Source organism: Papio anubis, chromosome 5 (assembly GCF_008728515.1).
Source record: "Papio anubis isolate 15944 chromosome 5, Panubis1.0, whole genome shotgun sequence".
NCBI classification, from domain to species: Eukaryota; Metazoa; Chordata; class Mammalia; order Primates; family Cercopithecidae; genus Papio; species Papio anubis.
Genome location: NC_044980.1, coordinates 133,696,280 through 133,950,578, shown reverse-complemented (window position 1 = coordinate 133,950,578; position 254,299 = coordinate 133,696,280). Strand labels below are relative to the sequence as shown.

The 254,299-nt window shown below is 40.1% G+C and overlaps 17 protein-coding genes, 1 long non-coding RNA gene and 2 pseudogenes across 21 annotated transcripts; 2 read left to right on the top strand and 18 right to left on the bottom strand.

Annotated features, from left to right (window-relative positions):
• The first annotated feature begins 8,325 nt into the window (after nt 1–8,325).
• On the top strand, nt 8,326–9,999 carry SLC25A2 (solute carrier family 25 member 2). Its single transcript, XM_003900263.5, has one exon. It carries the CDS (start codon nt 8,769–8,771, stop codon nt 9,672–9,674), a length of 906 nt encoding a protein of 301 aa, XP_003900312.1. The 5' UTR covers nt 8,326–8,768; the 3' UTR covers nt 9,675–9,999.
• Nucleotides 10,000–55,833: 45,834 nt separating this feature from the next.
• Nucleotides 55,834–67,213, bottom strand: PCDHB15 (protocadherin beta 15). Of its 2 annotated transcripts, none has more exons than XM_031666490.1 (2): nt 63,988–67,213; nt 55,834–56,712 (listed from the first exon to the last, which is right to left on the bottom strand). In XM_031666490.1, the coding sequence occupies exon 1, from the start codon at nt 66,350–66,352 to the stop codon at nt 63,989–63,991; it is 2,364 nt and encodes a 787-aa protein (XP_031522350.1). In that variant the 5' UTR covers nt 66,353–67,213; the 3' UTR covers nt 55,834–56,712; nt 63,988. The 2 variants fall into 2 exon arrangements, with proteins under 2 accessions (XP_031522350.1, XP_021795463.2); XM_021939771.2 differs by having other exon boundaries at nt 55,834–55,978.
• Nucleotides 67,214–69,579: 2,366 nt separating this feature from the next.
• On the bottom strand, nt 69,580–73,408 carry LOC101024214 (annotated as a pseudogene).
• Nucleotides 73,409–73,507: 99 nt separating this feature from the next.
• On the bottom strand, nt 73,508–80,613 carry LOC101023868 (protocadherin beta-18). The gene has a single exon (XM_017959980.3). The coding sequence runs from the start codon at nt 77,613–77,615 to the stop codon at nt 75,249–75,251; it is 2,367 nt and encodes a 788-aa protein (XP_017815469.1). The 5' UTR covers nt 77,616–80,613; the 3' UTR covers nt 73,508–75,248.
• A 4,112-nt stretch (nt 80,614–84,725) lies between these two features.
• On the bottom strand, nt 84,726–91,533 carry PCDHB14 (protocadherin beta 14). The gene has a single exon (XM_017959979.3). The coding sequence runs from the start codon at nt 87,558–87,560 to the stop codon at nt 85,164–85,166; it is 2,397 nt and encodes a 798-aa protein (XP_017815468.1). The 5' UTR covers nt 87,561–91,533; the 3' UTR covers nt 84,726–85,163.
• Nucleotides 91,534–94,130: 2,597 nt separating this feature from the next.
• On the bottom strand, nt 94,131–98,455 carry LOC101004552 (protocadherin beta-13). Its single transcript, XM_003900272.4, is given in 10 exon segments — nt 94,131–95,951; nt 95,954–95,986; nt 95,989–96,033; nt 96,036–96,156; nt 96,158–96,275; nt 96,278–96,488; nt 96,490–96,568; nt 96,570–96,685; nt 96,688–96,856; nt 96,858–98,455. Coding segments are annotated over 10 exon segments (2,364 nt in total). The 5' UTR covers nt 97,007–98,455; the 3' UTR covers nt 94,131–94,628.
• A 116-nt stretch (nt 98,456–98,571) lies between these two features.
• LOC108584277 lies at nt 98,572–106,388 on the bottom strand (annotated as a pseudogene). Its single transcript, XR_004183834.1, has one exon. The product of XR_004183834.1 is annotated as a protocadherin beta-12-like (transcript).
• Nucleotides 106,389–106,997: 609 nt separating this feature from the next.
• PCDHB11 (protocadherin beta 11) lies at nt 106,998–112,692 on the bottom strand. The gene has a single exon (XM_003919476.5). The coding sequence runs from the start codon at nt 110,311–110,313 to the stop codon at nt 107,920–107,922; it is 2,394 nt and encodes a 797-aa protein (XP_003919525.1). The 5' UTR covers nt 110,314–112,692; the 3' UTR covers nt 106,998–107,919.
• A 2,066-nt stretch (nt 112,693–114,758) lies between these two features.
• On the bottom strand, nt 114,759–118,819 carry PCDHB10 (protocadherin beta 10). Its single transcript, XM_009209249.4, has one exon. The coding sequence runs from the start codon at nt 117,868–117,870 to the stop codon at nt 115,438–115,440; it is 2,433 nt and encodes an 810-aa protein (XP_009207513.1). The 5' UTR covers nt 117,871–118,819; the 3' UTR covers nt 114,759–115,437.
• A 452-nt stretch (nt 118,820–119,271) lies between these two features.
• Nucleotides 119,272–123,716, bottom strand: PCDHB16 (protocadherin beta 16). Its single transcript, XM_009209243.4, has one exon. The coding sequence runs from the start codon at nt 122,620–122,622 to the stop codon at nt 120,292–120,294; it is 2,331 nt and encodes a 776-aa protein (XP_009207507.2). The 5' UTR covers nt 122,623–123,716; the 3' UTR covers nt 119,272–120,291.
• A 4,296-nt stretch (nt 123,717–128,012) lies between these two features.
• PCDHB8 (protocadherin beta 8) lies at nt 128,013–133,327 on the bottom strand. Its single transcript, XM_021939769.2, has one exon. The coding sequence runs from the start codon at nt 130,526–130,528 to the stop codon at nt 128,123–128,125; it is 2,406 nt and encodes an 801-aa protein (XP_021795461.2). The 5' UTR covers nt 130,529–133,327; the 3' UTR covers nt 128,013–128,122.
• Nucleotides 133,101–145,462, bottom strand: LOC108586445 (protocadherin beta-7). Its single transcript, XM_017959978.3, has one exon. It carries the CDS (start codon nt 135,750–135,752, stop codon nt 133,365–133,367), a length of 2,388 nt encoding a protein of 795 aa, XP_017815467.1. The 5' UTR covers nt 135,753–145,462; the 3' UTR covers nt 133,101–133,364.
• Nucleotides 145,463–149,283: 3,821 nt separating this feature from the next.
• On the bottom strand, nt 149,284–152,370 carry LOC101021376 (protocadherin beta-17). The gene has a single exon (XM_017959977.3). It carries the CDS (start codon nt 152,344–152,346, stop codon nt 149,956–149,958), a length of 2,391 nt encoding a protein of 796 aa, XP_017815466.1. The 5' UTR covers nt 152,347–152,370; the 3' UTR covers nt 149,284–149,955.
• Nucleotides 152,371–152,972: 602 nt separating this feature from the next.
• On the bottom strand, nt 152,973–161,483 carry PCDHB6 (protocadherin beta 6). Of its 2 annotated transcripts, XM_009209248.4 has the most exons (2): nt 155,918–161,483; nt 152,973–153,033 (listed from the first exon to the last, which is right to left on the bottom strand). In XM_009209248.4, the coding sequence occupies exons 1-2, from the start codon at nt 158,069–158,071 to the stop codon at nt 152,980–152,982; spliced, it is 2,208 nt and encodes a 735-aa protein (XP_009207512.1). In that variant the 5' UTR covers nt 158,072–161,483; the 3' UTR covers nt 152,973–152,979. The 2 variants fall into 2 exon arrangements, with proteins under 2 accessions (XP_009207512.1, XP_021795460.1); XM_021939768.2 differs by lacking the exon at nt 152,973–153,033 and having other exon boundaries at nt 154,835–161,483.
• Nucleotides 161,484–169,418: 7,935 nt separating this feature from the next.
• Nucleotides 169,419–176,632, bottom strand: PCDHB5 (protocadherin beta 5). The gene has a single exon (XM_017959976.3). The coding sequence runs from the start codon at nt 172,561–172,563 to the stop codon at nt 170,176–170,178; it is 2,388 nt and encodes a 795-aa protein (XP_017815465.2). The 5' UTR covers nt 172,564–176,632; the 3' UTR covers nt 169,419–170,175.
• A 6,433-nt stretch (nt 176,633–183,065) lies between these two features.
• On the bottom strand, nt 183,066–188,501 carry PCDHB4 (protocadherin beta 4). Its single transcript, XM_017959974.3, is given in 4 exon segments — nt 183,066–184,986; nt 184,988–185,061; nt 185,063–185,090; nt 185,092–188,501. Coding segments are annotated over 4 exon segments (2,376 nt in total). The 5' UTR covers nt 186,720–188,501; the 3' UTR covers nt 183,066–184,340.
• A 12,671-nt stretch (nt 188,502–201,172) lies between these two features.
• On the bottom strand, nt 201,173–207,091 carry PCDHB3 (protocadherin beta 3). Its single transcript, XM_003900241.4, is given in 6 exon segments — nt 201,173–202,675; nt 202,677–202,790; nt 202,792–202,893; nt 202,895–202,936; nt 202,939–203,004; nt 203,006–207,091. Coding segments are annotated over 6 exon segments (2,400 nt in total). The 5' UTR covers nt 204,368–207,091; the 3' UTR covers nt 201,173–201,961.
• Nucleotides 207,092–207,639: 548 nt separating this feature from the next.
• Nucleotides 207,640–211,786, bottom strand: PCDHB2 (protocadherin beta 2). Its single transcript, XM_003900239.5, is given in 5 exon segments — nt 207,640–208,427; nt 208,429–208,610; nt 208,612–208,641; nt 208,643–208,851; nt 208,854–211,786. Coding segments are annotated over 5 exon segments (2,367 nt in total). The 5' UTR covers nt 210,196–211,786; the 3' UTR covers nt 207,640–207,823.
• Nucleotides 211,787–227,341: 15,555 nt separating this feature from the next.
• On the top strand, nt 227,342–253,449 carry LOC108586443. The gene is made up of 3 exons (XR_001903817.3): nt 227,342–227,472; nt 235,942–236,133; nt 253,137–253,449. It is a non-coding gene; the product is annotated as an uncharacterized LOC108586443 (long non-coding RNA).
• Nucleotides 244,933–248,486, bottom strand: PCDHB1 (protocadherin beta 1). Its single transcript, XM_003900237.5, has one exon. The coding sequence runs from the start codon at nt 248,193–248,195 to the stop codon at nt 245,739–245,741; it is 2,457 nt and encodes an 818-aa protein (XP_003900286.2). The 5' UTR covers nt 248,196–248,486; the 3' UTR covers nt 244,933–245,738.
• Nucleotides 253,450–254,299: the final 850 nt, after the last annotated feature.

The window sequence follows — 254,299 nt, the reverse complement described above, 5'->3', positions numbered from 1 at the left end:
CTAATTTTGTATGTTTTTAGTAGAGACGGGGTTTCACCATGTTAGCCAGGATGGTCTCAATCTCCTGACCTCGTGATCCTCGGCCTCCCAAAGTGCTGGGATTACAGGCGTGAGCCACCGGGCCAGGCCATACAGTTTTTCAAAATGTATGAGGCCTTGGCTTTTCTCACCATATGTCTCTTCATAATTACTGTTGCTATTGAAACATATGACCCATTCAGTAAGCTTCACATTAAATGTGTTCTACCTTAAGAGACAATGTCCTGAGAGAGCACTATTCTGAAGTCCTTGGTTGTTATTCGTGAGAAAGACTTATCTCATTTCAGGTACATTTTATGAAGAATGATCAGCAGGGCTGGGCTCAGTGGGTCACTCCTGTAATCCCAGCACTTTGGGAGGCCGAGGCAGGCAGATCACTTGAGGCTAGGAGTTCAAGACCAGCCTGGCCAACATGGTGAAACCCTGTCTCTACTAAAAATACAAAAAATTAGCTGGGCATGGTGGTGAGTGCCTGTAATCCCAGCTACTTGGGAGGCTGAGGCGAAACAATTGCTTAAACCTGGGAGGCAGAGGTTGCAGTGAGCCAAGATCTGGCCGTTGCACTCCAGCCTGGGCAACAGAGCAAGACCATGTCTCAGGAAAAAAAAAAAAAAAAAATGCTCACCAGAATAAGCCCACTGCAGGGGCAGTGTCGCAATTCAGCCATTTTCAGGTACTTCTAATTCCTCAAATTTCTCTAACATCTGTGCTTCAGTTTCTTTTTCTTATAGTAGCTAGTACATTGACTAGCTACTATAAGGCATATGGTTAATGTAGCAGGCATATGGTTAATGTAGCACATTCATTTTTAAAAATTCTGTTCTTTCCATTGCCATATGTGGTTTCTATATTGTATCTCCTTGTAGAAGAGCCAAAGGGGAAAGATTAGATGTCTTTCTTTTCTGTCCTTCATAAATGAGCAGCTAAATTCAGAATACAAAGTAATTTACTGTACTAACATGAGAGAATTGAAAACAAAACAATAGTCCAGTATTGACTTTCCAAGTGCACGTATTCCAAGTCAATACTAGACAATAAACGCATGAAGAGAAGAGCAAGAAATAAGCAAGAAAGGAGCACTTATCTGGTAAAACATTTCTCCTTTCTTGCTTATTTCTTGCTCTTCTCTTCATGCATTTATTCACTTGGTCCCATTAAAACTCTCATTTCCCCTATCAATATTTATGATATATTTTTATACAATCCTAACATTTTTTTCTTATAAAGAAAACATATTCCTAAGCAGAAAAAGTAACTTTTCATGGGTATCCTTATCATTGGGATATTCTTTTCTAGGCAAGAGCTACATTTCCTGGATTTACTTCCATTTCCTACATGTCCTCAACTCAATGCCCATCCTTCCTGTTCACCTGAAGCCTGAGAGTGACCCTTCCATGGAAATTATCTCCCACATTCTCTCTACAATCTTCTCTTAGATTTTTTTTTTTTTTTTTGGTCACAGGTACTGTGATAGCTAGCCTCCAAGATGGCTCCCATTGATTCTTACCTCCTGGTATTAATCTTGTATAGTCCCCTCCTACATTGAAGGGGAATGTCCTGAGTAAACGATAAGCTATTGCAGAAATAATGATTTGTGACTTGCAAGGCGAAGTCATAAAAGACGTGACTTTTGCTTGCTCTCTCTTGGATCACTCACTTCAAGGGAAATCAGCCACAATATTGTGGGGACACTCTTTGGAGAGGTCCAAGTGGTGACAAACTGAGGCCTTCTTGTGAACAGCCAGCAGAACTTACCAGACATGTGAGTGATCCATCTTGGAATCAGATTTTTCAGCCTCTGGTCAAGGCTTCAGATGACTGAAACTGTAACCGACATCTTGACTGAAACCTCATGAGAGACCCCGAAGTGAGAAATGCCCAGCTAAGCTGCTCCTAAATTCCTGATCCACAGAAACTATATGACATATAAATGTTTGTAGCTCTTTTATTTCACTTCATTTTGGAGTAATTTCTGATGCAGTAGCAGATAACCAATACAAATTTTTGCTGCCTATCTAGAAGGGAGGTGCTGCCATAAAAATATAAAGTGTGAGAGTGGCTTTGAAATCAGGTCTGCACATGGAGAGAAACTACTCTGGAATTTTGGACACACAGAAACTATGGGATATAACAAATGTTTTTTTGTGTTTTAATGCCGCTAAGTTTTGGGAGTGATTTATTGCACATAAGTATATAAGTAATGCCTGTACATAAATGTCATTTGAAAAAAATAAGCAGAATTTGTTAGAAGAGTAGATGGAATTAGTACATGGAGAGCCTTCGACTCTTAAATTCAAGATCTAATATTGGTCCCCTGGTACAAGTGTCTAGAAAAAAAAGATACAATACTGGGTGTTGCTATCAAGTGGGAGCAATTGTTATTTCTGTGTGTTCTTGATCCGAGAGACAAAGTGAAGAAAAGTGTAATATTGTGATACATGTATTTGGTCTTTGACTCGTTTCCTGGTATACAACTGCTAAAATCTTAGAAACTCCAAAGTGATGTCTTTTTCTATGCTGATGATTGACTTGAAGGTTGGCAGCCCCTAGGTAGCCTTAGGATGAGCTCTGGTGGTCAGAAAGACCAAGGCAGGATTAGGATCAACCTCTAGAAAAAGGGAGAGGGGCTGGAGGTTAAGTTGATCACCACTGGCCAATGATTCAATCAACCACTCTTGTGTAATGAAGCCTCCATAAAAACCCTGGGTTCAGCAAGGTGTTTGATAGCTAAACACATGGAGGTTCTTGGAGGATGGAACCCTGGGGAAGGCATGGAAGTTCTGTGCCTCTTTGCCTGTGTCTCACCTTATGCATCATTTCATCTGTGTCGTTTTGTAATATATTTTATAGTAAACCAGTAAACATGTTTCCCTGAGTCCTGTGAGCAGCTCTAGTGAATTAAACCCAAAGAGGGGCAATAGCAACCTCAACATGAAGCTGGTCTATCAGAAGTTCTGGAGCCCCAGACTTATGACTGGTGTCTGAGGTGGGAGTGGGGTGGGGTGGGGTGCAGTCTTGGATACTGAGCACTTACCCTGTGGGATCTAATGCTTTCTTCAGGTAGATAGTGTTGGAATTAGATTGGAAAACACCCAGCTGGTGTCTGCTGTAGAACTGATTGCTTGCTTGGTGTGTGGGGAGAAAGCCCCATCCATTTTGGTCACAGAAGTCTGTTGTGTTGATTGTTGTGCTGTGAACAGAAGCAAAACATCTTGAGTGCATTTTTCCACTCACAGAAACGTGCTTAAAGACTGGCAACATGTGTGCATCATGCACTGTAGCCCAATGGGATCCATATATTTTGATTTCACTCTCAGAAAAGGGAAGGGGGAAAAAAGGTTTTGTTTTGTCTTCTTTTGCTCTGTCAGCCAGGTTGGAATGCAGTGAAGTGCTTTTTATGGAGGCAAAGATAGCCTAGCATGGCTGTTCATACAGCTAAAGAAGATAAAATAGCAATGTAGAACTTAATCCATTTATTTGCAATGAAAGATAAAAGATGTAAAATATTTTTAAAATCTCACTCAGATAACACCTTTACAGTAAATAACCTTAATTATATGTTTTAGGCTCTCTCCATAATGAAATAGTAATGCAGAGAGTATATGCCATGTCACTAGACTCGGAATGCCTTGTACTTGTTTATATTTATTACACATATAATGGGCTCCCTTTGTCTTAAGGTCTACATCTAATGGCTAAACCATTTCCAAATATCTGTTTCATTTGCCATTTAGTATTTATTTTTAGACTACAGGAAGCTTCAAAGGAAAAATTCTAATTTATATTAGGTGACTGTGGCAAAATCTACTAAATATGTTATTATTTAAATAATTTCTGGGCTGAGTGCAGTGCCTTATTTCTGTAATCCCAGCTCTTTGAGAGGCTGAGACAGGAGGATCACTTGAGCCCAGGAATTTGAGACCAGCCTGGGAAACATAGTGAGAATCTATCTCTACAAAAAATAAAAAAATTAGCTGGGTGTGATGGTGCACACCTCTGGCACCATTAGCTACTTGGGAGGCTAAAATGGAAGGATTGCTTCAGCCTGAGAGGTTGAGGCTACAGTGAGCCACGATTGTGCCACTGCATTCTGGCCTGGGCAACAGAGCAAGACAAATCAAAACAAAACCCTTTTCCCCCCTTCCCTTTGCTGAGAGTGAAATCAAAACATAGAAAAAAATTCCTCAACTATGACATGAGGGATTTAAAAATCTTAATGAAGTTTTATATTTTCAAATTGCAGATTGTTCTCATCCTCTCTGCTTTACCTAAGAGGCTGCTAAGTAAAACAACAGAAAGGATTTTTAAAAGATGTTAACCTCTAAAGACAAAGACAATAGGAAATGAGACAACAATGGGGAGAGATGTCAACCCATTATCAGAAGGCCAAAACAGAGAAATGATAAATGAATTCATAGATCAGAAAAAGTTACACGCTGAATGTCTGCAAGTAGTTATGCCAAAGAGAGACAAACCCACTTGATAGAGCCTTGTAAGAGGCAAAATTTTTGCAAGCAGAAGATTCCAGGGAAGGTGGGAAGGTGTAGGGTTAGAGATGTGAGATTCATTAAAGTCTGTGTTCAGAGTTGTTGGGTGTCCAGGATCTCTATCCCGCTCTATGAAGCCAGATAACTCTTTCCATCCCACAGAAAGATGGAAATGTTATTTTCTTGATAAATTGAACCAAAGAAGGCCCAAACTCAGAGAAAGTAGGCACAGTATCAAATAAAGAAAAAATTATGTGAAAGTCTATATATTTACTCCAGGTGTGCCACCCCTCTTCCCCTGTCTTGTTCTCTTTAAATCAGTATCTAGGTTTATAACCTACCTCTCCCCCACCACACCCTACACACACGGAGTCAAGATTGGTAGAGCATTCTCTGAAGAAACTACGTGGTCCCAGAGAAAAGAACTGCAACTGTTGACATTTGGGCATTTCCCAAAGAAAAGCCCAGGTTACTATTTACCACAGTGAACACTACCTGGTGACAAATTATTCATGCACAATTTGCTTTTCAGTACCTCATTAAAAAAATTTTTTTTTAAAACATTTTCTCAGAGACCTTTGTTCTGAAGTACCTCACTTTTAATTGACAATCAAGGATAATTAGACAAGAAAAGTTTTCTAAATGAAAGAGAGAATGCTTTCAGCATACTTTCTTCCCCCCAGATTTTGTTTTTACTACCCATGGCCGACTACGGCTTGGAATGTAAGCCTGGAGAGAATTCATTCCAATGCTGGGATTATAAACATCTGGGAGGAAAAAGTGTGTCCTGACAGTGGTGTCCTCACTAATGTCCAAAAAACATCTTGCCTTGAAAGCTAGACATGTCATTTATATCCTGAACTTCTACTTCTTTTTAAATTTAATTTCATTTTAGATTCAAGGAGTACATGTGCAGGTTTGTTTCATGGGTATGTTGTGTAATGCTGAGGTCTGGGCTTCTAGTGAACCTATCACCCAAATAGTGAACATAGTACCCAACAGGTAGCTTTTCAACCCTCAATCCCTCCCACCCTCCCCACTTTTGGAGTTCCCAGTGTCTGTTACTCCCATCTTTATGTCTTTGTGTACCCATTGTTTAGCTCCCACTTATATAAGTGAGAACATGCAGTATTTGATTTTCTGGTTCTAAGATATTTCACTTAGAATAACAGCCTCCAGCTCCATCCATGTTGTGAAGGACAAGATTACATTCTTTTTCATGGCTGCATAGTATTCCATGGTGTACATATACCACATTTATACAATCAACTATTGACGAACACTTATGTTGATTCTGTGACTTTCTTATTATGAATAGTGCTGCCATAAACATATGAGTGTAGATGTTTTCTGTTTTTTGTTTGTTTGTTTGTTTGTTTTTTGAGACGGGGTCTTGTTTTGCCACCTAGGCTGGATCATAATTCACTGCAGCCTCTACCTCCTCAGCTCAGTCAATCTTCCCATCTCAGCCTCCTGTGTAGCTGCCACTACAGGTTTATGCCACTATGCACGGCTACTTTTTGTATTTTTTTTTGTAGAGATGGCATTTTGCCATGTTGTCCAGGCAGGTCTGGAGCTCCTGGGCTCAAGTGATCCACCTGGCTTGGGCTCCCAAAATTCTGGGATTACAGGTGTGAGTCACTGTCCCCGGCACAGGTGTCTTTTTGATAAAATGATTTCTTTTCCTTTGGGTAGATATCCAATAGGGGATTGCTGGGTCTAATGGGTGTTCTATTTTTAGTTCTTTGAGAAATCTCCATACTGCTTTCCATAGGGGTTGAACTATTTTACTTTCCCACCAACAGTGTATAAGCGACAGATTTCTACTTCTGCATGAGGCTGTGTGGGTCCTCAAAGAGAACCTCAAAACTCAGAAAGCACAGTGCTGAGCCACCCAGCTTTTTTCTGTCAAGTTTCTTAGCAATGCAGTATATAAATACTATCCATTTTCCAAGTTGATTTTATAGTGCTATGTTCCACCTTCAGAAATGATAAGGACTTCTCGTTCCACCAGTTCCCAGGGCTGCAACCCCAGATCCTTGGGGATGTTGCCATGTGATAGCATTTCTCCAGCTCCGCAGGAAAGCAGTAGCACATCTCCAGGGCTAAGGACTCCCACAGTGCCCTACCCCTCTCCGCATCCCCCAGGAAAGTGAGGAGCATGGGAAGCTCACTGAGGGTTTTCTGATCAAAAGCAGTCACTGTGTCTCATGTAGCAACCCTCAGATCGTTTTGTTACTGGAAAGGGGTCCCAATCCAGACCCAAGAGATGGTTCTTGGATCTCTGCAAGAAATAATTTGGGGCAAGTTCATAGAGTAAAGTGAAAGCAAGTTTATTAGAGAAGTAAAGAAGCAAAAGAATGGCTACTCCATAGGCACAGCAGCAGCCTGGGCGACTTGACTAAGGATACTTATAGTTGTTTATTGAACATAAACTAAACAAGAGGTGAATTATTCATGAGGTTTCTGGGAAAGGGGTCCAAAGTTACCAGAAATGAGGATTTCTCCCCCTTTTTAGACCATATAGGGTCACTTCCTGTTGTTGCCATGGCATCTGTAAGTGGTCAGGGTGTTGGTGGGCATGTCTTTTAGCATGCTAATGCATTATAATTGGCGTATAATGAGCAGTAAGGACGACCAGAGGTCACTTATTACGCCATCTTGATTCTGGTGGGATTTGGCTGGCTTCTTTACTGAAAACTGTTTTATCAGCAAGGTCTTTGTGACCCATATCTTGTGCCGGCTTTCTATCTCATCCTGTGACTTAGAATGCCTATCTTCCTGGGAATGCAGTCCAGTAGGTCTCAGCCTTATTTTACTCAGTCCCTAGTCAAGATGGGGTTGCTCTGGTTCCAGCGCCTCTGATAGTTTGTCTTCTCTGCTTTATTTTTTGTAGGCTGGGGCGGGGGTCTCATTTTGCTGCCCAAGCTAGTCTTGAACTCCTAGGCTCAAATGATCCTCCCTCCACAGCCCCTCCAAGTGTTGGGATTACAGGCATGAGCCACTGCACCTGGCCTGTTTTATCTACTTTAAAGCAGTTTTTCTGTAGATTGACCTTCTGAATTCAGGCTCCATTCAAGTGAGGGCATCTTCTTTTCAGTTTGTTTGGTTTTGTTTTTTGCATGGTAGGAAGCGTGGGACAGGCTGGGTGCGGCGGTTCATGCTTGTAATCCCCAGCACTTTGGTAGGCCAGTGGGTAGATTGCTTGAGCTCAGGAGTTCGAGACTAGCCTGGGCAACATGGCAAACCCTGTCTGTGCAATACAAATTTAGCCAGATGTGGTGGCTTGCAGGTCTGGAGACTAGAAAGTCTGTAGTCCTTCTAGTCTCAGCTACTCAGGAGGCTGAGATGAGAGGATCTTTTGATCCCGGGAGATTGGGGCTGCAGTGAGCCGGGATAGCGCCACTGAACTCCAGCCTAGGCGACGAAGTGAGACCCTGACTCAAAAACAGAAAAGAAAAGAAGCAGGGCTGGCTGATTAGGACAGTATTTCTTTTGCCGCCAGTCGAACAGCGGCGTCTAGAGTTTCTGGCCATAATTGCAAGAATTTATCGAAAAGCTTTAAATGTTTTCTTGGTTTTGGTTTTGTTTTGAGACGGAGTCTCGCTCTGTTGCCCACCCTGGAGTGCAGTAGCAAATTACAGCTCACTGCAGCATCGACCTCCCTGGTTCAAGTGATCCTCGCCTCATTCTCCTGGATAATTGGGACCACAGGTGCGCGCCATCGTGCCTGGGTTTTTTGTTCGTTTGTTTGTTTTTGTAGATATGGAGCCTTGCCATATTGCCCAGCCTGGTCTCGATCTTCTGGGTTCAAGCGATCCTAACACCTCCATCTCCCAAAGTGCTGGGATACAGGAGTGAGCCACTGCGCCCAGTCGCAGTACACCAAAAGTATTTATTCGGTCAGCATCCCCAGCCTGCGGGCGCAGGGATGGCGGGTCCAGGCTGGAGGCGGCTGGGGGCCCCGCCAGTGAGCCAGGAGCCGCAGGAACGCTAGTGAGCCGCGCGCGGGGCCGGCAGCTGGGGGTTATTTCAGTGCGCGGGGAGAGGGCGGCCCGCGGCCTAGCGTGGGGTTAAGCGGCCTCCCCCGCACTGGGGTGAGAGCCCAGAACAGGCGGCAGAGCCACCCCCCAACCCCCAACCCCAATCCCCGCGCTCGCTGCGGGCTGGACGTGAAAAGACGGTCCCATGCTCTGGGGAGTTAGTCGCCTTCCACTGGTACCTTCAGATGAGTGAGCGAACATGAAGTCCAGTCCTGGCATCCAAGCCGCCATCGACCTCACAGCGGGGGCCGCAGGGGGGACAGCGTGTGTACTGACCGGGCAGCCCTTCGACACAATAAAAGTGAAGATGCAGACGTTCCCCGACCTGTACAAGGGCCTCACCGACTGCTTCCTGAAGACGTACACCCAAGTGGGTCTCAGGGGCTTCTACAAGGGCACTGGCCCGGCACTTATGGCCTACGTTGCTGAAAACTCGGTCCTCTTCATGTGCTACGGGTTCTGCCAGCAGTTTGTCAGGAAAGTGGCTGGAATGGACAAGCAGGCAAAGCTGAGTGATCTCCAGACTGCAACCGCGGGGTCCTTCGCCTCTGCATTTGCTGCGCTGGCTCTCTGCCCCACTGAGCTTGTGAAGTGCCGGCTACAGACCATGTATGAAATGGAGATGTCAGGGAAGATAGCAAAAAGCCATAATACAATTTGGTCTGTCGTGAAGGGTATCCTTAAAAAGGATGGCCCCTTGGGCTTCTACCATGGACTCTCGAGTACTCTACTTCAAGAAGTACCGGGTTATTTCTTTTACTTTGGTGGCTATGAACTGAGCCGATCGTTTTTCGCATCAGGGAGATCAAAAGATGAACTAGGCCCTGTCCATTTGATGTTAAGTGGTGGAGTTGCTGGAATTTGCCTCTGGCTTGTCGTGTTCCCAGTGGATTGTATTAAATCCAGAATTCAAGTTCTTTCCATGTATGGAAAACAGGCAGGATTTATTGGTACTCTCTTAAGTGTTGTGAGAAATGAAGGAATAGTAGCCTTATATTCTGGACTGAAAGCTACTATGATTCGAGCAATCCCTGCCAATGGGGCACTGTTTGTGGCCTATGAATACAGCAGGAAGATGATGATGAGCCAGTTGGAAGCATACTGAAGTGTCTTGGTGAACCTGGATCTGAGTCTGTGAGTTTGAGTACTACAGTTCATCACAGGTTTCAACAGAATACAAGACCAATGCTGAATTTTGACTTCATGGGAATTTTGGTTCTATCTTCCCTTCTTCTACCCTAAATCTTAACTTTATGAAAGGGCCTCTATTTTACATCATATAATTTCTGCCCATAATTGTATTGAAATAGGAAAGTTGCTGCTCTTGCACTTGCTGGAATGTACAGGATGGGCTGGTTTGCCCTATGTACCTAATCTGAAAAACTAAATATCACGCTGTCAGGGCCTTTGCATAAAGCCATTTTTGTGTACGTGCAGTTTGGATGATTCTATGTCATGAGTGAAACAATTTGGTTCTATGTATAATCTTAAATATTACCCCCCCACCAAACCCAGAATTGACCATATTTTGTAAAGATAGGTATGAATGATTGCTTAGGATCTCTTTTTTTTTTTTTGGAGGTGGAGTCTCACTCTGTCACCCAGGCTGGAGTGCTGTGGCGTGATCTCGGCTCACTGCAACCTCCGCCTCCCTGGTTCAAGCGATTCTCCTGCCTCAGCCCCCTGAGTAGCTGGGATTACAGGTGCCCACCACCACACTTGGCTAATTTTTGTATTTTTAGTAGGGATGGGGTTTCACCGTGTTGGCCAGGCTGGTCTCGAACTTCTGACCTCAGGTGATCCACCCACCTCAGCCTCCCAAAGTGCTGGAATTATAGGCATGAGACACTGCGCCTGGCCAGGATCTCTTTTAAAGTCTACTTAACATGTGCACTTCATTAGGCGGTTCAAGTTTGGAAAAGTCTTCATTTGGTGCTTGAAAACCAAAATACTCATCTCTTGCTCTCTGTCTGTCTGTCTGTCTCTCTCTCTATATATATACACTTGGTTTTTTTTTTTTTTGAGATGGAGTCTCATTCTTATTGCCCAGGCTGGAGTGCAGTGGCGCGATCTTGGCTCACTGCAACCTCCACCGCCTGGATTCAAGTGATTCTTCTACCTCAGCCTTCCAAGTAGCTGGGACTACAGGTGCACACCACCACGCCTGGCTAACTTTTGTGTTTTTAGTAGAGATGGGGTTTTGCCATGTTGGCCAGGCTCATCATGAACTTCTGACCTCAGGTGATCCACCCGCCTTGACCTCCCAAAGTTCTGGGATTACAGGTGTGAGCCACGGCACCTGGCCTCATCTATGTTTTTAAGAGGAGAAGGTACCTGCATACTGGTGTGGCTTTGACATTCTTGAGTTAAAAGTTTCAGAGTAAGCATTGTGGATTTTCCCAAGAAACAATACCCTTAAAATAGTGCTATCCATTTTCAAAGTGGGATTATATTCTGCATTCTGCCTATATGGTTAGGAATGGTCTAGAGTATCATCAGGCCTTGGGCAATCCACACAGCCTTCCTGCGCCAGCTTCCTTTCTCCCCCTCAAAGGAGCTGGGCTTTCGTTTAAGGAAGGAGCTGGGCACCTATGCTTTGATGAAGACCCACGTGGCTGATAACAGTTCTTAGCTTCCAGTCTCTGGGTCCTGGCCTGGGTAGGATGCAAGGGTGTTCTATTGGCCCATTTAGAGACTGTTGATTCATTTTGGGTCACTCACTGTCCTTTCTGCCTCCATCAGCCAGAAACCTTCCTGGGGAACAGAAAGTGACTAAGCTAAGAGAAGGTTTTGTTCCCTGTTTGCTAACAATACTTGTGGGTAAAAGTCATCTACTCTCAGGTAGAACTAGACAGAACTTAGTGCTTTCACTCCACAGTGAGACATGTTAGGGACAACCTTTTTTGAAGTTTACCTTAGGGTCCATAATACCTTCCCATGCCTTTGCAGTGCTAGAATCTTCTAAATTTGGTACTGGCCATCAGTAAATTTTAATGATAACTGTGTATGGGGTGTGACTAAGCAGTGAAACATAAGAAAAGTAATTTTATTGAACTATGTACCATATGTATATATGTGTACACTGTCAAAACCCCTCCAAAACAAAGAACAACTCCTCACCCCAAAACATAGATCATCTATCTGATCCCCACAGACTTGGAGATAAGCAACTATTCTTTGGCCATGTCATTCTTGTCACCACTAAAGTAAGCCCCACCATTCTGTGTTGCTCCAAGACCGCCAGCAGGGTCTCTTTCAGTAACAAGTTTTCTTAAGCAGCCTCTAAAGCTGAAAAGGCTACCAGTCTTAATAATAGTCTGTACCATGTGTGTTTATCACTTGACACAATGTAATTCCTGTGGGAAACTTTGTTTCCTTAAGCTTTTTGCTATCTATGAAGTCTCTGTGGTAACTCTAGCCTTAGTATCAGAAGCAAGATGGTCAGGGAAATGACATACTGACCAGTAAGGGCTGCTGCGGACATTTAGGGGAGGGAAGGCTCAGTGTCAGGCCTGGTGTGCTCCAGAGCTATGGCTGATCTTCTATTTATTTACTTTTACTTTAAAAGAAAATCATATTTATACTTTAAAGTTATTTATAGATTTAAGTTATATATTCCATACTAAAATGGTCAGTAGCTATGGAGTGGTGCTTCATTGGAGCAGGGCTATATTAAATAGAAAATGGGACTGGAGTTTAATAGGAAGTGGATCATTTCAGAGTCCACCGTCCCCCTGCCTGGCACCCATGAGCTAGTCTAAGTTGGCTTTGTTGTCAGCATACCTTCTTACATGTCATCCATTAAAGATTTAACTCAATACCTTCAACAAAAATAGTATGTGGCAAGTAAGAATGGTGGGAGTGAGGAATAGAAGTCTAAGTCAGAAGAATTTTTTTCGTGTCCTGTTCGCTTAATTCAGGGTTCAATATTTGGGTACAACTTGTATCATTTCAGATCTCGAAGCAAAAATATAGTAATTTGAAATACTGTGTTTAAAGACATTTGAGGGTTCTATCACTAAATTGTTTATCTACATAATACTTATTTAACTCACACTATTTACAATGTATTGTATTGAACTCTGGCTATTCAGACGCTAATGGTATCTGGTTTCTGTCTTCAAGGATCTGACAGTCTAGATGTTTGTTCTATAGTTAGAAGAGTGATATTTTAAACTAAAATTTAGAAGAAAAAAGTGGAATCCAAATTTTATATATTGTGTGTGTGTAATCAGTGATGGAATCTCTGAATTTAAGGAACTGTCCCTTTCTCTTTTTTTTGTTGTTTGTTTGTTTGTTTTGAGATGGAGTCTCACTCTGTCACCCAGGCTGGAGCGCAGTGGCATGATCTCGACTCACTGCAACCTCCGCCCCCACCGGGGCTCAAGCAATTCTCCTGCCTCAGCCTCCCTAGTATTAATCCCTAAGGCAAGCTACCTAAGGCAAGCTGTAATCCCTGGGATTACAGGCATGTGCCACCATGCCCGGCTAATTTTTGTATTTTTAATAGAGACATGAGTTTCACCATGTTGGCAGTCTGGTCTCAGACTCCTGACCTCATGTGATTCGCCCACCTCAGCCTCCCAAAGTGCTGGGATTGTCCCCTTCTCTTAATTGTGTTTTTGTATTGTGGCTTTTTGTATTCTTTAAATTAGTGCCATGATATTTGTTTCTAAGATTTAAATTGATCAAATCATTTTTGTGATGCCTAGCCTTATTTTAAATTTTTCTTCACTTCCACATAGCATAATTTGTCCCTTAATTTTGAAAAATCTTTTCTGTAATTTATTACACCTTTTGGTCTATTGTCAAAGCCAAAGGGTCTGTATCTTGCATTGCTGAAAGATATTGTAGTTAGAAATTCTTTCTGTGTCCTAACATTCACTGGATGCTAAGCTGTAGTAGTTAAGTACATGTGATATCTCAGAAGGATCATATCTGGCAATGGAGTATCAAACCTGCTCATTTTCTTCATGATCTTGTTGCTGAACTCAGAAGAAATGTAGATTCTCTTTCTTCTGGTCCAGACCTCTAAGGAGGGTGATAATTATTTCCAGGATGTTGTTGTGTGCCTGAAACTACTGGAGATTTTTGCTCAAGACCAGAAATTATCCCTCTGTCCAGGGCCTGCATTTCCAACTTGAGCAGCTCCTCAACTTTGAAATCCCTGTTTTCAAAGTCTGTAATTCTCTACTCTCTCTAATCTCTCTAGATTCATGTGAAATAGGCCAGATGTCTTCTATGAGATTCATTTATTCATGTGAAATAGGCCAGAAGTCTTCCCTGAGATCCATTTTAGAAAGCAAATTATTTCAGTGTTGAAACTGAAAGGAGTTATTTAGCTTGCCTTAGGTAGACAGCAAGGGAAGGGTCCCTGGAGAGCCCCCAGCCCATGGGTCAGTGTCTTATCCCCATATAACATAAAAAGGAGCCTGGGAAAAAATTCAAGCTGCAGGCAGTGATAAGGAACTAGCACAGGGTATTGTGCCTGGAGACATGCCCACAGCTGCACAGATAGAAAAACCTCCGGCCCATTTGGATAAAAACTTGCACAGACCTCCAGCCTACGCAGATAAGAGAACAAGGCCTCCAAGCAAATAAAAACTTACATAGACCTCCAGCTCACTCAGATAAGGGAACAAGGCCTGGCATAGAAATGCCTTTGTCCTTTGTATAGTCAGCGGGCTCCCAAAGTTTCTTCTCCTTTTGTGGGCAGGGGCACAGTGGGCTCCAGTGGGTTCTGGTGGGCACTTTCCTTTCTTTTTTGGACTGTAAGTCTGGGCTCTATGAATCATAACTTCAGCCTCTGGTTGTTCCTGACCCAAGGTCCCGGCCAACCTTTCTGGTTGGTGTCAAGTCAAGCTGAGTCACATGTTCTCCAAGACAGCCCTGGGACTAAGCACATTCCTTCCTCTTCCCAGCCGCTAAAAACCCTGGACCCCAGCCTCACACGGGGCACCCCATTTAGGCCCCCCTCTCTGCTGACAGAGAACTTTCTTGTTTCATTTATTAAACTTTTGCTCTGACCTTACCTTTGTGCCTTCTTGGAGGTAGGACAAAGAACTCTGGGTGTTATCTCAGATAATGAGAGACTGTTACATCTTGGTGCATTGCTGAGACTACAACAAAACTTTCATCAGGGTCTGTGGCCTGCCTTCTGAGCTCCACTGTCTACACTGTTTTTGGCTTCCTCCTAATGCCAGCGCTTAAATACAGACTTCTTGTTAATGATGTTTAAAAGCTGGACTGCTATCTTCTTGTTTCCCCAGCCTCTTCAAGGTTGGTAGCATCACCACTCTATTCCTTACATGAGGCTTAGTAGATTTTTCAAAACCAGTTCAGGCTGGCTTTAGTTTGCATGTTAAGAAGAAAAAATATCACAAGTGGGTAAGTAGCTTTGTAGACCATTGATGTCTCTTAACAATCGTGCACATTCTGCATGTGAAAATAATGTCCCTAGAAAGGGCATTACTAGTTTTCTTCCACTGCGAAGCCAGATAATTATGTATATAGCAAGTATTTCTACTGCAGCCTGAAGAAGTTTCACTGGGTCCTCCTCAACAACCTAGTCTCTCAGCAGACATGAACTAGGTCATCTCTCTACATATCTTCTTTAATCATTGATTTACAAACAGATCTTTTGTGCATTTGGAAGAAGTATGCTTTCCTGACTTTGGAGAAATGGTGCACTCACCTCTTTCCTTTAATGTGGATCTACTAGTGACAAAAACTCTTCATTTTTGTCTTAAATTGTCTTTATTTCACTTTCATTCTTTTAGATTAATTTTTTCTAGTTTTGTATAGTGAGCCAAGATCATGCCATTGGACTCCAGGCTAGGTGACAGAGTGAGACCCTGTCTCCAAAAAAAAAAAAAAAAAGTTCAATTTTTCCTAATTTCTTTTGTTTTTGGGGTCATATATATATAAAACATAACATTTGCCATTTTAATCACTTTTAAGTGTACAATTGAGTGACATTAATTACATTCGCAGTGTTGTGCAACCATCACCACTACCTATTCCCAAACATTTTCACCACCCCATCAGAAATTTGGTACCCATTAAGCAATAATTCCCCATTCCCCCTTCATCCCATCCCTGGTAATCTCTAATCTGCTTCCTGTCTCTTTGAATTAGCCTCTTTTAGACATTTCATATAAATGGAATCATACGATATCTTTTTGTGTTTGGCTTATTTCGCTTGGCATAATGTTTTTGTTTTGATTAGATAATCAGTTACATGATTCAAACAACTATATAAAACTTACTCTGAGAAGTCCTACTCCCACCCCACCCACATTACCCCTTTACACTTCATTTCCTATAGATAATTTTTTAGTTTTTATCATGGTAGTGTTCGTTGTTGTTGTTGTTTTGTGGTTTGTTCTTGAGACAGAGTCTTGCTCTGTCACCCAGGCCAGAGCGCAGTGGTGTGAACTTGGCTCACTGCAACCTCTGCTTCCTGGGTTCAAGTGATTCTCAGGCCTCAGCCTCCTAAGTAGCTGGGATTACAGCCCCATACAACCACACTCAGATAATTTTTTGTATTTTTAATAGAGATGGGGTCTTGTTATGTTGGCCAGGCTGGTCTTGAACTCCTGGCCTCAAGAGATTTGCCCACCTCAGTCACCCAAAGTGCTGGGATTGCAGGTGTGAGCCACTGCGCCCAGCTATCATGATAGTGTTTTTATGCACAAATATGCAAATATGAATATATGTTCTATGTCTCCTTTTGTAACAGAAAATGTAGCTTTTGGCCAGGCACGGTGGCTCACACCTGTAATCCCAGCACTTTGGGAGGTTGAGGCGGGTGGATCACTAGGTCAGGAGATCGAGACAATTCTGGCTAACATGGTGAAACCCCGTCTCTATGAAAAATGTAAAAAATTAGCCGGGCGTAGTGGCGGGCGCCTGTAGTCCCAGTTACTCGGGAGGCTGAGGCAGGAGAATGGCGTGAACCCAGGAGGCAGAGCTTGCAGTGAACCGAGATCGCGCCACTGTACTCCAGCCTGGGTGACAGAGCAAGACTCCGTCTCAAAAAAAAGAAAAAAGAAAAAAGAAAAGAAAAAGAAAATGTAGCTATTTTAGCCTGAGTCCTCCCAAAAGCAGAGTAGAAAACAAGGCGCTAGGCCAGGTGCAGTGGCTCTCACCTATAATCCTAGCACTTTGGGAGGCTGAGGCAGATGGATTGCTTGAGCCCAGGAGTTCAAGACCAGCCTGAGCAAGATGGCAAAACCCCGTTTCTACAAAATAGAAAAACAATTAGCCTATAATCCTAGCTACTTGGGAGGCTGAGATAGGAGGATTGTTTCAGCCTGGGGAGATTGAGGCTACAGTGGGTCATGACTGTGCTACTGCACACCAGCCTGGGCGACAGAGTGAGACCCTGTCTCAAAAAAGAAAAAATGTGTCAAAGGGCTTTTATACCACTAATATATTAGGAAGTGCAATCCTAGGAAACAAATGAGGGGCCGTGAGAGTGAAGCCAGAAAGGAGGAAGAGCCAATTTGAGGGTGCATTATTGAATTGGCTATTATTAATTGCAACTGATTTCTTAAATCCAGTTCTCCAAGAAGTCATATATATTGTGTCTGAGGGGAGCTAGTTGGAGGAGTGGTGATGGGGGAAAATTTATTTATTTTTTCCTCACCTCCCTCTGGTCAAAGTTTCAGCACACAGACATGAACTACCCCACACTTCTGAATTGTGTCTATGTGGGTGCTGAGCGAGGTTCCATGGCATCCTGTCAAATTGGTTTCAACAGGAAAGCCTTTGGGTGACAGCCAAATGACATGTGACATAGTTATGAGGGAAAAAGTACTGTTAAGGTTGCACCTATATGAAGTCTGTGCCCGCACAGAGCTGGCTTCCAGTAGCCATATCTGGAACACAAGATGGGCAAGGCTGACATCATCTGAAATAGAGCATAAGAAGTACCTGCTACAGTCCATTCACTGTACCACTATAAGCCTGCTCATATTCTCCGTTGTATCCAGCTTCCATGCTATTATTCAACATGGGGCCTCCATTTGTGTATGCGTGCGCGTGTACGTGCATGTGTGTGTGTGAAAGAGAGAGAGACACACACACAGAGAGAGACAGATGAGAGAGAGAGAGAGAGAGAGAGAGAATATGCCCTCACTTCTTTTTTTTTTTTTTTTTTTTTTTTTTTTGAGACGGAGTCTCGCTCTGTCGCCCAGGCTGGAGTGCTGTGGCCGGGTCTCAGCTCACTGCAAGCTCCGCCTTCCGGGTTCCCGCCATTCTCCTGCCTCAGCCTCCCGAGTAGCTGGGACTACAGGCGCCCGCCACCTCGCCCGGCTAGTTTTTTTTTTTTTGTATTTTTTTAGTAGAGACGGGGTTTCACCGTGTTAGCCAGGATGGTCTCGATCTCCTGACCTCGTGATCCGCCCGTCTCGGCCTCCCAAAGTGCTGGGATTACAGGCTTGAGCCACCGCGCCCGGCCGACCCTCACTTCTTATCTGACAGCAGAGGAGTAAGTCCTTTAAGGTATAACCAAGTACAATTTCTGAAGAGACTTAAGAGTTAGTGAAACAAGCTACAGTTCCTTCTGGACCTGCTTGGAGATGAGACATTTACCTCTGAGGAGTTTAAGAGCTTAATGCCTTGTCTTTGTCATGGTTGCTGCAGTTGCTTATTTACCATTGACACTGGCAATGGAAACACCAAGAGATACCCTAGTGAATCTCCTGAATTCCAGACATATCATTTACTGAACGAATTACGTTGGAGCAACCCAAACTTCTCATGGTAGTCAGAGTCACTTACCACCATAACCACATTAGCTGTTTTTTGGCTTGTTTGTCCACTGGTATGAACAGCTCAACATGACCAGGCAGTAACCAGCTTCAAATTCAACTGAAATGCAGCAGAGCCTAGAGACTCCATGGATGAGAAGCAAAAATGCAATCAGATCACTGGAAGCATTGGTGGGAGGAGTTAATCCTATTCCACCACTTGGTTCATGGACTCATGTATTCTAGCTACTTGGGATGGTATTGTTGGTTCAGCTCCTATTCTACATTTTAGAGGACAGCATCCCAATCTTTTAGAGTGATCTCCAAAGCTAGTGCCTTAGTGAAGATTTTTAATAGACCCTGCCTTGATTTATTGGCTCACTGTTTGATGGTGGTGGGAGGTAAAGGCATCCATTGTAAAATTTGTGAATCTCTTGGTCATGTATCCAATGTCCTATATCTATCTGTTTAATTTGCCACAAATGGATCCCTCAGTCTAAGGCCCGGTTTACAGGATACCTTGTTGATACATCATTCTGTAAGTCTTTGAATAATATTGCTGTCAGAAGAACTGTAAAGAGAGGGAAAAAAAACCCCACCACTTTCTAGAGTAGGTGTCAATACCAGTAAGGATGAATTACTGCCCTATCCAGAGTGAGCGGAGTCTGATAAAATCAACTTGCCATTAAGTGGCAGGCTGGTTTCCTCAATGAATGATACTGAAGACTGAGCATTCTTCTGCTGGCATTCAGAAGGGGTAATATTCTGCAAAGGAAAAGCTCAAATAATTAAGATAAAAAGAAATGAAAAACAAAAAAAACCCAGAAGGGGTAATAGATCAGCCATGGTGAGAGGGAGCCCCTGCTGCTATCCTCGTACAAAACCTCCATCTACCCCCATGGCCTCCCTGCTTACCACCTCATTGCCCCAGTAGTGGGATGACTGAAGAAAGAGGCTGACTGATATCTACAGAGCAAGTCATTCAATTCACTTGGTTGTTGAAGACCTCTCCTATGGTAGAATTATCTTGTGAGCATTAACGTGAGATGCAAAGATTTTTTATGCTGTTTTTTGGCCCACTTCCTAATCCTTCCATATACATTTTCTGCAGTTTTCTTGTCTCTAATATAATAATTGTGTATCTTCCAGATGCTAGACCAGCCAGCCAATCCCTTTGTGACTGCTCAGCTATCTACATATAGCCATACATCAGACCACTTCTCTTTTCATTAAAAATGAATGACCAAGTATACTTCTTACAGCTCTGCTTACATAGAAAGTTTTCCTTTACCACTGTCCTTTAGGGTCCCCCTTAAGTAACTTAGCATTTAAGCATTTTTGGCTTGCAGCAACATATGTACCAAGCACCTGTAAACTGGGACCAATATCTTTTCTCCTCTGTCAGTTGGTCATAGGGAATTTTCCAGTGAAAATATAGGTATGAATTGTGAATTGCTTTGGTACAGTAGAGGTTGTGAAACAGGTGTCTACGTCATGTGTTTATGAAATTCCTTCTGGACTTGCTTGGAGCTAATCCTGAATTTACTATTTCTCTTATACAAAGGGTTTCTCTTATGCCTATCTAACCTTACGATTTAGTGAATCTGATGATACAAAGTTCTTGTTGGCAGCTCTGGTGGCATAATCATTTGGTGTCTGATATAGTTTGGACATTTGTCCCCACCAAAATCTCTTGTTGAATTGTAATTTCTAATGTTGGAGATGGGGCCTGGTGGGAGGTGTTTGGATCATGGGGGTGGATCCTTAATGGCTTACTGCTGTCCTCACAGTAGTGAGTTCTTGCGAGATCTGGTTGTTTAAAATCTGGCACCTTCTTCACTCTCTGTCTTTCTCCTGCTCTTGCTATATGATGTGCAAGATCCCTCTTCACCTTCTGCCATGAGTAAAAGCTCCCTGAGGCCTCCCCAGAAACCAAGCAGATCCTGGCACCATGATTGTATAACTTGTAGAATCATGAACCAATTAAACCTCTTTTCTTTGTAAATTACCCAGTCTCAGGTATTTCTTTTATTTCTATTTCAAGCAGTGCAAGAACAAGCTAACAGTGTCCCATTGTCATCTACTCAGTCTCTAATAGGGCTAAGGAGCATGATAGTATCTATTCATAAGCACTGAGAAATTACCTACTGTAGAAGGCATGGATCTACACCATTTGGATTTACTGTCTATACCACTGAAAGATGTGCACTTTAGCTTTCCTGCTGTGCCATGCTAGAAACTCCACACAGCATTGTTATCCATCATGGGCATTACTAGCAACATCAGAGTGGCTGGATTGTGTCAGACGGCTGGTATGATAGCCTGGACCTCTTACTCCAGAACCTCAAACCTGATAGCATTTTGAGTTCCAGATGTGGTATATGTTACCTCCAAAATCCAAAGAGGCTGTGCCTCTTTCTTAATGGTAAGAAATGCAGGTGATAATAACTTATATTTTATCTCAGAGGGCATTTCTTTGCATACCCAGGAACCCTAGAATCATCACTGATATGACAGTCATCCGAATATTCATAGGGTTAATATTTCACTCTTTGACATGCTAGACCATCTAGGGTCCTTGCTACTTACTACTCACTAGATCCAATTAGAATGATATCATCTATGCAGTGATCTAGCATTATGTTCTATAGAATGTTCAATGTTGAAATATTTGTGGAGTACGTTATGAAAGAAAGCAAGAGAGTTAACATAGCTTTGTAATAAGACAGTTGGAATGTGTTCTGTTTTCTTGTTATGAGAAGATGAACTGCTTTTGATTTTATTCCCTGGTGGAATTTAAGACAAGTGCATTCACCAGAAAAATAGCCACCTACCAAGTTGCCAAAGTTACACTGATCTACTCCAATGAAGATACCACATCTGGCATGACAGCTGCAATTGGAGCTACCGTTTGGTTAAGTAAGTATATTTCAGTCCTTGTCATCACTACAATCTATCTAGTTTTTGCAGAGGGTGAGCAAATGAATTAAATGGGAATTTGATGAGGACTATCACCTCTGTGCGTTTTAAGCCTCAGGAGGTAGTGTTAATCTCTAAAAATCCTCCTAGAATGCTGCATTACTTATGATTTACTATCTTGGCTAGGGAAAGGGAAATTTCAGGGTTTCCACTATAATGTGTCTTACTCTCTTGTTTGTCAGAGAATAAATAAAAAGGTTTGGCGTCAGATGTTCCCAAGACCCCAGGTTTGGTAATTTTCTAAGACTTACAAAACTCAGCATGTACTCACACTCATGGCTATGACTTGTTAAAGTAAAGGTATACAAGGCAAACTCAGCAAGGGGAAAAGGTGTATCACATAAAGTCTGGAGGAAACTAGGTATAAACTTCCAAGAATCCTCTCCCATTAGAGTCACACAGAATATGATTAAATCCTCCAGCATCAAATTGCAACAATAGGTGTAAAGTGTTACCTACCAGGGAAGCTTGCCTAAACCTAGGAATCCAGGGTTTTTATTGGGGACTGGTCATGTGGGCATCTTCTGCCTAGTAGGTAGCAAAATCCCAGACTCCCAGAAGGAAAGCAGGTGTTCAGCATAAGCCACGTTGTTTGTATATACAGTTTAGGCACAGCAAACCACCTATATCAGTTATGAAATGATGCAGACACTCTCAAAATCCAAGTCACAAATGAAAGCCAAGGGCGTACCTTGTAAGCAGGCCTTTCGAAGGCTTAGTAGTCTCAGGTCTGTTATGTTAACTCTTTTCTTCCACCCACTTGGTCATTGTCCAAGGCATCTTTATAAAAAGATTATTATCAATAGGATCCCACATGGCAGGGTGAGATCAGCCTACAGTATTGGCCTCAGTAATGTCCTCCATGGCTTCTAGATTTGGCCAATTAAAACAAATCCAGGGGCCAGGCATAGTGGCTCACGCCTGTAATCCCAGCACTTTGGGAGGCCAAGGTGAGTGGATCACCTGAGATGAAGAGTTCAAGACTAGCCTGACCAACATGGTAAAACCCTGTCTCTACTAAATACAAAAAGTTAGCCGGGTTTGGTGGTACATGCCAGTAATCCCAGCTACTCAGGAGGCTGAGGCAGGAGAATCACTTGAACCTGGGAGGCAGAGGTTGCAGTGAGCCAAGATTGTGCCATTGCACTCCAGCATGGGCAACAAGAGTGAAACTCTGTCTCAAAAAAACAAAACAAAATGAAAAATCCCATTAACCATAAAGGTCTATCTTAGGAAGCCAGGTGTCTTTCTCCTTCAGTTTTTGCATTAACCATTTTTTTTTCTTTTAATCTGGCCCAAGACATCAACTCGGGCACAGCACAACTCTGACCAGTAAGTTAAAGTTAATCTGAATGCCTTGTAGGGCTGAGACAGTGTCATGATAGTCAGGGTACCCACAAAAGAAATATAAGCCCAGAGGGCACACACAGTACCCCTGGAAACAAAGAGTTTACAGTTGTTAGGACACCCCAAGCAGGACATACATTAGTCAGGCAATAAGGTTAAGAAGACCTCTAATGTAACCTTCCACTGTGGGCCCTCCTGCTCCAGGATTCTCAGTGCAGTCCAAATAACACAGGTCAGTCCTTAGATTCATAAGGACTCCCTGAGGCAGTCAGTTCCAAACGGTTTTGTTCATGCATAATATCAGTTCATCCATCTCATAAGTGCGGGCGACATCTGGAAGTGTTCCTCTGCCATCTCATAGTCATCTGTGACTATAGGCTCAGCAGTGTGTTTGAATTCAGAGTGCTCACAGCAGCTTGGAAAGCCAGCATGGAGAGTTCTCCTTCAAGAAGGGGGAAAAGCTTCCAGGAGCAGTTCTGAAAGACAAAAATCATTAAACCCTACCCTCTCCCTGTGCCTCCCCAGGTGCTGGGTGTGTTTTCTCCATTGTTACAAAATCAGTGTGTCCCGTTCAGAATTATAACTTTATATTTTCAATCATCTCCTACTCTCACTAGGGTCTTTCATCCAGAAGGGTTATAGGCAAGAGGGAAAAAAGCATTTTCACAGAAAAACATTTTTACACAACTTAAGCAGAAAGCCACATCATGGTAAGGAATTGGTCACAATGACCCTGAATTGTCTAAGATTTTTCAAATTGAGTTTACACAGCCTCTTATCCCTTTAGTCACAGTCTTTTATTCAGTGGCCAGCCTACCATCCCAGAGAAGAGCAATTCCTTTTTGGGGATGCTGCATTTAACAATCAAATTGTCTTAATATTCCAGCAAAAAGTGAGGGAAGTAGATTCAGGCTGTAAGTCAATTGTTGCAAGTTGCAACCAATCCAGAAATCTAAACACAAATCTATAGCAGTGGGACTTTCTCCAGAGGAGGTCCAGAGTTAGATTTGTCAGGAATGGAAAGAAGGGTTACAGTCACTGTGATGTGCCCAGTCCTAAACTGCAGTTAGGAATGCAACCAGTCTCTGTATATCTCTCTGTATCAGAAACATAGAGCCAATCACCACCTCAATTTTAGAGGGTTCCATCAGAGAATAACCCCTTTCCCATAAGCATCTGACCACCGTAGATGGTCCAGCCAGTATTTATGATGTTTTCATTGTTTAAGGCCCCACAAAGAGGTATCTTAAATGTGCAACAGTTGCAGAATCTGTGTTCTGTTTATTGAGCCCATGCCTGCTTTCAGTTTAGCACAGCTCATTCTGAGCCTGAAATGGTCCATTAGAAGATAGTCAGATTTCAGCTTAGAGTCAGGTCCAGGCAATTAAGATATGTGAATTCAGGATTCCAAAAAGTCAGTAGGAAGGGATGGTGAGAACACTCACAAAATCCCAGTTCCCAGATGACAGCCAAAAGCCAACCTTGTAAGAAGAGCTTTCTAAGGATCGCAGTATTAGGCCTACTGTGTTGGCTATTTTCTGCACTAGTGTTTTGTTTTCGTTTTTGTTTTTTGAGATGGAGTTTTGCTCTTGTTGCCCAGCCTGGAGTGCAATGGTGCATCTCAGCCCACCGCAACCTCCGCCTCCTGGGTTCAAGCGATTCTCCTGCCTCAGCCTCCCGAGTAGCTGGGATTACAGGCATGCGCCACCATGCCTGCCTAATTTTGTATTTTTAGTAGAGACGGGGTTTCTCCATGTTGATCAGGCTGGTCTCAAACTCCTGACCTTAGGTGATCCACCAGCCTCGGCCTCCCAAAGTGCTGGAATTACAGGCGTAAGCCACCGCGCCCGGCTGCACTAGCTTTTTCTAGCTAATATCTGCCCCAATTATATGCTTACAGGCCTGAGAAATAACCACTTGGTAGGTCTGTTGACCCTTTGGATCCACTGTGAGATAAATTTGGGCCCAAATTCCATGCATCTCTTGATATCTATAAGCCTCCACTGTAATTGGAGGACCATGATGGTGTTTTAGGACACCTTGGATTAGAGGCAGCTCAAGAACTATATGTAGCCTTCATTGAGAAGTCTGGATAATCCACTTTCCCAAGTGTGGTTGGTTGCCCAGGCATATGGCTGCAGATCTCTGATAGAAAGGACAGAAGGGAGCATCAGGAGTCTATAGTTGCAGGGACATTTTCCTTCCTCAAAGGGAGTCAGCTTCCCCTTCAAACAATGGGGTCTGGTGTGGTGATCTGACTTAGATCTAACAACAGTGTGAGGAACTGTGGTATAGTTTGGATGTTTATCCTCTGCAAATCTCATTGAAATTTGATCCCCAGTGTTGGAGGTGGGACCTACTGGGAGGTGTTTGGAGCATGGGGTGGATCACTCATAAATAGATTAGTGCCCTCCCTTGAGGGAGGGTGGGAGTTCTTACTCTATTCGTTTTGGAGACAGCTGATTGTTAAAAGAAGTCCCTGGCCCTCCTGCCTGCTTTCACATCGTGTGATCTCCGCACACAATGGCTCCCCTTCACCTTTCACCATGAGTGGAAGAAGCCTGAGGCCCTTATCAAAAGCAAAACTCAATAGCGTAAGGCTCTAATTTCTCTCCACACTGATTTGTATATCTCTCAGTTGGATATATATAAATTTGATGTATATAGTATATAGCATAATATATATGTTACATAAGTTTGAAGAGAATTCATATATATTCATATATAGACAATATATAGAATTCATATATATATTCAGTCCCATTCGTAGTCCTTATTTCTTTTTTAGAACTTGACAAGATGATTCTAAAATTAATATAGAAATGTAAAAATGCAGGAATAGCAAAGACTCATGACAGCATTATTCATAACAGCTAAAAATTGGAAACAATCCTCATATCCTTTAATTTTAGAATATAAACTTAAATATAAATTTAAATTCAATTTAAAATAGTTTGTTATTTTTATGCAGCAGAGAAAGAGAGCAAAGTTGAGTTACACACAGCAACATGGATAAATCTCACAAATACAATGTTTAGTGAAAGAAGCCAGGCACAAAAGAACACATAATTATTATTCCACTTATAGAAAGTTTTAAAAATATGCAAAACTAATACTTAGCTGGTAAAAGTTAATAAAGACAATGAAGTGATTATCATAAAGGGTGATTATCTGAGCAGGAGAGTGGAAGCAGCAATTCAGAAGAGTCATGAGAGTGGCTAAAACATTGGCAATGTTTTATTTTTTTATTTTTTATTTTTTTGAGATGGAGTCTCACTCTGTTGCCCAGGCTGGAGTGCAGTGGTGCGATCTTGGCCCAATGCAACCTCTGTCTCCAGGGTTCAATCATTTCTCCTGCCTCAGCCTCCCACTACCACTCCTGGCTAATTTTTGTATTTTTAGTAGAGACGGGGTTTCACCATGTTGGCCAGGCTCATCTTGAACTCCTGACCTCAAGTGATCCTCCCACTTCACCTCCCAAAGTGCTGGGATTACAGGCATGAGTGACCAAGCCCAGCCCACTGTTTTATTTTTTGATGTAGTGGTGGTTACATGATCACCTGTTTTGTGATAAATTATTGAGCTGGACATTTTTGTGTATTTTTCTATATGTCTGTCATATTTTACAATATAAAATGGTAAAAAAAAAAAACCTGTTGTTTTGTAGTCTGTGTCTAATAATTCCAATTTTTGTTGGCCTGTTTCTTTTGTGTCTTCTTTTAGCTGCTTCTTACTGATGTTTCCCAACTCTTTTTGTGTTTATAGTTGTATTTACAAAATAATTTGAGATCTGTGGCGAAGGTGGTGAAGGCACCTTCTCTGGAGAGGATCTGCATTTGCAGCTTCCAAATACATGGGAGCACTATGATTGAGGATTTCTGTAAACCAAGTTCAAAACTTGAAGTTCCCTAGAAGATCCAGGTGTTTTGAACTCATGTGGAAATCCCATGCAAAAGTAGGTCCACCCTTGTTCTCTGGGGGTAGGTCACCCTTCCTTTGGGATCCCAGTTTATGGTGGGAGTATCTTTTTGTATACCATTTTAGAAGATGGAGGAGCAGGGACTTCTCCAGAATATTTAGCCACATGCTTTATATGCTTATATCAGCTCACCGTAAGTTTTGAACACTCATAAAAATGATCACAGTTCTACCTTTTTTTGAACTCCTGGACTCAAGTGATTATCCTGCCTCAGCCACCAGAGTAGGTGGGACTACAGGCATGTACCACCACACTCAGCTAATTTTTAAATTTTTTTTTTATAGAGACGAGATCGCACTATGCTGCCCAGGTTGGTCTCTAACTCCTGGACTCAAGGGATCCACCCACCTCAGTCTCCCAAAGTGTGGGATTACAAGCGTGAGCCATGACACCTGACCCCACAGTTTTACTTTTTATCTGACCTGTTTCTTTATTCAAAATCTGTCTGTTTTGTTTTGAGGTTGAGAAACTTTTTTTTTCACAGACTTGTACCAAGAATTATTGGAGTATCGTCCAATAGAAGGCCTCTACCTTATCTAAATGAAGAGGTAACTTAAGGACTGGTTCTTTTGTCAGTTATTGTTTCTGTGACTTAAGATTGATTCTACTCCAGGAATTATAAGACAGACTTCTCACACTGATTTTCTTGAAATCAAACCCCAAGGCAAGAGGCTTTTTGAAATCTTTTTTGGGGACTTCCATTGAGGAGCTGCCTATTTTTCCATCTCTGGGTTAGAATTATGCCACTCAGCATTTTGCTAAGGGGTAAAATAAACTCACGCTTAGAAAAGGAAGAGGTAGATAGAATGTCTGGACTTAAGAATAAATATTCTGTCAAGTTGTTTGTGGTGAAGTCTAGATAATTTCTGTGTAAAGCCTTTGAGGAAACAGTCTCCGATATGTGTGTTGGTTTAGGCAGAAATTCTGAATTTCTATTCAAGGTAGCACCTGCAAGCCAGCAAGAGCACCTAGTTCTTAAGCATAAAGACTCAGTAAAGGGAAAGCCCTGGCCAATTGAGCCAAAATTCACTCAGGGTGAACCTAGGCTGGAAAATATCAATAATTCTTGTTTGAATTAAAGTATGGAAGCTAGGCAATGCCTTGAATATTAGGGTATTTAATGTGCATGTAAGGACTATGGACTCTTAATGAAAATGAATTCATTACCCATAATTTACATCTTAGATGCATCCTTGAGGCAGTAAATTCTCCAATCCCAGTGAAATTCTTATTTTAATCAGTCTGAAGAAATAAGAACATGGCTTGCAGAAATGCTGATTGATGAGTCTTAGGGACTTATAAAGTAATCTAAGATACTACAGGTCAAGAGTCTTAAAGGAAAAAAGTGACCAAATCTGTCTCCAAAGAACTTTTTTTATGTAATCATACTCCTCTGGAAAGAACTTAGGAGTCTGATCAATAGATAACAGAAGAAATAGAAATGAAAATTCAGACAATTAAAAAATTTGTTTGTTATTTATGTTGGGCCTTTGTTTGCCATTTTAAACTACAACATATAATATGTATAAATTTGTATTTAAAGGCAAGGATTTCAGGGAATAACAGATTCTGGCAAGGATGTGGAGAAACTCATACATTACTGGTTGGAATGGAAATTAGCACAGCCACTCTGGAAAACAGTATGGAGGTTCCTCAAAAAACCAAAAATAGAACTACCATATTATCCAGAAATTTCACTACTGGGTATATACCCAAAAGAAAGAAAATAAATATAAAGAAGAGATCCCTGCACTCTATGTTTACTGCAGCACTATTCACAATAGCCAAAATACAGAATCAACCTAAGTATCCATCAATGGATAAATGAGTAAGGAAATCGTGACATATATATACACAATACAATACTATTCAGCCATAAAAAAGAACAAAATTTGCTCATATGCAGCAACATGGATGGAACTGGAGGTCATTATATTAAGTGAAATAAGCCAAGCACAGAAAGATAAACATTTCGTGTTCTCACTTATATGTGGGAGCTAAAAAAATGGATATTATAAAGACAGAGATTGGTGATTACCAGAGGCTGGAAATGGGAGAGGGGAGGAAGATGAAGAGAAATTGATTAATGGGTACAAATATATAGTTAGATGAAATAAGACCTGATGTTCAATAGATCAGTAGGGTGAGTGTAGTTAACATTAATTGACTGTACATTTCTAAATATCTAGAAAAGAATAATTTGAATGTTCCTAGTGTGAAGAAAAGATAAATATTTAAGGTGATGGATATCCCAATTACCTTGATTTGAGCATGTAAGTGTATCAAATTATCACCTCTACCCCTAAAATATGTACGTCTAATATGTATCAATTTTAAAAAGTAAAAAAAAAAAACAACAAAGATTTGAGTCTAAAATATATAATGTATGGGTTCTGTAATTTATGTAGATTGATTACTAATTAAAGGAAGTTTAAAATGGAGGCTCAATTAAAGCCTCATTGTATGTTTGGAAAAGATATGCTCCAAGTAGCCAATGAAATGCTTAATTTTAAATGAAATTTTGGTGTTGATAAAAGATATAAAGTAACTTTTTAAAAAAAATTATATTTAGGTTGGGCACAATGGCTCACATCTGTAATCCCAGCACTTTGGGAGGTCAAGGTGGGTGGATCACCTGAGGTCAAGGGTTCGAGATCAGCTTGACCAACATGGAGAAACCCTGTCTCTACTAAAAATACAAAATTAGCTGGGCATGGTGGCACATGCCTGTAATCCCAGCCACTCGGGAGGCTGAGGCAGGAGAATCGCTTGAACCCAGGAGATGGAGGTTGTGGGGAGCCGAGATGGCGCCATTGCACTCCAGCCTAGGCAACAAGAGCGAAACTCCATCTCAAAAAAAAAAAATTATATTTGGAAGAATGACTACATATGAATGTTTAAAGACAAATCTCTAAGCATTAAAGCTAAGATGCTATTGCAAGTTAAACTATATTTTAACTAACAAATTTGTTTTGCAGTAATTTCATGGAGTTGGTGCTGGCAGAAGCACTGAGGGCAGGAAGGCAAATCCATATCTAGAAAAAATGTCTATGCCAGTACGCTCAAATCCCTGTCTTGTTCATAAATTCAGTGACTTGCTATCTCATGAAGGTCTAGACTTTGGTACTTTTCTTTGATGATAACAGATTGGCATGCAGCAGTGGTGGTAACACATCAGCCTTGATAAAGAAATGATCATTTTGTTGAACCTATGCATAATGCCATGGCCACTTTGCTGATGGCCCATTGAACAAATACTGTTGTGGCTTAGGAAAGGGTTATCTGATATTTTATGGATTAAATGACTTAATTTTTTTCAAGTACTAAGAACTATGCCTGGCACATAGTAAGCACTATGTAAGTGTTTTGCTAAATAAAAATCCATGTAGTGAACCTTCTTTTCGACCTCAGTATTAAAATCTACCAGTGCAGTGTGGAACATTTAGTAGACATTCATATGATTCACATATATCCCATACTCTGAGTTCCATTTGCTAGAGTTCCGTAAGCATATGCTGTATCCAGGCTTTCTTATAACCAATAGTCTAATCTTCCTTTTAATTCCATGACTGCCAGGCCAAAGCATTAGCCACTGCTCATGAACACATGATGTTATGGGTTGAATCGTGTCTTCCCCAAAGAAGAAATGCTGGAGTCCTAACTCCCAGTACCTCAGAATATGATATTATTTAGGAATAGGATCTTAACAAAAGTAAACAAGTTAAGATTATTATTGAGATAATTAGGGTGGGCCCTAATTCAATAAAACTAGTGTCCTTATAAAAAGGGACAATTTGGACACAAAGACAGATATGTATACAGAAAAGATCATATAAAGAGACAAGAGGCCAGGCACAGTGGCTCACACCTGTAATCCCAGCATTTTGGGAAGCTGAGGCAGGTGGATCCCTTGTGCTCAGGAATCCTAGACCAGCCTGGGAAATATAGTAAAACTTCAAAAAAAAAAAAACAGAAAAAAAAAAACCACACACACACACACACAAAATTAGCCTGGCATGCTGGTGCGCACCTGTGAGGTGGGAGGATCACTTGATCTCAGCAGGTCAAGGCTGTAGTGAGCCAAGACTATGCCACTACATTCCAGCTTGGGTGACAGAATGAGACCCTATCTCTAAATAAATAAATAAATAAATATAAAGAGATACAGGGAGAAGACAGCTGTCTGCAAGCCAGGTTGAGAGGCCTAGCACATTCTTCCTCACAGCGCTCAGAAGGAACCAACCATGCTGACACCTTGAGTTCGGATTTATAATCTCCGGAACAGTGAGACAATACGTTTCTGTTTAAGTTACTCCTTTTGTGGTACTTTGTTAAGGCAACCCTAGCAGACTAATACAAATGCAAACCCGTACTTCTTGCCAACTGTCCATTCAGGAAAGTTGAACAGATATATTTCAGGAAAAATGGGCAGATATATTTCCTTTCAGGAGGAACCCTTCCCTTTTCCTGAGCCAGTCTTGTGGGATGTTATACTCTAGAAGTCTCTTTCTGGCTTGTGCCAGATTTTTGCATGACAGTATTTCTAAATCGGGCTCAAATTTTCTTTCTGTAGTATCTAACCACAAAAAACTCCTAATGAGGCCACAGATGTAGGTTGAAAGAGACCTCTCTTTATACTAGTAATGCAACAGCAGTAGGTACTTTGCTAGTATAAACTACCTACTCATGAAATATGCTTGTGCATTCCAGACCTGCTCATATATGATCTAGTGTTACCACTTCCACTTGAATATAGAGTGCTGCCTGGTGTGGTAGCACACACCTATAATGCCAACTACTTGGGATGCTGAGATGGGAGAATGGCTTGAGTTCAAGACCAGCCTGGCAACATAGCAAGACCCCATCTCAAAAAAGAAAAAAAAAAATAGAGTGTTGCTACTGATGCCCAGGTTTTGATAAATTAAGTAACATCTAGTAAGCTATAGGCAGCTCAGATCAGATGTTCACTTAGTGTCCCATAGTCAGATGTTCAATCTCTACCATGGTTCAATAGTAAGTCAGGAACATTGTTACAGGGTTGGGATCTCTGGAAGCAGACTCTGAGATGGAATTAGGGTGTAGGGTGGTTTCTAGGGAGTTCCGTTGGGATTAGCATCTATGGAATGGAGGTGACAGAGGCAGGATTCAACAGAGAGAGCAGTGGGCGCTCTGGAGCTAAGATGGCCCATTAGAGTTGGACTGCATTCAGCTAAAAAAGCCAGGTTATTTTGTGCGGGTTTTTGTTTTGTTTTGTTTTGTTTTTTGGTAGGGGAGAGCAGGGGAGAGGGGCTTGCTCTGTTGCCCAGGCTGGAGTCCAGTGGCATGATCATGGCTCACTGCAGCCTCGACTCCCTGGGTTCAAGTGATCCTCCCACTTCAGCCTCCTCAGTAGCTAGGACTACAGGCTCACACCACCATGCTCAGCCTATTTTTAAAATGATGTTTTGTAGAAATAGGGCCTTGCCATGTTGTCCAGGCTGGTATGAACTCCTGGGCTCAAATGATCCTCTCACCTCATGCTCCCAAAGTGCTGGGATTACAGGTGTGAGCCATTACGCCTAGCCAAGGCCAGGTCTTTATATTCCCATCTCTATTAGCCATTGGATATGGCCCGCCCTGGGAAAAGTGTGATCTGAGATGATCCCACGAGGGACTGACAGCTGAAGCGTGCCTACTGACAGCACTCCTGGCACTCCCAGCAGCACTCTTGAAAACAGGTCTTTTGTGGAAGGAGGATCCAAGTGGTATATCTCCACGTTCTTACAGTCCTCCCTCTGTGCTGTTCAGATCCTTTTCATATCTTCGTATATGTTCAGGGAGCAGCTCCTTCTGATTCTGGTGGGCCTCTCCTCCTGGCAGAAACTTAGAAGAGAAAGTTTAATGGGATGAACTGCAGTTCTTACCACTGAAACTGGTCTCAGGTTACAACTGATAATCATAATCTCCCTTCTCTACTAACCATTTGAGGTTTTCTCTCATCCTCCACTAGCTGGTCTGCTGGTCAAAGTGGCTTATTTTGTGGTGTAATCCACACCTTCATCCCTGAGAGACCTGAGCCCTGGTCACCATGCCATTCTTGACCTGGGATTGTTACATTTATTCACTTACCAAATAATTGGGCAGGGATGTACCAGGAGGCATCCAAGTGGGTCACCTAGGTGCCAAACCTATTTTTCCTAGCCCCTACTGTGTAACAGCAGCCCTATTTCTATCTGATGATCAGCGTCAGGTACCCCTGCTGCGATGGTAACTCCTTTTCTTGCCTGCTGAACCCTGAGCACATGGAACTCAAAGAATTGAGGTCACCGATTTGGCTTAAAATATATTGAGAATCTTGCTGTGTCCCCTGGTAGAAATGTTTCCCTTCAGGGACTGGGACTTCTAACCCTGCAGAGCAGTTGCAGAAATGGGAATCACCAATTCCCTAAGTAGGTCATTGGGAACAATGGTAACTGGGTCACTCGCTGATCTCTATTGCTGGCAGGTTGAAGATTTGGCTGTGCAAGTTTATTAAGTAAATTTTTAAGACTTCACATTGTTCTAATGCCCAGTATTCCCTCAAACAGGCAGTGAACACTCTGCCCAGGTGACTACGTGCAAAAGTATAGCAAGGTTGGTCCCTGCCACAAGCTCCCCTTCTTGCCCTCCCCTAACTACTGTGATATAACTCCAGTCAAACACACCAATGAAATCCCCTCACACCTTTTGCTTGTGCACTCCACTCTGACTGCCAATAAAGGCATTTGCCCAGGGGTCACTCTCTTGGTTCCCCACCTGCTTGTTGAATGTGTTCCCTTGGCTTTCCTGTGGGCCACCCGTGTGGCATGCTGCATCTCCCTCTCTAGGATACCTGTGTGTATGATAAATATGTTAATTTCATGTGCCTCTCCCAGTATAATTTCCACAGTCACATTGGAGTGGCCCTTAAATACCCCACAATGGAACTTACAACCCCGCTTACAACACAGGAAGCAGCTAAATCAGAATTGGTAAGTGAAGCACATACATAGCCTTCATCTTTGCCTCTGCGGCCTCTGTTCAAGTGCTCATCACTGCAGCAGTGGTCTGGCTGATGAGAGAGGCTGTCTTATGTCAATGGGATAAGTCATCTTGTTTACTTCATTGTTTAGTGCCTCTTCCATGGTAGGATGCCCACTGATGACCATTGACCTGTCACACAATGTCATCACACTTTTGTATTCACTCCCCTATGCCCATCAACATGCTTGTAACCCAGAACTCTTTATACCCAATCTTCTAAGCTTTCAGGACTCTTACCAGGCACCCATATCATTTGCCACTAAATGTAAATCTACTTACATTCCAGCCTTAGGCTGCTTTTCTATCTACACAAAGTGGATGACCAAGTGCACCACTGGAAACTCTGCCCAGCTTTAAGGGGGATTTTCCCTTAGCACCAAATTTCCAGGCAACCCCTAAGTGAGGCTATAGTGCAGCTGGAAGTAATGTTCAGTTTGCACCCACATACCAAGCTGACCCATTCATGAACTTCCCTGTCAGTCAGTTGTAAGTGTTCCTCCTTATGGCCACACAGGTGAGAGCTGAGGGAGGGGTTCCTTTGCCACAGGGGTGGATGAGGTGGGTGTCTATGCTGCCTACTCAATATAGCTTGCTTATGCTCTCTGGCTCTTATATTTAATCCCATAGTTACCATTTCCATCTTTACATTAGATTGTTGCTGGATCCATTCAACCTTATGACTTGACAGGTCTGACAGAACCCCGATCATGATAGATAGTTCCATTTACATAGTGACTTGGTGTCCCCTGATCAGGTATTTAGTCTCTACTAGGCCAAATAGCATACCAGTTTTTTTTGTGTTAGGCCTTTCTTACATTGCTATAAAGAAATACCTGAGACCGGGTAATATATAAAGAAAAGAGGATTAATTGACTAATGGTTCTGCAGGCCATACAGGAAGCATGGTGCTGGGATCTGCTCACTTCTGAGGAGGCCTCAGGAAGCTTTTACTCATGGCAGAAGGTGAAGTGGGAGCAGGCACATCACATGGCCAGAGTGTGAGCAAGAGAAAGAGAGTAGGGGAGGTGCCACACACTTTTAAAGAACCAGATCTCACAAGAACTCACTCATTATCCCAAGGAAAGCACCAAGCCAAAAGGGATCTGCCTCCATGATCCAAACACCTCCCACCAGGCCCCATCTCCAACCCTGGGGATTGCATTTCAACATGAGATTTGGGCGGGACAAATATCCAAACCTTATCAGTTTGTTTTTAAGGTGAGTAATTCTCTCTTGCCTGTGATATGGCCTTGCTCTAGTATACCAGGACCTGAATTGTAGGTCTTCTTCTGTGACTTGTGATAAATCCCATATAGCATTTTTTCTCACTACTTGTAGCTTTAATGCAATCCTCCTGGTCCTCGAAGGGAAAGGACACTTGGATTGCAACCTGGACCTGCTGCAGCACCCCTTCTTTCATGGGATACACCCAAAGCAGGCAGCCTTTTGTATCACTTAGTCTACAGACAGAGGCAGTATTCCCAGGTGTGGCACAATTCTACCACGTGTTGTTTCTATTTTTTGTGGCTGAAGTGCAAAATACGATAATTTATCTTTTACTTTGAATGGGAGACTCTTGGCCACTAGACCCCTAAAAGTGTTACTGATTTGAAATGCTCCTGAAAATTCATAGGATGTGTCTCCCAACCTCTAAAGTCCATGTGTCATATCAAGACCTCCACTATGCTAACCATTTTTGCTTACCCAGCCAAATTGGCATGATGTCATTGATAGATCAATGTGATAATCTTTAGAATACTCAAATAATCCAGATCTCTTTGGACTACACTTGATAGAGGGCAGAAGAGATAACATAGGCCTGGAGCAAGATTGTAATTGTGTACTATTGTCCATTTCATGTGAATGTGAATTGATTTTGATCCTCTTATAGGAAAAGCATTTGCCAAATCAATGGCTACATACCACATAGCAAGCAAAGATACATCTGATACGAAGATTGCTTTTGGAGATACTACTTAGTTAAGTTTGTGGTTGTTTATTGTCATCCTACAGGATTTATCTGGTTTATGGAGGAACCAGACCAAAGAATTAAGTGACGACAAAATGGAGACTATATCCATTAGATACCTAAAGATGGCACTAATTTTTGCCATGCCTCAGGATATAATATCAGTTTTGATATACTATCTTTCCAGGATTGGGAGAATTCCCTGTTATGATAGATCTTACAATACAGCAAGGACCTATGCGGGGTTGTGTCTTAAGAATGTTTACCCCAATTATATATTTGGAGATGAGGGAAATGACTACTGTGCGGGTCTGTAGACCCAGTAGATCCACTATGAACTGCACTTTGATGAGGAATTCATTTATTACCTTATCCGTAGATGGCTCCATTCTAAATGGGCCCATGACACTTTGGATCTCTATCTTATTGTCAATTTGGCCCTGTGTCTAACAGTCCTTGAGGTGTTTGGATATACTACTTTTCTCTGGAAAAGTTTTTTTTATTTTTTATTTTTAATTATTTTGTATTTTTAGTAGAGACGGGGTTTCACCACATTAGCCAGGATAGTCTCGATCTCCTGACCTTGTGATCTGCCCGCCTCGGCCTCCCAAAGTGCTGGGATTACAGGTGTGAGCCCCTGCACCCGGTCTGTGAACAGTTTTACAAGTAAATGGCTGTAGGTACATTTTGGGGGAGGACAGGGGGAATCATTACAGTGTACACTTGCCATATGTTGTAGAGTCCATTGTCCTAGGAGCCCAGTCTCCTCTTCAATCAAAGGGTTCTGTTCTGAAACTGGCTGAGATCAAGAAATTGGGCAACACATTGCAGCTTTTATTGGAACAGCTGTCCTTAACCAGTGAATCATCCATTCTTTATCCCTTCTGACAGTTTAAGTTGAATAATAGCCTTATCAGCTGTCCATCTATCATGCCTGTAAGGAAAGCCATGTTCTACTATCTCCACAGCTCTCTGTGGATCAAGAACCGTTGGCTACCACCCAACATTTGCCACTCAGTTGCATCCCACTAAATTTTGATAGTTAAATGCTGCTACCAGACTTTTATTTTTTCATACTACTGTCATTCCCAGGGCTATCAGTAAGCCTGGCTCTATAATGGTGTCTCCTATTGTCAGTCATGATCTACAGAGAGTAGCCATCACTGAATTTCTTGATGATGTTTGTGCCTTTCTCCTTGGTGCCTTACTTATTGCTTTGGTAAATGGTGTAACCTCTAGGACATCTCATGAGTCATAATTATCTAGTGGATCTTCTGGCCTTACATAGTTGTGATGGCTAATTTTATGTGTTAACTTGACTGGGATAAGGGATTTCCAGATAGCTGATAAAACATTATTTCTGGGCGTGTTTGAGGGTATTTGTAGAAGAGATCAGCATTTGAATCAGTAGACTGAGTAAAGAAGATCCATCTTCACCAATGTGGGCAGGCATCATCCAATCTTTTGAAGCCCTGCATAAGACAAATAGGCTAAGGGGGAGCAAATTCTCTTCTTCTCCTTTTGAGCTGGGACGTCCATCTTCTCCCACCTTTGGACAATGGGGCTACTAGTTCTTGGGCCTTGGTACTCTGGGATTTATGTCACTGACTTCCCTGGTCCTGAAGTTTGTAGTCAGCAGGTAGTGAGACTTCTCAGTCTTCAAAGTTGTGTGAGCTGATATTCATAATAAATCTCACACACACACACACACACACACACACACACACACACACACACTTCCCCCATCGTAGGTTCTGTTTCTCTAAGACCCCAAACTGATTCAATAGTATATGCACTTAAGAATGCAAATTTTCCTAGGCTTTCTAATCTCTTCCTCTACTGTCTGCCATGAGAATTCTCGTTATTTTGATTTAACTTAGTGTGTGCCATCACTTTTTGATGCTTCTAGAAGTCATACTAATAGTGTTTATTCCATATAAATGCTTGTCAGAGTGTTAATTCCTGTGTCTCTCAGATCAATAAACTCTTATTTAATCTTATGCTCCCACTGCCTTAATTGAGCACCCTCAGAATCCAGTACCAGGTGTATTCCCTTGGCTCCTGCTGGTATAGGCTATCTAGGACTTGCAGTTCTTTTAGGGTAGAGGTCTTTTACTCCCTCATTAGGCTTAGCATGTCTCCAGGGTTGTGCTGTGAGCTAACTCTACTTGTGTTTAGTGGCCAAAAGGGGAGGTAGAGGCAGATTTTGAGGGTAATACTTATTGTCTTATAGGAAAGAAGCCTCTGTATATCTTTAAGGAAAAGGATATCTTTTAATAAGGAGGAGTGGATCACTTCTGTAGGCTCACAGGGTCAAGGAAAATCTTGAAATTAAAGATGCAGGGGATATTGATCCCTGTGCTCTCATCTTATGAATGAGGATACCATCTTTTCCCAATTGGAGCCCTCAATCTGGCACGGTATACTTGTCTTGGCTGGGAGTTAACCTTATCAGGAACTCAGCTAATCTGACAGTTATATATCCTTGCCTTGACCTCAGCTTTCTCTGCCCTCCTTCCGTAGGAAATATAAGCCTCTTTTTACTCCACCTAGGACTCTTTCTGGCGTTTACACCCGGTTTTCAATTTCTGTTAATTACTCTCAAGTCAATTGAATTTGGCCATAGACACACATTCCCATTGTCCCTGTGGCTACTTTTTGCTGACTATTTCTCAAATGCCCAGTAGATTGAAACAGTTAATACATTCTCTTCCACTAGCGGAATTCACTATCCCAGTTCACCACCAGCGAAAATTTTAACAACTGGACTGCCACCTTGTGGCAGGAGCTGTGTTCCACCTACTACTAGTTACAGGGCCCTTATTTGCCAGCTGAGAAATGATTCAGCTTGAAACCCCCATCTTATTGCCAGCTTTCTAAGACAACTCCCATTACCAATAGTTACATAATTCCCTGGGAAGCAGGCTATGAGATGGAGTTTATTGAAAAATATGTTTATTAGGGTGTACCCTTGGGATTACCACCAGTTGAAGAAAAGGGGAAGGAAGTAGGCAGAGGGAAAAGTCCAACTATGATGCAGTCCCTACTGTAGCCTTGCTAACCCCACCAGGAGCTCAGAAGCCAAAATGAACCTTTAGAGTTGTTCCACATTAAGCCAACATGACTGGAACTTCATACACTTGTCTTGATCTGCCATTAAATGTAGGATGCCCCAGGAAGGGCATGACCTTAGATGAGACAGATGTGTGTAACTGAGGGCATCCCTGAGGATTCTGACAGCTAAACTCTGTCTACTGATAACACTCCTAGCACTTAGGCAAAAGGACCTCCTTGAAGATGGATGGGATGGTACATCTCCATGTCCATTAAAAACATTTTTTTTAGGCTGGGTGCAGAGGCTTACACCTGCAATCCCAGCATTTTGGGAGGCTGAGGCAGGAGAATTGCTTGAACCCAGGAGTACAAGGCCAGCCTGGGTAACATAGTGAGACACCCATCTCTCCAAAAAAATCAAAAAATTAGTCAGGCATGGTGGCATGCACCCGTGATCCTAGCTACTCAGGAGGCTGAGGTAGGAGGATCACTTGAGCCCTGGAGGTTGAGGCTGCAGTGAGCCATGATCACACCACTGCACTCCAGCCTGGGTGTCTCTGCCTCAAAAAAATAAATAAATAAAATAAAAATAAAATGGAGAAAAAAGCCTTTGTTTTTCCCCACAGAGCTCACAAAAACATTTATTTATGTTTACTGGTTTGTTATAAAGGATGTTACAAAGGACACAGAAGCAATGCATAGGGCAAGGTATAGGAGGGGAGGGGAGCAGAGCTTCAATACCCTACCAAGGCACATCACCTTCCAGGAACCTCCAGGTTTGCAGCTATCCAAAAGCTCCCCAAATCCTGTCATTTGGGAGTTTTAATAGAGGCTTCACTACATAGGCATGATTGATTAAACCACTGACCATTGGTGATCAACTTAACATTCAGCACCTCTCCTCTTCCTGGAGGTTGCAGGGTGAGAAAGTCCTAACCCTCTAACCCTGCCTTAGTCTTTCCTGTGACCAGCCCCATTCTGAAGCTGCCCACGGGCTTCCAGCCATCAGTCATCTCATTAGGATACAAAGACATCACTTTGGAATTTCTAAGGATTTTAAGAGTCGTATGCCAGGAAATGAGATCAAGGGCCAAATATATAATTCACGATATCACAGTCCATCTCCGATGTGTAATTCCTTATGTTAAAAAGATGTACAAGTCAAAAGACACTGCCACATTACTAGAATCTTATTCAATCATTAATAATTAGTTCAGTCCATTATCATATTGTATGAATATGTATCCCAGGGTGAGGCCACTCGAGTTTGCAGGATTTTCATTATCTTATTAGGTTCTAAAAGCAGCTATGGTCTTGGTTTCACCCTGTAAGACACCTGGTATAACTGAACTAAGAGACAATGTCATCTCTTGCTCTGAGCCTCTTTCAAGGTGTTAATGTAATGTAATACTAGATTTATCTGAATTCATAACCCATTTATTCCTTTACTCTCAGCTGCCCTTCTTTCTTCACTTTATTAATAACCTTTGCAAATGACATTAGAATCAACACTGTGCTGGTCTAGATTGTAGGCATCACTACTGGTAATTACCTTCTCCTCAGTCCAAGCCCATTCAGATAGGCTAAGGTTATGTAGGTGCCAAATTATTGCACCATTTTTACCACTAGGCAGTATAGCTGCATTCACTGTTAACCCCAATTTTTGCACAACCCACTCCAATCAGGCCCTTAGCAATTCTGATATGAGGCTTAAAAACGTATTTACAGTTTCTTGTTTAGGAATCATCCCTGCTTCCGGTACTTGTAGTTACAGCTCTGGTCCCAGAATCACTTTTTTGATCAGAGGAGCAGCCTTCCAAACAGGATGTTGCCCATTCACCTTGGAAGCTTGGAACAGTCATCCACAAACTCAGCAGTTGTTGGGTGGTTAGCTGAGAGCTGCTTATAGGGCACTGTGCAAATGTTGACAGAACCCAGCAGCTCCTCACACAGTTTTATAGTCGGTACTTACAGTGGCTTTTATCTAGTTCACTAGGCTGACTGTTCCCTCAGGAACACTCCTGTGTGCCTGGATCACATATAGCCATCTGCAATTGTTCAGTAGTGAGTTGCGTGCCCTGCATTGACCCAAATATGCCCTTCCACTCTGAAACATTTAAAACCAAATAATTTTTACCAATGTGTTATGAAGAATATTACAAAGGATACAGATGAAGAGATGCATAGAGGTATGGGGGAAGGGGTGCGGAGTTTCCATGACCTCTGTGGGAGCACCACCCTCTAAGAGCCTCCACATGTGCAGCTATCTAGAAGCTCCAAAAACATTTAAAAAAACTCTTTAATTTTTAAAATAATGTCAGGCCCAAAACATTTTTTAAAATAGTATGAGTTTCCATTTGTCCTTCCTTCGACTTCCTCAAATGTTAACATCTTATCCTCAATATAATAAATTATCATTGATACAATTAACTAACCTATAGACTTTATTCAAATTTTGCCAATTGTTCCACTAATTTCCTTTTTCCGGTCTAGGAATTGGTCATGTCTCCTTAACTTCTTCCAATCTAAGACAATTTTCCAGTCTTTCTTTAGCTTCTATGACCTTAACACTTTTAAAGAGTGCTGGCAAGATATTGGTTAAATGTCTCTTAGTTTGGGTTTGTCTGATATTTCCTTATGACTAAATTTTGGTTGTACATTTTAGGCAAGAATAACACAGAAATGACACGCAGTTGTCCTATCAGGAGATATATCAGGTTAATGTTTCATACTGGAGATGTTAACTTTGGTTATTTGATAAAGAGTTTGTCTCCACTGTAAAGTTACTGTTTGCCCTCTGTAATTAATAAATATTATAACAGTATCTTTGTAATTAACAAGTGTCATATGAGGAGCTGCTTCTAGAATGATCTATTTCTTAACAGGATAATAGTTATTTACTGAAAAGGTGGGACTATGTTCCAAATCCCAGAGGCCCACACTATAATTCTCTTGTTAGGGAATGTCTTGGGCTTCATATAACATTCGGCTATAGTTGACACTTTAAACATAATTTTTTTTTTCAGACAGTGTCTTGCTCTGTCGCCCAGGTTGGAGTGCAGTGGTGTGATATCGGCTCTGCCTCCTGGGTTCAAGCAATTCTCGTGCCTCAGCCTCCTGAGTTGCTGGGATTACAGGCATGTGCCACCACACCCGGCTATTTTTTTTTTTTTTTTTTTTAGTAGAGATGGGGTTTCACTATGTTGGCCACGCTGTTCTCAAACTCCTGACTTCAAGTGATCCACCTGCCTTGGCCTCCGAAAGTGCTGGGATTACAGGCGTAAGCCACCGTGCCCAGTGTTAAATATAATTTTATCTGCTGAGTCATAACTCCCAAGTGGTGTTCCTGTTCTTAATGCATTCTGGAGTACCTGTAGAACCTTCTTTGATTTGGAGTTCAATTTAAAGATGGCAGCTTTAACAATTACTTAGCAAAAAGATCAGAGAAGGATGCCAAAAGATAACATGTTGCCTCCAAAATCAACAGGCTCACCAAGTTTGCCTTTTTCTTCATGGTAGGGAGTGTAGAAAGGGCAGCAGCAACTTGTTTTTCACTTTCTTGGAAATATTTTAATATTCCCTAGATTTTTGAATCCCCCAACACTTCAGAGAGAGCAGTTCCTTAAATTATTGTGGCGCTTAGTTATCTCCTCTTCTGACATACATACATCTTACCAATGCATCTAGGGCACATGTTACTTGCTATTGAAGAGGTACAATCAGCATGATCCCGTTAGTGTGGTGGAAAAATGTGATGCCCTATGGGACGGTGAAATAATTAAAACCTTGTATGACTCTCAGAGGAGCAGGAGCACCCCTAACATTTGTGATATCTATGGCAAGAATAAAAATAGAGATTTATTTTCCTGAGTCTTTGCTTTTTTTCCTCTACACTATTGAAACTGTGCCCCAAAGAGTTAAAGAAACCAGTAACCAATAGAAATTCTTGAGTTTTCCTAATGGCAGATAAGAAACAACTTGCTGAAACACTGAAACTCCCTCTGCTTAAGAGAAATGAACTGGCTGAAATCGGTTAGAACCTAGATAGCTAAATGGAGTTTCCACAGAATGAGCTTGCTGAGATCACAGCCTGAGTTTCCACCACAGATTTCATACCAACTCCCTGGAATTCACTCGAGACCCTTGCAGAGGCATGAAGAGGTAAGTGCGCATGCCCAAGAACTTTCCATACCTCCCTTTTCTTTCCACTAATCACCCGCTCTCAGAATCTATCCCCTAAACCTTTTCTTTTTTCCTTTTTTTTTTTTTTTGAGACGGAGTCTTACCCCGTCGCCTAGGCTGGAGTGCCGTGGTGCGATCTCCACCCATTGCAACCTCTACCTCCCGGGTTCAGGTGATTCCCCTGCCTCAGCCTCCTGAATGGCTGGAATCACAGGCATATGCCACCACACCTGGCTAATTTTTGTATTTTTAGTAGAGGTGGAGTTTCACCATGTTGGCCAGGCTGGTCTTGAACTCCTGACCTTAGGTGATCCACCTGCCTCAGCCTCCCAAAGTGTTGAGATTACAAGCCTGAGCCACCAGGCCCAACCCCGTAAACCTTTTGTAACAAAATTACTGCCTGAAAGCCAGCATGGGGAGACACTTGACGTTTACTCCTGTTTCCTTGGAAGTCCATTTTCTTTCCTTTGTGTGTGTGTTGCTATAACAAAGACTTTCAATATAAAGCTTTTCTTTTCTCAAAAATGCAGTGTCGCATTATTGGCTTCTAGCATATCAGGTAGTGAGTCCCTTTTGCTGGATAACATTATCCTAAGGCATTATTAGCATTTTAATCTCCTTTGTTAAATTATGGCTGTCATTGAATTAAGTCAGCTGACCAAAAGAACTATTAGAGATAATCATGCAAAAGCTTAAACACTGAATCCAGAATCTCTGGCAAATGCACCCACTATATTCAACTACATCTAAAGGTTTTTTCTTTGTTTTCTGTTATAGCATACTCGGTTCTCAAACATATTCCTAAGGTTTCTGTGATGTAGTTAGCAAAATTATGCAATTCTTTCAGTATATATGCCTTCTAATATTGGGACTGGCTTTGTGCTTGTCCCCATGAACATGCTAGGATATGAATCTAATTAGAGGTCTAGAGGCAATGAGAGTTGACAAGTGAAGGCATGGGGAAAATTAGCAACCCCTTGCAATGTAACTTTCTCAGCTGAGGTCATCACAGACTATGCTTGCAAAGAGGACAGTCTTATTAAAAAGGAAAATGAGTTTGCTTCTGCTGGGATAAAAAAGGGCTCAATTGGTTTGGGGATTTAAGATACAATTATATCTGAATTCACCCAGCTGTCCCCATTCCCATTCTAAGGATACTACTCTTTCTGGAGTAGAATCAAACTTTTTGTCTGATTTTTATCTATGTCAGTCCGGTAGCTGTAGGATAAAAGAGATGTTTTTAAAGCAATCATAAAAATATTTGATTTTCATATCTTTCCTGACCCAAGAATTTTAAAACCCTAAGTTTGTTATTTTCTTTAATTAAATTCTCTAGTGCAGTCAAAAAATCACCACACCCCCTGAACCTTTCTCTTCCGCACCATAATGCTTTGGTATACCAGCCGCTTTGCTTGCCAGAGAATTACCTTCAATAAGTAATTAATTCCAGATAAATACAAGTGATAACCTGAGTAAATGTTTTGCTGTTGCTTACCAGGGACTACCAATATCTTATTTTCTAGAGGATATGGAGCTATCATTTCCTTTAATCTATCCAGGTAATATAATCTATCTTAAATTTCATTCTTCGGTGTTTGTTGCCTGAAACTTCTGGTAAAAAATATATTTTTTGGGCCCAGAGCACATAACAAAAACAACTCTAATCAGTTTAAGCAGAAAGGTATTTAATAGAGATAATTAGATATTTATAGCATCATCGGAATGCGTGGATAAGTGGAACTCAGGAACATGGTGAGTTCCAGGAACAACTTGCTACAGCTGTGGACCCAGTAGGCCACTTCTACTGTTGCTACCACCTCTCAATACCCACACAGTTGCTCCTAGATGCAGGAACACTCAATCTGGCTGTTGCTCCTGGTGACACTGGAATGCTGAACCTTCCTTCTACAGCTACTTCTCAACCCTTTGCTTGTACAATCAAAGGCAGCAGTATAGCAGATGCTATTGATGCCTGTCCTGTATTCCCTTGGCCCACCTCAGAGTTTACCTGCAATTCAATGAAAACTTTTTAGCAGGCTTACAGCAGCTTCTCATGTGATATGGTTTGGCTGTGTCCCCACTCAGATCTCATCCTGAACTGTGCTCCCATAATTCCCATGTGTTGTGGGAGGGACCTGGTGGGAGATAACTGAATCATGGAGGCAGTTTCCCAGCTACTGTTCTGATGGTAGTGAATAAGTCTCATGAGATCTGACGATTTTATCAGGGGTTTCCACTTTTGCATCTCTCTCATTTTCTCTTGCTGCCGCCATGTAAGAAGTGCCTTTCACCTACTGCCATGATTCTGAGGACTCCCTAGCTATGTGGAACTGTAAGTGCAATTAAACCTCTTTTGCTCCCCAGTCTCAGGTATGTCTTTTTTTTTTTTTGAGATGGAGTCTCACTCTGTCACCCAGGCTGGACTGCAGTGGCACAATCTCGGCTCACTGCAAGCTCCGCCTCCCAGGTTCACGCCATTCTCCTGCCTCAGCTTCCCAAGTAGCTGGGACTACAGGCGCCCGCCACCACACCCGGCTAATTTTTTTGTATTTTTAGTAGAGACGGGGTTTCACTGTGTTAGCCAGGATGGTCTCGATCTCCTGACCTCGTGATCCACCCACCACGGCCTCCCAAAGTGCTGGGATTACAGGTGTGAGCCACTGCACATCAGGTGTGTCTTTATCAACAGTGTGAAAATTGACGAATACATAATGTCAAGCACTTTTGTCTTTCTGCCTCTCTTCCTGGGAGGGTTTTTTCCTGATGCCATAGGAGCTTGCTCTGCCCATTCACATTGCAATCTGGAATTTCCAGAAATTTAATGCCCTTAGGGTTAACACTCAATGAAAGATAAAAGGTGGATATCAGTCTACCACTAACTTTCTGGTTCCTTGGTGGGACAATTCTGAAGCATGTACTACACAATTCTTCATAAGGTTCCCTAGCAAGATTGAGGCCCATGTATTCACAATGGTAATCTGCTTATTTAAATAATAATTTTAAATTTATTGATGTTTCTCCCTTCTTTTTCTGTTTCCACACTTCCTCACTTGTGTTTCTCTAGAAAGCTTTTTAAATAAATTAATTGCACCTAAGTCCTTGTCGCTAGGTCTGCTTCTAGGAGAACTCAACAAAGATAGCAACTTAGAAAGCAAATTCTAACGATGGGATTCTGGACTTGAATTACTTGCTGGTCACATGGCAACAATCCAATGCTGGTAGAGAGTGGGGTTGTGATAATCCCGGTCATGCTGTAACATCACACTTACTAAGACTCTCACCTATGAAGGACTGAAATGAGCAACAGGCATAAGATAACTACTGGCTTATGCAATAGCTTCTGCACATGACACAAATGGAAAAAAATGTAATTGAAAGGATTGTGAAGTTTGCTTCTTTTTCTACTGACCCTAAGTCCTGAATGTGTAGCATGATTAGCTCAAATTATCCACCTATCAATTTAGAGAACACTGTGAAAGTCAAAGGCCTTCCATGGAAAAATTTTAAAAGATGTCTCTTTTCTACAGCTGGAGGGCTACATGTACTGAAAAATCAGGCTCAGTATTTGAATATATTAGTGCCAGAGCTACAAAGCAGACTGAAAACACAACCATCTAAGTTTTCTTTGTTAAAGTTAGAATCCTGATAGGAAAGAAATATTCCACATACTCTGAGTCCTGGGATGAGGACATTTGGTTTGATGTACTTGAGATACTTATATTCTCAGATTCCCTTGAACTCTTTCTAGCCATGGGTCCTCCTCCTTTCTAGGGAAGTGAAGCTTTTCATTGCTTGGAGATGATGTAAAGCCTTCATCTGATGTTAATGCCTTGCAAGATGAAACTTATCCTATTTGAGGCCTGTCCCCATTGCTTTTATATCTATAACTAAGGTTAAATAATGACCTGAGCTGGAAAGTACAATTCCTGCTCATGAGAAAAATAAATCTTATTCATTAGAAAATAAAATTTAGGCCAGGCACGGTGGCTTATGCCTGTAATCCCATCACTTTGGGAGGCCGAGATGGGCAGATCACGAGGTCTGGAGATTGAGACCATCCTGGCCAACATGGTGAAACTCTTTCTATACTAAAAATACAAAAAAATTAGCTGAGCATGGTGGCACGTGCCTGTAGTCCTAGATACTCAGGAGGCTGAGGCAGGAGAACTGCTTGGACCCGGGAGGCGGAGGTTGCAGTGAGCTGAGATCACGCCACTGCACTCCAGCCTGGCGAGACAGTGAGACTCCATCTAAAAAAAAGAAAAGAAAATTTTAAAAATTATATTCACTAAAGAAGCTACAAGATATGGTTAATATGCACCAGCAGAAACAGGGGATTATGCTTGGAAATGGATATTCAACATAAATTTATGTGTGTGTGTGTGTGTGTGTGTGTAATACACTGCTGGACAGAGGAGTGTTTGGGGTACGAAGATAGTCTCTCTTGATTTCAGATTTGTACTTCAGAATTGCCTCCTGGCAATGACACCTATCATAAGAACTAATACATTGCTGGGTTGGCCTCTTGAAGCTTGGGCATAATGATGGACTACAATAAATGAGCTGGAGTTACCAGAACTCTCTTGGAGAGTACTGAAGGGGTCAAACATATTATGAAGCATCAAACATATTAGAGTGGATTTATTAGATGACAATAGAAAAATCATCTGCAGAGTCTTTTCTTTAGGAGAGCCCATAGATTTTCATATATTTGTATTTATTTATTTATTTATTTTGAGATGGAGTCTCGCACCGTTGCCCAGGTTGGAATGCAATGGCATGATCTCAGCTCACTGCAACCTCCACCTCCTGAATTCAACCAATTCTTCTGCCTCAGCCTCCTGAGTAACTGGGATTACAGGTGCCTGCCCTCATGCGCAGCTAATTTTTGTATTTTTAGTAGAGACGGAGTTTCACCGTGTTGGCCAGGCTGGTCTTGAACTCCTGACCTCAGGTGATCCGCCTGCCTCAGCCTCCCAAAGTGATGGGATTACAGGCATGAGCCACCACGCCTGGCCCATACATTTACTTCATTAATGCAAATAGGGATATCCTAATGAAGGGGCATTAGTATTTTTTATTTTGATTTTGTTTTATTTTGCATTTCATATGTTATCCAGTTTCACATTCTCACAGGATCAGCAATGACAACAGCCATCTAGTCTCCCACATCTGAAATGGCAAGACAGTCACAGCTATGGCTGACAGTAAAGCACTGATATGCTCACAAAACAAAAAACATTGCACAGTGTTTCCTCCATTTCATTTTTCTTAAACAAATGCCTGATAAAAAGGCAGCCTGCTGAAGAATGGAAAACCTTTTCTTCTTCATGCCTCAAACTAAACATTAAACTTATCTGACAGGGTGAACAAGGTCACTTTAGTCATTAATGGTACACACATGAAAAATCTTTTATGATGCATAAATATTTTGTTGCCAAGTTGCCCAGGCTGGTCTTGAACTCCCAGGCTGAAGCAATCTTCCCACCTTGGAGTCTCAAAGTGCTGAGATTACAAGTGTGAGGCACTGTGCCTGGCCCATTTAGAATTTTTTAAAAGACTGTCTATGTATCTATTATGTATCTAAATTCAGATTTGCTCCTTTATTTTGTTAATATGATAAATTACATTGATTGTTTTAATTTAACACATACTACATTTATTATTTAGGGGTTTTATTTGGTCTTGAATAACAGAAAACTCCCAAGATATGCTCCACAAATCAACAAGGTGCTGATTTTTTTCCTAGGAGAGTCCAGAAATAGGTAGGGCAAGGATGGTGTAGCCACTGAACAATACAATATGGGAATAAAGTTACTTATTTGTTTATTTTTCCTGAAATATTGTATGACTTGGAGAAACAGGGCCTTGAGAAGTATTATGGGAACTACATGCTCACCATAAAAATTAGACCTTTGATAAATGTGGAGAAAATGGAGTCAGAATATTAAAGGAAGCCTCTAATCCTGAAATTCTGCTACAGTGGTATGAATGAGCAGGTTTAAGCTTGCAAGGAAATTCAGGCAGCTATGCCTGCCTAGCCGCCAAAGTGAGGTAATGAAAGATAATGAGCTCATAGAGATGTTTGTGGAAGCTACCACTTTTTTTTTTCTTCTTCTTCTTTCTTTTCTTTTTCTTTCCTTTTTTTTTTTTTTTTTTTTTTGAGACAGGGTCTCACTCTGTCACCCGGGCTGGAGTGCAGCAGCAGGATCTCAGCTTACTGCTTACTGCAACCTCCACCTCCCAGATTCAAGCAATTCTCCTGCCTCAGCCTCCTGAGTAGCTGGGATTACAGGCATGTGTCACCATGCCCAGCTGATTTTTGTATTTTTAGTAGGGATGGGGTTTCGCCATATTGGCCAGGCTGGTCTCGAACTCCTGGTTTCAAGTGACCCACTCGCCTAAGCCTCCCAAAGTGCTGAGACTACAGGTGTGAGTGACTGTGCCTGGCCTGGAAACTACCACTTCTGAGGGAATTGAAGTTAAGTGCTTAGGTGATTGACTCAGTGCTGATGTTGTTCAACACAGCCAGTAGTCTGAAAGACATGCTTAAAGTTTGGAACTGATGAGTACTTCTAGATCTGTTTGTCAATCTGCTACTGCCACATCCTTTTGAGATTTATGCCTTCCATTTTATTTCTTCGTTCCAAATCTCATTCGGTTTCCTCTTTTGTTCAACTCTAACCTATAAACCATACAGCAAAGAGGATTCTGGAAAATGTATTTCTAAACCATATAACACAGTCCAGCACAATCATCATTACCTCTAACTTTCATCCACATGTCTGCAAGGTCCCTCTTTTCAACTTGAAGGGCTGTGTTCAACTTGAAGCAGTGGCAAAATACAGAAAGTTCAACCATCAGATCAGAGGTCAGATGAAACTTCCTTTTTCAATAACTTTGCACATTTTTAAATTTCTATAAACTATATTGACCAAGACAATTAGTTGTAGAGTACACTCTCTGCAAAAATTTGCTGAAGATACCTCTTTCAACAGTGAAACTGAAAAATTCTAAGTTTTCTTAGTAAGGAAGAAGGGCAGGGTAGATATCAGGTAAGCAAATCCTAGGATCTGCTATGGGAAACCAGAAAAAAGAAACCCCCAAAGTACCAAACTCAACAGCACAATGACCACTTGCATTAACTATAATGAAATTTAATTAGAAACAATAATAAAATAAATTTTAAATTATTTTATTTCAGCCACAGGTCCAAGGAGACTTCACAATGGAAATTAGACACTTAGTAAACTATAATAAAAATAATATGTATCAAAAGTTGTGTGAGATAGCTGAAAGGGTACTGGGAGCAATAGTTGTCATCGTAAAAGTTTTTATTAGAAAATAAAAAATGAATTATGAGCTGGGGTCCACTTCAAAGATGAGATACTAATAAAACATTTTCATATTTACAAGATTTGTCTTCTGGTGTCAACTTTATGTATAAGAAGAGATGTATCTGAAGACCTTCCCACATGAATCACATTCATTGGGTTTCTTTCCAATGTGAGTTTTCACATGTCTTTGAAAATATGAGGAAAAAAACTAAAGGATTTTCCACATTCTTTGCAGTCATATCTCCCAGTATGAGTTCTCACTTGCTGACTAAGGCATGAAAAAGACTTGAAAGTTTTCTCATATTCTATACATTTATTTCTTTTCAGTATGTGTTCTCACATGCATACTAAAGTGTGAGGGATTACATTTTCCTACATTTCTTGCACTTATGTGGTTCCTCTTTAATATGAATTTTACCTCAGTTTGAAAAAATTAGACCCAGGATAAGATTTTTCTACACTCCTTATACTAATAGAATTTCTCTCCAGTGTGAGTTCTCACACTGTTTTTTAGGGATGAGGAATAGCTGAAGACATTTCTGCATTTCATACATTCAGTGTGTGTATTAGTCAGGGTTCTCCAGGGAAACAAACTATTAGAAGATAGATAGATGGATAGATAGATAGAGGGAATTTATTATGAGAATCAGCTCACATGATTATGGAGGCTGAGAAGTCCCATAATATGCCATCTGCTAACTGGAGAACAACGGAAGCTAGTGGCATAGCTCAGTTCAAGTCTGAAGGCCCAAGAACCTGGAGGGCCACTAGCATAAGTCCCAGAATACAAAGACCAGAGAACCTAGACTTCTTATATCCAAGGAGAAGAAAAGAGGGTGTATCAGTACCAGAAAGGGGAGCAAATTCACCTTTCCTATGACTTTTTGTTCTGTCTAGGCCCTCAACTGACTAAATGGTGCCCAGCCATACTGGATGAGGCCTGGTCTTCCTTACTCAACCCACTGATTCAAACGTCACTCTCTTCTGAACCACCCTCACAGATATATCCAAAAATAATGCTTTACCAGCTACCTGGGTATCCTTAACCCAGTCAAATTGACCCATAATATTAATCATCACACAATGTTTCTCCAATGTGTTTTATCACATGAATGGTAAAATACGAATAATAAATGAAGGATTTTTCATGTTGTTTACAATTATAGAGGCTGTCTTCAGTGTTTGTTCTCACATTTCTATTAAAAGAGGAGGGCAAACTGTATACTTGCCCATCTTTCTTACATGTGTAAAGCTCCTTTTTGGTTTATTCTCATTTGAACATGAAGTTTTGAGGAATAAATGAAGGCTTTTCTTCATTCTCTATATTCACAAATCCTCTCTCCAATGTTAGTTCTTACATGTACAGTAAGAGATGTGGAAGAAATCAAGACTATTTCACATTCTTTTATATCCATAGGGTAAATTACAATATGAGTTATCACATATGCCCTAAAGCATTAGGGGCAACTTAAGGTTTTTCCACATTTTTATGTTAATAAAATTTCTTTTCAATGAGAGTTTTCACATGTTTTCTAAAAGATTAAAGAAAATTGAAAGCTTTTTCACATTTCTTATATTCATAAGGCTTATCTCCACTGTCCACTGTGAGTTCTTTTTTTTTTTTTTTTTTTTTTTTGAGATGGAGTCTCACTCTGTCACCCAGGCTGGAGTGCAGTGGCATGATCCTGGCTTACTGCAACCTCTACCTCCTGGGTTTAAGCAATTCTCCTGTCTCAGCCTCCAGAGTAGGTGGGATTACAGGTGCACATCACCACACCTGGCTAATTTTTGTATTTTTAGTAGAGATGGAGTTTCACCATATTGGTAAGGCTGGTTTTGAATTCCTAACCTCAGGTGATCTACCCGCCTTGGCCTCCCAGAGTGCTGGAATTATAGGCATGAGCCACCGTGCCCAGCCCACTGTGAGTTCTTACATGTACATCAGTAAATGAAGAATGAACAAAGGCTTGCTTACATGTCTATTCATAGTATTCTTCTACAGTGTGAAATTCTTCATGATTCCTAAAATACAAGGAACACATAAAGGGTTACCTATATTCCTTACTTTGATAGGGTATGTGTCCAGTGTGTGATGCTGTGTGTATTTTAACAAGTGAAAGGTCAGTGAAGACTTTCTTGCATTCACTGAATTCATGTAATTTCCCTGCAGCATGAGTTCTCTAGTGCACATTTAGGTTTGAAATCTGGCTGAGATCTTTTCATGTTTATTACTCTCATTATATTTGTCTCTAATTTGGGGTATTTTCTACAGAGTAGATATCAAGATCTTTTTGAGAGATTTTCAAATTTGATTATTTTCATAGAGGTTTTCCACCATATGAATTCTCAAGTATTTGTCCTGTGTCTTGTGCTGATCCATCTATGTCATGGCAACAGAATGAGGATTATGTAATTGGAAGAGTTTTTATATTGTAACTTAAGTAGTATAATAGTAATTGAAGGTAGACCATGATAAGAAAAGGCCATATATTGTCATCCTTAGAAAAAATATTTCTGAAATTGTTGTAGCTAAAAATTCAAATAAGGATATAAAATGGAATATGAAAAATATCTAATCAAGTAAAAGAAAACAGAAAATGAGGAAGAAAGGATTTCAAAAGAAACCAGAAAATGAGGAATATAGGAATGAAAATGGAGAGTGTGAATAAAATTTCAATAGAGACAATCATGTTATGAATAATTACATTACATACAAATGGAATACACTCTCCAATTAAAAAGCAAACATATTAACATTGAATAAAATGCAAGACTTAATGTTATGTTGTTTTAAAAAGATGCTTTTACTATAAATAAAGGTTGAAAGTAAAAGAATGAAAAAATATATCACACAAACCTTAAGCATAAGACATGTAGACTGACTATATAAATATCAGACAAACTAGAGACTAAAAGAGACATTGTATAATAATGAGTGTCAATTCATCAAGAAGCTATCCATTGTGCATGTAATAACAGAGCTTTAAAGTACATGAGATTTAAAAATAATGGAACTGAAAGTAAATAAAAAATTCCCAATAAACAGATGCTAGAGAGGATGTGGAGAAATAGGAACGCTTTTACACTGTTAGTGGGAGTGTAAACTAGTTCAACCATTGTGGAAGACAGTGTGGCTATTCATCAAGGATCTAGAACTAGAAATACCATTTGACCCAGTGATCTCATTACCGGGTATATACCCAAAAGATTATAAATCATGCTACTATAAAGACACATGCACACATATGTTTATTGCAGCACTATTTACAACAGCAAAAACTTGGAACCAACCCAAATGTCCATCAATGATAGACTGGATTAAGAAAATGTGGCACATGTACACCATGGAATGCTATGCAGCCATAAAAAGGATAAGTTCATATCCTTTGCAGGGACGTGGATGAAGCTGGAAACCATCATTCTGAGCAAACTACCACAAGGACGGAAAACCAAACACCGCATGTTCTCACTCATAGGTGGGAATTGAACAGTGAGAACACTTGGACACAAGATGGGGAACATCACACACAGGGGCCTGTCGTGGGGTGGGGGGCAGGGGGAGGGATAGCATTAGGAGAAATACCTAATGTAAATAATGAGTTAATGGGTGCAGCAAACCAACATGGCACATGTATACCTATGTAACAAACTTGCATGTTGTGCACATGTACCCTATAACTTAAAGTATAATTATAAAACAAAAACTCACAATCACAGTTGAAGAATTTAACACTCTTCTCCTAGTAATTGGCCAAACATGTAGAAAGAATGTTAAGAATAAAGATCTAAAAACATTGTCAAGTGACTTGATTTAATTCATATTTACAGAATACTCAACCAACGACTGTCGGTTACACATTTCTTTCAAGTACACATGGGGAACTCACCATGGTAACTTACATGCTAAATAATTTTTAATGACTTCATAAATCTCAAAGGGTTGAAATTATACAGAGTATGCTCCCAGACCAAAAAATAATTATTTTGGATATCAAAAATGTTACCTTTGGATATTTGGAAATTAAGCAACACAATTATAGTCAAGCAATGGATCAAACAAGAATAGTTCAAACTGAATGGTAATAAAAACACAAACTAGTCAAGTTCATGAAATACGACTTAAGTAATATATAAGAAGAAATTTATACCTTTAATTTATATTTTTATATATTTTCAAGTATGTTAGAAAAGAAAGGCTTAGATTCAATGATCTAAGCTTTCAGAGAAGCTAGAAAAAGAGAAAACTAAACTCAAAATACATAGAATAAAGGAAATAAAAACAGAAGAGCAGAAATCAATAAAATAGGAAACAAAAAGGAGGCTAGAAAAGGTAGCTCACATATGTAATCCCAGCATTTTTGAAGGTTGAGGTGGGAGGATTGCTTAAGCCCAAAAGTTTGAGGCCAACTTAGGCAATATAGTGAGGCACTGTCTCTACAAAAATAAAAATAAAAACAATTAGCTGTATTTCGTGGTATGCACTTGTAGTCCTAGCTATTCAGCAGGTTGAGGCAGGAGGATCTCTCTCTCTCTCTTTTTTTTGTGAGATGGAGATTTGCTCTTTCGCCCAGGCTGGAGTGAAGTGGTGCAATCTTGACTCACTGCAACCTCTGACCCCCAGGGTTCAAGCAATTCTCCTGCCTCAGCCTCCCGAGTAGCTGGGATTACAGGCGCCCACCACCACGCCTGGCTAATTTTTGTATTGTTAGTAGAGATGGGGTTTCACCATGTTTGCCAGGCTGGTCTCAAACTCCTGACCTCAGGTGATCCACCCTCCTCAGCCTCCCAAAGTGCTAGGATTACAGGTGTGAGCCACCATGCCTGGCCTTAGGAGGATCTCTTGAGGGTAGGGGTTTGATGTCACAGTGAGCTATGACTGCATCACTGCACTCCAGCCTTTTTTTCCTCTGAGAAAAGGAAGAAAACAGAAAGTAATAGGAAAAGCAGTAAAACCAATGATTGGTTTGTTTTTTAAAATTAATAGAATTGGTACATTGACAGAAATACCAATAAAGACAAAAGGAGGAAAAACATAAATTATCAATATCCATAGTGAAGGGGGGGGCTTCACTGCAGATTCTAAATATATTGAAAGATGAAAAAGAAATATTATCAATAGCTTCATGACAATAACTTCAACATCTTTGATAAAATAGACAAATTTGCTTAAAAAACACAAGCTGCCAGCTGCTGACAGAAGAGGAAACAGAAAATTAGAATTGCAGCATTTTTATTTAAGAAATTGAGTGTGCAATTCAAAATCTTCCCACAAATAAAATGTCATTCATGGTTGAGTTTTGCAGTAAATTCTATCAAATACATGAAGTAGAAATAATAACTATCTTACATAAACTCTTTCTTAAAAGAAGAGGAGGAGGAAACAATTGCCAGGTCATTTGATGAGACCAGAAACTAAACCCTGACAAGGGTTTTACAAGAAAAAAAATTGTAGATCAACATCTCTCATGAACATAGATGCACAAATTCTCAACAAAATTAGCACAACTGACTTGGCTGCATGTCACCTGGAGGAAAAACTTATAAACAATTTTCCTGGACAATCATGATCACACAGGTGCTGTTTCATTCCCAGTCTGCAGGACTCCAGCTCATGAGATGTCTTTGTATTCTTCCACTGTTCCTCCTGCCACTCCGTATTTGGAATAGGACTTGCTTCTGATTTCTTTGCTCGAATTCCACGGCTGTAGCCATCACTGTTACCATAGTGATGGTCATTTGAACTTGCAAGTTGGAAACAACCAACAACTGGGACAAAGGTGAAACAAGTAACTGAGATGCAAATTTTAAGTCATTATCCCAAAACTTGGAGATAAATACTATTTGTTGCAATATTGTAAAAATTAAAATTTAATGTAAACACCGATGAGAAACAATATGAAATTTTAAGTAAACACAGGAACCACCCTGCCCTTGCACACATTTGCCACACTAACCTCACCCTCATCCTGTCAGATCCTATTATTAACTTTATTGTTTCCTGATCTCACTGGGAGAAAAGTTACCATGTCTACTTCACAGCTCCTTCTCCTGGGCTGCTCCTTCAAAGCCAGAATGTCACGAAAATTCTAAATCCAATAATGTTGGGATTGTTCCATATGCAAGAAATAATTTCCTTTCATTTGAAAATATAAACTATTCTACAATATGTTGCTAATGCTAACTTTATTACATACATTCACAGATTAAAGAAAAAACCTTAATGTGGAAAAGTTTTGGAAAAGCAATGTTACTCTGGTATTTATCTCTGCAGTTTATTGCCACTGTCTACTAAAGCCACCCACCAGAGACACACAAATATACAGGCACAAATGCACACACACAAATACAACCGACTCTGGGATTTTGTGTATTTGTAGCTGTAGATTTCTAAAATTGTTTGAGGCATCATCATTTATGTATCATGATAGATTTTCCTTGACTTTTTGGTGACTATGCTGATAACTGGAAGTAATGCTCTTCTCAAGGTATTCCAGATCAGTCTAAGAAAGACAAAAGTATTAATCCTTTAAAGATGCCTTTAAATTCTAGACTTTACCCATAAAACATTTGTATAGTAAGATACAAAAGGAGTAGTACTCATTGGGATCTCTGGGCCCATTTCAAAACATGCATTTCTATATGTGAGAAGGTTGTCAGGAATCAATCAAATATGTTTTTTGGAAAAGGTAAGAGAAAGAGCAAATCTAAAAGTAGTAGTAATTAGCTTTCTTCTGTCATTTGGTATACAAATCAATACTATCTTGAAAATGACCATCATTGCCACAAGTGACAAGGACTACTGATGATTGGGTACTAATGGTTATACCCTAGAGGAAATGGCGTTTGCTGTTCTCCAGCCATTAATATTCATAATGGGGGCTGTAAGTATGGTGCCAACTTCTGAAAGTCCCAGAATTTATGAGAATTTTAATTTTTTTGTGACTATGCTGATAACCAGAAGTAATGCAGTTATCAAAAGTCCCTGTCAGTTAAATAATGATTACTGCAGTCAGAAACATAGAAAGATCAAGAATGAATTCATGTATTTAAGTCATTTTGCTATTACATCTCTTCCTTTAACATATTATTAAGGGGGCATCTAGGTGTATAAGAAAAAAAATCCACTTAAAAATATGCTAATGGCTACTGTGCTAGCTAAAATGAATGTTCAATGGAAGATTTTGATGAAAAAATAGATGTCGCAGGCCTCACTGATTTTAATTCCCATTTTAAGAAGAACCACCCTCAATTGCCACCACCACTACAGATAGTCTACTTTGCCCTTACTATTGGGCATCAGTTTTCATTAACGTGCTGAGCAGTATACAGAAATTTCTGCATCAATGTTGAGTTGCCATTGTCACCTATGACCATTACACAGACAAATGCCTGGATTTTCAAAGTAATTGAGCTACCATCTATCTGTTGCCCTGATTGTGAAGTAAAATTTATGTAATATTTACAGACACATAAAATACAAGAATTATGAAAAAATGGTTAACTGTGATTTCCTTAATTTCAAATCATTGGTGTTGGTGAATACTGACACATGCAGATATGCGTTTGCCTCCGCTTTTCCAGGGAGTGCATATATCTCCGCCCCACTGGAGTAAAACAAATGGGAGCAGTCATATTATTAAACCAACAAGCACAAATCTCCTGCTTCCTAGCCCTAGTTTGGAATTGATATAAGCCCACCAGTACTTCCAAACTTGGTACCAGAAAAGGCATGAGTCAACTTACAATAGTTTTAAAATAACTTTTAGGCTCTTGAAATATAAGTGCATTTTTCTCCATGTGAAGGAAGCTGGTCTGCAGTAAAAGGGAATAAAACCAGCAGGATAGAAAAAATGGTCAAGTCCTTGTTTCTAATTGTTATGGCCTTACCCTTCAATCAGTTTTATTTCCAAACATATCCTAAATTACATTATATACCCTAATATCTTCTCAATAAATTCTGTATTTTATCTTGAGAGCTAATTTGAATTGGGTTTCTGTTGATTAAAACCAAAAGAATTTAGACTAACAGAAGTATTAATTTGGCAAAAGGTCTTTCTGGTTAGTGCATTTTCTGTTACTATAAAGTATGAATTTCTAAAAGTCATTTTCAATGCAGAATATACGAGATATGTAGAAGAGCATACACTTTTCAAACATGATTCTGAATGTTGATGGCAGTAGTGACAATTTGAGGAGTAACAATTAGGGACAGGCTAGTTGAATGACATAAGGTTCCCTCAAGGAGCATGTTCAGGAATATCTTTAACCTCCATTCTTTTGGTCTGCCAAAATTTGGATTGCCTGACTTCCCTGGCATGGATCAGACTTCTAACAATGATCAGATGAAAATTTCTGGTCAGAAAGAGAACTTGGAACAGAACTTGGGCAAAGTATTTCATATGCCTTTATATTTCATGTCAAATATAATATTCAAACAATGCTGGGGTATTTCCAGAACTGCCTATTTGGACATTTTAAATCTTTTGAATATCCTTAGTTCTTGACCTGCTCATTCACATTTGAGAGCACATGACACAAGAGGGTTCCCATAGCCTCCCATAGGTAAAACTTCTGCAGTGATTTCCAGGCTACTGATTCAGCAATAGAGACAATATTCTGATTATTTTTTATTACATTTCCCAGGATAAAGGCTGCAGGGTTTTGCCCAGATTACATTTCTGTTCATGGAGTATTCCAGAGAGGCTTCCACTTGAGTTAAATTTTCATTAAACATCACCAAAGTGAACTCTCATTGAACGTTATTTGACTTTGCTTGGGAAAAAAGACACAAGCCTCTCCCTTAACAGATTGGAAATACATATGAAGGGAGCTTGCTATATTAGAGCCTATATTCTATTGATTTTACAGGAAAGGAATCCATTTTTATAGAAATAGGCCTTGGATTAACAAAAAATATTCATCATGTTTATGTTTCCTTTGTTCTTTTGTGAAGAAAATACATCATCACAGTGTTTATCTAAGATTAAGAAACCCTTAGGGGACTGTGCCAAAGATAACTCATAACACTCAATTATTACTTCAAAATATCCAGAGAGATCTCTGCTAGCACAGCCAAGCTTTCAACTTTTAAGGAAATCATTTCTAAAAATTCAGCCATCAGCCAAAAGAGATAATTTTATATACATTTAAATAGTCATATTACCTAAATTGCCTAAAATTATACATAATTTCCATGTTTACGGTAATCAAACTAGAAATAGAAGTTTCATGCTGCTGTTTTCAGTAGTGGTTTGGAGGATAGTGACGAGACACTGCAGCTTATTTTTATTATACCGAAAGTATAGCTAATGGGTTTCTCAGAAAACTATTGCCCCCATTTAAATTCATTTGTGGGAGAAATTAAAATTCTCCTCCACTTTCCAGTTGTTAGAATAAGGTACCTCCCACCTTGTGAATGCTGTCATATGACCACAACTACCTATGTATTCCAATTGCCATTTAGGAAGAAAATAAAAGCAAGGAAGGAAAATAAAGCAAGAAGGCCAATGGCCTTAGATTAACATCATAAAAGGCAAGATGAGACTTATAGAAATCTCAAAGGAGGTCTACAAAATCTGAAAGAGAAAATAGGTAAAATGAATGGCTCTGTTTATATTGATGAGAGTCTCTATTCTGCTAGTTTCCAAAAAACTTATTTCACTGTCCTTAATTTTTTTATTCACTAAGAAACAATGACTTGTCACTCGTGTTCAAAATTGTTCTAGACACTATATGTGACATAGAGGAGAATTGGTACTTATCCTTCAAATAGCCATAATCCACAAAAACACATGGATTGCTGTTCTGCTTATGAGTATTTTCAGGGTCCATATTTAGTCAATTTTACTAAGTAAAATTTTTAGCCTTGCTACTTATTGCCTGTGATGGGGCAGGGTATTCTGGATTGCTGCATAAACATTTTAGTAATCTTGCTCAGGATACCATTAAGTCCAGATTTAAAAGTATGCCTCACATTTATCAGTTCACTTTCTGATTCTGTTCTCCAAAGTCAGCTTTTGGAGATGCTACTAGCCAGGAATATTTCTTTGAAATTTCAGTTATTTGCATATGTTTTCCAATTGTGAGATGACTGAATGATGATATAAATTTAATTGCAGTAGTTCAGAGTACTGTCCCTTGATAACACCCCAGGGAAAACAATATGACTGATTCAAGACAGGCAAGGCCCCAAATTAGGGCTTACCCCAGGAGGGTTTTTGGCTTTGCACATAAAAGAATTCAAGGGCAAGAAAGTGCTGTTAGACAGCAATCTTTTATTGAAATGGACTGCTCCTTGTTGAGCAGGGCTAACTCTTTTGCAGTGCACCTGGAGTTGGCAGTAGCAGCTCATGGGTTGTTGGCAACTGTATTTATACCCACTTATACCTACTTTCACTTACATGTAAATTAAGAGGTCAGTTACTGCAAATTGAGGAGCTGGTTATTCATAACTTTCTAGAAAAAGGGGCAGTAACTTCTAGGTCATTGCCATGGAAAAGGGCAGTAACTTCTGGGTTGCCATGATATTTGTGAATTGTCATGGGGCTGGTGGGAGTCTCTTATGCTAATGAGCAGCAAGGACAATTAAAGTTTGCCTTCAGCACCACCTGATACTTCCCGCAGGGTTTTTGACTTCAATTGTGCACCCCCTGCTGGTTCCTGCCAGTTTCTTCATTTTGTCCCATCAGCAGGGAAATAAGTCATGCTGATGTCCTTCCTCACTACTTATCTGACAAATGTCTCATATATCTTAAGCAGACAACTTGGAAACTAGTCTGACAACTGTAAAAAAGTAAAAGTAAAAAAAAAAAATCACTTGCACCAACAAATGTGGCAATACATCCAGGGAAACTCCTGCTTTCAAGGCTTGGGACTAATCCTCTGTGGTTTGAGAGCTGTACTCTCTGGACTTCAGGCTCCATCCTCTGAACCATCCTTCCTTTTTCATTTGAATTGGCACATGTTTTTAGCTAAGCAGTTTATGTCTATTTCTTGCTTACAGAATTTGGAGGCCGGGCGCGGTGGCTCAAGCCTGTAATCCCAGCACTTTGGGAGGCCGAGACGGGCGGATCACAAGGTCAGGAGATCGAGACCATCCTGGCGAACCCTGACGGTGAAACCCCGTCTCTACTAAAAAATACAAAAAACTAGCCGGGCGAGGTGGCGGGCGCCTGTAGTCCCAGCTACTCGGGAGGCTGAGGCAGGAGAATGGCGTGAACCCGGGAGGCGGAGCTTGCAGTGAGCTGAGATCCGGCCACTGCACTCCAGCCTGGGTGACAGAGCGAGACCCCGTCTCAAACAAAAAAAAAAAAACAGAATTTGGAGAGGGGGGGTACCACATCCTTCTTTAGTTAGTTCTCTCTATCCCTTTCAGTTCAAGCCGGCAGTGTTTCTGCTGATTAAACATTCTCAATAACCTTATTTCCTGTGCATTTCACAGGGATTCAATTTATTAAACAAGAGATTCCTTTGAAGTTATTTCCTGAGTAATTATGTCTATATTCCTGGCTTCTGCTGATGTGGCTGAAGATATCCATGTCATGTACCTAGTCTCTTCAAAGAGCTTCTGTATGATTGACTACCTGATTCTTTCAAGGCACTAGTAAAAGGTTGTCCTGATATGTCTGTGGCTTTCTCTGCAGAACACGTATCCTTAGCAGTGAATCTCCTGATTTTAACATCTTTTGTAGTCTGAGTAGGGTGAGAATTTCCCCAACCATCAAGTCCTGTTTCCTTTTTGCCTCACAGTTCTTCTCTCAATCTAATTCCTCTCATTCTTTTCCCTCTCGCATTTTACTATAAGCAGCAAGAAAAAAAACAGACTGTACATTCAACCCTTTGCCTGAAAATCTCAGCGAAATCTCCCAAGTTAATTGCTTACAAGTTCTTTCTATGTAACTACAGGACACAATTCAGCTAAGTTTTCTCCCACCATATAAAACGATTCCCTTTTCTTCAATTTCCAATAATATCTTCCTCATTTCTGCACCCTCACCAGCAGAAACTTTAACATCTGTATTTCTACCCACAATCTATTTAAAGTGATGTAGGTATTCTCTAAGGCAACATATTTCTCCACCATGCTTCTCACTTCATTCTGAGTCCTTACTAGCAGATTTGTTGACAACGTATTTCTACTAACAGTCTGTCCAAAGCAAGCAAGGCTTTTTCTGTCATACCTGTCAAAGTTCTTCCAGCCTCTGCCCACTTTCCCATTCAGAAGCCACTTGCACGTTTTAAGTGTTTATTACAGTAGCATTTCACTTCCGGGTATCAAAATCTGTGTTCAAGTTCAGCCAGAGAAACAGGCAGCAGGAGATGTATGGTAATCAATTTATTGCAAGGAAGTGACTTATTCAGTTGTGAAAGGTGCCTAGACAAGTCCAAAATCTGTACAGCAGGCAGTTAGGAGGGGCAGGTTGGAACTCTGGGGCATAAGCTGAAGCTGCTGTCCTTAAATGAAATTTCTTTTTCATCTCAGGGAAGACTCAACTCTGCTTTTATGGCCTTTCCACTGGTTGAAATAGACCCACCCAGATTATCTAAGAGAGTCTCCCTATTTTAAGTTTAGCTGATTGGCAACCTTAATTCCGTTTGAACCTTAATTTCTTTACAATATAACATATTCATAGGTTCTGGGGATTAGGGCAGGAACATCTTGGCAGTCATTATTTTGCATGCAATACGATTCTAGAGTATCTGCAAAGTTGAGAAGCTCCTGGAGACAGAAAAGTCCTGACAAGAGAGCAGATGTTTTTCCTCAAATAATTTAACTCCTTCACTAACATATCCTTTAATAAATTTTGTTTGGTTAACTAATATTAGTTCTACAATGTAACTTCTTTCAAATTCCTTATGAATCAGAATAATGCCACCATCCAAAGACAAGTAGATGCTGGCATTCTGTACCATCGGAAGCTCCTCTAAGCCCAGAATTTGGGACTCAATTAAGATTTTCCTGCTGTGGCAAGAGGAAATTGCAGGACATGAATTAGTTGGTCCTAGTCTCTATTGGCCTTATAGGAACACCTTAAACACAGGAAATCTGGGTATTAGAAAGCCTGTCTAGCCCCCCCGATAGGATCATAACGTTAGATAGAAATAAGAAAGAACCCATCAGTCTTTTCTATGTTAATTTACATGAGAAAGAATACATTATGCAGATATATTTTTATGAGATGACATATGTGTTTTAGAATGAAAGTCTGATGCTTGTAAGTGTGATCTTGAAAACAGTAGCTTAAAATTATCCATGTTGCTCCCTATTGGAAAAAACAAAACTCCAAATATGAAGCTTGGAATAAATTACACATGGATAAATATGAAATGATTACACCCTGAGCTTTTATCAAAAAATCAGAGCTGTGTAAATAAGAAAAACTATTAAAAAAACTTTAAAATATGACTTCAAAAATCATATTCTTATGTAGTGTCATATAGTGTGACAATGTAGTGTCATATAGTGTGACAGGTACTTTCAAAATTAGAGTTATGTTTATTAGGTGGGGTTAACTTTCATATTACCCTTTGGGAATGAATACTATTAATTTATTCAGAAATATGAAATTTCCTGATATAAAATATTTATAATAATACAATAATTTGTAAACTAATTATCTAACAACCAGGCCAAGGAAATAAGTAACATTACTAAAGACAATAGTAGAAATTTTTTTAAAAAGTAGAATTAAAGATTACTAAAGAGTTAAAAAAAACTAAGGTGAAAAGTGAGGAAGACAAAATTAACAGACGATAGGAAAGCTTCAAATACCTACATTATTCTAGAAATTCTGGTTTCCTCCTAGAGTCCTGGCTCAGAATATTGGGTAATATAGGCTTCAAGAACTTGAAATCATTACTTTCAGAGCCTCCTGTCAGACACACCTCGTACTGGTAGCTCTGGGATAGGGTCCCGGTGCCGCTCACGTCCACCAGATGCCCTGGAAAGGGGCCCTCGGGCACCGAGCAGCGACCCACCGAGGCCGCCCTGCTCCTCCTGCACAGCCGCACCGCCACGAACAGGAGCACCGACAAGAGGAAGAGCGAAGACACCGAGGCCAACGCCACCACCAGGTAGACGGTGAGCGAGTCGGCCTGGGCCTGGGCCGGGGCCGCCTCTGGGAGAGGCAGGTAGGGCTGGGAGAAGCCGTCCACCAGGAGCAAGTGCAGCGTGGTCGTGGCCGAGCGCGGAGGCTCGCCATTGTCCTTGACCAGCACCACCAGCCTGTGCTTGGCCGCGTCGCGCTCGCTCAGCAGCCTGGCGGTGCGCACCTCGCCATTGTGCGCCCACACGCGGAACAGCCCGGGCTCCGTGGCCTTGAGCAGCTGGTACGACAGCCAGGCGTTCTGGCCCGAGTCGCCGTCCACCGCCACCACCTTGGTCACCAGGTAGCCTGGCTCGGCCGCCCGGGGCACCAGCTCGGTGCAGGGCGCGGAGCCGTTCTGCAGCGGGTACAGCACGAAGGGCGAGTTGTCGTTGGCGTCCAGCACCAGCACGCGCACCAGCGCCTCGCTGCTCAGCTCTGGGGAGCCGCGGTCTGTGGCGCCCACGCGGAACTCGAACTCCTGCAGGGTCTCGTAGTCCAGCGATCGGAGGGCGAACAGGTGGCCGTTGTCTGTGTTGATGGAGACCAGGGAGGCGAGGGGCAGGTGCGGGTCCTGGGGCGGCAGCAGCGAGTAGGTGACCTGGGAGTTGGTGCCTGAGTCTCTGTCTGTGGCGCTGACGCTGCCGATGTACAGGGCGGGGCTGTTGTTCTCGCGGACGAACAGAGTGTAGGAGGTTTGGGTGAAGGCGGGGGCGTTGTCATTGACGTCGGAGACCAGCACGGTTATGCTGTGCTCGGTTTTCAGCCTTGGGGTCCCCAAGTCTGTGATGGTGATGGTGATGTTGTACTGGGCTTTGTTCTCTCTGTCCAGCGCCCCTTCTGTTACCAGCCTGTAGAAATTCTCAACAGACTGTTTTAGCTTAAAAGGAACACCATCCTGAATTGAGCAAATCATTTTTCCATTTTCCCCAGAGTCTCGGTCTCGAATCCTAAACAGGGCCACTTCTGTCTCTGGAGAATTCTCGGGAATAGGGCTGGTAAGTGATGAAATACTTAGTTCCGGGAAGTTATCGTTAACATCTAGCACCTTAACAGAGACAGAGCATTTTCCAGAAAGTCCCCCGCCATCAGATGCCTCTATATCTAGATCATATGAGGATATTGTCTCAAAATCTAGTTTTTTAATTAGTCGAATTTCTCCTGAAAGGCTGCTTAGCTCAAAAGGTTCGTTTATCTCCTGAGAGCTGTAAGAAATGGAGTATGATATCTCTCCATTCGGCCCAGTGTCTAAATCCCTAGCAGAGACCTTGACAACTAGGGAGCCTATTGGGCTGTTCTCTGAGACCTGCACCTCGTAGAGCGCCTGTGCAAACTCCGGGGCATTGTCATTGACGTCCAAGACCAAGATGAGGATCTGGACAGTGCCAGATCGGGGTGGAGAGCCACCGTCCACCGCTGTCAAGGTTAATCTGAGCTCGGCCTGCTCCTCGCGATCCAGTTCTGTGTCCAGCACCAGCTCTGGGTATTTCCTGCCATCCCCTTGGGTGCGAGTGGAAACATGGAAATGAGAATTGGGAGAAATATTGTAGTTTTGAACGTTGTTGCTGCCCACGTCCAAGTCCCGAGCTTTTTTCAGAGGAAACACAGTCCCAAGGGAGCTAGTTTCTGGGATTTTCAGGGTCATTTCTCTTTCAGGAAACTCAGGAGAATGATCATTTATGTCTCTCACTAGTAGTTCAGCTCGAAATATTTCCAAAGGTTTTTTCAGTAACACTTGGAAATGCATTATACAGGGCTCGGTGGGGCCACACAGCTTCTCCCGGTCCAGCTTCTCATTTAATATCAACTGCCCGGTCTGCAGATCAAGCTGCAAGCCTTGTTCGTTATCCTCAGAAACTACCCGGGCTCCCCGCTCGGCTAGCTCCCCCACTCCCAGCCCTAGATCACTGGCCAGGTTAGCCACAAAAGAACCTCTCTCTGTTTCCTCCATCACAGAATAGCGACGGGGTTCCCAGCCTGCCAGAGCCACTTCCAGTAAAAGAAGAAGAATCAGAACTTGCCTTTGTTCAGGAAAGCGCTCCCCTGTAGGCTCCATCTTTACTTCTGCACACCCCCCTTTCAAGGAATCGGAGTCAGTGCTACTTCAGGGAGCGATGGGACAGAGGCAGTGATCGATCTGCCCGTTGATAACCTGTCCGGAAATGTAGGAGAATAGCATTCTCCGGAGACACTGGTCCGTGCTCTGCCAACGGACTTCCCCCTTAGGCTGAAAGAGGTCTGAAGTAGCTCGTAGCATTTCATGGGCTTCGTTTCCTTTTTTTGAAGCCTTAGCCTGCAGCGCCACCATGCGTTGTCTTTACTTCGAAACGAATTGCTACAATTGATCTATTCTCCATTCTATTAGGAGTTTGGAAAATGGGAGAAAATGATGTAATCACAATATCACGCAATTATAATTATTAATTTCTTCATTCAAAGGGGTATTTTTGGTCTCTATGTGCCAAATTATGATACGCATCAGTAAACAACCCAGACATGGTCCCCACCGTCCAGAGCCTGTAGTCTGGGTGGGGTGCTCTGAGGGAAATTGAGAAGTGAAAGAAGACATAATAGGGATCAGTCATCTTATAATAATAATAACCCATAGCCACGTGATTTCTTAACATTTTTCTCATCAAAACAAAATGAATTCTTTGATTTCTTTCAAGTTCTAGACAGCCTGTGTACCAGAATTGTGCTCCCATTGGTTGAATTACATCAAGAAAAAGCTACATGTTCATTCCAGGGTGATAGCCTTTCTACATAAAGTCAGAGAGTTACGATTTTATGAAAATTTTAAACTGTGGAAGAAAACATATGAAGGCACTTCCTATATCTCTTACTTTGCTTTTTCTTTTTTTTTTCTTTTCCTTTTCCTTTTTCTTTTTCTTTTTATTTTTGAGATGGGGTCTTGCTCTATTGCCCAGTAGTGAATGCAGTGGCACAATCACTGCTCGTTGCAGCCTCAGCTGCCCAGGCTCAAGCGATCCTCCCACCTCAGCAACTGTAGCTGGGACCACAGTTGCGCATCACCATGCCTGGCTAATGTTTTAATTATTTGTGAAGATGAGGTCTTGCTATGTTGCCCAGGCTGGTCTCAAATTTCTGAGCTCAAGAAATCCTCCCGCCACAGCCTCCCAAAGTGCTGAGGTTATAGGCACGAGTTGCTGTACCTGGCCCTGCCTTGTCTCTCTCAGATTTATTATCATCAGACGTAGTATAGATGTACTCATTTCATTGTTTCCTTTCTGTTTCAATCTCACGTGTTAGAACTTCATTTTGTTCACTGCTGCATCGCCAATATCTAAAATAATCCCCGGCACACGATAGGTGCTCAATAAATATTTGTTAAATGGATACATCAATGAATCACAATTAATTAAAAAATGCTGACAGATAGGTTCTCCTCCTACTGTAGAAGTCCCCTCTTCTGTTGGGATTCAAGTCCATTATATAAGATGGATAAACAAAGACAGTATGTTCATAAGGTAGGTATTTCCTATGCCCTTTAAATAGTAACGAGAAGTAACTCAGAATGGCCTAAAATGTCATTTCATTAAGTGGCAAAATAACCTAGCTACCCATAAGCAAGGGATATATTATATAATAGAAAGAAACACCATAACAAGATTATCATTACCCTAAATATAATGATTATGTCTCTTTTAGACACACATTTTTCATTGTCAAGGTTTTTTTACAGTAATGTTATTATGACACTTATGATATTCAAAACACTCATATAATAAAATTTTCTAAGACTTTCTATTAAACATTTCAAAGACTGTACCATTGGAAAGATCCTTCAGTTTTTTTCAAAATTATATATTCTAGAAAACCTAGTGCATGCCCCTTACAGACTACTAATATTTTACAACCTCCTTGATCCCAAATGTTGTCATGTTAATATGAAAAGCCACAATGAAAACTCAATAGTAAGAAAGATCTGACTTACCAACAATGCAAGAATATCTAATATGCTTTTGACAACAAAAACCTCACTTAGGTCTCTTAATTAGAGGAAATTTATTAAAGAGCACATATTTGTCTCCAAAAACCCAAGGGAAAAGCAGACTTGGGAGGGACTGGAAAATCTAAAACAGGAAAATCTACAACAAGGTCATTCTTTTGATATCTTCTTTTTTCTTGTCTCTCAGTAGATTGATGTCCTGTATTTCTTTTCAGGTGTTTAGCCAGATATGACACCACTTTCTGGTTATGTTCCTAACAAAGAGACTATATTGTATCTGGTTTCTAAAGCTATTTTTTTTAAATAGAGAGAATCAGATTAGGCCAGCTAAGATCATCTTATTTTTGTGTTTGAAATCACAGAGGGAGTTGGGTCATATAAAATAAATGTGGCTGCAACATTACACTTCTGCTAAAGACAGGGAGAAGTTTCCAGAAAAAGATTAGGTGGGCTAGATAGACACTACAAAAGGGAGCTATGATTTTTTAAATCTTGAGATAATCTAATAATCATTAAATAATGCTCATATGGCGGGGCGAGGTGGCTCATGCCTGTAATCCCACACTTTGGGAGGCAGAGACGAGTGTATCACTTGAGGTCAGGAGTTTGAGACCAGCCAAACTCCAGGAGCCACTTTGAGTTTGGCCAACATGGTGAAACCCCATCTCTACTAAAACAAGGGGCTTGTAATCCCAGCTACTTGGGAGGCTGAGGCAGGAGAATCACTTGAACCGGGGAAGCGAGGTTGCAGTGAGCGAGATTGCGCCATTGCACTCCAGCCTGGGCGACAAGAGTGAAACTCTGTCTCAATAATAATAATACTAATGCTTATATATGTTATATAATAGAGGTTATTAAAAGAGCAGAAAAGTCTTTAAGTTTGGGAAAAAATGTAGTCTTTCCCACATCATGCCATTGTGAAATAAAACCAATTTTTGCAGACACTTCTCCATTTAAAAATTCAAGACAGGTAAGCATAAGACAGATTAAACAGAGTATGTACTAATAATCACTATATCATCATTCTTGTCTTCTAAGCATCAAAAGTTTAGAAAAGCTTTCTTTAATGAAACAGAATGGGGCTGGAATCTTCAAATCAACACCCTGTGATTTTGAAAAGTTGATAAATTGAACAAATCTGACTTTTCATTAGTGAGTAAACTTGAAAGTTGTATTCATCAAAATGGACATGATAAAAGGAGACTAAGTATGAACAAATAATCAAAGAAAATGTCTAATCTTAACTAGGAAAATGAAAGCAGCAAAATCTTAGAAAATCTATATAGAACAAAAAACGTAACAGAGACTTAATATATTGATAAAGAACTAACCTTTATCCTTAATGCTCTGAAAAATATACAGATTCTTAATTGAATCCAAAACCATTTACAAAGTTGGACTTATCCTACCGTCATTCAGAGCGCCCGGATGCTTAGGGATAACAGACTTCAGGAATTTGAACTCATTTGTCGGGGAGCTTCCAGTCAGACAAACTTCATACTGGTACCTCTGGGATAGGGTCCTGGTGCGGCTCATGTCCACCAGATGCCTGGAAAGGGGTCCTCGGGCACCGAGCAGCGACCCACCGAGGCCACCCTGCTCCTCCTACACTGCCGCACCGCCACGAACAGGAGCACTGAGAGAGGAAGAACGACCACACCAAGGCCAACGCCATCACCAGCTGGACGGTGAGCAAGTCGCCCTGGGCCTGGGCTGGGGCCGCCTCTGGGAGCGCCAGGTAGGACTGGGAGAAGTCATCCACCAGGAGCACGTGCAGCGTGGCGGTGGCCGAGCACAGAGGCTCGCCCTTGTCCTTGACCAGGACCACCAGCCTGTGTTTGGCCACGTCGCTCTCGCTCAGCAGCCTGGCGGTGTGCACCTTGCCATTGTGCGCCCACACATCGAATAGCCCGGGCTCCGTGGCCTTGAGTAGCTGGTACGATAGCCAGGCGTTCTGGCCCGAGTCGCCGTCCACTGCCACCACCTTGGTCACCAGGTAGCCCGGCTCGGCCGCCCGGGGCACCAGCACGAAGGGTACAGCACGAAGGGCAAGTTGTCGTTGGCGTCCAGCACCAGCACCTGCACCAGCGCCTCGCTGCTCAGCGCCAGGAAGCCGCGGTCTGTGGCGCCTACGCGGAACTCGAACCCCTGCAGAGACTCGTAGTCCAGCGACCGGAGGGCAAACAGGTGGCCGTTTTCTGTGTTGATGGAGACTAGGGAGGCGAGGGGCAGGTGCGGGTTCGGTGGCGGCAGCAGCGAGTGTGTGACCTGGGTGTTGGTGCCTGTGGCGGTGACGCTGCCAATGTGCAGGGCGGGGCTGTTGTTCTCGCTGACGAACAGGATGTAGGAGGTTTGGGTGAAGGCGGGAGCGTTGTCATTGACGTAGGAGACCAGCACAGTTATGTTGTACTCGGTTTTCAGCCTAGGCGTTCCCTAGTCCAAGGCTGTGATGGTGAGTTGTACTCGGCTCTAAACTCTCTGTCCAGTAGTCCTTCTGTTAACAGCCAGTAGAAATTCTCAAAGGAAGGTTTCAGCATGAACGGAACATCATTTTTTTTTTTTTTTTTTTTTGAGATGGAGTCTGGCTCTGTCACCCAGGCTGGAGTGCAGTGGCCGGATCTCGGCTCACTGCAAGCTCCGTCTCCCGGGTCCACACCATTCTCCTGCCTCAGTCTCCCAAGTAGCTGGGACTACAGGCGCCCGCCACCTCGCCCGGCTAGTTTTTTGTATTTTTTTAGTAGAGACGGGGTTTCACCGTGTCAGCCAGGATGGTCTCGATCTCCTGACCTCGTGATCCGCCCACCTCGGCCTCCCAAAGTGCTGGGATTACAGGCTTGAGCCACCGCGCCCGGCCCGGAACATCATTTTGAATTGCGCAAACTATTCTTCCATTTTCCCCAGAATCTCGGTCTGGAATGCTGAAAAGAGCTACCACATCTTGGGAGAATTTTCTCGGATGGGGCTTGTAAATGAAGCCATGGTCAGTTCTGGAGCGTTATCGTTGATATCTACCACCTGTATTATGATGGCGCATTTTCCATAAAGACCTGCCCCATCACAGGCTTTAATATCCACCTCATATGACACAATTTTTTCAAAATCTAATTTTCTGATCATTTTAATTTCTCCCGTTCGTTCATTAAGTGCAAATGTCTTAGAAATCTCTTCATCACCATAAAAAGTGAGTAGAATATTTCACCATTAATTCCCATGTCTAAATCTCTAGCGGAAACAGTGGCAACAAGGGATTCCAGGGGGCTGTTTTCTGATATCTGCACCTGATAGAGTGACAGCACACACTCAAGCGCATTGCCATTGATGTCCAAGGTTTCAACAAGGACCAGAGCAGTTCCAGTTCTGGGAGAAGCCTCGCCATTTACTGCCATGAGAGTTAACCCGAACTCAGCCTGCTCCTCCGGATCCAGGGCTTTGTCTAGAACCAGCTCCGGGTATTTTCTGCCTTCACTGCCATTTTGGGTGAGAACGTGGACATGGGAGTTGGGGTTGATAGTGTAGTTTTGAGTGTTATTGATGCCCACATCCAAATCTTGTGTGTTTTTCAGAGGAAACACAGTTCCTGGAGGAGTATTTTCCATGATTTTCAAAATAATTTCTACTTCTGGGAATACAGGGGAATTGTCATTTATGTCACTGACCAAAAGTTTAAACCTATATACCTCCAAAGGTTCTTCCAGTAACACTTGGAATTGCAGCACACAAGGCTCAGTGAGGTCACACAATTCTTCCTCATTCAGTTTGTCATTTACTTGCAGGTCTCCAGTCTGAAGGTTCAGCTGAAAATATTTTTTTGTTACTGTTAAAAATGACCCGAGCCCTCCGCCGGGATATTTCTCTTACTTCTAGCCCTAGGTCCTTTGCTACATTGGCCACAAAAGAACCGCTTTCTGTTTCTTTTGCTACAGTATAAACATTCCGTCCGCGCAAGGCTGAGACAGCATAACAAAGAGAAGCAGCACTTGCCTTATTCTAGGAAAATGCTCCTTTTCAGCCTCCATTTCTCCAACACCAACAGCATTCAGGGTCTGGATGCCTATGTTGGGTCAGTAGGCAGTCTGCTCTGGGAATCAATCCTTGCCACAACGCAATTTTCTGTTAAGAAAGCCTCTTCTCTTTGATGGGTCTAATGACTGCTAGCACAGTAGATGAAGAGATTCATTCTAACACTTCAGGGGTATGAACTTAAGTGATATACTAGCTAAAGCTGGTTTATTATGCAAACTCAATAGGTAGCTTAAGGAGTTGTGGATAACTTATTTGTGAATATTGTCTAAGGACTTTGAGCTTGCTATGTTGAATTGTTACAGTATCTAAAATAATTTGTAAAGAGCATCACCATCTATTGTTAATAATGAGATACACACATGTTGAAGCTGAGAGTCACTGAAACCTTTAAGAGGGAGACAGCTAAGATCATGGATATAAAGGCTGAAGTTAAAGTAAAAAGTAAAATGCAGAAGAAAATATGTTAAGTTCACCTGAAATAGCAGGTTAAGCATATTCCCAACTGGAGAAGATCTCAACTCATTTTTAGTAAGCAATCATATATCTCTTGTGGATTCACTGGAATCCTGAAACCCTAGCATGGAACTGAAATTCTTACTTCTAAGGAAAGAGAAAACATTTTCGGGGAGGAGACTTGGGGGTCTTCCCAACTCTGCCAACTTTAACCAATGTTCTACTCACAATGTTTAAATAATAGACACTATTATGTGTTCTGGTATTCTAATTACCTAGCTAACTGAGAAAACTAAGGATGAGCCAAGTGTAAGAATTGTGGTTTATATTGGTTTCTCTTAAGGTATAAATAGCTCAAATCAACATTCTACTTTAGAATGTTTTCTTCTATACAAACAAATTTGATTAAACTTTCAAAATATGAGAACATGCCAGTCACAGTCAAAATCTGATGGACAATTTTCCTTATAGAAATATATTGGTCATGGATCCAAATTCACTATTATGTGTCCAAGAAAATGCATCCTGAATGTCTATGCATTTTTTTAATATTAATGGGATAGAAGCTTGTACCTATGTCAGTAACCTAATGGATCAAAGTTAGTTTTTCATTCCCATCTTTCTTCTCTTGGTTAAAGTTTCTCCTTTCTAAGATCTTAGCTCCTAGGCTTGGCAGAAACTTAAATTTTTTCATGAGGTTTTCTAGCAATAGGGTATATTAATTAACTGTTTATTACTATAACTGAAATCATGAGTCAATCCATATTAGCTATAAATTGGGATTTTTATGGAGCAAGAAGATTTTACATTACATGACAAAAATAATTTTGTTCACACTGAGCTTAACAAGCAATTTTTAAAAGAAAGAGTCTGCTAAGGAAGGTATGATGATCCTGAGAAAAGGTACAGAAACCTAAAACTTAACAATTTTAGTGTTATTATTATTATTTAAACTAAAAGTATTATTTAAAAGTAATCCTGGGGCATATAAAATAATGGAGGGAAAGTTAAGTTAATAAGACATTTCATAAAGCCCTTTGTAGCATTTTTCTGTTGAAAGACCTCATAAATTATTTACAAATTTAAATTTTGTTACATAAGCCTCTAGTATATATTTGTTATCTCTAGACTTGTACATCCTGTATTTCATTCATTAAGTTAACATTAGAAGCATGCAATAAAAGACCAGGGTTTCAAGGTAGATAGTCTAATTGAGTACTCAAGGTTGTACAAACCTTTCAAGTCTCTTCTGATTTCAAGAAATCCCACTTCAAGATAGGTTAAACAAAGGAATTTTACTATTAGCAATGGAGTCTTACTGTAGAACCCAAGGGCAATTAGACATTGGGGACTTAGGAGGAACAGAACTTAGGTGGACAGGTCTAGAACTAAGTAGCTATTTTAGTCTCTACTGTTTTCTAGGCTTCTGCCTTCTCCACTCTTATTCCTTTTCACTTTTACTTTCCTTCCATTTTCTCTCCCTCTTTTTCTCTCTATCTAGAAACTTATAAACATGGCTACCCCAGCACACGTTCAACATTTATTCAAGAGGAAAAAGTAGATGAACTATATCTCAATCACAAATTTAGGGGTTTGGAGAATGTAGCTATTCCAGCTTAAATTAGGAATCTATCACGGGACCAATAAAAAGTGATCAGGGCTCTTGCCTATAATCTCAACACTTTGGGAAGCTGATGTGGTAGGATTACTAGAGCCCAGGAGTTCAAGACTAGCCCATGTGACATGGCAAGACCCCACTCCTTAAAAAAATATATGGTGGGGGGAGGTGTAAGAAAAGAAGGCCTGCAATGGAATAAGCATCACACTAGTGATCGCCTCTCTTGGGTAGTATAGAGAAGTTCTCAGACAAGAAAGGAGCATGAGCTGGATATATACATCTTAATCCAAACAAGGTTTTGAATATATTTAAATGAAACAACATCTACTAGCATATATATGGTTCACACATAATTACGAAAAAAAAAAAAAACCCTCAGTACAGGAAAAATTATCTGCAATGTTTGCCAGAAAAGTAGAATGAAAAGATTATAGGTTTTAAAAAAAGAAACCTAAATTAGATAACATCTTAGAAACCAACCTAATCAGATAACAAGCAATTATGTTTTTGTTAATATCATGCATTTACCTCTATAATAATATTCTCAATCATATAAAAACTGCTTTGGTTAGAGGATCCACAGTCAGAACACTCAGAAAATAGGAATGAGCCCAGTGTGCAATTAAACTTGAAGGGAAAATAATGTGTATGTGAACATATTATTTGAGGTTGTATTTCAAAACAATGACTAAGTAAATTCCAGCTTTCAATTTTTTCACGATTAAAACAACAAAAAATAGTCTTAAATTCTTGTAACTTCTGAAAACTCTTGAATAAAATGCAGTTACCCAAAATGAAAAACTCTAAATAACAAAAAGATTTCAAAGAAATAGACTCATTCTAAAAGTTCTGCATCATAATCAGATCCCTAATTGAATTCCATGCCATTCAGAAAGGTGGGGCTTTCTCCATTTCGCTGTCCCGGGGCAGCAGATTGGGAATTATCGGCTTCAGGAACTTGAATTCATTTGTCCCGGAGCCTCCTGTCAGACACACCTCGTACTGGTAGCTCTGGGATAGGGTCCCGGTGCCGCTCACGTCCACCAGATGTCCTGGAAAGGGGCCCTCGGGCACCGAGCAGCGGCCCACCGAGGCCGCCCTGCTCCTCCTGCACAGCCGCACCGCCACGAACAGGAGCACCGACAAGAGGAACAGCGACGACACCGAGGCCAACGCCACCACCAGGTAGATGGTGAGCGAGTCGGCCTGGGCCTGGGCCGGAGCCGCCTCTGGGAGAGGCAGGTAGGGCTGGGAGAAGCCGTCCACCAGGAGCACGTGCAGCGTGGCGGTGGCCGAGCGCGGAGGCTCCCCATTGTCCTTGACCAGCACCACCAGCCTGTGCTTGACCGCGTCGCGCTCGCTCAGCAGCCTGGCGGTGCGCACCTCGCCATTGTGCGCCCACACACCGAACAGCCCGGGCTCCGTGGCCTTGAGCAGCTGGTACGACAGCCAGGCGTTCTGACCCGAGTCGCCGTCCACTGCCACCACCTTGGTCACCAGGTAGCCCGACTCGGCCGCCCGGGGCACCAGCTCGGTGCAGGGAGCGGAGCCGTTCTGCAGCGGGTACAGCACGAAGGGCGAGTTGTCGTTGGCGTCCAGCACCAGCACGCGCACCAGCGCCTCGCTGCTCAGCGCCGGGGAGCCGCGGTCTGTGGCGCCCACGCGGAACTCGAACTCCTGCAGGGCCTCGTAGTCCAGCGACCTGAGGGCGAACAGGTGGCCACTGTCTGCGTTGATGGAGACCAGGGAGGGGAGGGGCAGGTGAGGGTCCTGGGACGGTAGCAGCGAGTAGGTGACCTGGGAGTTGGTGCCTGAGTCTCTGTCTGTGGCGCTGACGCTGCCGATGTGCAGGGCGGGGCTGTTGTTCTCGCGGACGAACAGAGTGTAGGAGGTTTGGGTGAAGGCGGGGGCGTTGTCATTGACGTCGGAGACCAGCACGGTTATGTTGTGCTCGGTTTTCAGCCTGGGTGTCCCCAAGTCGGTCACGGTGATGGTAATGTTATATTCATTTCTGATCTCTCTGTCCAGTGGGTGCTCTGTTACCAGAGAGTAAAAATTCTTGAAGGTAGGCTTCAAGACAAAGGGGAGGTTGTCCTGAATTGAGCAAACCATTCTCCCATTGTCTCCAGAGTCTTGGTCTCGTATGCTGAAGACAGCGACCACCATCTCAGGTGAAGAGTTTTCTGGTATGGGGCTGGTAAGAGATGTCATGGCTATTTCTGGCGGGTTGTCATTCACATCTACAACCCGAACTAAAATGTTTGATTTTCCAGAAAGGCTCCCACTGTCAATGGCCTGAATGTTTATGATGTAAGATTGAATAATCTCGAAATCTAGAGGTGCTTTTAAATAGACTTCGCCAGAAATTGGATGGATTTCAAATGTTTTCCGTACATCTCTGGAGACATGGGAAAATGAATAAGACAGTTCTCCATTTATTCCTGCATCTAAATCTGTAGCAGACACTTTGATGATCAAGGAGTCCAGAGGGCTGCTCTCAGGTACATGAACTTCATAGACTGGCTTCTCAAATTCAGGGGCATTGTCATTGATGTCCAGGACCACAACGTTAATCAGTGTAGTCCCAGACCTGGGCGGAGACCCGCCATCCACGGCTGTTAGCGTTAAACTAAGCTCAGACTCCTTTTCTCGATCCAGGGATTGGTCCACTACCAACTCTGGATATTTTCTGCCCTCATCACTGTGTCGTAATTTAAGGTGGAAATAGGGATTGGGACTTATTGTATAGTTTTGAACACCATTCTTTCCCACATCCAAGTCCTGAGCACTATCTATTTGGAATACAGTTCCTAGAGTAGTACCTTCGGAGACTTTTAGAAGTATATGATTATTTAGGAACGTGGGAGTGTGATCATTTATGTCTTTGACCAAAAGCTCAGCCCGAAAAAATTGCAACGGATTTTCAAATAACACCTGGAAATGCAATATACAAGGCTCTGTGAGATCACAAAGTGCCTCCCGGTCCAGCTGCTCGTTTAAGAGCAAGTCGCCATTTTGTGGATCCAATCGCAAATAAGGTTTATAGTCGTCAAAGATGACTCTGGCGCCCCGTGCAACCAGGTCTTCCACATCCAAACCCATGTCTTTCACCACGTTGGCTATAAATGTGCCGACCTCCATTTCCTCTGCTGTGGAATAGCTCCAGGTCTCAGAACACACCAAAGACCCTCCCAGGAAAACAAAGAAAAGCAGCACTTGCCTTGTCCGCTGAGCTCTTCCCTTTCCCGGCTCCATGGCTTCTTAGCCAAACGTCTTTCTGGCGAAAACGTTTCAACTCAGTTTCTAGCAGCTGTTAAAGTTGCTCCTCTCACCTGTCAGCCTGGACCTTTGGGAATCTAGAAACTCGTAATCCTGTCGCGAAGGTGTTGATGGTGCCCTACCTTTTGAAAGCCTCTTTTCTCCTGGTTTCCCAGCGCTTTCAGTTCCCATGGTTAAGGGAAACCAGAGCATCTGCTGTTACAAAAATTCACCATCTTATCCTGCAGCGCCACCATGCGACTCTGCAGACTTTCGGGTTTTAGATAAATTCCAATATGTTTCAGACAAAATATTAGTTTTTCTTGAGTGTTTGTCAATAAATTTAAATTATATTCTCCTCCTATATGCCTATTTTCCGAGTTGCATTTTTGTGATATGTGATGCTATTACCTTTCCATCATCAGCCACAATCTGCTACAGCTGTGATATAGATGTAAGAAGCATATTTAGGATATGTGATGCTATTACCTTTCCATCATCAGCCAGAATCTGCTACAGCTGTGATATAGATGTAAGAAGCATATTTAAGATGTAGCCCCTGCCTCAAACGAGTTATGATCTCTCTGTGAAGACAATATATTAAACAACTAAAGATAGTGAAGAATACTCTCACATGTAATTGACTTAGTAGGCAAGATATTTTTAGGAAAATTGGAAATGAGAATTAGAGGTCTTAGCTGTCTCCACAACTACTCAGAAAAGAGGAATGAGATCATCTACTTGAAAATGAACCTGGTATACGAAAACAGTTGCTTTGGAAAGGTTGGACATTTTGAGCTGCATAAATGGTACCGTTTATTTAGGGATACTTAGCTGGCAGGAGTAGAAAATAAATGCTCAAAAGTAGTGAGTAAAGTAAAACATTTCTGGTTTTTAATGTAAGAGCAAGTCCAGTTAAACATTTTTTTAAATGTGAACAAATTAGACCTCAGTTTAGTTGTGAAACTGAATTTCATCATTTGCAGACCCAGGCTTTCCATAGGCACAATTCTAAGTATGTCTATCTATCTATTAATTAATTAGTTTAGCAGATAGTTATTGAGAATACACTTTGTGCAAGGAATGGTCATAAGTGTTAGGGATAGAATGATAAACAGACATAGTTTCTGCCAGGCAAGAGGGAGACAGAAAAATGACCATATATTTTAAATAGAACACAATGAATGTCATGATAAAGAAAGTTCATGCTACTACAAGGGCATAGATGATGGTTATCTAACCAGAATTTGGAAATACAAGACAAATTTTTCTGGAGAAAGTATATTCTAAAGTGATACATTAAAAATTAGTAGGAGTACTTTAAACAAAAATTGGGTATGGGGTAAAATTTTTCAGGAAAACTAAAAACAAGATTGTGCAAATCCAAATAAAGAGAAATATTTGGAAGAAATAAAATAAAATCAATATGGCTAAGGCATAGAGTAAGAGGAGAGAAATGGTAAGAGTTGAAATTGAAAAGATAAGAAAATATTTTGTAACTATGTCAAGGAATTTGGACTTTACATCAGTAGAAATGTAGGGTTATTAAAGGGATTATAATTAAAACAGAAAAGTGACATGATTATGTTTCTACTTTTTAAAAACATTATCCTGTTTCAGAGTTGAGAATAAATTAGAGAAGAATAAGATTAAAGGTGAGAGATTGATTACAAATGGTTGCAATAATACAAGTAAGAGGAAACATTGGCTTCAACTAGAAATGCAGTGAAGGGGTTGTATTAGAATGATAAAACAATAGGGTATATGGTGATAAACATAGAAGGAGTGGGTTAGAAAGGCATGAAGGTAAATGTACTTTGTTTTCAGGCTTAGGCAACTGAGTGACTGTTGGTTCTATTAACTAATAAACACAGAAAGAGCAGAAGAAAGAGGAACAGATATGGAACTGGAGAAGGTATATTTAGTTTTGAGGAAGGGAACAATTTTAACTTAAAACTGTTGAGTTTGAGCATCCATATAGATAGTTATATAAATTAGCTTCTATTACATAAATGTAGTTGAGGAAAGACATTTGGGCTATAGAGTCACATTTGGGATTTATTGGCATAAATGGTGATTAAATCTCTTCAAGAAAGATAATACGTTGCAGATTAAAAGAAGTATATTTGAATTTGTGACTTCAGACATGACGTAGTTTTCAGAGACTACCATCTCCAGAGAGAGGCCATGATTATAGGTGACTAGGTTAGAGTAGAAGTGAGTGTCATTAGCGATGAAGAAGGCTAGAAACAGAGGTAGGTCAAACTCTTGGACTCAGAATTGTTGCAAGGGATGGGCAAAGAAGAAAATTAAAAGAAGTCACATTTAAGAGATGAAATGCCTTTACACTACTTCTTTCTTATCATCTGGAATAATTTAAAATTAAACTGATACCAAGTTGATTTCATGCTCTCATTTAATGGCTCTTACATGCAAAGATCATTTAGGTAGAAAGGTTTGCTAACTTCCTTCAGTACACTAAAGATACCTTTCTATTATTTTCCATTGCTACTGTTGAGAAACATGGAGCATAGCTGACAGTCTGTCGTGTGTTTGAGGGTTCAATGTCCTCTTCCCATGGCTTTTGAAAAAAAGATTTCTCTCTTTCTTTGGTTTTCTGAGCTTTCAATATAATGTTTCTAGATATGAATATCTTTTAAAATTTATCCTGTTAGGTTTATTTAGGTCTCTTAAATCTGCTTATTGATGTTTTCATCAATTTTGAAGAATTCAAATTATTATTTCTTTAACTATTGCTTCTGATACAATTTTTCTCTTATCTCCTTGGGTTCTGGTTAAATATATGTTAAGCTTTTTTACTTTGTCCTCTGTTTCTAATATTTTCTTCTGTATTTTTCATCTTATCAACTTTATGACCTACATATTGGATAAATTATATCCTTGTCTATCTTTCTCTTCAGTAATTATTTGTTTAGCTGTATCTAATTTTCTATTAAATTTTCTAGTTGGTTTAAAATTTTGATCATTATAGTTTTTCATTTCTAGGAGTTCTATTTGTTTTCTTATCTGTCAAATTTTATAGTATTTTTCCTTGTACACCTTCAAATTTAACTTTTATTTCAATTAAATTACCTAGCATATTATAGACTGTGTCTGATAATTACAATATTTGAAATGCTTACAAGTTTATTTTTATGTTCCTTTTCTCTGCTGGCTGTCACTCATAGTGTCATGTTCCCTTGTGTATGCACTTATCTTCGACTGTTTATGTTAAGAACATAAAAAACTAGTTGTACGAATGATTTGAGGCTTAGAGTGAATAAACATTCAAACATTCAAAACTGTAAGAAGTCACATTCACATTCACTATAAGAAGTCAGATTTCATTAAAGATCTGCATTTGATTCTATCAGTTCCTGGACCACTGCCTGTCAATGATCACCTTAAATCAAGTTTAAGGCTAAAAATCAAGTTAAAGGCTAAAAATCAAGTTCAAGGCTGAAATTCCCCACAAGGGCTCATGCATTTCCAGTTTACTCTCACTCCAAGGGTTTGGCTCTTAGGGGTCCATGCTTATTAACAGAGGTTCAAGTTTTCCAGGATTCCCTAGGAAAAAGTAGATTTTGGACTTGTTTATCTCCCTGGGTTTCCTTTTAACATTAACTCTAACCTGACAATGTATTAATGTCTTAATAGCTAATTGTTTTCAGTGAAATCATTGTGCTACATAATTTTTATCATCCTTGTTAAAAACGTGAAGTCTCAGGGATATTGTTGCAACTAAAAATTACAAGTAAACTCTTAGCTTCCATGTTCTATGGGCAACTGATTATTTTGGAAGGCAACAGAAATAATAAGTATTTTTAAACAACTTCAGCTGATCAATACTAAATCAATTCTACAATGACATAATGAATTTAAACAATCTCTTGGAAAAGACAACTGCCATTTACATTGGTATTCATTCTCACTTCTTTCTATACCCCTTGTTCCTCTATATATACATAAATAGCTTTCCTATATTCTCTCTTCTCTCCCTTCATAATGTGTATTAATATATTTGCATATTTCTATAAATATAAGATATTGTGTATATCACTGTACTGTAAATCTTTGTCTCTTTTTTCTTTTAAAACATTTGAGATTTATTCATGTGATTACATGTCTAGCTAACTCCTTTTGATCACTGCATAATAAGCCTTCACTAACATATTACACATTTTATCAATTGCTTTACTGATAGATATGCAAGTGGAGTCCTATTCTTCATTTTCCCAAGATGAATATTCTTATATACATCATTTTGTAAAGCTCTGTAAGAGTTTTCTGGCTTACACACGCCAATAAAATTGCTGAATTGTGGAGTACATATATATATTAAATTTTACTAAATACTATTAGAAAGGTCTCTAAATAGGCTGTACATGTGATTTCCTATTATTCCACTTGATATTACCCAAATCTCTCATCTTTACTAATTTTAGTGTATGTTTCACCAACTAAAAGGGTTGAACTTCATTTAAAGCTATTTTCAGACTTTCTGTTTTCCCTTTTTTTGAATTTCCTTTTCCTTTGTCTTGAAAAATCCTATTGTCTCTCTGGCTTTGTTGTTGTTGATTTGCAAGAGTTATTTGAATAATGTAAATATTAATCTTGTCAGTTAAAATACTGCAGGTGGCTTCTCACTGTCATCTTTTAGTTTGTCTGTGCTATCATTTAATTTTGAGGCAGTAATATTCATCAGTTTGTATTTTTCTTTTTTGTACTTTAAAGCCTTGTTAAGAAATCCAAACCCAAACTAAGATGATATGAATATTTTTTACCTAGATTTATTTTGTCTCTTCCAATTCAAATATTTCAAATTCACCTATTACATACATATGAAGGTTGTTTTTATATGACATGAGATAGGGATTTTGTTTCTGCATATAGTGAGCCAATATCCGCAATAACATTTGCTAAATAATCTCTCTTCTCCACCAACGCCGGTTATTATGATACTTCCTCTATTGTGACCAAGTTATCTTACATAAAAGGATCTGACCCTGGATTCTATTCTATCTGGTAGTCTATGAGTCTGTTCCTAAATCATTCAGATAGATTTACCTACTTCATATTTGTAGTATGTACTAATATCTATAATGTAAGGCATTCCCTCATATTTCCTTTTAAAAATTATCCTAGCTCTTCATGCAACTTGATATTCTATATTAATATTAGAAACCATTTTTAGATCCTTAACTACTTATGATAGATTTCACTGAAATTACATTGAATTTATAAATTATTTTGGGAAGCATAGATCTTTCTTAAGTTGTTCTATCAAGGAACTAGCATCTGTCTCAATTAATTCAGACATTTAATTATTTCATTTAATGTTTTATTGACATCATTCACTTTTCCATAAAGGTTTTATGACTTCTTTGTTAGCCTAATTTCTAGAAACATTATAGTTTCAATACTATTATAAATTTTCATTTATAATTGATAATACTGAGGATAAAAATACACTACTTTTATTTCTCTTTCCATTTCACTTTTTTCTACTTTCTTATTCTAGTCTTTCTTCTCTCTTTCTTTAGTTTTTACTTACTTCAGTTTTTACTTTAGCAGTGACTTTCAGGAGCATAGTTTTGCCTCTTATGACTCTGAGGGAAAAAGGGGACCCAAACATCTTTTCAGGATTTTATTGTTTAAATGTCAATTTAAAGAAATCCACACAACTAATAATTACTTGTTACAATGAAAAATAAAATCAATGAAAATTGCATGAAACAGAGGGAAAAAAATCTAAGGAAATTGGAATTTGTTTGACTTATTTCACAATGGCAAGTGAAATTCCATTTTACTACATCATCTAGTCTGTAATAGTATTTAATCTTGTAAGAGCAATTTCAAAATGTATATGCACACTAGCCCTATATCCATACTACTTTCTAGTTATCAAAATCTCTATCTATAATCTTCTATATAACTTTCTTTTAGAGTTGAGATATAATATGTAACATGATGAGGCATCTATAAACCATAAATGCCTGCTCATTCCTTCTTTGTAGGCATCTGAGAGAGGCCACAGGTATTAACGATATTTTATATTTACTCAATAATTAATAGGAAAGTGAAACTAAAATCGTTTTCTTTAACAGTTTGAATCTTCATTTCAATTTCTTACGAAGTTCTTGCTTTGTACTCATCTGATGGAAGGCTATTTTACCCAGGATAAGACCCTAAATTATTTTCTGCTTTAGAAATAAACAATACAAGATTTAAGCTAGTAAACAGGGTGTATTTAGAGAAAACTAGGCTGGGCGTAATGGCTCATGCCTGTAATCCTAGCACTTTGGGAGGCCAAAGCAGGTGGATCACTTGAGTTCAGGAGTTCCAGACTAGCCTGGGCCACATGGCAAAACTCCATCTCTACCACATATACAAAAATTTAGCTGGGCGTCATGGCGGGTGCCTGTAGTTCGAGCTATTTAGTAGGCTGAAGCAGGAGGATTTCTTGAGCCCAGGATGTCAAGGCTGCAGTGAGCCAAGGTCCTGCCACTACACTCTAGCCTGGGCAACAAAGTGAGACTTTATCTCAAAAAACAAAGACAAAAGACTAGCTAAGGTGGGCAGATCGCTTAAGCCAAGGAGTTCCAGACCAGACTGGAAAACATGGCAATATTCCGTCTGTACAAAAAAATTACAAAAGAATTAGCTGGGCTATGGTCGCCTGTGCCACTGGTCCCAGCTACTCAGGAGTCTGAGGCAGGAGAATCACCTGAACCCAGGAAGTCAAGGCTGCAGTGAGCCATGACAGTGCCACTGCATTCCAGCCAGGGCAATGGAATGAGACTCTGTCTCAAAAAACATAAATAAATAAAATTAAATTAAGAAAACTAAAGAGTGACAGCAAGGCCCAGAGCATTATAAGACTCTTCCTCCACAACAGGATTATCAACAAAAGTAGTTACAGAAAAAATTACTTAAGAAATTAATAATTTCCAATGTGACCACTTAAGTTTCATCATAAAGTAAATATTTGAAAAACTAATAAGGTTCTCCAGAACTGAAAATGGAGGGATAGCATCTTTTTTATCCTTTTTAAAGAACATTTTCAGAGAGAATAGTGTGATAAATGCACTATATTTTCGACCCAGATTCAGCAACACTTTTTATTTTTACTTTATGTTTTGATGGTGTCTAGATTTAAGTTACATATATAATAACATTAGCTCTTAATACTTTAGTTTGCATATCCAAATAATTGAGAACATTGTCTTACATAACAATACCATTATCACAGGAAAAATAGCAATAACTCCATTAATATAACATTTTGACCAAATAAATGAAAAACCAGAAAACACAGATTACATTTCCATGTCATTATAGCCACTAATAAAGATTTTTAAAGAAACTGTGAGAAAAACAAGAGCTATAATCATGCATGCAACTACAATACAACCAAAAATCCACAAAAGATTATGCAAAAAGTACCATCAGCTTGCAAAGAATAACTAAAAATTAGTTATTCTAATTATTTTAGATATAACTAAATCTAAATTATTTTAAATATATAAATTATTTTAAATTGTTTTATTCAATGTTAAATCCAAAGCTATTTCGAAAGTTCTCAATTTCCCCCATATTCTTACCAGTGTCATGAACTTGAAAATTGGGGATAATCGGCTTCAGAAATTTGAACTCATTTGTCCCGGAACCTCCTGTCAGACACACCTCGTACTGGTAGCTCTGGGACAGGGTCCCGGTGCCGCTCACGTCCACCAGATGTCCTGGAAAGGGGCCCTCGGGCACCGAGCAGCGGCCCACCGAGGCCGCCCTGCTCCTCCTGCACAGCCGCACCGCCACGAACAGGAGCACCGACAAGAGGAAGAGCGACGACACTGAGGCCAACGCCACTACCAGGTAGACGGTGAGCGAGTCGGCCTGGGCCTGGGCGGGGACCGCCTCAGGGAGAGGCAGGTAGGGCTGCGAGAAGCCGTCCACCAGGAGCACGTGCAGCGTGGCGGTGGCCGAGCGCGGAGGCTCGCCATTGTCCTTGACCAGCACCACCAGCCTATGCTTGGCCGCCTCACGTTCGCTCAGCAGCCTGGCGGTGCGCACCTCGCCATTGTGCGCCCACACACCGAACAGCCCGGGCTCCGTGGCCTTGAGCAGCTGGTACGACAGCCAGGCGTTCTGGCCCGAGTCGCCGTCCACCGCCACCACCTTGGTCACCAGGTAGCCTGGCTCGGCCGCCCGGGGCACCAGCTCGGTGCAGGGCGCGGAGCCGTTCTGCAGCGGGTACAGCACGAAGGGCGAGTTGTCGTTGGCGTCCAGCACCAGCACGCGCACCAGCGCCTCGCTGCTCAGCTCTGGGGAGCCGCGGTCTGTGGCGCCCACGCGGAACTCGAACTCCTGCAGGGCCTCGTAGTCCAGCGATCGGAGGGCGAACAGGTGGCCGTTGTCTGTGTTGATGGAGACCAGGGAGGCGAGGGGCAGGTGCGGGTCCTGGGGCGGCAGCAGCGAGTAGGTGACCTGGGCGTTGGTGCCTGAGTCTCTGTCTGTGGCGCTGACGCTGCCGATGTGCAGGGCGGGGCTGTTGTTCTCGCGGACGAACAGGGTGTAGGAGGTTCTGGTGAAGGTGGGAGCGTTGTCATTGACGTCGGAGACCAGCACGGTTATGTTGTACTCGGTTTTCAGCCTGGGGGTCCCCAAGTCTGTGACGGTGATCGTGATGTTGTACTCTGCTTGGCTCTCTCTGTCCAGTGCTTTTTCAGAAACTAGAGTGAAAAAGTTCTTGAAGGTCGGTTTCAGGAAAAAAGGGAGGTTATCTTCAATAGAGCAAATCATCCTCCCATTGTCTCCAGAGTCTTGGTCTACTACACTAAAAAGAGCTACTAGAGTCTCTGAGGCATTCTCTGGAATTCTCTTTGTAATCGACGATATGGTCACTTCTGGTGGATTGTCGTTTATATCCATAACTTTAACTAGAAGGGTGCATTTTCCTGAAAGACCCCCACCATCTGTTGCCTGAATATTTATAGTGTAGGACTGTATCACTTCAAAATCCAGGGGTGATCTCAAATTAACTTCCCCAGATATTGGATTAATTTCAAATGTTTTACGAATATCTTCTGATGCATGGAAAAATGTGTAAGATATTTTCCCATAGTTTCCTGCATCCAGATCCTTAGCTGAGATGGTGACAATCCAGGAGCCAATGGGTCTATCCTCAGGGACTTGCACCTCATAGAGACTCTGAGGAAACTCAGGGGCATTATCATTGATGTCCAACACCTTAATGAGAACCAAAGTTGTCCCAGACTTGGGCGGGGATCCACCATCCAGTGCTGTGAGTGTTAATCTGAGTTCAGCTTCCTGTTCATAATCTAAAGATCTATCTAGGACCAGCTCTGGGTATATCTTTCTGTCACTACTGTCTGGAATTTTAATGTAGAAGTGAGAATTGGGGCTAATTGTGTAGTTTTGGAGACTGTTGCTTCCGACATCCAAATCTTGAGCACTCTCCATTAGGAATGTAGTTCCAATAGTGGTACCTTCTGATATTTTAATAAGTATTTCCTTGTCTAGGAATGTAGGGGAGTGATCATTTATGTCTTTGACATGCAGCTCAACCCGAAAAAACTGTAAAGGGTTTTCCAAAACCACCTGAAAATGCAGCACACAGGGCTCGGTGGAGCCACACAGCTCATCTCGGTCTAGTTTCTCATTTAGGAGCAAATCCCCAGTCAGCAAATCAAGGTGCAAATACTTTTTATTATCATCAGACACTACCCGGGCTTCACGTGAAGACAGCTCCTCCACCCCCAGCCCTAGGTCCCTCGCTAGATTAGCCACAAAGGAGCCAATTTCTGTTTCCTCTGCCACAGAATAGTGTGCAGATTCAGTATCTGCCCGAGACAATCCCAGCAAAACAAGGAATATTAGAACTTGCCTTTTTCGTAGATCGAGTGACCCTCTGATCTCCATGGTTCCTTTAGGCAACCTCTTGTGGAAAAATTGAAGCTCAGCCCTAATTTTGGAAGCTGAAGCTCTGGTTTTTAATAGGAACCCCCTGGACAGTGTATCCTCCAGCAGCTCTGTAGGCAAAGCTCCTTTAATGCCTGTCTTTTCAGTGGGTTGGATGCTTTCTGTTCTGAATAGCGAAGCTCACTGTGCCAGCCTATGTACAGTTTTCATCTTATCCTGTAGCGCCACCATGTGTCTCTATGTTTTTCTTTTTTTTCTTTTTCTTTTTTTTTTCATTAAAAAGTTTTCCTCTTTGAAAAAGTAAATCATAAATACATCCGGAACATTCAAAACAAATCCCAGACAACATTTTTTTTTTACCTTTAAATACTTCACTAAGTATTTCTAATAGATAAGGCATCCTAAAAGATAATTGCAATAATTCACAATCAACAACTTGAGCAATAATTCCTCGATGTAATTTATCCTGCATTTGGTTTTCCCCAGTTCTCTCCAAAACGTCCTTTGCTGATGGTTTGTTTGAATTTGAATCCAGAAAATGTCTATACACTGCATTATCACTGTTTTGAATGCTTGACACTAAAGGATCTGTTAAAATATTCTGAACTGAAGAAATAATTTTTTATTTAAGTCATTTCTTGAGTAATTACAAATATATTCTCTCCTTCACTCTTGTAAATACTTGTTGTCAATCATAGTTAGTAATGTCATTACTTTTTTCACTTTCATATTTTGAAAATACAAAGAAGGACATGGCACAAATAAGCTAGAGATAATCCTTGCTCTTATGGAGCTCACAAGCTAGAAAAACTGGCAGACAAGTAAATGAAGTATGTCATAATGTATGCATTTATAAAAAGTAATATAGAAATATCTAGAAAGGGCCTCTTGTACCTATGGGCTGCATACTTTAGTGCTTAGGAATATGGGATCTGGAACCAAATCATCAATATTAGAATCCTGGTAATGTGACTCACTATAAGCTTGGGCAAGTTATAGATATCTTTGTTTCCTCACCTGTAAAATGGGGTAATAATAATATTTGCCTCCCATGATTATTATCATAGGCATCTAGTGAATTAATATTTACCAAGTGGTTTGTAAGTGCTGGTTAAGTATCTGTCAAAAATAAAATAATTAAGATCTAAATAGGACTTGGGACATCAGTGAAAGCTTTCCTGACATAATGAATAATACATTGTGATCTGAAGGAACTAGCCAGGAGAAGGAGGAATATTTCAGATGGGCATTTTGAGGAACACAGAGAAGTGAAGTATGCCTTGGACTTTAAAAACTGTGGAAAGGGAGGGTCTAATAATGAAATTAGGGTTGAAAGCAGGGTGAGAATGTGAATCATTATACAGGTCATATCATGCGTTCTTGCATTTATCCTAAATGTAATTCAAGTACAAAGATGGGTTTTAAATGTCTGATTAACATGATCACATCTGCATTTAAAAAATCAGTTTGGCTGAAGTATGGAGAATTAATTTCAGGGGGAATGACTGGAGAATCAAGGAGATCAGATAAGAGATGATGATAGTCTGGAAGAGGATAATGCCAGTGCGGATAGAGAGAAGAGGGATGAGTAGAAAGGTATGAGGAGATGAAATATTTTCAACTGTTGGTTGATAGGTTGCATGGGGAGAAAAAGGGGAAAGACTCAGAGATGATATCACACCTCCGGACTGGGAAACTCGATGACTAGTGGTGTCATTTGCTAGGACAGGGAATGCTAAAAAAACATGATTGGGGTGCAAAAAGATGAAGTGTCAGTTTTGAACATGCTGATATTGAGGTAAGCGCCTGTAGGATGTGTGTTTGTGTGTTTGTGGTGTGTGTGTGTGTGTGTGTTTGCCTATAACCAAAGCATAGGAAATAAACCTGGGCTGACGATATGAACTTTGGGATTCATCAGTATATATGTGTGTATATATATATGGTGATTGAAACCATGAATGCTCTAGGATAACCAAGCAGAAGTGTGTCAAATAAGTATAGAAGAGGCTTGGCACAGAAGTCTAAGAAACATCTTCATTTAGAGGAGACAGGGCAAGAAGCATATCTGAAAAGATAAAGAAGGCTCAGAGTTCAAAATCATGAAATCAAAAGCAAATAACATTTTAAGGAGACGAGGAAGATCGATAGCTGCAAATGCTTCAGAAAAGTCAAGAAAAATAAGCATGACAATTATCCATTGGACTTAAAAAGATGGTCATTGTGGAGGATTCTGATAGATGTCTGACAAAATCTGTTTTCCCTTGCTTCTATAGTAATAGAACTGTACCCAGGTATGTGGCCACGAAGGTAGATTGTGCATCCCAGCCTCCCCTGTATTTGAGTGTGGCCAAGTGAATTAAGTTCTCACAGATGGATTGTGAGAATTTCTGTCTGCCTCTTCCAGTTATAGAACAAAAGTCATCTGAATATGCCTCTTTCTTCCAAGCGAGCTAGAACCCAGATGTGGCAGTGACCCAGATGTGGCAGTGACCCAGCTACACCCATGCAGATTGTATTGCCATAGGGAATGTTGAAGAAATTACTTGAAAGAAAATTTCATTTCACAAGGACTGTGAGGATCAAAGCTGCCTTACCTACCTAATAATTTTTACATTGGTACTGTCATGTGAAAAAGAGTGACATGTTTACAAGCCACTGTTTCATTGCATCACGTTGGTTCCACAGTATAATCTTACTTAACTTATATGGAAATCTTTGATAACCTTTGCAACAGCAGTTTCAGTAGAATGGTTGTGATGAAAATTAGATTGTACTTTGGTGCAAAGTGAGAGGGATGAGGAAGCAAAAATGAAGTAGACCACTCTTTCGACAATTTTTTTTTGAGACAGGGTCTCTATTTGTCACCCAGGCTCACTGGCTTACTGCAGCCAGGCTCTCAAGAAATTTGTAAAGAATGAAAAGGTTGTAAAAGGAATAAGAAATACATTGGTATCTGGAGAAGAATTCACTCAGAGGATATTTTAAAGACTAGAGAAACTTGAATATACTTAAAATGCCAATGTGTAATGTTCAGTAGGGAAGAAGAAAATTAAGATACAGAAGGGATAATGCAGGTCCCCCAGAAAAGTTGTTAAAGATGGGATCCAGGCAATGTGTGAAGGGATTGGATTTAGACCAGTGGGAGGGACCTCAGCAGGTGAAAAATATAGATACAGATGCTGTTAAAGCTGTGGAGTAGGGGACAGGAAAATGAATTTCTAGCTGATGGATTCTATTTTCTCAATAAGGTATTAGGCAAGTTCATCTGATAAAACAGGGTATGCAAGTGGTAGGGTAAGAAGTTTAAAGTAAGATAAGTAGGTTTAAAATAGTTGTTGTGGAGAATAGAAAATAAAGCTCGTTAGAAAAATTATAAAAGGAGTTTTTGGTCTCAGAAGCCCAATTAGGTTTGAATATTATACATTTATAGTGGCAGCGGTATTGCTAATTTTGTAAGTTTGGTCTTATAGAGTGCAGCACCCCATGTGTAAGAGAGGAGGAGGACTATATTCATCTGGGCTGGAGTTTCATCAGGTGGTTTGAGTGAAGGAAAATTGAACAAGGGAATTGAGAATATGGGCATGAGAGTAACTGTGAACGGTAAGCCAGGAAATCGACTGGTTAGGAAGGAAATTAAAACAGGAGCATTTGATAGGTAGTATCAGCATCATGGAATGGAGCTCCTGATAAGGTTAAAGACAAGACATGATAGGAACAGCAGAATGAGAAGGTTATAGGCATAGACAATTGTGCTCTCACAGGGAGATAGCTGAAATTATTATATCATATGACAGTTTCTTGGTGGGGAAAAGTACAATATGTAGCCAAGGCGTTAATGACTGAATAACAGGAGTAGAGGTAAAGACTTAGGGACTGAGAGGTCAAGTTGTTAGATTAATCAGTGGGCCCAGGAGTGTTGGCAGAACTTGAAATAGAAAGATAAAGAGAACAATGTGTTTTACATGAATCAAAATATCCTCTCCCCTTTTCCCCATACTTTTGCTTTCAGCTTTAAAAAAAAAAAAACCAAAAATAAAACAAACAAAAAACCCAAAACAAAACAAAAACAAAAAAAACCCTGTTATTTGTTTTTTTGTGTGTGTGTGTAAGTGTTTTCAAGAGACTCCATTCTGTAAGGCTGGACCATCTCTTGTGTCTCTATTTTCTGTGTCCTTTAACCCCCTCTAGATATAAAATTATGTTCTAAGTTACTTACAACCTATAGTTCTTTCATATAAAATTGGCTGATACAGCTTGATTCCTATGCACTGTTTTAAGTATAACTATAAATGAGGTCTTTGAACTATAAGAGCAAGATTCTTTTTTAGCAATACATTCTAGGAGAATTCGTTGGTTATATGTATCTTGGCATTTAAGTTCCTGAATGCCTGGTCACTCTTCATTAGAGCCAGGAAACTCATAGTTCTTTTTATAAAGAGAGGAGTCCTGCTGCTCATCTATCTAGAAAAACTGGAAGTAATAGGACAAGTACTTGGCCCTTTTCTCCACTGTTGCACCTGCTAGATTTTCTGTCTGAGCTGTTCGAACTATTCTTTCCCCCTCCACCAGTAGATGTGAGAAGATCACAGGGAAGCTGCTAGAATAAATCCCACCTTTGGAGGCCAGGAGTTCAAGACCAGCCTGGGCAACATAATGAGAACCCATCTCTACAAAAATCTTTTTAAAAATCTGGGGGTGGTGGCATGTGCCTGTGGTCCCAGCTACTTGGGAGGCTGCAGCAGGAGGATTGCTTGAGCCCAGTAGCTCAAGGATTCAGTGAGCCATGATTGCACCCCTGCACTCCAGCCTAGGTGACTGAGACCCTGTCTCTAAAAAATAAACAAAGAAAGAAAACAGAAAAAAGAAAAGAATAATTACTCAGTCGACACAGTTCAACAGAACTGGTAGTGAAATCTTAGCAAGAAGTATAAACACTAGGTTGTCTTAGATATGCCATAAAAAGAGATTACTCTCCTTGGCATTATCAACTGACTAATACCCAGTCCCTCTACAATGTTAAGATAAAATTTTAAAATATTTTCAAGAAGCAGTTGAGGCCAGGTGCTCACACCTGCAATCACAGCATTTTGGGAGGCTGAGGCAGGCAGATTGCTTGAGCTTAGGAGTTGGAGACCAGTCTGGGCAATATGATGAAACCTTGTCTCCACTAAAAATACAAAAATTAGTGGGTGTGGTGGCCTGCGCCTATAGTCCTGGGTACTAGGGAGGCTGAGGTGGGAGGATTGCTTGAGCCCGGGAGGTGGAGGTTGCAGTGAGTGGAGATCGCACTGCTGCACTCCAGTGTGCGTGACAGAACAGGACCCTGTCTCAAAAAATAAAATAAGAGAAGCAATTGAGTCTAGTCTGTGGCACTGAAAGTAGTCATTTTACTCATCCCCATGAATTTCCTCTTTCCCATGCTTGCTCTGTCTCTTTCATACACACACTTTTTTTGCCTCTATACTTTTACTCATTTTGTTATCCTACATTTTTCTCCTACAACATAGACTTTAGATTTGTTGATAAAAGTCATGGAAAATCTCCTCCTCCAACCTTGAAGTCTTTTTCTTGCACAGTGTGTCAGATCCTTAAAGGGTAGAGTGGTTTTTTTTTTTTTTTGAGACGGAGTCTCGCTGTGTCGCCCAGGCTGGAGTGCCATGGCGCGATCTCGGCTCACTGCAAGCTCCGCCTCCTGGGTTCACGCCATTCTCCCGCCTCAGCCTCCGAGTAGCTGGGACTACAGGCGCCCGCCACCTCGCCCGGCTAGTTTTTTGTATTTTTAGTAGAGACGGGGTTTCACCGTGTTAGCCAGGATGGTCTCGATCTCCTGACCTCGTGATCCGCCCGTCTCGGCCTCCCAAAGTGCTGGGATTACAGGCTTGAGCCACCGCGCCCGGCCGGGTAGAGTGGTTTAACATGAGACAACACTACTCCTCTACAATGGTTTGAAATTTTTTTTCTTTTTTAAATTAGAACCCTAAAGGACTCTTTTGATACTATCAATGTTCAACATCTGGTATACTTCTATATGTCTGAGAAAAGGGGTTTTCAAACTTTGGGTTACTACCCATTAGTATACCATTAAATAAACTTAGTGGATCATGACCACATCTGAAAATTGAATAGAATGAAATATATAGGTAATTTCAAATTATATCATAAAAAGACTAAGCATTGTTCACAAGCATTTCTTTCTATTTTGCGTGTTTCAAAATATGTAAAATATAATCTTAACTATTGGTTGCAGTAGAAAAGAGTCTGAAAAGTAGTTTCTGGTGTATAGACATTAAATTCTATGATATTACAGGCAAAAAAATTTACACATTAGCACACAACTCCAATTTATGCTATACGAATTATTATTTGGACACACGCATCTGCATTTGACTAGATTGCATTAAAGCTTTGGTACATTAATTTAAAAATTATAACTTCATATTCCCAGATTCTGTGAGTGGCCACAATATTAACATGCCTGCACAATCCTCTCCAGGATGAATGAGGAAAGGATACTGAGAAACTGGTCTTCTGACCCTTTCGAATCAAGTGATAACACTTACAGTTGTATCATAGAATATAGGTTTCCTGGTTTATTTTTGAAAGCAAAAAGCATAGTTAAAGGTTAACTAAAAATGCACTGGATTTAAAAAAAAGAAAAATTATATATCTGAATACCAATCATTATTTTAAGGCTGAAAAAAAGAGAAATGAAGAAATGCTGGAAAATGTGAATCCCTTCCAAATTGCTCTATTTAATTTTACCATAAGCATAACAGTGGGTGAAGTTCAACTAAAGATAGGGGCATGAAAAAAAATGTGATTTGGTATTGCTCTTTAGGGAGGCAAATTAATTACAATTTAAGACCATCTAGGTTAAAGAATGAATTGCCATCTTTTAAGAACCGGGAATAAAAGTGAATGTTCACTTAATAGCAAAGGGAGAAAGAACATGAGAAAAATCAAGAGTAAATCAGTACAGTTTTAAATACACACAAATTGGGGGAAATAAACATTGGCATAGAAATGCCATAAAGTAAAATACCTATGGAATATAAAAGTCGACTATGGTCACTGAATATTGAACCCAAAGTCATTGGAGAAGGTAGCATTTCCCTGTATTTCTTTCCCAGGGCACTGGGGAGGGAAGTCGGGGATAATAGGCTTCAGGAACTTGAACTCATTTGTCCCTGAGCCTCCTGCCAGACACACCTCATACTGGTAACTCTGGGATAAGGTCCCGGTGCCGCTCACGTCCACCAGATGCCCTGGAAAGGGGCCCTTGGGCACCGAGCAGCGACCCACCGAGGCCGCCCTGCTCCTCCTGCACAGCCGCACCGCCACGAACAGGAGCACCGACAACAGGAAGAGCGACGACACCGAGGCCAACGCCACTACCAGGTAGATGGTGAGCGAGTCGGCCTGGGCTTGGGCCGGGGCCGCCCCTGGGAGAGGCAGGTAGGGCTGGGAGAAGCCGTCCACCAGCAGCACGTGCAGCGTGGCAGTGGCCGAGCGCGGAGGCTCGCCATTGTCCTTGACCAGCACCACCAGCCTGTGCTTGGCCGCGTCGCGCTCGCTCAGCAGCCTGGCGGTGCGCACCTCGCCATTGTGCGCCCACACACCGAACAGCCCGAGCTCCGTGGCCTTGAGCAACTGGTACGACAGCCAGGCGTTCTGGCCCGAGTCGCCGTCCACTGCCACCACCTTGGTCACCAGGTAGCCGGGCTCGGCCGCCCGGGGCACCAGCTCGGTACATGGCGCAGAGCCGTTCTGCGGCGGGTACAGCACGAAAGGCGAGTTGTCGTTGGCGTCCAGCACCAGCACGTGCACCAGTGCCTCGCTGCTCAGCGCCGGGGAGCCGCGGTCTGAAGCGCCCACGCGGAACTCGAACCCCTGCAGGGCCTCGTAGTCCAGCGACCTGAGGGCGAACAGGTGGCCGTTGTCCGCGTTGATGGAGACCAAGGAGGTGAGGGACAGGTGCGGGTCCTGGGGCGGCAGCAGTGAGTAGGTGACCTGGGCATTGGTGCCTGAGTCTCTGTCTGTGGCGCTGACGCTGCCGATGTGCAGGGCGGGGCTGTTGTTCTCGCGGACGAACAGGGTATAGGAGGTTTGGGTGAAGGCGGGGGCGTTGTCATTGACATCGGCGACCAGCACGGTTATATTGAGCTGTGTTTTCAGCATAGGGGTCCCCAAGTCAGTGACTGTGATAGTGATGTTGTATTCCCCTCTGCTTTCTCTGTCTAGTGGTCTCTCCGTTAGTAGGGTATAAAAGTTTTCCGCGGATTTCAGGAGGAAGGGTAGATCCTCCTGAATGGAGCAACTTATTTTCCCATTTTCTCCTGAATCAAGATCTGAAACACTGAAAAGTGCAACCACAGTTTCAGGCGCGTTCTCTCAGGTATTAGGCTGGTAAATGCAGACATGAAGCCCAGCTTCTGGGGGCATGGTCATTCCCATCCATCACTTGAATCAGAGATGGGTGCATTTTCCAGAAAGGTTCAAGCGTCTCTAAGCCTCAATATTGACTTCATAGGACTGAAGTTTTTAATCGAGTTGTTTTTTTAGTTCAATTTCTCCTGTCAAGGAATCGACCTTAAAGTTTACTTATCTCATCTGAAGCTTGGAAAGTGAATAGGAAATCTCTCGGGTGAGCTCCTGTGTCTACATCCATGGCGGGAACCTTGGCAATAGAGAGCCCTGGACTGGCCTCAGAGATCACCTATAGAAGGCTGCTCAAATTCCAGGGCATTAAATTTGAGCATCCAGGACTTCAATGTAGACCTAGGCAGTACCAGATCTGGGCGGGAGAGCCACCATCCAGTGCTGTAGTGTTAACCTGAGTTCCTTCTGCCTCTCGGTCCAGCGCTTTGTCAGCACCAGCTCTGGATATTTCCTGCCATCACTGCGTTTGGGTGAGACCCGAAAATGGCGAGGAGTTGGGGCTGATGATATAGTTCTCAATATTGTTTTGGCCTACATCTAAGTCTTCAGCATTCTTCAGAGGAAGCGTGTCCAGGAGGACTGCTCTCTCGTACTTTCACCAACATTTTCTTTGTCCAGAAATACTGTAGGTAGTCGTTTATGTCTATTACCTGTAGTTCCAGCTTGAAAAACTCAGAAGGGACTCTCACAGCAGCACTTGGAAATGCTTGGCGCACAGGGCTCTGTGTGACCACAGATCCTCACGTTATTCTCGGTAGCAGCAAATCCCAGTCTCCCTGATTGGAGGCTGCAAATGTAGTTTGTTCCCTCTGGAAACAACCCCCGCCTGGAGAAATTCCCTCGCCAATTGGTCCAGCTGCTAAATTGGTGACAAAGGAGCTGCCCTCTGTTTCCTCCACCACAGAATAGCGTCTAGGTTCCGCCGCGCCCGCCAGAAAGAAGCCCAAAAGGAGAAAGTGAAAAAGGACTTGCCTTTGTCTGCAAATGAGCTTCCCGCTGGCCTCCATTGTTCTTGGTGGGTTCAGCTTCCTGGGAGGACGGTTCTGTGGGACTGTAAAGTCCCCAGTATCTGAGGCTGTGGTTATTCCACAGATACCTCAGAAATATTGCAGAGAATAGTCCTCTTCAGAGGACCCTGCCGTCTTCTCTTTGGCATCCAAGCTTCCCGTGGGCTTCCAGGTTCTGCTGCTTTTGCCGGTTAATGGAGCTGCAGCTGCGATTCTGGTTTGTACCTTCTTATCCTGCAGCGCCACCACGCGTCCTTACAGAATGTTACATTTTGTGAGATGAAAATAGATGTAATATTCCCAACTCTGCCTGTATGTACCCTGGGACTATGTAAGGTTACAACACCACCGTTAATATCGCCGGACCTTACTGAGCAGAGAACTGCCCGAAGGAGAAATTACATTAGTCTTTCAACAATGCTAACTGAGTTTTGGGCAAAAAGGAAATATTTAGGTAACAGTCTAGCTTGGCAAAAAGAATATATGCAGAAAATTTCAAATATAATTGTAGTTAACATAGTTAACTTTTAGATGTTTACACTTTTATTTCCATAAACCATAGGAATAATTAGTAGCTGTGAACCTCGAACAAATTATTTAACCTCTCTGCTTTAGTTTGCTCGTCTGTGAAATGAGGATAATAATAGCACCTACCACATAGGGCTGTTGTGAATTCCCCATCTTACACATGAGGAATCTGATGCAAAGAGAGATTAACCTTAAAAATAAACTATATACCAAGTATAAAGCAATTTGATGCCATCAAGTAGCTGAATCTTGGTGGCATAAATCCATCATAAGTCTAGCATAAATCCATTACTATAACTAGAAAAACACCTCAAAATTCAAATGGTAGAAGAATACAGGAGCATGACTATCTCAGGTAGAGAAGTTATGTCCAATAATGAAGGGAAATGAACAAGGAAAAGCTGGAGAGTTTGTCTAAACAGAGACAATATGTGTAACAGCAGTGGTGATTTTGTTTCTGGGAAGGATGTCCTTTTTTGTTACCTGCACTTCCAACAGCATCAATTAAAAGAAATTATTTTGAAAATTTTCAAATCTCATAGAAGAGAGGAGTGTAATGAACCTCCAAGGACTCAGTACTAGCTTCAACAATTATCAATGTTTTCCCATAATTCTTGACTCTGTCCCTTCAACATTTTCACATCCCAGACAAACTGAATTTTCACCCACAAATACGTCATTATATATTTCTTTAAATGCATCATGACTTTAAATGACTCTAAAAATACCCTTAAGTACAATGCCATTATCATACCTAAAAATTAAGTTAATATTATTTAATACCCATCTATATTCAAACTTTTCCAAGTTTTTCAAAGTCATTGCTGTTGTTTCAATCAAGATCCAAACAAGATCCACACATTGTATTTGATTGCTAGACCTCTTGAGATTTTTCTTTGTGTAAACTTCACTCCTCTTATTTCTAATGCCATTTATTTGTCAGAGAAATTGGATAATTTTACCCTGAGATCATGAAAGCAATTTTAGATTTTACTACTGTGAGTTTTTTGTCCTTAGGTTCCATCCCACCAGTGATATGCAGTAATACTAGCTTTCTTAGAGTTACCAGCACTAGTTTATAATATATTCAGAACACAACTATGCCAAAATTACCTATTTTAAAAATAAGAATCAGTTACATATTTTTAAACAAATAATGCTTCTCCTTAACTCCCTAGAATTTCTAAAAACTTAATGATCATCTATATTTCTCTTTGATATTACACATTTAAAACTATTCTTTTTCTTAAGTTTTCCTGATTCAGCAGTGCCATACAGGTAATAGAAAACTGTTAAAAACAAATTCTCAAATCAGGAAAATGTATTACAAATGTAAGTATGGGTGACTCTGAAAATATACAAAAATGTGAAGAAAATAATTAACTAATAATGCAATCAAAATTATGTACTATTCCTAATCTTTTTGGTGAAATGGAAGTTATATGTTCAGGACACAACGAGAAGGCACAGGTTGCTCTTTCAATTTTGTTTTTTACTTGAGATTTAGACAGATCACAGCATTAGTAATAATAGCTGAAAATTTACCCAGAAAAGCAAGATTATTGGTTTATGAGAAAATGAAATCATAGATAAAGATTATTTCTAAATAAAGATTGAACAGTAGTATGAATGTGATAAAAACATTTCTTCTCTTTAGTTAGGCAGAAACTTGCCAGGTGATATCTAATGACAGAAAACAGTATGGAATTGGAGCAAAGCCACTGACTCAGAGTCAGACAGATCGAGGATGGATGCTCAGTTTTGTCACTTATTAGTTAGTGGACCTTGGTGATCTTACTGAGTCTCTGAGACCATCTATTTGGTCATTCCTAAAATACCATGCCACGTATGTTTCTTCTGAGATTAAAAGTGTGAAAATAGTGTATGATCCATAAAACGAGTGTTTTTAAAAAATAAGGTCTAAAAAGGTACATTACAATCTATGCTTCTGAAACTAAGGTAGTATACTCCAACAGCATTCTAATCAACTCAGAAAACGAAAGTCATGGTAAATATTGAAAACAATGGAAAGCAATTTAAAATATCTCAAACAAGACTTACCATTTAATAGACTTTATATTAAGCATAATTGTTTGACATAAAACATTACACATATACATTTCATGCTTTGTGAAGGGTTCTTGATACTAAATCTGGATCCTTTCCTATGTAAAGAAATTTCTTGACTTAAAGAGTACATATTTGAAGTGACCAAAAATACTACTTTACGGGCACCTCACAATAAATTCCTAATTATAAATGTATTCATAAACACAGAATTTATTTTTCATTCTTTATCAGAAAACCAAATTATTCTGAAATGGGGGGTTTTCTTCAACTTCCCTACGTGTGCTGTGGAGTAGGAAGTTGGGGATAATTGGTTTCAGAAATTTGAACTCATTTGTCCCGGAGCCTCCAGTCACACACACCTCATACTGGTAGCTCTGGGACAGGGTCCCGGTGCCGCTCACGTCCACCAGATGTCCTGGAAAGGGGCCCTCGGGCACCGAGCAGCGACCCACAGAGGCCGCCCTGCTCCTCCTGCACAGCCGCACCGCCACGAACAGGAGCACCGACAAGAGGAACAGCGACGACACCGAGGCCAACGCCACCACCAGGTGGATGGTGAGCGAGTCGGCCTGGGCCTGGGCCGGGGCCGCCTCTGGGAGAGGCAGGTAGGGCTGGGAGAAGCCGTCCACCAGGAGCAAGTGCAGCGTGGTGGTGGCCGAGCGCGGAGGCTCGCCATTGTCCTTGACTAGCACCACTAGCCTGTGCTTGGTCGCGTCGCGCTCGCTCAGCAGCCTGGCGGTGCGCACCTCGCCACTGTGCGCCCACACGCCGAACAGCCCGGGCTCCGTGGCCTTGAGCAGCTGGTACGACAGCCAGGCGTTCTGGCCCGAGTCGCCGTCCACTGCCACCACCTTGGTCACCAGGTAGCCGGGCTCGGCCGCCCGGGGCACCAACTCGGTACAGGGCGCGGAGCCGTTCTGCAGAGGGTACAGCACGAAGGGCGAGTTGTCGTTGGCGTCCAGCACCAGCACGCGCACCAGCGCCTCGCTGCTCAGCGCCGGGGACCCGCGGTCTGCGGCGCCCACGCGGAACTCGAAGGCCTGCAGGGCCTCGTAGTCCAGCGACCGGAGGGCGAACAGGTGGCGGGCCATCTGTGTTGATGGGGAGGCCAGGGAAGCGAGAGCCCAAGTGCGGGTCCTGGGGAGGCAGCAGCAGAGTACAGGTGACCTGGGCGTTTGGTGCCTGAGTCTCTGTCATGGCTGGCTGCCCGATGTGGGAGGCAGGGCTGTTGTTCTGAGACGAACAGGGTGTAGGAGAAGTTTGGAATTCGAAGCAGGCGTTGTCGTGACGTGGGAGACCAGCAGTTATGTTGCCTCAGTTTTCAGTCTGGAGGTGTCCCCAAATTAAGTGACAGTGATATAGTAATCTTGTACTTTCTGTCTGCTCTCTCTATAAAGTGGTCTCTCTGTTTCCGAAAGTGTAGTAATTATTTCACGGAAGTTTTATGCAGATAGGGGAGGTCTTCGGGACCAGAACAAACTATCTTTCCGTTGTCCCCAGAGTCTCTGTCTCGTATCCTGAAAACCATGACCACGGTCTCTGGTGTGCTTTCTGGGACTGGACTGGTAAGTGATGACACAGCTGGTGATTTCAGGGCATTGTCATTTACATCCATCCCACCTGAATTCTGACTGTACCAGATTTTCCAAACAGTCCTCCCCAATGGCGGGATGGATTTGTGATATGATTCAATCATTCAAAATCCAAAGGTGCTCATTAAAGTAGTAATATAGACTTTTGATTAATTTCAAGCGTCTTCGCGAATATGTGAGGCATGGGGAAAAGGTATAGGATAGTTCACTGTTTGTTTCAGAGTCTAATCCCAAATACAGTTATGCAACCCAGCGAGAGCCAAGGGTTGCTGTTCTCAGATCTCCTGCCTCTTAAAGCCTGCTGCTCAGAGCTCAGGGGAAGTTGTCATTGTATCTACAACCACCACCTGGCCAGGCAGTTCCCGGACTAGGAGAGGGACCCATGCATCCAGAGTGAGTGAGGATGAAACTGAGCTCCGGGCACTCTTCATAATCCAGCGCCTTGTCCAGAACTAACTCAGGGTATTTCCTATTATCTGGATTGACTCTTATTTTAATGTGGAAATAAGAGTTCGGATTTATTGTGTAGCTTTTTACAGCATTGATTCCTACATCTAAATCCTTCGCACTTTCAAGCAAGAACACAGTACCAAGAGGACTGTTCTCTGGGATTTCTAAGAGCATTTCTTTCTCCAAGAAGATGGGAGAGTGATCATTTATATCCCTGACCTGGAGTTCAATTTGTAAAAACTCCGTGGGGTTTTTCATTAACACTTGGAAATACAGCACACAAGGCTCATTGGAGCCACAGAGCTCCTCCCTGTCTAGCATTTCGCTCAGGAGCAAATCCCCAGTGTTTGTGTCCAGCTGCAAACACTCTTTGTTATCATTAGAAACCACCTGAGCCCCCCGTGAAGACAGCTCACTCACCTCCAGTCCCAGGGTCTTTGCCAAATTTCCTACAAAGCTCCCACTCTGCAATTCCTCCATCACCAAAAAACTCCCAGTTTCAGAGACCGCCTGAGACATTCCCAGCAAAACAAAGAAAAGCAGGACTTGCCTTATCTGCAGAATGCCTGCCCCTCCGTTTTCCATAGCTTCTTTTCCAAAACTCCAAAATCTTGCAGAATTGCCTCAGCACCACTTCGCAGTTGTGGGAAACGTGCCTCTGATCTGTCTACCAAATCATCTGAAGCCTAAAGATTTTAACCTTGTTGAATGGCTTCTAGGTTGTCCCTTAAAGGATTGTTCTTTCTGTCTTCCCAGTTCTCTCCGTGTACTGGATAACAGCGTCTACAACATCCTCCAGGGTAATTTTTTTCTTGGTATTATCCTGCAGCGCCACCACGCGACTCCACAGATTTTCACAGTTTGATGAACACTACCTAAATTTTATTTACGTAAATGTCCTCCAGAAGCAAATATTGCATTTAAATAATTCCTTCTGTTTAAGTAATTAAAAATATATTATATCTTCCTTAATAATAGTTTTATATTCTTTATAGTTTGTGATGATGTTTGTATTTGTTTTAAAGCATTTATTCAGTGTCTTTCCCCACTCTCCTCACAACCAAATGTGCTCGATTGTGGTGAATACAGATACAAGATGTGATCCCTGGTCCCCAGGAATTCGTAGTATTTCTGAGACAATTGTAAGCCTGAAACAAGCAGGGTATAACTAATTGTTGAGCTGAATGAAACTCTATTACTACTTGGCTTTCCTTACATGGTAAGGGAAAGGGAAGGTGATCTCAAAAGTCCTTTCTGAAGTTATGAAACTGCATTAACCATGTGATGAGGCAAATTTAGGTCATTATGACAGCATAAAAAGGCATTTCCATAGATTTCCTTAATAGCAATGAATTGTGAACAGGTAGAAAATGAAGCAAGAGATTGGGGTGGAACATATTATGTAAACTTATCATTTAGTTTCAGTTTTTCATAATTTACAAAAAATTGATAAGTACACAAGCACGAGCAAGTTAGTTTCATTTAAAGTAGACTCTAATTCCTAAAGCTGTCTTGCCCCAGGTTCCCAAAATTTATTGTAGTCACAACTGTAGCTATCTGTTTTCTCTTTCAGCCCAGGAAGAGAAAGTAAGAGTCTATCCCTAAACATAGAACAAAAACCTAACTTTCACTCTGATTAGACCAAGTAAGATCATGTGACTGTGACTGAAGCAATCATTGTTTCAAGAGGTATAGAATCATACTTGGAGATTTTAGCCCTAGAATCTAAAGACCCATCTCTGGCCATTACTTTGTTTTAATCCTGTCTGGGACCACCTCTTAAGCTTGGGATGGTTTCAGTCCTAGCCAAAGTAAATCATTGGTACATAATGAGGGAGATTGTTTGGAATAGATGCTAAGGGCTCATCAGTGATGTTCACTATAGAAAGTCTTAACGTGCGCTAAGAATGGATGGAAGAAGAATCCAATAAGTCTGGATTTTAAAATGTTAAATTCAATTAATATTCTTAAAAATGTAAGCTGGATACATGATTTAAATAGTAATTGGTACAGAAAGGTAAAAGTTGAAAAGTGATGGATTGACCATACACAATTAACCTCTCTTTTTTTTAAAAAAATACACACTGAAATGACAGAAAAGTAATTAAAATGGGAACTAATGAAGATTAAGAATACACAAGTGAACACACATATTTTTCTAATACAGAAAGCAAAGCAGGTGGAAGAACAATTGACTTAGCAGTTCCAAAAAATGCCCCTAAAGTAAAATTCCTTCATTGAAGATACTCACAAGAAACACAATCTCATTTAAGCCAAGATTTGGAGGAACCAGATATTTAAGAAGACTGAAGTCAGTTAAGGATGGAAAAAAAGTTATCAGTTGGAAGTATGTGTAGAGGATAATTGAATTCTCTATTCTTCTCATCACCCTACATAGACAGAAATGTAACTCACAACCAGAAAATAGAAAGTTTATTCTCTGGACAAATTTAATGGAACTTTCTCTAGTCTTGGGGATCTAGGCACAGCCTGAGCACAATTGTGAGGTGTCAAATTGAAAATAGGGAGAGTAAGCAAACCTTTGCATTTTGCATGGTTAGACTTCTAGTCCTTTTTCATGCAATACTCTTAGACTGTAGGACACAAGGTATATGCCTGACCCCTAGTTCATCCCCACACAGTGAATATTGTAGAATTCTAACCTGGAGAATATGAAAGCCCCAAGTAAAGACACATATTAATATTTGGTGTCTCATAAGGTAATTGCCTTATCCTAGCATGGTTATATTAGAATGAAGCCCTGCCATCAACAGGTACTGTTTGCTCACAGAGTTGATTGTCAACATTTTGATATTATCATCCTTCTAAAATATGAGAAGATAGCCAAGGCATTTGAGGAGATGCCTTTAACACGACATAGAAAGACCAAAACTACCACCATCACTACCACCAAGAAAAAAGAAGGAACAATAATATAGAAAACAGAAGAAAGCCTTTCAAAATGTCTGATTAATATTCCCAGAGAAAGAAAATCTAATAAAAGCTAATACTTATTTAGTATTTACTCTACACTACCCATTGTTCTAAATGTCTCATAATGCATTTATCCATTTAATCTAAATAGTAACTGTGTGAAGTATGTATTCCTATTGTAAGATGAAGACTAGATTATGACTTAAGTGCTCCTCACTAGCTATATTACCTTGGACAAGTTCTCAACTCCCCTTAGACTCACTTTCACTTTTAAAATGGATAATAATAACAATACTACACAATGCATTTTTAAAGAAAAGATTAATTATAAAAGAGAAAATATTACATTTATAAATCTATGACAGGATACCATGAAAAACATTCAGAGAACCAAAAACAACTCTTAAAAGTATTTGTCAGTCATAAAGAAAAACTTAAATATGAAAGATGGAGTGATTAAATAAATTGTCCAAAAAATGGAATGAGAGGCAAAGAAAAAATAAGAAAGGAAAAAAGGCTTAGAGTTTCATAGAGTAAATCTAGGAGGTCTAATATTTAACTGAGATTTTTCTTGAAGTGAGAATCCAGAAAGCTCAGGGGAGAAATTATGAGTAAAACATACCAGGAAAATTCCTCTTAAAAATTGTTTTTGTATAGAGATAGATTCTCTCTATGTTGCCCAGGGTGGTCTCAAACTGGGGGCCTCAAATAGTCCTCCTGCCTCAGCCTCTCAAAGTACTGGGATTGCAGGTGTGAGTCACCATGCCCAACCAAAATTTCTCAGAAATAAAATTGATAGTCTGAACGTCAGCCAAGGGGTCTAGCATATGCCTGTAGTCACAGCTACTTGGAAGGTTGAGGCAGGAGTAGCTCTTGAGTTAGAGGCTGCAGGGTGCTATGATTGTGCCTATGAATAGCCACTGCACTCCAGCCTGGGTAACACAGTTACCAGGCTGTGTTAAAAAAGAAAAAAAGAAAAAAGATAAAAGAAAAAGAAGAAAAAGAAAAAAGATAAACACGAACAGGGCATAGCCATATGACCAGATTAATCAATAAAGAGCCAGTATTAAGGTATTTTCAGAAGACCAGGGGAATTTTTTAAATGCTCCCAGAAAGAAAGAAAAAAAGGGTGAAGGGAATCACATAAAAAGACATAGGAATCAGAATGGAATCAGTCTTCTGAACAGCAATTCTATATGCAGTCAATAAAAGGAGCAGTGTTTTTGAAATCTGAGGGAAAATTATTTTCAACCTAGAATGCTATGCCCAAACTATCAATCAAATTAAAAAAGAAAATAACAAAACAAGCTCTCAAAAAGTTTTACTTCCTCTGTATCCATTTTTATGAAGGTACTGAGAGATGTGCATCAACAAAATAAGAGAGTAAACTAAGAAAGAAGAATATACTGGATCTTATAAAAGAAGACCAATAAAGAAAAATATTTTTTAAAGTCCTAGGGTGACAGCCTATAGAGCAACCAGTATGAATGAAGTAGAGATCTGGGTGAAAGATCACCAAGAAATAAAAATAATTGATGGGTATTGGATACATTTGAATATTTTGAGAAGAAAGAGATTCAAATTAGAGAATGTAAAGAAACTAATATTAGTAAATGGAAAATTAGGTAAGTACAAAACAATTTTCAGTTCTAGGAAAAATGTTTCTCGAGAAAGGAAATTTAATCACACTACACTAATGTATATTTTGAAGAAACCTTAGCAATATGAACACTATTAGTTTAACTTAAAAAAAACTGTAGGCTGGGCACGGTGGCTCACGCCTGTAATCTCAACACTTTGGGAGGCTGAGTTGGGTGGATCACCTGGGGTCAGGAGTTCAAGACGAGCCTGACCAACATGGTGAAACCCCATCTCTACTAAAACTACAAAACTTAGCCAGGTGTGGTGGGTGGGTGCCTGTAATCCCAGCTACTCAGGAGGCTGAGGCAGGAGAACCACTTGAACCCAGGAGGCAGAGGTTACAGTGAGGTGAGATCACACCACTGTACTCCAATCTGGGCTACAGAGTAAGACTCTGCCAAAAACAACAACAACAACAACAACAACAACTGTAACAATTTTATTGGGAGAATAGGAGAAAGGGAATGTGCAGTGCTTATATTGGTTTACATTAGTTGGAAAGAAAGTTAAATCATTTTTAAAAATCCATAGCAAGAAGTGATTAAAATGTAAAATGGAGTTGCAAGATTTAACAGCGAAAACATATCATTTAGAAGTATTGAGGTAATTCTAGAAGAAGCCACTCAATAGAAGGAGTCTGGAAATTAAAGAAAATACTGTTTTTTTTCTTTTCTTTCTTTCTTTCTTTCTTTTTTTTTTTTTTTGAGACCCCGCCATTGCACTCCAGCCTGGGTGACAAGGGCGAAACATTGTCTCAAAAAACAAAACAAAACGAAACAAAACACTCAAGAGAAAAATCAAAGTCAGTGTTCTAGAGTGAGAAATAATAATCAATAAATTACTGTACACTTGGAAAGGATTAAAACCTTAAAATTATTTATTAGAAATGGATTAACTACCTGTTACTTAATATAAAAAGGATTTACAATGTTATTCACAACGATATGCAATAAGTGAAAATTGAAAATAGGCCTGGCCGCCTGTAATCCCAGCACTTTGGGAGGCTGAGGGGACTGCATCGCTTGAGCTCAGAAGTTAAAGACCAGCCTAAGAAATGTTGTGACGATCCGTTTCTACAAAAAATACAGAAAGTAACCGGCACAGTGGCGCACACCTGTAGTCCTAGCTACTTGGAGGCTGAGGTGAGCTGACCGCTTGAGCCCAGGAGGCAGAGGTTGCAGTGAGCTGAGATCCTGCCACTGACCTCCAGTCTGGGTGGCTTAAGACTCTGTATTAAAAAAAAAAAAAAAAAAAAATGCTGGGCGCGCAGTGGCTCACGCCTGTATTCCCAGCACCTTGGGAGGCCAAGGCGGGTGGATCATGAGGTCAAGAGTTTGAGACTCGCCTGGCCAACATGGTGAAACTCCAAGTCTACTAAAGATTAAAAAAAAAAAAAAAATTTTAGCCGGGCGTGGTGGTGGGCGCCTGTAATGCCAGCTACTCGGGAGGCTGAGGCAGGAGAACTGCTTGAACCCGAAAGGCGGAGGTTGCAGTGAGCTGAGATCACACCACTGCACTCCAGCCAGGGTGACAGAACGAGACTAGGTCAAAAAAAAGAAAAAAAGTGGGGAATGAAAAGAAAAAATTAAAAATACGATTAGTTGTATTGCATAATAATGTAACTAGTTTTAAATTAAATAATATTGATATGGTTCTATAAAACTAAAAAAGTACATGAAAATGTAAATAGTATTCTTACTAAAAATTAAATTCAAAGCTATTTCGAAAGGTGGGGTTTTCTTCACTATTCTTCCCAGGACCTTTTGCCTGGATATTAGGGATAATCGGTTTTAGGAACTTGAATTCATTTGTCCCGGAGCCTCCTGTCAGACACACCTCATACTGGTAGCTCTGGGACAGGATCCCGGTGCCGCTCATGTCCACCAGATGCCCTGGAAAGGGGCCCTCGGGCACCGAGCAGCGACCCACAGAGGCCGCGCTGCTCCTCCTGCACAGCCGCACCGCCACGAACAGGAGAACCGACAAGAGGAAGAGCGAAGACACCGAGGCCAAGGCCACCACCAGGTAGACGGTGAGCGAGTCGGCCTGGGCCTGGGCCGGGGCCTCCTCTGGGAGAGGCAGGTAGGGCTGGGAGAAGCCGTCCACCAGGAGCACTTGCAACGTGGTGGTGGCTGAGCGCGGAGGCTCGCCATTGTCCTTGACCAGCACCACCAGCCTATGCTTGACTGCGTCGCGCTCGCTCAGCAGCCTGGCGGTGCGCACCTCGCCATTGTGCGCCCACACACCGAACAGCCCGGGCTCCGTGGCCTTGAGCAGCTGGTACGACAGCCAGGCATTCTGGCCCGAGTCGCCGTCCACTGCCACCACCTTGGTCACCAGGTAACCGGGCTCGGCCGCCCGGGGCACCAGCTCGGTGCAGGGAGCGGAGCCGTTCTGCAGCGGGTACAGCACGAAGGGCGAGTTGTCGTTGGTGTCCAGCACCAGCACGCGCACCAGCGCCTCGCTGCTCAGCGCCGGGGAGCCGCGGTCTGTGGCGCCCACGCGGAACTCGAAGGCCTGCAGGGCCTCGTAGTCCAGCGACCTGAGGGCAAACAGGTGGCCATTGTCTGTGTTGATGGAGACCAGGGAGGCGAGGGGCAAGTGCGGGTCCTGGGGCGGCAGCAGCGAGTAGGTGACCTGCGCATTGGTGCCCGAGTCTCTATCTGTGGCGCTGACGCTGCCGATGTGCAGGGCGGGGCTGTTGTTCTCGCGGACGAACAAGGTGTAGGAGGTTTGGGTGAAGGTAGGGGCGTTGTCATTGATGTCGGAGACCAACACGGTTATGTTGTACTCCGTTTTCAGCCTGGGTATCCCCAAGTCAGTGACGGTGATGGTGATATTGTACTCGGCTGTGCTCTCTCTGTCCAGTGGTCTCTCTGTTTCCAACGTGTAATAATTCTCAACTGAAGATTTTAGCACGAATGGGAGGTCTTCCGGGATGGAACAAACAATTCTTCCGTTGTCCCCAGAGTCTATATCTTGGATACTAAAAACCATAACCACGGTCTCTGGCGCAGTTTCTGGGATTGGACTGGTAATTGATGACACAGTGATTTCAGGAGCATTGTCATTTACATCCATCACCTGAATTCTGACTGTAGATTTTCCAAACAGTCCTCCCCCATCTGTGGCTTGAATGATTATTGAGTATGATTCAATCGTTTCAAAATCCAAAGGTGCTGTTAAAGTAATGTCTCCAGACTTTTGATTAATTTCAAATGTCTTGCGAATATCTTCTGAAGCATGGGATAAAGTGTAGCATATTTCACCATTTGTTCCAGAGTCTAAATCCCAAGCTGAGACAGTCAAAACCAGCGAGCCAAGGATGCTATTCTCTGGAATCTTCACCTCATAAAAAGCCTGCTCAAATTCAGGGGAGTTGTCATTAACGTCCACAACCACCACTTTGACCAAGGCAGTTCCAGACCTGGGAGGGGACCCGCCATCCAGAGCAGTGAGGATGAAACTGAGCTCCGGGCGCTCTTCATAATCCAGTGCCCTGTCCAGAACTAACTCGGGGTATTTCCTATTGTCTGGATTGACTCTCATTTTAATGTGAAAATGAGAGTTGGGGCTTATTGTGTAGCTTTTTACAGCATTGATTCCTACATCTAAATCCTTCGCACTTTCTAGTAAGAACACAGCACCAACAGGACTGTTCTCTGGGATTTCTAGGAGCATTTGTTTTTCCAAGAAGATGGGAGAGTGATCATTTATATCCCTGACCTGAAGCTCAATTTGTAAAAACTGCGTGGGGTTTTTCATTAACACCTGGAAATGTAGCACACAAGGCTGAATGGAACCGCAGAGCTCCTCCCTGTCTAGTGTTTCACTTAAGAGCAAATCCCCAGTGTTTATGTCCAGCTGCAAACGCTGTTTCTTATCATTAGAGACCACCTGAGCCCCCCGTGAGGACAGTTCTCTCACCTTCAGCCCCAGGTCCTTTGCCAGATTGCCTACAAAACTCCCGCTCTGCATTTCCTCTGCCACAGAAAAGCTCCCAGGTTCAGAGCCCGCCTGAGACATTCCCAGCAAAACAAAGAGAAGCAGGACTTGCCTTATCTGCTGAGTGCATGCTCTTCCGTTCTCCATAGCTCCTTTCTTGTAGGCTTCTTGAAGAATGGCTTCAGTTCTGGGGAACGTGTCTCTGACTTGTCCACGAAATCCTCTATGGTCTAAGGATTTTAACCCTGTTGAATGGCTTCTAAGTCACCCTCTTGAAGGCTTGTTCTTTCTGTCTTCTGCTTCTCTGTGTGCACTGGTTATCAGTGTTCACAACACCATCCGGTCAATTTATTTTTCACGATATTATCCTGCAGCGCCACCAAGTGTCTCCATAGATTTTCACAGTTTGGTGAAAGCTACCTAAATTCCATTCACTTATATGTCCTCCGGAAACAAACATTGTTTTATTCATCGTGTTCAAGTGATTACAAATATATCGCATCTTCTATAATAATTATTTCATATTCTCTTTAGTTTGATATGCTGTTAATATTCATCTTAAAGCATTTACCTTTCCCTACTCTCCACACAGCCAAACATGCTTAGTTGTGGTGAATACAGAAATACAAGATGTGATTCCTGGACCCCAATGGTTTGTAATCTTTCTGAGAAGATTGGAAACATAAAACAACAATAATATTATTAAGCTGTACAAAATTCTATCACTACTTGACTTTCCTTAGGTGGTAATGAAAATGCAAAGTATACATGGGTCATTTTAGAAGTCCTCTCATATTTGATATGAAACTGGATTAACCATGAGATGGGACATACTTTGATAGTTATGATAGCACAAGAAGGCATTCATTTAGATTTCCTTGGTAGCAAAGAATTGTGAACTGCGAGAAAGTAAAGTACGATATTGGGAGTAGAACACATTATGAGAATCCTTGATTTAGTTCCAGCTTCTCAAAAAATAATAAGTGCACAAACATGTTAGTTTCATTTAAAGCAGGCTTATTTCTAAGACTGGCCTCCCTCAGTTTCCCAAGATTTATTCCAGCAACAATTATGGCTATCTGCTTTGTTTTTCAGCTCAAGAAGCTGAAGAGATTTTCTTCCTCAATAATAGAACAAAATCTTAGCCTTCATTCTGATTAGCCCAATTGAGAGCACTTCAGCCTGTTACTGAAGAAATCAGTGTCTCAAGATGTATAGGATTAAAGGTAGAGATTGTAGTCCCAGAATCTAAAGACTCCATCTTTGGCCCTTTGTTTTAATCCAGTCAGAAATTACCCCTTAAACGTGAGGTGGTTTCAATCCTAGCCGAAGTGCATGGCTGCTACATAATGAGGGAGATGGTTGGAATAGGTGCTTGGAACCTGCCAATGGTATCCACTATTAGACATCTCAAAATACTCTGAAGAATGTAGGATATCTAAGAAGTCTGCATTTTTAAAAAAATGCTAATTTCAAATTACATTCGTAAAAATGTGAACTAGACACATGGTTGAAAAATTATCAGTGCAGAAGAGTAGAAATTGAATAGTATGTGGATTGACTATACAATTATCCTTCCTTCTTCTTAACCTCCTCTAAAATGACAGAAAATTAACAAAAGGTATGAACTCACAAAGACTAAGAATACATAAGTGAATACACAAATTATCTGATGATAGGAAGCAGATGAAAGAACAATTAACAACAGTTCCAAGAAATGTCTAAAATAAAGTTCCTGCATTGGAGATATTAAAAATAAACTGCTGGGTTTTCCCTGTATAATCCTAATAGGTACCAAACTTGGAGGACCCAGGTGTATAAGAAGGCTGAAGTCAAGTAAGGCCTTTAAAAAGAAGTTATCAGTTGAAAGTATGTATACTGGATAGTTGAATTCTGTGGTCTTTTAGCCGCCATACAGAGACTAGAAAATAACTGAGAGCCAGAGAATGGAAAGCTTATACTCTGGAGAAATTAGATTATATTCTGGAGAAATTATACTATCTCCAGTCTTGGAAACCCCAGGCAGAACTGAGTGAAAGTAGGAGGTATGAAACTAAAGATAAGGAGATTAGGCAAAACACTGCCTTCTGTATAGTGAGACTCCTCACCATGATACTCTCAGATTGTAGGACACAAGATATATGCCTGACGTCTTCTCCATCAAACCCCAGAACATTGAATATTGTAGAATTCTATCCCGGGGAATATGAAAGGTGCAGATAAAGACTTATATGTACTGATATGTGGGGGTTTCCCAAGGTAGCAGCTCTATCCTATCATGGTTACATTAGAGTGAAGCCCTGTCGTCAATACTCATGAAGGGTTGACTGTCAGCATTTGCTGTGTCATCATTCATATATATAACAAGATAGCCAAAGATCACAAGACTTTTGAGAAAATGCTTACATGAAATAGAAAGACCAAAACTGTAATACTACCGCCACACACAAAAAGCAACAGGAGGCAGTAGATATAATTCAGAAAACAAAAGAAAGCCTTTTTTTTTTTTTTTGAGACGGAGTCTCGCTCTGTTGCCCAGGCTGGAGTGCAGTGGCGGGATCTCGGCTCACTGCAAGCTCCGCCTCCCGGGTTCACGCCATTCTCCTGCCTCAGCCTTCCGAGTAGCTGGGACTACAGGCAACTGCCACCACGCCCGGCTAGATTTTTGTTTTTTTTAGTAGAGACGGGATTTCACCGTGTTAGCCAGAATGGTCTCGATCTCCTGACCTCGTGATCCGCCCGTCTCGGCCTCCCAAAGTGCTGGGATTACAGGCTTGAGCCACCGCGCCCGGCCAAGAAAGCCTTTTAAAATGTCTGATTAATATCCCCAGAGAAACAAAATGTAGAAAGAGCTAACACTTATTGACTTATTCTAAGTTCATTATTCTAGTGCCTCATATGTATTTACCTAGTTAATGTTAACAGTAACCCTATCAAGTACATATTCATATCTGGAAGACAAAGAATAGCTTAGGGCTTAAGTGCCCCTTACTAGCTATATAGCCTTAGGCAAATTCTTCCCTTTGATTCACTTGCAAGTTTAAAATAGGTATAATAATAACTCTTACTATATAATGCATTTTTAAAGAATAAATAGATTAATTATAGGTGAAAGAAGATTTACATTTGCAAATTTGTAATATGTCATGAAAAACCAAAAGAGTTCTTAAAAATAAATATTTGTTATCCAAAAAGAAAAACTTAAATATGAAGATTAGATGACTACATGAATTGTCTAATAAGTAGAACAAGAGATGGAAAAGAAGAAAAAAATTATAATTTAGAGTCTCAGAAAAATCAATGCAGGAGGTGCAATATTTAATGAGATTCTGGTTAAAGTGAGACTGTAGAAAACTCAATGGATAAATTATTACTAAAACATAACAAGAAAATTTCTCAGAACTTACAGTGAGAGTCTGTATGTTAACAGGGTATGCCTGCATGGCCAGATTAATAAATAGAATGCCTATATTAAGGTCTTTTCAGAATACCAGGAAAAAGTTTTTCAGGGCTTCCAGGGAAGGAGGTAAGAGAGAAGGAACAAAGAGAGGTGGAATCAAAATCAAGTCAGTCTTTTGAAAAGGAACTCGACATGCAATGAGTAAAAGAAACAGTTTCAGCTTTCAAAATCTGATGGAAAATTATTTTCAAACTAGAATTTTATACCCAGTCAAACTATCAAGCAAATGAAAACAAACAAAAAAGATGTCTTCACAATATAAGGAGACAATTTTAAAAAATCTCTTCTGCATTCATTTATATGAAGGCCTTGAGAGATGTGTGCCAGCTGAATAAGAGAGTAAACTAAGAAAGAAGAGTATACTGGACCTTGTAAAAGGAGACTCATGAAGGAAAGTACTGAAGGGAAAGAAGTCCCAGGGTAACAGTATATAGATGAACCAGTCTAAATGAAACAGAGGAAATTCAGGTTGAAAGAGCTCCTGAAAATAAATGTCATTGACAGAGTATCTTAAAAATTGGAATATTTTTAAGGAGAAAATACATTCAAATGAAAGATATGGGAAAAAAAACAATAGAAGTACATAGAAAATAATGCAAGTATGAGATAACAATTATGAACTCTAGGAACCATACTTTTCAAGTAAGGAAATTTAATTATAGTACAGTACACAAATGCATATTCTGAAGCACACAGCAATATAGATACTAACTACTAATTTAACTAAGAAACTGTGGCATCTATATTGGGAGAATAGGAGAAAAACAATTTGCAATGTTTGTATATGTTTGCTAGTTTGGAAATAAGAAAGCTAAATGCTTTTCTATTATAGAAAGAAATGGTTCAAATACAAAACAATGTCAAGATATAGTAGTATAAACATATTATTTATAAATATTGAGATCAAGTCAAGAAGAAACCACACTGTGGTAAGGGACTGGCAGAACAGCTAATTTAGAAAACTATAAAATGTTAGTTATATATAGTATATATTTAACATATAGTAAAAAAAAAAAACTAATGAAACTTGTTTTTCATTCTAACCCTTAGTTCCTCTTTATTATTAAAAATTTGGTATTTAAAATAAATTTGCAACATAAAAATGAATATCTCCAGCAATCTCAAACACAAATTTTAAAATGTTTTATTTGTATTTATTTTCATGCAGATTGTAATTTTATTTCAATTACAAGGCATAGTCTGTTTTATACATCAGCAAAAGTTAACATAAGAAAATATTGGCCAAGTGAAAGTACCATGCTTAAACATAAAATAATAAGTATATAAACTAAGGGTATTATTGATGTTCAATATTGCTCACAATATGCTTTGTTTCATTTTGTCATGAGCATAGTAGTAGAGAAATATTTCTTTTTAAATACATGATTTAGAAATAAATGACATGGTTTTCAAACACGAATATATAGAATGTTAGAATGAGTTTGGAAATGTAGATATGCCTTAAATAGAGCAAGTACACTATAGACAGAAGCGATTAGAATCATGGGATGCAAGCTCTGAAATGAATCAAAACTTCAGATTTTTGTGATGAGATATAATAGTAATTAATTCCTTGGGCAGTTGGAAAGAATTAAAATCTTAACACTATCATTTAGAAAATATACTAATTACACTAAACCTAGTTGTTATTAATGCAAAAAAAAAAGATGAAACATTGTAAAATCACAGGGATATACTACTGGAAAATAATGCTTGAAGTTGCATAATAACTTAAATTTGAGATTTAAAAGTAAACTAATGGAAACATGGCTATGCAACACACCAAAAGTACATGAAACTAAAAACAGACTTTACTGAATATTAAATCCAAAGCTATTTCGGAAGGTGGAATTTTGTTCACCTTTCCTCCCAGGGCCCTGTGTCTGAATATCCGAAATAATTGGTTTCAAGAACTTGAATTCACTGGTTCCGGGGCCTCCCGTCAGACACACCTCATACTGGTAGCTCTGGGACAGGGTCCCAGCGCCGCTCACGTCCACCAGATGCCCTGGAAAGGTGCCCTCGGGCACCGAGCAGCGACCCACAGAGGCCGCCCTGCTCCTCCTGCACAGCCGCACCGCCACGAACAGGAGCACCGACAAGAGGAAGAGCGACGACACCGAGGCCAACGCCACCACCAGGTAGACGGTGAGCGAGTCGGCCTGGGCCTGGGCCGGGGCCTCCTCTGGGAGAGGCAGGTAGGGCTGGGAGAAGCCGTCCACCAGCAGCACGTGCAGCGTGGCGGTGGCTGAGCGCGGAGGCTCGCCATTGTCCTTGACCAGCACCACCAGCCTGTGCTTGGCCGCGTCGCGCTCGCTCAGCAGCCTGGCGGTGTGAACCTCGCCATTGTGCGCCCACACACCGAACAGCCCGGGCTCCGTGGCCTTGAGTAGCTGGTACGACAGCCAGGCGTTCTGGCCCGAGTCGCCGTCCACTGCCACCACCTTGGTCACCAGGTAGCCGGGCTCGGCCGCCCGGGGCACCAGCTCTGTGCAGGGCGCGGAGCCGTTCTGCAGAGGGTACAGCACGAAGGGCGAGTTGTCGTTGGCGTCCAGCACCAGCACGCGCACCAGTGCCTCGCTGCTCAGCGCCGGGGAGCCGCGGTCTGTGGCGCCTACGCGGAACTCGAACGCCTGCAGGGCCTCGTAGTCCAGCGACCGGAGGGCGAACAGGTGGCCGTTGTCCGCGTTGATGGAGACTAGGGAGGGGAGGGGCAGGTGCGGGTCCTGGGGCCGCAGCAGCGAGTAGGTGACCTGGGCGTTGGTGCCTGAGTCTCTGTCTGTGGCGCTGACGCTGCCGATGTGCAGGGCGGGGCTGTTGTTCTCGCGGACGAACAGGGTGTAGGAGGTGTGGGTGAAGGCGGGGGCGTTGTCATTGACGTCGGAGACCAGCACAGTTATGTTGTGCTCCGTTTTCAGCCTGGGTGTCCCCAAGTCAGTGATGGTGATAGTGATGTTGTACTCAGCTCTGCTCTCTCTGTCCAGCGCGCCTTCTGTCATTAGGATGTAAAAATTCTCCACAGAAGGTTTTAGTAGGAATGGCAGATTCTCTTGAATGTAGCAAACCATCTTTCCATTTTCTCCAGAGTCTCTGTCATTAATCTTAAAAACAGCCAGTACCGTCTCAGGAGAATTCTCAGCAACAGAGTTGGAAAGTGATGATATAATGAGTTCAGGGGCATTGTCGTTGGTGTCCAATACTTCCACCAAAACCCTACATATTGCAGAAAGGCCTCCACCGTCCATTGCCTGTATATTTATTTTGTAAGAATTTACTAACTCATAATCAAGCAATTCTCTGAGAAAGATTTCCCCAGAAAAAGGATTGATTTGAAAGGTTGTTCGAATATTTTCTGAGGCATCAAAAAATGAATAGGATACTTCCGCGTTAACTCCAGAGTCTATATCTTCTGCCGATACCTTAACAATAAGGAACCCAATGGGGCTGTTTTCTGGAGCCTGGGTCTCATACAGAGCCTGGGCAAACTGTGGGGCATTGTCATTGACGTCCAAGACCACAATGCCTATAGTGGAGGTCCCAGACCTGGGTGGAGACCCACCATCCAGCGCTGTGAGGGTTAAGCTGAGCTCTCCCTGCTCCTCCCGATCCAGTGCTTTGTCCAACACTAGCTCTGGATATATCATGCCTTCATCACTGCCACCAATTTTAACATGGAAAAAAGAGTTGGGGCTGATCGTGTAGTTTTGGATGCCGTTAGGTCCTCCATCTGGATCCTGTGCTCTTTCTAGTCGAAACACTGTCCCTTCAGCAGTATTTTCTGATATTTTTAAGACTGTTTCTTTGTCCTGAAACACTGGCGAGTGATCATTTATATCCCTAACTCTCAGCTCAACCCGGTAAATCTGAAAGGGATCATCCATTAAAATTTGGAAATACAGCATACAGGGCTCTTTAGGGCCACACAGCTTCTCTCGGTCCAGTTTCTCATTTGTGAGCAAATTCCCAGTGTGTGAATCCAGGAGCAGGTATTGTTTGTTATCATCAGAAACCACCCTGGTTCCCCTTGCAGCCAGTTCCCCCTCTGCTAGTCCCAGATCTTTTGCCAGATTGACCACAAAGGATCCTCTGTCTGTTTCCTCAGTCACCGAATAACGTCTAAACCCAGAACCTGCCAAGGACACTCCCCAAAAAAGAAAAAGAAACAGGACTTGCCTTTGTCTTGGGAAGCTGAATTCCCTGGCCTCCATAGCTGCTTCTTTCCTCAATGTCAGTCTCAATCGCATTGCCCCAGCACAAATAGCAAGCGCAAACCCAGACTTATGTGTAGCAGAGATTTAGGATTTTTAATTTTTCCTTTCCCAATCGGGGGCTCGACAGCTTTTCTTCTCAGCCCATCTGTCTCGATATTTCCTTTTTGTCAAGGACTTCCGTAGCATTCTGGTCAATTTTGTTCCTCCATCTCTTTAGCCTGCAGCGCCACCTTGTGGCTTCCAATACAGTCAAATGGCTGTGCCCAATTTTTGTGTTTGTCTACATAAAAATTCTTCATTGCTTCATGAGAAAAGTTAAAAATTGAACAGTTGAAAAAATGTTTCTAGTAGTAACCCTGTTCAATTATGTGTTACATTTAGCTGTGTACTAGGCCTTTCGCCTCTGACACAACTCTTATGCAAACAAAGGGAAAATTGTGGGTGCCTTCTGGAACCACCAAAACAACTGATTTCACTTTCCCCAAAACTTTGAGCATAGGAACACCAAAAATTAGCATCAACAAAAATCTTATTTCACATCTTCTTCAACTAATTTCTTCAAGATCTCATTACATTGCCTAACTAGAATCACTGCTCTGTAGTCCAGAACCAAGCATTTAGGCTGTCTCTCCACTGTGCTTCTCTAAAACTTATGTATACAACTATGCTTACTCTATAAATATTATTGCTTTCTGTTTCAGGCCAATTTGCCCCCTCATCAATGTGTGAACTACTTGAGAACAACTGTCTTAGTCATCTTTGGTTGGCAAATTAGCCACTCACTAAATGCTTGCTATATTAAGGCGTGCATAAAATAAACTCTAGTAAGACATGAAACAATATTCAGTGCCTTTCAAACTGTGCTATTTGAAAATTATTTTCTTTAATTTGTTCATACTTTGCAATTTTTTTTCTTATATTAGCTTTAAAATAACTTGCAGAGTTAAAGAAGGGACTGGCTTTTATTTTCAGGTCCCTTTTAATGGAAATCTAGTAGGCCCTAATTTCTCTGAACCAAATAAGGGGAGGTAAAGAACAGACCAAACTAACACTTATCCTAACACTATTGAAAGTGAGAACAAATTATTAAATCTGACTCACACAGAATTTTATTCAAAGGGCTAATATCTAGAAAGAAACTCAATTTTTCACATAATAAGTAAGAAATACAGATTAAACATAGGGATGTTTTACAGAGAAAGGGCTAGATACCACCAATATATACTATGATGAATATACAAGCCAAACCATATAAATGTCTCCTTGATAAGTTGCTTTTTTTCCAACTTAATGAGACTGAGTTGTTAGCCTTTAAAGATATAACAGGGACCTTCGATTTTTTAATTCAGAAATAGAAACAATAAATTATTAAATATTTTTACATAATACCTTTGCCTTTTGGCTACAAACACAAACACATTTACACATACTCAATGTCTCACAATGGCTTCTCTTTTTATTTTTAGATAAGGCTGGTTGAAGATTTCTCATATCACAACAGGAATATTATATATTATTTAGGTTGATATCAATACAGGGAAAATTGAACATTTTTTCAAAAGGTAACTTTACGAGACTCCATCTCAAAAAAAACCATAAAACTTTGGATGGGCACATTGGCTCATGCCTGTAATCCCAGAATTTTGGGAGGCTGAGGAAGGAGGATGGCTTGAGCCCAGGAGTTCAAGATCAGCCTGGACAACCTGGCCAAATCCCATCTCTGCAAAAGATTAGCCAGGCATGGTGGCATGCACCTGTAGTCCAAGCTACTTGGGAGGCTAAGGTGGGAGGATCCCTTGAGCCCAGGAGGCAGAGGTTGCAGTGAGTCAAGATTGTGCCACTGAACTCCAGCCTGGGTGACAGAGTAAGACCGTGTCTCAGGAAGGAAGGAAGGAAGGAAGGAAGGAAGGAAGGAGGGAAGGAAGGAGGGAAGGAAGGAGGGAAGGAAGGAACTTTAAAAAGTATTATAATGAAAATTTAGCTTGAACCCAACAAGAATACCAATTTTGAAAGGAAAATAGACAAAAGAAATGTAACATAGGAAATATGCCTAATACATGCAACAGGTTATTTTAATACTTGAGGTTCTAGGAAACTGAGAACTAACATGAAAAATGGAGCAAAAAATGAATAGGAAGTAAATAAATTAAAAAGACGGAAAAATTTTAAATTATATCAATTTTGAAGATAAAGTCTATTTTGTTAATTGGGATTCCATATGCAACACCCCTTTGGGGTAAATATAAGGAAAAGAAAAACTGAAATTAACAATATAATTTGAACTAACAATCAATCAGAGAAAAATAACACCTTATTGGTGGTGGTGAGCATGAACAATTTAATCAACAAGACAATCTTAAGAAGTTAAATAATTTATCAAATGGATTCCTATCAAGAATTAAATCCAAAGCTATTGTGAAGGGTGGAATAGTAATCTATTTCTTTCCCAGTGCCCTAAGGAGGGAAGTTGGGGATAATCGGATTCAGGAACTTGAACTCATTTGCTTCTGAGCCTCCTGTCAGACACACTTCGTACTGGTAGCTCTGGGATAGGGTCCCGGTGCCGCTCACGTCCACCAGATGCCCTGGAAAGGGGCTCTCGGGCACCGAGCAGCGACCCACTGAGGCCGCCCTGCTCCTTCTGCACAGTCTCACTGCCACGAACAGGAGCACCGAGAAGAGGAAGAGCGACGAGACCGAGGCCAACGCCACCACCAGGTAGACCGTGAGCCAGTCGTCCTGGGCCTGGGCGGGGGCCGCCTCTGGGAGTGGTAGATAGGGCTGGGAGAAGCCGCCCACCAGGAGCACATGCAGAGTGGCGGTGGCCGAGCGCGGAGGCTCGCCATTGTCCTTGACCAGCACCACCAGCCTGTGCTTGGTCGCGTCGCGCTCGCTCAGCAGCCTGGCGGTGTGAACCTCGCCATTGTGCGCCCACACGCCGAACAGCCCGGGCTCCGTGGCCTTGAGCAGCTGGTACGACAGCCAGGCGTTCTGGCCCGAGTCGCCGTCCACCGCCACCACCTTGGTCACCAGGTGGCCCGGCTCGGCCGCCCGGGGCACCAACTCGGTGCAGGGAGCAGAGCCGTTCTGCAGCGGGTACAGCACGAAGGGCGAGTTGTCGTTGGCATCCAGCACCAGCACGCGCACCAGCGCCTCGCTGCTCAGCTCCGGGGAGCCGCGGTCTGCGGCGCCCACGTGGAACTCGAAGGCCTGCAGGGCCTCGTAGTCCAGCGACCGGAGGGCGAACAGGTGGCCGTTGTCCGCGTTGATGGAGACCAGGGAGGAGAGGGGCAGGTGCGGGTCCTCCGGCGGCAGCAGCGAGTAGGTGACCTGGGCGTTGGTGCCTGAGTCTCTGTCTGTGGCGCTGACACTACCGATGTGCAGGGCGGGGCTGTTGTTTTCGCGGACGAAGAAGGTGTAGAAGGTTTGGGTGAAAGCGGGGGCGTTGTCATTAACATCTGATATCTGCACTGTTATGTTGTGCTCCGTTTTCAGCCTTGGAGTCCCCATATCTGTGACGGTAAGGGTGATATTATATTCAGCTGTTGCTTCTCTGTCGAGTGCTCTCTCTGTTACCAAGGTGTAAAAGTTCTTGACTGAAGGTTTTAGAAGAAAGGGAAGGTCTTCCTGGATGGAGGAAATCGTCTTCCCATTGTTTCCGGAGTCAGGATCTGAAACGCTGAAAACAGCAACTACAATCTCAGGCGAGTTCTCTGGGATGGGGCTGGTGAGTGCAGACATGGTCACCTGTGGGGGATTGTCATTCACGTCCACCACCTGCAGGAGAAGAGTGCACTTTCCTGAAAGACCTCCTCCATCTGTGGCTTTGATGTGCACTTCATAAGACGTAACCGCTTCGAAATCTACTTGTTTTCTCAGTCGAATTTCCCCTGTCATAGCATTTACCTCCAACATTTTACTAATATCCTCTGAAGGCTGAAAGAGTGAGTATGATATTTTTCCGTTGGCTCCGCTGTCTAAATCCCTGGCGGAGACGGTGGCAACCAGGGAGCCAAGGGAGCTGTTCTCTGGAATCCGCACTTTGTAGATGGGCTGCTCAAACTCAGGGGCATTATCATTGATGTCCACCACTTCAATGTGAACCTGAGCAGTTCCAGATCGCGGTGGAGAGCCGCCATCCAGCGCTGTCAGGGTTAACCTTAGTTGAGGCTCCTCCTCCCGATCCAGCTCTTTATCCAATACTAGCTCAGGGTATTTCCTGCCATCAGTGCGTTCTTTGGTTAGAATCCCAAAATGGGAATTTGGGCTGATTTTATAGTTTTGAACATTATTGCTTCCTACGTCAGAGTCCAAAGCATGATACAGAGGAAACTCAGTTCCTAGAGGACTATTTTCCGGTATTTTTAGAATAATTTCCTTTTCAGTGAATATGGGAGAATGGTCATTTATATCTATCACCCTCAGTTCAGCCTGAAATATTTCTAAAGGTTTTTCCATTAACACTTGGAAATGTAGTATGCAAGGCTCAGTGGGACCGCATAGCTCCTCTCGATCTAGCTTCTCATTTGTGAGCAGATCCCCAGTTTGAACCTTGAGCTGCAAATGCTGTTTATTCCCCTGGGAAATGATCCTGGCCCTGCGGGTGGACATCTCTGTCAACCCCAACCCCAGGTCTTTCTCTAGATTTGCCACAAAAGAGCCTCTCTCCGTTTCTTCCACTACGGAATAGGACCCCAACTCGGCGCCAGCCCCAGACAAGCTCAGCAAAACAAAGAAAACAAGGACTTGCCTTTGTCTCCGACTGTGCATCCGTCCAATCTCCATTGCTTTTTCTTGAAAAGTTGGTTCACAGAGGCTTCACGTATCCCCAGGATCCTAGTAGCACGGTTTTGCAGTCCAGAATGTCAGAACCAAGCGGCCCAGTGGTGTCTTAAAGAGGTTTCACATTCGGGTTTCCTCTGGCTCCGCTATTCTTTTGTTTCCAGGCTTTGGGAAACGGTTTGCTGGACCCTGGAGCGGCATGGGCAATTCTATTTTCCATCATCTTAACCTGCAGCGCCACCACGCGTTCTCACTGAGTCATATTTTCTGGTTTGAAACTGGCGGCAAAATTATTTTAAACGTACTGAATAAGCTATGCAATACGAAACGCTGAGTCCTATTTTCATGTGTCTTTTGTGTGTACAGATGGAGCGCTGTGATGTTGTTGTACAGGGAGGAGTACAAGGAGCAAACAGTCACATGTTATTGACTGTTTAATGCTGTTGGGTTGTTAATGATTAAATGAAATGTTTAAATTGAAATTAACATTTAAGTTGAGAAGAAATATACACTTAGGAGCATAATGTTTCTCTCCTTTTGAATCATCCAGCCCAAAATATCATAAACAAAATGTTTCTGAAGTGACATGGGAACAATTTCACAACCACATATTTGTCATTCTACGTATTACAGGCACTATACATAGAAACTACAACATTGCAATCAGTAGTAGTTCTAAAGAGGATAGTTAACCAATGCTTTATTAGAGAGTAATTTACTTCCTCTTTATCACCTAGGTCTGAGAACTGTGAGTTTTTACAACTTTCAAATTATTGGAAAATGACTTCCCAAATAAGCAGATGTCAAGGTTGGGCCTGCCACAATTTTGAATTGTTTTTATCATGACAAGAATAATTTCTCTTTTATTCTACTTAAAAATCAGATATACTGAGATACAATTAAATACATACAATACAATCCACCCTTAAATATATGCATCTACTAAGTACCCACGAAAATTTTAAAAAATACAATCTACCCATTTGAAATATATGATTCAGGACAGGTGCAGTGTCTTATACTTGTAATCCCAGCGCTTTGGGAGCCTGAGGCAGGCAGATCACGAAGTCAGGAGTTCGAGGCCAGCCTGGCCTACATAGTGAAGCCCCATCTCTACTAAAAATACAAAAATTATCTTGGGAAGCTGAGGCAGGAGAATCCAGGAAGTGGAGGTTGCAGTGAGCCGATATCACACCAATGCACTCCTGCCTAGGTGACAAAGCAAGACTCTGTCTCAAAAATAAATAAATCAATAAAATATATGATTCTTGGCTTATGATATATTCAGAGTTGTGCATCCATCATCACAATTTAGAACATTTTAATCACCTCAGAATAACTCTGTATCCTTCAGCTATTACTCCTTACCCCCCACCAATTCCCTCATCCCTCCTGTGCCCAGCCTTGAGAAACCATTGATCTATTATTTGTCTCCATGGAGTTTCCTATTCTGGATCTTCATATTATGGAATAATATAACATTTGGACTTTTTTTGGCTGGCTTCTTTCTCTTAGCATAATGCTTTCGAGGTTCATCCAAGTTGTAGCATTTATCAATGTTTAATTTCTATTTTTGGCCAAATAATATTCCATTGTGTAGAATATGACATTTTGATTATCAGTTCATCTGCTCATAGACATTTGGGTTGTTTTCAGCTTTTTGGTTATTATGAATAATGCTGCTATGGAAATTCATGTATAAATGTCTATGTGGATGATGTTTTCATTTTTTTTTTTCTTTTTTTGAGATGGAGTCTAGCTCTGTCACCCAGGCTGCAGTGCAGTGGCATGATCTCAGCTCACTGCAACCTCTGTCTCTCAGGTTCAAGCGATTCTTGTGCCTCAGCCTCCCAAGTAGCTGGGATTACAGGTGCCTGCCACTATGCTCAGCTAATATTTTTGTATTTTTAGTAGAGACGGGTTTTCACCATGTTGGCCAGGCTGGTCTCAAACTCCTGACCTCAGGTGATCTGCACGCCTCAGCCTCCCAAAGTGCTGGGATTACAGGCATGAGCCACAGCACCCAGCCTAGTTTTCATTTCTTAAGAGTGGAATTTCTGGGTCATGTGATAATCCTATGTTTATTCGAGGAACTGCCAAAACTGTTTTATGAAGTGGCTACACCATCTTATATTCTCACCCACAGTGTATTAGGATTTTGATTTTTCTTTCTCCCAATACTTGTTATCTGACTTTTTGATTATAGTCGTTCTAGTGGGTGAGAAGTGGTATCTTGTACATTTGATTTGTCTTTCCCATATGACTAATGATGTTGAGCACCTTTTCATGTGTCTATTGGCCACTTTTATATCTATCTTGAAGAAATCTCTAGTTAGATTTTAGCCCATTTTAATTGGGTTATTTGTCTTTTTATAATTTAATTGCAAGAGTTCTTTATATATTCTAGATAAAAGTCCCTTATTAGATTTGGATTCTTTTGTTTGGGTTTTCTGTTTTCATAATTTAAATTGCAGTAAAGATTCACAATATCTTTCTCAATTTAATGTTTTTTGTTAATAACTTTTGGAAGTTTGTTAATTTCCTTGCCTTGGGTTAAATCATCTAATCAATAAGGCCCAAACTGCTGGTATGAAGACCTTTACGTGCCTTTGGCCACAGGTGGTGCTGTGGCCAAACAGCCAATGTGTGGTAGTAGACAGTATAATGGCCAACCAAAGATGTCTATTCCCTAATTTTCCCAAATCTGCAAATAGGTTACCTTACGTGGCAAAAGATACTTTGCAGATATGATTAACATGTTGAGGCTGCAGTGAGCTGTGATTGAACCACTGCACCCCAGCCTGGGTGACAGAGTGAGATCCCATCTCTAAAACAAGAAGAAAAAAGAAATTTTCAAAGGGGAGGTTGTCCTGTATTATCTGAATGTGACAGAACACTTCCTGGCTATGGTCAGAGGGAACTATGACTATTGACGAATGGTCAGAGAAGATGCAATATTGGTGGCTTTGATTATTGACAAAGGGGGCCGTGAGCCAAGTAATGTGGGCAGTATCTAGAAAAGAGAAGACAAAGAAATGCATTCTCCCCTAGAGTCACAGGAATGGAATGCACCCCTGCTAATGCCTTGATTTTAGCTTAATAAAACCCATATTAGACTTCTGATTTACAGAATTGTAAGACAGTACATTTTTATTGTTTTAAGCAATAAAGTTTGTGGTAATTTTTCACAGCAGCAAGAGGAAATGAATACATAACATAGGTACGGATTCTCATGCACCCAGCAGCTGAGTCAACAAAAATTTATAATTTCTATAAGAATAGCATTATTACAGCAATGCTGGAGAATGTCTGATTCAGCTATAATGAGTCTTTTTTTCAGAATAAAGTCATTTATGAGCTATACACATATATTTTCAGCATAATTTTTAAGAAGAGTTGTCAAAGGCATAAGGTTAATTTTAACAGCAAACAACTGGAGTCCCTCAGATTTTTTTTATCTGAAATTCCCCAAATCTCTTAGTTATGAAGTGATAGGAATTCCTTCACAACATTGCTTATATTTTTCAGAAATTAGTTATTTCATTTATAATTAAAACTAAAATAACAACTACTTTTAAATGTTTCAAAAGAAACATGTGTTTATACATATATAATATATATTATATATATTACAAATAAATATTTGGGTTAGCAGAAAAAGAATGAAGAAAGAGCACAATAAGTTCAATGCAACCATAGAGTAACTCTATTTCCTATTCAGCCTTTCAGACTATTCAGACTAATTTCTGCAGCAATGAATGTGACATATTGACAAGATGGCAAGGTATGGGAATATAATCAGACTGATTCACTCAAAATGAATATCACTTATGATGTCTGATCCAACTTATTTAGGTCAGTGCTTCTATAAGAGCTTTGGGTTTAGTGGTCTACATCAGTATGGACATCGGTGTAGAGACAAATACAAACTATAAACTAAAAGTTACATTTTTACATGGGAGTTTAGGTCATGGAATAGAAGTAGAAATAATAGATACATTTCACTTTCTTAGAAAAACAATGCTACCAGTTAATGCCAGTATAATATATTGGTTAAAAACTGGGGAATTAGATTTAGGTAGACTTAGACTGTATTTAATACTTTTCCTTATGTTGCTTGAGAATTATGAGCAAGTTACTTACCTTTCTAAGCCTCAGTGTTCTCATACACAAAAAAGGAGAAATATACCAATCCTATTATGGTTTGGGAGAAACTTTAAAAGATAATAAATGCAAGACACCCTGTATACCACTTTAAACTAAATTTTAACTAAATTAGAAATCAACAAGTAAAAGCTTAAAAAATCAGATTAAACTGTGTGTTTAAGATCTGTGCATTTTACTGTATATATAATATTTTAAGTAAAAATTGCAGTTCCTAAGTAAAAAAACAAAGTTCAGAAGTAGGTAATACAGAGATTACATGACGACTCCATGGTCAGCAGGGACTCTTGTATCTTTTAAGTTTGTTTTATACTATCTGTCATAATCCTTAATGTTTCGATCATTAGGGTCCAACATGGCTGTTGTACTAGCCATGACATACAGATTCCAGGCAACAAGGAGCACTTAGAGAAGGAAAAAGGGGGCCCCCTTCCTAGATGAATCATCTCCCTTTAAACAGTCTTCTTGGAAGTCAGTATAACACTCGTACACACATCTCAGGGACTACAACCCAGTCATACGTTCAGTTTCCCAACCAAGAAGGCTGGGAAAATGTATTGTTTTGACTAAGCAAACTAATGCCCTAAACGAAATCTGAGACCTGTTACTAAAGAGGAAAAGATAAATGGATATGGGTGGCCACTGCAAATTCCATCACAGAGGGTCAATATTTCTCTAAGGGGAAAAACTAATTTCATTACTGTGGTAAATATGGGGAAGGTTTCTTCCTATTTGAACACCACAAAAGTGGAAAGCAATTCAAAATAATTATATTAAAACATATACCGATATATTAATGAAAGGAAGCAAAATTACATAACCTTTTAAGAGAAATGTTCATCAAACAGCATCAAAGAAGATAAGTACTATGAGGCAGAATAAAGCAGGAGCCAGACATTCTCACTGTACTAGCTCTCTTTCCTTCCTGCTCAGACTTCACTGTAACCTTCGTGCATTACTGCTCTGTATACACCTAATGAATTAAGAACTAAGAAGCAAATCAACAGGGAACTTCAACTGACTATGTAGAAGCAATTTCTCATTGTTTTTCCCGCTTATGCACTCCTTTTATTCCAGAACTAGTATTTTCAGATATTCCAGATATTCCAGAACTAGTATTTGTACAGCTATTGACCTCATCAGTGTTTTGACTGGCAAGCTTTAAAACTATTCAAATTGGTATACTAATGAAGAAAAGATGAGATACCGTATTTAAAACAGCGACAACATGAGAAGTCCCACAGTAAAGTTTAGTATAATTTATAATTTGTAGGAGGTTAACAGAAACACCATACTCTAAATTTATCATAAACATTAAAACATACAATATGAAAACTGATTATTTCAGTTGAATGCTGAAACCAAAATCATTTCTAAACTTGGAGTTGTCTTCCATTTCTGGCTCAGGGCATTGGCCCTGAATATTGGGTAATATTGGCTTCAGAAATTTGAACTCGCTGGTCCTGGAATCTCCTGCCAGACACACCTCATACTGGTAGCTCTGGGATGGGGTCCTGGTGCCGCTCACATCCACCAGATATTCAGGAAAGGGGCCCTGAGGCACCAAGCAGCGACCCACAGAGGCAGCCCTGCTCCTCCTGCACAGTCGCACCGCCACGAATAGGAGCACCGACAAGAGGAAGAGCGATGACACTGAGGCCAACGCCACCACCAGGTAAACAGTGAGCGATTCCGTCTGGGCCTGGGATGGGGTCGCCTCTGGGAGCGGCAGGAAGGGCTGGGAGAAGCCGTCCACCAGGAGCACGTGCAGCGTGGCGGTGGCCGAGCGCGGAGGCTCACCATGGTCCCTGACCAGCACCACCAGCCTGTGCTTGGCCGCGTCGCGCTCGCTCAGCAGCCTGGCGGTGCGCACCTCGCCATTGTGCGCCCACACGCCGAACAGCCCAGGCTCCGTGGCCTTGAGCAGCTGGTACGACAGCCAGGCGTTCTGACCCGAGTCGCCGTCCACCGCCACCACCTTGGTCACCACGTAGCCTGGCTCGGCCGCCCGGGGCACCAACTCGGTACAGGGCGCGGAGCCATTCTGCAGCGGGTACAGCACGAAGGGCGAGTTGTCGTTTGCGTCCAGCACCAGCACGCGCACCAGCGCCTCGCTGCTCAGCGCGGGGGAGCCCCGGTCTGCGGCGCGCACGCGGAACTCGAACTCCTGCAGGGCCTCGTAGTCCAGCGACCTGAGGGCGAACAGGTGGCCGTTGTCCGCGTTGATGGAGACCAGGGAGGCGAGGGGCAGGTGCGGGTCCTGGGGCGGCAGCAGCGAGTAGGTGACCTGGGCGTTGGTGCTTGAGTCTCTGTCTGTGGCGCTGACGCTGCCGATGTGCAGGGCGGGGCTGTTGTTCTCACGCACGAACAGGGTGTAGGAGATTTCGGAGAAGGCGGGGACGTTGTCATTGACGTCTGAGACCAGCACGGTCATATTGAGGTGTGTTGTCAGCCTGGGTGTCCCTAAGTCAGTGACGGTGATAGTGACGTTGTACTCGGCTCTGCTTTCTCTGTCTAGTGGTTTCTCTGTTAGTAGAGTATAAAAGTTCCCCACAGAAGATTTCAGGAGGAAGGGTAGATCCTCCTGAATGAAGCAATTTATTTTCCCATTTTCTCCTGAATCAAGATCTGAAACACTGAAAAGTGCAACCACAGTTTCAGGCGCGTTCTCAGGTATTGGGCTGGTGAATGCAGACATGGTAACTTCTGGGGCATGGTCATTCACATCCATCACTTGAATCAGAATGGTGCATTTTCCAGAAAAGCCTCCAGCATCTCTCGCCTCGATATTGACTTCATAGGACTGAAGTTTTTCGAAATCGAGTTGTTTTTTTAGTTCAATTTCTCCTGTCAAGGAATCGACCTTAAAAGTTTTGCTTATCTCATCTGAAGCTTGGAAAAGTGAATAGGAAATCTCTCCGTTGACTCCTGTGTCTACATCCGTGGCAGAGACCTTGACAACCAGGAAGCCTATTGGACTGTCCTCAGAGATCTGCACCCTATAGAAAGGCTGCTCAAATTCAGGGGCATTATCGTTGACATCCAGGACTTCAATGTAGACCTGAGCAGTGCCAGATCTGGGCGGAGAGCCACCATCCAGTGCTGTGAGTGTTAACCTGAGTTCCGCTTCTGCCTCTCGGTCCAGCGCTTTGTCCAGCACCAGCTCTGGATATTTCCTGCCATCACTGCGTTTGCGGGTGAGGACCCGAAAATAGGAGTTGGGGCTGATGATATAGTTCTCAATATTGTTTTGGCCTACATCTAAGTCTTCAGCATTCTTCAGAGGAAACGTAGTCCCAGGAGGACTGCTCTCTGACACTTTCACCAACATTTCTTTGTCCAGAAATACTGGAGAGTGGTCGTTTATGTCTATTACCTGTAGTTCAGCTTGAAAAAACTCGAAGGGACTCTCTAGCAACACTTGGAAATGTAGCGCACAGGGCTCTGTGTGACCACACAGATCCTCACGGTCCAATTTCTCATTGAGCAACAAATCCCCGGTCTCCTGATTGAGCTGCAAATGTAGTTTGTTCCCTCTGGAAACAACCCTAACCCCCCGCCTGGAGAATTCCCTCTGCTCCAGACCCAAGTCCTTTGCTAAATTGGTGACAAAGGAGCTGTCCTCTGTTTCCTCCACCACAGAATAGCGTCTAGGTTCCGCCTCGCCCGCCAGAGAGAAGCCCAAAAGGAGAAAGTGAAAAAGGACTTGCCTTTGTCTGCAAATGAGCTTCCCGCTGGCCTCCATTGTTCTTGGTGGGTTCAGCTTCCTGGGAGGACGGTTCTGTGGGACTGTAAAGTCCCCAGTATCTGAGGCTGTGGTTATTCCACAGATACCTCAGAAATATTCCAGTGAATAGTCCTCTCCAGAGGACCCAGCCGTCCTCTCTTTGGCATCCAAGCTTCCCGTGGGCTTCCAGGTTCTGCTGCTTTTTGCTGGTTAATGGAGTTGCAGCTGCGGTTCTGGTTTGTACCTTCTTATCCTGCAGCGCCACCACGCGTCCTCACAGGATCTTACATTTTGTGAGATGATAATAGATGTAATATTCCCAACTTTGCCTGTATGTACCCTAGGACTATGTAAGGTACAACACCACCTTTAATATCGCCGGACCTTACTGAGCAGACAACTGTCCGAAGGAGAAATTACATTAGTCTTTTAACAATGCTAACTGAGTTTTGGGCAAAAAGGAAATATTTAGGTAACAGTCTAGCTTGGCAAAAAGAATATATGCAGAAAATTTCAAATATAATTGTAGTTAACATGGACAACATTTAGATCTTTGTAGTTTTATTTCCATGAACCATATGAATAATTAGTAGTTGTCAACCTCGAACAAATTATTTAATCTCTCTGCTTTAATTTCCTCATCTGTGAAATGAGGATAATAATAGCACCTACCACATAGGGCTGTTGTGAATTCCCCACCTTACACATGAGGAAACTGATTCAAAGAGAGATTAACCTTAAAAATAAACTATATACCCGGCATATGGCAATTTTATACCACCAGGTAGGTGACTCTGCATAAATCCATTGCTATAACTAGAAAAACACCTCAAAATTCACATGATAGAATAGTACAGGAACACGACTGTCTCAAGTAGAGAAGTTATGTCAAACAGTGAAGGTAAACAAGCAAGGAAAGGCTGGAGAGTTTGTCTAAATAGAGACAAAATCTGTAACAGCAGTGGTGATTTTGTTTCTGGGGAAGCATGTCCTTTTTTGTTACCTCCACTTCTCTTCTAATAGCATCAATTTTAAAAAGCTTTTATTTTGATATTTTTCATATCTCATAAAAGGAGAAGAGTAAAGTGAACCTCCAAGTGCTCAGTACTAGCTTCAACTATTATCAATGTTTTGCCATAATTCTTGACTCTATCCCTCCAACATTTTTACATTCCAGACAAACTGAATTTTCACCCACGAATACTTCATTATACATTTCTTTAAATGCATAATGACTTTAAGTGACTCTAAAAATACCCTTAAGTACAATGCCATTATTATACCTAAAAATTAAGTTAGTATTACTTAATATCCATCTATATTAAAACTCATCCAAGTGTTTCAAAGTCATTGCTGATGTTTGAAACAAGATCCAGACAAGATCTACACATTACATTTGATTGATAGATCTCCTAATATCTTTCCTAGTGTAGACTTCTCTCCTCCTGTTTTTCATGCCATTTATTTGTTGGAGAAATTAGATAATTTTGTCCTAAGACTATGAAAGCATTTTAAGATTTTACTGCTGTGATGTGGGGTTTTTTTTGTTTTTTTTTGTTTTTTGCCTTTAGATTCTATCCCACCAGTGATATACAGTAATACTACCTTTATTAGAATTACCAGCACTAAATTATAATATTTTCAGAACACAACCATGCAAAAATTATCTAGATATTTTAAAAATAAAAATCAGTTGTAAATTTTTATTTAAAAAGTGATTTTCCTTAACTTCCCAGAATTTCTAAAAATTTAATGAACATCTATGTTTCTCTTTGATATTATGCATTTAAAACTATTATTTTTCTTAGATTTTCCTGATTCAATAGTGCACTATAATTAATAGAAAACTTTTAAAAACAAACTTTCAAATCAAGAAAATGTATTACAAATGTTAAGTATGGGTGACGCCAGAAAATCTACAATGTAAAGAAAATAATTAACTAATGATGCAATCAATATTATGTAATATTCCTACTCAGGACCATTAATCTTTTTCTGTGAAATGAAAGTCATATATTCTGAAGACAAGGAGAAGGCACAGGTTGCCCTTTCAATTTTGTTTTTCACTTGAACTTGGACAGATTAGAGCATTAGTAATAATAGTTGAAAATTGACCCAGAAAAGCAGGACTTTTGGTTTATAAGAAAACTATAGATAAATATGTACATTATTATTTCTAAATATAGAAAAGATTGAACAGTAGTATAAATATGATAAAAGACTTCTTCTCCTTAATTAGGCAGAAACTTGCCAGGTGATATCTAATGACAGAAAACAGTATGGAATTAAAGCAGGGTCACTGACCCAGAGTCAGACAGATCTGGGATGGATGATCAGTTTTGTCACTTATTAATGCACTTTAGTGAACTTATTGACTCTCTAAGACCATCTATTTGTTCATTCCTAAAATAACATGCCTCATATGCTTCTCAGATTAAAAGTGTTAAAATAGTGTATGATGCATTAAAAACGTTTTTTAAAAATGCTTAAAAAGATCTACAGTCTATGCTGAGACTAGGGTAGGTACACTCATACAGCATTCTAATCAACTCAGAAAGTCTCAGTAGAGATTGAAAACAATGGAAAGCAATTTAAAATATCTTAAACAAGACTTACATTTAATAGACTGTATATTAAGCATAATTGTTTGACATAAAACGTTACACATATACATTTTATGCTTTATGAAGGGTTCTTGGTACTAAATCAGGATCCTATTCTATGTATAGATATTTATTTCTTGTCTTCAAGAGTACATATTTGAAATGATCTAAAGACATTCCTTTACAGGCACCTCACAATAAGTTCCTAATCAAAAATGTATTCACAGACGCGGATTTATTTTCATTCTTTATCAGAAACCCAAATTATTCTGAAATGGGCGATTTTCTTCAACTTCCCTACCTGTGCTCTGGGGTAGCAGGTTGGGGATAATTGGCTTCAGAAACTTGAACTCATTTGTCCTGGAGCCTCCAGTCAGACACACCTCATACTGGTAGCTCTGGGAAAGGGTCCCAGTGTGGCTCACGTCCACCAGATGTCCTGGAAAGGGGCCCTCGGGCACCGAGCAGCGACCCACCGAGGCCGCCCTGCTCCTCCTGCACAGTCGCACCGCCACGAACAGGAGCACCGACGAGAGGAAGAGCGACGACACCGAGGCCAACGCCACCACCAGGTAGACGGTGAGCGAGTCGTCCTGGTCCTGGACCGGGACCGCCTCCGGGAGCGGCAGGTAGGGCTGGGAGAAGCCGTCCACCAGGAGCACGTGCAGCGTGGCGGTGGCGGAGCGCGGAGGCTCGCCATTGTCCTTGACCAGCACCACCAGCCTGTGCTTGGCCGCGTCGCGCTCGCTCAGCAGCCTGGCGGTGCGCACCTCGCCATTGTGCGCCCACACACCGAACAGCCCGGGCTCCGTGGCCTTGAGCAGCTGGTACGACAGCCAGGCGTTCTGGCCCGAGTCGCCGTCCACTGCCACCACCTTGGTCACCAGGTAGCCGGGCTCGGCCGCCCGGGGCACCAACTCGGTACAGGGCGCGGAGCCGTTCTGCAGAGGGTACAGCACGAAGGGCGAGTTGTCGTTGGCGTCTAGCACCAGCACGCGCACCAGCGCCTCGCTGCTCAGCGCCGGGGACCCGCGGTCTGCAGCACCCACGCGGAACTCGAACGCCTGCAGGGCCTCGTAGTCCAGCGACCTGAGGGCGAACAGGTGGCCGTTGTCCGCGTTGATGGAGACCAGGGAGGCGAGGGGCAAGTGCGGGTCCTGGGGCGGCAGCAGCGAGTAGGTGACCTGGGCGTTGGTGCCTGAGTCTCTGTCTGTGGCGCTGATACTGCCGATGTGCAGGGCGGGGCTGTTGTTCTCGCGGACGAACAGGGTGTAGGAGGTTTGGGTGAAGGCGGGGGCGTTGTCATTGACGTCGGAGACCAGCACGGTTATGTTGTGCTTAGTTTTCAGCCTGGGTGTCCCCAAGTCGGTGACGGTGATGGTGATGTTGTACTCAGTGTTCCTCTCTCGATCCAAAGGTTTCTCTGTTACCAGAGTATAGAAGTTCTCTACAGATGGCTTCAGGATGAAGGGGAGATCGTCCTGGATGGAGCACGCTGTCTTTCCATTGTTCCCAGAATCTCTGTCTCTAATCCTAAAAACAGCCACGACTGTCTCGGATGAGTTTTCTGCAATTGGGCTAGTAAGTGAAGACAGGAGCAGCTCGGGTCGATTATCGTTTATATCTGTTACCTCAATCACCACAGTGCATTTTCCAGAAAGCCCGCCGCCGTCTTTGGCCTGAATAGTTAATGTGTATGTTTGAATTGCCTCATAGTCCAGTTCCGCTTTAAGATGAAGACTGCCAGATGTTGGATTAATTTGAAACGTTTTGAGAATTATTTCAGTGGCATAAGAAAATGCATAGGCTATTTCCCCATTACTTCCGGTATCTAAATCTCTGGCTGACACGGAGACAACTATGGAACCAACGGGGCTATTTTCGGGCACCTGCACTTTGTAAAGCGATTGCAGAAAATCAGGGGCGTTGTCATTTATGTCTAGAACCAGGATGCGTACGAGGGCCGTCCCTGATCTGGGAGGAGAGCCGCCATCTAAAGCGGTGAGGGTTAAACTGAACTCTGGTATCTCTTCCCGATCCAGCACTTGATTCAGCACCAATTCGGGATAGATATTCCCCTCCCCACTATCATGGACATTAATATGGAAATACGCATTGGGGCTGATTGTGTAGTTACTCAGGCTGTTGGTTCCAACATCTGAATCCTGTGCACTTTCTAGGAGAAATGCCGCCCCTGGAGTTGTACTTTCTAATATTTTCAAGGAAATCTCTCTGTCTAGAAATACTGGAGAGTGATCATTGATGTCTCTGACCCTTAGTTCAGCACGGAAAATCTGAAAAGGTTTTTCCAATAACAACTGGAAAGGCAGCACACAGGGCTCTCTGGGGCCACACAGTTCCTCTCGGTCCAATTTCTCATTTAGAATTAAATCAGCAGTAAGCGGATTGAGCAGTAAAAATGGCAAGTTCTGGTCTGAAACAATTCTAGTTCCCCGGGCTCTCAGTTCCCCTACCCCTAACCCTAGGTCTTTTGCCAAGTTGGTAAGAAAGGTGCCTCTCTCGGTTTCCTCCGCCACAAAATACCGAAGCGGTTCGGCGCCAGCCAAAGACATTCCCAGAAAAACACAAAGAAATAGGACTTGCCTTTTCTGCACAGCACGCACTACTCTGGCCTCCATTCTTCCTTGGATCAGTCTTTCAAAATGACTTCCACTCAGCCTCCAGCAGCTCTCACAAATGGCAGCAGCCGAATCCTTTGAAATGAGCTGAATAATACCAATGTTTGTGGGGAAGGATCCTTACTTTCCCCCAATTCCTATTACCACCTTTTCCTTTCCTACACTTTTCAGATTTCGTTTTTACTCTGGAATCTGTAACATCCTTTCTTTGGGAAGATATTTTTCTCTCTCTTTTTAGCCAGCAGCGCCACCTTGCGTTTTGTGGGTGTTATTCCCGTTATGAAGACTAGAGGAAAAAGATGGCGGATTGAAGGAATTCTGCAACAAGAGTGATTTGTCCCCGGGTTCTTTGCTGTTTCATTCCATCTTTATCCTCAAATGGTCACAGTAATGCTAGTAAGTAAAAGCTGATGTCGTTTTCCCCTGTGATAATCTGGATTCGTAGAAGAATTAATTTATTGTCTTCTTAAATCTAGGGGCATGCAACTAAACTCTGGCTCCCTACCGAAATCCTAAGAAAACCTACCATTTTAAAAATGGATAATAAAAATATATATGAGAAAATGAAGCCTCTTCCTTGAAGTCAATAAATATTCGTTGGGGACATTTTATTTATTTGTAAAGTATTTAACAATAATAACGTGAATATGGCAGAATAATTGACCTTTTTCCAATTTCTTGTGAATTAAACAATTATTCCACTTTCCAGGTCTTACTCTTTACCCGTGATATTTCTTGGAACACTTTCTGCCTTCCCCCAACCCTACCTTCGTCCTTCATCTGCTTTAAGTATTATATAGAAATTATTGTTCATCTGTAATTCCAGTGACTAGAATCTCCAATATCCAATGAATACTCTTAAAATTAGTAGTAGCAAGTAGGTCAATCTTGCATTTGTGGAAGTGCTTCTAGCATTTCATCTTCAACTATGATGGTTGATCTCAATTTGGGGTAAATATTCCTTTTTTGAATCAAGAAAGTTTTCTTTTTATTCTTTCATATTTTGAAGTGATTTTTGATAGCTGTTGAAATAATGCAGTTATTCTTTAGTTTCTGAATTATTGAGTTATTGATATAAATGGCATTTAACCATAATGTATTATTGTTTTAGTGCACAAATAGATATGATGTGTCAACATGGTTTTAGGATTTTTCTAGTTAATGTTGTTTTCCTTGGGTGTGTTTGCCTTTTATGGCTTTGGTATTAAACTGTTATACTGGCATCACAGAATGTGTTAAGGAGCTTTTTGTCTATTTTATACAATAGTTTTAATAATTATATTATTCTATGTTTCTACATGCTTAATTCCAACTTGCCTTTTAAACTGGTTAGGTTTGGTGACTTCACTTGCAGTAGATCTATGACTACCATGTACATTTTACCTTTGGTTATTAATCTGTTCAGGTTTTGTATTTTTAAGTAACTTGCATTTTATTTTGAAAATCATTTTATCTAGTTTGCAAATTTCTTGGCATGTTTTCATTGTGTTATTTACCTTTAATTGTATCCCTATTTTTGTTAGTGATGTTTAGCATTTTATCTCCTTTTTGTTCTTGCTGAGACTTGCAAGAGCTCTACTGATATTTTGAAATGCATTTTTTTTTCAAAATAATATGTGACCTTGTCCAAAATTAAATAGCACTAAGAGGCTTATAATAAAATACAGTGCTTTTCTGCCCTTTTCCACATCACTTTTCTTAGTTCCCCTCCTAAGAGGTAGCCATTTTAAAACTTTCAGTTATCTCTTTGGTCACTAATCTGTTTTCTGATATATTTTGATAAATTAATTTTAGAAATTATCAATTGACTCCTTATTATGTTAGATTACATTTTAGGTATTTCAGATTTTCTTTTACTTACCATATATTGGGAGCATTATTGTGCATTAATTATATTTTCTTTTTCAATTTTTTCTTGAAGTTAATAATTGTCTTGCCTTTTCATTTATTGATTTTTTTTATCCCTATCACTTATTCATCCCACAGATACAATTGCCTCGCAGCACAATTTTCCCCATAGTCATTTCCATTCCTCCTGAGACTTCAATTTTTCTTTGAATAGGGCAGTTGCTTTCTATGCCTACTGCACAGCTATCATTCTGGATTTTTTCTTTGCTCTCATTCTTGGAATTCTTTGCCTTTTATACTGGATGCGTTTGCTAGTTCTGGGATTTTATAACTTGCCCTTTTTCAGTTTACTCTGTGGAATTAACTAGACCACATCCTCCAGTAGGTTCATATGATTGAAAAGATGATACAATGTTAAGAGGATTGCTAATGATATCCTTCAAAATCCCTGTCTCTCGAGTCAAATAGCTCCTTACTGGACTAGTTGTTCATTATGCCTGAGACTCAGTTGTCATCCTGGGATCCTCCTTCAACATCACCCAGAGATTCATTTCACTTCTGTCCTGTTTTGGATCTTCTCATTTCTGTTTCTTCTGTCTTGAATTGGGCTCTCATTTTGATAGATATCTTCCAGTAGTTTTCAGAGAAGAGTGTTTCAGAGTTAAATGTTTTTGTGATCTTAAATGTACTAAAATGTCTTTATTCTACCCTCAAACTTAATTAGTAGTTTGACTAAGTATAGAGTTTTAGCTTGAAAATAATTTTTCTTCAGAATTTTTGTTTTGTCAATGAGATTTCCAAGCCAATCTGTTTGCTAAGAAGTCTAAAGCTAATCTTATTTCTTATCTTCTATGTGTCATTGTCCCAAGAATTTTAAAATTAAACAATTACATGTTTTGGCTTGGGGTTATTTTCCATCCATTGTACAGTATAATTGATGAGACATTTCATATAGGAAACTAATTTCCTCCTGATCTTAGAAATCTCCTTAAATTATTTCATTAGTAATCTAACTCCCATTCCTTTTTTATAATTTCTGTAATTCAGATGTTAGACCTCTGGTATGGTTCTCTAGTTTCTTTATTTTTTTCTCTTCTACTTGCCATTTTAAAATATTTTTGCAGTATTTTCTTGAACGTTTTCTTAACTTTGTCTTCAAGCCCTTATATTGAGATTTTTATTTCTTTATCAGGTTAGTATTTTCCTAGACTTATCTCTTTTATTTAAAGAGCTCTCTTTTGGACTTATTTCTTAGATGCAGTAACTTCTTTTTTCATCTGATGATATTAATAATAGCTTTTCCCCCAAGTTTTCTTCTTGCTGCAGACTTTCCATTTTCTCCAAGTTACCTTTTTACTCTTTGCTTTTCTTTAATTTCTGTATGCCTTTTCAGAAACTTTCTTCATGTGTTTGTTCTTAATTTAATTTGGGAGACTACAGAGCTGAGTGATGGCTCTGAGTAGGTTCATAATTCTTGTCCACTTTGAGTTTTCATTCTAAAGTGAACTGGGAGCACTGATGGATGGGGAAACCTCAATGTCAGTGTGATTAGGTCTTTCTAGTTGGACTGGCCAGATTACTGCACTCTTTAAAATCCCCCATCCAAAAGGAAAAGATATAGATTGGAAAAGGTGAAGGATTAAGTGGGTGAAGAGGAGTACAGTTTTGCATCAGGATAGGCTAAGTTATGCTTCAATACCAAACAACTTCCCCAAATCTCAACAGCTTAACACAATGAAAGTTGATTTCTTTCTTATACTATATACCCTATATAGTTCAGCCTGGGGCCCTCCTCACTGCAGTCAGTCAAGGATCTAAACTTGTGAAGATTCCATCTTCTCATATACTTCCGTGATCGCTATAGTGGGAAAAGAAAATGTGTTAAACCGTGCCTCCAAAAACTTCAGCCCAGAATGGATATATGTCACTTCTCACATTTTATTAACCAAAGAAAATTACATGGCTACACATATTTAAAAAGAAATAGAATTGAAATTCTACCATATGTCCAAGAAGGGGAGAACCAAAATATTTGTAATTGGTTCTAATGACTATCATAGCATTTTAACAATCAACCAGAATTCAATATTTAGATGGTTACTTACTTTTACTATCCATATTACCCATGCCCTCCATTTTGTTGGCAGCACCTCTCATATAATAACCCTGCTTTTTGTACTCATCAGAAAATAAAACTCCAGACTTCTGTTAGGGTCAAGGGGATAGGTAGGTTACTCAGTGACTGGAGTGGGGAAATGTGATCTAACTGCTAGAGATTTAACTGCTTTACAGGGAGCTTTAACACAATCTTTTTTATTTGGCATGCTACTATCATTTCCAGAGGATCTAGGATTGACATTTAAGATGCCTCTGTATGTCCCACCATCTAAACAGAATTGATTCTAGACCCATAGTCTAAACAGGATTGATTCTCAGCTCTTCCCATTTACACTACAACTGGTAGTTGATTTGTCAGGTCTACTAAATCATTCATCTGTTTTCCAACTTCTAAGAGTTTTCCCTGTTGTCTTCTACATTATTCTCTTCATCCTTATTAAGTTTGTTTCTGAAAATATCTGTTCACTTTTTCTTAGTGCATTTTTAGAGGGAGCCAAATGAAAGGTACATGTCTCATACATCAGTTATACATAGAACCTAAAATATCCTTGGCTTTTTTAAAGAAATAACTTTTTGTTTAATTGGTCAAATATTATGTGGTTTTCTTCTGTATAATCAATTTGTGCTTTCATATTTTTAATTCATTCCTTTAATTTTCCTTATTTTAAAAAATTCTTGTTTTTATTCTGAGTCATTTACTTTGTCCCTTTTTTCTCAATAAACCTTGATTTCTAAAATATGCATGTAAGTTTTACATTTTTCTCTATTCACCTTTTTACTCTTACCTTAAATATCACTTTATTAAAGAAACTTCTTATATCAGCTAGAATTATATTCTATATAACTTATAGATCTACGTTCTATATCAAATTGGCCTGAAGTTACAGACAAAGTCATAATAACAATGACTTAAACAAAATATAAAAGAAGGCTAGTGGCTGAAATGCACTCCATGATATCTGGGACCCAGTCTGGTTCCATCATTGATTTGCTATCTTCAGGACATGGCCTTTACTTCATTGTCCAATATAGTTGCCTAATAACCAGTCATTACATCCCCATTCATGCCAACAAAAAGAGGAAGGAAAGGGTGTGCTTTCACTTTTTTAAAAGATTATTTCCATAAGGTACTCCATGGCACTCATGCTTGCGTTTATCTCACAGTCTATGATTGAGTTACAAGATGACATCTGGCTTCAAGAGAGGTTGAAGAATATAATCTATAGCTCACATACCTACATAAGCAGCTAAAATCAGAAGTATATTAGTAATAAATAAGGGGAGAATGTATATTTGGGTTAAAGTAGCCATCTATATCATACCCACTTAGACCTGACCTATTGCCCCAACTGCCCACTAGGAACAGATAGGGTCAAAAAAATTATCCAGTTCAGAGCAGTTATTAAAGGAACATATGACTGCCTCTCTCCTTATTGGCGGTGTGGCTTGTATCCAAAAGAATTCTTGTTCACTGAATGCTAAGCCTATGAAGCAATAGAGAAATTAATTCAAGTGCTAGGACAAGGCCTTTGAACAATGTTTCCCCAGTGTACTATATGGAATATGCCATCAATTCCTGTTTCATTTTATAAATTTTTTAAAAATTCAGGGTCTAGAAAGCATAAAACTCCATTTTTCAGACTTCTTAGAATTATTATTCTGTATGTAAATTAGGTTTTACCAATGAGATTCCTTCATGTGAGTCTTAGAATACAGGCAAAGGTTGTCTTCCACTGTTCACCAATAAGGTCAGAAAGATGTGAATGCTTGCAGCCAAGTCAGCATTCCTCTGTTTAGCCATCACCTTGATAGGGAACTGGAGACCACTGTGGCATCCAGACACTCTGTGTCAGTGTGCAGCCATCAGTTTTGGAGGTGGGAGAGGGCACTGTGGGAGCAACAACTTTGGTAGTAGTAGTAGCATCAGCTTCCTGATTCCTGTGCTGCAGCTGTGGTCATATGCCTTCAAAACCATTTCAGTGCTGACTGTCTTTCTTCTGCTTGTCCAGTTCTTCCAGTGATTTTATATAAGCATCTAAGTTCTTGTAGCTGATATCCTTTTTGGTTTTGGTTAGAGACACACAGAATGGTTTTTGGTTTTTGTCCTGAACTCTGGATAATTCATCCAAACTCAAAATTTTACTCCTTCACTCAAATTATAAGTAATAGGAGCCTCTCAATTAGAGTTCGTAAAAGGAAAAAAAGTGTGAAACATAAAATCATCAAAGCTTTAAGGTACTAGTCCCTTAATCTGATACAACTTAGTTTAAGAATAGGGGAGAATAAAAAATTTCTGATGTACTCCTGACAGACTAAAGATAAAAGTGTTTGATAAATTTGATGTATATCTTTTTTAAAAAGCAGAACATGGTCTGAAGGTGAATAAAAATCTTTCTTCCTCCCTTCATGTGTAACACAGTAAGTCAAAATTAGTTTTAAAAATGTATTATTTGTAAAGAAATAATAAAGGGCTCAACATCACATTGTAAATGTTAAAAATGAAAGCTGGGTCACATATTTTAAATGACATATTATTAGGTGAACAAAGCAAGTATCAAATACTATAAATAATAAATGGGTATTTTATAAAGATAAATAAAATATTTTGTTATCATGTTTAGGCTTACTAAGCCAGATAAAATAACAGACTGAAATGTATTTATTACTTTATTCAACATTCATTCACCTATATTTATTTCAGTACAGCCATGTGCTGCATAACAATGTTTGGTCAACCGTGGATGGCATATACAATGGTGGTCCTGGAAGATCATAATGGAGCTGAAAAATTTTTGTTGCCTAGTGATGCTATACCTATAGTAATGTCATAGTGCAATGCATTATCTGTTCTATGTTTAGATACACAAACACCATTGTGTTATAATTTTATCTCGTAGTCAGTACAGTAACATGATGTACAGGTTTGCAGCCTAGGAACAATAGGCTCTACTGGGTATCCTAGGTGTGTATAGTAGGCTACATTATCTGGATTTGTGTAAGTATACTCTATGATGTTGGAACAATAATGAAATTGCCTGATGACACAGTTTTCAGAATGTATTTCTGCTATTAAGCAATGAATGGCTGTGTATATTTTTCTAAGCCCATAAGATAAAGAGCCCTCTCTGTGAAGAGAGTACTGTCTAGTGGAGAGGGGAGATTATTGATTTGTCTGAGCAGAGTACTCAGTTGATGAAACATTGGATTCAATGTATGTAAAGGAAAAATAGCCTAATTAATACATAATGGAAATGGTGGAAAAACTGAATCTTCAGGTTGAATAAACATTAGGCAGAGCTTGTCATTTCTGAAAATGATAGTATTGATAATTCATATGACCCTCGTAAGGAAAACAAAATATAACGGACAAAACTTAAGAAAAAACTTCTAAACTAATGAAGAGCCAAAAATATAGTAGAAAATGGCAGAAAAAGCCCAATTTCTTATGGAAGCCTGTAATAGAGGGGTAAACAGAGTATCAGAACAACAGTTCTCATGCTCTCAGGGAATTTAAAAATATTTGTACTCAGGCTTTGATCTGAAGCTATGTGGGATTAAAGAAATATAAATCAAGGCTCAGGTGTAACCACAGTTGCAGCATATTATAGAAAGATCCTCTTCATATTAAGGGACCCCTCAGGGATACATCCATAATGTAAATACAGTGTAAACACAAGCAATCTAAACCTGCCCTCAGCCTCCAACTCCAGGGAATTACATAGAAATCTCCCTGATGTTAAGCAGAGGAGAAGAAAAAGAAAAAAAAAAAAAAAAAACCATGCCTGGGAAGTTGTATCTACATATTGGGGGGTGTGTGTGTATTGAGATGGGGTCTTACTATACTGCCTAGGTGGGTATAGAACTCCTGAGCTCAAGTGATCTTCCCACCTCAGCCTCCTGAGTAGCTGGGACTACAGGTGCGCACCACTGCACGTGGCCCTCTTGTGTATTTGTATTTTGAATATACATAGGTTGAGATGCAAGGAGCCTCAAGCCATTTAATTAATTTGTGATGGTCCACTATTGATAGTGTTTCCAATATCCTGGCTGAAACAAATGAAGGTCTCCTTTGAAAGATGGAACATGTGCAACCTAGGCTTTGTAGATACCCCACAAATAAATTTTCAAGGGCAATCAACCATGCATGTCCTACAAAGAAACAAAGACATCATGCATGAGAAGGAGCAGAAACAAAATAGAGTAGGCATAGGCCCACACAAACTTCAGATATTAGAACTATAAGGCAGATTTTAAAACAAAATATACTTACCATATATAAATAAATGATATACTTGAAAATATCTGCATGAGCAGATTGAAAAGGCACAAGGAGTTCCAGGGAAAAGTAATGTGTAATTACCATAATCAAGACACAATCTGATAAAGATAATGAATTTCAAGGATAGAAAACAAGTTAACTACGGGTGAAGCAAACAGGCTTCAGAATTTCCCTGAGCAACATTTCATACCAAAACAGAATTGAAATGTCTACAAGATTCTGAGGGAAATAAATTATGGCTCAACTATTTTATACATAGCCAAGCTGTTGCTCAAGTACAAAGACAACAATGCAGCAAACAGGAAAGAATTCATTAAACCTTGTGCTAGTACTGATGAATTCTTACTGAAAAAAATACTACTTAAGGATAAAAATCAAGTGACTTATAGATGACTGTAGAAACTATGACAGAAGAACTAATGTTATATTTAATGTCAACAAATCTTTGAGGAAAAGAAAATCCATTGAAAAATTTTATACCCTGCTAAACTGTATTTCTCAAGCATGTGAAAAAATACAGCACCTATGAACTCTTATCTAAAGACTGACATCTAATGAAATCAAGCAAATCAAGCAATAAAACAACATAAATGATTCAGGTACAGGAAAACTAGCACAATATGACTGACAGTAAGGACTGCATTTTACTCCGGTTTGAGCACACTAGTTTTTCTCAATTTTTTCCTGAAACTTTATGTAAATGATAGAGGGCAAGGGTTTAAAATAAACAAAGCTATAAAGACAAAAATAATGGGGAGAGAGTAAACCGTAGGGGAGAGATGTCACAAAAATTTTGGAAGATGCGAAGCACAGAGACAATTGGTAACTGACAGTTTTCTTTTTGCTCTCAAATGAAAAGGAGGAAAGTTAGTAAGAAAATCAAATCTAGCCAAAGTAATAATCCAGATTGAGGACCCAGGGAGAGGCTAAAAACAACACTGGCTGAAAATATATATAAGGAGTATTTAGATCTGAGAATTCCTTTCCTAGTCAGTGAAGCAAGGCACTTTCCCTTTTCTCATCATGGCAGAAAATCGGAGGTGTAATATCCATAGTGGTTTAATAGGGAGGGCTCTGGACTACAGGACAACAGCACAACTTAGGTCAGGACTGAGATCTTAGTGAGAAAGTGGGCTAAAAAAAAATTAAGACACTTTCTCTCAAACCAAGGAGCTTACAGAGTGCTAGGTGTCAAGTTTATAGTAACTTCCATCCTACCCATCCTTACTGAATTCCTCTCTGAAGAACAATGTGAGCCCAAGAGCGAAGACTTACAGATATTGACATTTTTTCTCCAAATAAAATGTTCCCTGTTTCGTTACCCTAAGGTGAGGTCCACCACTCAGTTAGTCTCACCCAAACATACAATGTTTATCAACTTTTAAGTGCCTTATTTTATAAAAGGAAAAAATAGCCTGGGAACGGTGGCTCATGCCTGTAATCCCAGCACTTTGGAAGGCTGAGATGGGTGGATCACCTGAGGTCAGGAGTTTGAGACCAGGCTGGTCAACATGGTGAAACCCCATCTCTAATAAAAATACAAAAAAATCAGCTGGGCGTGGTGGCAGGCACCTGTAATCCCAGCTACTCAGGAGGCTGAGGCAGGAGAATCACTTAAACCCAAGAGGCGAAGGTTGCAGTGAGCTGAGATTGTACCACTGCACTCCAGTCTGGGCGACAGAGCAAGACTCTGTCTCAAAAAAAAAGAAAACAATACATAATTGGGCTAATCAAAATTTTAAAAAATCTTTTTTACTTCAAAGGACACTACCAATAAAGTGAAAACACAACTCAGAGAATGGCAGAAAGAATTTGTAAATCATGTATCTGATAAGAGTCTAGTATCTAGAATATGTAAAGAACTACTAACATTCCACAATTAAAATATTTTAAAAATTAGATTAGATAACTGGCAAAGAATTTGAGTATACATTTCTTTAAAGAAGATATTCCAATGAACAATAAACATATGAAGAGAAATATAACATCATTAGTCATTTAGGAAATGCAATTCAAACCACAATAGGATACTACTTCACACCTTCTAAGATGGCTATAATAACAAAAAATAAGTGTTGGTGAGGATGTAGACAAATTGGAACCCTCATACACTGTTGAGAGGAAAGTAAAATGGTATAGTCACTTTGGAAAGCAGTTTGATAATTCCTCCAAAAGTTATATAGAGTCAGTATGTGACCCAGTAATTCCAATCCTAGGTATACACCCAAGAGAAATGAAAATATGTTCACACAAAAACCCATACATGAATGTTCCTAGCAGCATTATTCATAATAGCCAAATCGTGGAAATAAACCCAAATGCCCACCAACTGATGAACAAACAAAATGTGGTACATTCATACAATGGGATATTATTTAGCCATAGAAAAGAACAAAGTGCTGATGCATGCTATAACATGAATGAACCTTGAAAACATTATGTTAAGTGAAAGAAGCCAGACATATTCTGTGATTCAATTTACATGAAATGTCTAGAACAGGCAAATCCAAAGAAACATAAAGTTGATTAGTGGTTTCCAGGGGCTGGAAGGAGGAGGGAATGGGGATTGACTGCTTATGCGTAACAGGTTTCTTTTTTGTGCTGATGAAAATGTGAAAAATGTTCTGGAATTAGATAGTGGTAATAATTGTACAGCCCTTGGAATATACTAAAAACCACCAAACTCAATTTTTAAAAAAGTGAATATTATGGTATGTGAATTGTATCTCACCAAAGAATTTTAAAACTGCAAGGCTACTATAGAAATAAATATGCAGAGACCAAGGAAAAGCTTTTTGAAAGTAAAATGATGATAGCAAAAGCTCAAAATTCAGCCATAGAGGAAATTTACTGGAATCCAGGAAAATAAAGACAGAAGATAGAACAAGGATAAGAAAAATTAAATATCAAACCAGGTTACTATACAACTAACAGAAATTGCAGAATAAAAAACCAAAAACCATTTAGTAGAGGAAATAATTTTTTAATTAAAAAAACCCTAACAAGCCTGTTCTAGTCTGAAGAACATGTGTCAAGATTGGCAAGTCTCATTGAGTAATTAGTGCAATAAAAGACCAAAATTCTTACACTATGACACAATGATGAAATTCTAGAACACTGGAGATACGTACAAGAACCTTAATATATCTGGAGCAGGGTTTCTCAGCTTCAGCACTGTTGGCAGCTGTGACCATCAAAAATGTTTGCAGACATTGCCAAAAGTTTGATAATTGCCAAACATTTACCAAAGATGGCAAAATTGCCATTGGTTGAGAATCAGGGATCTAGAAGGAAAATAAAGTTTCTCAGAAAAGAATGAGTAATCAGAATGTTGATGATCATCTCAACTTTGGTGATTAGAAGACAACAGAGGAATGTCTTCAAAATACTAGCAGCAAATAATTCCTAACCTATAATTCCACACCCAACAAAATCTTCAAATAGACATTTGAGTTTCTGACATCTGAAATTTTTTATATTCAAATGATCAAAAGATTTATTACCAAATATTCTTCTGACAGTTAAGGGAGAAAACCAAACAAGAGGAAGATGTAACATCCAGAAGAGGAAATCAAATGCAAGAGGAAGATAAATTCCCAAGTTGGTGGGAAAAGCAAACTGCCAGCTGTGCAGTAGGTCTAGAGAGCAAACAATGTACAATGGAACAAGACTCTGAATAGCTCCAGGATGGCTCCAGGAAAAAAGAATAGAACCAATAGATTTCTTTATGAGTTTAACTTAAGCTTCAGACTTTACAAAATTTGTGGATAATTTTTAAAAATGTACATAGAAAAGTAGTTGAAAAAGAAGGCAATTATGACCTTAAAGGTAAAAAATAGGCTTTTTTCCTTTTACTCTTAAGGCTTAGGTGTAAGTAACATTTTTATGGTGAAAATTATATAAACATTATCTAAACAGAATTTTGATATTGCTAGGTAGAGGAAATGTGCAAGTTGTGTGTGTGTCTGTGTGTGTACCCCTTAAAAACTGGATATCCAAAACTGGGATTTGAGAAAAAGCACTTTATAAGCATATGTGATTTTAAAAATAGGGAAGTAAATATGGGAAAACACATAAGAACATCAAAAGTGGTTACCCTGGGCAGTCAGACTTGAATAAAATTGAAAATAAAGTAGCATTATATGACTTTTAAGTTAAAATTTAAAAAATATGAAATGCTGACCAGGTGTGGTGGCTCACACCTGTAATTCCAGCACTTTGGGAGGCCGAGGAAGGTGGATTACCTGAAGTCAGGAGTTCGAGACCAGCCTGACCAACAGGTGAAACCCCATCTCTACCAAAAATACAAAATCAACCAGGCACGGTGACACATGCCTGTCATCCCAGGTACTTGGGAGGCTGAGGCAGGAGAATTGCTTGAACCCGGGAGGTGGAGGCTGCAATGAGCCAAGATCGCGCTACTATACTCCAGCCTGGGCAATAAGAGTGAAACTCCATCTAAAAAAACAATATGAAATGCCTAAACAATTATGGCAAGTATTCTTTCAAAATGTATTGTAAATGTTATAAGTATTGATAAGGTAATATATATTTAATTCTAAAAGGATAAGTAAGATTAAGAAAGAAGAGAAAGGGTATAAAATATTTATCTGCTCATTTTTAAGCAGGTGGTTAAGTAATGCTAATGTCTTAATATGCATCTAATCTTGCTTTTTAAACTTTACAGGGACTACTTATCAAAGCTTAAGCAAGTTCTATAGTTTCACACTTCGTTTTATTGTATTCAATCTGATCATTTTAATCAGAAGCTATCAATTTATTCTAGATCATTTTATAAAATTATTTTCATCTATTACTTTATTCTTATATGCATCCATTGAAATATTTTAGAATTATGTTGACTTAATGAAATTAGTTCTGATGGTGGAATAATGATGCTAATTTGCTTTCTTTTGTACTTACTGTATGTTTGAATCATACGTTTATTTATTTATTTATTTATTTATTTTTGAGATGGAATCTGTCTCTGTCACCCAAGCTGGACTGCAGTGGCATGATCTCAGCTCACTGCAACCTCCACCTCCCAGGCACAAGGAATTCTCCTGCCTTAGCCTCCCGAGTAACTAGGATTACAGGCACTCACCACCATGCCCAGCTAATTTTTGTGTTTTTAGTGGAGATGGGTTTCATCATGTTGACCAGACTGGTCTCAAACTCCTGACCTCAGGTGATCCACCCACCTCGCCTCCCAAAGTGCTAGGATTACAGATGTGAGCCACTGCACCCCGGTTGCTATATATTATTTTAAAAGAAGGAGAATCATTATTTACATACCAAAGCCATTTATTATTTTTTTAAAAAGCAATCACAAGTCAACCAACCTTTTTTCTATTATTTTTTCATGTAATAGGAGTTGAATCCTTTAGAATAACACCCGATGGTCTATAAATATCAATTTTGAAAGAAAAAATTCAAGAGAGAAAACATCACCTAGGTAAAATATTGGTTCATTTGAGGGAAGAGTAGTGTTTTTGAAACAACACAACAGAAATGCAACAATTTACAAGATTACTAAAATTTTTGTATAAATGAAAAGTATTTTTTAAACTAAAAGCTGTGATTTACAATAGACTTAGAGTCATGCTGATGATAATCAGAAAATTAGAAACACCATTCTCTTAATCATAACGTATCAATGAACAAGTTCAAATATTGGGAACCTGAAAACACCTGTGAGTTCCAAAATCTGACCAAACAAAAACAACAACCCTAGGAAACACCATTTATCTGCTATTGTGTGCACATGCTATAACTAACATAGCTGACAACCACCACAACAAAAATTAGAGGGAATGGAAAATAGTCCAGCAGGCTGAAATAGCTATAAATATAACAGCCATTACTAATGTGTGAATATGTGACTGTGTGAATGAGAGAATTGGGAACTTACAGATGAATAGTGAATTCTATGATTTATCACGACCTGTTGTCAGATTCCTAATTGATCCCCAAATCATTCCTGGAGTTGGAGTTTGCCTCGCTGTCCCTGCCAGTCCCTTCACCCAAGAAGTTGGGAAGTATCGGTTTAAGAAACTTGAACTGGCTCTCAGAGCTTTCTGCCAGGTAAACTTCATACTGATAATTCTGGGACAGGGTCCCGGTGCCGCTCACGTCCACCAGATGCCCTGGAAAGGCGCCCTCGGGCACCAAGTAGCGACCCACCGAGGCCGCCCTGCTCCTCCTGCACAGCCGCACCGCCACGAACAGGAGCACCGACAAGAGGAACAGCGACGACACCGAAGCCAACGCGACCACCAGGTAGACGGTGAGCGAGTCGGCCTGGGCTTGGGCCGAGGCCGCCTCCGGGAGCGGCAGGTAGGGCTGGGAGAAGCCATCCACCAGGAGCACGTGCAACGTGGCAGTGGCCGAGCGCGGAGGCTCGCCATTGTCCTTGACCAGCACCACCAGCCTGTGCTTGGCCGCGTCGCGCTCGCTCAGCAGCCTGGCGGTGCGCACCTCGCCATTGTGCGCCCACACACCAAAGAGCCCGGGCTCTGTGGCCTTGAGCAGCTGGTACGACAGCCAGGCGTTCTGGCCCGAGTCGCCGTCCACCGCCACCACCTTGGTCACCAGATAGCCCGGCTCGGCCGCCCGGGGCACCAGCTCGGTGCAGGGCGCGGAGCCGTTCTGCAGTGGGTACAGCACGAAGGGCGAGTTGTCATTGGTGTCCAGCACCAGCACGCGCACCAGCGCCTCGCTGCTCAGCGCCGGGAAGCCGCGGTCTGTGGCGCCCACGCGGAACTCGAACTCCTGCAGGGCCTCGTAGTCCAGCGATCGGAGGGCAAACAGGTGGCCGTTGTCTGCGTTGATGGAGACCAGGGAGGCGAGGGGCAGGTGCGGGTCCTGGGGTGGCAGCAGCGAGTAAGTGACCTGGGCGTTGGTGCCTGAGTCTCTGTCTGTGGCGCTGACGCTGCCGATGTGCAGGGCGGGGCTGTTGTTCTCGCGGACGAACAGGGTGTAGGAGGTTTGGGTGAAGGCGGGGGCGTTGTCGTTGATGTCGGAGACCCGCACGGTTATGTTGTACTCGGTTTTCAGCCTGGGTGTCCCCAAGTCTGTGACAGTAATGGTGATGTTGTACTCGGCCCAGCTCTCTCTATCTAGCGCTCCTTCCGTTAACACGGTGTAGAAATTTTCTAAAGTAGGCTTTATAAGGAAAGGGAGGTGGTCTTGGATGGAACACATCATTTTTCCATTGTTCCCAGAGTCCGGATCCGAAATTCCGAAAACAGCGACCACTGTTTCTGGGGAGTTTTCTGGGATATCACTGATGAGTAAGGACATGGTAAGTTCCGGTGCGTTGTCGTTTATATCCATCACTTCTATAGCTACGGTGCATTTTCCTGAAAGACCCCCACCGTCTGAGGCCTCAACTTCCATATGGTAAGATTGAATTTCCTCAAAATCCAACGCCTTTTTTAATCTAATTTCTCCCGTGATTGAGTTTATTTCAAAGGCCTGAATGATTTGATTTGAGTATTGAAAAAATGAGTAGGAGAGCTCCCCGTGGGTCCCAGCATCTAAATCCCTGGCAGAGACGGTGATGACGAGGGAACCTATAGGGGCGTTTTCTGGGACCTGCACCTCGTAGAGCCGCTGAGTAAATTCAGGGACGTTGTCATTGATATCTACAATCACTATGAGAACATGGGAAGTCCCAATTCTGGGCGGTGACCCACCATCCAGCGCTGTGAGGGTTAACCTGAGCTGGGGCTGCTCCTCGCGGTCCAGCGCTTGATCCAGCACGAGCTCTGGGTATTTCTTGCCGTCGCTGTGATTGCGAGTGAAAAGGTGGAAATAGGAGTTGGTGCTAATTGTGTAGTTCTGAACTGTGTTGCTACCTACGTCCAAATCTTGAGCTATTTTCAAAGGAAATGAAGTCCCTGGATGGCTGCCTTCAGAGATTTTCAGGAGGATTTCATTTTCCAAGAATTCTGGGGCATGGTCATTTACATCTTGGAGCTGTAGTTCACCTTGAATAAACTGCACCGGATTTTTCAATAACATCTGGAAATGCAGTATACATGGATCTATGTCACTGCACAACTCCTCCCGGTCCAATTTTTCTTTTAGGAGCAAATTCCCACTCTTCTGTTCGAGCTGCAAATACTGTTTATTCCCTTTGGAAAGAATCCGGGCGCCCCTTGCGGCCAGTTCCCCTACACCCAGCCCCAGATCTTTTGCTAAGTTGGCCACAAAAGAGCCGCTGTCCCTCTCTTCTAGAACTGAATACTTAATGGTAGCGCTGCCCGCCTCCCACAGAAGTAATAAGAAAATAATGGCGGTCACTTGCCTTTTCTCTGGTGCTTTGGGGAGCGGCGTCTCCATCATTCCTCAGGGTCCAAAAGATGCCGTATTAATCACAAAATAATTGCTTTACAGCCAACTCAGCTATCTTGATTTAAATATCTTGAGTTAGTTCTTTTTAACATGGACCGACATGGGATGGCTGCCTCTCTGAAACCTTCTGTCCCCAGTGGTGAAAAAGTGTTTCCTTTTCGAGCTGCCAGAAAACCCGCACAGCTTTTAAGGAGACACTGATGCTGCAGTTTTTCACTCTTAGCCTGCAGCGCCACCAAGCGTTCTGCTTTACAACTTCAGATAATTTTCATTTCAAAGCACACTGTATACTGTGATAGCTAAAACATAAAGCAGGCCTTTTAGGTCATAGCCTGTTATATACTCCCTTTCCCCCCGCCTATTATGTGGCCTTGTTCAGGTAGCTAAGAATGGTTGTTACAGCAAAAGTAATGTCTATATCTGTATTCATCTTCCTTATAAAGGTGCAAGTTCAGCACACAAAACTCTGCTCCAGGCAAATTCATTTATTAACAAGTATTTACCTGTATGGACATTCATGTAGCTTCTTGGGATAATACAGTAAATGAAACATAAAAATTCTTGCTCTTGGAGAATTTACATTCTATTAAAAAATGCTAATTTGTTCTATTTTACTGGAAGAAATCATGAACTTTCAAAATCTAGTTTCACTCTCAAATTGCAATGTGCCTGTAACTCCTGAAAGAAAATAAAAATATTGTTTCTTGTTAGTCTCTGGTCTACATAACCATTGTGGCTTTTTTTTTTTTTTTAGACACGGTCTCATGTTGTTGCCCAGGCTGAAGTGCAGTGGCCTCAATCTTGGCCCATTGCAACCTCTGTCTCCCAGGTTCAAGCGATTTTCCTGACTCATCCTCCTGAGAAGCTGGGACTACAGGTGCGTGATACAACACCAGGCTAATTTTTGTAGTTTTAGTAGACATGACATTTCACCATATTGGCCAGGCTGGACTCGAACTCCTGGCCTCAAGTGATCCGCCTGCCTTGGCCTCCCAAAGTGCTGGGATTACAGGCATGAGCTACCATACCTGGCCACCATTTAGGATTTTTTCCTTTATAAATTTATTATGTGCAATGCCCAGTGAAATTTAGAGAAAAAGGTGGTTTGTGTTATTAAAAATCAGTATAGGCCGGGTGTCCTGGTTCACACCTGTAACCCCAACACTTTGGGAGGTGGATCACTGGGGGCCAGGAGTTCGACACCAGTTTGGCCAATATGGTGAAACCTCGTTTCTACTAAAAATATAAGAATTAGTCAGGTGTGGTGGCACACACCTGTAGTCCCAGCTACTCGTGAGGCTGAGTCAGAAGAATCACTTGAACCCAGCAGGTGGAGGTTGCAGTGAGCTGAGATCATGCCACTGCACTTCAACCTGGGTAACAGAGCAAGACTGTCTCAAAAAAAAAAAAAAAAAAAAAAAATCAATATAAGCTCAGAATCTACGCAATGTCTTTTCTACAAATGTAAAGAAGACAACAAAGTTGACAAAGTCAAAAATACACTTTCTGGGGAAGGGTATTGACCTGTCTGCATTGGACAGGATACCACCCCAGTGTACATTCTCTAGGATTAAGGGGATGGGGATATTGAAAAACACTACTGCTTCAACTAAAAGCCAAGTGACTGGAGTGAGAACAATGGAAGAAGGAATCTCACCAAGGAAGAATGCTGTTCTAAGGAGGAGAGGGTATATATCTGAGAACACAAAACAGTAAATGTTCTCCACACTTATTTAATCAGTTGGTAATCATCCATGACAGTCAGTTCACTTATCTGGACACAAAACACAGTCAAATGTAACGTAGTTCAGCCCAGTTCCACTTCAATTAAGGATAAAAATAAAATAGTTGGCCAGGTGTGGTGGCTCATGCCTGTAATCCCAGCACTTTGGGAGGCTGAGGTGGGTGGATCATGAGGTCAGGAGTTCGACACCATCCTGGTCAAGATGGGCAAAACCCATCTCTACTAAAAATATAAAAAATAGCTGGGTGTGGTGGCATGCACCTGTAATCCTAGCTACTAAGGAGGCTGAGGCAGGAGAATCACTTGAACCTGGGAGGCTGAGGTTGCAGTGAGCCAAGATCGTGCCACTGTGTTCCAACCTGGGCAACAAGAGCAAAACTCCATCTCAAAATAAAATAAAATAGTCACTGAATGGTCATTTTAATATACATTGCTTACCTTTGATAGAAAGTTGAAAGAGGGATTTTTAAATGAAATATCACAAATACAACTGACACAAATAAGACTAAATATGGGATAAACTGTGAAGGTAAATGGTTTTATGGTTAATACAAATGATGCTTACACAACACTAGTAGGGAAAATCTGATGTTACCAAATAACCTGCCACTAATACCTTATTTAGATTTTGGTAGATACCAAATATCTTGAGACAGTGAGAGGAGGAGTTTGGCAAATATAATTTGAAAGCCCTTCAACTTTCAAATTGTTAAACAAAGACAAAAAGGTAAACCGTGCGGTTAAGAATTTTATTTTCTGTAGTGGTATGTAGGGTGAGTAGAAGAGTCAAGAGTGTTTTCTGTTTTGGAGGAAAGCAATAGTGATTTGACTAAGAAGTGATATTTCATACTTTCACTCATTGGCAAGGATATTTTGTTGTACAGAGGATATTAGCATTTTGCTGTAGATACAATAGTGTTTTTAAAAATCAGTACTAGAATGTTAGTAATGTTCAGCAAATATTTATTAAGCATTTATAATTGGTACGACTTTTTTTTTTTTTTAAAGACCATCATGTTCTTACATGAGGCTCACAAACTAATATGATGACACTTCAGTAAAGTCTATAGTCACAAAAATTTTGGATTGACTATTATGGGATACTAAAATATGCATAAGTATGAATGGCTACTTTAGTGTTTAGCCATCATTAGTTCTTATTTTTAGTGTTACACACTGTAGGAGTTACTGCAAAATGAGACACTGGAGGATTAAATAATATGAAATACTCACATTTTAAAAACAGTCCTACATAGCAATAGTGAAACAACTCTTACCAATAGCTAGAAATACAATCTTACTTAAGGATTTACAATACTTTTTTTTGGGTGGGGGAAGAATAGATAATTTAATTTCAAAAGTTTAAAATTATGCAAATAAAAATTTACTTTGTGTTCATATTGTCAAGTACCCTCAAGTGAAGTAATAAACTCCTAAGCATGAACAGGAAATACTAAGATACCCAGTATCATACTTTATATAAAATTTCAACCTAAAGAATAGAGGTAAATTAAAAAGAAACAGAACATGTAACTTTAAGTTAAAAGAGATCTCCAAACATAAGTAAGATTTAGTAAAATAATCCCACACTTAACTGAATGGGAAGCTATTCGGAAGGGCGGGGGTTTCTTCCATTTCTCTCTCAGTGCCCTGAGGAGGGAAGTTGGGGATAATCGGCTTCAGGAACTTGAACTCATTTGTTCCTGAGCCTCCCATCAGACACACCTCGTACTGGTAGCTCTGGGACAGGGTCCCGGTGCCGCTCACGTCCACCAGATGCCCTGGAAAGGGGCCCTCGGGCACCGAGCAGCGACCCACCGAGGCCGCCCTGCTCCTCCTGCACAGCCGCACCGCCACGAACAGGAGCACCGACAAGAGGAAGAGCGACGACACCGAGGCCAATGCCACCACCAGGTAGACGGTGAGAGAGTCGGCCTGGGCCTGGGCCGCGGCCGCCTCCGGGAGAGGCAGGTAGGGCTGGGAGAAGCCGTCCACTAGGAGCAAGTGCAGCGTGGCGGTGGCCGAGCGCGGAGGCTCGCCATTGTCCTTGACCAGCACCACCAGCCTGTGCTTGGCCGCGTCGCGCTCGCTCAGCAGCCTGGAGGTGCGCACCTCGCCATTGTGCGCCCACACACCGAACAGCCCGGGCTCCGTGGCCTTGAGCAGCTGGTACGACAGCCAGGCGTTCTGGCCCGAGTCGCCGTCCACCGCCACCACCTTGGTCACCAGGTAGCCCGGCTCGGCCGCCCGGGGCACCAGCTCGGTGCAGGGCGCGGAGCCGTTTTGCAGCGGGTACAGCACGAAGGGCGAGTTGTCGTTGGCGTCTAGCACCAGCACGCGCACCAGCGCCTCGCTGCTCAGCGCCGGGGATCCGCGGTCTGTGGCGCCCACGCGGAACTCGAACTCCTGCAAGGCCTCGTAGTCCAGCGACCTGAGGGCGAACAGGTGGCCGTTGTCTGCGCTGATGGAGACCAGGGAGGCGAGGGGCAGGTGCGGGTCCTGGGGCGGCAATAGCGAGTAGGTGACCTGGGCGTTGGTGCCTGAGTCTCTGTCTGTGGCGCTGACACTGCCGATGTGCAGGGCGGGGCTGTTGTTCTCGCGGACGAACAGGGTGTAGGAGGTTTGGGTGAAGGCCGGGGCGTTGTCATTGACGTCGGAGACCAGCACGGTTATGCTCTGCTGGGTTTTCAGCCTGGGTGTCCCCAAATCAGTAACGGTGATGGTGATGTTGTACTCGGCTCTGCTCTCTCTGTCCAGTGCCCCATCTGTTACCAGGGTGTAGAAATTCTCCACGGAAGGTCTTAGTAGAAAAGGGAGATTGTTCTCTATTGAACAAATAACCTGTTGGTTATGCCCAGAGTCTGCATCTGAAACACTGAAAACTGCCACTATGATCTCTGGCAAGTTTTCTGGGATGGGGCTGATGAAGAACGACATGGTGAGTTCAGGGGCGTTGTCATTCACGTCCAGGACCCTGACGACTAAAGAACATTTTCCTGATAGGCCCCCACCATCTGTAGCCTCAACATCCACGTCATAAGACTGAACTTCCTCAAAATCCAAAGCCTTTCTCAACCGAATTTCTCCTGTGATTGCGTTTATTTCGAACGGTTGGTTGATGTCATCGACTTGAAACAGGGCGTAAGATACCTTCCCAAACGATCCTGCATCTAAATCTCTGGCTGAGACGGTAATAACCAGAGAGCCGAGGGGATTGTTCTCAGGGATTTGCGCCTCATAGAGCTCCTGAGCAAACTCGGGGATGTTGTCATTGATGTCCAAAACCTGGATGTGAATCTCGGAGGTCCCTGACCGGGGCGGAGACCCACCATCCAGCGCGGTGAGCGTTAGCGTGAGTCGGGGCTGCTCCTCGCGGTCCAACGGTTTGTCCAGCACCAGCTCCGGGAACTTCCTGCCTTCGCTGCGATTGCGGGTGAGAACGTGAAAGTGAGGGTTGGAGCTGATTGTGTAGCTCTGAAGGCCGTTGCTGCCAGTGTCTAAATCGTGTGCCATTTTCAAAGGAAATATCTTTCCTGGCATAGTAATTTCTGATATTTTCAGGAGCATTTCTCTGGCAGGGAATTCCGGGGCGTGGTCATTTATATCTCTGACTCGCAAGGAAGCCTGAAAAAACTGCAAGGGGTTTTCCAGTAACACTTGGAAAGGTAGCACACACGGCTCAGTGGAGCCACACAGTTCCTCCCGGTCCAGTTTTTCATTTAGCAGTAAATCACGGGTCTGTGGATCAAGCTGCAAATGTTGTCTGTTCCCTTTGAAAACAATCCGAGCTCCCCGTGCAGCCAGCTCCCCCACCCTCAGTCCCAGGTCCTTTGTCAAGTTGGCCACAAACGTGCCACTTTCTGTCTCCTCCAATACGGAATACTGAATCGATTCAGAACCTACCTCTCCCCAAAGCATCAATAAAATGAAGAACGCCACTTGCCTTTTCTTGTTCTGTACTTTAGTTTGCATCGTGTCTATTGTCTGATTACAGAAGAAAAATCCTTTTCAGCTCCCAATCACCACATCCACCATCGACCCTCTCAGATGTCTTTGCAGAGATTTTTAAATTCGTTCTTACAACTTGTCTGGCGACGACTGCCTTCCCGGACACATCTATCTCAGCTTTAGCTGTAAATGTGGTCTGTATTTTTACTTGGCTTCTGGGTGAAACAGAGTCCACCGAGTCTGCAGAGCTTTCATTCACTGTCTTAGCTTGTACCGCCACCTCGCGTTCAAACTAATAACTTCATGAGATGTTTCAGGTCAATAGCATTTCCGAAATCTGAGCATTATAAAGACTTTTAAGTCGAGTCAGTGTTTCTCAGACTGAGTGCGTGGACCACATGCATAAATAATTGCTTGCGAGCTTTGGTTTCTCTGTGTGTACGTTTTTGCTTTTAAGCCAATTCCTGGGTTCACTCCCCTCTAGAACTTGAATCAAATTTCCTGATGGTGCTAATTAAGGAGAAAGATTGAAGTGCAGATTCTACACTTCAATCTTTCTCCTTTGATTCTTCAGCAGTGCAATTTATCTCTGATGAGCCATTTAATCCATGAGTCCAAGAGGTACACTATTTAATTGTCCCAACAAACAATGCAAAACAATGAAGTTTGTTAGCAACAATAATGATAAAATAAACAATAAATTATCTAAATTATACACTCATAAATGGCATGAACAAAAAACTTACTTTGTTATACAGTTACGCCTGCACAGTAAAAAGAACAATTAGGCTATTAGGAGGGAAACTGAGGCAAAAAAGTATTTATGATACACGTATATAAGTAAATTAAAGTATTTAAAAGAGGGACTAGAAGCAATCAAGTATTTGTCATAAGCATTTTAGGATTCTACCCCATTTTTGCATGGATAGAATTAGGCATTCTTTTAAGAGGCTTGTGCATTTTATTTTAACTTTTTTGATCAAATTCCCCTCTTACGTTATTTAATCAAGTTCCAAATATATTACCCTGTTGTACAAACATGACGCAGTGCAGAAAACAAACATTCAAGAATTACCTTCACCATCTTCTCACAGCAAAAAGAACACCAAGTCCTATAAATACAGGCCAAATTAAGGTACTGTAAAAAAAGGTGAATTACATTTGAGTGAATGCCATGGAATTCGATGATGGAATACTATGGCTATATCCATTCCCATCTCACTAGTTTCTGCTCAGATACATTGGAATATGTATCTCTAAACAAACTGAAAATGTGTGAAACAGATTAGTGCACATAGAAGAGGCAAAATATGCCAAACAATTCAATTCATTTCAGATTGATTTCATATTCATTGAGAGGTGAAATCCATTGAGCTCAAACAAAGTTCACTTCAGGTAAGAGCCAAGGTGATAGAAGATTAAAAATCAGGATATTTCCAAATACATAAACTCTAGGTAAAATAAATAAGGCTAAATAAAATCTAAACTCTAAATAGCTGAGATGATCTTATAGTTCAAAATCACCTCTATGTAGCCAGAAAAACAAAAGATTATGAATGTGACCAGCCTCCAGGGTTCACTTGATAGATGCTACTGAGAATACACTGTTCCTTGAGGATATGAGTAACAAAATGAACTTATGAAGTAAAACCAACAATAATAAACATCTTGGAAGGGTGTCACTTCTTTGTTGAAACAAGGCCATTATTTCCTGCTCAATCTTAAATGCTTTCTTCTTTCAGTGAGCATTCTGAGTTCGGATTCCAGCTAAACGGCATCCACGAAGTCTTTTATTCACTCTCTTTCTCTGAAGCACCGCCAGGCATCCTCGAATATAGGTTGTTGAATTATTTTTTACTTCAAAGCAAATTTATCAGCAGTACAGTATTTGTCAAACTCCATTTAGATCCTTGAAAAGTCTTTGATAACATTGGTAGTTATATGGAAAGAGGATAATATCTCAAAATACACAAAAAGATATCAGTCGGGTCTATCAAGATACTGCCTTTTTATAGAAAATGGATTACATTAGATTGTTTCAGGAGAATGTTTCTCTGTTTTGCCCTCTTTTGCTTTGATTTGATTGGCTAGAGTAGACTGAATTAACTTTGCATTCATAAACATGTTCTCATAAGGACTCATTAACTTAAAATTTTTATTATGGAAAAATTCCAACATATACAAAGTAAACAGAATAAGCCTCCGTACACCATCAGTTTTACAACATTCTGTTGTCTCGTTTTGTCTATACCTTTCTCTCCATTCTCTGCTTCCTGTTCAATGATTACTTTTGTATAGTTCTTTTCTTAAGGCAATGTTTACAGAAATTGAAATGTACCAATCTTAACTGTGCCATTTTAAAAAATGGATTCATATGTGTAACTCACACTTTTTTCAAGATACAGAACATTTTCATCATTCACTGGGAATCATCTTAATCATATTTTGAAGCTCAGTTTTATTAACTGGGGAGCAAAACCTTGGTCTCATCTGGACACATGATGCAAAAGTAGACAATGTGAAAAAGCACCATGCCCCATATTCTTTATGCTCGTGTATGCTAAAGTGAAGTGATAGATTAATTTAGCTGGACTGTTACCAGCAAGCTGAAATAGTATTTTAACTGATTGAACATTGTAAAGTATGTTAAAATTAATTTTATTTAGTTAGTCTGTAATGACAGGTTGAGCAGCCCTTGTCCGAAATGCTTGAGACCAGAAGTGTTTCAGTTTCAGATTTTTAGATATTAGAATATTCGCATGTACATACTGGGATATCTTGGGAATAAGAACCAAGTCTAAACATGAAATTCATTTAAGTTTCATATACATCTTATACAAATAGCCTGAAGGTAATTTTGTATAATATTTTAAAACAATTTTGTGCATGAAACAAAGTTTGCATTATGTACTTATGTGTGGAATTTTCTACTTGTGGCATCAGATTGGCTCAAAAAGTTTCCGGTTTTGGAGCAGTTCCTATTTTTGGATTTTTGGATTAGGGATGCCCAACCTGTGCCTGTACTGCATAGCTGATCAAGCTGATTTCCATTTTATGTTTCAGTTAATCCCATTATAATTTTAAAAAATTATTCAAGTTTATCAAAAGAGAAAGAAAAAGACCTTCAAGGACAAATTGAATCTCTTAAAACTCTTCTTTAGTTATATGGAAAGAAAACACAGTAATACAGGGAAAAGTTAGAGATGATATATAAATAATCACTTAAAGAAACTCAATTTACAGGAGATATGCTGCAAGGAAGTTGAAAATATAAAGGATTTGATACTAAATCACACTTGAAATCTGAAATGATTGGGTAAGATACTTTGTCAGTATTGCTAGAGGTTTGTCTTTTTTTAAAAAATGTTTTTTGAAGAACTAGTTCTTTGTTTCTTTATTGCTTTCTCTATTTGCTTTGAATTTTCTTGATTTCTTCTATTATCTTCGTTATTTCCTTCTTTCTGAATGCTTCGGGTTTATTTTCCTCATATTTTTCTAGATTCTTGAGGTAGAAGCTTGAAACTGATAAACTGGTGGGTGACCGATTTGAGAATTTTCCTCTTTTCTAATGTACATATTTAGTGCTATAAAATTTTCCTCTCTGCACTGTGTTAGCTATGTCTCACAAAATTTGATGTGTTGTATTTTCATTTTCAATTCAGGTCAATGTATTTTTAAATTTCCCTTGAGATCTTCTTTTTGATTCATAGATTATTTAGAAGTATGTTGCTACATATCCGAGTATTGGAAGGTTTTCCTCTTATCTTTCCATTATTCATTTTTAGTTTAATTTCATTGTGCTTAGAGAACCCACTCTGTATGATTTCACTATTAATTTGGTTGAGGTTGGTTTTACGGCTGAGGTTGTGGTTATCTTACATAGGTTCTGTGAGCACTTGAAAATAATGTGTATTCTGGTATTGTTTATTCTGGTGTATTCTGGTATTTTTTATTCTGGTATATTCTGGTATTGGAGTGTTCTGGTGTATTCTGATATTGGAGTGTTTTATAAATATTAATCAGATGCTGTTAGTTGATGGTATTATTGAGTTCTTCTGTATCGCTGCTGATTTTCTGCCTTGTTGGTCTATCAATTGTTGAAGGTCATTGAAGTCTCCAATTGTAATTGTGGATTTCTCTATTTCTCCTTCTGTCAGTTTTTGCTTCATACATTTTGCAGTTTTGTATATATACATTTGGGATTGTTATGTGTTCTTCTTTTATCATTATACAATATCCTGCTGTGTCTCTGATATGTCCTATGCAGTCTCTGATTATTTTCTTTGCTTTCATGTCTACTTTATATGATGATTTTCTTTGCTCTCATGTCTACTTTATATGACCTTATGGCTACCCCTGCTTTATTAATTTATTTATTTAGTTAGTTATTCTTATTTTTATTTATTTCTTTATTTTTGAGACAGAGTTTTGCTCTTGTCTCCCAGGCTGGCGTGCAATGGTGTGATCTCAGCTCACAGCAACCTTTACCTCCCAGGTTTGAGCAATTCTCCTGCCTCAGCCTCTGGAGTAGCTGGGATTACAGGTGCCCGCCACCACAGCAGCTGATTTTGTATTTTTAGTAGAGACGGGGTTTCACCATGTTGACCAGGCTGGTCTCAAATTCCTGACCTTAGGTGATCCTCCTGCCTCAGCCTCCCAAAGTGCTGTGATTACAGGTGTGAGCCACTGCACCCAGCTCCTGCTTTATTTTTTCATTAATAATTGTATACATTTTTGTCTTTTTACTTTCCAACTGCATATATCATTATATTTGAAATTAAGTTTGATACATATAGTTGGGTCATAATTTTTCAAACCCATTCTCCCAACATTTTTGTTTTAACTGATGTGCTCAAACCGTTTACATTTAACATAATTATAGATTAGTAGAGATTAACTCTGCCATTTTTTGTTTCCTGTTTGTTGTCTCTGTTTTTTTGTTTGTTTCTCCGTTTTCATTTTTCTACCTTCCTGTGGGTTATTGGAACATTTTTTAGAATTCTGTTTTGATTTAGTTGTAGTGTGTGTGTGTTTTTTTTAGTGTATCACTTTTTATAGCTTTTTACTGATTACTCTAGGTATTATACTATATATACACAACTTATCAGTTTACTGATTGATATCAGTAACCGATATTTTTACCAGTTCAAATGAAGCATAGAAAATGTACCTCCCTTAGTGTCCTTTTGCCCTCCTTCATTTATAACATGTTTTAAATATTTCCTGTACATACACTTAGGACCACATTTAGAAAGTATTATAATGTTGGATTCAACCACCAAACATAATTTTGGAACCTCAAGAGAAAAAGAAAAGTCTGTTGTATTTACTCATATTTTTGTTTCCTGTGTTGTTTCTTCCTTCTTGATGTTCCAAGATTGCTTTTTAAATTGTTTCCTTTCTGTTTGGAGAACTTGCATTAGCAAATATTTTAAGGTAGGTATACTGGCAACAAATTCTTTTCCTGAAGGGTAGTTTCACTGGATATAGGATTTTGGGATGACAGTTGTTTTCTTTCAGCACTTAAAAAATATTGTGCAACTTCCTTCTAGCCTCCGTGATTTCTGATGAGGAATCTACTCTCATTCAAATCGTTACTGCCCTGTGGGTAAGGTGTCATTTCTCCTTCACTGCTTTAAAGATATTTTGTCCTTAGTTTGCAGAAATTTCACTATGATGCCTCTTGGTGTGGATTCCTTTGGGTGTATCCTGTTTGGGATTTGTTCGGCTTCTTGAATCTCTGGTTTATGCCTTTCGCCAATGTGCTTAGTTTCCAGCCATTATTCCTTTGAGTACCTTTTTTTAGCTCCACCCTCCTTCTGGCCTTCTTTTGGGACTCCAGTGACACAAAGGTTAGATCTTTTGGTATGGCCCCACAGGTTCCTGAGCCTCTGTTCATTTTTTATGGTCTATTTTCTCTTTCCTCTTCAGAATGGGTAATTTCTATTGTTCCATTTTCTGGTTCATTGATTTTTTGTTCCTTCCATTCTGCTGTGGAGCCCATTATCTTGAGTTTTTATTTCAGTTATTATATCTGGGTTTGTTTTTTTGTTTTGTTTTGTTTTGTTTTGTTTTATTTATTTTTTTTAGACAGAGTCTTGCTCTGTCACCCAGGCTAGAGTGCAGCGGGGCAATCTTGGCTCACTGCAACCTCCCCGCCTCCTGGGTTCAAGTGATTCTCCTGCCTCAGCCTCCCAAGTAGTTGGGGTAACAGGCATGCACCACCACGCCTGGCTAATTTTGTGTTTTTAGTAGAGACGCAGTTTCACCATGTTGGCCAGGCTGGTCTCGAATTCCTGACCTCAGGTGATCCACCCATCTCGGCCTCTCAAAGTGCTGGGATTACAGGCGTGAACCACTACACCCGGCCCCATTATTGTATCTTTAATTTCTAAAATTTCCACAGGGATTTCTTTATATCTTTGATTTCTTTGCTGAGACTGTTTTTCATTTGTTTCAAATATGTTCATAATTGCTCATTAAAACATTTTGATGAGGTCTGTATATAAATATTTGTCAGATAATTCTAACAACTGTCATCTTGGTGTCAGCATCTCTTTGTTGTCTTTTTCATTCACTTTAATATTTTCCTGATTCTTGGTATGACCCAGATAATCCCTTCCTGGATGTGCCTGTACCCAAAAGGAACCTTTGCCGAAATGAATGAGGCAATATATTCAAGAATGCTTGTAGCAGCATTGTTTATAGTAACAAAACTCTTAGAACAACCAAAAAGTAAATCATTAGTAAAAAGAATTTAAAGTTCATAGTACTCCATTTATATAATGGAATACTATGGAAGAGTTAAGTGAATGAACTGAATTAACATGTATAAATTCAATAGCATAATGATTAAAAAGAGCAAGCTCACAGAGAATCCATACTATATAAATTCATTTATATAAATTGCAAAGACAGATGAAACTAAATGGTAAATCATTTAGGAATACAAGCTTTTCTATTGCAACTATAAAGAAGAACAAACAGTTAAGTAAAACTTCAGAAAACTGGTTCTTTTTCATAGGGTTGAAAGATGTTATGATGGAGGCATAACATCTTGGCATCATTCTAATTCTTAAGCTGGGTAATGGGTAGATGAGTGACCATGTTATTATTGTTTATTATTATTATTGTACATACATGTTGTATGCACTCTTTTGAATTTTGATAGATTTTAAAATAGAAAAAAGTAAAAACAAACAAACAGCAATTTCTGAGCTGGGCATGGTAGTATCTGCCTGCTACTCAAGAGCCAAGGCAAGAGGATCACTTGAGCTGAGAAGTTCAAAACTAGCCTGGGTAACATAGCAAGACCTGGTCACTTAAAAAAAAATTATTTAATAAACATGAAGCAATTTCTCTGGGGTCAGGTTGCCTGGATTCAAATTCTACATCCACCTCTTATTAGCTAGGTGATTGTTGAAATCCTAACCCCCAACATGATGGTAGGAAGTAGGGCTTTGAGTGGTAATTAGGTTATGAAGAAGCAGCCCTGAATGAGATTAGTGCACTTATGAAAGTGATTCTAGAGAGCTGTCTTGCATTTTTTCTGCCATGTGAGGATACAAGGAGAAGTCAGCGCTCTGAAACCTGGAAGAGGACCCTCACCAGAACTCAACCATGCTGGCACCCTGATTTTAGACTTCCAACCTCTAACACTGTAAAAAATTACTTTCTGTTATTTATAAGCCACTCAATCTATAGTATTTGTTACAGCAGCCCAAACTCATTAGGACAGTGACCTTGGGCAAATTGCTTTACCTCTGTGTGTTACAGTTTGTTCACCTTGAACATGTTGACACTAATTGTACCATTATTTTGAGGATTAAATGAGATATGTATAAAGTATTCAGAAAATAGCCAAGTACACCGAAAGTATGTAGTAGTAATAATAGTACATAATACATAATAATGTTTAATAACAAAGTTTGTAGAAACTTGAATATGCCACTAAGACTAAAATTTCATTAGAAATACTCAAAAATAAAGTGAGAGACTTCAGAACATAGAAGAAAAGCTAAAGATGTAAAATAAAAGAGAATATAAGAAACAGAGAAATAATTGAGAATATTCAATATCTGACAAGCATAAGTTTCAGAAGGAAATAACAAGATTAAACTTAGGGATACAACTATTAAGAAAATGATAGTAGAAATGGGCCAGGTACAGTGGCTCACACCTGTAATCCCAGCACTTTGGGAGGCTGATGCAGGTAGAACACTTAAGGCCAGGCGTTCAAGACCAGCCTAGCCAATATGGTGAAACCCCAACTCTATTAAAAAAAAAAAAAAAAAAATAAAAAAAAAAAAAAATTAGCTGGATGTGGTGGTGTGCACCTATAGTCCTACCTACTCAGAAGGCTGAGTCGGGAAAATCGTTTGAACCCAGGAGGCAGAGGTTGCAGTGAGCAAGATTGCAGATTGCACCACTGCACTCCAGCCTGGGTGACAAAGTGAGATCTGTCTCAAAATAATAATAATAATAATAATAATAATAATAGAAATGAAGTAATCACAGAGATAAAAAGGTATAAATTGTTAGAATACACAAGTACATTGAGTGTTCAGCAAAATGAATGAAAAAATTATAATACTACTATGAAATTCAAGACATCTAAAAAGAAGAGAGAAAATTCTGAGGGAAGGAGACACAAAAAATTCTTTTCTCTACAGAAATATGGAAAGAGAGAGAGAGAGAGAGATGGGGGTATAAAAAATCAAGAATCACACTGGCATAAAATTTTTAATCAAAAATTATGAATCAATAATCAATATATTAATGATTTTAAATTTCCAAGCAATAATTCTGTATCTGACAAAATAATTAAATATGAAGGAAAACTAAATGCATTTTCAGACTGGCAGCGATGCAGAAAGTTGTTTTTTTGTGAACCCTCCCTTAGGAAGACATTTCAGGATATATTATAGCAAAGAGAGGGAATAAAAAGGGAGACAAGTGATCTGACTCAACCAGGAGAGGTATGAAGACAAGATGACAGTTTTGTACAGACTTAGAGATCATTTAGTCCAGATGGAAGCAGAAAGCTAGAGGGCTTCGAAATATGGTAAAGTGAATTATTGATTGAGATTTTGAAAATATGGTAAAGCCAACTAATGAAGTCTAAAATGATGAATCTATTTGGTCTTGATTTTAGGAACATACTGTTTTCGATGGTACAGGAAGCACAACATTGGATCCAAAGAGCGGGAAAGATAGTCCCTATCACTAAAAAATAAAGTGAGAGACATCAGGACATAGAAGAAAAGCTAAAAATGTTAAATAAAGGAAATATAAGGAACAGAAAAATAACTAAGAATATTCAATATCTTTTTTGTTTGTTTTTTAAAATTTTCATTAAGAATATTTAATAATGGACAAGCACAAATCTCAGATGGGAATAACAAGATTAAACTTAGGGATACACTATTAAGAAAATAATAGTAGAAATGAAGTAATCTCAGATCTAAGATTACTTATATCCCTAAGTAATCCCAGACTACTTAGAGGTTTCAGTAAGTAATATGGCTCAGCAATGAACAATATTTTGAGAAGATAATCAGCCCAACAACCTGGAACTGTTCTGACACTCATAGGTCGGCCATAATCTTCTCCTATTGAATGCAAACAATTTCATACAACACCAAGACCAGAAAATAACCTTGTAACCCTGATGGAGCAAGACTTCATGCTTGAGGAGACAATGTCTAAAACAAAAAAGAAAAAACAAAAGAGCTCTTTTTCCTTGCTAGTATGAGCGAATGCTGCTTATTTACCAATTACAGATTTAATTACAGTGTTTTTCCCACTTCCTAAGTGAAATTCATTAAAATAATACAGAATTATCCCAATTTTCTGAAAGCATCCAATCCAGAGCTAACCTGTACTTGTTGAATCTCTGTTAAAAACATCTAACAGAAGACCAAATCCTGTAACTCCTTTGTAAGACTCTGTTACTAAAGTGGCCCCTGTTTCCTACTGTGAGCAGTCTCCTTCATTGCAACAAGTCAATAAACCCAACTTTGTTCTGATACGGTGTGTTCTTGGTAATTTGGGACTGCAGGGCATTCATAATTTATATAGTCATGAAAAGTAAATTTTAAATATTATCTTCATGTTCTAAAATATATCTATAGACAAGACAAGTAATTCTTAGCTATGGTTGTAAAAATGTAAAATGTAAAAGTAGAAGTTAACTGAGAGAGGTTGGAAAGTGTAAGAGAGAAACAGATATAAAAGGAAGAATAAGAATGATATTCTTTTTTTCCATACAAAAATCTAATGAAACTGTTATTACTGGAACAATAAAGAGAGGTTTCAGTTTGACCAGAGAAGTACCCAAAAATGGTAATATAGCTTTATCTGAAAAACAAAAGATTGAAGTTGTTTTAAGTGTGCTAGATACTCAGCAATCTTAATAGGAAATTGTCTAAAGTTTGTGAAAGTTACTACATTAGTTTGCGAGGGGTGCTGTAACAAATACCACAGACTGGGTGGCTTAAACAACAGACATTTCTTTCCTCACAGTTCTGGAATCTAGAAGTCCAAGATCAAAGTGTTGGCAGGGTTGGTTTCATTTGGAGGCCTCTCTCTTTGGCTTGTAGATGGCTATCTTCTTCTAGTGTCTTCACATAAGCATCCCTCTGTGTGTTCACATGTCTGGCATCTCTTTATGTTCTAATCTCCTCGTCTTATAAGTACAGCAGTTATATCGGATTAAGATCTGCCCTGATGACCCATTTTAATGTGATTACCTCTTTTTTTAAAGGCCTATCTTTAAATATAGTCACATTCTGAGGTAGTGGGAGTTAGGGTTTCAGCGTATGAATTCGAGGGGGATTTGGGAGCACAGTTCAGCTCATAATGGTTACAAACATATTCCTTAGTGATAAGAAAGTAAATATAAGAAGAGCTTTTAAAAATGTATAAAGTGCTTGCCAATGGGATAAAATGAAAAAAACAGACAATACTAGTTTGTTGGCAGAAATGAGGAAAAATTTGTACATCCAGATACTGGGGATAGCAGTGTAAATTAGTACAACCACTGGAAGACTATTGGGAAATGTCTACTAAAAGTAAACATGTACTTACAAGATGGGCAACAATTCCACTTCTAGGCATATACCCAACAAAACTGCATATACAGGTTGCCAAAAGGCATGTTAAAATAATGGTTATAGCAGTATAATTCGTAACAGCCAAACTTTGCCCTATCCCAAATACTGATCTAAAGGATAGAAAATAAATTGTAGTATATTCATACAGTGGAATGTTATACAGCAATGAGAATGAAAGGACTAAACTTAAAAGCTGTATTATGGATAAATTTCATAAACATAATGCTGAGTGAAAAAAGCCAGACACAAGCAGTTCATACTCTATTACTCTGTTTATATAAATTATAGTATAGGAAGTCAGCATATTTGCCATACCTGGGCTAGCAGTGATTGTAAGGAGTAATTTGTGTGGCACCTGGGGTGCCATTGATGTTTCATTTTCTCTTCAAGTTGCTGGTACTAAATATGTTACTTTGTGAATATATATTGAGTTGAACATAAAGGATTTGTTCACTTTTCTTCATGTAAGTAATAATTCAATTAAACTGTTTTTAAAAAGTTTGCTAATAGGAATCAGGGCTGCAAAAAAGAGTAAATAGAAGATTGCTGCCTTTTACATATTTTTTCACATATTTGTTACATATGTATGTATTTGTCTTTGTTTTAAACAATTAAAATACAATGATTTGAAACATTTTTAATTTTTGCATTTTAGCATCAAATATATAATACTTAAGAGTGTCATGAAATAGAATGGATAGAATATATAGAAAATAAAATTAATATTTGATTTTATTAAGATGGTTTATCACAACAAGTACCAACAAGAAGAGAAAAATATCTCAGGAAAATCAACAGCATGCATGGATTTGGAATGACCCTATGTAAATAAATGCAATGAAATAAAATTGAGTTTTCAATACTTGGACAGAATAAAGTTCAGCAGACAAATCCATTAAAAAGGGAAATAAAAGCTAAATCCCAAGGTGAAATTTTTGTCCCTGACACTCTCGAATTCTAGATCTGAAAAAGTTTGGGATAAATGGCAGAAAACAATGTGTCATAACGAGATCTCTAATTTAACCCAAAGTTATTCCGGAAGGCGGCAGTTTTCCTTATTTCTTCACCAGCGCTCTGGGGCAAAAGGTTAGGAATAATAGGCTTCAGGAACTTGAACTCGCCGGTCCCTGAGCCTCCGGTCAGACACACCTCGTACTGGTAGCTCTGGGACAGGGTCCCGGTGCCGCTCACGTCCACCAGATGCCCTGGAAAGGGGCCCTCGGGCACCGAGCAGCGACCCACAGAGGCCTCCCTGCTCCTCCTGCACAGCCGCACCGCCACGAACAGGAGCACCGACAAAAGGAAAAGCGACGACACCGAGGCCAATGCCACTACCAGGTAGACGGTGAGCGAGTCGGCCTGGGCCTGGGCCGGGGCCGCCTCCGGGAGCGGCAGGTAGGGCTGGGAGAAGCCGTCCACCAGGAGCACGTGCAGCGTGGCAGTGGCCGAGCGCGGAGGCTCGCCATTGTCCTTGACCAGCACCACCAGCCTGTGCTTGGCCGCGTCGCGCTCGCTCAGCAGCCTGGCGGTGCGCACCTCGCCATTGTGCGCCCACAAGCCGAACAGCCCGGGCTCCGTGGCCTTGAGCAGCTGGTACGACAGCCAGGCGTTCTGGCCCGAGTCGCCGTCCACCGCCACTACCTTGGTCACCAGGTAGCCCGGCTCGGCCGCCCGGGGCACCAGCTCGGTGCAGGGCGCGGAGCCGTTTTGCAGCGGGTACAGCACGAAGGGCGAGTTGTCGTTGGCGTCCAACACCAGCACGCGCACCAGTGCCTCGCTGCTCAGCTCCGGGGAGCCGCGGTCTGTGGCGCCCACGCGGAACTCGAACTCCTGCAGGGCCTCGTAGTCCAGCGACCTGAGGGCGAACAGGTGGCCGTTGTCTGTGTTGATGGAGACCAGGGAGGCGAGGGGCAGGTGCGGGTCCTGGGGTGGCAGCAGCGAGTAGGTGACCAGGGCGTTGGTGCCTGAGTCTCTGTCTGTGGCGCTGACACTGCCGATGTGCAGGGCGGGGCTGTTGTTCTCGCGGACGAACAGGGTGTAGGAGGTTTGGGTGAAGGCGGGGGCGTTGTCATTGACGTCGGAAACCAGCACGGTTATGTTGTGCTCGGTTTTCAGCCTGGGTGTCCCCAAGTCGGTGACGGTGATAGTGATGTTGTACTCCGCTTGGATCTCTCTGTCCAGTGTTCTCTGTGTCACTAGGGTGTAAAAGTTTTTTAATGTGGGCTTCAAAAGAAAGGGGAGATCATTCTGAATGGAACAAATCATCCTACCGTTGTCCCCGGAGTCTGGATCAGAAACACTGAAAACAGCAACTATAGTTTCTGGGGCATTTTCTGGGGTAGGGCTGGAGAGCGTCGACATGGTGAGTTCAGGGGCGTTGTCATTCACATCCACCACTTCTATAGCCACAGTGCATTTTCCTGAAAGGCCCCCACCATCTGTGGCTACAATTTCCACGTTATAATATGGAGTTACCTCGAAATCCAATGCCCTTTTCAGGCGAATTTCTCCTGTTTTTTCGTCTATTACAAATGGTTGAGTAACTTCATCGCCTTGGAATAGAGTATAGGCTACACTTCCGTACGCTCCTGCATCTAAATCTCGGGCGGAGACAGCGACAACTAAGGAGTTAAGGGGGCTGTTCTCGGGCACCTGTACCTCATAGAGTGATTTCAAAAATTCAGGGGCGTTGTCATTATTGTCCAAGACGACAATGCGAACTGTGGTGGTCCCAGACCTGGGCGGAGCACCACCATCCAGTGCAGTGAGTGTTAAGCTGAGCTCAGGCCGCTCCTCCCGGTCCAGAGCTTTGTCCAGCACCAGCTCTGGATATTTTCTGCCATCTCCGCGATTATGAGTAGCAACATGAAAGTGGGAATTTGTGCTGATTGTGTAGTTCTGAACAGTGTTGCTACCTATGTCAAAGTCCTGGGCTATTTTTAAAGGAAACACAGTCCCTGGCTGGGTGCTTTCTGGGATTTTAAGGAACATTTCCCTCTCTGGGAACTCTGGGGAATGGTCATTTATATCTGTGAGCTGCAGATCAGTTTGAAAAAACTGCACTGGGTTTTCTAGTAAGAGTTGGAAATGCAATATACAGGGTTCTGTCGTCCCGCACATCACCTCCCGGTCTAGTTTTTCATATAGAAGCAAATTGCCGGTCTTTATATCAAGCTGCAAGAGCTCTTTGTCTCCTTTGTAATGGATTCGCGCGCTCCGAGTGGCCAGTTCCCCCACCCTAAGACCAAGGTCTTTTGCCAGGTTGGCCACAGAATAGCCACTTTCTGTTTCTTCTGGTATGGAATACCTAACTGCCTCAGAGCCAGCCTCCCACAAAAGCAAGAGTATAGCAAGAAACATAACTTGCCTTTTCTGTGGCGTTTTTGCTAGCGCAGTCTCCATTGTTCAGACCCGGTCCAGAAGGCGCAGTTTCTTTAACTCTGTATACAATCCACCCAGATGATTTGCTTAAATAACCGCGAATCCGATCTTTCTTAACTGATTTCCACAAGAACGACGCCCATTCTGAAGATCTAGCCACTAGATCTTACCTAAAATGCGTCCTTCTTTTAGGAAGCATTCAGGCTTTGGATTTCTCAGCTTAATGGCGCCTTAGTTATCCGCAGAGCCCACTATCCACACTCTTAGCCTGCAGCGCCACCAGGCGTCCTAATTTACTATTGCATATAGTATTTGCCATTTCATCCTAAATTCTAACCCTGACGTGTATCCATACCCTTTTGTCACATAAGCTCTCCCGGTGGTATCTCCAGCTCTTAGTTACTGAAAGTTCTAAATAAACGTTGTGGAGTTAATTTTCAGTGAGAGAATACTTTTGAGAAAAAACTAAAATTATATATTAATCTCCATAAAAGTACCCTTGAGTACACAAATATACTTTATTTGGTGTTTCTTATTTGATTATATTAAATAAGTGATCATGAATAGCTATAGAGATTTAAAGTTTAAGAAAAATTACTTTCACTTTGAAGTAAACACCAATAACACCCAGAAAATGGCACAAATCATAGATGTACAACTCAATGAATTTCGCAAAGTGAACGCACTCCTATAAGTAGAACCTAGATTTAAAATACTACCCAAACCCAAGTCCCCACCTGCTATTGTCTGGTTACTGCCCTCTCTCCAAAAGATAAGCACTGTCCTGACTTCTGTTGTCATAGGTTTTTTTTTTTTTTTTTAACTTTATACAAATGGAGTTATAGATTGTTACTCTCATGTGTCTGGCTTCTTCTCCTCAATATTATGTTTGTCAAGTTGATCTGTGGCGTCTTGTTCTTATTTGTTTTATTCTCATTGCTTTTTATTATTCTGTTGTATGAATATACTATGATTTGTTTATTCATTCTCCAGTTTATGAACGTTGTTTTTTTTCCAGGTTTAAACTATTTTGGGTAGTACTGGTATAAACATCCTTGTACTAGTCTTTTGGTGACCACATGTATGTGTTTATGTTGAATATTTTCAAAGGAGTTGGATTGCTGTGCATTAAGGTGTGCACATATATGTTGCTTTAGCAGATAATGGGAAAGTTTTCTCAAGTAGTTGTACTAATACCAGCAAAGTATGAGAGTTCCAGTTGCTCCACATTCTTGTCAACATTTGATGCTATCTTTTCCATTTTAAACCACTCTAGTTAGTGTTTGGTGATCTCATATTGTAATTTTAGTTAGCATTTTCCCCAGTGATTAAACAATTTGAGCACATTTTCCTGTTTATCGGCCATTAGGATACAATCCTGTGAAGGGCTTACACAAACCTTTTTACTTTTTTGGGGGGAGGCATTTGCCTGTTTGCTTATTGATCTGCAGAAGTTTCTCATATATTCTGGGTATAAGTCCTTTTTCAGATATATGTATTGCAAATATCTTTTCCCACTCTATGGTTTACATTTCAAGTCTATTATGTGTCTTTGATGAATACAATTTCTTCACTTTAGTCAGATTTGTCTATAATTTTCATTTACGATTAGCATTTTTTGTGTTCTATTTAAATGTTCACATACTCCAAGGTCATGAAAATATTCTTATATGATGTATTTTGAAAGATTAATTATTCCACTTTTCACATTTAGAGCTATAATCAACCTGAAATTAACTTTTCAAGTGAATGAGGTTGGAGTCAAAAGTTTTAAAATATAAGTATCTGAATGCCTTAAACCTTTGCACCATCTATTTAAAAAACAATCCATTTTCCATTGTTTTTGAAATGTCGTCTTTGTTATAAATTAGGTAACCATAGCTCTGAAGATGTTTTATTCAATCTTGTTTATCCTATAATAACTCGTTGTGTTAATTATTATGGCTTTATCATGAGTTTTGTTATCTAAGAAGTAAGTTATCCAGTTTTTTAAAAGTAGACTTTAATTTTTAGAATGGTTTTAGGTTCACAGCAAAAATGAGAGTAAAGTACAGAGATTTCATATATACCCCTGTCCCCACACAAGCACAGCCTCACCCATTATCAACATCCTCCACCAGAGTGGTTCATTTGCTACAGCTGATGAATCTACATTGGCATGTCATTATAACCTGGAGTCCATAGTTTACATTAGGGCTCACTCTTGGTGCTGTATATTCTATGGCTTTGGACAAATTAAAAATGATGTGTATTCACCTTTATAGTGTCATACAAAGTAGTTTCACTGCCCTAAAAATCCCCTGTGCTACACTTATTTATACCTCCCTCCCTCCCCTAGAACCCAATGTAAACGGATTTTTTTACTCTCTCCACAGTGCTGCTTTTCCTAGAGCACCATGTAGTTGAAATCATACAGTATGTAGTCTTTTCAGATTGGCTTCTTTCACTTAGTAATATCCATTTAGATTTCCTCAATGTCTTTTCATGGGTTGGTAGCTCATTTCTTTTTGATGCTGAATAGTATTCTACGGGTTGAATGAACTGCAGTTTGTTTATCCATTCACCTACTAACCGACATCTTGGTTGCTTCCAAGTTTTGGCAATTATGAATGAAACTGCTATAAATATCCCTGTGCAGGTTTTTGTGTGAACATAGATTTTCAACTCCTTTGGGAAAATACTAAGGAACATAAGTGCTGGATAACATGGTAAGAGTATATTTTGTTTTGTATCAAGCTACCAAACTGTCTTCCAAAGTGTCTGTACCATTTTGCATTCCCACCAGCAATGAAAGAGAGCTCCTGTTGCTCTCATTACCAGCATTTGGCACTGTTAGTATCCTGGAGTTTGGTCATTCTAATAGGTGTGTAGTCGTATTTCACTGTTATTTTAATTTACATTTCCCTGTTAATATACGAAATGGAGAATCTTTTCATTTGTTTATTTGCCACCTGTATATCTTCTTTGGTGAGGTGTCTGTTAAGGTCTTTGGCTCATTTTTAAATTGGGTTCTTGTTGCTGAGTTTCAGTCATTCTTTGCGTATTTTGAATAACAGTCCTTTAGCAGATATGTCTTTTGCAAATATTTTCTCCTAGTTTATGTGTTGTCTTTTCATTCTCTTCATAGTATCTTTTGCAGAGCAGAAAGTTTTAATTTTAATGAAGTCCAGCTTATTAACTCTTTCTTCTATGGATCATGACTTTGGTGTAGTATCTCTAGTTTGGTTCCTTTTCGTCAAGGTTCCTTTGGTTATTACTGTTTTTGTATTTTCAAATAAACTTAACATTCAGCTCATTAATTTTCACAAAGAAAGCTGCTGAAATTTTGTTTAAGATTTTATTGAATCTATAGAATGACTAAGGGAGAGCTGACATATTCCCAACACTGAGTCTTCCAACTAGTGAACATTGTATACTCCCGTAATTATTTAGATCTTCTTTAAGCTTTCTCAATATTTTAGTTTTCAATGTAGAAGTCTTATAAATATTCAACTAGATTTGTTTATAAATAGCTGCTATTTTGGAAATTATTGTGCATAATATTTAAATTTTTCACTTTTTTGTTGCTATATAGAAATAGAACTCATGTTTGTATGTTGACCTTGTATCCAGTGGCATTGTTAACTTCATTTGTTAATTCTAGTAGCCTGTAGATTCTTCATGGCTTTCAATATATACAATCATGTCTACTTAAAAAGACATTTTTATTTTTTCCCCTCGAATCAGAGTGCCTTTTATTCCTTCTTTGCTTTATTCCGCTGTTTAGGACCTGTGATAGAATACTAAATTGGAGAAGAAAAGACAGGTATCCTTGTTTCATTCTTGATCTCCAGGGGAAAGTTTTTGAAAATTTATCATTAATGATGTTTCCTGTAGGTTTTTAAAGTCACTCTGAAAATTCCCTTTGATTTTAGTTTGCTAATAATTTTACCACTACTGTGTGTTGAATTTTGTTACGTGATTTTTTCCTGTATCTGTTGAAATAATCATGTTTTTTTCTTTATCTTTTAATATGGTAAATTACAATGATCAATTTTCAAATATTAAACTGCCTCTGTATTCCTAAAATAAACTCCATTTTCCAATTATTATTTCTCTTTTATACATTTTAAATTTTTATTTGCTAATATTTTTAAAAATGAATTTTCCATATATATTTATAAAAAAGAATAGTTGGTAATTTTTGTTTCTTATAATATCCTATTCAGGTTTGAATGTTATAACCTGTTCAGATTTATGCTGGCACCCAAATGATTTGGAAAATGCTGTCTATTTTTCTACTCTCTGAAGGAGTTTGTACAAATTAGTGATAATTTTGACATATGTATTTGGGAGAATTCACTTCTGTGAATTAGAGTGGGAAGGTTTTTAATGAAGAACTTTCATTAATATAATAGATATGACTAATCAGATCTTAATTTTGTCCTGTTTTTAAAGGATGGTTTCTGTTTTACATAAATTGTCAAGTTTGTTGGCATAAAATTGTTCATAATATTTCCTTTTTATATTTTAAATGTCTGTAGGTTGGTAGTTTTTTTGTTTGTTTGTTTGTTTGTTTGTTTTTTGAGACGGAGTCTCGCTCTGCCGCCCAGGCTGGAGGGCAGTGGCGCGATCTCCGCTCACTGCAAGCTCTGCCTCCCGGGTTCACGCCATTCTCCTGCCTCAGCCTCCCGAGTAGCTGGGACTACAGGCGCCCACCATCACGCCGGGCTAATTTTTTGTATTTTTAGTAGAGACAGGGTTTCACCATGTTGACCAGGCTGGTTTCAAATTCCTGACGTCGTGATCCGCCCGTCTCTGCCTCCTGAACTGCTGGGATTACAGGTGTGAGCCACTGTGCCCGGCCTCAATTCTTTTTTAAATATTTGAGGCTTCATTCATGACAAAGAACATGAACAATTTTTATATATCCCACAAGCATGTAAGAAGAATGTGTATGCTCCAGTGTGCTATGTATGTCAATTTATTTGAATATGATGTTCGTGTGGTTCGGATCTTCAATATTTTTTTTTTATGTGTGTGTTTTTTCTTCTTATTCTAATAGGAATTGAGAGAGTTGTATTAAATCTCCCAGTGTAACTGGGTTTGTCTACTTTGTATTCTGTCAACTTTATGTATTTTGTAGTTATCTAATTGGAATGTATTCAGGCTTAAAACTAACATATTTCTGGTATATTTACCTCTAAAACTTCTCTTTATCTCTAGTAATGTATCTTTCCTTAAAGTCTCTTTTGTCTTACGTAAGTATACCTACCTAGATTTATTTTGGTTAGTGTTTATATAACTATATACCTTATCCAATTCTTTAAATCTTCACTCTTTCTGTGTTCTCACACACACACTTATTTGATAGCACAGAGTTGAGTTTTTCTTTAGTCTGACAATTTTTGTTGTTTAATTGGATTATTTAATGCAAATAAAATTAATATAATATCTGATCTCTTTCCATTCTTTTTTTTTTTTTTTTTTTTTTTGAGGAGGCGGTGTTTTGTGTCCCCCCGGGTGGGGTGTGGCCGGATCTCAGCTCATTGCAAGCTCCGCCTCCCGGGTTTTTACGCCATTCTCCTGCCTCAGCCTCCCGAGTAGCTGGGACTACAGGCGCCCACCACCTCGCCCGGCTAGTTTTTTGTATTTTTTAGTAGAGACGGGGTTTCACCGTGTTAGCCAGGATGGTCTCGAACTCCTGACCTCGTGATCCGCCCGTCTCGGCCTCCCAAAGTGCTGGGATTACAGGCTTGAGCCACCGCGCCCGGCCTGATCTCTTTCCATTCTTACTTCCATCTAATTATTCTTCTATTTGTCACTAAAGTTTAATTTTTCTTTTGGATTATTCAAATATTTTTAATTTTTCTTTCTTCAATTACTGTTTTATTACTTTGAGGGTTAGCCAAGAAATTACAGCATGCATCTTCAATATACAAGAATCTAATACACATTATTAATTTTACTACTTGCATGATAATGCTTACAGCCTTAACAATTTTTAACTCTATTTATACCTTTGCCTTTTACATTATTGTTATAAATTTAAATTTTATATATAATTTAAATCCTTTAAGAAATTAGTATTAGGCCGGGCGCGGTGGCTCACGCCTGTAATCCCAGCACTTTGGGAGGCCGAGGCGGGCGGATCACAAGGTCAGGAGATCGAGACCACCGTGAAACCCCGTCTCTACTAAAAATACAAAAAATTAGCCGGGCGCGGTTGTGGGCGCCTGTAGTCCCAGCTACTCGGGAGGCTGAGGCAGGAGAATGGCGTGAACCCGGGAGGCGGAGCTTGCAGTGAGCCGAGATCGAGCCACTGCACTCCAGCCTGGGCGACAGAGCGAGACTCCGTCTCAAAAAAAAAAAAAAAAAAAAAAAGAAATTAGTATTAATATTATTGCCTTGTATAATCAATATTCAATCAACATTCATTTACATTGACCTTTCTTATTGCTCTTCATTTATTCCTGCAATTCTGTGATTTCTTTTGGATTGTTTTCCTTCTGCCTAATGCATTTCATTAAAAGTATTTCTTGGCCAGATGCAGTAGCTCACACCTGTAATCCCAACACCTTCAGAGGCCAAGGTGGGCAGATCCCTTGAGGTCAGGAGTTTAAGACCAGCCGGGCTAACACGGTGAAACCCTGTCTCCACTAAAAATAGAAAAATTGGCCAGGTGTGGCAGCACATGTCTGTAATCCCAGCTACTCAGGAGGCTGAGATGGGGAGAATAGCTTGAACCCAGGAGGTGGAGATTGCAGTGAGCCGAGATTGTGCCACTGCACTCCAGTCTGGGCAACAGAGTGAGACTCTGTCTCAAAAAAAAAAAAAAAAAAAAAGTATTTCTTTTCATGCAGGTATGGCTGTCGTTAATTCTTAAGTTTTGTCTGAAAACTGCATTCATTTTTGAAGGATATGTTTGCTGGCAATAGAATTCTAGCCTGGTAGTAATTTTCTTTCAGGACTTTAAAGATGTCATTTCTTTGTCTTTTGATTTCCTGATTTATGTTGAAAAGTCAACTCTCCATTTTACTGATGCTCCTTTAACAGGAATGTATTATTTCTTATATGATTGGTTTTAAAATTATCTCTTTGACTTTGGTCTTGAGAAGCTCTCCTATGATATGCCTAAGTGGGCTTTGTTTTTATTTAGCCTGTTATTATTTATTTCTTGAATATCTTGAAAGATTAAGGATTTTCACCAACTTTGGAAAATTCTTTATCATTATCTCTTCAAATGTTGCTTATTCCTCATTCTTGTTGTCTCTTTTAGTATGTTAGCATTTTTAAAAATTACATTCCATATATCACTAATGTTCTTTTCTGTATTTTTTATTATTTTATTCTTTGTGCTTACATTTGGATGTTAATATTGAATTGACTTGCATCCACTAATCCTGTATTCTTTTATGACTATGACATTAAACCATTTAAATAGTTTTAATTTCAGATAATACAATTTTTCAGTTCTAGAACTAACTTCCACTTTTAAAGTTCAATTCTCCAGTGAAATTATCTCTTTATTTTCTCTATTGTTCTTTATTTTTAACATATTAGTCTTACTTATTTTAACATCATTCAGTTAATTTTAATATCTGAATCATCTATGGGTAATTTTTATTGTTTGTTTTTTGTTCTTTTGGTTTTATTCATGTTATCCAGTTTTTGGTGTGTGTATGTAGGAATTTTTTATTGAATGCTGAATATTTACATTAAAAGCTATCCAAGGTTAAGATACTATCTTCCGGCCGGGCGCGGTGGCTCAAGCCTGTAATCCCAGCACTTTGGGAGGCCAAGACGGGCGGATCACGAGGTCAGGAGATGGAGACCATCCTGGCTAACACGGTGAAACCCCGTCTCTACTAAAAAAATACGAAAAACTAGCCGGGCGAGGTGGCGGGCGCCTGTAGTCCCAGCTACTCCGGAGGCTGAGGCAGGAGAATGGCGTGAACCCGGGAGGCGGAGCTTGCAGTGAGCTGAGATCCCGCCACTGCACTCCAGCCTGGGCGACAGAGCGAGACTCCGTCTCAAAAAAATTAAAAAAAAAAAAAAGATAGTATCTTCCTCCAGCAAGAGTTCACCTTTTCCTCTGTTAACTTGATAGAGTTCTGTCTAAACAAATCATCTCAACTGAAACAGGCACTGGGTTTTGTCAAGGTTCAGGCTGTCCAGAATTTTCAGCTGAGAACTTGGTATATTCTCCACCTTCCCATGGCAGGTCCTAAACTCTAATGTTTCTGTAACAAGACTATTAAAAGTTCACTTTGCTTTTCAGAAATTTTCCAATTAGGTTTTTAGTTTTTTTCCCTGGGCTTCCCTGAGTTTGACAAGTGTCCTGAGGGGAAAATTTGGCCATGAACTTGAATCTTCCAGTGGACCCCAAGTTACTCTGTCTCTGACAAAAGCTTTTTGTTTGTTCTCAGACTTAGCATATTTCCTCAGGGTAAAACTCCTATCAGGAATCAGTTTTCACCTCCAAGAATTTTCCTTCTCAGGAATCTTGGCCCATTCAGATCTTATTATATTATCTGTTTTCAGTTACTTCAAACAGATAATTTTACATTTTAACGAATTTTTAGAGTTGCTTTCTGCTGCTAGATAATCCATCTACTCTGGAAGCAGAATTTCACCAAATATATGCATAAGTTTTAACCTTAGACTATTTAAAATATATTTTGTAACTTTTGATAGTAAAAGAAGAGGGGATGATTTTGTTTTTGTTTTGTTTTGTTTTGTTTTGTTTTGAGACAGGGTCTTGCTGGGTCTCCCAGGCTGGAGTGCAGTGGCATGATCGTAGCTCACTACAGCCTCAAACTCTTAGGCTCAGGTGATCTTCCTGCCTCAGCCTCCCAAGTAGCTGGGACTACAGATGTGTCCATGACCAGCTAACTTTGTGTTGTGGTTGTTGAAACAGGGTTCTCGGCCGGGCGCGGTGGCTCACGCCTGTAATCCTAGCACTTTGGGAGGCCGAGGCGGGCGGATCACGAGGTCAGGAGATCGAGACCATCCTGGCTGACACGGTGAAACCCCATCTCTAGTTAAAAAAAAATACAAAAAATTAGCCGGGCACGGTGGCAGGTGCCTGTAGTCCCAGCTACTTGGGACGCTGAGGCAGGGGAGTGGTGTGAATCCGGGAGGTGGAGCTTGCAGTGAGCAGAGATCGCTGGTCTCAAACTCCTGGCCTCAAGCGATCCTCCCCACTTGGTCTCCCAAACTGCTGGGATTACAGGCATGTGCCACCATACCCAGCCAAGGAGAGGGGATTCTAAATTGAGATGGGCTACATTGCCTTCAGAATTTCTGTCTCCAAAACAGTGTGTGTTAAATTCACTATATGCTGTGCCTAAAAATAACAATAGCAGAGGAACTGTAAAAGATGCATATATAATAGATTAATTTGAGAAAATACCTGTTGGAATGGGTGTTATTATCAAGATTCTTGGCCTCCATTCTCTAATTTTATTCTGTGACAAGAGAACTGGCCTATTTTCATAAGGTATGCATGTTGTGAAAGTTATTTGGATCATGTTTACAACTAAATTCTAATAATTGAATTGTTAAATGTTGATCTATACTACACCAAAGTCTGGTAGTAGCCCCTAGGTGGTAAGAAATAATTCATGCTTTATGAATACATCCAAGGATGATGTGGGTTTGGGGTGTTTATTTGAACAGTCTCATTTGGGTGATTATATAAATTGGACTTACCCTGCATAAACAACAACAAAAAAAGATTTTGGACTTTCATCATGTCAATATATAGTTGGTAAAAACTTCAACCAGATTTCTTACTTGTCATAAATAAAAGCTATTTCATTCCTTTTTTTTTTTTTTTTTGAGACAGAGTCTCACTCTGTCGCCCAGGCTGGAGTGCAGTGGTATATGATCTCTGTGGCTGGAGGTGTGGCTCACCACAACCTCCACCTCCTGGGTTCAAGGAATTCTCCTGCTTCAACCACTACTCTAGCTGGGATTACAGGTGTGCACCACCACACCCAGCTAATTTTTGTGGTTTTTTTAGAGACGGGGTTTCGCCATTTTGCCCAGGCTGGTCTTGAACTCCTGGCCTCAGGCGATCCCCCTGCCTCCCAAACTGCTGGGATTATAGGCATTAGCCACCACGCCTGGCCTCAAAGCTATTTCATTTAAATAGCTAATAATAAATGAAAGGAGACATTAAAGTTGGCTACCATATTTATGTCTTATATATTTGTATGTTATATTCTATTCTCACTTTTATCTCTTCTTCACTTTGATTTTTAAATTGAATAAATGCTAAAAAAATATGTTTCAAGAATAACTTGGTCAATTTTCCTTTTTATTTCATTACATGTTTAGAAAAAAAGAGTAATTCACAGAAAAGTGCAAGTAATTTAACTCCAGTAGGATGATACTTGAGATTTAAAAATAAATGCTAGATTATAAAGCAAGTTCTTCAATTGCTCATATTCTGCCAAAAGTAAAATAAAGGTGTCCTATAGTTATATCCATACAACTTTACCTGGTTTACTGGACTTACTGATCACAGCAAAAAACAATTTAAATTCAGATAAATTTATTACTGTTCCAGTCTATACAAGGACAAAATAATACTTATTTCATGCAATGCAACTTTGGCATAATGGAGAAGTTAAATTAATTCAAAATAACTGAAGTTTACATTAAAGGACAAGCAAAAATAATTAAGCGTTTAAAAATGATTTTTGTAAAGACTGTCCATATCTGCAAAGCAATGTACAGTGAAAAACCTGAGATCAACTGATTACCAGATTTAAACAGAATAGCCAAGGTGCAGAAGAAATTTCCTAATTCTTTTGAAAGATGGGGAGAAGCTGTAGGAAAACCAAAAGATATATACATATTAAAGTATACTTGGATTTCTATTTATAGGGAGTAAAAGGGAGCACAAGGAGACTTATGATGCTCTCAAGAGTCTTGATTTTGGGGAGAAATTTGGGGCTTATTTCAGATTCTGAGTTTTTTTTTTTTTTTTTTTTAAGATGATACCAGGCCGTGATTTAACAGTTTTATTTATTGAAAGGTTATGGCAAATTATATGAGATTTTTCTCTTTAATAATTATTTGTAAATAAGTTATTTTGATAAAATTTAATATTAGCATTTATGGATCATTACAATGTGCTAGGTAAGTAGCAACCAAATAAACAAAATAATCACTAGAGGTATGGTGGTCACGAGAAGAAAAGGACCACAATTTTAGTGTGTTACTAATGTAATGAAATGCATGTTTATATACAATTTGTGAAAAACGAGTATACTAAATTTTATACTCATGGCTATTAGGAGGGCTTAGCCTAGTATAGTCAACCAGGAAGGACAAGGCAATTATAAAGTTAAATACAAAAATTTCAAGCACTCTGGCCTTGCAAACATTAAGTTACATGGTAAAGACAGGCACAACGAATATTGAGAAATTCAAGAGTTCATATATTCACTTAAATGTTCCATTAAAAGATGTTAATTTAAGGATTTCATTAAAATATAATTTATTTTTATCCTAATTGGTCACAGAAAGATTATGGTCACAGAAAGATTGATTATATGGTCACAGAAAGATTAATCACCAATAGATCAAATATAGAGAAAATCCATGCTCAATATCCAGTATAACTAAAAATGTTAAGTGCAATTAATAGCAATAAAAAAGGGACAAATTTAGCTCTATCAGGGACATGCGTAGGTTTGAAATTGTGGTATGAGTATTTAGATAACTAGACAATTTTTTAAAATAAAGGCATTGCAATGGGAAGTTTGACAAAACTAATAAACGGTTCACTAAACTAAATACAACACTTAACTGAATACAAAGCTATTCCTGAAGTTGGGGTTTTCCTTAACTTCCCTCCCGGTGTCCTGGACCAAGAGATTAGGAAATATTGGCTTCAGGAACTTGAACTCACCAGTCCCAGAGTCTCCTGTCAGACACACCTCGTACTGGTAGCTCTGGGACAGGGTCTCCGTGCCGCTCACGCCCACCTGATGCCCTGGAAAGGGGCCCTCGGGCACCGAGCAGCGACCCACAGAGGCCGCCCTGCTCCTCCTGCACAGCCGCACCGCCACGAACAGGAGCACCGACAAGAGGAACAGCGACGACACCGAGGCCAACGCCACCACCAGGTAGATGGTGAGCGAGTCGTTCTGGGCCTGGGCCAGGGCCGCCTCCGGGAGCGGCAGGTAGGGCTGGGAGAAGCCATCCACCAGGAGCACGTGCAGCGTGGCAGTGGCCGAGCGCGGAGGCTCGCCATTGTCCTTGACCAGCACCACCAGCCTGTGCTTGGCCGCGTCGCGCTCGCTCAGGAGCCTTGCGGTGCGCACCTCGCCATTGTGCGCCCACACGCCGAACAGCCCGGGCTCGCTGGCCTTGAGCAGCTGATACGACAGCCAGGCGTTCTGGCCCGAGTCGCCGTCCACCGCCACCACCTTGGTCACCAGGTAGCCGCTGGGCGGCCCGGGGCACCAGCTCGGTGCAGGGCGCAGAGCGTTCAGGGGGCACAGCCGCGAAGGGCGAGTTGTGGATTGGCGTCCAGCACCAGCACGCGCAGGCACCCGGCTGCTCAGCTCCGGCGAGCGGTCTGTGGCGCCCACGCGGAACTCGAACGCCTGCAGGGCCTCGTAGTCCAGCGACCTGAGGGCAAACAGGTGGCCGTTGTCCGCGTTGATGGAGACCAAGGAGGCGAGGGGCAGCTGCGGGTCCTGGGGCGGCAGCAGCAAGTATGTGACTTGGGCGTTGGTACCTGAGTCTCTGTCTGTGGCGCTGACACTGCCGATGTGCAGGGCGGGGCTGTTGTTCTCGCGGACGAACAGGGTGTAGGAGGTTTGGGTGAAGGCGGGGGCGTTGTCATTGACGTCGGAGACCTGCACGGTTATGCTCTGCTGGGTTTTCAGCCTGGGTGTCCCCAAATCAGTGACGGTGATGGTGATGTTGTACTCAGCTCTGGTCTCTCTGTCCAGTGGTCTCTCTGTTACCAGGGTGTAAAAATTCTTCAAAGTTGGTTTTAGAACAAACGGTAGATTATCTGGAATAGAGCAAATCGTCTTTCCATTTTCTCCGGAATCTCTATCTCGAATTCGGAAGATAGAGACTACCGTCTCAGGAGCATTTTCTGGGATGGAGCTGGTGAGCGAAGATATGATAAGTTCTGGGGGATTGTCATTCACATCCACCACTTCTATGACTACAGTGCCTTTCCCAGAAAGGCCTCCTCCATCTGTGGCCTCAATTTCTACATGGTAAGATTTAATTTTTTCGAAATCCAATTTTTTTTTCAGTAGTATTTCTCCCGTGACTTCATTTATTGAGAAAGTTTGTTTAATTTCATCTGATGCTTGGAATAAGCCATAAGAAACACTCCCGAAGTTTCCAGCATCTACATCTCTAGCTAAGACCCTAACAATTGGAGAGTCTAGGGGGCTGTTTTCCAGGACCTGCACCCCATATGGAGTGTGCACAAACTCAGGAGCATTGTCATTGATGTCCATGATCAGGATTCGAACCATGATAGTGCCAGACCTAGGTGGAGACCCACCATCCAGCGCCACGAGGGTTAAGCTGAACTCAGATTGCTCCTCTCGATCCAGTGGTTTGTCCTGCACCAAATCTGGGTATTTCTTGCCCTCACTATGATTTCGAGTGAGAATGTGAAAATGAGAATTGGGGCTGATTGTGTATTTTTGGAGACCATTGCTGCCCACATCCAAATCCTCAGCTATTATCAACGGAAATAGAGTCCCCGGCTGACTATTTTCTGGTATTTTCAAGAGCACTTCCCTTTCAGGGAATACTGGAGAGTGATCATTTATGTCCTGGATCAATAATTCTCCTTGAAAAAATTGCACAGGCATTTCCAGGAACACTTGGAAATGCAGTATACACGGTTCAATAGGACCACAGAGCTCTTCCCGGTCTAGTTTCTCCCTCAGAAACAAATCTCCAGTCTGACGATCCAGCTGCAAACGCTGCTTGTCATCGTCAGACACCACCCCGGCTGACCGGGCGGCCAGTTCTGCAATTCCCAGGCCCAGATCCTTGGTCAGATGAGCTACAAAGGAGCCGCTCTCTGTTTCCTCCAACACAGAATAACGAATAGGCTCAAGGTGAACCTGAGACAAGAACACCATCAAAATAAAGGCCAACACTTGCCTGTTTGGATGAATTCTCCCTAGCTTCTTCATGTTGGAGTCCAGGTCCTTATATCCAATCCCTTCAGCAACCACAACAAGACTTTAGACATTCAATTCTAAAATCTTGCTTGGAGGAATTATCACACAGTTGCTTTTAATATTAAATTTGTTTAGTATATCGCTGCCCCAAGCCGTTGATAAACCTGCACTGCTTGCAACGCTTCTTCCGTGTGTTTTTTATTGCGTCTAAGCGACACAAAAGAATACGCGAGCGTTTTAGGACTCTTTATTCACAACTTAGCCTGCAGCGCCACCCTGCGTCTTGACTGAGAAATTAACAACTTCAAGACAGCGTATTTGGGAAGTTTTCAAATGAAAGCCATTTTTAACTGTACAGAATTTTTACAAACTTTGTTATTACATTAAACTGCATAATTTAAAAGGTTATTTCATTACAGTGCATGAACCAGAATAATCATGAGCACAAATCAAGAAGATATCTCAGTCTCCCCACACCCTTATCAGTGAAACTTCAAAGAACTCCATTTCTTTACATAATCCAACCACAGGAGACAAATTTTTATACACTTCCAATTCAATTCATAATAGTTACATATATTCTTTTTAAGAATGTGAGAACTTTGTGATGATGCAAAAGTTTAAGATGTTCTCTATACATGGTCTAAAGGGGGACTACTTTGAAATGATAGGTTCTATTTTCCTACTTTAACGTGCAAATAGTAATACAGGTGAATAAACAGGTATCTTATTTTGTATCAAGTAATTTACGGTGTGAACCTACACTGAACCTAGGAGTAAGGCAAATAGTATTATAATCACAGATTCTTATAACTAAAAAGGAAATAAAAGATAAGGAAACTGAAACTGAAGCTCAGAGGGTGACAGGACTTGATTATTCTACATGACTATTATATGGATAATGTCAAGACAAAAGTGAGTCACAGTCACAGAATTTTGTGAAGATAAAGGTTTTAAGCTGAACTTATTTAGTGAGATAGATGTAATCTATATTTTATAATGAGTTTGCCTGTTACCACACTCACCTTTTGTACCCCAGATATCTGATTCCTTGACCAGCTAATTTTGGGGGAAACAAGAAGCACTGATATAAAATATTTTATTCTGTGACCAAAGGGTGACTTAGGCTGTCTCTATTCAGACATGGTGAAGTAAAGAGACGTGTATATAAAATGGATCCCACCACAGCATGCAGCTACTGTGATTACTCTCCAACAATAAGAAAGAATGGTACCACTGAGACACAGTTAACCAATTTATTGGTTGCAATTAATATATTGAATGGAGCACCACTTATCTTGCCACATATAAGATTTTCTCCCCTTAAATATCTTGTTATTTTATTTAATTATCCAACTCATATAATGATAATTTATAATTCATGTTAAATGAATTATTTTTAAAGCATGAAATCTGAGATTTCAGATTCTGATAGTGATAGAAAGTATTAGTAAAAATTATTTTTGAAGGATATATGGATTTTATTTAGTAAATACCGGTTGAATTAATAAATTAATCCACTCAAATGATGTTTTTATCTATATAAGTAGATTATTGTCAGATCATATATTCAGCCATGAACGTGTCTGAAATTGAATACAGAATTTTGAGAATATAATACATGCTAAGCATTATATAACTCAATTTACTTTGATTATATTTCCATTAATTACTATAAGGGATATATCAATGGCGGTAATAATATTAACATCTTAGAATTTTCTTTCACATTTAAAGTAAATCAGAAGGCCGGGCGCGGTGGCTCAAGCCTGTAATCCCAGCACTTTGGGAGGCCAAGACGGGCGGATCACGAGGTCAGGAGATCGAGACCATCCTGGCTAACACAGTGAAACCTCGTCTCTACTAAAAAATACAAAAAAATAGCCGGGCGAGGTGGCGGGCGCCTGTAGTCCCAGCTACTCGGGAGGCTGAGGCAGGAGAAAGGCGTAAACCCGGGAGGCGGAGCTTGCAGTGAGCTGAGATCCGGCCACTGCACTCCAGCCCGGGCGGCAGAGCGAGACTCCGTCTCTAAATAAATAAATAAATAAATAGATAAATAAAGTAAATCAGAAAAGATACACTATGCATGACTATTAAATGAAAAACAATAAAAATACGCATTGAAAAGAATAAAAACAAAGAATATTATTTTAGACATAACTGGAAAACAAATCTCCTGGGCAAACCAAAGAGAAAATTGTTTCTAATATAGTAACCAGATTTTAGTTAGATTCAATTTAATGCATTCAGGACAAAATTCAAACCATATTTTGTTTACTTATTCCTACCTGTTGACGTAGAGTAAGAATTGGGTCTTTTCAGTTCCTTTTGCAATCCAAAAGTAAATGAAATCTCAATAACATTAACATATGTGACCACTATACACCAGATATTATTCTAAGCATTTTACACATATTGACTCATTTTATCACCCCAACAACCCTATGAGGTGGGCAGTCTTATGAGCCACATTTTTAAAGATTAAGAATTATGGCACACAGAGTTTAAATAATCTGTCCAAAGTCATACAGCATGTGAAATGGCAGAGCCAGGATTTAAACTGTTACCATGTGGCTCCAGAAACCATTCTTTTATATGCCTAAGTAGAGCTGGAGAGGTGAACAACTTTTTAGATAATTTAGATCCCAACTTCAGCCTTGCCTGGGGTACATGGTATGAAATATATTTATATTCAAGTTTTCAATTATTATTAGAAACTTAAAAATTATTTGTCTCCCTTTAGAGACAGTTAGTTACCAGTAGAGAGAGATATTTATACAACTTACACATTGGAAGGAAAACTAATACTCAACATTTTTGTTGCAATCATTAATCAGGTGAAAAAATTAAGAGTGACATAATGAATTACTTATAGCCTTAAATATTGGGGAAAAAAAAGTATAGATCTTTTGAAAAGTTGTTTAGGTTCTGATAAATAGTTTAAAGTTACAATCAAGAAGGGTGGCCTAGAAGAATGGCCTAGCATATTATGCCATAGTTTATTTCCCTAAACTGCCATATTTATGAGAAAGAAAGATCTATTATACCTGAATGGAGGATAAGCTAATTATATAAGATAAGCTAATGATATAAAGAATGAACACCTGAAAACTATTTCATCCCAGTCAGAAAAGCTGTATTATCCATTCTGAAGGATTCATATGACTATTTACATAATTGGTTGCCAGATCTGAAGCATGATATTTAATTTTTTTCATTTTAAATATACAAAGAAAGATAAAATAGAGGGATACGCAGGAAACTAGTTGCTTTCTGGTAAAATATAGGCAAGAACCTTATCACTGAAAAAAGATAAAAATCATTTTAAAGAAATTTTAGGCCGGGCATGGCAGCTCATGCCTGTAAATGCCAGCACTTTGGGAGGCCAAGCAGGAGGATCACTTGAGCCCAGGAGTTTGAGACCAGCCTGAGCAACACAGCAAGATCTTGTCTCTCAAAAAAAAAAAAAAATTATACCAGTGGTGGCATGCACTGGTAGTCCCAGCTACTTGGGAGGCTGAGGTGGGAGGATTGCTTGAGCCTGGGAGATTGAGGCTTCAGTGAGCCATGATTGTGCCACTGCACTCCAACCTGGGTGACAGAGTGAGACTCTGTCTCAAAAAAATAAAACCAAAAACTACTAAAATAAATAATTGAGTTCTGCAAGGTTGCAGGATACAAGATCACTATGTGGAAATCAATTGTATTTCTATACAGTAGCATTGAACAAATGAAAAATGAGATCAAGAAAACAATTCAATTTATAATAGATATCATCAAAAGGAATAAAATGCTAAGGAATAAACTTAACAAAAGAAGTGGGAGAACTGAACACTGAACACTGCAAAACATCATTGAAAGAAATTAAAGAAGATCTAAGTAAATGAAAAGTGTTCATAGATTGGAAGACTTAAGATTGTTAAAATATTGGTACCTTTCAAATTGCTCTACAGATTTATTGCAATCCCTATCAAAATTTCAGTTGGCTTTTTTGCAGAAATTGGTAAACTGACCCTAACATTCACATGAAAATGCAAGGGACCCAGAATACAATCTTGGGAAAAAAGGAACAAAATTGAAAAGCCCACAGTTTCTAATATATGTGTGTGTGTGTGTGTGTGTGTGTGTGTGTATATATATATATATTTTTTTTTTTTTTTTTGAGATGGAGTCTCATTTGTCAGCTTCAGGCTGGAGGGCAGTGGCCATCTCGCTCACTGTAAGCTCTGGCCTCCCGGTTCACACCCATTCTCCTGCCTCCCCAGCCTTCCTGGAGTAGCTGGGACTACAGGCTACCAGCCACCATGCCCAGCAAATTTTTTTTTTTTTTTTTTTTTGTATTTTTAGTAGAGACGGGGTTTCACCATGTTAACCAGGATGCATCTCACTTCCTGACCTCGTGATCTCACTGCACTGCCTCCCAAAGTGCTGGTATCACAGGCATGAACCACCGCGCCCGGCCCACATTTTCTGATTTTAAAGATGTATTCTAAGTTATATATCACATATTTGAGTATTTTGATATATTAACACAAATACTATTTTTATTCTAGAAAAAATTATTAGAAATTATCTTAGATTCCATCACAAATTTCTCAAGTCAAACTCTAATTATTCAAGTATCTCCGTCCTACATTTACATTTCAGTGAGTGTGACTTTAAAAATATCTTACAGGTTTAAGTTTGGAAGGTTGGCTAATGTAAAATTTACTTTGCTTTCACCACTGAGCACTATTGTTTGCTTTACAGCTATTTCATTCAAACGGTCAGCTGATGTATCTAATGTACCCATTTAATAGAACATTCCAGGAGATCATTCCTTTTATAAGAATTTCCAATAAATTCCACAAACCATTGATATGAACCATTTATTATTGATAGCTTAACATTTTGAAATAGGGCTATTGGAAATACGATTTAAGGAAATAATAGTCAAAATCTAATAATTATTTCACCCTTTATCTCTCTCAAAAATTAATGTTTAATTTTCCTCTATTCCTCCCTTTCAAAGTAAGAACAAAACCATCCTCAAGTCATGGTGAAGTTTTAAAAATACTCTTTCATTTTTAAAATAGACTATTCAAAATAGTACAAATTTAACATTTTTAATTTTAGGACTACGTATCTTTAAATCTCTTTTTAAATCTTTTTTTCTTTTTTGAGACAAGGTCACACAGGCTGGAGTGCAGTGACACAATCATAGCTCACTGCAGCCTCGAGTTCCTGGGCTCAAGCAATCTTCATGCCTTGGACTGCTGAGTAGCTGGAATTACAGGCGCAAGCCACCACATTCAGCTAATTTTTTAAAAAAAAATTGTAGGGATGGGGTCTTGTTATGTTGATTATACTGATCTTGAACTCCTAGCCTCAAGCATTCCTTCCACCTTGGCCTTCCAAAATGCTGGGATTACAGATAAGGAACAACTGCAACTGGCTCATTGCTTGATTTTAACATGCTGAACCAACCTTGCATTCCTGAGCTAAATCTCACTTGGCCATGGTGTGTAATAATTTTTATGTGATACTAGAGTCAGTTTGCTAACATTTTGTTCAGAATGTTTGCATCTATATTCATAAGGGAAATTGGTATGTATTTTTTTTTGTTGTGTTATCACTGTCTGGTTTTGTCATCTCGTTAATACTGGCCTCTGTAGAATGGAGTTGACAAGTGGTCCCTGCTCCTCTATTTTTTGAATGAGTATATCAAGTACTGTTGTTAATTCTTCTTTAAACATTTCGTAGAATTGACCAGTGAAGCCATCTGGTCCTGAGCTTTTCTTTGTGGAAAGTTTTTGATTACTGGTTCAATCTCTTATTACAGGTCTATTCGGGTTTTTTGTTAGGTTGGTGTAAAAGTAATTGCGTTTTTTGCCATTGAAAGTAATGGCAAAACCACAACTACTCTTGCACCAACCTAGTATTTCTCCTTAGTCAGTTTTGGCAATTTCAGGTCTATTCACATTTTCTATTTCTCCTTAGTCAATTTTGGTAGTTTGTGTTTTCCATTTAATCTAGGGTTTTTTTCCCCATTTCATCTAGGTTTTCTCATTTGTTGGCTTAAAATTGTGTATAGTATTCCCTTATAATTTCCTTTAAGACCTGTGAAATAGGTCATACTTTTCCCTCCTTTTTCTTAATTTTAGTAATTTGAGTCCTCTTTTTTCATCATCAGTCTTGCTAAAGCTTTGCCAATTTTATTGATCTTTTCAAAGCACCAACTTTTAGTTTATTTTCTCCATTGTTTTTCTATTTTGTTTTATTTATTTCCACTCTAATCTAATAATTTTCTTTCTTCAGCTTGTATTGGTTTTAGTATGCTCTCCTTTTCCTAGCTTCTTAAGGTGGAAGTCTGGGCTACTGATTTGAGATCTTTTAAAAATATATAGGTATTTCAGCTATAATTTTCCCTCTAAGCACAACTTTTATTGTATCCAATAAATTTTGTTATGTTGCATTGTCATTTTTATTCATTTCAGAGTATTATATAATGTCCCTTGTGATTTCTTCTTTGATTCATTTTTTTAATGTTTAATTTCCACATGTTTGTGAATTTCCCAAATTATCTTCTGCCACTGCTTTCTAATTTCATTTCATTATAGCTGAAAAACATACTTTATATGATCTTAACTCTTTCAAATTTATTAAGACTTGTTTTATGGCCTAATATACAGTCTATCCTGGAGAATGTTTCATATGCACTTGAAAATAATGTGTATTCTGCTGTTGCTAGATGGAGCATTCTGTTAAGTACTGTTGGTTTATAATGTCATTCAAGTATTCTTTTCTCATGTTGATACTCTGTTTCATTGTTTTATCATTTATTGAAAATTGGGGAATTAAAGTCTTCAGCTATTATTGTCAAATTGTCTAACTCTTCATTTGTGTCTCTTTTTGCTCCACTTATTTTGGGTTTCTATTATTAGATGCATGTATGTTTATGATTATTATGTTTTCCTGATGGATTAACTCTTTTACTATTGTAAAATTTCCCTCCTTAACTTTTTATTTTTAGTAACTTTTTTGTTTGTTTTAGAGTATATTTTGCTTGATATTAATGTAGGCATTCCAGCTCTTTTGGTTACAGCCTACATAACATATCTTTTTCCATCTTTTTACTTTCAATGTATGTGTGTCTTTGAATCTAAAGTGTCCCTTGGTAGACAACCTATAGTTGGATCATTTTAAAAAATCCATTCTGCCAATTTCTGCTTTTTAACTGGAGTGTGCAATTCATTCACATTTAACATAGTTGCTGATAAGGTAGATTTATATTGGCAATTTGGTTTGGTTTCTACATCTTATTATTTTATTTCCTCATTGTTCTCTTTTGTGTTAAACACATATTTTCTTGGATTCCATTTTAATTGACTTGTCATTTTTTTTTTTACCTTTTTTAGTTATTTTCTTGGTGGTTTCCCTGATTATTAAAGTGAATATCTTTTACCAATCAAGTTCAGATTAATACCAATTTAATTTCGACAGTATACAGAACTGTGTTTCTATATAACTATGTTCTCTCTCCCCTCCTTTGTGTCACATTGTCATACAATTACATCTTTACAATTTATATACCTATGAACATAGATTTATAATTACTGCTTTATGCAGTGTTCTTTCCAATAACAAGTTACAAATAAAAACACATTTACAGTTCCCTAATATATATATACCTATAAGTTACTTTCCCTTTATGATGCTTTTATTTTTTCATGTAGATTAAAGTTACTCATTGGTGTCCTTTTATTTCAGCCCAAATGACTACCTTTAATATTTCTTTGTAGAGTAGGTTTGCTAACAATGTAATCAGTCACTTACTGTTTTTTGGCAATGTCTTAATTTCTCTTTCATTTTTGAAAGATACTTTTGGTGGATATAGAATTATTGGTTGATAGTTCCTTTTAGCACTTTGAATGTGTCATCCCACTCCCCTTTGGCCTCTATTATTTCTGTAAGAAATCAGTATTAGTCATATTGAGGATAAGATTTTTGAGGATAAGGTATGTGATGAGTTGCTTCTCTCTTGCTGTTTTTGAGGTTCTCTTTTTGTCTTAACTTTTGACAGTTTGATCATGATGTGTCAAGGCATGAATCCCTTTGACTTTATCCTGGTTGGAGTTTGCTGGGCCCCTTGAATGTGAAGATTAATGTTTTCCATCAAATTTGAGAAACTTTCAGCGATTACTTCAGTTATTCTTTCTGTCATTTTGTCTCCTTCCTCTCCTTCTGGGACTTCAAGTATGTGTATTTCGTAGGCTTCATGGTGTCCCATAGGTCTCTGTTCATTTTCATTTTTAAAAATCTTTTTGTTCCTAAGACTGGATAATTTTCGTTGATCTATTTTCTTTCTTTCATTTCTTTCTTTCTTTCTTTCTTTCTTTCTTTCTTTCTTTCTTTCTTTCTTTCTTTCTTTCTTTCTTTCTTTCTTTCCCTTTCTTTCTTTCTTTTCTTTCTTTCTTTCTTTCTTTCTTTCTTTCTTTCTTTTCTTTCTTTCTTTTCTTTCCTCTTTTCCTCCTTTCCTTCCTTCCTTTCTTTTCTTCCACAAGTCCTCCATTCTTCCTGTCCGTCCTCAAGATCCATCCTCCATTCTTTCCTCTAATTAGCCTACTCCTTCACTAATTCCCTATGATTGTAAATTGTTAATTTTAAAGGCTTCTAAGAGGCTAGAGAGATGGAGATGGAAATAGGCCAGTTAAAATGCCACAAAAACCACCGTTTTTAACCAAGAGTCAGACCGTTTTTCCTCAATAAATTCTCCCTAAGTTGCTGCACACCTTTGTTTAAATTTCAGAGTTCTGAAACCGTTGATTTTGACAATTTCTCTCAGTTTCCTCATTGCTTTCCTGAAGAAGAGATTTTTCGGAGGTTCATTCTCTACCATTTTCACTGATGTTCAGAAATATATTCTTTTTTAAAATTGCAGTAAAATATGCAATACCCTTTTTCATAATAACAAACATAGACAATGAAACTTCAACACTGCCAGTTACCTACTTTAAATTAAATAGAATTGAAACATTTGCGATGAAGAAATTCATTTCCTCAGAAATAAAGAAATTTAAACAAAAAACCTCAGAAAGATACAATTTAGAGAATACAATTTCTTTTTAAAAAATAAATCCCACATTGTTCTAGAAGTTAAATTTCTTTTAAAAGTCTTTCCTCATAGATAGCTCACATTAATTAGAGAGAATTGGCTTCTGAAATTTGATATTTGTTTCTGATATTCCAGAAACTTCTCACATTGAAAGCTCTAGAACTAAATCCCAGTGGTGTTGATACTCCCAAAATGCTCAGGAAGAGGCCTTGTTTTGAGCAGCAGTACACTGAAGTTTCCCAGTTGACCCTCCACATCTGAGTAGCACAGGAACAGAGAGAATCGAAAGAGAAAGAAGCCTGAGTCAAATCAGTGATCAAGAAAATGGAAATCCTTTTATGGGTGGTTAAAGAAATGGAAGAGAAGACTAGGGTAAGTCCTAGACCAGGTGTAGGACGATCATGGCAAATAAAGGTGGCTTCCAGTTGTCCTTAATAACAGCACCAGCTTGTGCCTGGTTGTGGTTGTCTTTTAGGAGCCTACATGTGCTTCACATACTCTGTACTTCCAGGTTGTGGGCCTACATGCTAACATCCAGGGCTCTGAGGCCTTGAATCGCCAATAAAATAGTCATGAGTTCTAGCCCAAGTCATCATCTGGGTTACCACTTTTTTCTACCTGGACAGCTCAGTACACAATATAGAATTGTTTTGTAATAAATTTTCTTTGTTATCTAGCTATTACAGTTGTGTGTCATCCAGGATCTCCACATCTTGATGCTCAAATCCAGAAAGCCCCAGACACATTTAGAACTCAAACTCTTCAAGAATCTCAAAAACCAGGGACATCAAAGCACACAGGTTCCATTGTCCATGCTGATGGATACCAAGAGGACTGAGGAATATGTCCTTGGGCAGCTGTGGGAAAGTGACTTAGGTATTAGTCCCTAGATAGTCTCTGTTTTTGGCAGTGATACTATCAGCATTCTGAGTAGGACTTTTTCTTTTTTTAAAACTAATAAGGTGTATGAAGTTTGGGTCAGGGAATTGTTGACAGTGTTAAAGAACAGTATGATTATGCTGTGCTGTACTTCTGCATGTTAGATTCCACCCTAGTAAGAGATGGTACAGAGCCCTGACTTCTATGTTACAAAAATAATTTTATTTTTTGAGATAGAGTCTGGCTGTATCACCCAGGCTAGAGCATGATCATGGCTTGCTGCAGCCTCAACTTCCTGGGCTCAAGGATCCTCCCACCTCAGCCTCTTCAGTACCTAGGAACTCAAGTGCATGCCACCACACCCAGCCAATTTTTAAAATTTTTTGTAGCGATAGAGTCTCACTATCTTTCTGAGGCTGTTGCTGAACTCCTGAGTTCAAGCAATCCTCCTGTCTAGGCCTCCCTAAGTGCTGGGATTAAAGGCATGAGCCACTGTTCCCAGACTCAGAACACTAATTTTTGACAAATGGTTTCATGAGGAGATTGTCTTGGAAAGAGCAAGCCCATTTTGCATTATCACCAGAGTCCCAAGCTATTTTCTAAAAAAAAAAGAAAAAAATAGCAACTACTATTTCAGTGGAATCTTGGATTATGTTATTATTTTTCTGAGCATTACCATGAATGCTGTAACTTGAATCAAGACCATGATGTTTTCCATATAGTCCCCATGTGTCAATTGCTTCAGTTACAGTTCAGTTTTCCTAAAAATCAACTTGTTTACTCTGAAGATTGAAACATTTTAAATTTCTCCATTAGCTTCCATGTCTATAGCCTTAGCAGAAACCATGACAACCAAGAAGCAATGACATTCCCTGAGATTTTTGCCTCATTGAGTGAATGCAGAACAATACCACCCAAAAGAGCATGGGTCCCATCTCAAACATATTTTTAGTACTTGGTCTAGAACTTTCACCTGGGTGTGGCAAAGTTGAGCTAAGCTTTTAAATGAAGGCTTGGGTTTGCAGCGGCCAGGGCGAAACCACCTTGAGACCCCTCTTCTTCCTCCCTTCCCCAAGATTGTCAAAACAAGCGCTACTGTGAAAGAAGCTTCCAATAAGAGATAAGTTCTCGATAAAATATCAGCAAGCAAATGAAGATTAACACCACAAAAAACAGACTCAACAAATAAAAGAGTTGTTTTATCTACTATAAGAAATAGAAACTTGAAACAATATGGAAAGAACTTAAAAGACTCAAACAACAAAGAAGGAAATAGCAATTGTGAAACAAGAGCAAACAGTTGTGAAAACTTGCCAAATGAAAGTTTTCAAAACAAAATTGTAATTTCTCAAAGAAAAAAAATGCAGTACGTTACGTGAATCTCAGTTTGGGGCCTACCATATATATCAGAACAGCAAGAATAAATGAAAAAATCTAAAAGAGAGTAAAGACGTTTACGGATAAAAGAATGAGAAGTAGACTGACATTGTACTTTTCATCAATGTGTTGAATACCTAAAGAATAGAAGGAAAATAAGCTTAAAATTTTGAATCTATGACCAAGCAAACTATTGATTAACCATATGCATATTTGACATTAAAATAATTCATAATTAGGACTAACAGATTTCTGGCTTAAAAAAATCTAACAATTACTTTAAGAAGCAAAAGATGTTTCCAGAATAAAGTAGGGGGATATAGAGAAAAGCTGTTATTTTTTTTAAAACAGAGTCTTCTTTTGTAAGGAAGTAGAATTTATTTATCAAAGAAGATTTATGAAAAGTATGGTGGTATAGCGAGTGGCCTCACTAGTTTTAATGATTGATATTTGAATATAGCTTAGTCTTGTAACAACCCCACATAAAAATTTAAAATTCATTTGTATCCCTTTGATTTTCAGTATTTAAAAACTAGATTGTGAATGTCAAGGAAATATTTATTTCTGAACTAAAGTATTTGTAGAGAGAAGAAGGGAGTATGCACATGATCGAGAATTATGTTTTGAAAATAAATGAATGATTGACTATTTTAAAAAAGTTAAGCCTTTGGGATCTTGAAAATTTTATTTAATCTTGATATCATTAAGACTAATCCAAGTTCAATAGAAGTACCAATTAGAGGCCAGAGAATTTAAATACCAATTTCAGAAAGTTAATTTGATGTACAAAAATGTCTTACATTTAATTTTTTCTTTTTCCCTGAAATCAAAGATATGAATAAGCTCAATTTAGAACCAACTTGGAGATTAATACATAATTTTACAGTTCTCCAAGCTTCCACAAGTCTCAAGATGCAAAAGGAGACATTAAATAAAAAATTGGCTCTATAGGGAATTATTCTTTACACTCCATCCCTTTCTGAATATAGATGGTTTTTTAAAATTCAATGTGTAGATCAGGTCCAAATAAACAAGTTTGTAATTCCTTAGAACATTATTTTATTTACCAAATAATTTAAAATGTATTTATTTAACAAATATAAACTGAGCATCTACTATGAATGAGGCATTGTGCTATTTGCTGGAAATACCACTATGAATAAACCAGAAACAGATGCTACCTTCAAGTTGCTTAGAGTCTACTAAGGTCATTTTACATATTCTAGAATGAGGGAAGAGAGTAAAATTTTTCTTTCTCTTACTTTTTGACAATTGGAATACTGGTGAGATTGATTTGTAAATATTTTACAATAATGAATTAGCCTGCCCAGAAGAAAAATTACTAGAAAATTATTAATAATATATAAAGTCATCCCTTTTACCTTGTGCCAGGCTTTTAGTTTCTGGAATTCCAAAACGTGGCAACACTAGTTAGTACTGTACATGTGGTACTCTCTCTATATTTAATGAAATATCCAGATGAATACCTTGTTGGAAGTTGTCTTCAAATAAAAGGGTAAAACGTTTCTAACTGCCTTGAAAGAGAAGCAGGTTTGAACCAAGAGTAAGATGTGATTGCTTCCCATCTTCTAATTTAGTCTAGATTATCTTTTCTGGCTTTGCTAAATTCTATTCATTTTCTCAACAATGTATAAGTCCAGTACATCTAAAAACTAAATTACTAATGGTATCTGTTCTTCTATTTTCAGTGTCTAAATGACTCAGCATATTGCCTTTTGAACTTTAGTCTCCGATCATTTACCATATTAGTCCCCAAACGAACTGCCCTCTATATTTTCCACAGTTGAATACTTCCCTGGCTCTGATACCACCTGGGACTAAGGTAATCAAAGAGAGATAAATCTTGATAAGAATTCTATGCCTCTTCCTGATATTCATGGAAAATCAGCTACATATGCAAAGAAGAAAAATATCTGACCAAAACAGCCAGATTCTACTTAAAGTGAAAGGAAATATTATATTAATTTTCCTCTGACTATTAAAGAGTCACACATTTGGCTGTGCATGGTGGTTCATACCTGCAATCCTAGCACTTTGGGAAGTGGAGGCAGGAGGATCCCTTGAGCACAGGAGTTCCAGACCAACCTGGGCAACATGGAGAAACCCCATTTCTACAAATAAATTTTTTGTTGTTAAATAGCTGGGTGTGGTGGCACACACCTGTTGTCCCAGCTACTCTGGAGGCTAAAGTGGTCAGATCCCTTGAGCCCAGGAGACTGAGACTGCAGTGAGCCATGATTGTACCACTGCATTCCAGCCTGGGCAACAGAGCAAGACCCTGTCTCAAAAGATTTTTTAAAAAAGGGTTTATGCATTTGATGCTCAGTTACATAAAATGACACCATTTAAATGTGATAATAACTACACTTTAACATATGTTTGAAAGTATGTCAATCTTAAACTCTTGCTTTTTGGGGAATTTTTAAAATCTTTGCGAAATTCTCTTTTCTCTAGTCATGAGTATTTAATTCCTAGGAAGATATATAGATGTTCTGTGGATGAGGAAATGCTTATAGGAAGAAAATTAATTTTTTCCTAATACAATTCCCTAATTAGGAGCTAAATATTCTGTTGCTTAAAATAAGTTTTTTTATTTTACTCAATATAACCATAAGATTCAATGTTTTGGTTGCTTCCAGATTTTATTCTTTGTTGTAGCTAATTTAGAGTTTCACAACGATATTGCCTTCTCCTTTTTAGAACTTTCTATTCTTGTACATCTTCTTTTAATTACATTGTAGGAGGCAGGATGCTGATATGGATGGACAGTTCCTATCCCAGAAAGATCATATATAATCCTAAATCATGTCAGGTTAAAATCTGAAGGAGGGAACCAAGACAGGAAAAAAAGAAAGTATCTTTCTCCTATATCACCATACAAGTAGCAAGTAGGTATTAATTATAAAGTAGGACTGGATAGGATATCACTTTTCCCATAAAGCATTTAGATATCATACACCCATGTATTTTCTTGAAATTAAAAATTGACTCTCAGATTGATAACACTTACATCTCAGAATTTATGAAACAAATAATTGTCATTCTACCAGATGTCTTACTAAACAATGTTTTTGTGTCAAATGGAAAAGAACAGTCAGTTTTTAAAATGGCATAGGTTTAATTTTTTTTCCTCAGTCATCATGAACACACTTTAGACAAACTTCAAAGGGTAATTATCCCTATTAGTCTATATTTGTGTCCATATTTTGGCCAATATAAGCACATAAAATATTGAAATATTAATTGCAAATGTCAACACAGAAAATGAACTAAATTACTTTCATTTGAGTACTACATCCCTAAAAAGATGGTATATTACTATAAATTAAAGAAAACACATTCTTGTCTATTCTCAAAACTTCGTTAACCATAGACAAAGCTGCTTTGGGCATATTATACAATACATTATGTGAATATATTCAACAAGGGAAATTATAAAATTGGTGATTTGGAACTCTCTCTACATTGCTTTATAATATAAAAATTGAAAGGAGTTATTCCAATAAGCTATTTGAAATCACTATTAAAAGATAATGAATTCCTTTTTGCTCCCCATTAGAAAAAAAAAGGCGAATTAAGACTGCGTTGGCAAGCTAGGATGAAAGGAGAGTATGCATGGATTAACTACGGAAAAAGTAGAATCAATATATAAACAAAATGTTCTATCGACTAAGGATTCTTGATTGAAATACAAAACATTCAGAGCCAAACAACTATTTTCCAGTTCTGTTAATGAAACCTAAGCCATCCCTGGATTTGAAATTTTGCTCTACTCTTGCTACTTGCCTTGAACCATACCAAAAGAGAATTCTCCAATAGGCAAAGCAGTAAAAAAGGACTTTCCACAGATTAACTGAGAAGCTCAGTAGATCCTTATTAACACTTAACTGAATTCAAAGCTCTTCCTGAAACTGGGATTTGCCTCGTTAACCCTCTCTGCACCCTGAGCAACGAAATTAGGGATAATTGGCTTCAGGAACTTGAACTCATTTGTCCCGGAGCCTCCAGTCAGACACACCTCGTACTGGTAGCTCTGGGACAGGGTCTCCGTGCCGCTCACGTCCACCAGATGCCCTGGAAAGGGGCCCTCGGGCACCGAGCAGCGACCCACAGAGGCCGCCCTGCTCCTCCTGCACAGCCGCACCGCCACGAACAGGAGCACCGACAAGAGGAACAGCGACGACACCGAGGCCAACGCCACCACCAGGTAGACCGTGAGAGAGTCGGCCTGGGCCTGGGCCGGGGCCGCCTCCGGGAGCGGCAGGTAGGGCTGGGAGAAGCCGTCCACCAGGAGCAAGTGCAGCGTGGCGGTGGCCGAGCGCGGAGGCTCGCCATTGTCATCGACCAGCACCACCAGCCTGTGCCCGGCTCGTCGGCGCTTCGCTCAGCAGCTGGAGTGCGCACCGCCGTGTCGCCCGCACGCGACAGCCGGGCTCCGTGGCCTTGAGCGGCGATACGACAGCCCGGCGTTCTGGCCAGTCGCCATCCACACGCCACCACCTTGGTCACCCAGGTAGCCCGGCTCGGCAGCCGAGGACACCAGCTTCGGTGCAGAGGCAGCCGGGCAAGAACGCAGCGGGTACAGCACGGGCGAGTTAGCCGTTGGCGTCCAGCACCAGCCGCAGCGCGCAGTGCCGCAAACTGCTTAAGCGAGGAGCCGCGCTGATCTCTGTGGCCTGCTTAGCCAGAACTCGAAGCGCCTGCAGGGCCTGCGTAGTCCAGCGACCGCAGGGGCAAACGCAGGTGGCCGTATCGCGTTGGTCTGGGAACCAGGGGAGGCTGAGGGGCGAGTCACGGGTCCTGGGGTGGCAGCAGCAGAGTAGGTGACCAGGGCGTTGGTGCCTGAGTCTCTGTCTGTGAAGCTGAAGCACTGCCGATGTGCAGGGCAGGGCTGTTGTTCTCATGAACCCGAACAGGACATGGGAGGAGTTTGGGTGAAGGCGGGGGCGTTGTCATTGACGTCGGAGACCAGCACGGTTATGTTGTACTTGGTTTTCAGCCTGGGTGTCCCCAAATCAGTGACGGTGATGGTGATGTTGTACTCGGATCTGGTCTCTCTGTCCAGTGCGCCTTCTGACATGAGGGTGTAAAAATTCTCTACGGATGGTTTCAGGATGAAAGGGAGATTGTTCTCAATGGAACACACAACTCTTCCGTTGTCTCCAGAGTCTAGATCAGAAACACTGAAAACAGCCAGTACAATCTCTGCCGAGTTCTCAGGGATAGGGCTGTTTACTGAAGACAAGGTCAGTTCCGGTGGGTTGTCGTTGACATCAACCACCTGGACTATGACTGTAGACTTTCCGGATAGGCCTCCGCCATCCTTCGCCTCGATGTCGACTTCATAACTATTAATAGCTTCAAAATTCAAATATTTGACTAGTTGCATATCACCAGTAATTGGATTTAGCTGAAAAGTTTTGCGAATTTCTTCAGAAGCATGAAAAAATGCGTATGATATTGTCCCAAAACTTCCTGTATCTAAATCAGAAGCCGAGACTGTGACAATGACAGAGTTAACGGGGGTATTCTCTAGAACTGCAACCTCATAGAGTGGCTGTGCAAATTCTGGTGCATTGTCGTTTATATCTAAGACCTGGATGTTTATCTGGGCTGTCCCAGACCGAGGGGGAGCGCCGCCGTCCAGCGCAGTGAGCGTTAAGCTGAGCTCCGGCTGCTCCTCACGATCCAGCGCTTTATCCAGTACTAGTTCCGGGTACTTCCTTCCGTCCCTACGACTGCGAGTGAGTACGTGGAAGTGGGAATTCGGAGTGATAGTGTAGTTTTGGAGGCTGTTTCTTCCCACATCCAAGTCCTCAGCATTTCCCAAAGGAATTACTGCTCCTGGTAGAGTGCTTTCTAGGATTTTCAGATGCATTTCATTTTCAAAGAATACCGGAGAATGGTCATTTACATCTATGATATGGAGCTCGTTTGTAACAAACTGCAAAGGGTTTTGCAGTAATATCTGAAAATGCAGTATGCATGGTTCTGTGGGGCCGCATAGCTCCTCCCGGTCCAATTTCTCATTCAGAAGCAAATCACCTGTCTGATGACTGAGCTGAAAATGCTGTTTGTTCCCTTTGGACACAACTTGGGCCCCCCTCGCGGCCAGTTCCTCTACCCTTAGCCCCAGATCCTTTGCTAGGTTGGCTATTAAAAAGCCCTTCTCTTTTTCCTCAGCCACAGAATAGCGTCTTGACTCGGACCCAGCCAGAGACCCTCCCAGAAAAACAAAGAGAAGCAGGACTTGCCTTTGTCTAAGAAATCGCTCTCCTCCCGCCTCCATTGCACTTTCCGTCACGCTTTTCTAGGGAATGTCTCCAAGCTGAACCTCAGACAGCGCTGGGAAACAGTCTTTTGCCCCACAACCTTTGCAGACGGCCTAGTCAATAAGCCTTTCCAGAGGCTCAGACTTGCTGACTCAAAAATCTGCCTGGGCTCACAACCCCTGGTTTACCACACTGGATCCGTGCGTCACCGAGCATGCACAATGCCCGTGGTTTAATTCGCCTTCTTAGTCAACAGCGCCACCATGCGTTCGCTTGCAGTTTCAAAATCTTGGAGAAGGTGTTTTTGTTTTGCTTTATCGTTTATTCTTATCAACCCTGGTTGACGCTACTGGAGGAGTTTCTCATGTTATATGAATTAAATAAATGCAATCTAGGGAAATAAAATGCGCTCTTATCTAAGAGCAGCGATTCTTCCTGGTAGAGTCCTCATTTACATGATTTAGCGGAAGTGTACAGACACTAGCTTACCCCTCCCCTTCTGTAATAATTACACACAAACTTCAAAAGATTTTTCCTCTAGATGATAGCATGCTTTACTATCCTATTTATGTTTTTCTTTTTTTTCTAAACTTTGTGAAATGAGTCCGAATTGCCTATACCAGAAAAATAAAAGGAAAAGACACCTCCTGCAAGGTGGTAAAAAGGAAAATATATCATGTCAGAGGTGGATCCGGAGGGCTACAAATGCCTAATTTCTTCCACATTATCACGCTCAAGGAACACTTAAAGTGCTTTCTCTTCTTATTTCAGAGCAAATTTGCAATTATTCATTTCATCTGTATTAGCTTGTTTCCACAGATAATTGTTGAGTTTGTAGAAGTTAGGCAAGTGGTGGTAACAAGACAATGTCTGTATATCTTACAACAATTTTCCATCTAGTGGGTGTACAGTCTTTAAACAGATGTTTAAACAGTGTGAAAAGTGCTACATAGAAAAGGTACTGAGTGCACTGAAAGTATGCAATACGGGGACCTACGTTAATGGAGAGTGATTAAGAAAGTTCCCCCAAGGTGCACCATTTAATCTGAAACATGAAATAGGAGAAGTGTGCCAAGCTAAGACTGTAGAATGTGTGAAGGCCCTGAGAGAGTGAAGCATAGCTATTAAGAGATAATGAATGAAGGACAGTGAATACAAAACTTAATGTCTCAAGAGTAAGTGGAAAGGAAGGCTGAAAAGGTAAACCAAGGCCAAATAATGGGTGCTTGCATTTTATTCTGAGAACAAAAGGAAGCCATTGCAAGGTTGTTGGTAGAGAAATAAAACAATGCAAATATGTGTTCAATGTAGCCTCTTTTGTACTTCTACACAATTATCAAGAAAGTTTGCTCTTAATACTAGTGATACTAAAAATAATAGCAATTTCACTTTTATGTCTTTATATTGAGTATAACTGCAAGCTATTCAAATACCTGTTATCATTTGGGGTAGAAGAAGAGAAACTTTGTGACTTATCCAAAATCTTACAGGTAATGAGTTGGTTGATCAGAGACTTTTGATACCAACACAGCGCTCTACCCCACTGCTAATCTCAAAACAAGACCTTCAAAGTTAATATTACAATTTTAATAGGAAAGCTCATTCAAATGTATGTAAAAATCATATAAAAATGTAAAGATAGACTGAGTAACATTAATAATTAAGATTTGTTTTAATGTATGGATGAGAAAGTAAACTGCAAGAAATGAAAACAGTTGGGTTAGTCATTTAGGGAACTATGGAAGGAAATTTAAGTAACAAAATTAAAAACCACAATTTCATCTGTATTTCTTAAGCCAGTGGACAGGAGAGGAGGCTCAATTTAAGCATTAAGAGAAAAAGGAAAAATACGTTGAAGGAAAGCAACAACAGAATGATAACTGCATGTTTGAACAATGGTGATCAATTCAATTAATAAAAAAATTGTAATTCATTGTACACCGAAGAGTATTTGGTTCCAGCAAAATGTTTTCCTTTAAGTGTTTTAGTTTATTTAAATATCAATATATCACAGGTAAAATACTTTTCTCTCTTTCAATCATTCAAAAATTTTATTAAGAACCTATAATGTTCCAGTGACTGTGTGAATCATGCAATAAATGAGGGAGCTGTTGAGAAACAGAACTCAAGCACCTTTATAAAAAAGCATTGAGAAGTCTAGGGAAATGAAAGGGGGAAAAATAGAAGTAGCCAGTGGAAAAAAAGAGAGTGAGTGGTGTTAGATACATTTTTCTCCCAAAAGGTTTATTTCTAAGTGAATCCTAAATGCTCCAGAAAATGTTAAAAACAGCAATACCAAGCTATATTTGAGGTTTCTAAAGGTCAAGGACAAAGACATGTACTCCCTCATATTTTTTGGATTTTAATGAAGTGCTCAATGTTAATAGGTTATTAATAATTTTAAAAGATTTTAAAGGGGGGGGGACTGGAATAAGCAGAGGGCTCTTAAAAAGCTATTTGAAAGTGAAAGCATGATGAATTAGCATGACTTTGAAAACTGCTAGACGTGTATTATTTATCTACATTTTAGAATATTAATGATTGATTTTTGACAAAAATTTATTAGAGCACTTACGATGTTAATGCCTTGTAGAATCCAACAGTTAGAATTCTTACAATCTCTAAAGATTAATACTTTTTATATGTCAATATTTTAAGAAGTATATATATTGGGCCTGGGGGTGGTGGCTCAGGCCCTTAATCCAGCACTTTGGAAGGCTGAAGTGGGCAGATCACCTGAGGTCAGGAGTTCAAGACCAGCCTGACCAACATGGAGAAATCCTGTCTCTACTACAAATACAAAATTAGCCGAGCATAATGACTCATGCCTGTAATCCCAGCTACTTGGGAGGCTGAGGCAGGAGAATAGCTTGAACCTGGGAGGCAGAGGTTGCGGCAAGCCAAGATTGCACCACTGCACTCCACTCCAGCCTGGGCAACAAGAGCAAAACTCCATCTCAAAGAAAAAAAAAAGTACATATATTGAAAAATGTAAGGACGGTGCTTGCTATATTATTCATAAATATACCTATTTAAAGGGTTAGCCAATGTGAATTCACAGGATAGAATTTACACTAGCCTAAGAGGATATAACAAACACAAATATTCTGGGCTGGAAAATATAACTCATGTAATGATAACAAATATTTTCAAATGTAGGACTTCAAAATTATCTAGGACCACGGACTGTGAGGTCTGGAAAAAATGCTCTAACTTAAAGATTTCTGAAAATACAAAATTTACACTTTAAATGCAATTAAATTGCAATGAAACTAACCAACAATTAGAATACAAAGAAAATTTACATTCATTATACCGCAAAAACTCATACGTTATAAATACCAGTAACATGCATAGAATTGGAATAAGATAGTTACGTTCTAATAAAAGGAGACACCTCCAATGGGCAAAGCAGTGAAAAAGGACTTTCCACAAATTAAATGAGACTAGCATCAGTAGATCCTTATTAACACTTAACTGAATTCAAAGCTTTTCCTGAAACTGGGATTTGCCTCGTTAACCCTCTCTGCACCCTGAGCAACGAAGTTGGGGATAATTGGCTTCAGGAACTTGAACTCATTTGTCCCGGAGCCTCCAGTCAGACACACCTCGTACTGGTAGCTCTGGGACAGGGTCTCGGTGCCGCTCACGTCCACCAGATGCCCTGGAAAGGGACCCTCGGGCACCGAGCAGCGACCCACAGAGGCCGCCCTGCTCCTCCTGCACAGCCGCACCGCCACGAACAGGAGCACCGACAAGAGGAAGAGCAACGACACTGAGGCCAACGCCACCACCAGGTAGACGGTGAGCGAGTCGGCCTGGGCCTGGGCCGGGGCCGCCTCCGGGAGCAGCAGGTAGGGCTGGGAGAAGCCGTCCACCAGGAGCACGTGTAGCGTGGCGGTGGCCGAGCGCGGAGGCTCGCCATTGTCCTTGACCAGCACCACCACAGCTTGTATTGCACGCAAGGCCGCCAGCAGCCTGGAGGTGCGACAGGGCACACACCGGGGTCAACAGCCCGCCTGTGGGCCTGGAAGTAGCTGGTGCGACAGCTGTGTTCGCCTGAGTTCACCGCCACCACACCTTGGTCACCAGGTAGCCCGGCTCACGCTTCCGGCACCCAGCGCCTCGGTGCAGGGCCGAGCCGCTCTGCAGAGTGGGCAATGCAGCACTCCATGGGCGAAGTTGCCTGGCGCCCAGCACCAGCACGCATCTGCCGTTCAGCTCCGGGCGAGTCAGCGGGTCTGTGGTTTCCACGCTGAACCTCGAACGCCTGCAGGGCCTCGTAGTCCAGCCACCCTGAGGGCGAACAGGTGGTCAAGCATCTGCGTTGAGACCAGGGAGGCGAGGGGCAGGTGCGGGTCCTGGGGGTGCAGCAGCTGGACAGGTGACCTGGCGCTGGTGCCTGAGTCTTCGTCTGTGGCGTCGCCGCCGATGTGCAGGGCGGGCTGTTGTTCTCAGCGGACTTAACAGGTGTAGGAGGTTTGGGGTGAAGGCGGGGCTTGTCATTGACGCATCTTAACCGCCACGCCATGTTGTGCTCGATTTTCAGCCTGGGTGTCCCCAAGTCAGTGACGGTGATGGTGATGTTGTATTCGGATCTGGTCTCCCGGTCCAGGGCTGTGCTTATCACCAGAGTGTAAAAGTTCTCAACAGAAGGTTTCAAGAAAAAAGGAAGATCATCTTGGATGGAGCACACTGTCCTTCCGTTGTCTCCGGAGTCAGGATCTGAAACACTGAATACAGCAATGAGGGCGTCCTGCAAGTTTTCTGGGATCTGATTGATAAGTGTCGACATAGTCAGTTCCGGAGGATTGTCATTCAAATCCATTACTTGGACAAATACCACACAAGTTCCAGATAGGCCCCCACCATCTGTCGCCTGAATATTTACTGTGTACGTCTGGATGGATTCGAAATCCAGTGTCTGTCTTAAAAGGAGTTCTCCCGATTTTGCACTTAATCGAAACGTTTTGCGAATGTCTTCAGAGGCTTGGGAAAATGCATAAGATATTTCTCCATTAGTTCCAATGTCTAAATCCCTGGCAGAGACGATGGCAACCTGGGATCCAATAGGGCTGTCCTCCGGGATCTGCACCTCATAGAGCAGCTTTGCAAACTCTGGGACGTTGTCATTGATGTCCATAACTTCAATCCGTACCAGGGCCGTGCCGGACCTGGGTGGAGTCCCGCCATCTAGCGCTGTGAGGGTTAACCTGATCTCAGGCTGCTCCTCGCGATCCAGGGCTCTGTTCAGCACCAGCTGTGGTAATATTATGCCATCGAGACTGTCTTGTAAATTAAGATGGAAGTGGAAATTGGGACTGATTGTGTAATTTTGGAGACTGTTGGTTCCTACATCCAAGTCCTGGGCACGTTCTATTAAGAAAGTAGTTCCAGGAGTGATACTTTCTGGAATTTTCAACAGTATTTCTTTGTCTAGGAAAACTGGGGAATGATCATTTATGTCCCTAATCCGTAGCTCCGCCTGAAAAAACTGCAAGGGATTTTCTAGTAACACCTGGAAAGGTAAGACACAGGGCTCTGTGGGGCCGCACAGCTCCTCCCGGTCCAATTTCTCATTTAAGAACAAATCCCCGGTCTGCTTATCGAATTGCAAATGCATTTTTTTTCCTTTAGAAACGACCCTGGCCCCCCTCACAGCAAGTTCTCCTATCTCCAGCCCCAGGTCTTTTAACAAATTGGCCACAAAGGAGCCACTCTCCGTTTCCTCGGCCACTGAGTAGTGCCTAGGCTGGGAACTAGCCTGAGCTATGCCCAGCAAAACAAAGAATATCAGGACTTGCCTTTGTTTAGGAACGCGCTCCTTCCCCTCTCCGGCCTCCATTGCCTTCTGGTCTCACACCAAACCTGCTCCAGCTCGGGCTCACGTTGTCGCTGACTCTATCTCCCCGTATCTCGCTGATACTGGGATGAGTGGACAATCCTAGGGCCCGGATTTCCCGAAGCGACCGCCTTAGAAAGCCTCCTCTTCCTGCTTGCTGCTGCTTTAGTTGAGTATCTGGGTGAAGGAGCGTCGGCTGGGTGCTTTGTTTCTGCTACTTCTAAGGCTGCAGCGCCACCCCGCGTCTCTTCCGAGTATTTATTTTCTCCTAACTTTAAGAAAATCCCAGTGCTTTCTTTCAGGCTGATGGCAGTAGAAATTGAGTATTTTCAAGTAGTGTCTCTCAATATACCGAAGTCTTATTGGCGTTTCGAAAGGCTCTTCATTGCACCCACAGAGACATGGCAAGAATAAATAAATCTTCACTTCAGTTCCCTCACAGATCCAAGAGTTTTTTTTTTTTTCAAACTGGAAAAAATAAATTTCAGAACCTGGAAGGGAGTGATCTTAGTCCTAGCATGCTTCAGAAGAAAGGCTTAGACTAAGAAAGTTCTATTTTTATTCAGAGTTTGGGCATGTGTGCAACTCAGTGGTGGTTAGGTTACCATCATCACACTCAAACCCAACCGAAAAACACAGAGACCCAGGAAAAGCACAGAATCCAAATAAGAGTATTTTAAGGGACACTGAAATAGTCTCCTTACTCATACTTCTTTCTTTGCACTGCTCCCGCTTCACATTTCCCTGAACTTTGATGTGTCTGAGCCTCATGAAACTCTCCAAGAGCAGCCAGATATCTTCTTCTTGTAAATGTATCAATATTATTTTCCTTTCTAATGCCTAGAACTTTCAACATAACCTCAATTCAATTACCACATCTAGTAAAGTTAAGAGCAATTTCATAATATTAAATAGCCAGTAAATATTCCAGTTTCCCCAATTATCTTTAAAAATGTATTTCCAGTGATGGTTTCTTCCATCTGCTTCCAAACAAGGTATGTATGTCGTTGTTTGTTGTTAGTTTTTTTTAATTTTCTGTCTCTTTGGGGTTTTTTTAATGTTAATATAAAGAAATAAGTTATCAAGCCACAGAATGACACGAAGGAAACTTAAATGCATATTTCTCAGTGAAAGAATCCAGTCTGAAAAGGAAATGATACTGTATAATTCCAGTTACATGATACTCTGAAAAAGGCCAAATTATAGAGACACTTAAAAGATCAGTGGGTAGCTAGGAAGAAGAGGGAGGGGGAATGAAGAAGTTAACACTGGGGACTTTACAATACTATAATGGTAGATACATGACATTATACAGTTGTCAAAATCCACAGAACTATACAACACAAAGAGTGAACACTAAACTATGGAATTTAGTTAATAATTTACCAGTATTGGCTCATCAATTGTAACAAATGTACCACAGTAATGCAAGATTTTGATAACAGGGAAACTTTGAGTGGGAGAAAATCGGTATGTGAGGGGAACTATTTGTACTGTTTGCTCAATTTTCTGTAAAACCTAAGGCTGCTTTAAAAAAATAATTTTACTTTGGGAAGCCGAGGCGGGCAGATCACAAGGTCAAGAGATCAAAACCATCCTGGCTAACCTGGTGAAACCCCATCTCTACCAAAAATACAAAAAACACTTAGCCAGGCGTGGTGATGGGTGCCTGTAATCCCACCTACTTGGGAGGCTGAGGCAGGAGAAGCATTTGAACCCGGGAGGCGGAGGTTGCAGTGAGCCAAGATCATGCCATTACACTCCATGCCTGGTGACAAAGTGAGACTCTGTTTCAAAATAATAATAATAATAATAATGATAATAATAAATATTAGGATGTGTCTCTAAAAGATCCATTGGGTTAAAAAATTGGGGGATGAAGAAAAAAATTAAATATATAGAAAAGTTGAAACAACTATACACAAACTACAACTCTAACCTCCATCCAAATTAACAATTGTTTGTTTTACCATATTTATTCTATCTTATTCTGCACACACACCTGCTTTTCTGCTGACTCATATGAAAGTAACTTGCAGACATCATATTTCACCTCTAAATATTTCAGCACGTATCACATAATTACAATATTATCTCATATAATCATAATGCTACTATCATACTTAAGAAAATTTTAAAAAATTCTACAATGTTATCTAAAATCCAGTCCCAATCAAATTTCACTGTCTTTCCATTATCTTTTCCTCAATTTTGATAAGAATTCACATTCACTCAAGTTCCTTTGACAAATGCACTTACTTTTTTTTAACTATTTGTTATAAGGAATGTCTTAGAAACTTTTTCAACCAGCTTTGATAATGGTATTTGGGTGTTAGATCTATTTACTCTAGAATAGTCTCCCATCTTTAATGACATTAAATTTCTGAAGTGTCCAGACTAGTTGTTTTGTAGGATGTCCTACATTCTGAATCTGATTGTTTCTTCATGGTATCATTTAACCTGTTCTTCTATCCCCTGTATTTTCAGAAAACTGGACTGGATTATTTATTAAATGTAACAATAGCATAATATTTTAAAAAGCTCTCATTTATCCTCTGTAACTGCCAAAAAAAGGATAATCACAGTTTCCCTTTCTTAACATTTAGAAAACATGCCTATCTCTACCTGTTATTTTTTGCTTTTCATGACTATTACTTTTATATGGATGTTATAATAATTCAAAATATTTTAATTCATTGACATTGAGCATTAAACAAATTCATTGAGGTGAATAATATCCAAGGCCCAAGTTTTTAAAAACAGCTTTTTATATAAGCTGCAAAACCTAATTAGGGTCCGAAATAGATGTCATGAAGATCAGTTATATCATACAGGCAGGTTATAACTGGAAGGTTACTTGAAATTTTACATTTAACCAGGTATATGGCTATTTCCTTTGGACAGGTTTTCTGAACTAAATCAGTTGTAGTTAATTTGAGATAAGATAAAGGAGAGGAAAATAGGTAATATGAAGAAAATAACATAATCTTGCTCCTCTCACAAGCGGGAGAATAGAAAACTTAATATCTAAGATACATCAGAGGATACAATAACCAAGAACACATTAGGTTTTATTGTGAAAAAAATTTTAAAACCTCTCATGTTGTCATGTGTCCTCACAATTCAGAAGGTTTTACCCATCTTTCATTTCAATGCTATTAACATACCTAGAAATAAAAGTAAGTTTCTCTTTTTCAAAAATGATATAACCAACACCAATATTTTATATTTGTATATGGGCTTCTAGCTTTAAATGCATTATATCTGCTATGCTATTTTAAATCATTTATTTTCTTAAACCTTGATGAGAATACACCTTCCTTCTTTACAAACGCTCTTATTTTCTTAATCTCCTTCAATAAGGAATCGTATATATTAGATTAGAATTTATAGCATATTTATAAGTCTAAATGAAATATGTTTACATATAGTAAATTTATTGTAATGAGGGAATCTATTATATAATTTAAAAATTATGTTATTACAATAGGTTTAATTTCTTAGGTTTGGCTTTACTTTTCATATGCTGCACAAGCACAGCCATTATCCTAGGAGTCACTTTCATAATTTTGAAGATTTGTTTCAATAAAATCTAACTATTAAAATATTACACAAATAATTTTATATACAGGAATAGAAAAATATTTTCAAAAACACTAAAAAATGAAAGCAAGTCATTACAGTCTTATTACAAAAGTACAGCCATTCAAAAAATAAATAAGAACACATTGTTCGAGTATCTGTCATAATTAAGCCTCTCTTTTTGGGACGAAAGGGTGATTTGATTTTTTGACTGCCATGAGATAAAAATTACAAGAATTAAGAGAAAGGGTAGTCAAAGGGATTTACATGACCATTTTCCTATCAAAGATAATACCAAATGATAGGGAAATATTATCCCCACTAGTATCCCTCTTTAAATAGAGAGGGATCTTCAGCTTTTCAATGCCTTCTGCCCATAAGCTGGCTTTACTTAGCCATAAGATGGCAGAAGAAGGAGGTGTTCTCAGTGATCTAATACTAAGACTCTGCAGAAAATATGAGAGAAATATTCTAGGATGAGAAGGGAGTATTCTGGCATAGTTTATTACCCTAATCTAGGGGGAAAATTGGGGGCATATTCGACTAATTTACTTTTGCCTTATTGAGGATACAAGTAAGTTTTCCCATAATCTATCAAGACATACATTTCATGAAGCTCAAGCAAACAGGATTTCAAAATAAAGGTCGGCTAGACTTCGTGGCTCACACCTGTAATCCCAGCACTTTGGGAGTCCAAGATGGGTGGACTGCTTGAGTCCAGGAGTTGGAGACCAGCCTGGGCAATGTAGCAAAACTCCATGTCTACCAAAAAAAAAAAAAATCAGCCAGGTGTGGTGGCTCACGCCCATAGTCCCAGCTACTTGGGGGGCTAGGGTGGTAACATCACTTGAGCCCTGGAGGCAGAGGTTGCAGTAAGCCGAGATCACACCACTGAACTCCATCCAGCCTGGGTGACAGAGCGACACCCTGTCTCAAACAACAAAAACAACAACAAACAAGCAAATGAAACATGAAATAAATGCCACTCAAAAAGGGGAAATGGTGTTGTTTATTCTCTTCCCACAGGACAAATAAGCAAGAAAAGGTTTTAAAAGTGATACCTGCACAAGAATCTTGCCCAATTTTGTTTAAGGAAAACCATCAGAGTCTATTAGGACAATCTGTCCCCTTGAAAATAAAAATCTTGACCAGGACTGCAGATAAAGTTAGATAGACCGATATAGATGGAAATAGAGATGAGAGAGTAGAAGTATGACCTCTTCCAAAAATCTCAGACCTTTTTTTATGATTAAAATAGGCTAAAACTTAAATCGGGTTTAGGTAATCTGGTAGACGATTGAATTTTCACTAAGATCACTATTGAAATTTTACTTTAAAAGAAAATATGGACCGGGCGCGGGGGCTCACGCCTGTAATCCCAGCACTTTGGGAGGCCGAGGCGGGTGGATCACCAGGTCAGGAGATGGAGACCATCCTAGCTAACACGGTGAAACCCCATCTCTACTAAAAATACAAAAAATTATCTGGCCGTGGTGGCAGGCGCTGTAGTCCCAGCTACTTGGGAGGCTGAGGCAGGAGAATGGCGTGAACCCGGGAGGGGGAGCTTGCTGTGAGCCGAGATCGTGCCACTGCACTACAGCCTGGGCGACAGAGCGAGACTCTGTCTCAAAAAAAAAAAAAAGAAAGAGAAAGAAAAAAGAAAATATGGCTAAGTACAATATCGAAAATTAGTAAATAATGAAGAAGTCCAAAGGTGTAGAGAGGGCAAAGAATATGGGCTGAGGGGAAGAAACCTGAAACTCTGACTACAAAATACAAAGCATAATCAATTTAGATATGCTAAAGAAATATAAGGAAATACTTGAAAATTATTATATTTTCATATCAGAGTAATTATTTGAACATCTACTGTGAAAAGGAGCAGGCCGACAAGAGAACAAAGGAATATTAAAACCACAGTTATGACCAAATAAATGCTAAGTGAGGAATCTAAGTGACAGACCCCATATTCCTGAGGTCTGTCAAGATGTAGCCAGTAGAGCTGACAGAAACAGCTGACCAGCAGCAGTTGTACCAGCAGCAGTTGTTGTCTTACTCTGGAGTACACAGGTGGCATCTCAGTGTCCTTGACCATAACCTGAAGTCTATGATTGGCTAGATTACCATCACTCACAAACCTGGTGTGCACACTTCCTAGTTTTGGGCTAACATGCTATGCAGATGGAGACTCAAGTCTTTGAGTAACTGATAGGACATGAAGATCTTCCAGACCTAGTCTCCTTCTACTGCCACCATCTTGAACATCACATAATCCGTTCTGCATTAAATATAACACAAAGGGGAACTGCCATTGCCATCAAGTATTACCAACCACACCAACACCATGCTGATAGCTCATTGTACTAGTGTCTGTTTCTCTCATACAGAACTTGACTCTTAAGGGCCTTACAAACAGATGATCTGTGTCCACTGTCGTGGAGTACTGCACATCCTGGGAAACCAGAAGCAAATAAGTTACTTGCGTATTTTTCTAAGTCTCTGTCTATGGCAATGTGCTGCTAAAATGCACACTTTTAGGGCTGTGTTTTCACACTTGATAAGTGTAGAGGCAGTTTGGTGAAAATGAAGACCTGGTTTTATTGTTTCCTTTCAGCTTACGGTAACTCCAGATCTCTGGCAGTGATCATAGAATTGTACTTGTCTTTATTCTACCTCTGTTGAAGGCTTTAGGGTGAAGGGAGGGTGATATTATGAAGCCAAAATATCTATTTTTTTCTGTGGTCTGGATCTGAAACACAGGAAACAGCAGATATGGTCTAAAGGCAGATATGGCTCCTTGGGACCCAGTTCATAAATGATGACATGATGATTAGGAGTGGACTGTCTTTTACATCAAGAAGTTACATTTTCCAGAGTCTTTAATTACTGATGATCTCAGAATCCACACTGTAGATTAGTATAGCCTTGGAATTTATGGGTTTGCATGATGGGTTTGCTTTTGGTACTTTTATACCAATGTAAATGTTTTATTAAAGTTTTCATTAAGTCTTCAGTAGCCCGGTAAAACCTTAAAGATAGTTTTCTATTATATCTTATATCCAAATTCCTGATAGAAAGGTGATAGCCAGGGAGGAAAAACTTTTTTTCTGGGATTACTGTACTGAACTACTGTATATTACAGCTGAGTAAAATCACTAACAACCCACAACTTTGGTGAAGACCAATGTAGATTTGGATCTATGTGGTGACCCATCATCCAATATCATGATAGTCAAATTAACCTCAACCCGTTTCTTTCCATTGAGAAAATTGCCCATCCTCATTCAGGATATTTCCTGCCACCATTCTCTAAACAAACAGAAGAGAAGACATGGGAATTAGGATTCAAAATATACTTATGAATACTGCTCTGTCTACATATTCTGCCATCTATATGGTCTCTACAAGATGCTCTCCTTGATTTTTTGCAGCATTCCTAGATCCAATAATACACACTAGTGAATGGCTATATCTGTGAGTCCAAGGTACCTTGTAAAAATGTAACTCATTTTTCCAAGTTACCTTTCTCAAGGCAAGTGAGTAACTCAAATGAGTTACATTTTTCAAAGGTGCTCTGAGACTCACAGATGGATCCAATTTCTATTTAGTACCCACTCCTCAGTCTTTTGATTTGAAAATGCTGGGTTTTTTAAAAATCTATAGAAACATGAGTTACCCTCTCACTCCCCGCACATCTCAAGTTCCCCATCCTAAGGCCCAAATCTCTGCAAAATTAGCAATGAAGGAACCACTCTCCAGCAGCTCTGGAACAGAATTCTGCAGTTCAGTATCCTGAATGGTACAGGCCTAGTAAAACAGAATCATACTTTGTTTTAGACTGGGCTTTAAGTATTACATTATTCCTTCTTCTAACACCTTCCAGCAAATATGGTCCTGCAGAAACTCTGATCACCCTAATGTTTCTATTACTTATGCCACCAGAATCTGAGGCATCCAATACAACTTTCACAGACAAGGTAATATAATATGAAACATACAGCACTGTATTTGCAATCTGCTTTAACCACCATTTGAGCCTGCAGTGCCATTATAGGACCGCCCCCACCTCCCCCGCCACCGCTTAGTGTATTAAACTCTCTAGAAAGAAAAAAAGTATTTGAGAAAGGCCAATGAAAATACCAAACACTTTGTATTTATGTCATTATTATCCAGTGTATTGAATAATGTCTGTTTTCCTTTTCGGAGCAACTATCATAAATATATTAAATATCAACAAATAGGTCTTATTTGAGGCATATTCTGTTGTATATTCTTTAATTTTCGTAAACCATATGGGAGAGTATTAAACATTGACATGAAGAAAAAAGATAAGATTGTTTTGTCAGTCTATTTTACATGACATTTAATGTACTGGATATGCTGTGATATTAATTGCCAAAGAATTAATCATTTTTGATGTTTAATAAGAAAACTTAGTAAAAATTAACGAACACAAATTTAACATTGACATAAATAAGCTACACAGCAACTAAGTTGATTTATGTCTTAAATAATGAAAAAGACATTTATTTCTACAGTTTTTTTCTCTTGTAGTTGTACATCTGCATTTGATTTCGTGGTCATCAGTATCACCAAAATCATCAAATGACTATTTCAAATAAAAAGTTAAAACTATATATTAATAATAGTAATCAAGTAAATAGTTATTTAAACTAAGTAAATGGAGACCAGTCCTGCTGAAAAGTAGACTATCACAACTTGTCAGCCATCATTTACGAAATATCAAGAAAAGCAAAAGATGACTTTAAAATAAATAGCTTGACCTTTGAGAAGTTATGAAGACTATCATTTTATGGATTGAAGTGGGATGAGTTTCCTTGTCAAGCTTCAGAATATCTGCTAGGACAGTCTACTCAAAGTTTTACGGGTAATTTACCTTTGAGAAAGATCAAAGGAAATTAGGCATGAGCAGAAAAAAATGCATTCCTTTTCTGTGCTTAACAATAAAGAGGAAATACACTACTAGCTTCTAAGTAGACCTTTGTGAGATAGATAAAAAGATAAAAATAGCTAAGCCGTCAATATCTGTTAACTGTTAATAAACAATTAGCTATGCTTCAGGAAAAAAACACGATGGAAATTAGAGCCATAAAATAACCAAAACATTCAGAATGGTGCTGTTTTTCTCTACCTTTTATCCAGAATCCAAAAGGAAGAATGCCAAAGATGATAGCTGTCTCTACCTACTGTCTTGTTTTGAGCTTCCTGGAATCTAATTTCATTGGAAATAAAGTGATGTTGTGTGTAGCGTCTTTTCTGGCCTGCATTATTAGGTTGTCAGACTATGGAATATTTTAAATATCCAATGGAAAGGAAACTCTTGTAGGAAGGATCAAGGCTTTTGTTTTGTTTTGTTTTTATCTCAGGGTGCCGAGATTATGGTTCTTAAACAGATGAAGTCGTTCCAGAAGTGCTGCAGGATGAGACAGACAAGTGTCAATATGACCAATTCTATGTAATTGTCATCCAATGGCATTGTCTTCCACCGTCCTTCACATGAAGAAACTATTTCTGAAACTATTTCTGCTGTTAATTGCCTGAGTGTTTGCCACGTGGCACTGAAATTGCCTGGTAATTCTCTTGCAGTGGATGCTTATGATGCATGGGGTATCAGTGGTATTTAAAATGTTCTGCTAGCATTTAAAATGCTCTCCGGAGGTTGCAGAATTCAGTGAGCCTGGAGAATTCTGAGAGCCAATTCATAATTATTTACTCAGACTAAATCTTCAGCCGAGACTATTACAACCAGGTTGCTGTGAGACCTGCATCTCAAAGATTGTCATTGATTGTCATGACCTGGACCTAGGAGATCTCAAATATCTACAATTCTTCTCTGGGAGAGTTAAACTTACCTTGGGTTGTGGTTCATCCAGCGATTTTTTCACACGTATGGACAAATTACTTAGCCCAATATTGCACAGCACATTATCGTGAAAATGGAAATTGAAAATGAGTGTGTAATTTCCAATGATGGAAAATTCACCCAAACCTCATGCATGTTCCTGATGCACATTCTGGAACATTCAGAAGAATTTTTCAAAGGAGGAAATGGTTACACCTCAGACACAGATTTTTCTCAAAAGACAAAAGACAAAAAAAAAAAAAAAAAATTTATACAGGTAATACTTGGAAATGCAGGGCTCCTATAGGTCCGGTTTTCTACTTGAGAGTAAGGGCTCTTCTGTGGGTCAATCTAAAATGTTATTTGGTCTCTTTGGAAACTATCTTGCTCCCGTCTTTTCTCCCGCCGCTCCCCTTTCCACCGCCAGCGCCAATCTCCAGAAACCCTGACCATAAAAAAGCAGTTTTCCTTTTCCTGGGCCGCCTGCGCTACGCCCGGGAAGAAAATGAAAACCCACCACTTGCGTTTTCTGCCAGATTTTTTCTCGCACAATTTCCTGTATATCCTCTGAGTGCATTGCCCTTAATAAATGAAGTCTTCGGAAGTCCTGTAAGACTTCCAAACATTTGTGTAGTCCCCATTCATTCGAAGAAAGCTGTAAAATCTGAGCTCGCTGCGGACGTTTTCCATCTCGTACCTGTTCCCAGCACCTTTCAGATTTTGTCTTTTCTAAAATGGAGTCTGCAGGCAAATGCAGGGCTCCTCCTCCTACTACTTTTTAGCCTGTAGTGCCACCAGGCGTCCGAATTGAAAATCTGGTCTGTACAGCGCTTTCCTGCAGAAACTGTCAAAATCTGTTCATATTCACATCTAGTGGCGGAATTCTCACCTCTTGAGTTTTAATTACTTCTCCAATATTTAGTTTACTTAATGTGAACAAAAACAATGGTTAATTGTTTATTATCATAATATCAGCTGTGAGATTTCCTTTGAGAGGAACCGAATTGGATTTCTTCCATTTCAATCAAGCCAGTCATTTGGCCATGAATTCATTGAACTGATTAATTCTTCGCAGGTATTTTTTACACACAGATTATATTCAAGCACTGTAAAAAACACTGGGGATATAAAGTTGAGTAAAGCCTGGTGCCTACACCGCAGAAGGTTAGAATATTAAAAAGGTGACTCAAGGTGATTTGCATAGGCACTATCAGGTACTGAAAAGGGATATTTAAGTAAGAATAGAAGTGAGTATCAGGAAGAGTCTCAGAGGAGGTGAGGTTTGAGCTAAGTTTAATTTTATGGTACCAACTTAAACACAAACCAATTGAAATGATCTGCTGCTGCAGATAAAGTATTTCTGATTTTGCAGAAAACAAGATTTTTTTCAAATGATGTGAATGAACATGACGGCCCATGGGGGGGGGGGGGTTGCAGTCTTTCAGTCAGTCAGTCAACATCACAGAGCCCTGTATGAAGTGTCAAGGGACAACAATTAAAAGACTAGGGATAGGGCCGGGAGTGGTGGTTCACGCCTGTAATCCCAGCACTTTGGGAGGCCGAGGCGGACGGATCACTTGAGGTCGGGAGTTGGAAACCAGCCTGGCCCACATGATGAAACCTCTTCTCTACTAAAAATACAAAACAACTGCGTATGGTGGCGCACGCTTGTAGTCCCAGCTACTTGAGAGGCTGAGGCAGGAGAATTGCTTGAATCCAGGAGGTGGAGGTTGCAGTGAGCTGAGATCATGCCACTGCACTCCAGCCTGGCTGATACATCAAGACACAGTCTCAAAAAAAAAAAAAAAAAAAAAAAGGATAGGAATAGGCCTCTTTTTTCTGTTTGAACTTTGCTCACATTCCCAGTTTAAAGGAAAATCCTGCAGCTTGAGTTAGCAATACCTTAAGGAAATATTTAAAGTGATGATTAAGACTTTATGATGTTGACTGGGCACGGTGTCTCACGCCTGTAATCCCAGCACTTTGGGAAGCCAAGGTGGGCGGATCACCTGAGGTCAGGAGTTCGAGACCAGCCTGGCCAATATGATGAAACCCCGCCTCTACTAAAAATACAAAAATTAGCTAGGCATGGTGGCATGCACCTGTAATCCCAGCTACCCAGGAGGCTGAGGCAGGAGAATCGCTGGAACCCAGGAGGCAGAAGGCTTCAGTAAGACAAGATCGCACCACTGCACTTCAGCCTGGGGAACAGAGCAAGACTCTGTCTCAAAAAAAACAAAAAACAAAAAACAAAAAAAAAAAACAACTTTATGATGTTAAGTGTTAAGATTCATATTCAAGTCCTGGCTCTGCTTCTTCACATACATTAAATTAAGAAAATTATTTAATCTCTCCAAACTTCTGCTTTATCATCTGAAAAAAATTATGGATATAATGGTGTTATCTCCTTCATGAAGTTGTGACAATTAAATGAAACAGTGCAGACCGGGCGTGGTGGCTCACACCTGTAATCCCAGCACTCTGGGAGGCTGAGGTGGGCAGATCATGAGATCAGGAGATTCAGACCATCCTGGCCAACATGGTGAAACCCTATCTCTTCTAAAATACAAAAAATTAGCCAGGTGTGGTGGTGCGCACCTGTGGCCCCAGCTACTCAGGAGGCTGAGGCGGGGGGAATCATTTGAACCCAGGAGGCTGAGATTGCAGTGAACCGAGATCGTGCAACTGCACTCCAGCCTGGCAGCAGAGCGAGACTCCATCTCAAAAAAAAAAAAAAAAGAAAGAAAGAAAAGAAAAAGAAACAGCACTTATGACATGCTCAGCTCAGAGCATGGAACATCATGGTACCTCATAAATGTTTGCTGTTATTAGTGTAATACTATGAAAGCAAGAACTTCTCTACATTGTCTGGTTTACTCCCACAAACAAATATAAGTCTAAATGACTCCTACACTACACTCTATTATCTTTCTCCCTTACCTCAACGGAACATGCAGCACATTCTTCTTTATGCAAAAATTTAGAACCTTTAAGCACATCATAAGTTATGAGAATTTCACTCACAGTTTCACCTTTGTTGAATATGAATTATTTTAATTCCTGCATATTCAAACTCTCTCTTTTCAATGAATTATTTGATCTTATCATCCAACTTAAAAATCTTGCCAGAAGCTGGGCATGGTGGCTCACACCTACAATCCTAGCACTTTGGGAGGCTTGATTGGGTGAACTGCTTGAGCTCAAGAGTTCAAGACTTGCCTGGGCAACAAGGTGAAACCCTGTCTCTACTAAAAATACAAAAAATCAGCAGGGCATGGTGGCGTACGCCTTTAATCCCCGCTACTTGGAAGGCTGAGGCACAAGTATTGATTGAACCCGGGAGGCAGAGGTTGCAATTGGCTGAGATCACGCCACTGCACTCCAGCCTAGGCGACAGAGTGAAACTGTCTCAAAAAAACAAAACAAACAAAACAAAAGGCGAAAACAAACTTACCAGGGTCCCACACTTCCTTTCAGCTACCATCTCATTTCTATGAATTTCTTAAATATTCAAGCTTCTTGAAAAGATTTTATACACGTACTGACAATACTTCCTCAATTCCTCAGTCTCTCCTTAAACTTTTACAATTCAACACTAAAAGTGTTCATTAATTCACTTCCATAATGCCAAATCCAGTACTTTCATTCTCCTCTCATTTGAACTTTCAGTAACATTAAACATAGTCCACTATTCCGTCCTTCTTGAAACACTCTCTTCTGACTCCTGTGACAGCACACTCTTGAAATTTTTTCTCTCTACCCATTCCCTTTTACTCCCTTTGGGGACTCCTTATTTATCCTTTACATATTAAAGCTTCTTAATTTTGTATCCCCTGTACACTTTCTTTTCTTGTTCTATCTTCTCTTTCATGGAATTTTAATATAGCAATTTCTACATACTAAGTGTGCCATAGTGGGAAGACCCTTTAACCTCCCTGACCTTACTAAGATTCTTCATTTATAAAATGTATAATGTGTTCTTTATACTTATACAATACCTAATTTCTACAAGACTCCACTCTCTTCATTCAGAAATGGGTACAAATTCCAAGAGACAATGAGATCAAAGATGTAGAGAGACATATTAAAAATATATATTTTTCTTTTTGGGTCTCACTTATTCTACAAGACTCAATTTCTTCATCTGTGAAATGGGCAATAAATTCTTAAGAGACAATGAGATCAAAGATGTAGAGAGACATATTAAAATATATATTTTTCTTTTTTGGGTCTCACTCTATCGCCCAGGCTCAAGTACAGTGGCACAATCTCAGCTCACTGCACCTCCATCTCCTGGGTTCAGGGGATTCTCATGTCTCAGCCTCCCAACTAGCTTGGATTACAGGTGTGTGCCATCACACCATGCTAATTTTTGTATTTTTAGTAGAGACAGCATTTCACCATGTTGGCCAGGCTGGTCTCAAACTCCTGACCTCAAGTGATCCTCCTGCCTCAGCCTCCCACAGTGCTGGGATTATGGCATGAGCAACTGCGCATGGCCTAAAATATATATATTTTTTCATACTTGTCTCCAGTCTACATGGTTTGGTAGCCCTGCCATGAATCTATCTAATTCTTTTGAACTAAGAAGTCTATCTTGAATGTTATATTCATGTTGTAGGCATGCTAACAAGTCTCAAAACTTTTTCACTTTTCCACTGTTGACAGTGGAACATTTCTCAAAGAACTGCTATGACCTAAGTTTCTTAAGGAGCCCATATATGGTAGATTCTTTCAAGATTCAGGATGCATCTTCCATACTGTACTACCATAATGAATGTCATATGTTTTGCCACTTTTGAGGGCAGAACGAAGGATTTAATTTCTAAAGCCTAAAAAGGAAGATCTTTAGGCTTCTGAAGATGGTAATCAGAAGTATCTTTAACATCTCTATCTCTCTCACCACCCTGTCTAACCCATCATCAAGTTTGGTGTATTTTCTCTTCAAATTATTATGACAAATTATTCTATTTCCATTTGCATCCACTTACAACACCCTCACCCAGAATATCTTCATTTGCTCACTGGACTCTTATAAATATATCTCTTGTATTTTTCAAATCCACTCAGCCAGTTCTCCACAGACCAGTCAGAATGACCTTGTAAAAATCAAAGTAAAATTCGGTCACTCTGAGGCTGAAATATCTGCGGTGAGTTTTCATTGCTTTAATAATAAAGTTTAAAATCCTCAGTATAGACTAAAAGATCTGGCAATGACCCAGCCCCTGCCTACTTTTCTGGCTTCATTTTTAAAAGTCACTCCTCTCCTTAATAAGTGACTTCCAGCCACACTAACCTCTCTATTCTCCAGGATTTCCAAATTCCTTCTAGTCTTCTTTTTTTTTTTCATGTGATGTTCTCTCTGTATCCCCATGTTGCTTAGCCCTTGCTTTCCTTTGCATTCTAGTTTAAATGTCAACTCTCTCAATGAGGCCTTCTCTGACTCCACTAGTAGGGTATATATCTCTACACACATATGTATATATGTTAGATACATAGTCTTTCCCAGGATACTATAAGTGCCATGACAGCATGGTATTCCATGGAACATAATGGTTCCTTTATTTGTTAATTGACTAAATCTGATGTGACATTCATATTTATTTCCTTCCCATAATAAAGATTACTGGAGTATAATGTGACAAGCATGTTCTGAACAATACTCTGCTTTTTTCCAAAGGAATATGAATTTTGGAATGAAAGGCAGGTTGTGTTGAACGAAGCCGACTAATATCCTCCCACCAAACTTTTAGTAATTGGATGACAGGGACTCTTATTCATTTTTATCTCCTCTTTCATTTAAATATCACCATAGTTCAGTCTCAGACTTAGATATTAACTGATAAAACACTATATTTTATTTATAGAAATATGGTCCACAGAGATCTGATAAAGAGTATCACTCTCCTACTTCTGAATTTTTATTTACAAACTCATTTTCAACCCTATTTAGGTTTTGCAGTAATCTATACTCATAGTCTGTGTTCTCCCTGCAGAAATTTCAGTATTTACTAACATCCATTTATTTAACAAAATTGTATTGAGGGTCTACTCCAAGAAACGGAGATCATCTCTGAGGAATACAAACTGTAAGTAAAACCAAACACTATCCCTACCCTCAGGGAGCATGATCTGATGGGGAAGAAATACTTTAATCAAATAGTCCCACAAATGGATGAAAGACTGAAATTTGGCTACATACTACAAATAAGTGATCTGGTGGCTCTATGGGAGCCTATAAAAGCCTATAATAATAGATTTTTGTCTAGTCACAGCAGTCAAGAAAGACTTCCCTGAATATGGCAAGGATAGATAGGCAAAGAAGGAGCAAAACAGCAATTCATGCAGAGAGAAGAGCATGCACAATATAGTGGATTTCTCTGAAGACTGAAGTCTTTTTTTTCTTTTTTTTGAGACAGAGTCTCACTTTGCTGCCCAGGCTGGAGTGCAGTGGCATGATCTCGCCTCACTGCAACCTCCGCCCCCCAAATTCAAGCGATTCTCCTGCCTTAGTTTCCCAAGTAGTTGGGATTGCAGGTGCCTGCCACTGCGCCCAGCTAATTTTTGTATTTTTAGTAGAGACAGGGTTTCACCATCTTGGCCAGGCTTGTCTTGAACTCCTGACGTCGTGATCCACCCGCCTCTGCCTCCCAAAGTGCTGGGATTATAGGCGTGAGCCACTGTGCCCGGCCGACACTGAAGTCTTAATATATACATTCCCCCCATCCAGATTTTCAGTGAGGACCAAATTTGTTCATAAAGGTTTTTATTCTCATTTCAGAGTTGCTGCAACTAATGGCAACCAAGAAGCCTGGAGGTCGGGCGCGGTGGCTCACGCCTGTAATCCCAGCACTTTGGGAGGCTGAGGCAGGTGGATCACCTGCGGTCGGGAGTTCGAGACCAGCCTGACCAACATGGTGAAACCCCGTCTCTACTAAAACTACAAAAATTAGCCGGGCCGTGGTGGCAGGCGCCTTTAATCCCAGCTATTCGGGAGGCTTAGGCAGGAGAATCGCTTGAACCCAGTAGGCAGAGGCTGCAGGGAGCCCAGATCGCGCCACTGCACTCCATCCTGGGCGACAGAACGAGATCCTGTCCCAAACAAACAAAAAATCACTAGCTGTCACCCTCCTCCGCACAGTTAGACATCTGTTGGAGCCGACGCGTAATTTCGGAGGCTGTAAAAATTCCCATCTCGGCCGGGCGCGGTGGCTCAAGCCTGTAATCCCAGCACTTTGGGAGGCGAAACAGGCCCGAATCACGAGGTCAGGAGGTCGAGACCATCCTAGCTAACACAGTGAAAGCCAGTCTCTACTAAAAGTCAAAACTAGCGAGGGAGGAGGTGGGCCGAGTAGCCTGGCAGCACCAGCTACTCGAGAGCTGAGGAGCAGGAAGAATGGCGTTAACCCGGGGAGGGCTTGCAGTGAGCTGAGATCGACCCACTGCACCCCAGCCTGGGCGATAGAGCGAGACTCCGTCTCAAAAATTCCCATTTCCCAGTGTACATCAGGAGAAAGCCGGTTCTATAAGGAGTGACTCCAGGAATCCTGAGCAGTCTACTGGCCTCACTTCATCTTCCTTCTGGTAGGACCGATTTTAGGGCCGGTACCGGAAGTGCTGGTCACAGCGACTTCCGGTCGTCTCGGTCTTAGCGGAGTCAACGAACTTTCTAGTGTTCCTGCCTACTGCACTAACTGAGCGACCAATTGATACCTAAGTTTAGCCGATGTTTTGAAATCTGTTCTGTAAGAGCCTAAGACAAATTGCGGCTACAGAAGCTGTTTTGAAATGCGCTTGGCTTCCGACTTCCGCAAGGGGAGGCAGCTGTTTCTTGTGTAAGCAAAGCCGAACTGAAAGAGGAGGAAAAGGAAGGAAAGGGATATGTGAAGATTTTATTTGGATCTTTTCCCCTTTTTAGGCTGGAACAGTTCTTCTAATTCTTTTTTTTTTTTTTTTTGAGATGGAGTCTCGCTCTGTCGCCAGGCTGGAGATGCGATGGCTATCTCGGCTCACTGCATCCTCCTGGGTTCAGTGATCTCCTGTCTCCAGCTTTCTCCCAGTATGGAGACTACTATAGGCGGGCGCCACCACGCCCAGCTAATTTTTGTACTTTTAGTAGAGACAGGGTTTCACCATGTTGGCCAGGATGATCTCGATCTCTTGACCTTGTGATCCACCCGCCTTGGCCTTCCAAAGTGCTGGGATTACAGGCGTGAGCACCGCGCCCGGCTGGAATATTTCTTTACTATTTCTGGCACATTCCGGGGATGGGATAGCTGCGACTGTTTTGCATTGCCCTCATCAGCTGATCTGAATGCTCTTTCGTTTGCTGGGATCACAGCGTTTTGATCATGTTAAGACAAAAAAAAAAAAGAGGGGGCGGGGCATGAATAGGGGTAAAACTACAAGTGGCATAAAGATCGTTTTAAAATGCATACATTTGAAGAGCCCTCCTTCCATATGTAAAGTGTAATTTGAGGCAGTTTTCTGAATGGAATTGAAATACTCCGAGTTAGGAAATTACACAACCCAGTTAATTTATTTCTGTAGGTTACTTTGCAAGGGTAGGTTAGTAACTGTATACGTGGGCTGATTGTGCTAGTTACATCTGAAAGTATATTAATTCTGGCTTCTGAAGTGGAAATATTACGTGTGAGTGTTTCGTGTGATATGGAGCAGCAAGGTAAAAAACTAGATGTTGAGAACTGGTTTGTTTGCACAGGCAAAGGTTGGAGAAAAAAGAGAGTAAATCTGGGTAGGTTGAACAGACAGGCTGGAGCATCTAGGAAGAATTATCCTGAGGCTGGTTCAGGTTAATTGAAGGTTTTAATAGAAAACTTTCAAGAAGGTGTACTTGCTGAACTGCTGGTACAGAAAATTATTTTTCTGAATAATAATTGTCGAAAGTAGTTTGCGTAGGTAGAGCAAACTACTCTTTCCTCAGCTTTTCATTCTCTTTTGGATTTTCTCGGCTTCTCCCAGTTTTCTACTTTGCATTGATTCTTTTTCCATTTTCAGCGTAGAGTAAGGTCAGGTGACTGAGTACAGAAAAAGAGATCAGTTGGCAACTCACCAGTGAATGTAACCATGTACAAAGGGAAACTGGATTATTAAGATGAAAACAAGATAATTTTCCTCTAAACTATACACCTATAATATCACAATCAGAAGGTGTCTTAGGAAGTAAGGTGGTTTTATTTACAAAAATATTTTTGTGTATATATTTGTTTATATAGATGGTCTTCCATAAAGAAGCAAGTACAAATAGCTACAATTGAACTGTATAAATCAACACAAGTGGGAATTAATTCAAGTTTATTTAGTGAATACTAAGTGCAAAATAGTAGACTAAGAATTATTATTTTAACACTGAAGATAAAAGTAGATTAAATATTTCTGAATAGGTGCAATTCACTAGGTAGGTTATGTTAAGGACCATATTAAAAAGACATCCAAAACAAGAAAAGCCTAGATTCCCATAAAATAGCAATTTAAAAATAAATACCTACTTAAAGTAAATTCAGAATCATTTTTTTTCTAGAGCTGATTTTTTTTTTCTAACATGAGGTATTGTCTGACAGTACCACTTCTCTCTCCTAATTAAACAAAATCAGTGTTCAGATTTGGTCAAGTAAAATACGTTTCAGGTTCTCCAGATACTAGCATAATACTTGGTGCATATTGATTACTTAAATGTAAATTCACGGAAGAGAATCCAGGTATATTTGAACAAAAACAGCACTTTTAATTAAGCATGTTGACATTCTATTGAGTATAATTTCTTCTTCTGTTCCTTTATTCCGTTATTTATTCAAATTCTATTGCTGTTTTCCCTTGTGTAAAGCTGTGCATACTGTGTGTGCAAATATATAGAGAAAAAATTCAAGCTACCTTGTCAGTCACAATTTAAGGTTGACAAGTATTCAACTGAAGATCAGTTGAATTTTTTCCTTCATATCTCATTTGTTACGTGAGATGAATAGTTTTATTTGGAAGCAAAATAGAGGTTTTTAAGATTTTGCAGGGCTTATGAAGCATAATCTAAATAAACAGATTTGTGACTGTGTGCCTTTTGAGTACTCTGGGGTTTTCTATTACCGTTTAGTTGTTCCAAAAAAAATTTTTTTTTAAATTTGAGACACGGTCTCTCTCTGTTCTCCAACTCCTGCTCTCAACGGATCCACTCACCTAGGCCTCTCAAACTGCTGGGATTACAGGCTGAGTCACCCCATTGACCTTAAAGTATTATGAGGCTTTCTTGTGTTTTTAAAAATACTATCTTGAAATTCACAATAGTGGTATTGTTTATGATTTTGCTAGGAAAAAATGGGGGGTGAATGGAAGCCCAATTTAGAAATGTTGAGAGGTCAATGAAAGTCCAATTGACTAGTACGTTAAGAGGTTTTATATTGAGTTCTCTGAGAGCTCATTTGATTACAAAAGAAGTCTGCTTATTTACTAAGGGAGCAATGAATTATAATTAAGTTTAATGTTTAGGAACAGGCTTTTCTCATATTCTCCTAAGGCCGAGGGATATTTCACTCTGAAACTATTTTGAGGTCAAAGAAGTGCAGTGTTAACTGAAATGTCAGGAAGAAGGGAAACTCTTTTTCTGAGTTTTGTATGCACACTAGAGAAAATGTGTTTTTATGGGGTTTACTGGGAGTGCAAAGGCTTCAACCAAAAGTCACTGAAGTCCTAGTACTTCATTGAGTTCAAATTTGGATATTTTGCGAGACATTTTTTCTTTATTTTTATTAAATTTTATTTTTCTATTTGTTTGTATAAATAGCAAGCAGGGATTTTAGAGGGAAATTGGAGGTTCCTTTATGGTTCCTCATGTATTTAGTGACTGTTTAGAGGTGGAAGTGTATATTTGTGGATTTTATTTTCAAGACTAAATTTTCAAATTCCTTTCAAATTTATGTATAATTAGATCAACCAAATATCTATGGCAATTAGAGAGGATCAAATTGACACAAAATTTTGTGCTGAAAGCATATTGCACCTCAGGTGATCCATCCGCCTCGGCCTCCCAAAATGCTGGGATTATAGGCATGAGCCACTGCGCCCAGCCAACTTTTAAAAATAAATTTTCTTATTATTTGGTTGCCTAGTACACCGTGATTTTTTTTTCTTTTCTTTTAAATTTAGGTTCAGGAGTACACGTGCAAATTTGTTGTATACGTAAATTGTGTGTTGCTGAGGTGTTTGGTGTACAGAATCTTTTGTTACCCAGGTAATAATCACAGTAGCAGTAGTAGTTTTTTTATCCTCCTCCTTCTCATGCTCTCCACCCTCAAGTAGGCCCTAGTATCTATTGTTCACTTCTTTGTACCCATGTGTACTCATCGTTTAATGAGTATAAGTGAGAATGTGCAGTATTTGGTCTTCTGTTCCTGAGTTAGTTCCCTTAGGATAATGGCCTCTTGCTGCATCCATGTTGCTACAAAGGACATGATTTATGAGGTAATATGATTTTGATGTGTCTATAACGTTTTTGAGTATATCATCTTATATGGCTTTTTTAGTGGCTATTCTAGGTATCACATTATATACAGATAATTTATCATATTCTGTTTATGTCATGATTTCACCCAGTTGAGTGTAGTATAGCAATATCCCCTCTTTTTTTCCCTTTACTTCCCCATGTATAATTGTCTTATTCCCTCTACATACATTTACAGCCATATTAGGCAGTCTTACAATTTTTGCTTCAGCATAATTTAGAAAAGTCAAGAGGAGAATAAAGCCTATTGTATTCACCTATTTTTTTGCTTACTGTGTTCTTCTTTCATAATGTTCCTGTATTCCTTTTTAAATGACATCCTTTCTGTTTAGATAACTTCCTTTTTAGCCATTCTTTTAGAGAAGGTCAACTGATAACAAATTCTCTTAGTTTTCCCTCATCTGATAATGTCTTGATTTCATTTATTCTTGAAGAATATTTCCAGTGGGTATGAGATTCTTCATTGACAGTCCTATTTTTTCAGCCCCTAAAAAATTGAGTTACATCCTTTGGCCTCCATGGTGTCTGATGAGAAGTCTTCTGCCATTCAAATTGTTTTCCCCCTAGAAGTAACACGTTACTTTTCTGTGGCTGCTTTCAAGAGTTTGCTTTGTCTTAATTTTCAGAAGTTTGACTACAGTGTGTCTTGGTGTGGATTTATTAGGGTTATCCTATTTGAGATTTGCTCAGCTTCTTGAACATCCAGGTTTGTCTTTTGCTAAATTTAGGGAGATTTTCACTCATTATTTCTTTAAGTACTTTTCAGCCCCATCTTCATTATCCTTTCCTTCTCTAATTCTGGTGACACAAATATTAGATCTTTAATTATTCTACTACAAATCCCTGATGTTCTGTTCATTATTTTTCAGTCTGTTATTTGTTTGTTCAGATTGAATCATTTCTTTTGTTCTATCTCTGATTAACTAATTCTTTCTTCTGTCCCCTTTATTCTACTGTTGAACATATCTATTAAGCTTTTCAGTTTTGATTATAGTGTATTTCAGTTCTTTTATTTCTTTGCTGAGACTTATTTATTTAATTTTTTTTTTTGGCCTAGACATTACTGACCAAGAGAGACTTTCTATTCTTTATTGAGGCTTTCTAGTTCTTAATTTGTTTCAAACATGTTTGCAATTGTTTACTAAAGCATTTTTATGGTGGCCTCTTTAATATCCTTGTCAGACAATTCTAATATTTCTTTCATCTTCGTGTTGGCATCTCTCAATTGTTTTTTTTTTTTTTTTTCATTCACTTTGAGATCTTCCTAGTTCTTGGGATGACAAGTGATTTTTTAAATTGAAATCTGGACTTTTTCATATTATGTTTTGAGACTCGGGATCTTATTTAAACCTTCTACTTTAGCTGGATTTTTTCTGACACTGCTCTACCCATGCTAATCATTTTCTGCATAACAGGAATGTTACTTTTTCTAATACCTGGGACAGATGATCTAAGATAAAAAAAATTTGTTCCTTTAATATAAATAAAAACTTTTTTTGAGAGAGAGAGAGACAGGGTCACATGTCACACTCTGTCACATAGGCTGGAGCACAGTAGAATAATCATGGCTCACTGCAACTTCAAACTTTTAGGCTCAAGCAGTCCTCTGGCCTCAGCCTCCCTAGTAGCTAGGACTATAGGTGTGCACCACTATACCTGGCTAATTAAAAAAAATTTTTTTTTTTTTTTTTTTTTTTTAGAGATAGTCTCACTGTGCAGCCCAGGCAAGGCTTGAACTCCTAACCTCAAGCAGTCCTCCCACCTTGGCCTCCCAAAGTTCTAGGATTACAGGGTGAGCTACCACACCTTGCTGGATAAATCTTTTGAGGCCAGGCATGGTGGCTCATGTCTGTAATTCCAGCACTTTGGGAGGCTGAGGCAGGTGGATCACTTGAGTTCAAGACCAGCCTGGCCAACATGGCAAAACCCTGTCTCTACTAAAAATAAAATAAAATAAAATAAAATAAAATAAAGGGCCAGGCGTGGTGGCATGTGCCTATAATCCCAGCTACTTGGGAGACTGAAGCAGGAGAATTGTTTGAACCCGGAAGGCAGAGGTTGCAGTGAGCCAAGATGGCACCACTGCCTCCAGCCTGGACAACAGAGTGAGACTCTGTCTTTAAAAAATAAATAAATAAATAAATAAAATAAAATAATTTAAAAAAGAGAGAGAGAGACCTTTTGAGCCCACTCTCCTCCCTGGAAATGTGTGTGGTACATACTTAACTACTGATTCAGTTATTTTAATTGGATTAAGTCTATACAATTTTACTATTTTTCTTCAACCAGTTTTTCCAGGATATTCATTTTCATAGAGTTGTTCATAGGTTTTCTTTTGAATTGTTAATCTCTGCTATATCTTTTTTTTTTTTTTTTTTTTTGAGAGACAGAGTTTCACTCTTGTTGACCAGGCTGGAGTGCAGTGGTGCAATCTCAGCTCACTGCAACCTCTGCCTTCTGGTTTCAAGTGATTTTCCTGCCTCAGCCTCCTGAGTAGCTGGGATTACGGGCGCATACCACCACGCCCAGCTAATTTTTGTACTTTTAGTAGAGATGGGGTTTCACCATGTTGGCCAGGCTATTCTTGAACTCCTGACCTCATGATCCGCCCACCTCAGCCTCCCATAGTGCTGGGATTACAGGCATGAGCCACCATGCCCAGCCCAATCTCTGCTATATCTTTAGTTTTGTCTATTCCAAATATTATTTACTTATGCCTTTTTTTCTTTTCTCAATCACATAATTATCTTTTTTTTTTTTTTTTTTTTTTAGACAGGGTCTCCCTCTGTCACCTAGTCTGGAGTGCAATGGCATGATTATAGCTTGCTGCAGCCTTAACCTCCTGGACTCCCTTCACCCTCCCACGGTAGCCTCCAGAATAGCTGATACTATAAACACACACCACCATGCCTGGATAATTTTCATACTTTTTGTACAGCCAGAGTTTTGCCATGTTGTTCAGGCTAGTCTCAAACTCCTGGGCTCAAGCCATCTGCCCTCCTCAGCCTCCCAAAGTGTTAGAATTACAGTCATAAGCCCTGCTTCAGCCATAATTACATATATAAAGATTCCTTTATAATAGAATCATTTAACAGTACATATTTCTAAGTAGCACTTTAGTTGCATCTTCCAAGTTTTGGTATGTAGCATTTTCATTATCACTCAGGAAATATTTTCAGATTTTCATTATAAACTATTTTCTTCGGGTTTAAGCTTTAAAACTTTACATGGGAGGTTTATGATTTTTAATTATTGATTTCTAATTTAATTAAATTGAGGTCAAAAGATGGTACCTTGGCCGGGTGTGGTGGCTCACATCTGTAATCCCAACACTTTGGGAGGCCGAGGCAGGCGGATCACTTGAGGTCAGGGGTTCGAGATCAGCCTGGCCAACATGGTGAAACCCCGTCTCTACTAAAAATAACCGGGTGTCCTGGCGCATGCCTGTAATCCCAGCTACTCGAGAGGCTGAGGCAGGAGAATCGCTTGAACCGAGGAAGTGGAGGTTACAGTGAGCCAAGTGAGCCAAGATCACACCACTGAACTCCAGCCTGGGCGACAGAGTGAGACTCTGTCTCAAAGAAAGAAAGAAGGAGAAAGAGAGAGAGGGAGAGAATGAGAGAAAGAAAAGAAAGAGAGAAAGGAAAGGAAAGGAAAGGAAAGGAAAGGAAAGGAAAGGAAGGAAGGAAGGAAGGAAGGAAGGAAGGAGGGAAAGGATGTTGTCCTTATAAATTATTGGTGTCTGTTAGATTTATTTTATTATCTAGTATGTTGTCATCTTATTTTAAAATGTTATGTGTATTTAAAATAATGGGGATATTTAAACTGTAGAGCATAGGGTTCTCTCCCTATATGTATCTTTTAGACCAAGCCCATTCCTTGAATTATTCAAATCCAAATTTGGATTTCCTAGCTATTTTCTATTTGGTTGATCTATCAAATACAGGAACAAGTAGGTATGTTTAAAACCCCACATATGATTATGGACTCACCAATTTTTTTTTATTATACTTTAAGTTCTAGGGTACATGTGCACAATGTGCATATTTGTTCCATATATATACATGTGCCATGTTGGTGTACTGCACCCATTAACTCATCATTTACATTAGGCATATCAGGCTCACCAATTTTTATTTTAAATCTGTTTGCCAGGCACGGTGGCTCACACCTATAATCCCAGCACTTTGGGAGGCTGAGATGGATGGATCACCTGCGGTCAGGAGTTTGAGACTAGCCTGACTAACATGGCAAAATCCCATCTCTACTAAAAATACAGAAATTAGCCAGGCGTGGTGGCCAGCTACTCAAGAGGCTGAGGCAGGAGAATCACTTGAACCTGGGAGGCGGAGGTTGCAGTGAGCCAAGATGGCCCCACTGCACTCCAGCCTGGGCAACAGAGCAAGACAGCGTCTCAAAAAAAAAAAAAAAAAAAAAAAACCTTCTGTTTGCTTTATAAATGTTGAAGTTATATTAGATACATTTAGTTGCAGAATTGTCCTATAATGCTTTTTGCCATTAGGACTTTTTTCTGATATTCATACAGGTTTTCAGATATTGATATTCTGATAACTGATATTCATATTTAGTATTATATACGTTTGTTTTCCATGTCTTTACTTTCATTTTACTGGGTGATGGGCAGAATAATAGCCCTCAAAGATGTCTACATCCTAATCCTTGGGCCTTGTGAATGTTATGTTACATGGCAAAGGGAATTAAGGTTGTACATGGAATTAAGGTTACTAATCAACTGACCTTAAAATAGGGAGATTTTCCTAAATTGTCCTGCTAGGTGCAGTGTAATCCCAAGGGTCATGAAGATTAGAAGAGAGGCTAGAGAGGAGAGTGACAGAGTGAGGTGGATATGTGAATATGAAAGAAAGGTATAGAGAGATGCAACATTGGTGGCTTTGAAGATGAAGGAAGGAGGTCTCCAGAAGCTGGAAATGTCAAGAAAAGAGACTCTTATAAAACCTCCAGAAAGGTATGTATTATTGCAGACATGTTGTTTTTAGCCCTGTGAGACTTGTGTCAGACTTCTGACCTACATAACTGTAAGATAATACATATGTGGTGTTTTAAGCTACTACATTTGTCGTAGTTTGTTAAAACAGCAAGCAGAAAATGGATAAACAGTGTTTTAAAGTTTTAGCTATGTCATTTGTAAAAAGCATTTAACTGTATTATTTTTAGTTCAATGTGATATTTTTGTCTTTTCATAAATGAACTTGGGAGACTGAGTATTGCTTGAGGCCAGGAGTTCAAGACCAGCTTGGGAAACATAGAAAGACCATTTCTCTATATGTACATATATACATACATACATACATAAAACGAACTGTTTGTCCTTATTGTGATTACTGATAAATTTGAATTTATTTTTCTAATATTGTTTTGTACTTTCAGTCTTCTAGGGCTTTTTCTCTACTTTCCTGCTTTTTACTCGATTAAGTTTTCTTTCTTTTTTATTCTGCTTGTTTGGAAGTAACACATTCTTTTTCTTTTTAATCCCAGGTGCAGATGGTTAATTGTATTTCTCAGTTTAGAGTACATTATCAACTTTGGTCTGTGCAGGAATCCCCTTATTTTATACTTCATTTTCCCCTAACTTTCAGCACTCCTGTTTCTCTATTTACATACTTAGCCTATATGTTTAATATGTGTCTTTAAATGTATGTTTATGCTTACAAAATATTGTTTTGTTGTTTTTGTCCCTGTAAAATACGTTCAATACCAGGGGGGCATTTTAAGTTTCTTATTCCATTTCTAGTTTTTTAAAAAACTCGAATCGTGTTTTTGAGATCTAGTTACATTGTTTTTGAACATCAAGTGTATTGCATATGACCTCTGTGTGACATTCAATAGTGTACATTACCATTACCATTTACTCTTTCTTTTTCCTGTTGTTGGACAACTACATTTAACTCAGTACCCAGCTATTACAAACAAGTCCATGATGGACTCATTGTATATATTTCCTTACAAGTCAGTGTAAGAAGTTCTTTGATACATTTATACAGAATCTGGATACATTTATTTTCATTAAATACTTCTAGAATGCTTTCCAAAGTTACTGTACTAGTAGCTATTTCCTTCAGATGTGTATAAGATGTCATTACCTCACATCCTTGCCAGCACTTGGCATTTTCTAGCTTTGTATTTCTTTTTCATTTTGCTGAATATAAAAGTTATTTTATTTTAATTTGTATGTATGTGATTATTCATGAGTTTGGGCATTTCTTCCTATGCTCTTTTCTATTTTCTATAGCATTTGACTATCTTTTAAATATTTATTTGCATGGGTTTTTTGTGAGTTCTAAATGTCAATCTTTTGTTGGTTTTAGACATTGGAAATATTTTCTGCATTATGCCATCTGCCTCTTACTTTTTTTTATTATGTCCATCTTTGAGCAGAAATCATAAATGTTGAAGTAAATATATACAACTTTTTGCTTTATAATATGTACTTTTTGGCTGTTGTTTAATCATTTTCTACCCTTAAAGCACAAAAATATTACCCTAATTTTTTTTTCTTTTTTTTCTTTTGAGATGGAGTCTCCCTCTGTCATCCAGGCTGGAGTGCAGTGGCACGATCTCAGCCCACTGCAACCTCCGCCTCCCGGGTTCAAGCGATTCTCCTGCCTCAGCCTCCCAAGTAATGGGGACTACAGGCAAGCACCACCACACCCAGCTAATTTTTGGATTTTTAGTAGAGATGGAGTTTGACTATGTTGGCCAAGCTGGTCTCGAACTCCTGGCCTCATGTGATCCACCTGCCTCAGCCTCCCAGAGTGCTAGAATTACAGGCATAAGCCACTGTGCCCAACCACCTAAGTTCTATAATGTTTCAATGTATGGTTCCTCCATGACTGCTCTTGTGGTATCTGTAACCCATGCTAATCTGCCGTCTTGACATGAACCAGAAACAGTATATTTCTCTTCTCTGTCATTTCCTCCATTCTTCTTCTGGAATATCTCTGGGACCTATATTACAGTTTTTCCATCTATCTTCCATGTCTCCTATGGCAGCTTTAAAATCTTTTCCCAAATTCTTTACCACTCCTTTATTCAAGAGGTAGAACATATGTCCCCTCATCTTGAATTTGGTCTCTGTGACTGTTTGACCAATGGAAAGCATGGGGAAAGTGACACTTGCTCTTGTAACCCAGCCACCATGTTTTAAAGGCCACATAGGATATATGCAATTATTATGGTTCACTGCCAGCATCAATCATGGAAGAGAGGTCACCTCCAAATGATACTAGCTCGCTGCCACTATGTCACTCGCAGCCTTTGAGCTTTTCTACCTGAGGCCTCAGGCATCATAGAGCAGAGGCAATTCATTCCCATTGGGCCTTGTCTGAATTCCTGACCCATGGAGTCCATGAGCATAATATGTCTGTTCTATGCCTTTAAGTTTCAGTGTGGTTTATCACAGTAGATAACATCTTTTAAATACTCTTTCATAATTTTAATCTTTTTGTTGTGTGTTCTTGGGCAGATCTTAAAAATCTTCCTTTATCTCAGATAAAAGGGTTTACTGAACAACAAAATAAATGATAGAATTGGATTATAACCTAAATAATAAATATCCATGTGTCCATATATAATTCCATAGTTACATACCAATTTACTAATTTAGTCTTCATTAGCTTCCAGACTAAAGTTTATACTATCTATTGAGGTTTTGATTACAGTGAATAAGTTTCTTTTCTAAAATTTCTGGTTGGCTATATTTATATGAATCCATTCTTTATTTTAGTCTTTTTTTATCTCATAATTTACTATCTTTTGTGGGTGTAACTTCTAAATTCATCTCTGCAAGCATCTTAAACAGTTTTATTTTGAACGACACTTTTTGAAAATGTTTTCCTTTTCATTCCTCTCTCTACTTATGTTCATTTCCCAGACCCTGGGCATGGTCTAGAATCAGGTTGTATAGTAATGATTTGGGCTTCTGACCCAACATGATACTGCAAATGGTACAGATGACTACATTAAGTCTGTTGGCTACAGAGCCTAGTACATATTCTGAAAGTTGTTTCTGTGTCCTCCAGCCTTCACAGGCCTGCAACATACCATAACATACAGTTTCAGGAATTTTTTGGCAATGGCTTTTCAACCTATCTTGACCCATCCTACCTCTTGACTCTAACCAATGACGCTGGCTTTTATTCTCCATTTTTCATGGTGAACATTTTGTTCCTGAGAGATCATAAGAGCCAAACTAATGGTAACCAATGCCAACTTCCCATCCCGATAGCTTGAAAATCCAAGGATTTTATCCCCGCTCACCACTTTATGTCTGTTCCACTTTTTTTTTTGAGATGGACTCTCGCTCTGTCGCCCAGGCTGGAGTGCGGTGGCGTGATCTCGGCTCATGCAACCTCTGCCTTCTGGCTTCAAGCAATTCCCATGCCTCAGCCTCCTGAGTAGCTGGGATTACAGGTGCATGCCACTACACCCAGCTAATTTTTGTATTTTTAGTAGACAGGGTTTTGCCATGTTGGCCAAGCTGTTCTCGGACTCCTGACCTTGGCCACCCGCCTCAGCTTCCCAAAGTGCTGGGATTACAGGCATGAGCCACCATGCCTGGCCTTGCATTTTTTTTTTTTTAGTAGAGACAGGGTTTCATCATGTTGGTCAGGCTGGTCTCGAACTCCTGACCTCAGGTGATTCACCTGCCGTGGCCTTCTGAGATTATAGGCGCGAGCCACCATACCTGGTCACATTTTTTAAAATTTTTACCTGTTACTACTATATTTAGAGCAGAGTATGGTACACAGAAGCATAAACTTACTTCACCAGCTTGACCAGAAACCCTTTGTTACTTTCACTTTTTAACATTCGTTTCAGTGGGTTTTTTGTTTGTTTTGGGGGTTTTTTTGTTTGTTTTTTGAGACTGAGTCTCACTCTGTTGCCCAGGCTGGAGTGCGGTGGCATGATCTCAGCTCACTGCAATCTCCGCCTCCCGGGTTCAAGCAATTCTCATGCCTCAGCCTCCCAAGTAGCTGGGACTACAGGCATGAGCCACCACACCTGGCTGATTTTTGTATTTTTAGTAGAGAGGGGTTTCCACCATGTTGGCCAGGCTGGTCTCGAACTCCTGACCTCAGGTGATCTCCCCACCTTGGCCTCCCAAAGTGTTGGGATTACAGGCGTGAGCTACCATGCCCGCCTGTTTCAGTGTTATATAAACACAACAAATACTTTAATAATGTTTTTTAAAGGTGTTACATATATTTGAAAATGAAGTCAAACTTTTGGTTGAAGAATGAATGTCCAATTAGTCACATAGTTCGAAGATATTAAACTCTACAGAAAATAGTTATTTATATGGGAGAATCATATGAATGAATTATGCTTCCAAGAACAAGACAAATCATCACTAAATGGAAAACAATAAAAAGTGCACAGACTTGATAAAGAAATTAGTTATTTATTTTTAGGAGAATTACATAAAATCAGACAGACCAATTCCATTTCTTGTATATCTGAAAGTCTAATTTCAGCATATAAGTCTATTTTTAAATAGCATCTCCAGTATACATAGCTTAAACTATATAAACATGTCTGCATAATAAATTTTAAATTTTTCAGTTTATATCTATTTTAAAATTTATGACTAATTTAAAATGCTAGTATAATTTTCATTTAAAGTTAAAACTTTATGCATAAACCTTAATGGGCTTACTTTATGATTGTTTAAAATAATCTAACATGTAGAGTTACAAAGAAATACTAATTTTGATAAAAATGTATTCTACATGGATAATTCCAGTCTTAAAAATCTGTTCTTCATCTCAGATAAAAGGGTTTGCTGAACAACAAAGTAAATGATAGGATTAGTTTGTAACCCAAATAATAGAGGAGATATCCAGGTGTCCTTATGTAAAGAAATAACTAACTAAATAAGTGGGGGGAAAAGTAACAAGTTTTCCTTCCAGAAGAATTTTAATTAATGTAAAAGGAATTAGAGAAATAGTAAATCACCATTAGAATGCCACAATATTAATTGCCACAGGAAATATCTAGCAATGGATACTAAAATTGGTTTAAGCAGAAACATGATATTTGCATAGTTTCAAAGTATAACCCCCCAAGTATTTATTAATTACAAAGAGAAAAAAGTAACTTTATAATAGAGAAACATGGCCGACATTATGTTAACCAAGCGATCAAAGTTAGCATCACCTTAACATTACTGAAAAATGGCTAACATACTTAAAAATGGCTAACATGGTACATTTTCTAAGTTATTTACCACAATAAAAGAAAAAAAGATTAATATCACCAGTAGTATGACATTGGCATCACATACCTGCTGACATGATACACTGAAAAGGATACAATATCATTTCTGCAGTATTTTTCCCAATAATGCATAACCTCAGTTTAATAATGAGAAAACAATCCCAAACTGAGGGGCATTCTACAAATAACTGGCTAGTACTCTTCAAAAGTCTCAAGTCATGATAGGTAAGGTAAGAGTAAGGAACTGTCACAGGTGGTAGAGAGAAAGGAAACAAATGCTTTGCAGGATCCTAGATTGGATCCTTAAATAGAAAAAGGACATTGGGGGAAAACTGTTATATATGAATAAGGCCTGTAGTTTACTTCATAGAATTATGCCAAGGTTAATTTCTTAATTTTGATAACTACTATGGTTATGTAAGATGTTAGCATTCAGGGAAGTTAGGTGAAGGATATACAGGAACTATCTATAGTATTTTTGCAATTTTATAAGTCTAGAATTATTTCCTAATAAAAAGCCTTTTTGTACAAGACACTTTTCAAAGTTCTTGGGTCATAGCTTTGAATACATATAAATAGTTCTAATATCACTCGACACTTTGGAAAGAGTAATTGTCCTAATTATTTACATTCTTTGTCTTAATTTGCTGATGGAGACCTGGACTTAATCTCAGCTAGTGTATAGAGTTCTCTCCAAAAACAAGTGGCCTACTTCACATTCAGTGAATTGATATATTCTTAAGTTGTCAGGTAGGATTGGAATTTTCTTGGGAACTTGAAGTCTAAATAAAATTAGATTAGAGAGACAAAATTTTCACCTAAGGCAAAAATAAGAGAAATAGTGGCAAAATATTTTTATATTAAATCAATACATTTTTTAAATTTAAAGGATGGTTTCTTTTATGAGATTATTATCTTACCTTTTTTTATTATTTTTTTGAGACGGAGTCCTGCTCTGTCATCAGGCTGGAGTGCAGTGGCACGATCTCAGCTCACTGCAACCTCCACCTCCTGGGTTCAAGCAATTCTCCTGCCTCAGCCTCCCAAGTATCTGGGACTACAGGCGCATACCACCACACCCAGCTAATTTTTGTATTTTTAGTAGAGACAGGATTTCACCATGTTGGCCAGGATGGTCTCCATCTCTTGACCTCGTGATCCGTCTGCCTCAGCCTCCCAAAGTACTGGTATTACAGGTGTGAGCCACTGCGCCCGGCCCATCTTACCATTTTTATATTAAAATGCCATTTCGCTTATGGACTAATGGTGGCGTGAAGTGGTAGGTTTTATTTCATTTAATGTGAAAAAATAAAAAGTTGGCAAATCTACATATTCTGTCCATTGTGTGTGTGTGTGTGTGTGTGTGTGTGTGTATGTATTCATGAACTTCACTGCTATTTGAATATCAAAGTCTTAAAATCATGAATCTACACCATTTTCTTTCCCTATCCTTGACATGAAGGCAGGCTCCATTGTACGCCTGTAGTCCCAGCTACTTGGGAGGCTGAGGCAGGAAGATCACTTGAACCCAGGAGACAGAAGTTGCGGTGAGCCGAGATTGTACTACTGTACTCCAGCCTGGGTAACAGAGCAAGACTCTGTCTCCAAAAAATAAATAAATAAATAAATATTCTAGCTCCCTTGTCATTTAAAGGAAATAGAAATTTCAGCATGCCTTCACCAATTGGAACACACATACACTGGAACACTATTCTATGTTTTGTGCGAGAAGACCTTTACTCTAAATCAGCAGAATCATAACTCAATGTATATAAAATATTTAATATTAAAAATAAAAGCAATTCATTGATATAGTGCATTTGCTTCATCTATTCTTTAACATTTTAATATTGAAGGCAGCCATAGGTTACACCAGTTCTGCCCTGAGCATCTCCAATGTTTAAAAAATAACAGCACTAAATTTTAGTGTATTCCTGGCCAACAGGTAAACAGCCAGGTGATGCCATTAGGTATCAGTCATTAAGTCCAAGAATGAAGTTTATATTAATAAATATGATTTGGTATATTTAAGAAGTATTTTAAGAGATAATGCTCTACCCTTAAAATTCCAGGTACAAACATTGTGTCCTCCTGTGCAGGAAGGAAGAGGATGTATTCTAGTGACTCTGAATTTACACAAATTTGTATAAAATAAGGCACAAAATTAAAGCCTCACTAAAGCACACTTTTTTTTTTTTTTTGAGATGAGGTTTCACTCTATTGCCCAGGCTGGAGTGCAGCAATGCAACCATAGCTTACTGCACCCCTGAACTCCTGGCCTTGAGTAATTCACTCCTTCAGACTTCTGAGTAGCTGGGACTACAGGTATGAACCACCATGCCCTTCTCTAAAGCAAACTTTTGACTTTCAAGGCACAGTTAGTAGTATTGGGAGAATTCCTGAAATATGTTAATGTTTTAATATTGGCTTATTTTAGAATGAGAGGGCTCAGAATAGCTTATGAAGGCAAAACAGTGTTGATCAAAGAGAAGCCTAACTTGTCTCCCCACTCCATTTCATTTTATGAATGATTTACTAAAAATGCCACTTTTTCTCAGTTTGCATGTATTAACTTCAGAATACTCAGAGAGGTAAATGGCTTACAATCAAATCTGGTACTATGTGAAAATGTTTCTTTCCTTAATGCCACTTAATTAGTATTAATGAACTTTTTCATTTTAATGTCTTTTTATTTTGTATTTACAAACTACAAAATGGTTTACAATAAATGTTGTGTACACTTAATGGCACAAAATAGTTTAGAGTGTTCCGTAACACTTATTAACTACAGCAGGCCTTATTTATTTATTTATTTATTTATTTATTTATTTATTTTTTGAGACAGTGTCTCACTCTGTTGCCCAGGGTGGAGTGCAGTGGCACAATCTCAGCTCACTGAAACCTCCACCTCCAAGGTTCAAGCGATTCTCCAGCCTCAGCCTCTGAGTAGCTGGGATTACAGGCACGTGCCATCATGACCGACTAAATTTTGTATTTTTAGTAGAGATAGGATTTCGCCATGTTAGCCAGGCTGGTCTTGAACTCCTCACCTCAGGTGATCCGCCTGCCTCCGTCTCCCAAAATTGGGATTACAGCCGTGAGCCACTGTGCCCAGCCATCCTACTTTATTTTTATCCTCATCCACCCTCCATTTCCCTGTTTTCAAATAGATTCTCTCTGGGTCTGCAAGGATAGACATCTGGATATGAAAGAGGGAGATTTGAAACTTGCCTGGCTCCAAACAATCGTTAAGAAATCAAATCTGGCTGGGCACAGTGGTTTACGACTGTAATCCCAGCGCTTTGGGAGGCCTAGGCGGGTGGATCACCTGAGGTCAGGAGTTCGTGACCAGCATGGCCAACATGGTGAAACCTCGTCTCTACTAAAAATATCAAAAAATTAGCTGGGCATGGTGGCGCACACCTGTAATCCCAGCTACTCAGGAGGTTGAGGCAGGAGAATCACTTGAACCCAGGAGGCAGAGGTTGCAGTGAGCCGATATCGTGACTTTGCATTCCAGTCTAGGCAACAAGAGCAAAACTCTGTCTCAAAAAAAAAAAAAAAGAAAAAGAAAAAAAAATCTACACCTAATTTGATTTTGGACAACATTCCTAAACTGAATCTTTTTATCCTTATTTCTGCCCTTACTCACATTTGCAAATAAATGAAATCCTTTTCTTTCTCCACCCTTCCTCCCACCATGATTATTTGGGAAGACCACCATTTACCAGGCATTTCCATGATTATGATTATGAAAGATTGCAGGCAAGGCATTGATCAAAGATAATCACTCATCATGGACAAGAATTTAGAGATTCCTGAATAATAAACTGTATCTCTGCTTGTCAAACCTAATCACTTCCCAATATATTAAAAAGGGAAGGTAGTTCTCTTCCCTATGCATGCATAACTTTCTACTGGAAAATAATTTAGAGGCAAATAAAAGGGTCTCTCTATGGAACTAAGCATTTCCTGGGCCAGGACCAATGAACTTCTAGGGGAAATGTGAATAATGGCTTATTCACTACTTGCTAGCACAGAGATGGAAAAGCAGAAGTTCCTACCACATGTGCATTTATAGAGGGTGACATTTCTTTAAACAGAATTCCAACTGGAGAAAGGGTTATAGATAAATGATCTGGGGATCAGGATAACTGCTTTGTATTGAGTAAGCCTAGCCTCACTCTGGGTTTTCCATTTTCACCAAACTAAGTACTCTTATCTTCGCTAAAGCTGCAATCTACTACCAGTTTTTGTTTTAATGAGGATGAAACATCTTTGCATACCAAGTATAAAATTCCGCTTCTCTTCTCTCACTGAGGCTGTAAATAGGAGCTACATATAGTCATCAGATACCTGGTCATGGCCCTCTGATCTCCGAGACTTATTCCTTTCAGAATTTAGAGGCAAACTGGAGCCAGCCTCCATTTTTATCTCCCCAGTGGCATGAGGAAAAGGGAAGTTGGGCATAAAGCGCTTAAGAAAGCGAAACTCACTATTACCAGTGCCAGTGGCTGAACACATTTCATATGGACAAGGCTGGGATAAGGATCCATTGCCTTGTCCTTGTACCAGATTGTTAGAGAAATTACAGTCATCATAGAAATGCTCTTGAATTGTAAACTTTTCTCTATATTTAATCTTTTGGTAGACATGTATAATGAAGATCACTGTGACAGAGAGGAGAAAGAGAAAGGAGAGGATGGCCAGAGAAATTACCAAATATTTAGTGGATGGATTTACCTTTCTGGAATGCTTGGTTGGATCCTGGAACTGCAGGTAGGGCTCTGAAAAGCCATCTACCAGCAGGATGTTGAGTGAGACAGTAGTTGAAAGAGCTGGTTGGCCGTGATCCTGAACAAGAATGATCAATTTCTGCATCATGGGGTCTCTCTCAGATATCTGCCGTAATGTACGGATTTCTCCATTTTGTCTTTGAACACAAAATAACCCAAGGTCAGTGGCCTTAAGTAGATGATATGAAAGCCAAGAATTCTGACCTGAGTCACCATCCACAGCCACCACTTTGGTTACCAGGTAGCCTGCCTCTGCAGACCTGGGCACCAGGTCATTGCAGGGCAAGGTGCCATTCTGCAGTGGGTACAAGATCATTGGACGATTGTCATTGTCATCTCGGACAACCACTCTGACAGTAGCTTGGCTATTCAGTGACAGGAAGCCCCCATCAGTTGCCTTTACCACAAACTGAAAATCTTGAATGGCCTCATAATCCATGGTTCTCAGTGCATAGAGCTTTCCATTGTCTGAATTTATGGATATGTAAGCAAAGACTGATAGATCTCCATTTTTTGGAGGCAACAGAGAATAAGTTATTTGGGCATTCTCACCCAAATCAAGATCCTCAGCATGGACTTGGCCAATAAAAACTGCAGGACTATTATTTTCTTGAACAGTCAAGATATAGGAATCTTCCCGAAATATTGGAGGATTGTCATTAACGTCAGATATTAGCACCTCTATCATAGTCTCAGCAGATAAGCTAGGTGGTCCAGTATCCATGGCAACAAGGGTGATATTATAGCCTGAGACCTCCTCCCGATCCAAGCTTCTGTCAGTGACCAGCGAGTAAGAATTCCCGAATGTAGGTTTGATTACAAAGGGAAGGTCTTCTCTGAGGAAGCAGGTGACTTTTCCTCCCACTCGAATGTCCCGGTCTCTGATAGTGAAAAGGGCTACTACCGTCTGTGGTGGTGAGTCTTCAGGGAGTGGGCTGGACACAGAGGAGACCATCACTTCGGGAGGATTGTCATTCACATCCACCACTTCTACCAGGACTTTGCTGTGGGCAGAGAGGCCTCCACCATCTGTAGCTTGAATGTCAATGTCGTATGTTTCAATGTCTTCAAAATCTAGGGTTCCTCTTAGTCGAACCTCTCCAGTTTGAGAGTCAATCTGAAACGTCTTGAGAATTGCTTCTGGGTTTTGAGCTAAAGAGTAAGTTATCGCTTTGTTCGTGCCCTCGTCTAGGTCCATGGCAGTCACCGTGGCCACCAAAGAGCCATTGGGGCTGTTCTCTGATACCTGGGCTGGGTACACCGGTCGCGAGAACTGGGGCACGTGGTCGTTGACATCCAGAACCACCACGCGGATGTGAGCTGTGCCAGACTTGGGCGGTGACCCGCCGTCCACCGCCGTAATTATCAAGTTGACTTCAGGCTGCTCCTCTCGGTCCAGGGGTTTGTTCAGCACCAGCTCAGCATATTTAGGCCCGTGGCTGCGGAAGCGGGTGTGCAGGTGGAAATAGCCGTTGGCACTAAGGGTGTAGTTTTGGAGACCGTTGAGGCCCACGTCCAGATCCTGGGCACTCTGCAGAGGAAAACGTGAACCCAAGGGGGTGCTCTCCGGAATCTTTAAAAGCGGCTCCTTGTTTAGGAAAACCGGGGCATTGTCATTGATATCAAATACCCTGACCTCGGCACGGAAGGACTGCAGCGGCTCCACCAGGATTATTTCAAAGTGCAGAACACACGGGTCGGCTTTGCCACAAAGTGACTCCCGATCCAGTTTCTCCTTCACAAACAAATCTCCTGTCTTGCGGTGGAGCCGGAAGTGCATTTTGTTGCCCTCGGAAACCAGCCGCGCCCCGCGCACAGCCAGCTTCCCTACCTCCAGTCCTAAGTCCTTAGCTACGTTGGCCACAAACGAACCGCTCTCCATTTCCTCCGCCACTGAATAGCGGATCGTTGTCGCACCCCCCACAGATACGCACAGAAAAATAAGAAGAGATCCCACTTGCCTGCTTTGCAAAGATTTTCCGCGCGCACCCGCCATCACTTCTCACAAGCGCACTCTCTGCAATCAAAGCCAACTGTTGCGGATATACTTTCACTTTTCTGCAACAGGTTACTGCAACAGTTGCTCTCCGCTTCACCAGCCTCTAACCGCAGCACCATCAAAGGCTAGCTGAGCCGATTAAGCTGTTTTGCACTTGAAAGAAAATTTGCATTGAGTGACTCAACTCCCCAGTCTAGCGAATGTATTAATAGGTATGTTCTCATTCCGGAGAGTTAGGTAGAGGTTGAAAGTTTGTTGCCAAAGCAACCACAGACTCATCTGTTAATTCCCTTTCAGGAAAAAAAAAAAAGTCCTTGGGAATTGAGAAGCCAATGAGATTAGTCGTTCAAGCTGAAGTCATTCTATCTGCTCGCTTTCTGGAGCCACTGAAGCAGTGGGCGAACAGCAACAAGTTTAAGCTACATCTGCACACTCTGCAGTCCATCCAGAGACGAAGAAAGAAGCACAAGGATCCTGCAGGGTCTTCTGAAGCCCAAGCCAAATATATGAGGCAGGGAGCTGGAGAATGTGGAGGAAGTGGTCAGTAGGAAAAGGAAAGGGAACAAACAGACATTCTCCTTCAGAAACTTGAGGTCCAGTAGGTACACTTACAGGGGACTAAGCCAACTGGCCTCTTGATTTGCGCTACGCTATCATGCTACTTCTACGTATATGCTCCCCCGCAAAAAAATATCTGTATACACGTGCACAAAGGGAGCAGCTGGCTTGTCACTTATGATTATAATGGCAGTAGTATCTATTGGATATGATTTCCATGTACTAAAACTATGACAAATTATTTACATGCGTTATTTAATACTTCAACAACTATATGAAGTAGATATTATTTAAAAAAAAAAAAAAAGACAAAGAAAGTGAGATGGGAGAGGTTATGTCAAGGTCCCCTACCTAGCAAATGTTAGAAATAAAATTCAGTTTAATTTTGTCTGACTCCCAAGTCTATGCTCTTAATCAGTACACTGCTCTGCTTCCCAGATAATATAATGAATAAATCAAATGAAGATAAATATTTGGTTTTGGATTTTAAAGCAAATAAAATGATTGCTTACACATATTGAAAATGGCCTACTAGAAATATAGGAGATATTTGTTGAGAGCTTCCTTTATGATCATAGGATAATAGAATGTTTAAGAATAATAAGACATTTCAGAAAGATGAGATCCAGTCTCCTTCTCACCCATCCTCCACTTTAAAAAAAAAAAAAAAAGATGAAGAAACTAAGGCCCAAAGTGACGAAGTCACTTGCCCAATTCATACAGCTACTCATGGCAATGTAAGAACTAGAACTTGTCTTCTGCTGCTGTCTCGTGCTCATTACCTAAAACATTTGATTCCTCATTTGTGCTCAATATTTTATGTCCCAGGTGCTATACAATTATGGCCACTTAAGAGAAATCTAAATTATATTTTCCAGTAGGAAAAAAGAAGGAATGAAAATAGAAAGTGTACAGAACACTGATTACATCCTGACATGAGGGAGTTAATGAATCTTTCAATCTCTGTCAGATTTTTAACACCTGGCTTAAGTGTGCATCCTTAAAACAATTTAGTTTTGCCTCTTTTGAAAACTGTATATCTTACTTGAGTATGAGTGGAAATAAAATAAAACAAAACTATATATCAAGTAAAGTGTACAGTAGGTAATCCTTTGAATTTTGTTTCTCTCATTTTTTAGCTCAATGTAAGATTGGTGTTATCTTTAGCTCTAGTTCATTTATTTCCATTGCCATATAAAATTCCAATATATTGTCAATGACCTTTAGCTAGAGACCATCAGAAACACACCTGTAGTTGAACAAAGTTATGTTTACTGACTTATTGTAACAAAGGAAGCTGCACACCATAGAGAATCATGGAGCATCTCAGTGAAAAGGTGTTAGAAAGAACATACATTTTGTCTTGTGTTAGGTGATTTGGGGGAGGTTTGAAGCAGGGTGCTCTGAATTGGATGCCATTATAAGTGGAGTTAATTCTATGATGAGTATATTGATAATTCTTAGTAGAAGGTGAGAGGAATGGGGTGAGACTAATGCTGTCATTGGTAAATAAGCTGTAGTGACTAATATTAGCCAGGACAGAAAGATGTTTGGGCATTTTTGTGGATTGGACAATACTCCTTTTTGTCTGTATTTAGACACACTTATGATGTGCTCTCATTTCCCTCTTGCTCCATCATAGTCATAGTGTGGCCTTCTCTGATACTGGTGTCCTATGAAATCATTTTTAGTTCAACAGAAGATCACTATGGCCTAGCTGTTGAGTGTCAGGCCAGCTCCTATGGACTGCTTTTGTCTTTTTCAGTATGAATGCAGCAAAATTCATTTATCTATTTTATTATTCTACTGCTCGTAGCATATCATTGTACATGTCACTTTGTGCACACGTATACACATATTTTTTGTGGGGAGTATATATTAGAAGTATATATAAGTAGCATTGATATCATAGGGTATGCTCTTTTCAGCTTTACATGATGTCACCAAACTGCTTTCTCAGAAGTTGTACTGGCCAGGCGTAGTGGCTTACGCCTGTAATCCCAACACTTTGGGAGGCTGAGGTGGCCAATCACGAGGTCAGGAGTTCAAAACGAGCCTGACCAACATGGTGAAACCCTGTCTTTACTGAAAATACAAAAATTAGCCAGGCATCGTTGTGCGTGCCTGTAATCCCAGCTACTCAGGAGGCTAAGGCAGGAGAATCGCTTGAACCTGGGAGGTGGAGGTTGCAGTGAGCGGAGGTCACGCCATTGCACTCCAGCCTGAGCCACAGAGTGAGACTCCATCTCAAGAAAAATAAAAAGAAGTTGTACTGATTTACATTCTCATCAGCAGTGCAACTTCCAGTTGTTCGAATTATTTCCAACACTTAGAATTACTAGTCTTTTAAAATTTTGACCATTCTGGTGAGTGACTGTGTTCATATGTAATTGATTAATTTGCATTTCTCATTAATTACTGATGAAGTAGGGCACTATTTAATATATTTGTAGTCATTGGAATATCCTTTTTTGGAAAGTTTTTGTTCAGTTCTCTTGCCTGTTTTTAACATTGCATTGTTAACCTTTTTCTATTAATTTCTATTCTTTATGTTCTGACTATGAGTCTTGAATACATTAAAAAAGATGTTTATTCTTGGTCAACATATATAAACAGAGAATAGCCTTCAGCAATTTGGATAGAAAAAAATAGAGTATACTACCCACCCACTAATATTACTTAGCATCATCAAAAAGGCTATTGGGGTAGTTTTTTTAAAAGGAAATATTTATTTAGTGATTCACAAATTATGCAGAAGCTTCTCACATCCTAGGAAGTCTTAATACAATCAATTTCAAAATAATTCATTAAAAAAATTGTAAGTTAAAAAAATACACTCTTGGCTGGGTGTGGTGCCTAAAGTTTGCGATCCTAGTACGTTAGGAGGCTGAGGCAGGAAGATCACTTGAGGCCAGGACTTTGAGACCAGCCTGGATAACATAGCAAGACCCTTGTCTCTACATAAATAAATAAATAAATAAATAAATAAATAAATAAATAAATAAAGTATGGTGACAAAGCCTGTAGTCCCAGTTACTTGAGGAGGAAACATTGCTTGAGGTTAGGAACTTGAGGTTACAGTGAGCTATGACTGTACCACTGCACTCCAGCCTGGGTGACAGAGTCAGTATCTGTCTCAAAAAAAAAAAATTCTTATGAGGTGAAGTATAAGCAATGCTGCTTTTCTTTTTTTATATTCTTTTTTGTTAGTTTATGTTTAATTGATAGAGAAATTATATTAATCATATATAACATGATATTTTATAGCATATTTATATTGTAGAATGACTAAATTCAGCTAATTAACATATATATTACCTCACATAGTTATTATTTTTGTGGTGAGAATACTTAACATCCATGTCTTGGGCATTTTTAAAGAATACAGTATGTTGTTATTAACTATAGCCACCATGTTGAGCAATAGATCTTTTGGACTTATTTCTCCTAACTGAAATTTTGTATCCTTTTGGCTCTCCAACCTCTCCTTCCTCATCCCAGCCCCTAGCAACCACCATTCTACTCTCTAGTTCTATGAGACCAACTTTTTAAGATTCCACATATAAATGAGGTAACACCCTTATGAAAAACAATATAGAAGGACCTCAAAAAATTAAAAATAGATCTACCATAGAATCTAGCAATCCCACTACCAGGGATATTTTCAAAGGAAATGAAATCAGTATGTTGAAGAGATATCAGCACTCCCATGCATTGCAACATTAGTCCCAATAGCTGAGATATAGAATCAGCCTAAGTGCCCATCAGTGGGTAAGTGATTAAAGAAAATGTAGTATATGTACATGATGGAATATTCTTCACCCTTCACAAAGAAGGAAATCCTGCAATTTGTCACAACATGGATGAACATGGGGGACGTTATGTTAAATGACGTAAGCCAGGCACAGAAATACTGCTTTTCAATTCAATTCCTCTGAATCTTGATCTGTTTGGTTAGCCCTAGGCGATTTATTAAAATCTGCTTGATGGAATTAAAATCCAAAATATTTTCTTTTGCCTTGGAAAATGTTAGGAACTTTAAACATGGTGGCAGGTTTTTTTAAAGCCTGTATTCTTTCTGGTGAAGGTAGAATTGGGAGCCCACAGACTAAATCTACAGCCTCTTAGCTTGTAAAGTCAGGATCAAAACCTACATGTTGGGAAGAGGGACAATCCACAGTTAGTAGGATATCATGAAGTTTTGGGAGAACAAAAATTCACTTCAAAACTGTATCTGAGTACTAACTTTTAAACTTTAAAAATCTTATTTTGAAACATTTCAGAGTTTTGGAAGAGTTACAAGAGTGTTCGTAATCACTTATGACTTACCCATTGGCTTACCTTAACTAAAGTGTAATAAGGCTTCTCTTCTCCCCACAGGTCCCTGAACTTCAGCTGGCCCCAAAACTTGAGCAAGCTCTAAAAAGCAGAACATCTCCCACTTAACAGTTTATTCTGAGAACTAGCCAACCACAGGAGGGAAAATCATATCTCCAGTTAAAGTGCCCTGATCATGCCACCTGCTCATCCTACCCCCCTTGCCCTGTTCCCATACAAACGTCCTGCTAGCCCTGTTTACACCTTTTTTTTTTAACTCTTTTTTTAAAATTTGATTTTTAGACATTTGAAGATTTCTGTGGTCAGAGGGTCTGTAATAGTTTTTTTTTTAAAATAAAGCTGCTCCTTACCTAAATCCAGATTTGTTTTTATTGAATATAATAATAAATGACCATATTACCTTCACCTAGATTTATCAATTTTGCTACATTTGTACACTTTCTTTTACATATTTATCTATTACTGTATTATATAATACATTATAATATATATGCACATACATTATTCAAAAATAGTTATCTCTTCCTCAATTTTTATGGGAGATGTATACCTCTCCGCTCCAACGGTGCTGAGTTTAGCTGCATGATATGCTTTGACTTTACCTTGGGTTCAATATACTTCCTTATCTCTTGACTCTGGAGTTGGCCATATGAGTTATTTTGGCCCTCAATGGGATGTTAAGAGTGTTGTAGGTTGAATTTGTCCCCCAGAAAGATATGTTGAAATCATAACCACTGGTCTTTGTGAATGTGACCTTATTTGGAAACAGAGTCTTAGCAAATGTAATCAAATTAAAATGAAGTCAAACTGGATTAGAGTGGGCCCCAAATCCAATGACTGATGTCCTTATAAGGAGAGAGATTTTGAAGACTCATGGACACACATAGGGAAGAAGGCAACATGATGACAGAGACAGAGGTTGGACTGATGCTGCTACAAGGATTGCCCACAACCACCAGAAACTTGGTAGAGTCAAGGAAGGGTCTTCCACTATGCCTTCAAGGGGAGTGGAGCCCTGCTGACATCTTGATTTCAGACTTCTAGCCTCCACAACTGTGGAGTAAAATTCCACTGTTTTAAGTGGAATAAAATTCCACTGTTTTAAGCCACTCAATTTGTAGTCATTTCTTATGGAAGCTCTAAGGAAACTAATACACAGAGAGAAACAAGTTGTGCCTTGAAATGTGCTTGCATAATTGGGCTTG

Excerpts from the sequence above, each read along its gene's own strand:
- PCDHB11 (XM_003919476.5), bottom strand. The coding sequence starts at position 110,313 with ATGGAGAACGGAAGAGCATGCACTCAGCAGATAAGGCAAGTCCTGCTT.
- PCDHB16 (XM_009209243.4), bottom strand. The coding sequence starts at position 122,622 with ATGGAGATTGGACGGATGCACAGTCGGAGACAAAGGCAAGTCCTTGTT.
- LOC101023868 (XM_017959980.3), bottom strand. The coding sequence starts at position 77,615 with ATGGAGCCGGGAAAGGGAAGAGCTCAGCGGACAAGGCAAGTGCTGCTT.
- PCDHB15 (XM_031666490.1), bottom strand. The coding sequence starts at position 66,352 with ATGGAGCCTACAGGGGAGCGCTTTCCTGAACAAAGGCAAGTTCTGATT.
- PCDHB8 (XM_021939769.2), bottom strand. The coding sequence starts at position 130,528 with ATGGAGGCCAGCGGGAAGCTCATTTGCAGACAAAGGCAAGTCCTTTTT.
- PCDHB5 (XM_017959976.3), bottom strand. The coding sequence starts at position 172,563 with ATGGAGACTGCGCTAGCAAAAACGCCACAGAAAAGGCAAGTTATGTTT.
- PCDHB10 (XM_009209249.4), bottom strand. The coding sequence starts at position 117,870 with ATGCGATTGAGACTGACATTGAGGAAAGAAGCAGCTATGGAGGCCAGG.
- PCDHB1 (XM_003900237.5), bottom strand. The coding sequence starts at position 248,195 with ATGGCGGGTGCGCGCGGAAAATCTTTGCAAAGCAGGCAAGTGGGATCT.
- PCDHB14 (XM_017959979.3), bottom strand. The coding sequence starts at position 87,560 with ATGGAGATCAGAGGGTCACTCGATCTACGAAAAAGGCAAGTTCTAATA.
- SLC25A2 (XM_003900263.5), top strand. The coding sequence starts at position 8,769 with ATGAAGTCCAGTCCTGGCATCCAAGCCGCCATCGACCTCACAGCGGGG.
- PCDHB6 (XM_021939768.2), bottom strand. The coding sequence starts at position 158,071 with ATGCAAACTAAAGTACAGAACAAGAAAAGGCAAGTGGCGTTCTTCATT.
- LOC108586445 (XM_017959978.3), bottom strand. The coding sequence starts at position 135,752 with ATGGAGGCCAGAGTAGTGCGTGCTGTGCAGAAAAGGCAAGTCCTATTT.
- LOC101021376 (XM_017959977.3), bottom strand. The coding sequence starts at position 152,346 with ATGATGGAGACGCCGCTCCCCAAAGCACCAGAGAAAAGGCAAGTGACC.